Genomic DNA, 288,358 nt, shown 5'->3' on the forward strand with positions numbered 1-288,358 from the left:
TGTTGCTAAGCAGTATTGACTTTTTTGACTGGTTTTTAGGGTGTTGATAAGCACTACTGGCTTTTTCTGACTGTTTACTACCTTGTTGCTAAGCAGTATTGACTTTTTCTGACTGGTTACTACAGTGTTGCTAAGCAGTATTGACTTTTTTTGCTGGGTTTTAGGGTGTTGCTAAGCAGTATTGACTTTTTTGATGGGTTGTTTGGGTGTTGATAAGCAGTATTGACTTTTTTGACTGGTTGTTAGGGTGTTGATAAGCAGTATTGGTTTTTTTGAGTGGTTGTTAGGGTGTTGCTAAGCAATATTGACTTTTTCTGACTGGTTACTACAGTGTTGCTAAGCAGTATTGACTTTTTTGACTGGTTGTTAGGGTGTTGATAAGCAGTATTGGCTTTTTTGACTGGTTGTTAGGGTGTTGATGAGCAGTATTGACTTATTCTGACTGGTTGTTAGGGTGTTGATAAGCAGCATTGACTGTTTTTTGACTGGTTTCTAGGTGGTAGCTCAGTAGGATGGTTGATAATGTATTTCTAGACGAATGTGACTGTTGACAGCAGCTCTTGGAGGAGAAATTTGGTCAAAAAAAAGAAAACCTGCCCTTGAGGCCCTGCTATATTGTGAATGCAGTCGCTGCTGTGTGTAACTTGTGTAATTAGTCTCTCATCACTTGACTAGCAGCATTTGGTGACAGCTGACACAGTCACGGGACTTCATACAGTATGCATCTGCTTTGACAGGGATAGAGCTCATGCTATTGTACTGTAGTAGGTGTATGAGCACAAACCAACACTGAGTTGGTCAGCGTTTCCTAAAAGCATCGTACACCTAAGTTGATCGTAGAGACCATTGGTGGCAATTGTTCTACGATCAAATTGGGCTTACAAACACTTCATGCTTCTTTTGTAATGCACGAGAAACGCTCCAGTAAATGCATCAGACTAGTTCTTGAGTTTTGGTTTGTTCAGCTTCTCTTGGTATCAGTTAGGTTAATGTGTTTATATTTTAAGCGTCTCTGCATAAGAGCATCTGTTAAACACAGGACCGTGAGGAGGACAGACACAAGCTTCAGCGCAGTCACTGTGTGTTTGTTTACACATGCGCAGTGTTTGATAGCGAGAAGCGCCACGCAGGAATGCGATACAATAAAACGCGCGCGCAATGACTTTAATATGACAGAAAGGCGTTTTGTCGCGCATGTCGCTGCGCAGAGCGTCACTCACCGTGGCCGAAGAGCACAGTCCTGAACCGGCTGTTGACAGTCGAGTTTTCCATCGCTCTAAATCCGAAAGCCCCTTCCTAGATACTCCTCAGTGTTTAGAGAAATCCAGCGCGAGCGTTCAGTGCAGTGCGGAGCGACTCACTGCATCAGCGCATCCCTGAGCGCTTTAAATGCGGCTCCACGCCGCCGTGACGTAACGCCCTCCCTACCCCGCTGACGTCACGCGCACCATCAAAACAATCGCACATGGGCGAGCCAAACACATCCCACACTTTCATATCGTCAACATAATCTTGTGATACCAGGTGTTGTTTAGGTTTGTTACAAATATAATAATATAACATGATGTTAGTGTTCAGTGAAACCAAAAAAACATCTATAATTTACTCTTTCACAACCATTTCCCTGATAAACCGTCTGTTTTTGCCAATGGAAATGTCTGTAAATGACCTCTGTTGTCTGTCAGGCTCTTCACACTAATGAATGAATGACATGATGAACGGTCACTGTATTCATATGTGAGTCATTGTGATCACAAAGTCATAAGCTGAATGCATAATTATGAACACAAAAGCATTGAGTGAAAGCGGTTACAGCTGGCATGTCAGGAATGGAGCGTGACACACCTGAACACAGCAGCAAAGATGAGTCGAGAGACAGCGGCGTAACATCAGGAGCGTCAGTTTATTCTGTCCTGAATTACAGTCGCCTCGTTCACGGCCAGTGCGTTTAAAGTGCAGAGTCATTTTCACAGCTTCAGTAAAAACATTAAATTACAGGAAACCATAAAACTAACAGATATCAAACTGGACAAAGGAAACTATAAAGAAAAATATAAATACATCTCAGAACCAAAAGGGAAAACTCATTGAAACAGGTAAGCGATGACATAAACTCATCCGGCTCAAAACACACTAAAAGTCGTTGGCAAGGCTAGCATAAAACAAAGGCACAGCAATGTCGAGAGGTAAAGCCATCGTTTCTGCAGCATTCGCTCACGTCCGCACCAGATCGCTGAACGGTACCTTTGAACACTTTCTCATTGATGCCGTTGAGTCGTTTGACTGATGCCATGCATGTACAGATACACCAGCGGCGGGACCCTGAGCTGGACTTCTAGAAGCATTACAAGCTAGACTACATCATTTAAGTGCTCTTTCTGTCTGAAGATGAAGGTGGTGGTCATGCTACAGGACTCTCAGTAGGCAGCAGTGAGGCCGCCGCGCCGGACGCCTGAGCAGCAGATCGACACCTCGCAAATCACCTGAAGCACTGTCGTTTTTGGCTTAAGTCCATTTCCAATCAATGCAATGGACTCGTAATCAATTGAGTATAATGGCTTACATAGCAATATGGCTTTTTATTAGTATTGATATCAGATCATCAGGGCTTAAAGTCAACATGAAATTAAAATTGACCCCATTTACCATCTTAATAAACCAAGGCAGTCTCGTGCATGATATTTCGAAGAACAGTGTTTGACTTTATCATAATGTAGTAACTCTAAAATGGCTTTTCATCGACTAGGTCGTGCAGGATACCGGTTCATATTAACCAAAAGCCAAATGTCTATTTCAGGGGTGTCCAATCCTGCTCCTTTCCTGAAGAGTTCTTTAAGGCAAGCGTCCACGATTAGCAAAAACATGATGCAGTACAGAGGGAAGGAGACCAGAGGCCGATTTTTTTGATCAATGGAGGAGAGGCGTCAGTACGCTGCTCTTGTGGGAAAACATCATTCAATGAATCGACAGACTTTCGGCTAATCTTTAACACGTTTCCCTGTAAATATTTGTATTGAATAGAGTTTACACCAAAAAAAAAAAAAAAAAATGCTGTTCTATGAGAGAATTCACGATCATAGTTTGGACACTTCTCATTCATATCTACGGTATTCGCAAGAAATTCAATGACGTCAAGGCTGTATGTGATTGGTTATCAAGGCACACGTGATCCAAGTTGGCGTTACGCTTTCTCTAATGTAAGTTTACACGACAACGACGTACTAAAAACGGAAAAGCTTTTCCTTTGCGTTTTTCCACATACAGTCGACAACGATCCCCGTTCACATGGATCCGCGAAAACGAATTAAATCGCTGTATTACTCAAGCCAGGCCAGTAGGTGGCGATGTGACTTTGTAAAGAAAAACTATGTGCCTATAGACATAGAAACACCTATAGAAAAACTTGCACTTTAAAACACGTTTTTAAAAGTTTGCGTTTTCAGGCCCCCAAAACGCCATTGTGGTGTAAACAAATGGCCAAAACACATAAAAACGGTTTTGTGTAAACGGACCCTAATTGTAGAGCCTTGTATCTCTTAATAAGGGTGTGTTTACACTTGTAGTTCGGTTCTCTTGGTTCCTTTGGTTTGGGCCAAAAAAAAAATAAAACATTACATTCAGACCTGGTTCGCTTAGCGTTCACACTCATTTTTAACACCAAACCTAAAGATACAAAACAAAAACAAACGGCTTTTATGACGTATATTTTGCAAACAATGCTGTGTGCTGGGCTAGAAGGAGTCAAAACAGCGGCAGAAATCCCTCCGTCACACACAAACGAAGATCTGTTTGCGAGGAGACGCGTTTCTGCCTGTACTGAACTGTGATGGGCAACATCACGACTATGACGAGAAAAAACAGATAAGCTTGAGCATTCCGTCCTTTTTAGGCATGCATCTTGTGACATCACTTCTTGTTTTTGGTTCGTTTAGATGTCTTTGGTCCATGTTGCGTTCACATTTCATTCGAACCGCACCAGATTTGACCAGACTAGTGTTGTCAAAAGTACTGACTTTGATACCAAGTCGGTACTGAAATTTTAAAAATGTGACGCTTTGAGTGCAGTTGAGATTGGCCACTGAGTTCACACACTCAACAGCTATGTATGTGATTGGCTACAATGATCAACGCTTCAAAAACATGTAAATAGACATCTTTGACGCTCTTCACAGAGCGCTTACTAGGGTTGGGTATCGTTTGAATTTGAACAATTCCGATTCCGATTCCTTGTATGAAGCCACACTTTTGACCGCCGACGCACGCTATCCACGTTACCACGTTAACACCACGTTCCGGTGGACGCTTCTTCGTTGGTGTTCAGCGGTTTCTTCTTCCAGTCGGCAGACTGTGAATCGAAACTAGGAATCGAAATTCAAACTTTTGAACGATTCCGGGAAAATTGCAAAGCTAGTCCCGGTTCCAATCAATACTCGATACTCGATACCCAAGCCTAGCGCTTACACAGATGCTCCCGTGCGTTGATCATTGTAGCCAATCACAGACATATCTGATGAGTGTATGAACTCAATGGCCAATCAGAGGTGTTTACGAATCCACCCAACAGCGCTCATATTTTTAAAATTGCAGTACCGGCTTGATATCAAAGTCTATATGTTGACAACACTAACCCAGATCCATCTTTTCCTGAAATCTTTAGTGCGCACCAGGGTTCGGACACTAATGCTCGCACTAACTGAGCAATCGCACCAGGGTTCGTTTTACCCAACCTGCCAAGTGTGAACACACCCTAATAAGACCATCTCTGATTCTAGTGATCCTGAAGACCTTGATTAGCTGTTCAGGTGTGTTTAATTGGGGTTGGAGCTGAACTCTGCTGGAGCAGGACTGGACACCCTGGATCTATTTGGACAATGTGAAAATCGTAAAGATAGCGAATGGAGCCATTTCATTCTGGTTAATGCCAAGTTTGACAGTGCAGATGCTGCTTCATGTTGACTTCAGCGACAGCCTGTGATTGAGATACTCAATATGTTGATGAATGAACTAAACAGGGGTCACAGGTCACATGTTTTCTGCGTCCGTTACGCACGTGCTGCTCAGGAGACGCGGCATCAGGGGCCAAACGTCACAAAAGGCTCCATCAGTGACGTGCATTCATACAATCACCAACCAAACAAGACAAAGAAACCAAAAGGCTCGAGAGGCAGCCGCTTTCTTCCATAGTGCAAATGAAATCATTTAAACATCTTATAAAAGAGAAAATAGTGGTTCTATTCCAAAAGAGACAAGAAGAGGCTGTGTTTTTACTTTTTTAGTCTTTGTTTTTTTCAGTCTGTACACGTGCTTTCCTGGCGATCCTCCTGTGTGTTTTTATAATATTATTTGTTCACCGTTATGAGAATAGCTGGACTGGTAGCGGAGGACGTCACGCCGAGCCAGAGACGCATGCAGCGTGACGCCAGGAGGAGGAAACATCGAGAGAAGCCTTTCTGGAAGATATTTACACCAGCAGTGTTGTGTAAACACTGTGTTGAAGGACCCTGAGACCCACCGTCCCGCGTGTGGGTCTAAAACCAGGCTCTGCCTTTCCAAATCACAAGCCTGAGAACAAACTGTACCCAGATCAGACGAGCGCTTCGTTTGGCTGAGATTCACCATAAAGCACAGGAAATCTGCAGCGTCTTTCACCCCGAAATCAAAAGAAAGAGATTCAAGGAATTATACAAAAGAAACCTGTGAAGATTTGAGATTTTCTATGTAAATCACCATTAAATTACATTCATTTCAACACATACTAACGTGATATACATTTAATTTACAATTTAAATAAATAATTATTTAAAAAAAGCTTCATTTTCTTTATGTGTGTATATATACAGGGCTTGACATTAACATTTTTGCTCAGTCACTGTGGCTAGTAGTTACAATTTTGACATCGATACCATGGGGAAAAACTGCCGTATAGATACGTTTAATATTATCTCGTAATTTGTCAGCAGGTTTATTAGGCTGCTGTCACTTTAAGACCTGACGCACTGATCCATTATACGGTTACACATGCGTTTTCTTTCTCAACTGTTTACATTCAACTAAAACTGACTGTGTTTACATGCATACTCGCCAAGACCGGCATTTTGACATTATATTATGTGTTTAAGAGCAATAAGCAGTGGAAGAGAACACAATTTAGCACTGAGAGGCGGATTTATGTGCGCACTTTGGATGCGAGAACAAATTCTGCGGGAATGAGAAAAATTATGCGCAATACACGCAATCCCACACCGAAATTCAAACCCTGAAACAACAAAAATATTCATCTGGACCAAATGAAACGAGTGAGTGAGGAGAGGAGAGATGAGAGAGAGCAGCTGGTATTGTGTGTCTATTCTGCGGAAAATTAATATTGGAAGCATTTAAGATATTTCAGTATCGATATTTTTGACAACACTACATTGCCCAACACTAGATGCCTTTTTAAAAGACTACAATTGAAAAATGTATATATTATATATAAAACTCAACCCGCCAAAGTGGCTATAGGAGTGACTGCGATACATACCACAGCTGAAATACTCAAGTATTTGGCGGTGTTAATGTCAAGCCCTGTGTGTATATTATATATATATATTGGATTTTGGGGTAAAAGAGGACAGCAAATGAGTTAATTTGACCCATAGGGCTGAACTGGGACACACAATAGAGGAAGAGAAAGCCCACAGTTCACATGTATCATTTTTACGTGTTCAACACGGACAGGAATCCACTCTAAAGTTGATTCCTGGTGCTCTCGTGAAAAGTACGCCAATGCGGAATCATTATACAAAAAATAATGTCTGCACATATACAATATGTCAAACATTTACAATATGTACTATAACTCTATTTACAGTGCGGGAAATGGCTGACAGGAGGAATATTAGTGACACTTGATGTGTGAAGATGAACACGAGGACAGGACGCGCCGAACACACGTGCGTTCAGGTCTCATTACCAGAAGTACCAAAACACGCCCTTTAACTGAAGCAGGGCGAGTCGGAGCTTCGTACTCATTTGGACGAGACGTGAACGCACCATCAGTACCGTACGAAGAACATCACACGATAAGCCACAACAGACATGCATTATGACTGACGAAACGGTGTTTGTGAGGTGATGTTTTCAAACTGGAATCATCTGTCCTGGCCGAAGCCTTTCGGACAGTGGCGTGACGTTATGTTGCAGGTGTCATTTGATGCTTGGAATTCCAGAAACATGGAGTCTTCAGGCCCGCGGGCCACCGACAGCAGACGTCCAGTGATGGAGCGTATCCGTCATCCTCCAGTAGATCTGCTCAGCGGGAGGAGGTTTGCCCTCCGTCAGCAGTGTCACTCGGGCTGCTCTGGGTGCGTGTGAAGCCCGTTCTTGCTGCTCGAGTGTTTCTGACAGAAGTCTTGATGAATGAGCTCGAGCTCTGAGACCAGATGCAGGCCCATCTCCAGATGCATCTTCAGGTTCTCCAGCCACGACTCCAGCTTCACAAACGCAGGCCTGTGGCAGAAGCACACGCATCTCAGGTCCAGCCAAACATTACATTCAGAGTTTGTCTTGATGAACTTATAGTTCATATCACTCTTATCTATAATATAATTACGGTAATACTGTTCCCCTTTGCTTTAGTATGCCGCAGAATGCAGCTATATATGTGTATCAGGAAATTACTAAGGTGTCCACAGTGAATACTAGGCATAAAATAAATAAATATTATTTGTATTAGTGTAATAATAATAAATATTATTATTACTATTATTATTTTAGATTTGTTAAAACAACAGTTACTGCTTAAAATAAACTATATTGTTTTTATATACTGTTTATATTTATGTTCTGTACAAATGTGTCATAATAAATAAAAAATATTTTATTATTAGTATAATAATAATAATAATAATAATAATAAAAATAATAATTTGTATTATTATTATTATTTTAGATTTGTTAAATCTAAAGGAATAAATATTTTTATTAGTAGTAGATTAAAATAAATAAAATAATAATAATAATAATAATAATTATTATTATTATTATTATTTATTTTAATTTTAGATGTATTAAAACAACAGTAATTGCTTAAAATAAACTATATTGTTTTATATATTGTTATATTTATGTCCGTACAAATGTGACATATAAGATAAATAAATATTGTATTAGTATAAGTTTAAAATATTATTATTATTATTATTATTATTATTATTACTACTTTAGATTGTTAAAAACAACAGTAACTGCTTAAAATAAACTATATTGTTTATTTATGTTCTGTGCGAATGTGACAAATAAATAAATATTACTTTTATTAGTAGTAGTTTAAAATAATACTATTATTATTATTATTATTATAGATTTGTTAAAACAGTATTTGCTTAAAATAAACTATTTTGTTTTTTATATATTTTTTATATTTATGTTCTGTTCAAATGTGACATAAGAAATAAATGTTTTGCATTAGTAGTAGTTTAAATTATTATTAATAATAATTATTATTATTTTAAATTAGCTAAAACAATGGAATAGAACAATAAAAATTAACTATATTATTTTAAAAATATTGTTTATATTTATGTCTGTGCAAAAGTGACATAAGAAATAAATGTTTTTATTAGTAGAAGTTTAAATTATTATTATTAATAATAATAATAATAATAATAATAATAATAATAATAATTATAATTATAATTATTATTATATTATTATTATTTTAAATTTGTTAAGACAAAACAATAAAATTAACTATATTATTTTTAAAATATTGTTTATATTTATGTCTGTGCAAAAGTGACATAAGAAATAAATGTTTTTATTAGTAGTAGTTTAAATTGTTATTAATAATACTAATAATAATAATTATTATTATTATTATTATTATATTATTATTATTTTAAATTTGTTAAAACAAAACAATAAAATTAACTATATTATTTTTAAAATATTGTTTATATTTATGTCTGTGCAAAAGTGACATAAGAAATAAATGTTTTTATTAGTAGTAGTTTAAATTATTATTAATAATAATATTAATAATAATTATTATTATTATATTATTATTATTATTATTTTAAATTTGTTAAAACAATAGAATAGAACAATAAAATTAACTACATTATTTTTTAAATATTGTTTATATTTATGTTCTGTGCAAAAGTGACGCATAAAATAAGCACATCCTGAAATCCTCTCAAAGCATTTGATGTATTTTCTAACCGTTTCTCTGCGTCCAGATCACAGCAGAGCACCGCCATGGGGAAGAAAGAGGGCGGACAGTCCGAGGGGCAGTAATCGTCCAAAAAGCCTTTCACGTTCAGCCCGAAATCCATGGCCCGGGGCAGGTAATCAGGATCAGCGTTGACTCGCCCTATAATCTGAGACAGAGCAGTGAGATTGATTTTAGACAGGAGGAAGTGACATCAGGTTCCCTCTCAGTTCTAATCATTACACGTTAAGCGCCGGGCTTCCCTAAACCCACACCACACACCCAACCAACCAACCAACCACCAACTACTTCCTCTCTAACTGCTTCCTCTGGATGTCATTCAGTAATGAAGGGCTGCTGTCTATTTTGATCTGCTGCTGCTGTGCCACTCAGAGCTGCAGTATGTGGTAACAGTGTTTCCCATTAAAACAGAAATCCCTGGAAGTTCATGTGGAGAAAGCAGTTATTTTGAACTTTTACAGCCTGTGATTATTCCCACAGATCAGTCCAGAAACACTCACCTCGCACAGCATGATGCCGAAGGAGAAGATGTCCACCTTCTCATCATAGCTCTTTCCTGAGGAACAGAAACAGCAAAGCATTAGTCTTCCCACTGCTTCACCCTGTTAACATTTGATCTGACATTTTATTATTGTTTGTGTATATTAACCTGCAAGCTGAGCTTATCAAGTTAATTCATGTTAAATTAATGTTTCTGTGAATATGTTCTACCTTGAAAATAGTTTTTTTTTTTTTTTTGAAAATATTGACTATGTTATGTGCACTCACATGCATTCAAGGTGTAAGGAAAGAATTTAATTACTTTACATTTAAGAGACAAAAAAGAAAAAAAAAAAGTTCAGAATGATCTGAAACAAACATGACAAGGATTACATTTCTAAGAACATTTTGATAAATATCTAGTTCAGTCATGAAACTCTAGAGGGCGCAGGATGACCTGTCCTTTACATGCAATCGGCAAGCAATCACATCATTGCCATTCTGATTGGCCTCTGCTGATCCTGCAGCCAATGAAATTGCTTTCTCAACATTTAAATAGTCTGGTCTGTAAGGTAGTACTGCCTCTGAACCCCTCCACCTCCCCAGCTCCACCTGCCTAGATCTGATATGGGATTCATATGTCTATTCCAAACATGCCAAAACTATTCCGAAAGTTGTCATGATTGAAATCCTCTTTGCTCTAGAACATGATTCCTCCTAAATACCACACAATCTTTTTGTAAGATCATTACTATTACCACAGAATAACACATTAATAAATCAGAGATTCAAAAACTTGGCAAGTCATACAGTCGCGACGGATGAAGAAAGCAGTGGACTCTCACCGTGAATCATCTCGGGAGCCATCCAGTACGGGTTTCCCACCACAGTGTATCTCTTTCTCCTGTCGGGTTTCTTGACGCCTGGGATTGGTCCGGAAGACAGTTTGTCCTGGTTCTTGTCCTCCACCATGAGCCGGGACAGTCCGAAGTCCGCCACAACAACACTGTTATTCTGTCCAGAGCAGGAAGTTACTTACAAATCTGCCATCTGTCATTATTTTGATACGACTCAGCTTTGAGAAAGCTTTAGTTATGGTGTTTTGCCTTTGCACAGTAGTATGAAACACTGACATACTGTCATTCGTCCCAGACCATTTTCTGACATCACTCTTTAAATGGGTATTTACTTAAAATCAGAGCGTATGAACTGTTATGCTCTGTCAAACGCTCTGCTGTCTCCAGTGCAGTGGTTCCCAACCTTTTTTATGCCTTTTTAATTTTTTTAAAGACGAAATTCAAACCTTCAGTGTTCTTTTTTTTGCAAACATACTTTCCAGACATTTTATACCATTTAAAAGTGCTTTGCTCAGTTATACAGTTATAACGTAAATAAGTCAAATAACCAGAGGGAGATGGCAAAGGACTGCATATAGCTACTATTCAGATCCATTCAGAATTATTAAAGTGTTAGTTCACCTAAAAATGAAAATACTGTCATTTATTAATCACCCTCATGTCATTCCACACCCGTAAGACCTTCGTTAATCTTCAGAACACAAATTAAGATATTTTTGATGAAATCCGATGGCTCAGTGAGGCCTCTATTGAGAGCAAAGCCATTCAAACTCTCAAGGTCCATTAATGTACTAAAAACATTGAGTTCAGTGGTTCAACCTTAATATTATAAAGTGACAAGAACACTTTTTGTGTGCCAAAAATACAAAACAATATCTAGTGATGGGCGATTTCAAAACACTGTTTCATGAAGCTTTTGAGCTTTATGAATTTTTTGAGTCGAATCAGTGATTCAGATCTCCTATCAAACAGCTAAACTGCTGAAATCACGTGACTTTGGTGCTCTGATTCACTGATTCGATTCATAGAGCTCTGAAGCAGTGTTTTGAAATCGGCCCATATAAATATTGTTGAAAAGTCATTTTTGGTGCACAAAAAGTATTCCTGTTGATTTATAATATTAAGACAGAACCACTGTACTCACATGAATTGATTTAAATATGTTTTTAGTACCTTTATGGATCTTGAGAGTTTGAATGGCTTTGCTCTCAATAGAGGCCTCACTGAGCCATCGGATTTCATCAACAATATCTTAATTTGTGTTCTGAAGATGAATGAAGGTCTTACGGGTGTGGAACAACATGAAGGTGAATAATTAATGACATTATTTTTGGGTGAACTAACCCTTTAAACACACCAAAATACAAATGAAAAATAAGCACATTCTGAATGCGTGGAAACTGTGATCTGAAAAAGTTTGTGTTTATATAATATATGTGCGGGTACTATGCATATTAATTGTGTATTTATAAACACATACACATGTATATATTTAAGAGATATTTACATGTATATATTTATATATAATTTAAATTATATATAAATATTTTTATATTTTTCTTAAATATATGCATGTATATGTATGTTTTTAGTAATACAAAATAAATACGCTATACACACATATATTATGTAAACACAAACTTTAATTTTGGATGCGAATAATCGTGATTAATCGTTGAACAGCCCTAATGCCTAATGTACGACTCCTGTATGTCACTGTAATCATCTTTACCTTCATTACAATCATCATCAATTACATTTCTTTTAGCGATACCGGTTTTCGTTTATCCAACCGAGAGATGTAGTTTGCTCTAGTTGCTCTAGTTATTTGCTTCTGAACCCCTAAAGCTCTGCATGTGACCCAGCATTACACAATCTATACAGCAATCTAAATCAATGCAATATAGAAGGCTTATTCTCTTCATTCTCAATATGAAAACAAAAACATGTGATGCTGGAAACACAGATGCAGCAGCTGCTAGAGCAGTGGCACAAACAAAACAAAAACAAACAAACAAACAAAAGAACAGAAAGCAAGCAAAAGAAAACAAAAGAATAATAAAGAAAGGAAAAGTCTGGTGATGTCTCTCACCTCTCTGACCAGACAGTTGTGTGAGTTGAGGTCTCGATGGATGATGTTCATGGAGTGCAGGTAGGCCTGGATCAACGAAGGAAACTGCTTTACTATCTATGATGTTAAAATGCTGCCCTCTACAGTCATGCACAGGACTGAACACAGTCAAAGATTTTAAAGAACTAGGCTTCCTACACTTGCCGACTTTGAGAATGGTTACAGATTAAACCTGACCAGCAAACACTAATGAACTGACGATCACACACTAGCGGACTGTCACAACAAACTCACATAGATACACAAAGAAGTTATACTTCAGTTTCTATGACTATTCACCAAAACATTTATTATTATTATTAGACTTTCCAATTGTTCCTATTGATTTTAGTCCATGGCTGTTTTTTTCTGTTCTCTGGATTTTTTTGTAATTATAATAATATACTGTGTATTATAAACTAAAACATGAATATATGATAATTTATAGTTTATTTCCATTTTTATTTCCAAACTTTAGTTTTTTTCTCTGTTTTAATGTAGTTTTCATTAACAAAAATAATACTGTTTTACCATTTCTTTTTAGCTTTTTCACTTTTCTAGCTCATAAAAAATATGAATGTAAAATAATTACTCAAGAATTATAAGATCAATGTTTAAACGAGTTTTGAATGAATTGCAGCATGTGACTCTGCCATGAGCCAGAGGAGGGCAGTAATGAGAGCATCTCACTCACCATCCCAGAGGCAATATCCTTGGCAAAACTCACTCTCTGTTTCCATGGATAATTACTGTCCTGCAGAGATGAAACACATTCACATTAAGATTGAGCTGATATTCATGCAATTTCACTCTCTGGCAGCATATGAAATATAGCGGTTACCCCTGTAACCCCTCTATACAACACAGCCTCACTTTTTAGAAAGGCGACTCGTTTGCAGGTATGATATAAACGCAATAAGTTAAACATTGTCACAATTCATCAGCAGAAGAAGTTGGCATAAATGTGTAGTATTTAAACAGTGAGACACACCATGTTCTTGATGATGTCTCTCAGTGTTCCTCCTTTGATGTACTCAGCGATGAAGTTGAGCCGTTTGTCTTTGTAGAGGACGCCAATAAACTTCAGCACGTTGGGATGGTCCAAACATCTCATCACCTTCACCTGAACAAACACAAAAACATGTTTACAGTCAATAAGAATATACAGTAAACTTAAAGCAACTTAAAGACGTTCCTAATATTTTAGTCTCAGGCTGAACATCCTCACTTGTGCAGCTGGATATGCAGTGTTTCTGTCGGATCTCAGCGTTATTCTTAACAGCACAATACTTCTTAAAATGTTAATGAAGACTTTCTTATTCAAGGCTTTTTATGGTTTTGAAGAGTGTCACCAGGACCCAATGGCTTTGCGTATGCTGGTTTTCTCCTCAGATGAACCATCTGAGACACCAGCTGCACTGAGACCACGAGCGTTTCCTTCCTTTTAAGCACAAGTCTACAGCAAAGTCATTTAAACAACGAATTATGGGAGCTAATCATAAACGAATCTCAGACAAACGAGTGCGAGTTGACGTCAGACTGTTTCCGCAGTGTTTTATGGTGTTGACACTCTTATGAGACTCTAGAAACACCACAGACTCATTCTCCTTGTTTAACCCCTGAGCCTGCTGGGTAAATTATGAGCTGAAGGAAAAACACATGCAGCACAAATGTTCAACACTCCTCCAGATGTGCTTCTAGTACTCACTCGATCTGTCCTATATGCTCATGTAAGGGAGGAGGATGTGCTCACCTCTTTGAGGAAGGTCATCTGTGTTTCCTCATCGAAACGAATGAGCTCCTTCATCACCATCACCTCGCCCGTCTCTCTGTGAGTCACCTGACCGTGATGTGAGAACAGCATATTAAACAACACTGAACTCAAGTGAGCTGAATAATGACACTATCTGCTTGATAAAGGGTTAGTTCACCCAAAAATGAAAATTGTCACTAATTATTCCACCTCATGTCGTTTCACACCTGTAAGACCTTCGTTCATCTTCAGAACACAAATCAAGATATTTTTGATGAAATCTGAGAGGTTCTTTATCCCCAATAGAAAGAAATGACCACATTCTAGGTGGAAAATTTGTTGAATAAAATCATTGTTTTTGTTTTGGGTTGAACCACTGCAGTCACATGACTTTTCTGGGCCTTGAAAGTGGTAATTTCGTTGCTTTCTATGGGGGATAAAAAAACCTCTCAGATTTCATCAAAATATCTTAATTTGTGTTCTGAAGATGAATGAAGGTCTTACGGGTGTGGAACGACATGAGGGTGAGTCATTAATGACTGAATTTTCATTTTTGGGTGAACTAACCCTTTAAGTTATTATTAAGAAATACTGTTTCAAGGTCCAAACCTTCACTCATTTCAAGAGAGAATACTATCAAAACAGCTGTTCATGAGCACTATTTATTCATGGCACACGTTTAAGCTAAGCTTTTATAAATTCTCAATTCACATTTTATAAATATACTACAGTCTCTATGCTCATGGACACATATTTTACAGATTCAGAAAAGATGAATCACTGTCTGGCCAACAGAGATCTCAGTATGGAGATAGGGGTTAGGATCATGATTTTTCAGCAGTATTACAGCACACCGTGAGTGTATATTAATGGCTGTAGCAACTCATAATGTTATAACTGCATATAATGTAAAAAAAAAAAAAAAAAAAAAAAAAAATTACATTAAGAACATTTTATTACAATAATAATGTAATAAGTATTATATTGTTATTGCAATAAAATTGAATTAAATGTAATAATTTTCTCAAAACATAATAAAATCTTGAGCTCATAATTTTTACAATATGAGAAAATACATTATAAGCTCACCAAAAACATATTGTCATAACTGTAACAACATAAAAATATTGGTATTCCCTTACAGTACATTTATAAAACATCTAAATCCAGTCTTAAACTACCTGTGAAATGCAACAGATTTATAAATATTCATGCTCACGATAAATATTATTATATTTTTATTAAAACCTAAAGCTTAAAAAACATTCCAAGGCATTAGATATAGTTATTAAATTATGTCCAGTTTTTACACAATGAGTTGCTACAGCAGCATTTGGTGTTTGCTTTTGGCATCTGATAAAGCGTTGGACCCTGAAACTTGACTTATCAAGCGGATTGTCTTTTTATAGCTGCTTTACGGGGGAATTTCAATTTGTTTCATATTTGATTTGATGTTTGCATTGCTGATTCTGTTATTACACTTTGAAACAGTCTGTGTTGTTTAAAGCGCTACAGAAAAAAGAAACAGATAAAGAAGTGTGTGTGTGTGTGTGTGTGGCCCCCACAAGTGTAGTAATACCAGTAAATTTTGACATTTTTTGATCCCCCAATTAGGAAAACAGCCTATAAATCATACAAAATGATCTTCTTTGAAATTGTAAAAATGCAGAAAGTTTTATGTGATGGGTAGGTTTAGGGCAGGGGTGTCCAAGCTTGGTCCTGGAGGGCCACTGTCCTGCAGAGTTTGTCTCTAATTTGCCTCCACACATCTGCCTGGAAGTTTCTAGTATGCCTAATTAGACCTTGATTGGCTGTTCAGGTGTGTTTAACTGGGGTTGGAGCTAAACTCTGCAGGACAGTGGCCCCCCAGGACCGAGTTTGGACACCCCTGGGGAGTGAATATATCGTTTGTACAGTATAAAATCATTATGTCTATGGAAAGACCCCATAAAACATGGAAACCCAACATGTGTGTGCACGTGTGCTGACCTTTATGGCCTGTCCGAAGCAGCCCTTCCCCAGAACCTCTCCATGGATCAGATCGGAGGCTCTGAATATTCTGTGTGTGCGGTTGGTCACGACGCGCAGCGACTCCGAGCGGCCGATGTCCTTCTTCAGAGACAGTGGAGACGGCGTGTTGCTGGAGCACGGCGATTTATCGATACTGTAGCTGCGCCTGCAGAAAACACACATTAACTATGGCGAAATCACACTGATAAACAGCCACAAACAACTCAAGAGGTCAATATGCATCACAACAGCTGATTAAAGATGGACAGCCTCGGCTGTTACAATGCGGTTGCTAAGGTATGCTGTTAGTTGTTAGCGTGCAGCGCCACAGTGAGTAGAGTACGAGCAGCAGTGCTGTGAATGAGGTTTACTGACGTGATTATGCGTGAGCGCAGGTTGTTGATGTCCTGGCTGGGCGGCCGTGTGATGGGCGTGATGGGACTTGGGCCCTCGGATGGGGGTGTGGGGCCGTCCACCTGATCCTCTGAAGAGCTGTGTTCATGAGGGTCATGTTCAATGGTCAGCTGCAGCAGGCGACTGGTCTCCTGGATCAGCAAATCAATCTGACACACACACACACAGAGCTCATTTATAGAAGACAATATGAAGGCCAGAAACACACACTCTACTGTATGTGAGCATCACCCTCATGGAAATACAACACAAACGGAGCTGATGTTAAACTAGGAATGCAGTGCATGCTGGTGTGACACATATCAGAGAGCAGGAGTACAATATAGGTCATGGTTGACTTCGAGAAAGGTTAATGGCCTTGTGGCTCATCCAATCATTACTTAGAGCCAATGTGTGGGCCAAACTGCATGTGTTAACAGTGAAAGTTTCACCGTTTGCACTCCCACAGGCGTCTGGAGTGAAAACCCCACCAAAATGAACAAAAATGAGAGCAAAATAAGCGGGCAAAAAATGCACCTGCGAAATTAATCTATTAGGACTGTCACGATTAAAGTGAAGTGTGAAAATATATGAAAAAAGTGTCAGCACTACAGCTTTTTACGTGTTGTTTTTCAGCAGCGTTGATTATTACAACCAATCACGCACTTTCTGTTGAGCGTCTGAATGCAATGGCCGATCAGAGATTGGTTTCATTGAATGAATTCTGAATCTGCACTCTTGTGAACTCTATGATCATAAACAATAAAGTGCAGGTATGATGTAAGTGATTAAAGGTGCACTATGTAGTATTTTGCCATTAGAGGTCGCCTATTATAAACAAAAGAGTCTTTGGTGTTTCCACCGTTTCCATCGGAAATCGAGTGTAATCGAGGGTATGATGTCATTGAAAGAAGATGCATGGACACGATCCATGTCCTGGTTAAAATTGCTTATTTCTCTGGATTTACTTATTTGGGATAATGTAAGTACATACGTCAACAAATTATATAACATTGTTCTAGTGTTTTTTGGATATTTTAATAAAAAAATCTGACATATGTTGCTTTCTTCAGTGACTCGATCGATTGTTTTTGTGAGTGAGCAGAACTCGCGCTGAGCTGAAGTCACGGACAGCTTTAGTGATGGGAACGCTCTTTTCTCTCTTTCTGGTTTGCACGAGTTTACATGCTACTAAAACAACCAATGGGAGGCCTTGATTTTCTAATTCATAAAAAGCAATAATCCAATTCATAAACCGATCTTAGCTTGTTTTGTGCATGTTAGATTGTTTCTGTGTAGTCAGAATATGACGTGCCCTTTCCCCTAAACACAAAAACACTGTATTCTATTAAATGACATTGAAACTCATTATTACAGTATAAAGAGCAATAATCAACAATAATGATTTTTTTGTCATCATATTGCAGCCTAATCCTGTAAAATAAGCTCCTGTTTTAATTTGATCATTTACATACTTTATGTAGGCTATATTAACAGTATGCCATTGTGTAAATACACATATGCCACCTTTGAGCCGCATTAGGCAGTCAGTGTAAATAAACACAAATGCCAGCTTTTGCAGTGTGAAGATGGCTTCCGTTGATTATGATACCATTTTATAGGTAAGTCTATAGTACTCTGGTTGAAGCAATTGGTTAAATGTAGGTCATTATGGTCAACACAGATATATTCAATGATGTAAATTATGAAAAATGCCCTTACAAAGGTTAGAAATGCTGCTGAAAATCTATTCTAGGGTGCAAACGAAGACTTCAGATGCAAAAGCCTCTAAGTGCCGTCTGAAATTTTCTTCTAAAATGAGCATTTTTATCAAGCTCGTATGTTTAGGTTCAGTAATTTCACTTTAATGGCAGTTAATAGGTCCTTTTCATTGCCATTAAAGTGAAATAACTGAACATAAACATACAAGCTTGATAAAAATGCTCATTTTATTAGAAAAATTCAAATGCCACTTAGGAGGCTTTTGCATCTGAAGTCTTCAAATATTGGCCCTTAAAGGGAAAGTTAATTTCTGACTGTCGCACCACTGTTCAATAGCATAAAGCGGTCTGGTGTTCAGCTCTGTGAATGTCTGTCATCAGCAGGTTTTATTCACCTCGTCCAGAGGAACGTTCTGAATCGGCGTTCCGTTGATCTCTAGGATCCGATCACCCACATGAATGGAGTTCTTGACATCTGGACTGATGCACTCTGGGTCCACCCTGAACACACGGACAGAAGCCATGACATGAGTCACAGGAGCAGGACGGAGATCAACAATCAGCAAAACATCATGAGAAGATTTCTACTGAACATTATGTGATTTCAGTCTGGATAGCAGATGGTCACAGCGTTATTTGTGTCAAAGATTGTGGCCGATTATACAGAAAGACCGGTGCTTAAAATATTGGCTGACTTTTCCCCTTTCCATTGTAACAACTTTTCCTCTGATGGACAAAACAGCTTTTCTTTTTCAATCATTCACACATTTGCATTTTGTTCTATTTTTGTGATGATGGAGCTACATGGACACAGTGAACACAGTCTTTCATTTTCACCTTGTTCTACACGTTTTACAACTTATTTTGAGGTGTAGATGGGAAGACTGCAGCACGTTTGCCGGACACACTCACTGTGAGACTCTGACGGTGGGCTTGTGCTCGGGGCTGTAGCCGTTGGGACTGGAGCCCTGATCGATAGACACAGAAAGCCCTCGCTTCCCATCGGTGGAGGCGGGAATAGACACTAGCGTGACCGTGTGAGGAATCCTGGAGCACGGGGAGTCGGGCAGGGTGACCGGAGTCACTATAGTCCGGTAATAACAGTGTCCACTAGAGGGAGACAGAGCAGAAGAGTTCATTTCACATCCTCAGGACACTTTCCACTGCAACAACACATGACACAAGATGTCAGAAATCATCTAATGATACAGAAGCTTACAACTCAAGGGTGAATTACAAGAGAACGTGATTTTAGAAGTTTAAAAGGATAAAAAAAACATTCATGTCATTTCAGATTATTTGGTGACATTTTACTTCTGTTAGCAAACATCTTCATGTTTTGCTTAATAACTAGTTAAATAGTTCATACAACCAAACTTTATTCCACACTGTATATTTTTCTTTATATTCACTTCTGAATGTACATGAAACACTTTCATCATAAATTAGAGGTGATGATTATGAAAAAGTTATTATGGGCTCACCAATCATTCTGGGACACAAATGCAAGATTTAAAATACGGCAGGTTATAAACGTTTTGGAAAGTATAGCTGAAATAAAAGCAGATTTCCCCATATGTCATGTTAAATCACACAACAACCATTACAGTGTCTATTATTGATTTATCGATATGTTGTTCTGTCTCATATATACGTGACATAAACATGCCATCAGTCACATATTATATATCAGATTTCATTGTTATAGTAACTGAAATGAAGTAAAAGCAGAATGAAGTAAACATTTACTCAGAGTTCCTGGGCTTTAACTGGTCAAATGAGCCATTTTGTGTCATTTCCCAGTGTTTTTCACATGAATAAAGCACATACTTTTACAGCTAATGTGACGCTTTTCATTTGTGATGTATGATATGAAGATAAAGCACATCTTCTGCACAACTACATCACACCTACACAACAGGACATATTAATAACCCATAATAACAGCTCATGCTAAAGTCCTGCTTTAGAAATAAAGAGCAATATCTTCCAGTGGTCCGTGTCTGTGGGCTCAAACAGGGTTTTTTGTTGTTTGTTTTTAGGTGTCATCAGGGCTTGACATTAACACCGCCAAATGCATGTGCATTACAGCAGTGAGTCGTCACACAAACCCGGTTCCTCACGTTTAATTTGCTCTGGATGAATATTGTTGGTGTTACAGAGCTTGAATTTCGGTGTGGGATTGCGTGTATTGCACATAATTTTATTCCCGCAGATTTTGTTCTCGCATCCAAAGTGCGCACAAAAAGCCACCTCTTAGTGCTAAATTGTGTTCTCTTCTGCTGTTTATTGCTCTTAACCCTCTGGAGTCTGAGGCTGATTTGGGGCCTGGAGAAGTTTTGACATGCTCTGACATTTGTGCTTTTTTCAGTTGTTCATAAACATATTAATGACAAGGCTAACATAATATGTGAGGAACATGTATGTACATGTTTGTGTTTTTGAAGGAATATCGTTTATGCATTGTTATTGAAAAACAAAAAAACTTAAGGCCAAAAAAATTATATTATATATGTGTTCCCAAGACTTCTGGGTATTGGAGTTTGTAGACTAGAATTTTTGCTTCAAAAATTATGCTGCCTACTCCTTCATATAAAACAATAGAGAGATTTACATTTTGTAAGACACTTTTTGTCAAGAAACAGTATGCGTGGAGGCGTGAATCATCATGAATAATGGGTGATTCTCACCTGAGACAAAAGACAAAAGAATTGCATAATGAGTTGTAATGACCTGCATATTAATGAGGCCTTTCAGTCAGGTAGGCTGTGAAAAAACCCTCTGTGATCAAACATACAGAAAAAACAGCAATACTGTGAAATATTACAATTTAAAATAATGGTATTGTATTATATTCTTTAAAATATAATGTATTTCTGTGATGCAAAGTGTCTGAACAATTATGTTACCTCTATGGCATTTCATACAGCCGTTTAGCTTAAAAGCATGCATATTTGGAGAAATATTGATGGATTCTTATATGTTTATGTCAATTTTCTATACAGAGGAGTAATATTTATTCAATATTTATTGCCATCACTATGAGCGCTGGATACTGTGATTTCAATTCATACCTGCAGCCGGAGGGTGCTCTGTATACATTTAGTCCACAAATATCTCCTAAAGAAGAATAGGCCATAGGCCGCTTTAGCGGATAATGAGCTGAATCACGGAGGTCTGACATGGCTCTCTTTTCATAAAAATTACATAAACAGAATTTTTGTTTTTGATTTGACTTACACGATTTGAAACCTGACATTTCAACGTTATTTTAGACATAAGTCTCATTTTTGTGTCATTAGTATTCATAAGTTACAGTTCATTTTCTGAGAACTATCAGATTGGACTTTGTTCAGAGGGAGACGAGAGATCACGCATCATTTTAGTTTTCTTTATTTTGCAAAAAGCACAACATTTTGTTTTTACTCTGAGTGTACACAAATAAAAGAAGATATTCTATAGTTTCAATTGATATATCACTTATGTCTCTATGACAAAAAAACTACGGAGTATTTAAAGTCTGTTTTGATGCAATGTGAAAAAAAAATCCTGCAAAATGCGTTGGCGCGTTACCCGACTCCAGAGAGTTAAACAGTCAAAAACACACAAAATAATAATGTCAAAATGGCAGTCTTGGCGAGTATTCACGTAAACACAATCAGTTATGTTTTTAGTGAATGTAAACAGTTGAGAAAGAAAACGCATGTGTAACAGTATAATGGATCAGTGCGTCAGGTCTTAAAGTGACAGCAGCCTAATAAACCTGCTGACAAATTATAAGATAATATTATAAATATCTAAATGGCAGTTTTTCCCATGGTATCGATGTCAAAATTGTGGCCAGTGAAAATGCTGAGTGGCTAGTAACCACTAGCCACAGTGACTGTGAGCAAAAAAAGTTCATGTCAAGCCCTGGGTGTCACTCACCAGTAAAGTTTGGAGCGCTCCACCAGCGCATACGTGTCTCCATCACCGATGAACGCTCGACAGTTCAGACAGGTGAAGCATTCTGGGTGATACTTCTGCTCTCCGGCCACCTGGAACACAGAAACATTGAGATCAGACACACTTTCTCCACTCTCCATCACCATGGTCTGTCTCTGTGACATACGCAAGCACAATCAGACGTTGAACACTCGCTCTAGAGCAGTCTAGTTTAGTTTACACAAACACTTTAGCGACCATCCGACTAAGAAAGAAGGACAGGAAGTCAGACAGACTACAGCTTATAAGAAACTTGTTTTCATACAATGGCCTCAAGAAGTGACACACTTTAATAAAAGTTATATCAATATCAGATCAAGTGTATGTGGCCAAACACATAATCTGAATGTGTTTGGATCAGCTGGTGTTTTAGTGAATGGATGAATCAGATCTCCTCAAGTCTTATACACTGTCTAGCTAGATCTATTCTTTATACTACTACTACTAATAATAATAATAATACAAGCTCTATGTATTTTGTCGTGGAACGTGTGCTTACGCCATCCTTCAAGCTTTGGTATTTTGCTATGTAATGCAAACTAATGACTGAAGTATGTGACAAAATCATTTTTGAAGTAACATCATTACACAGTCGTATTCGAAGGCCATCTTTTGTTTAGCTTCCTCTACAACAGTTTCTTGGTGTTTTACAAATAGGACTCAAATGTGATGCCACGATCTTAGAATAGTTTGACGAGGTCTTTCCATTTCTTGGAATCATTTGTCTTTGACGAATAAGAGAACTGGAACCTTAATTCTTGTGAACTACACCTTTAGACGGGGGAAAATGCGGCGGCATCACGCAGTGAGGTCACGGATTGCCCACTGCTTCCTCATTTCAGTTGCTTCATTTACAGACGCTCAACCAACACGGAAAACAGAGCTGACAGACCACCAACACGGCTGAAAATACACATCTGCGCCCACAGAAAAAAAAAAAACCCACAAAAACTCTATGCAAATGTCATGTATGTTTTCCTATCTTAAAATGATCTTTTACAAACAGGAGTCTGTAGAGTCCCTCATTAACATGTGTTAATAATGATGTCAACGGTGAACAGCTGCCTGATATTGACTTTCAATATATTTTTTTTCTAAACACATCACCAAATCTCCAGTAGGAAAACACCTCTCCTATGTTATTATTATTGGGAAAGCAGCAAAACCTTCATGTAAAAATGCACCTGTACAGTTTCTACAAGAAACCACAGTTCCTCTGTTGAGTCAGTGATGGGCTGGATGGACGGCTGAGACATACAGTAGTGGCCAAAAGTGACATTGGGCCCTTTATTCAAATATTATTAAAGATTTTTAAGCATATTGCACAGTTGTTCTTGGAGTCAATTGTTCTATTTGTGATAATGCAATGAAACATGCCAAATTGGGCATCAACATTTTTGCCCAGGCTGTCATGCAAGGAAATTATGAACACATAGAAAAAACTGATTATGTTGTAGTCTATTTAAGCTTTTTCCTATGAGCTTTTTGTTTTTCTATGCACTACTGTGGAAGACAGCCTTGTTCTGGGTATAATCTCACTTTGATTATACATATTTGATCAATGACTGAGAATGACACACTATACACATGCTGTCCACACAGAAATTCATCCTCCACTCCAAATATTACAGCTCAAAGAAAATGAAATGAAAAACCACATCTTGACCAATGTTGTCTGTGTTACTATGTGTGTGGCAACAACTGGGCTGACGAGTGATTTCAAAAGTGATATTTAAAAATGGGAAAGACTGGAATTCACCACCTTAAAGTAACACTTACACTTCCTTTTGGCAGCTGTTCATCCATTCATTAATGAAATCTCTTGAGTCTGAAATGCTGTCATTCAAGTCCACAGACACAAACTGAATGCACTGAATGCACCAAACACTCATCATTGAACCTGCTGCTGCTCAGAAACCATTCTGGGGAAATTTTCCACTTTCACAAACCCCCCAACGTTGGACAGGGAAGTTTTTCCTGCCAGATTTCAAAAGTACCAAAAAAAAAAATGTAGATTCACTCGCACAGCAATAGCCATGCATTCTCATGACTACTGATTAAAACCACTTTTACTGGGTCAAAGTCTCCGCTACATGAATAAATGAGAATAACGATCGGTGCAGGCTGACATTTCCATGTCAGTGTGTCCCAGTGCTGTCAGTGCAGCATCAGCAGCTGTACACACAGAGATGCTCAGACATCAGATACTGTGACGTGATGCCAAACATGACCCCGTTAACTAGTCAAGGATGTGATCCAAAGATCATCTATTTCAAGGGGAGAATTAAATGTAAATAAAACAAAAAAAATAATACTGACTATTAAGCATTAGAAAACTTTTACATCATGAATTTCCCATTTCATATGATGCCAGAAGACTCAAACTGAATCAAAAAATGTGAGAATGTCCATTTGGAAATGAGGCCGACTGTACAGTCATTATGTTGTGGAGCAGTTTGATTAGATGAAGAATTATAAATCAGGTCATCGTGTCTGTGAACATCCAGATTCAAGCCTCAGAAAATGATTCTAATGAATTAAGATGAGAACGAACCACAGATAATTGCTGATTTTTAAATGTTTTGTAAATCTATCAGAGTCAAACAGCCTTGTACATTATAATGAATCAAATAAAGCATAAGCTGAAAATGAATGAAACATATTCCATGTGTGAAACACGAAGGCTGCGCTGTCTGAATAAATGAGACCGATGTGTGTGAACTCCCAGCATCTGACTTACCTTCTTGTTTCTCTTCCAGAGTTTCAGACAGCAGAAGCCCCAGTAAAACACATCGCCGAACATGACCGGCAGCTACAGCGTGCAGAACATTCTAGCGACCGCGAAACAAAAACAAAACACAGCCACAACGCTCGGCCCACACACCCAACGCTGAGCTCATCCCAGAAAGCTCTATGTCACTCCCTCTGTCTCTCGCTCTCTCTCAGAGTGGGTGACTTCATCACTTCCTGCTGAGCACATGCATCTCTGTGCAGACACACACACACACACACCTCCCCCACTCAACCCAACCCTCCCATCGACACACACACAACCTCTGCAAGGAAAAAGGGCTCAAATCTTCAGCTACACAGTAAAAGAAAAGCTCAATCTGAAGTGGCTTAATCAAAATCTAAAGAAGTTCTCAAAAGATTTGATGCGACAAACCTTGTAAATGTGTCTAATGGTATCATGTGATAACTCTGCACCCTGAAATCTCCAGACAATCAGATTGAAACTGCCGGTCTCTGTCAGCTCTCAACATTGTGGAATGAGATTAGGCAGGTACAGACAAAAAGAGCAGGAGGAACGGGTCAGAATACAAAGAAAAACGCTAATTTCCCTTAAGCAGACCATTATGGTGTAGAATATTACAATAACTCTAATGTTCCCAGGAATCACAGATCTTCCCCATCAGTGGATCTGTGATAAGACATGAGACATGAGGAAACACAACACTCAAAACAGAACACACACATTCAACACTTGAGTTTACATAAACGACTGAAATTAGTCATGGCAATGAAACTAGTAAGGGGGTTAGTCGACGGGAGTCTGGTGTAAATACATGCAGATCCAGACAGATATGTTTGTGGATATTTTTATCACTGAGCTCACAGAAAGACACAAGTAAACACAAAAGAAACTAATGATATTGAGCAAAGGCTGATGGGATAGTGTCTTCTCATGGCTCTGAATGAGCTAACACACTCAGAAACACACACAGGCCTGTTGTGTGTCAGCAGTGGGAGGATGGTTTTCCACAGAATGACCATCCGCTCATGTGGGATGCGTCTCAGTGTCATGTGTAAGGAGTAAGAATGATTTCATTACAGAATGTAAGTAAATACTGACAGAGGAACAGACTATAACATGGGAGTGAGTCTTGTAAAGCAGGCTAGCTTTTAACCCAAATGGAACCTCATAACTGAATGAATTGAAATGCTCTTCATGGGCAGAAACTCCATTAAGGGTCACTCAGATACACCACACAAACAGCACAGGAGACTTAACTACTGCCTCTTGCCTGAGGAAAATATGTGCTATTTTCTGGCCATCTTCAAATGTAGAGCTATACAGAAGAACCAAGTGACACAGTGTGATGGTTGAGATCAAACGCAGACGGTTGAGATGGCTTGGGCAGGTACTAAGAATGGACCAACACTGCATCCCGAAAGTGGCAATTGGATGGACACCACATGGCAAGAGAAGACAAGGAAGACCAAAGGCAACTAGAGGAGGACAGTGACATCAGAGCTGGCAGAAATGCACCTCACCTGGGGCGAGGCACAACATGTGGCCATAGGTAGAGATAGGTGGAGGCAGGAGACTGTCCTCCTCCAAAAAACGACCCTATAGGTCGTTTTTTCAGGTACCTTATTATGACCTATATTTACGTTTAAAAGGCAGGCGCCCTCTAGCTGGCGTAAAAATAATGACAGTTTCATCTGTCGTCATGAAATGACGTATGACCGTCGTTACCAATCAAAATGCGCGTTCATTTAAATGCAATGTGTGGACTTTTTACATGGTCCCTTTCCAGCCATTTGTCCATTTCCATTTAGCAAAACTATTTTTATTTTTTTAATTAACGAATACACCTACCCCAACCCTAAACCTAAGTGATTTATAGTGCAAACACACTTAATGAGCACATGTGTTCCCTGGGATCAAACCCACGATCGCATGATTGCATATTGTTGTATATAGCAATGTTCTATCAATTGAGCCATGCGAAACCCAAAATATGACGCAACATGAACAATGAACAATGCATTAAAATGAAAGTGTCCCGTTGTCGATAGGAGCGGAACTTTAGTAATGGGTCGTATTTCAGGGAAGTGACAAAAGGCCTATATGGGTGTATTGGTAGGAGGACATGTTGGAAGGCAGGCGATAGCGGCTTTATGTCCCACTGGGGATGAAGAGGATTAAGTAAGTAAAGATATTTGCAGTGCATTCTGGGATTGTCTTCTCTATGAAGGAAACATGCAATTTTGTCTTAGATTCTGACCAAATCTAAGTCTTTTAAATCAGTTTAATGTTGTTGCCTAGTGTTATTAATTTATTGCGGAACAAAAAAATAAATGGTTTACAGGAGCAGGGCTGCCCCTCCTGAGTTTACCTCCTTAACATGATGGAGGGGTTTGAGTGTCTCAGTGACCCTGACAGTTGTGTAGTCTGGAGATTTAGCTCCTGGCAGGGGCCCCATAGGCAAATTGGCCCCAGGTGAAAGGCCAGACAAAGAGTGATCCAACACTTTCCCATATGGAAAGGTCAAGGGAGAGCGAGATTCTGGAAGAAGGATACGGCCTATGTCCTTAAGCCAGGCCTGGGAGAGGAGCTCGTAAACAAGTGCCTGTTGGCCAAGCTCCAGCCCATGGGATCCAGCTGGGCTCAGCACAGAAGAAAACACAGGTCCGTCGCCTTGTATTTCAGACCCTCACCTATGATCATGAACTTTGGATAGTGACCAACAGTACAAGACTACAAGCAGCTAAAATGTGTTTTCTCTGAAGGGTGTCTAACCCTGAGAAATGGGATGTGAAGCTCTGGCATCCGGGAGAGACTCGGAGTAGAGCTGTTGCTCCTTTAAAAGGAGCCAGTTGGGATGGTTTGGGCATCCTGGTGCAGTTGTTCTGGGCATGTCCAACTGGAAAAAGACCAGGCCATGTTTACACCTAGTATTAAGATACATTTTGTTCGACTGGATCACGTGTGGACAACACTACATACAGGTGTAAACAGGGTCTGAAATGATTTGAGCTTGTCCACTTTCGACCACTTCTAGTGGTTGTCGAAAACGCATTAGACCAGATTGCTTTCGTAGTTTAAATGCTCATATGGTCGAATGCATTCGAAAACGTGATCGAAAAGACCGCCTGCTCTCCGGCTACTGACCTAACGCGTAGCCAGACAGGATTTAAACTTTGTCGGCTAAAGACCCACGTTTGGTTTGAAGATGAAAAACATACCAAGCACGAGGTTCTTTCACCATTCCTGATTTCTAACACACACTCACAGAGTGTCGGCTGGTCTTGCTGCTGTCAGAGCAGAAACGAAAGCGGATTATCTCCAAATGTTTTTCCGGTCATGTTCATATGTAATGTAAATTGCGAGAGCTTATTTCTTCCATTAGATCGAAAGATCTGAAAAAACCATACATTTACCCGCCCAGAGAACCTCTCCTTGAAAACAAATCAAGACACAAGCGATTGAAGGTGGACAAAAGAGACAGAACGAAACACCAGGTGTAAACGGGAACGTGTCTCCCTCATCTATTTGCGATCCAATTGACAAAACACATCTTAATACCAGATGTTATCAGGGCCGGAGACACACTGGAGGGATTATATCTCCTAGCTGGCCTGGAAACACCTTTGGATCCTCCAGGAAGAGCTGGAGGATGTTGCGGGAGCAGAATGTTGCTGGAGCTGAACTAAAAAAGTCGCTCCTGCACAGACCTCTACTGCAGGAGATTGCATATTCAGTTTTGATCACTCTGTTAATGGAACATTACATTACAAGAATATGTATCGAAGACGTATTTTAAAGTCTATATTGTTATTGTTCACACATCAGTTCTTAAAAACTAAACTGGTAACATTTCATGTTCATGACTACTGAGAAACAAACATGATTGTCTCTTTCTAGGTCAGTGCAGCAGTTCCTTATAGCAGCTTGTACTGCTGACCAGAATCTTCCTCTTCTTCTTCATAGGAGCTGACGCACAGTCTACAGACCTGACCTCCATCTGCAGATGGATCCTCAGAGTCTGTGGCATTCAATCCCTTAATGAAGACGTGTGTCTGTCAATCAAATGCAGGAAGTGCATGCTGAGTCATCTTTAATTCACTTATCCCGAGCCCGGGGAGTTTAATTATTGGGACAGCACTGCCTGAGGCCGTCTGTGTGTCACTAAATCACACAGCGTGCTCTCTGGAAACCAGAGAGAAAGCGAACAATTCAGATGTAGCCAGCACTGTGGCCAAAGCAGACCAGACGTTTTACATATAAAAGCACAGACCACAGACTCTACCACCTGCTTTATAGTTCCATTAGGAGCACATTCACAGCGAGAAACTATTTGAGCAAAACCAAACTCTGGTTTTGACTAACACTGCAGAACAAGGGTCACCATCCCACCGAGCAACAGAGAAAACATGCTGTGAGAGAAACCAGATGACAGTATGCAGTGTGGGTGAAAGGTTTTATCATCCCCGCAAGCCGCCCTGTTAGCTGCACCTGCGCTTTATAAGCCAAGTGTGTGGCCTGAACAACGGCTATAAATTCAACCGAGCTCAGACAGTGTCAGTGTTGATGAGAGATAGCTGACATACAAGAGAGCGCAGTAACATTTAGTTTTAGGCAGCAGCTATTTACACTAAGTGTAAATAGCAAAAAAAAGTATTTCTGTTGCACTATTTTACTGTAAATAGCATCTATCATTATTTGCACTTAGTATACTATCTTAATATTGTTAGTATTTAAACTAAATGTGTAGTGATAGATGAAAAGAGTAAAATAAGAGTAATAAAAGTCTAAATAGTAGTTAGAGGCTATTTATACTTAGTGCAAATAGTGGCAGATACTTTTTGCACCTCATTGTGTTGTAGTATATTATAAAACAGTGCAATAACAACAACATATTCAGTATATATGATTATATTTATTAAAATCATAAATGTATGCTGCTTTATTCTATCCCTAAAGTACTCCCCTACACCGACTTCTACCCGATAAACACTTTATTCCCACTATTAAATACCAGTTAGGCACTTTATTTCCACTTGAATAATTTATTTTTTATCCCCCATCTTTTTTTTTTTTTTTTTTTAAATACCTGTACAAACTCGGGTCGGTTGCATCAAAAACTAACACCTCCTGCCTTTCTCACCTCACCACTGATTCTGTTATCAGCAGGATTTTTTTGTAATTTTGTCTGGCTCATTCAGACATTGGTGGGCGGAGTTTGTGTAAACAGACGGGCTATTTGCACTTGGTGGAAATAGACTAGCTGCTAATTTTAACAACTTTAACCTTTTAAAAACTCATGCTTAAACTGTGTAAATACTTGCGTTTCAACCCTCCCCATCTTATCAGATATAACAGACATTTTTTTTAAACTTGAGGAAGAAACAACTTAGTGGAGGTGAAATATCAAATTACTCAGACAATGGCCTGGTCTGAAGCACAACACATATTTGTTTTATAGGAAATTCTACTTAGGGCAAGTTTCAATATGTTTGAAAGGTTTCTTGAGAACAAATGATATGAATCTTCGCCATCACCCTCAGGAGGAAATGCTGGTCATGTTATCATTTCATATTGCTGAAAAGACGATAACATTCATTCTCATTTGCAGTTTCTTTTTGAAATCCAAAACAACAGAGAAGGAATTGGATTCATATAAAACTGCATATTAGGAATGCTTGAGAATGTGTAGCCGCCCATTCACACAGAGACACGCAGACTTCATATTTCAATATTAGTTTTTTTATGCTTTAATCTTTAGACACTAGTTCATATTGCCATTTGAATAAGTGTGCAATCCAACTTTTGATTTAACCGTAAATTACATTTTTGTGACTGGATTCCGTGATTCTGTCCATGTTTTCCACATCACAGAAATCACAGCATGTTGCTTTCCCAAATGCATGTTAAATTGACTCAAACTCAGAGCAGATGCAGAGCTGGAGTTCATGTGGAGCATCTTTTACAAACCAGATGATAACCTGTATTAGCCACAGACACGCTATGCCAAGACTGGATGCAAACGAGTTTACATGTGAGAGTTCAAGCACAATGAAGGAATTCAAAAGGTCATAAATTATTCAAATGATTCTTGTCATATAAACAGCTCTTGCTCTTGTAGAAACACTAAATAATACAGCTAGCAGTGAATGCACTAAAACAAGAGGCCACACAAACTTTCCCTTCATTAACACTATCTCTGAATTATAGATAGCAGCTCTTTCATGAAAGCACACAAGAGTGCTGTTGATTTGCTCATGTGTGATCCGGCAGCAGTAACTGTGTGAATGGAGCACTGCAGAAACGTGTAACTGGAGCGGCTGCGGGAAACCGCAGGACACGCAGGATTGTGGGGTGAGGAGAGATGGCAGGGATACAGTTTCGGACGGTTTGGACTCACCATGATGAGTCCGGTGGTGATGGGCTCTGAACAGCCATGACACAACTCCCCGAATTTGGCCCAGTAGTCCTTCTTACAGAAGAGACGCCCGTCCTTCTCATAGTACCAGTGTGAGAGAGACGCCCCGCACTCACAACACCTGCAGATCACACAACACAAACACAAGGTCAAAGGTAATCATTTTAATAGCAAGGCTTTTTGTGTCAGTCCCAAGTTTGACACAATGTCGTATGTCTGCTCTTGTTGATAGTGGCATTGTGATGAGAATGAGTGTTAGTAAACAAGATGTCAGACCGTGCATGCATGAGGTTGACCAACAAAATCCTAATTGAAATGGACCGACAAACACGCAATGCAATCTCTTTATCGTAGCAGAAGCAAAGTAAAATAAAGCTTTGCGAAAAATAAAGTGAAGATGACGAACAATTGACCAGGAAGAACAAAAAATGAAAATATAGCACACAAGAGTGTATACAAACAAGTAGAGGTTGATTCTGTGGATTTTACCGATAACAATAGTTAGGTTGGCCCACGCTGGCCGATAACAGATTAACCAACCGATCATTTTAAAAATGGATACTGAATGAAAACAAACAGCACATAAAATAGTGCTAAAGTACTGTACTTTTTCCATATTAAAAAAATAATATATTAATTATACCTTGATCATTCATGTTAGTTCTTAGTGCATTAACTAATGTTAAGAGATATAACTTTAAAATGTAAAAAGGTATTAATAAATGTTTCAGCTAACAATAAACAATACTTTTATTAACCTTAATTAATGTTACAAATGGACTCTCATTGTTGCGTTTCATATAAATCCAAAAAGTTATGTTTAAAGTTGGCCATCTTTACATATCTACATAAACTCCATAGCATTGAAAATACATACATGTATATTTTATGTAGACTCTCACGCGTTATTTGCCATTATCTATCAAAATAACAAAATATGTATTACAGTGACGATAAAAAAAAAGCTGAAATTGGATGCATTTCTGATTTATGTTTCTGTCAGCTGCATGACTGTACACTTTGCCTTCTCACATAACTAGCTTTAAATATGCAAGTTCATTGCATAACAAATGCATAAAAGCAACCAGCTGTACTGTATGTAAACTAATACAAATTGATGGTATCAATTGTGACATTAAACATTTGGGTCGGATTTGTGTGTATTTTGTCACATTGTTTTAACCGCTTGAGGTACTACTAATGTTAGCGTCCTTTCAGCCTCGACGACAACACTGATGCAACATCTAGTCAACGAATTAATCACTTTATAATATGAAAACATGTATGGTAGTGTACTGTATACATACCGTTTCATTGTCTAAACATTGTTTAAATCTGCATCAATGCGTAGTCTCACGTGTCAAAACAAACTCCACGAGGCATCAGTGATAGTTTTTATTTCGCCTCTAGAGGTCACTTCCGTACTGTATATTGACAGCGGACCCATCTCAGCCACTCCAAGAACAGATGCAACCCGGAAAAAACAATTGGTTTGGATTTTTGCTGATAACTGATTGATCCAGCAATAGGTTATCGGTGCCGATTGATCGGTTTTGGTGATTACCGATTGCAGAATCAATTTAGTCAACAAATTAATGACTATATAATGATATGAAAACATGTACGGTAGTGTACTGTATACATAACATTTCACAGTCTCCATTTTAAATCCGCATCTGACATGTCTGGCTCCATGCAGCGCACAGTCTCATGTCAAAACAAACACCACGAGGCATCAGTGATAGTTTTTATTTCACATCTAGAAGCCACTCTCGTTCTGTATATTGACAGTGAACCCTTCTCAGCCACTCCAGGAATGGATGCGACCAGAAAAAACAATCAGTATGGATTTTTGCTGATAACCGATTGATCCAGCAATCAGTTATCAGTGAAATCGCTTACTGCACCTTTAAGGTCACACATTTTCATGAAAATATGATGCAAATCAAATCGATTAGTGCCGTTCTTTCACAAGATCTGTGGTGTCATGTGAACTAATGTTAATAGTTGGTCTCTTAAGAGTGTTGTACAGTGACATACACTGTTACTGTGTTTGATGATGACTGGAACACTGGATTGACTGGTCAACTTCCACAACCACTGCGGTTTTATAATCTAACAATTGCAATTACATTACTTGCCCACCACGGCACCATGTTGGGCAAGAAAAGCTGTTGTTTTGTTTTTATAAATATAAACCTCAGTAAGAAAATGTTTCAGCAGAGCTGACAGGAGACTGAGCATATGCTAAACACATGAGCTTCAGCATGACGTCAGATGATCCATCATGTGTGTGGTGTCATAATAGTGGCCAGAGGCTGATATCTCACTGTTTGTGGATTGATCTGATCAGAGCCTGAGGGAGTCCAGCTCATTCGTGAACATCTGCCACTCAATGATCCCTGCGAATCCATCATGCCCTCTGAACTGTGACAAGAGCCGAAAAACAGCCACCTCCATGTCAATGTATGTCAAGATAATATATGTCTTTGCCTTATTATGGCAAAAAGGGGTAAGTGAGCTGTTAATCAGTCCAACCATCAGTTCCAGTACAGTCTATTTTGCAAATCATCATCACATGAATGGAAATCAGCTGATCACAGTGAAGTAAAGCAGTGTACTTCAGCATTACCTTCTATCATACACACCACAGGACCTAAATGGAAACACAATGAGTTCAAGGAAGGCAAGAAAGAAACTTTATGCACTGAAGTTGTCACTGAACACAGAAATGTGTTTATACTTACATTAACACACTTGGCAAGTGTTATCCAAATTCACAGTGTCGATTAATTCCTGTATTTTATCTCAAATTTTGCCTTATTTGTATGTGAGCCCCATCATTAAGGAACTGCCGTGAACTGAACTCAAAGCATCACTGTATTCATGTGCAGCAAAGAAATGCATTTGTCCTTATAACAATGGACCATAGACTGGTGAGTAACCATGAAAAGGCTTCATTAAACCAATTCCCGTTCTTTCAATGCTCGGGCACACGCAGAACTGATGTATGTGGCTACAATGAATGCAAATAAAGTGCATTATTTTTAGAAAGAAGGAAGAACTGCACTGTTACTGCACTCATCTGGGAAAGCCAAAGAATGCTGACGTGTCCCGTAATTTACCTGTCTTTAAGGAGAGAAGTATATGTTTCAGCTTGTTTATAATTCTTTATAATAGCATATGCAGTGCTGATAATAACAGCGGTGAGAATCAACACCACAGCCCTGAACACCATTTCCCCTGACAAGATACAGATATAGAATGAGCCACTCCTTATATTCTCATCAAAACAACCAACGTCATCTTCAGAGAGTTCGAGTGCTGTTTGTCCTCAATGATAGGATGTTTCTAAAGTGTTGTGTGGTCAGAGCGTATGCGTGTTGTTCCTATAGGTGCATATTACTAATGCGCTCTTTAAATAACAAAAAAATATTGCACCGTTGATTTTAGAGCAGGTTTCAGTTGGTCAATGGTGCAGTCTATTTCAGTTGCCTCAAAATAGCAACACGCCAACAATGCACCTGAACACACCTCGTTTTCTGACCCATGGGCTATTTAAACAACGTGGCGCTAGACGTGATAACTGCGTCAATCTGAAACTAGCAAAAAACACTTGTTGGGGCTGGCATCGCATTGCGCCGGGTGTATAATAGGGTCACGAGTTGGAATATTTTGTTTTTTTCGTATTCTTCATCCTAAAAATGTCACGTACAGAAACCTTGCACACTGAGTCCAATGAGTTTTAATTAATCCGTTGTGAAAAAATTGCAAAACAATACAAAATGGAGTCTTCAAGCAGTGAGGATGATTTTATTCTCCTTTCTTTTCTTAAAAAGAGAAAAAGAAATAGGAAATATTGGGTCCATCCAATCCCGAGATTGCGTAGAGAGGAAGGAGAGTTCCACATCCTTATCAAGTAGCTGCGGGATTATCCCCAGTGCCTACCATCCCGTTTTCCAAGCTGTTCCGCAATCATTTACCACAATCTGCTTTTATATTCCGTCTCTTTATATTCCACACTTCCGTTTTTCATGCTGTGCTTTGTGCTGCGAGACGAAGTGGATCAACCTCTCAGACACCATTCTGGATTTTGGCGTTCACTTGTACGGTGGCTCTGAATGCTCAAAACACCTCTCAAAATGTTTGCTACGGATGTGAAAAACACATAAAATTGAACCTGATCCAAATTTTTTATGACGGACGAAAGTTACGGAGGCACACCTAAACGTGTCTGACACAACATGAGGTCATATTTATGTTTAACGTGCAAGAATTTCGGAATCACAGAGTTTTGCTAAGGTTTGATCAAATCACTAAGCAATATTAAGAGTGAAGCAGACACAGCTAAAGCATTGGCCTGAGTGAAAGTGAAGTGTTTGTCAATGGAGGACTGGCCATTAGACTGATGAAATCAATCCGGTCCAGCAGACGTGGGGGATGCTGGGTAATCCATGATGTGTGATCCCCAGGGCTCTGTTATCAGCCTCTAATGATGAAAGCAGAGACGGACAGGATGCTGTTAATCATTCCCTCTATCTGTCTGACTTCTCTGCGGTCTCAGATCTCCCCCATCTCCCTCCGAGCATCTCTCATCATCATCTCTATGACTAAAGGGAGGAAACACTTCATTAAAGCAGATGACCACTCTGTTCATTGCCCATCTGCTGATCCCAGCCTCGAGTCAGGAAACCAAAACAAACACCAAACAGTAATGTGGCATCACCGCGCCATTTGGACATGGCACCGTCCCAGAGGATTCCGTTCATATTTCAGGAGAACAGTTATGTTGCAGTTAGGTTTCATTAATCAACAATCAATTTGTTTCAGAGTTTCAGAGTAGGTTTAGAGTTAACAAAACCAAATAAATCTAACCTGGTTTAGATCAGGTTCAGTGGGTTCACATCACTCACTAAACATTCTCAGAGTTTGATCCAGAGTGTATGATTAACTATGGAGCTTGGGCAAAAGAAAGTGTGACGAAACCGTTTGATTCAATCTGCTGAAGACTAAAGCTGGGGACACATTTAACGACTAGAAGAAACCAGACTGAACTCAACACACTGAAAGACTCCACCGACTGGAGCAGATTTGAGTCTTTGACAGTCAGAGAAGAGCACAAGCCTTACGTCTGAGTCAGTCCACTACACAATACGCAACGTTTGGCGAGTCACAATGACGGGACATTCTGCTGAACTCAAATGAGAAACAGATAAAGATGTCAACACAGCTGCCGCTACTTATTTGAAGTTAATCATCTGTTAATCATAATCTGTTGTGTTGAGTATGGCTGATGATTTCCACTGTGTTCTTAACAAATTTATGCTTGAAATTATTTTTTTGTGTGGAGAACTGCTTAAGAAAATATTGAACCCAAATTTCACTGTAAAAAAACCCATGATTTAAACGGTAAAAGACTGTAAAAATGAAAAACAGTTAATTGGTTTAAAGAACGTTTCTGTACTATAAATACGGTGTATAACTATAATAGATCTGACGGTATATTTAATGTAATTTTACAGTAAAATACTGTTACATAACAATTTTACTGTGATAAATCGTAAATTGACATTTCCACAATTCCTCACGTGACACTTCACATTTGATGTATTTTCGTTGAAATAACTGATTAGAAAAAATAAGAAAAAAGAGTTATGTACATTAGGGTTTCATGTTACATCTAATGTTGTTAAATTAATGTTTATTGCATTTTTTAAATTTCATGTGTGTTACCATGATGGTGTTTAGTGTGTGTGTGAATGACACTGTGTGCACCTTCTATATGTTAGTGTTGTCCTTCTCAGCTTGTGGAAAATCTGCTTGTGATGAACTTTTGACTCATCACCACTGTGTTTGGTGACTGGCAGTGTATTATAAAAGGTACAAAACCTATTAGTACTTCATTAGGTTGGTAAATTTACATTATATCAGTTAATTAAATATGCTTTTTTTTACCATAAATTAAACAGATTTCGTATTTTTTATGTTGCTAAATTTTAAGGGAATTTTTTTTTGTTTTTACAGTATAGAAATTATGGAGATTGATTGTAAGAATGATAAATGCATGTTGATGCCACAAGTTCAACAACAAGTATGTTTCTCTTTCACATTTTCTTTTTGCCATTATCTCCTGAATAGACATTTCATTGTGCCTTTCCTGTTTCATTTAGTTAATTACAACATTTCTAGTGAAGTTTTTCAAGCAATACTGTAGACTGTTATTCTCAAATCAGGAATTAAAAACTAATTGGTTTGTTCTGAGCAAAAACATTTTTTTTACTGCATTATTTATTCTGAAACAGAAGTCACTTAAAATGTTATTTGTATATTTTAATTTTCATTTTATCAGTCTACAGTAAATGTACAATGCTCCCAATATGCTATATAAAAGGGCAACAAACTCTGAAAGCATGACTTCATTTGACAGAAGAGCTGCAGAGATATTCAAGGCACTGTATTTCCTCATCATATTTCCTCAAATATTTTAGATATAATTAAAGTGTATATATATAATTATTGTGTGGTGTATCACTTTGAGCAATCAGTTATCTCTCAGCTGATTGGTCCAGTTTTTTTCGCCCACAATAAAACCTTGGTGATAAACACCACTAAAAACAATTCCATCTTGAACCGAAAAGCCACCAGGGTAGCCACTGAAGCCAGCTTCATGAAATTGGTCACCTATTCAACAACATGCTATTCAAAATGGAGTTTTAAATGTTAACAACAGTGACTATAATTGTTCCAGTGAACTAGCTGTCTTTAGCCTAATAAACAAACAACACCTAGAGTTTTAAATGATTACATTTATGCAAAGTTGACTCAATTGTCATTTATTTGCCATGCCATTTGAAAATATTAGACTTTGTCAATTTATTTTGCCTATTAATAATATTGTTGCTGCTGTTGTATTTATTTATAATATTTATAATATACAGTACTGTGCAAAAGTCTTAGGCTCATCAGTATTTTCACTGTATATATATATTATTGATGAAATTTAACAAAAACAGAAGTAAAACATTAAATAAATATTGGTTCTGCATATCAGTTATCAGATATAAAAAATATACAAATTATCCAAATCGGTTATAAAAAATAAATTAAAAATACATAAATATTAGTTGATTTCTACACACAACTCTTTTGTCAGCATTAGGAATATGACCATGGTTAATCTCCTTGACATTTACCTCAGTGAGCAAAATTACATACGAATACCGGATCTAATTCAACCGTACAAGCTTTGAAAATAGTTCTGTCTTTTTAATGTGATGATGACAGAAGTGAAAAATATTCAGTTCCCACAGGTTTATTCTAGTCACAGTAACTGTAGTTACTACAGTGTTGTGGTGGAAACTATGACAACACTGAGAGAGAAATGAAGTAAAGAGGGAAAGGAAAGATAAGGAGAGATAACGTGTCATTTCCTCACTCCTTTACACATACAAACAATGCGTCAGTTTTGTGTCTGCGCTCTTCAGTGGTGGATGTTGCCATCACCTTCAATGGGACGTTACAGTGCTGCTCCAACACATCATTCTGATGATCCCTCAAACTCAGTGTGAGCTCTCGATTTTCAATGAGAGTGTATCAGCATGAAAAAGGCCAACTGTGTCAGAGTATCAGTTTCACTTTGACTCACCATGTAACCACAAATACACATGCCCGTCCCACCGGGGAAAGTTCTCTATTTGTCACAAAAGCTCAAAGGATTTGGAAATAAAATCACCCATTTACAGTAACCACTCCACAAAAGAACCAGATTTTAACATCATCTGAAGACAAAGTGTGTGATGTTTGCCTGTGCAACACATTTACCGGTGATCTCCTGCATTGTCATGTGGTTACCAGTATGAGGCCATTGACGGACCTTCCCAGCTATCCGTGTTTTCACTGCTATACGGTAGGGGGGGGGCTATTACACATCTTCTGAAAGAGTACAGAATCTCTGGATCAAAACACAAGTGAAGCAGCAGCAGAAACAAGCGAAGATTGCTTACGCTCATGTAAAATAATGCGATCATCAACATTCAAAAGCATTTCAATCTAAACTGCCTAACATTACTGAATGAAATGTCGACTCAGGACGGGGTACAGGACTGTGAAGCTTTGTGGGTGTTGATCTAATCCAGCTGTGTTTTGATCATCGTTCTGAATCTCATCTGGCCGAAGCCCTTGACAAAAACTGCTGCGTTCGAGCTTTTGTAACACGAGGAACAGTAATGTGAAGACTACAAGTGACATTTTAAATACATGTCGTTCAATTGTATTATGAAGACTTGCTGTGAACTTCATTAGCATAAAAGAGTACATTACAGGGTACGAGGACACCTTTACAGCATATGAAGCTCACATTTACACATCACAAGTCCTGTAAGAACACTGACTTTCAACAGGAAAAACATGGAACATGTTCATTCTGGGTGGTTCTTACATGTCACTTACAGATTAAAAAAAAAAAAATGTAACAACAAAAGTATAAACTTTACATCACAAATGTTTTTCTATTGAGAAAAATGCTCACACTGAATACAAATAGGGATGCACTATATATCAAGCACCATATCGGTATCGGCCAATATATGTTCATTTTTAATGTTATTGTTATCGGCCAGATAAGAACATTTGCCAATATAATATATAATGGATTATTTCCTTCAGCTGAGACACTTCAGATGCCCTCTGTTCTCCATGATGATTATGAATTGCTTGAAATATGATTGAAAAGGACTTCAAAAAGGAAAATACAGTGCAACGTACAGTGCAAGTCTGTCATATCGGCTACATAACATTAGAATGAGAACATTATAATCATGTGTTTGGGCTTTTAATGGTGAGACTTCTGTTTTTGTAATCAGGCTCTCAAAAATTATACATATATTTCTTTTTATTTAAATTTATCGGCCAATATATCGGTTATCGGCTTTCAAATATAAAGAATTATCAGTTATCGGTATCGGCCAAAACTTTCATATGGGTGCATCCCTAAATGCAATTCAAATCAATTTACTTAATTTGACATTTTTGTGAATTTATTTGATTAAATTGTCCTTGTTTATTTATTGGAATATTATTATTGAAACAAATATTGTGTATTGAATTATTATATTTGTAATTACATTTCCAGGCTTGTCATGTTTCTCGATGTTGGCAATATTAGTTTCATTCATTTAATATTAGTAGTTTAAAAGAGAAGATTTCCTCGTGAAAGAAAGACTGACATGAAAGTGATGCGAGAGACTCACGTCCTTTGTGAAATTGTCTAATTCTGATCCATTGCTGAATAATAATAATGATAATAAAAATAATAAAAGCCAATTATGATGAACCATGGGAAAAGTGACCTCCCTGCAGCAGTCCTTAGGAATCATGAGGCAGTTTTTCCTTTTATCACTTCAGCAGAGAAACATGGAGGAGGGAAACACTGGGTGATGTTATCAGAAGAGAGCAGTGGTGTCATGTTCAGGGCGTTCAAAGCCCCACAGGAAGTGGACCACTTTCACCACAACAACAGGAACCCCGAATATGTGGTTGAGTGACAGTTCGGATCACAATGGATCTTTGTTTGAAATTTAATTTAAAAAAAAAAGAAAAAAAGAAAAAGTGTGCTCAGTATGTTAAATACATATCCATGTAGTAACACAATCTAGTGACAGATAAAAACAAGCTTCATCTCAACTGATTATTTTCTGTCTTTATTTGGAGCTTGACGGCTCTAAAGCAGACGATCAGGTTCTTCATCTTATCAGCTCGAATCACAGCTTCACTATAAGAGCAGAGCATGTTCTGTCATGTTGTGTGCTGCTCTCAGTGTCTCTTTTACTGTATTAGGCGTGTTTAGCATTTTAGGGGTGTCTTGTGGGAATTGCTTTGCATGCCAGCGCTTTCTTTGTGCTTACTAAGCCCTTCCCAGAATGCCGTGCTCCGGTGCTAATTCTGTCAGTCTGCAGAAAGAATGAACTGCCCTCATAGTTGAGCCGAGACGCAAATGATCCCACAGAAGACAAACTTCAGCAGAAAAGAAAAGCATTTGACTGAGGCCAGAGAAAGAGACTGAAACAGAGCAGCCCTTTCCCAACACAGCAGAGAGTGTGAGGAGCAATCATAACAATCATTATAAACTCGAATGCAGCGTTTATCAGCATAAAACAGACGGCAGCGGATAAGACACATCGCATCAGTGACACTCGCAGTGTCTGACACAAGCTTATTATCAGTGTCCGCCTTGTTTTTGGAGAATTCAGTGTCTGTTTCTGCCATAGACCGTAAAAAAAGATGCGCGTCTATGCTTCCTTCCACTGTAGAAAAATGAAGACAAAATATTCCTGAAATGGTCATTGCCGAAGTCCGAGTGATCGTATCGGCAGGATCAAGCAGTATCAGTATATACTCCCGCAGACTCAAACGCAAGCACAGAGGTCGACCACGACGTTGCTTTTATTGCATCAAAACTAATTAAAACCAAACTTACTGGAAAAAAGAACACTTGAACATGCGTCAACATGAAAAGAACTACCTAAAATGACAAAAAATAAATAAATAAATATGGCTCGCGTCCCATTCAATTTCAAGACCTATACTGCAGCCATCCACCAGGAGGTGATCAAAATGTTTTGGATTCTTACAGCACATTTGGTTTCTGCATCTACATACGTAACTACAGTACACTGCAAGTGTTCTGGTGGTATACTACAGGGTTTGGTGAAAAACAAACTGGAATTTGATGTATTTAACAGAAATCCTGACCTTGGCCGTTGGTCTTCTGTGCATTCTTGAGACATTATTATCAGCGCAGTTCACTCCGACTCGCCCACAAAAACACACAAGTTGTGAGAAATCAAAACTAATAAAAACTCTACTTGAAATACAATCCATATACCTTTTTCTCTGAGGTGAATATATCCATTGTGTTCATTGTAACAATAGGGCCCTATGCAGAAAACGCGGACGGAATCGCAGAATCCAGCCATAAAAACGGAATTTACTATATAACGCAGAATGTCGCGGAATTTATCAAATTTTTGATGAATGAATTAAAAGCAGGTCAGTACACTTAAATTCACGATATAGACTAGTGATTGTGAATATTAAACTGCAAAAAGACTATTTAAACATGAATCCTGCATGCCTGTGTGACTCTGAAATGAATGAATGGGAAGTGCAGTTTTTGTGCGGGGGCGAATGTGTGTTTGTTTAATAATAAATTATTAAAATATATTTTTAAACAATAATCTCAGTGTTGCTTCCATGTTTTAATTTTAACAGTAAAGCTCTGTTGTGCAGCACATTGTTTGACAAAAGTTTAATTTCATGATTGAAAGATACATTCAATGGTATGCGTTCATTTAATTGCCAGAAAAAATTAAATACACAACAGAAAGAAAAAAAAAATCATAAATATATATATATTTTTTAATAAATATTGTTGTTTTTAAGAATTCAATTAATTAGACATGCTTTTTGATTATTACAATGGAATTAAGCCATTAAAATGGAATCAAGAAAACAGAATTTAGTAAAAATAACATTTGAGGAGCAAGAATAAAATGTTTATCATAGGGCCCTAAAAAAAAATATTTTTTTGTTTAAACTGTTAAACTTTTATTAAATTGTTGGTAAATTGGACAAGATTCATTATTTCAATTAAGTAGACATGCTTTTTGATTACTAAAATTTAATTTAACCATTAAAATGGAGTCAAAAAATAAATAAAACGGAAAAAAAAAAAACGGAATCCAGAAAAATTAAAACGGAAAAAATGGAATTTGGGAAAAAACAATAACGGATTTCATAGGGCCCTACAAGAAGAAGTTGTTGCGTTCACATCTGTCAGCTGTCATTCTGTCATCAGAAAACAGAGCTCTGGACCGTGATAATTGACTCACACGGACAGTTTGAGGATTTCTAGGCATAGCATTTTATGCTGCATTTTTATTTATCTTGATTTCTCACAACTTGTGTTTTGAACTGCATCCGTGCACAGAAGATCAACGACCAAGCTGAGGATTTCTGTTAATTAATACATACAAATTCAGTTTATCACCAAATCATTTTTCACCAAACCTTATTGTATACCTCCAGCACACGTGGAACATATTCATTTTCATTTTAGGATGAACTAGCCCTTTAAGTCACGTTTCTTTGAAGTGTGAAGCAAAGCATCAAGATATGCAAGATAGTTCTCTAGGACTAGAAATAAGCTGTAGATTATGGCTATAGTAAGTCTACACAATTCTGTTAACATTGCAGCTTTTGAGATTAAAAAATTAAAGAAAATTTACAGTAAAATGAAAATAACACAAAACCTTGTGTGAAGTCACATATTATTATATTGCAAAACTCCACATATTACTAGATATTGCAGTACTCTGGCGGTTTAACAGGACTTTCACACACACAAATGAACTGTGTACTTGTTGCGGGTAACATTTCCTAACCGCTAACACATGCATCTGCTCTCCTACTAGAAGCCAAACACGGTGAGGACAGTTCTTACATTCACACACACACACACACTGCACAGTACAGCAAAACACAACTAAATGCAATCAAACGTAACCATGCTGCTTTGGCTCATTGGTTAAAGAGCTTTTTTATTTTTTTGGCAAGACATAAAAACTTCATTAAGGTGACACACATTGATCAGTATTTTGAATTGTTGTTTATAGTATGAAAATATTTATCAGCTTAACCCTAATAAATAAGCTCATCGGCTTATGTACGAGCGGGGCAAAACTCTCTCGTAAACACTGACTTATTGACCAGTCCTACTATTCTGGATGACTAGTTGACTAGTAAAAATGAGTAGTCATGAAAGAAAAAGCCGCCCACAGGTTGAAAAGGGACACTGCCACTGATGGACTAATCAAACTAGTTATCAAAAACACAATTCAAGGGTTTAGAGACACAGTCATCAGACACAACCGCATCTAACTGAAACACTGGGGGGGGGGGGGGGTGCAGAAGTGAAACTACAGGCAACACATCCTTCCTAACTGATCATCAGATGCACAAAGAAGAAAAATGACTTCAACGAAAAAGATTCAATAAAAATGACGTGTTTTGTTGACATAATCCCACACAATCCGAGTTCACATCAGCACCAAGAATGTGAATGCAAAACAAAGAAAAAGTCACTAAACAAAGAAAGTTTGTGTGAAGGTCACGGTCCAGACTTACTTTCTGCCTTTAACTCGACGGTAGCGCTGGTTTCTGCAGGAGATCATTTGTCTTCGGAGCGCTCGCACCGTCTGATGGGCTTCAGGAGGACCGCTCATGTCTGAACGTCTACACAGAAGTGCGCGGCTCTGCTGCTTAGCTGCATTCTGGGCTGTGGTGTGATCATTTCCTGTGCTATGACACTCACGCTTCCTTGGGAGTCACTGTGACCCTGTGACACCAGCTCTCTATCTGCACCACTTCCTGTCCCTCTACAGCACTCAATACAAGCACCAAATCGGCAATCATGACTGTACTGGACAGTGTACCACTGTGATTAGAGTTGTCAAACATACCGGTAGTACAGGGTGTATTCCAGATGCTGGTTTCAGATGCTCTTGTTCGTGTTTGTGTGAGCGCTGTGAGCGTCAAAGGTTTCTATTTACAATGTGTTTTTACAAGCGTTGAGCACTGTAGCCAATCAGTCATATCTGTTGAGTGCGTGAATGCAATGGCCTATCAGAGGTGCTGGTCAGTAAGTTAGTCAGAATCCTCTTACCACCACTGAAAACGCATGGTGAATCCTTTCGTTATAACCCACAGTGTAAACATGATGTAAATAAGAGATTCATTGTACAAGCTTTATTGTACAACGGGAGTTTTGGCGAGAGTGCAGAATTCAGTGAGCTTGCGCTTCAGAGATTTGACAGCCTCAGTGCTAATAAAAGGAGGCTCTTCTCTTCTTTGTTTATTACCAATTAACAATCTCAAGACTAAATTAGTTTTTCATGCTGCCAAGTACACGGCACAGTTTCTGAATTGATAACCAACGCATGAGACAAAATGGGAAAATTAAAGTCCCACTGTAGTCAATAATTGTATCCCTTAAAACTCACGTTTGACCACCAAAATGACATATTTAGACGTTTCTTCCTGTGAAAAATATTTCTTCATGCTTTAAAATAGCTTGAATATTGAGTATATGTAGATTAATGTAATGAATATGCAAATTAGCCCCACCTCCACTTGCTCAGGCCAGCTCAGAGATCCACTCGGTCAACTTACTGAAGTAAACCCTCACAATGGTATCGCTCTTTACAACATCGGACACATAACGGTAATTAATAAGATTAGTCTTTTGCTTGACTATGTTATCAAACAGCTAAAATTGTATTGCTAATATACACAAACCATTGTTCCTGTTCATCATCTCAGAGTCAGACAGCTGTCTTCTAAAAATCAGTTTTCTTATAAACGCTTTGAACAACTCAGAACATCAGTGGAGAAAGACATATAGTTCATCATAACATTGTAATATACATCATACACCCGCTATATTACTAAATGTACATGATTTTTCATATCAACAGAAAAATATACAGGGAGTAGGGTTGTCACGATACCATAAAAATGTCTTACGATACTATACCAGCTGAAGTATCACGATACCAAGCAGTATACAAAATTAACCAAAAACATGAAAACAGACCAGATTACTTCATTAATGAGAATGAATAACATGCTTTTATTACCAATCAAATGAATCATTGTAAACAAAATTCATCGTAGCACTGCACAGAAGCTGTATGAACTGACATAACGATGTAGCATTTATGCATTTACACTTCAATTACAATTGCATAAATAATGTTATGATATTAATGTTTCAAATATACAAATCTGAATATAGAAATAAAAATGTTGGCGGAAAAAAAAATGATAGAATAGACCTACTTTTAGATGGTAAAAAATGATAGAATAGACCTACTTTTAGATGGAAGACTAAAGTCGCCAGTAGGTGGCAGCAAGTTTTAATGATTAAGTCAATGAATCATTCAACCGATTCATTCAAAACGGCTGATTCATTCAGGAACGAAGCAAATGACTGTCTTAATGAATCGATTAGTGAGTCAGTGACTCGCCCAATTTGTTCAAAAACAGATTCATTAATTTAGAAATGAAACAAAAACAGCGCTCTTGCTTGTGTCACGAACTATCAAGAGCATTTTTGCCAGCCTATCTTAAAATATCTAACCCTGACTGGAGATCAGTATGTATATTAAAACATATAATACATTTATAATTATAAAATCACGATTGATATGATTGATAAGAACCGAGAGCAAACCCGCTATAACTTATTGATGAATGGAATTGCATTTGTCTGAATCGTGTTTGCAAAGATGTTTCTAGAAACAAACTATTTAATCTTTTCCAGAAGTGGCCAACTGAGCAATGGAAAAACTGTGAGAATTCAGTCTTATATAAAGATTTTATGATGTTAATTAAGTGAATTTCAGACCCTTCCTCCAGATAAAATGCACTGCGAACAACAACGTGCAAGCGCAACTTTATCTCATTGCAAAATTAACTGAAGCATCAGGAAACAATAAGGCGCTAATTCTATAGAGCATTTACTGGCACAGCAGACAGTCAACGGCAGTCTCTTGTAATGTTTTTGCAGGCACGCATGTTCAATTGAAGTGTACCTACCGCACATACAACATTCCTTACGGTACTGACGATACTACCGTTTAAAAAATACAATGGCATCGCCAGTATTTTGAAGCTTTAGTATCGCGATACTACCGTAGTACCGGTACACCGTGCAACCCTAACAGGGATAACCTGGTTTCTCTCGTGACTCCTGTTAGCTCGCTGTTAATATGCTAAAACCCGCTGGCATGTTGGTGTGATTGGTTATAAGGTAGTTTGTGAGGTCACAAACACCAGCGATTTCAAACCGCGGGTCTTTTTTTCACTGCAGTTTTGAGGAGAAAATACTCAGCAGTGGTGTTGACTGATGAATGTGCACATGGTTTGTCTTAAAGCATATTAAAAACACACAGACATATAAACAACATTAAAAACTTGATTTTCACCACTTAAAAAAGAAGTACTTGACAGCTTTTACTCTGGTACAGACTAATGAAATTTTGAAGGTCATTCTTTGAAGGTCCTTAGAGTGCCATTTAAAAAATTTAGAGTGTCATTTTTCAGAAAGTTTTGTTCTTAATTTTAATTCCCCATGGTACTTCCACAGAACTGATACATGTTGTTTTGTTTATTCAGTCAAATTCATCTTACCTTCCTCTGCGATGCCGGAAAGCCATCAGATTATTCTGTGAGGATAAATTGAGCAGACGTTGAAATCCTGTCTGACTGTCAAATGAAATGTGTCTGAATGACACTGAAGCAGTAGTTCCTCAGAATGGTTTCAGGTCATCTGACCTGCGCTGAGCTTTAGTGCACAACACACCACTGACAGGAAACTCAAAGCACCTGCCTGTCATTCCCTCCTGTACTTCCCCAGCTACTGTATGACAGCAAGCATTCTAGACCAGGCCAGAGACATCCTCATTTTTTTGGTTAGTGTCTGTTAGGAATGGGAATGAATGTTCAGTTCCATCAATACAGACGGAAGACCGTTCTCACATGCTGTTAGAAGTGTTTCCTGCACCACTACTGTGTATTTGAGAGCTTGCAGTCTAAATCAAAAGACAGAAAGACAGGCATGGACAGACAATATATATATTAGACAACATGCATTTCTTTAATACTGAATACAGAAATATATACAGCTCCTGTTGTGGTCCAACTGACAATAGAATGACCGTCATGAGCAGGTTCTACTTAAAAAGAAAGTAAAAGAAAAACAAGCTCTGAACTTGTGAGTATTCGGTTGAAATCAATCTAAGGAATCATTCACCCAATCTGTCAGTCACTCTTGACTTACTTCCATTAACACCATCATCTAACTACGATGGCTTTAGGTTTTCGATCCTGAGGATTTATTTTCAGCGTTGCGGAGAAACCTCCTGTGATGATGTGGATGAATGGTGCGCAACAGATGTTTGTGTTCTCTAACTCATGCAGAGCTGCTGACTCACTGCACTCATCCAGGAGTCTCATCTCCATAAAACAAGTTCATGATTGATGCTCCAAGATTAACAGGGTCTCTGTGTGCACTGATATTCTCATGCCACTTTCCCAGCAACACGGATGGAAACTCCATTCATTTACATGCTGTTTTTAACTATGGCAATTACCACAGAGCAGCATTACAGGGGTTTGGGCTGAAACCCTTTCGGGAACAAAAACAAGGCAACAGTGGCAGGGAAAAACTCCCTGAAAGTAAGAAAGAAACCTCAGGAGGAACCTCAGGGCTCAGAGGGGAAAGCCACTGTCTTGTGTTCATTATGTCATTGGAAAACACTGGAAGTATTCCAGCTGTGATACGTTTAGCAAGACGTGGAGCTGATTTAAGGTTGAGGAGCACACCATTATTCTTTGATAGTGACAGTGTCCATAGTAGAGACGTTTTAAGATGGCTATAAGATCGTATTGGTGTTGGCCGAGTCTAGCATCACTATTACCAATGCTCATTTTAGGGTTAGTGTTCAAATTTTAGTCTATATTCAGGGTTAGGGTCACAACACTCAAAGTTCAATGCAAAGGGAGATATTTTCTTTTATAGAAATCATTTTTTTAAGGACTACAACAAATGGCTGGTAGGGATTACAATGACCTCCTTCCTGGGTTGGGGACATCACAAACCCTAAAATGTACATAAACCCCGCCCCCGTGAACACAACAAAGGGGGCGGGGTCATGTTGGGCTGCTTTAGAGAAGAGGAAGAGTTGCTGTAGTAGAGTGTTGTTGTCATGCCGTCATTTTACGCCGGACTGCTTCACAAACGAGGGTCAATTCAACACAAAAGATGAACATGACGGCACATGCTAGTGGATGAGTTGAATCAACTCCACAGCAACTACATCAATTTATCCACTAACCATTCAGAAACGTCTAAAAGTTGTAACTTCTTCCCGAGTCTCTCCATCAGTGTCGACTCCGGTTTGAACAATGTAAGGATGAACACGTTCCTCATTTTGGCTGCGTGAGATTCTCCAGCTTTGTTGTTGTTGAGCTGTTAAAGCTCCGCCCTCTTCTGGAAAGTGGGCAGGAGCAGCAGCTCATTTGCATTTAAAGGGACACACACAAAAACAGCGTGTTTTTGCTCACAGCCAAATAGAGGCAAATTTGACAAGCTATAATAAATGATCTGTCGGGTATTTTGAGCTGAAACTTCACAGCCGCATTCTGGAGACACCAGAGACTGATATTACATCTTGTGAAAAGGGCATTATAGGTAACTTTAAGTCTAACTTCAGCGAGTAAGATCAGATTGGTGAACTAGTGAAAAGGCAAAACAAGGAGAAAAACCCCACAGGTAGCAGAGCCTATCTAGAAAGTTTTGGTCAACCACCTAGCAATCACCCTAACCACGCCTAGTGAAGTCACCCTAGTAATACTCAGAACGCTTTTATTATAATGTTCATCTAATGTCATTAGGGCTCAGGAAAGCGGCCTGTTGTTTGGGTGATGACAATCTGCTATTACAGTAAATCCATTGTCTGGCCAATGCAGTGGATGTTGTGTTGTGAATTCCTACTTTCTCTTCACCAGCTCTGACTAGTTTCTCATGTGATTTTGGCCCCTGCTGAGAGTTCGGGAACACAAAACTCTACATCAGAGCTATTTTCCCATGGAATTAAAGCCCCATTTACGTCTTCCAAGAAAAACAGTGTTTTCTCACCCAAGGGACAACTAGCAGCCTTCCAAATAAACCACGTCACAAAGCTGTTTTCTGCAAGTGTTCTTTGCTCACGGTCACTCGAGTCTGTTCGCATGGCAGTGGCCAATGCATTCTTTAACTATTCACACTGCTTTACTCTGCAGGGCTCTTTTAATGACGGCCTTCATCCCTTCCATGACCTAAAACCTCACCAGAACAGTTTTAAAAGAGAACTAGACTGATATTTAAAGTGACAACAGAAAAAAAAAAAAAAGCTAAATGGAAAAAAAAAAAAAATGACTAAGCCCATATTTGCATTTCCTGTCTAGGAGCTTTAATAAACCTAGTCAAGGTTGGCTCAGGTGTAAGCTGCTTGTGTCACAGATGGGAACAAAATGACCTCTTTACTCAGTCTTCACCTCTCCCCACAGCAGATGTTAAAGAGCCATCTCCAAAAATCCAAACCCCTCTCTTTCCCCCTGACCCAGATGTCCTTGCCAAATGTCCTCTGTCTCTGCAGCTCAGCCTTACCACTGAGACGGTTCTCAATCTTGCCAATTTCCAGAGCCAATGGAAATGATTTTGCAGACTTTGCAGAACAAAGGATGTGCCCATGAAAACACTCCAGTAGGTGACTATTATTTTGCCAAGTTGGACAGATGTGTCCCTGGATCAGAATATAAACATTCCTGTCCCCTATACAGTACACCATATTATTTGACCAAGCACTAACCATTACCAACTTCAAAAAAACAAAAAACAAAAAAAAAAAAAAAAAAAAAAAAAAAGAACACTGTTAATTACATCCCTAAAATCGAATGGATAGAAATGTTTTTCCGGGCCCAACAAGGATTGTTCCTGGTACTGCAATTATGTGTGCTGTGAATGCACACTTTAGTTGATGGTCACATGATTTTGCCAAGTAAGTCATCAATAGATCTTTGTTTGCAACATTCATGTCAATGAAAAAAATCCCCAATCCCAACCCTAATAATGAACTATCCTTAAAACCAGAGAGAAAACATTACATGTTTGGAGTGGGCAGGTGTGAACTGGAGGGGCTACATCAGAATAATGGATCCTTGCTTTGGGTCTTAAAGTGACAGCAGCCTAATAAACCTGCTGCCATTTGTGCCATTAATGTGAATCAAACAAAATTCAAAGAAAATAAATCACTCACTGCTCTAGACTGAATAACTTCAGTAGCATCAATGTATATTTAATTCAAACAGTGAAGTCTAATTTGGTTATTCAATTTCTTACATGAATGCTACTCTTAAATATACCTAGCCATCCTATTATTTACTTATTTTTAATATTTGATTTAGATTTGTAGCCAACCCCTTCCTCCACCCCAGCCTTAAATCTCATTAAAACTGTTCACAGGAACAAAGATCAATGACCAACATGAAATAATAATGTTCTTAATTAAAAGTATCCAGAATGAGGCAATTTCCCACATACAGATTCAAAGGATTCAGCATTCAAGGAACTTTCCATGATGCTTTATTCAAACTTTAAATACCATGTTGTTTAATAAATGTATGTTTCAAATATTTGGTATTTGCAATAATGCCTTTAGAAGGAAATCAAAAGAGCAAATGAAAGTGATCAGCCCAAGAAAGTAAATTCCCCTGAAATATTGTTCAATCTAAACTGGAAACTCCGGTTGATTTGTGCTGGTTTTCAGCTGACACCGGCTGCAAGCTGATCACAAGAAAAACTGATTACATAAAACAAAACTCCTGCCCTCATACGAGCTCAGAGCTAATCACACCTCACACTGATGCAATTATTTCCTCATGATTAGAGCTGATGATTAGCCAGCCTAGCGATCACGTCGTGATTCGAGCCCTATTGCACTGCGTCTCTGGCAATCACAAACTCGGCAGCTGGCACAAACAGATCCGGTTGTTCGTTCATTCATGGATACCTAAGCGGATCTGGAATGTCCTGAGGAAAAAAAATAAGAACTGATCCTCCATTGCTGGATTAAAGTGTGTTAGGACAATAACAGACGTGATGGAAAATCACCGGCTCTCAACCTCGCACAGGGAAGAGCAGGGTTGCAGCTCTGTGCGGTTCACTATTAGGGAAGTTCAACTTCTGCATTTGGTCGGAATTTGTGACAGATTACAAAGAGACACCATAAGTCACAAAAAACAACACCCGTGTCCACAGTTGTCAAGGAAGTGATGACAATGTGAGGTGACCTCTGACTGTCTGCATAAGGCCCACTTTATAACTAAGACTACATTCACACTGTCAGTTTTTGGGATTGACACATTTACTTACAGGTGTGAGTCTTGAAATCTCCTGTTCAAACAGCAACTTACAGTAGCGTCTTGAACACTGTCTGTATGAACGTGCAATGCCCATATTATAACCTTATACCAATGACCAAAGAAATAAAGATGACAACATCCATAAAACTGAGAAATCACTTTTGATTCGGCAATAGTCCAATCAACGTATGCATGTTTCATACATAAGAACCCAGAATTCTAGAAATGATCTGTAAATTCCTGCATATTGATTGGGAAAATCTTATTAAAGCCAAAATGATATTTAGTGTCCCATTCACTGACAACCATATAAACATTCGCAACACTATCTTTATAGTCCACTTGCTAGCAATTCTGGAATTTGGGTCAAATACAGGCTACTTTCACTGTGTATAAATTAAATATATAATACACAAATGTTTATTCATATATGTAAATATGCACTACATTAATGATTAGACAACACAATCTAGCTGTTGTGGAAAACAAACAAATCATATCAACAGTTGTTCTCCCCTCTGCCATGTTTAAAGGTTATGGCCCACCCATTTTAGGAATCTCGGTTTCAAAATTATTCCCAAAATTCCCAATGGTAAGCACAACATCAGAGGGCGTTCATGTGCAGATTTTACCAAGGAAACTCCTATTTATCAGGCACGTGCACAGTTAGGGCTCAACCTGTGCAGAGCACATGCCCTTTTTGTCCTTTCACTGCGAAGTGCCCTTTTTTGGAGGTGTTTTATTTTATTTATTTTCTTCAATAAATCAATGCTATTGGTCACCGTTTACATCTGTCTTTCTGATTTACAAATATATATTTAGCCTAATAAAGGTATTAAAAAGAGCTTGTGACAAAATCTTTTTAGATCCGCTCAAACTGTCAGACCTCTTAACTCCGCCCCCTGAGTGCAGCGAACTGAAGTTCAACAGCAGAGCAGCTGAACGTCGGTAAATAAATATCTTGTTGTTTGAACAAGTAGGCTACAATGTTGTCTTTACGAAAGAAACACTAGTATGTCTATAAAGTTTCGTATTTTATGCATTTGAGGCCTGAGACCGGTGGTGGAGAGAGATTTGCCATCTAAGTTAGTCATAGCCAATAGCCTACAAATAGCCTTAAATTGCCTGTGCATAAAGTACAGTAGTATTACATCTTTTATAAATTGAGATTTTGGCCAAACGTATTTTACAACAGGAAAAACTGAGCGCTCATAACTGATGATGATGTAGCCTAATGTGATGCCGTCGTTTTAATGACAAATTGCACATTTGCACATATTCGCTGGTCAAAAACCCGGCATAATTTAATCATATTGGTCACACATATGGTTAATGTTTACAATATGTATTTGCTCTCTAGATAATTTTTTTTTATCTAGTATTGTATACTCCCCGCTCGTCTTCACATGTATAAACATGGTTTTACTACAGTAATGTACAAACTAAAAACATTACAGAATAATCAGGTCACTGTGCCTCTTTATATTTTATCATGCAGAAAATAATGTGTGTGTATTAATGGGTGTTGAGAGGGACATCTCAGTGGATCACAGTGAAGTCATAAACATCTTCAAGCACATGGCTCACAGAAGATTGCTGTATAATTAGTTTTAAAGAAGTCCTGAAACACATTTTTTATATATATATATATATATATATATATATCGAGAGATAGAGAGATAGAGAGATGCTATTTATGATAATTCCAATAGCACGAGAAGGCAGTATAAGTAGTGTGCATGTGATTGAGGAATGTGCAGGGTAGAAATTCAACTGAATCTGCATTAAATCTGCTTGTTTTAGATTATGCTGCAATATTTTTTTTTCAACAACATTTAAGTTATATGCTAACCTGCAATTTTGCAAATTTCCAGTTTATTCCCATTAATTCTAGTTAATGGAAAGTTTCCAACTTTGTAAATCCCTGGAATTTTGCACTAATGATGACAGACTAGCTGTCCAGGTCGGTTTCATTCACACAGCACAGGTTATCGGAGAATGCAGCTGTGAGTCTTGAAAATTTACAGGTGTGTGTTCGGTTATAGAATGTGATGTGATCCGAATGACACTAATATGTAAATAACTGAACTGAATGTGAACATAACTGCATTAACCCTCTGGAGTCTGAGGCTGATTTGGGCCCTGGAGAAGTTTTGACATGCCCTGACATTTGTGCTTTTCTCAGTTGTTTATAAACATGAAGAGTTTATTTGCAAAAACAGATAACTCCATTTTTATGAATTCTGACAAATCATGTTTTTTTTATTGTGCATTCAAAGTAATAACAATCAAACTGCAGTTGGGCTGTTTTTATTAAGTAATGATAACTCTAAAAAATACATGTAAATTAAAAAATTAAAATTCATTGAAAGTATGTTTTATATATATATATATATTAAATGTTTGTTTTTTAGCAAAAGCAGATAACTCCAACATTCGTTTTTTGGCAGAAGCAGATAACTCCACATTTCATGTTTCATAGTTAAACAAAACCCAAGTAATTGCATTTAAAACACTCTCAAACACACATGTGCACACAAACACCCACCCACGCGCACACACACACACACACACACACACACACACAAACAAACAGATCGGCACGCACGGACACACACACACACACACACACACACACACACGCTCTCTCTCGCTCTCTCTCTCTCAAACACACACACACACAGATCGGCACACAAGTACACACACACACACACAAGCAAAAGGACAACCAATTTTTCAGCATGTAAGTCGTGTATGGTGTACAAGGACTTACAGGAGTCAAAATTTAAAAACCTCGATCACTTTTAGTCAGCTTTGATAAAACTTCCCTCAGCTAGCGCGTCTTTTTGAAGTGACTAGAAGCCTTGTCACCTGACCTGAACACTGCGCGCTGATTCGCTAAAACGGACTTATCGGTTTCTGTCTGTACACAAACAAGGGCGCTTGTCGGCTTCTGCTGTAAAACGTGAACTTGCGACGCCTGAAAGTGGGCAAAACCGGCTCTTCTGACAAAATGGATTTAGGGTACAGAACGTGCTATATATGGAGAATAATGCACAGCACTTAGTTCATTTTTTAAAAAAATGGCGTTTATCGGTTTTTGCAAATGAACTTTTCACATATTAATGACAAAAGTGTCTGAAATAAATGACAATGTATTCAGCACAAACTAGGCTACAGTAATATGTGAGCAACATGTATATGTACATGTTTGTGTTTTTGAAAGAAATAAGTATATGCTTGTTTAAAAAAAAAAAAAAAAAAGTCACTGAAATAAACCCACAAAACACATACTAAACGTTTTTTTCAGACTTTTGGGAACTGTATATTTTAGTCTAGAGTTTTTGCTTCAAAGTGATGTTAAAATAACTCTGCCTACTCTGACACATAAAATATTGTATTGATTTTAAATTTCTAAGACACTTTTTGCTTAGGATGGCCGTACGCAAGGAGGCATGAATCTTCATGAATAATACTGTGATTTACACCTGAGGAGACTAAGACCCTGCCTCTAATGAACCGCATAATGAGCCATTAGCCAAGTCTCATGCTCATCAAGCCTGCATTTATTTGATCAAAAATACAGAAGAAAGAAAAAAAAAAAAAAACAGCAATACTGTGAAATATTTTTACAACTTAAAATAATGGTTTTCTATTTGAATATACTTTAAAATATAATTTATTTCTGTGCTGCAAAGCTTTCATCATTCCTTGCGAACGAAAGCTTCATTCATGTGGCACCTTCCTAATCTGTACAAAACAGGCCAAAGAAATATTGTCTAAACGTTCATATTGCTATGACATTTTATGTTTCTTATTTACTATAATATAGAGCTTATAAATGTGTCTTTTTGCGGCTTAATATCGACAGACACAAGTCTATATCGCGATTAGAATAAAGAATTTAGAAATCCTCAAAATGGAATTTAATCCATTCATGCTTTTCAATTTAGGTAAATCCTTTTAGAATTATTCCTCACTGCATCTCAAAAATATGAAAAGTCCATGAAACTGACTAAGCTTGATAAATTTTTACAAGCTGATGCACTCTGTTGAATGAATTGTCTCAGAATTTGCGTCTGAATAGTGTACGCGCCATGTGGCCATATTAGTGGATAATGAGCTGACTCGCAAATGACTGACATCTCTCTCTTTTCAAACAGATTACATAATATTTGTTTTCGATAAAAAAAAAAAAAAAAATGTGTGATAAGTATTCATTAAGTTAGAATTCATTTTCTGAGGGAGTATCAGATTAGACTTCATACAGAGGGAGATGACAGACTGCACATCATGTTAGTTTTCTTTATTTTGCAAAAAGCACAACATTTAGTTTTTACTGTGAGTGTACAAAAATAAAAGAATATATTCTATAGGTTTTAATTGATGTATTATTTTTGTCTCTGTTCATCAGAGGAATCTGGTACCCCACAAACAACTTTCCCAACAAACTTCCGGAAACCTGTGCACACTGACTCCCACATATTACTTAGAGCCAGACTAGTCAGATATTACTCTTCTAAATGATGACCAAGAAAAAAACAACAACTTTTACAACAACTTGATTTCAGCACTTCAGTGAGCAATTCCCAACAAGATCCTTTGAGGTAATGATTGTGTAAGTATGAGTGGATTGTTTTGCAATATGCAGGTTTTGGGTTTCAACAAGCCTTACTACAGTCTGTGATCAACACACAAACACACCAGACATTTGTAAAGAGTCTGCGGTCTATAAAGTATCTCAGCAGTGCAAATACAACAAACAAGTTTGAGAGGTTAATATAAAGCCATTTTGTCTGAAGTGGTGTTGGCTAAGTCAGTTGTCACTGTTACTGTTGCTCATACAACCATAGTTTGGTGTGTAACTCGTCCTGCAATGTTTGTGCTCCAGACCGATTCCTCAGATCATGCGTGTTGTTGAGGATAGTGTGCTGCAACTTTACTAACTGATCACATGCACTTTTTTAGGGCGCTATGAAATTTTATTTATTTTTTATTTATTTTTTAACAATTTAACAACCATTTTTTATAACTTTATCATTTTTAATGTTGTTTATATGTCCATGTGGTGTATTTAATATGCTTTAAGACAAATCATGTGGAAATTCATGTCAACACCATTGCTGAGTATTTTCATCTTAAAACTGCAGTGATCTAAAAACAGTCTCAAATCCTAAATATTAAAAATAAATAAATAAATAAATATTATAATTAAATAAAAAATATTATAAAGCGACGAGAATATTTTTGGTGCGCCATAAAAAAAAAAAAAAAAAAAAAAAAAAAAAAAAAAAGTGTTTTGACTATATAAGTTGTTATTTTGGGTGAGCAATAAATGATATTCTTTTCATTTTTGGGTGAACTAACCCTTTATTAACTGTTATGTGTCCGATGCTGTAAAGAGGGTTACCATTGTGAGTGTTTACCTCAGGAAGTTGACCGAGTGGATCTCTGAGCTGGCGTGAGCGAGTGGAGGCGGGGCTAATTAGCATATTCATGAGTCCGCATATACTAAATGAGGCAAGAGTGTAGTTACATTCACGCTATTTCAAGGCATGAATAATTTTTTCACAGGAAAAAACATTTTCAAAAGTCATTTTGGTGATCAAAGATGATTTTTAAGGAATAAAATTATTAATTACAGGGGGACTATAATAATTGTATTATTATTATTACTTTGAGAGGTACATTCTACTGTACAATCGTCAGCAATTGAAGTTCAAGTGAAGCTGGTGTTTTATTTTGGCGTCTTGCCATGAAGACTCGAGCTGTGGGTTTCTGTGTGTATCTGCCGATAGTTGGTGAAATGCTGCTGAAGTGACTCTCAGAGCACCTCTGGAGATGAAGTTCAAGACATTCCGCATTATACAGTAAATTCCTTTTTTATGACTGGATTCTGTGATTCCACAGAAATCCCTACATTTTCACTTGCTGGACCAGAGAAAAGGTGAAAAAAATCCCACAGACACAATGAATGAGTAGCCCGAGTCACAGAGAATGCAGAAAAGTGAGGAGGAACTCTTTTAATTGGGTCAGTAAGCAACCGCACACAACACCCTTACAGCCACCCCAACCTTCACCACCCAATAAGGCGCCTCAAGTACTTTTGTTCACTTTCACAAACTAACAGCTAGATCGCACACACACATTTATTCAGTTACACAATGAGCCTTTCATGTATTAATGTTTCCCTCCACTGCCTCTGATGATGAAACAGCCTTCTCTGCTGTTGTTCAAAAGAATTGTGCAACGTCAAATCACTTCCATTAACCCCAGCATGTTTTCATCAGACGTTCCTGTGAATTTCACAAGCCTGGGATCAAGTGACACCAAAAGCATCCCAGTTACTGACAGAAGGAAAACCATTTCTATAGCACACTGAAATGTGCCGCATGGCTGGCAGGATTCTTCCCGTCGGCACGGAGGAACGACTGACCAAACAGAGGCCGAATGGATTATTGGGAAAGAAGCAATTTATAAAGAAAACAGCTCAAAACCAGAGGTGAACACCACAAACAAAGACAAAAGCAGCTCTGTTCCAACACTAAGAGCTGCTTATCTGTCCTGTAAGCATCTTATTTGTTTGGCTCTGAGGAAATGTAGATGCAAACATTTCAGGTTCAATGTCCATAACTGAACTACCAAAGGATTTTTAAAAAGGGTTTTAATACAATACATAAGCAGAGCAAAATAACACATTAGTGTGGTTTCAAAATGTTCTGAGCAGCCTTGCTGTCTACAGCCTACAAAGGCAGCTCCCTAACCATCATGGACCCAAATAAGTGATTAAAAAATACAGTAACTCGGCACAGCACACACAGTGCTCCTCGTGTGAAACTCAAATAGAGTTTGCATGTTGCAAAGATAACAATGCCATTCTGTAATAAGCACACAGATATCTGAGTAATTAAAATGAATTCATTTCTATTTATTTTCATTATTTTTATTGATAAAATCGTATCATAGGATATATTGAATAAAACGCATTTATAAATCAACATTTCTCTCAAGCACGATTATCGATAAAAGATGGCGATCTCGATTCAAACACTCGTGATCTCGTTCCTGAATGATTGTGATTCGGCTCTGTCTATTAAACCTTTGACGAGTACATTCACTGCCGCTGATCCAGAGAGAGCCGTTGTCGTGAATTCTTCATTTTCAGCTTCGCAAACTTTTTATCAACCACACAGTATCATTATTTCAACAGTTACACCAGTAGGTGGCGACAAGTGATTGTTCAAAAAAAAATGTATTTGTCACTGAATCATTAATTCAAGAGATTTGTTCAAAAATTTATCCAGTTATGAAACGAAACGTCTTTGTGAGTGAGTCATTCGCTTTTTATCCACCTATTTGTATGTACATTTTGGGATGTCACATAAAAAAAACTCTAACGGCAAAATATACATAAACTATAAAAACTATTAAAAAAAGTGCGTTTAACTCATTCGCTCAACTGAGTGGATACAGTGTTTATGTGATAAGTTTATGCACATACACTACAAAGGAAACACATTTACCGAATAAATTCCTTGATGCGTATTAAAAAAAGTCATGTGACTTTGCGATGGGACACCATAACTGGACCAACCGATCTTATTGCACAGCATCTGAAATGCCATTTTGGTCATTCTGTAATGCCTGAGCAAAGTATGTCATTAAAGGGTTAGTTCACCCAAAAATGAAAATAATCTCATGAACAAACTCACCCTCATGTCGTTCCAAACCCGTAAGACCTTCATTCATCTTCAGAACACAAATTAAGATATTTTTGATGAAATCCGATGACTCACTGAGGCCTATATTGAGATTTCAAAACACTACTTCAGGAAGCTTCTGAGCTTTATGAATCTTTTGTTTCGATTCAGTGATTCGGATCGCCTATCAAACAGCTAAACTGCTGAAATCACGTGACTTTGGCGCTCCGATCCACCAGAGCTGTTAATCGACTGTCTCCGAAAGGCAAGATAACTTTATTGTGTTTTGTCTGTGTGCTCTGAGGTGCAGGTAAATTATTATATACAAAATTATTACACAGTGGCTTCTTCTACTGCAGCAACTTCCATTTTTCTTCGTGATACTTATTGCCAGTTTATCAGGAAGTGACGATTTTCACCAGATGGAAATGGTGCTTCATTCGCAAATGTTTTATGCGATATTCCAATTTTGTTAAATTTGCGACTTTGGATGGAAACATAGCTATTCATTTTTTTTAAATAAAAAATTAAGCAAATTAACATTTTGTCAGAACCTCTAGTGAATTACATGTTATTTTGTTTAATTGTCTGTTCAGATTTGTGGGATATAAAATATAAATCTCAATTTATCCAGAATCGTGCAGCTCTATTGCCCACCATCTTGGTTGTTTTTTTTCTTAGCATGTAAAATGCTTTTCACTCTGATGGAGTTAGTGAGTTTGTTCAGCGAAGGCTTCGTTCATTTGTTTGTGAACCGGTCTACCTGTATCTCAGTTTTCATGCTCTTATTAATCTTACCACCATCAATGTGTACTCCAAATTCACAACCGTGTTACAGAAACTTCCGATCTTAATTCCCGACGTAAGATGGGATGAGAAAGTTCTATTTCTTAAGTGAAATTAGCATGGTTACTAAACAGATTCATTAGTTAGGATGACATGTAGTAAGCATGACGCACAGATGATGTGATGCTCATGTCGATCTCTGATCTGGCATCAAATAAAAGAGCGGTCTTACCTGAAACACAGTGTGTGCCAGTCCGTGTCGAGGGCCTGTAGGTACTGATCATCATAGATGTGCCGTCTGCATCCTGCACACTCCGGCAACCTCCCTCCAGCTGAACAACACAAACACAAAACATCATCCAAGTAATGCCATAATGTACACTGTTTTCAAAAATGGGCTTGTTAACCAATGCTGACGATCTAGAAATGGTCAGATATCGAAGGATTAATTAGCCTGAACAAAACATCAGTCCTTCCCTAATAAAAACATGACATCTTTCTCTTTTCCACTAAGGGAAGTCAATGGACTGTTATACTGTTACCACGCTCTGCTCATTATTATGGCTCATGTGCTTCTGCTACTAACATTCAGAGAACCTACATGCAGAGATTTATTCATAGAAGTCAGAATTTTTCTGCTTTTTAGGGCCGTCAGTTGATTAAAATAAATGGCGTTTCCCGTTAATGTGAAATTAATGCTGGAATATGCCTCTAAATACAGTATATTTTTACAAAATGTAAACCTTGCTCCTGAATAATAAATAAAATATATTTAATCTGCAGAACTCCACCACTGCTGGCTTTATAATGACAATTCATTTATTGATGATATTTTTTATAACTGTTGAGTTGTTAAGAATAATTGCAATTTTGTTAAATATGGATTAAAGGGGTCCCATGATGCTTTTTTTCCATGTTAATTTTTCTTTATTGTGTTGTTGCTGTTTGAGCATGAAAAATCTCTGCAGTTCCAGTTCTCCTCTGTATCAGTGTCAGTGTTTCTGAACTCCCTGAAACGCCTCCACTGTAGTCTTGAGTTTTCTTCACAATATTCTTCATTTAAATAATTCATGCGCAGAATAAAGGGGCGGGGCCTGGTTGAGTTAGTTAGTAGTGTGTTGAAACTGGCGGTTATGGTAAGGGGCGGGACATTTCCCAAACACCAATCACAACACACTGCTCCAGCTGACCAATCAGAGCACACTGTGCTTTTCAGAAGGAGGGGCTTCATAGAGACAAGAACTAAACAGAGCGTTACTGACAGACTGGGAAGAGAGGAGCTGCAACAATGGAGAATATGAGGAAAATAATCAACATTCAAGCAGGAAAACCTGTTCTGGTAGAGCACAACAAATTAAACTTTGTAAAAGGGCATAATAGGTCATCTTTAAATTTATAAAGAACTCAGCCATTATTTTACTAACTGACTTAATCACACAGAACAGAATGAAGCCGTTAAACATGTAATTATTTTCAAATTAATTCATTATCCTCAACAGCTCTACTACTTTTTACTTTTACATGTATTAACTATAGCATGTAGGTTGCTAAATGAGTAAATGAATCCACAGAGATTATCAGATCAAATCAGTAATAAACAACGTTCTGAGAGATGTAATTTCACAAACAGTGTGAGTGATTCAACGGTTTACACTACAAGTGAGCTGCACGCTGGGATACAAGACTTTCGCTGCATCCAAAATCAAATACTTCCCCATGTATGCATTGACCAGCTCTCATAGGTACGACACCTTTAATCTCATAAAACTTTGCGGTTGCAGATTATTATACACATTGTGAATACGGTAAACTACAGAGCCAGAAGAACATCATGCAGCTCAGTGCAAGTAGTCGATTACTGATGATCGGCAGCCAAATGTGTGGCAGAATATTTGAAACACATGACCTTTTTGAATGACCAATCAATAATTCATAAATTATTCATACTAAATACATCAACAAATCCATTTTGTTTCCATTTTTACAAACACAGATCAGCTCAAGGTGTCCAGACCAACCACACTGTAAAAAAAAGAGCGGGAGACTAAACATGTGCAGAACTGATTGAGCCACGCTAATAACAAAACGAAAATTTCATTGGGTATTTTAGAGGAGTGCCAGTCCATTTTTATGCATTTGCGGTTACACTTTATTTCAAGGTGCCCTTGTTACAGCGTAATTATAAAATAAGTAGGCCTTATCACAATACAGTTAGGGTTAGAGTAAGGCGTTGGTAATAATGCACAGTTTATTGTCATTAATATAGTAAGAACATGTAAGATGTGTAACAGACACTGTAAAATAAAGTATTGCCGCTTTTGCTTTATAACTTTGTTAATAGTGAATGATCAAACCAGACCAGTTCCACAGGAACAGGATATGATGTGGTCAATAATGTGTCCCATTCAGTGACTCATTACAGGAACTTGAGTTACGTAATCAGATTACTTTTTCAAGAAACTAATAAAGTAACATTACTTTTTCAATTTACAACAAAATATCCAAGTTACTTTTTCAAATAAGTAACGCAAGTTACTTTCCCTCATGTATTGACTGACAGCTCTCCTGTCCTCATCTTGAGAGAAATAAAGGTCAGAGGTGTTGTGTTGCTGTGTAAATGATCTAATTCAACCAAACTAATTATCAAAATGACTTTAGATTAGATTTAAAAGTAAGAGTGTTGAACTTCCTTCTCCTGTATCTATTCTTCTTCTGTGATCCAGAATCACAGCACAGCTGAAAGGATTGTTTGAGCTGCACCCTCTACTGTACAGGAGTATATATGCATTTCCATCAGCCTGAGGCTGATTCATTTCACTTTTGGTGTGAAAGGACTTTTACATTCACCAAAAATATAACTTTTTTGTTGCCATTATTAGAAAACAAACAAGCAAGCCCAGCCCAGATGAGAAAAAGTAACGCAAAAGTAATGTAATGCATTACTTTTCATAAAAAGTAACACAATTAGTTACTTTTTTTTTTTAGGGAGTAACACTAAATATAAGTAACTAATTGTGTTACTTTTTATGAAAAGTGATTACTTTTAAAAGTCACTTTCCCCAACTCTGGTCCCATTTCACATATGAACCTTCACGGTAGTTCATTCACAATGAACATGATCATGAGAGATGAGTGAGGATTTCCTGAAAACCCCCATCCAGCATCCCTAATATTGAACGGCTTACTGCAGCAGAGTGTCCAAGATCGCAGTCAAATAAACATTCAAGGCTTTGCTAACATAGCTTTCTGCACTACATTTAAATATATGATCATAAAAACAAATGTTCCCCACGCTTTATGTGCCGTATGGTGTGTGCATCTAACACAGGCCCATTTCTGAGCATCCGCCGTCTTTCTGGACAGTTTTCAGCTGAAGGAAGAACTGGCGCTCAGTGAAACTTTTCTCAGTCGAGTTGTGCGTCTCTCAGTAAACTGCTCTGTGTCTCTGCATGAGTGTTTCTCTAAACTAGAGGTGTGTATTGAATGTGACAGCAAAAGAGTCGATGACTCCCTCCATCAGTGACGGACGTGTGGCGTCTGACAGATCAAACCTCATTCACTCCATCATCACATATCAGTGTGTCTGCCACACACACACACACACACACACACACACAGGGGTTTGTTTTTGTGAATTGTTGGGACATTTCATAGGCGTAATAAATTTTATACTGTACAAACCATATTTTCTATCATCCTACATTACCTCTACCCCTAAACCTACCCATCACAGGAAACTGTGCACACTTTTACTTTACCACAAAAACTCATTCTGTATGATTTATAAGCCTTTTGAACAATGGGGACATGGTGTAACGTCCTCACAAATCCCCCTCTCCTTGTAATACCTATATCATACCCATGTCATTATACACATTTGTGTCCTGATACGTCACACACACACACACACACACACACACAGTCAAGGTCTCTGTAATACCACACACACATTCACATAAGTACACACCCTCACATGAGGACCAGATGGGGATGAATCATTTTCCAGAATAACATCACACATAATATGCAAAACATAACTAAAAATACTGTGCTAATGTACTTCCATGACATTTTGAAGATACCATATTGTATAATTATAGTTTTAGATGTCCTTTGGAATCGCATGTAAATGGGTTTTGATTATAAAGTACATTTACCATGGTACACTGGCTGATGAATTTCCATGACTTTTCCATGACCTCTCCAGTCATTTTACAAAATAATAATAATAATAATAATAATAATAATAATAATAATTTTACAGATATTGCCAGGTGGATTGTCACTGAAATCATTTCAGCTACCAACATTTTGCACTAATATATTTAAATAGTTATTAAAGGATTAGTTCACTTTCAAATAAAATGTTCCTGATAATTTACTCACCCCAATGTCATCCAAGATGTTTATGTTCTTCTTTCTTCAGTTGAAAAGAACTTTTTTGATGAAAACATTCCAGGATTATTCTCCTTATAGTGAACTTCAATGGCCTCCAGACGGTTGAAGGTCCAAATGTCAGTTTCAGTGCAGCTTCAAAGGGCTTTAAACAATACCAGACGAGGAATAAGAGTCTTATCTAGAGAAGCGATCTGCCATTTTAAAAAAAAAATACAACTAAATATGCTTTATAAACACAAATGTTCGCCTTGCATGCGTTTCCGCTTTCCGTATTCTTCAAAAAGCTTAGGCTGCATGTCCAACGCCTTCCCTATTCACGGAACGAACGCGGTGCCAGTTTTTCACTGTAAGGAGAACAATCCTGGAATGTTTTCCTCAAAAACCTTCATTTCTTTTTGACTGAATAAAAAAAAAAAAAAAAAAAAATGCACATCTTGGATGCCATGGGGGTGAGTAAATTATCAGGAAATTTTATTTGAAAGTGAACTACTCCTTTAATTAACAACGAACAGACGCACGTTGTTTTTACCTGGAAATCTCAATACTATCTTTACATTTTAAAATCCCCTGACATCCAAGTTTTTGATGACACTGGGAACCCTGAATATATATATGCTAAACCTATGGTACATATCCACAAACATGATATCAATATCAAACATGATAATGGTATGTTTGTGTATCAATATCAACAAACCCTCATCTTGGCGTTTTAAGTTAAACTGCTGTTAGTGAGACAGAAATGAACACAACCGGATTGTTTATAGTTGAAAAGACTCTCAAGCCCTAACTGAGTGAATATTTACCGCACTAGTGTGTGTGTGTGTGTGTGTGTGTGTGTGTGTGTGTAGGTGTGTGTTACTGCAGCAGGATAGTGCAGGAAAACACTCACCAGAACACAAGTGTGCTTTTTTAAAGCTTTTCATGCTATAGCAGCACACCTTAAAGTGGATATTTAGTGTCGTATATAGTGGTGATCAAGAAGCTGGTTGTGGTGCGCAGCAGCATCAGCACCCGCACGAGCTCTGCTGAAGAACAGAAGATGCGCATCTCCTCCAGCCTCTATATTATCATGACAAACTCACCTTCCTCCTCTCCCATGCGTTCGTCCTTCCAGGTGCAACAGAGCAGCATCAACCTCATTCAAGCCTCGGACCGCCACAGAAACTCCCCTCTGCGTTCAGACTCACTGGAGAAATGCGGCCAGCTGCTGCCAGACTGACACTATGGGAAAGGCGCGCGCCTCATGAATATTACAGACGCACACGTTACGCTACTGTCTGATTAGCTGAAGGCTTTAAGCTATGAGTCCGCTGACGCATTGTGGAAGCGCGACGCTCTGCTTACAGTCTGGGCGCTTCCCGAAGAACTTCAGCACGAGCATTTCCTTCGCCGTAGTAGGAAAACGGGCCAACTGAACACTTTCCCTGGAAAATAATGGGAGTTGTCTGCGCATGCGCTTTTACAGTCGCTCTCGCATGAGGTCATGGTGTGTGTCTCAATCAGCCCCCTAGTTCAGTAGTCAGGACACTGATCAGGGAATCAGCCACATTCATTTACATTCACGAGCTGATTGAGACGCAGGGATAGTCAAATTATGTTTTATCTGGATACTTAAAGGTGCAATATGTATTTTATTTTTTTTCAGTAAAATATCCAAAGACCACTAGGCCAGTATATTTTGTTCACTTACAATATCCTAGATGTTTCCAACTATTTGTAAATCGTGAGAAAATAGCAATTTTAACCAAGGCTCCGGGACGTGTGAGGAGTCGCCTGTCAATGGCGTAATACCCGCGTTACCCTCGGTTTCTGGTTTTATAGAAACCATGGAAACACCAAAGACGCTTTAACATGTTTTAATAGAAAAGGGAACAACTGTTTTGATATATTGATAGACAGAAAACTAATTGTTATTATATAGCTCAACACGTTTAGTCTTATTGTTTAAATCTAATTTTCTTGATGTTTTGCGATGCTTTACCATGCCTCAGATAAAAACACTATTTTGTGAAGTAGCTAACATAGCATAATCAGATGCAGCTTTATTTTTACTAACAGTAATACAGCATTTTCTCCATCATACAATACGTTTATAATTAATGGCATGATTTATCAACACAAGCCATCCAGTATTTAATCTGATATTGTAAAATGGATCTATCTTACTGCAGTGTGTAACAGTGTCTCACAGCAGCCGCCGAGTGAACGCACAGAGTAACGTTATAACATCATTTTTTACACGCTCAAATGTCTCTAATATGATAAACAGAGCTGCGTTCCCTCATACTCATTACCGGAAAAGCGGAAGCGGCGCCGGCGACTGTGTCATAATAAAAGTCCCGCTGCTCGTGAGGCGTGTGTTAATCAATCGCTCCATCTCCTCGTTCAGCTCCACAACACTCACTCCTGCTCTGCTTCATACTACAGTAACGCTAATAATCACATCCATGAACATGATTTCTTCCCAACTCCAATCCCTATTCTTTTGCACAGTCCGTTGAGATGGAGACCACATGTCCCAAGATTCCGCTCTCAAACTTGGTGTCAAATAAAGGATTTCAATAACAAAAAAAAAGGTATTCACTTTCTTCCTGTCACATGAGGCTGTCAATTTCCTACCCCTTAAAATCTGGAATCTGAAGGTGCAAAAAAATCAAAATATTGAGAAATTCGCCTTTAAAGTTGTCCAAATTAAGTCCTTAACAATGTATATGCACTCACAAAAATAACTTTTTTTTTATTTATTTAGAGTAGAAAATTTACAAAATATCTTCATGGAACATGATCTTTACTTAATATCCTAATGATTTTTGGCATAAAATAAAAACAAATCAATAATTTTGACCCGTACAGTGTATTGTTGGCTATTGCTACAAATATACCCGTGCGGGAATCTAGCACTCCTATTTGTGGTCCAGGATCACAAATAGGAGTAATTTTTTCTAATGAACAATGTAATTTAACTTTTTGATTCACAATGCTCCGTTGGAGCAACTTAATGGAAGCACTTTGTTCTGCACTATGTTCCACCACTTTAAGACAAACGGATTTGTTGTTTGTTGTGTTTTCATATTCAAGAGATTATTATAAGATAGATGCAGCTTTTTTTGTTTCGCATCGAATGTTCTTTGACTTTGATTGATCTGTTGTAAGCAGTTATTTTGAGTTAGATGACAAATGTTCTCCTCTTATTCAAATTTTACACTGAAGAGGTGCATACAACATTTTTGCCAATTTAAGCATTCAAGTGAAAGAGAACTTGCGCGCTTTGCGAGAAGTTGTGTGTGCGTGCCACATCCGAAGAGCTCAGAGCTGCGCGCCTCAAGACAGCGTGCAAATAAGAAAATTAATTCTCTTGCACCTCGCGCCTAAACGGACAAATTCACACAAATGTATCTCAAAATCCCCGCCTTTGCGAGTATCTAGGTAAACATGGTCGGTTACGGTTATGTAAGCAGTAAAGAAAGAACGCATGTGTGTCATTATTGTATCAGTGCGTTAGTTTTAAAGCCACCTAAAATTCCTGCAGCTGTCTGTGTTTTAATGTTAATCAAACTACAAAAGACATCACTCCATGCTCTTCACTGAATAATGTTTTTGTAACTTTAATAAGGATTAACCTTTATTAATTTTTGTACAGTGAAGATTATATGCAGTATTTTACATTTGATTATTCAATTTCTGCATCTGAAAACTACTTTTAGATCTACCTGAAAAACCTTAAATGCACTGATTATTTTTATTTTTTTTATTTTTTTTTTTTTGTCCTATTGTGTTCATTTATTTGTGCTTTTGCTTGTAGTTTAATTATTTGTCCTTTTTTATTAATAACTGTTTACTTGTCTTTAATAATCTTTGAAATTTAGTAGTTTTAGCTGTGGTCTCAAATGGAATCAAGAATTGTTAAATTTCATTCTGATATGTTGTATCTTTTTTTTAAATAATTATTCAATAAAAAACAATTGTTCACAAAAAAAAAAAAATGTAAAATTTCACTGGTATCTAAAATATTGGGTGTCATAACCTTATTTATTACAATAAAAGTATACATGGGTCAAAAACAATAACTATTTTATTAATTTATTATTTTTTTGTGGTGGGGCCAGTGAAAATTTACTTACTTATCATTGAATCAAAAATCGAGAATCTGAAAATCGAATCGAAATCGAATCGAATTGGGCCATCTGAATCAATACCCATGCAGCCCTAAAAGAGAGATGAGACACAATACAAAAGAGCTCAAAAGATATCACTGGAATGAAGGTTTATGACTGGGCAAGCGCTTTAGGACCCGGTTTATTTTAGAAAACCTTTCCAGTGCTGGAGAGAGCTAAGAGGGAAGGCCTGAAAACAGACGTGGAGGCTGCTTTGGCTCGCAACGGTTGCCCCGCCTCCAAGTTCTTCTGATTGGTCCACTGTTTTGGAACTGACATTGATGAGCGGCGCTGCATGTAAAAGTTGAAATTCTTATTATAATTCCCTTAGGGACCGTTCACACAGAACGCGTCTTTGGGTCTAAAAACGCGTGACACAGCGCTCAGGAGTGGTTTTAAAAAAAGCGCAGCATAGAACGCGAGAGTCTCGAGACGCGCCTTTGAGACGCGATGCAATAACGACAATAAAGGAAATAATAGAAATAGGCAAACGGTAGAATTTACAGATACGTTTTGACATGGAAAAAAAGAAAATAAGATAATGAGCGCCTCCTCCGCCATGTTGCCATTATATAAAACAGTTGTCATGCCAACTCGCAACGCTTGCCCCGCCTCCGAGTTCTTCTGATTGGTCCACTGTTTTGGAACTGACATTGATGAGCAGCGCTGCATGTAAAAGTTGAAATTCTTTTAACTTGACACGGCGTCTTAAAAACGCGGCGCTCATGTGCAAGGCGCTGAGACGCCAGATGCGAGCGTAACGGTCATGCACGTCCGTCAAGCGCGTGTTCACATAGAAAAACAATGGGAAAGTAGCGCATTGGAATAGAAAAACGCGTTCTGTGTGAACGGCCCCTTACTGTACTTAAGTTGATTTTTCTGGTAGCCTATACTTCGCTATTTATTTTTCTGACAATTTTACTTTCACTTCTTAATTTTTTACACAAATATCTGTACTATCTATACTTCTTACATTTTCAAACTATGCTCGTTACTTTCGTTTTAATCTGTTTTTGCTGGCGTCTCTAATAAATGATGAATTGATTAGTCTTGACTGGCAAACTCTACGATTCGGTTCGCGCGCGCTCGATCCGCGCCTCCGCCAAAGGTTTCGTTCAGAGTAATCAATGCGAGAGACTCGGGAATGGAGTCGCCTGGATGGAGCAGAGAGTCAAAACTACTGACCTCTTCAGAACTTAAAGTGCAGGTCAGTTTTATCTGTAAATATGCTATTGTAGTTTTGTTTCTGATTACTTAGTTAAGCATTAAACTGCCAGCAACTGTTAGCAGTAGCAAGTAGCAACCCATATCATCACTCACAATACTGTATGCTAAAGGACATTGATTTATTGTAAAGGTATAGTAATTTAGCAGACAATTATTCACGTGGTTTTATAATAGGTTTAGATGAAGCTAGAGCAGACAACAACACAACCCTTACGAAAATTAACGATGGTTTTATAAAAGCAAAAACCTTAGGTCTACTATTGTTAATCCATGGTAACCACAAATGAGCCATGGTTTTACATTACCAGTTTATCCGTGTAATTTGTAGTAAGTTACAACTGTGGTTATACAAATAGTAATCAATCCGCCAAAAACATGGTATACTTTTACTATAATAAAACCATGGTTAATATTCTTAAGGGAAAAATATGACTCATGATAATGCTAAATGTTCTCTATTAGGATTTTTCTATAAAGATATTGTCATGATGTAGTTATTATTGTACTAATTTTGACATTTAGGCAATTTAGAAAATATAGTTTTGTTAAATCTACCCCCGGTTTCAGAGACAAGGCTTAAGCTAATCCTAAATGCATGTTTGAGCTGTTTTAACTGAAAGAAACTTGCACTTATTTAGGGTTAGTTAGTTCACCCAAAAATGAAAATAATGTCATTAATTACTCACCCTCATGTCGTTCCACACATGTAAGACCTTCATTCATCTTCGGAACACAAATTAAGATATTTTTGATGAAATCCGATGGCTCAGTGAGGCCTGCATAGCCAGCAATGACATTTCCTCTCTCAAGATCCATTAATGTACTAAAAACATATTTAAATCAGTTCATGTGAGTACAGTGGTTCAATATTAATATTATAAAGCAATGAGAATATTTTTGGTGCACCAAAAAAAACGAAATAACAACTTATATAGTGATGGCCGATTTCAAAACACTGCTTCAGGAAGCTTCGGAGCGTTATGAATCTTTTGTGTTGAATCATGATTCGGATTTCTGTTTCTGCATTCAGCTTATGTGGCTGTGATGGGATGAACGAACGATTCGAACCCGAAGACACGAGAGGTATCTAATCTTTTTGGGGAACAGACGTGATAAACGTTAGGTGACAAAAGAAAGAACGACTCTGATCGAGAAGTGAGGTGAACTAACAGACTGTATAGCCTTAAGACCCTGCTAAGCAATTAATTAATCATTTTTCACTCATGGTCTTCATGGCTGCATTAGCCTATAGTTTATTTTTTATTCAAAATGTGATAAACGTTTGCATAAGTAGTATGAGTTGGGGAATTTAACATTTTAATTATATTCTGCTGAAATTAATGAAATGTCTTGAAAAAAGATTAGTTCATTTTGCTGAATGTGATTCAAAGATCAGAGTCAGTAAAATGATCCGAACTTCCCGCTACCAGTGGTTAGGATTGGAGGGTGAGTTTTGGAGGCGGAGTTGATTTCAAATATCAACAATGTCCAACAGCGTTTTTGAAATATGGCTTACCCCACCTTTAAAATAAAGCATAACCAATTTTTATTTTGTAAAATGTAATTTCATGTTTTTGTCTGGATTTTAGATGTATAAGTTTGTAGGCTATATTGTTTTAAAAAATGGATAGTTCCATCCCTTTATTATGATTGGCTGGGTTGCATTTGTCATGGTTGTAAAATACTATATAAACACACACCTGTGACCTCATTAGATTGCTATTACTGTTAGTTAATTTTATGGAGGTACATGTTGGAACTGTTTATTATAAAAGTAATAATCCCATGAAGCCATGGTTTGAGAACAGCTGAGGTGGTTTTAGGCATGACGCAACATCCTTTAGTTGTCCTAAAATCACTGTAAGCCACGGCTTCTTGGGGCTCATTGTTTTAGTATACTTTGACAACAACAACAACAAAAACATGTATTTATTAGGGGTGTAAAGGTACATGTATTTGTTCCCAAACCTTCACAGTACAGATGTCACGGATCGGTGCATACAGTCAGACGACGAATACAGTCGGTCACAGGTGTTTCAGCCGCAGAAAGACATCAATAAAACAGCTTGAGAATAATATCTCACATAACATTACATTTACCTCAGGCAAGTCATTCAGTGTCCACAGCATGTTAGTTCACTAGAGAAATGAACTCTAGAGGGACTGTTTCACTAAATATATGACCTATATTAGCTTAAATGTTCATTATATTTACTTTACCTGTTAGCAACGTCTTAATTATTTAATATATGTTTAAATAAAATTTACGACAGCAAATGTGTAAATGATTACATTTCAAAACTGAGGCACATCATGTTTGTGTACCATTAGACCCCTAGTATTTATCATTTGACACAATCATGCATACCAAGAGACGCTTGTTTTTTATTTAAAATATTTTATTTCATTTTTCACTAGAGCAGGTAAAATGCCGGGATTTCCGGGAACTAGTCAGAATATAGGTTGTGGAAAAAGTGCAATAGCCCCGCCCCTTTATTTAAATAAGATGGAAATCCTACGGCACAAATAGAGAAGACCTGGTGGGGCTCACAGGCAGGTCAAATACAGCACCAGGTATATTAATACATGATAAAGTGTCTCTCCAGATGGATTGAAAAACAGTATCAACCAAATATAGCAAAAAATGACACATTATATGTTTGATAATAAATTGGCTAGTGAGGCTTTTGGGACGGACACACACACACACACTCTGGGGGGATTTACATACATAACCTACACACACACACACAGACACTCACATCTTAAAATATCACACACAGTTTTGCAAGTTCCACAGTGACTACAATGCATAAGCTATTTAAAGCAAAAAAAAAAAAGAAAAAAAAAAGTTATTGTCATATGATGTGTACAAACTTGATAATTGGTCAACATGTCAAGTTCAACTGGTGCAAAACAAACAACATAAGACAAAGTAACCTGTTGATAATGATCCAACCTACTGTAAGCATATGATTTATATGTATATTTTATATGTATATAAACTAATTCTATGTGAATACACAATGATTAAAGAAACACATTCTTGGTCAAATGATGGAAGCACCTGTAGTCCCCGGGTCCAGGGAAAAACATAAGCACATCTGTTAATCTTCCAGGTTTAAACATACATAATGTACAAGTCAGAATTATGATTACTATTTTACATGTTTACTTTCAGTTTGTTCCCTTCGCCGGACAGATACCAAAATAGATTTCCACAAGGTGACTGATATTAGACACAAGCCGCCGTTCACTTCTGCTTGTTCTTAGCATAATCAGAGCAAAGCTCTTCATACTTCACACAGTGTGCAGGAATGAATGTTGCAATCGAGCCGCACGCTCTTATTTGAGGTTCGTTCAGCCATCCACAAAGCTCTCTTAGCATAATATGTATTTAAAGCCTGTAATATGCATTTGCGTGCACATTAAGGCCTACTTATAAAAACACATGGTGTCTCAAATCAAAAGACACTCACTAATGCTTCCTGAAAGCCTAAATCATCCAGAGGGGGAGAATCTCACAAAACATGTCAAGAACATGTCGCATTAAATAAAAATGTTTGTATTACAGTAATGAGAATATAATATTACCATTGAGCATAATTAATGATTACAAATAATTACAAAGCAACCCCTCAAAAGTAAAAGCTCTGAACGCATTACTGTAATAAGAATCTTGTTGGAAAATGTGCTTAATTGTCATATGCTCCTAAAATTTATGCAAAGCATCATTTTTTTTTTGGAAGGGATTCACCCATAAAGGACTGTAGTTGTTAGGCTCATCTGCACAGAAAGCTGGTGAAGGGTCAAAAATAACAAGCAAACCGCTAAGCTGAAGCACAGCCAGATGTGAAGTATTTCAACCCAGAGTTTAATCAGCAGTATGACAGGACTCCTGGAGCTCAATGCTTTCACTTGCTCCAAATGGCAGGCGAGATACTAAGTACTGTACGTTGGCAAGAAATGCCATTATTTTAAGAGTCTAGAGAGCTAGATCATGACTGCAACTGAACGAAAGAGCTTCGGGTGGTCTCAGAACTCCAAAACTAAGAGGTCGGTGCTTAAAATGTTTACAGCTACACAACAGCATTGGCAGCATTGGCATGAACCCGGTTATATATGCAACCCTACAACAGGAAACAGTAACATGATGGAATGTGCCATAAACAATCAGGATTGAATTAATGCCACAAAACACTAAATGTTTCATGGATCTGGATTTGGATTTGTTACAAATATTTACTATCAGTACAAAACATAACACTTGTGCATGATGGGATTGTTTGTTTGAGTATCAAAAGTACATTCTAGAGCATGCAGTAGCACCATGTTTCTTGAGGTCACTTCACATCTCAAGAGATCGTTTACTTTCTTCTCCTCCCGCAGTATTTTCCTTGGCAGCCCGCTCCACCTGCAGAACGACACAATACGTGAGACGAAACCTCAGCGTACATGAAATACCACAAATTATTACTTTGTTTGGGTTCCAAAGATGGACAAAGGTTGGAAGGGTTTGGAACTACATGAGGGGGATGACAGAATTTTCATTTTTGGGTGAACTAAAGCCGTGGTCACACACGTGCAAAATTTCATCGGATGCTGCTTGTGTTCTTATAAACATGAATTCAACATATAACATATTCAAAAGGTAAAAATATACAACCTACTAGAGTTTACTGCAAAAATATAATTCTTTTAATTCTACCGGTCGCACGTCTACACGTGATGCGAATTCGCAGGTCAGAGTTCACCAAACTTGAACTTTGGAACGCAGTTAAATGCAAAACTTTTTGCAACAAGCTTGTGTTTCCGGTCTGACGTATTCATATGCGTTTGAATGGAAGTCAATGGAAGGAAAATTGCTGTTTGACCGCCCCTTAAAGGACTTCCTTTCTTCAGTCGAAAAGAAATGAAAGTTTTTGAGGAAATCATTCCAGGATTTTTCTCCATATAGTGGACTTCACTGGGGTTCAACGGGTTGAAGGTCCAAATGTCAGTTTCAGTGCAGCTTCAAAGAGCTCTACATGATCCCAGACGAGGAATAAGAGTCTTAATGCTCATCTTGCACTTCTCTGCGATGTGCCACACATTTCGTTATTGCATTGGAAAGATCACGCATGATGTAGGCGGAAGTACCAATCCAGTGTCTACAAAGCGAATGGGCAAAGACAAAGTCAAACGGTCTTTACAAAAAAAGGTAAAACAATGATGTTGGATGATTTTGAAGTTGGAGGAGAAAATGAGAGAGAGTTTTTCACCTACCGCAGTACTTCTGACTACGTCACACGTGACCTTTCCATCGTGATTACATAATGCTTGGCGCATCACAGAGCAGTGCAAGATGAGCATTTGTGGTTAAAAAGTATATAATGTTATTTTATTTTTTTAGAAAATGACCAATCGTTTCTCTAGATAAGATTCTTATTCATCGTCTGGGATCATGTAGAGCTCTTTGGAGCTGCACTGAAACAGACATTTGGACCTTCAACCCGTTGAACCCCAGTGAAGTCCACTATATGGAGAAAAATCCTGGAATGTTTTCCTTAAGTTATATTAAATATAACTTTTCGACTGAAGGAAGAAAGACATGAACATTTTGAATGACATGGGGGTGAGTAAATTATTAGGAAATTTTAATTCTTAAGTGAACTACTTTAACCCTTGAAATGTGAAACGACAAGATGCTTTGTGGCTGAAACAAGATTTGGTAACTCTTTACAATGAGGTTCCATAAGCTAACATGAACTAACTATTAACAGATGTATTTGTATAAACTAACATGAACAAAGATTAATAAATAGAGTAACAAATGTACTGCTCATTGTTAGTTAATGTTAGTCTGTCACAATTTCCTCTGTGTTTTGCGTTTAATGACTTTTATTTTGGAGTATATTTTCTGTTCCTTTTGTCCTGGTTAAGTCCAAGTGTACTTTTTAATTATTTTTTTATTTTTTTCCAAAAACCTCTAAAGTCCACCTCTTTGGACAAGAAGACATATTAAAATGTCCGTTTCTGTCAGTTTTACAGCAGCAAAAGGAACACTGTTGTGTTTACTTGCTACTCACCAAATCCTGTCATTGCTACTGTAATGATGGACAAAACATGATAATAACTTGCAGCTCGGCTGTTGAAAGCAGCTCATACACACACCGTCATTCATCTTGAAATCATGCGATTCAATTTGCGTCTTCCAATTGGTTCTTCTTTGGACTTAGAGGCTGACACAGGGAAGTGGCGTTTAGCGGTTTCTGCCAATGAACTGGCTCTGGGATTTAGAAGATTTGAGGTATTTGATGAACGTATACTATGTGCGGAGAGCATTATCATTATCATTATCTTATTTTTGATGGAGGTGGTGTTTAACGGCTTTTGCATCTGAACTCTTCATACTGTATATACCCCTCTGTTTCAGTTTTCCTTTGTCAGTCATTGTTTTTGCACACCTGTTGTTCCTCTGAAGAGGTTGCGTTTATGCTCTTATGAATGGATTGCCATCTTCCTTACCTGTTTGGATTATCTTCATTTGAACTGCTGTAATTAGATCCTGGCCTCTCTTCCTCCCTGCCTAACCGTAACAACCTTTTTGTAATGTGTCACCATCATTTTGAATGGACTTGATTTTATCCATCAGAAATCTAGCTGTTTCACATCTGAATGTGTCAAAAGTGAATCTGAGTTTGGAATGATCCTCTAAAGCATCTTGACTTCTTTATGACCAATGTGGTTCTCGCATATGTTCACTGAATCGTGCAAGTCCAAACTTGAGAATAAGTAGGCCAGTGTTTGGTGTGATTTAGGATCAGAACGTTTAGTTGAGGACATCAGAAATGAGAGCAGTGATTATGAGAAATAAGTGATTATGTGGCGGCAGGGATTAATTCTGTCTAATCAGTTCACTGCAGACTCGGATCATCCTCACGTACCTCGATAACCTCCTCCCAGGAATCCCGTCAGCCCACCTCCGTATTTGGCTGCTTTGGCTGTGGAAAAAGTACAAAATGAAATACAGGTCATTTTATGCTGTCCCCACATAGCATCAAGACGATAATTTAGCAGCAGCATTAAAATTTATCAAAAGCTCCTTTGTGTACATGAACTCCAATTTAATTGTAATAACAAAAGTCCATATTTTCATGATCGTGTGAGATACACTGCCTTCAAAGCTAGTGTGATGATGAGTTTTTGAACTAAATGTACAAAATAGTTGTATGAGTTCAGAAGGCTTGGAATATAGTACATGAGTTGTATGGGCCACTTTAATGATAGGCCTACTTTGTTTTACTTTCAATGCATGGAAATTAACAGTTTGAAGATTCTTTTTTCTTTTTTTTATAGTTTAGATCAGGGGTGTCCAATCCTACTCCTAGATCCACTGTCCTGCAGAGTTTAGCTCCAACCCCAATGAAACAAGTTCCAAGGTCTGACTATGAATAGCAGACAATGCAGGCAGGTGTTTTGAGGCAAGTTGGTGCTAAACTCTGCAGGACAGTGGCCCTCCGGGAGCAGAATTTGGAAGGTACGGACACCACATCAGTCCAGCAACTACAGCTCATTCTCATACAACTGCAACCTCCAGTGATGTGTTTAGGGTTTTTAAGAGCTTGTACCTTGTTGTGGTGAAAGTCCTGCTCCATATCCTCCTAAAACACAAGAAATCATTACATTATTATGAGCTCTTCAAACCACATGAGTAACTGCGTGTCATTGTCTCTAATTTTGTAAGTAAAATGAAGAATAACAGTGTGAAATAGATGCATACAGGAACGGTGAGTCAGCCAAATGAGAGTGTCAGGATTACTGTTTGTTCCAGCTGGAGATTTATGACCAGCTGTGACCAACAGCATCTGGATAGAAATAATAATAAACCCACCGAGCATCTCTACGTTGTGATTATATAATGACTAACACGTAATAGCGTGTCGTAGGCTATATGACATAAGCTTGAGCGTGAGAGTTAGCTAGCACTGAGACTGACATTATGGTCAGAATGCAAATACACTTTGCATGATATTTGCACTTCAACCCACACTTTTCATAGCGAGTGTATTTCAGTGGGTTAATGTCTACATGATCTTCTGTAATGAACAATGGATCTTTTACCTTATTATCTGTCAGGATATTGTTTCAGGTTCCACTTTATTTTTCAGTACTTGCACTTGCATGTACTTACAGTGTACTTACCAAAGATAGTACATAATATAAGGTAACTACATGGGTTAAGGTTAGGTTTAGGGGTAGGTTCAGGGTTAGTACCAAGTTATTACCCAGTTATTGTACAAATATGGGGAACAGGACTGTAAAATGAAGTGCTACTTTGTTTAAGTTATGGTCTGGTATCAGGTACTGAGAGTGACAAGCATACTTATAAGTACTGGAACTTAAAGTCATACTTAAAAATGTCTAAATGTCAAAATATCACAACAAGTGTCTGTTTCTGTGCTCAAATGGCGCAGGTTCTTATCTCAGAACAAGCTTCTCTTTTCTTCAGTTTTTGTTCAGTGTGTTTGAATCAGCTGTGTTATGGTGATGTATGAAGTCAGTTGTTCTCAAGTTCACTAAGAAGTCCTAGAACACTTTTACTACTAACGTTTGTCTACAAAAAAAATTTTCTATCACATGTTTTCTTTGCTTGAAACAAGGTTAAATTATACATACTGCTCAATAATAATTTTTTTTCTTTTCTTATTGTCTTTTTAGTAAGTCTACAATAACCTTGCAATTAGTAGACACTAATTCTAAATGTGTGGCATTTTTCTAGACTCCCGAAGTGAAGGATCATAGAATACCTTCTATTTATCTCTAGAGAAACTAGAGTAAATGTAAGTTATTTCTTTCTGTGTTACCTCTCTGCCTGTAATGTAGTCCCATTCCTGTTTCAGAAGTGAACGTGCTCTGTTATTGCCAAAATAATATAGTGCTAAAACAATCAAAGTGATATCACACCAGCCTTACGAACACAGCTGTGATTGTACAGTATATAATAAAGTCCATTCAAGCACCAAACCCCTGTAAGTTCTGCTCCTGTCCTGCCTGTCTGGGATCTATGACACAGGTGCTGATCCTCTGTCTGTTACAGATCCCTTGTTCTCCTAGACTCCATTTCCCAAGATCCTCCTGTTCTCCACACCTGCACTCACTTCCCTCGTCATCTCCCCATCATCACGGATCACCTGCACCTGGACTCTATTGTTAGCACTCCCTTTATATGACACTCACTCCCTTCACTCCTTGTCCGTTCTGAATGTTGTTAAACGTGATGTTTGGTGTTTCCTTGCCACTGTTTGATTAAAGCTCTATGTTATTGTGGAAATCCGCATCTGCCTCATCTCTGCACCAGCATATCATAACAGAAGAACGGACCAAAAACGACCGGATTTTCCACAGGAAAAAAAAAAATAAAAAAAAATAATGGAGACTTTCACCGGCTCCCTGGATCCAGCTCCTCCAACGCCTCTCACCCTGACAGCCAGCGATCGCCTTATCGGGCTCCTGCAGGTTGGTCGTTCGCTGGAGAGGTATGTGGAGGAGTTCGTTGAGCTCGCTTATTTGTCTGACTGGCCTGAAGCAGTTTTGATCTCCCTGTTTCTGGATGGACTAGATGATGACACCATCCGTTTTAGTGAACCCGATTATCGTTTCTCCTTAAGCGAAACCATAAATTCCATTTTATGGCTAAATGATTCCAAATTTATCGTGGATTGGGTTCAGGATGGGTGTCTGTCTCTAGTCCATCCAGAGACACGGTTGGCCGGGCCAGTCAGTCAACCTCCGTCTTCCTCCGCATACCCCTCCAACGAACTCCCTGCCTGCCCCAGGCTGGACCCATATTCCGCTACTGGGCCCAGTAAGCGGAGGAGGAGGAAGAAAGCGGCCCCAGTGTCTCCAGAGCCCGCTCCAGTATCTCCAGAGCCCGCTCCAGTATCTCCAGAGCCCGCTCCAGCCCTTTCCGAGCCTGCAGCTCCAACCCTGTGCGAGCCACCAAGTGAGGTGGCCTGGCTTATAGACTTTTGGACAGAGCCAAGTTCTCCAGTCTCCGCCGAGCCAAGTTCTCCAGTCTCCGCCGCCGAGCCAAGTTCTCCAGTCTCCGCCGCCGAGCCAAGTTCTCCAGTCTCCGCCGCCGAGCCAAGTTCTCCAGTCTCCGCCGCCGAGCCAAGTTCTCCAGTCTCCGCCGCCGAGCCAAGTTCTCCAGTCTCCGCCGCCGAGCCAAGTTCTCCAGTCTCCGCCGCCGAGCCAAGTTCTCCAGTCTCCGCCGCCGAGCCAAGTTCTCCAGTCTCCGCCGCCGAGCCAAGTTCTCCAGTCTCCGCCGCCGAGCCAAGTTCTCCAGTCTCCGCCGCCGAGCCAAGTTCTCCAGTCTCCGCCGCCGAGCAAAGTTCTCCAGTCTCCGCCGCCGAGCAAAGTTCTCCAGTCTCCGCCGCCGAGCAAAGTTCTCCAGTCTCCGCCGCCGAGCAAAGTTCTCCAGTCTCCGCCGCCGAGCAAAGTTCTCCAGTCTCCGCCGCCGAGCAAAGTTCTCCAGTCTCCGCCGCCGAGCAAAGTTCTCCAGTCTCCGCCGCCGAGCAAAGTTCTCCAGTCTCCGCCGCCGAGCAAAGTTCTCCAGTCTCCGCCGCCGAGCAAAGTTCTCCAGTCTCCGCCGCCGAGCAAAGTTCTCCAGTCTCCGCCGCCGAGCCCTCAGCTCCAGCCGCCGCCGCCGAGCCCTCAGCTCCAGCCGCCGCCGCCGAGCCCTCAGCTCCAGCCGCCGCCGCCGAGCCCTCAGCTCCAGCCGCCGCCGCCGAGCCCTCAGCTCCAGCCGCCGCCGCCGAGCCCTCAGCTCCAGCCGCCGCCGCCGAGCCCTCAGCTCCAGCCGCCGCCGCCGAGCCCTCAGCTCCAGCCGCCGCCGCCGAGCCCTCAGCTCCTGCCGCCGCCGCCGAGCCAGCCGCTCCTGCCGCCGCCGCCGCCGAGCCAGCCGCTCCAGCCGCCGCCGCCGAGCCAGCCGCTCCAGCCGCCGCCGCCGAGCCAGCCGCTCCAGCCGCCGCCGCCGAGCCAGCCGCTCCAGCCGCCGCCGAACCAACTGCTCCTATGAACTGTGTTTTTGAACCCTCCAGCCCAAAGACTGTTTCCCCTCCCTGCCTCCCTCTCCCACCTCCATCCAGTTATGTTTGCACTGAACCTTCACCTCTAGCCCCCTCGCCCAGATCTCCACCTCGGACCTCTGGGCGATTACCTTCACCCCGGCTCCAACCTCCCTCGTCTCCACCATGGCCCATCAGTCCACTAGTCTCACCAGTCTCCATCCTGCCCCCGTTCACACCTTGTTCCTTCGTCGGCCTGCCCTCACTTCTGGACTGCACTCCTCCGTCTCTGCTCCGTCCCTCCGTCCCTCAGTTCCAGTTGGCCTCCTCACTCTCCCCGGTGTTCACTTTGTTGTATGTCGTCTGCCTTCTACTGCGGCTTTCTGGAGCCCCGGCTGCGCTTCGGTCGGCGGAGCCGTGGATTCCGCCATCTCCCGCCGGTCCTTCAGCGCCGCCTGGGCTCGACGGCTTCAAGGTTTCGGCTCCTGACCCTCCATGGCTGCCTTCGGCCCCTGACCCTCCATGGCTGCCTTCGGCCCCTGACCCTCCATGGCTGCCTTCGGCCCCTGACCCTCCATGGCTGCCTTCGGCCCCTGACCCGCCATGGCGTTTGAGCCCGCCCTGGAGACCTCCACTCCAGTCTGCTCTTCCCCCTGCTCCGGCTTGAGGTCTCCAGGGCGCCCACCCCCCTCCCGGTTGTTACATCTACGGCGCGAGGACGCGCCTACCGGGAGGGGGAGGTACTGTTACAGATCCCTTGTTCTCCTAGACTCCATTTCCCAAGATCCTCCTGTTCTCCACACCTGCACTCACTTCCCTCGTCATCTCCCCATCATCACGGATCACCTGCACCTGGACTCTATTGTTAGCACTCCCTTTATATGACACTCACTCCCTTCACTCCTTGTCCGTTCTGAATGTTGTTAAACGTGATGTTTGGTGTTTCCTTGCCACTGTTTGATTAAAGCTCTATGTTATTGTGGAAATCCGCATCTGCCTCATCTCTGCACCAGCATATCATAACACTGTCAAATACAGCTCACTATTTTGTCGAATGGAGCTAACAACAGTTGAGACCTTTATTAAATGTGCAATGTTCTATTGAGATGGCTCCCTAAGAGAGAGATGTACCAGTCTACAACAGACTGGTTGAATTCCATATGGAAATTATTTCTATAGAACGGTACCTGGATATGCTTGTGGATATCCTCCATATCCTCCTGGAACTGCACCACCTGTAGGAAGGAAAGATTCAAAGATTTAGTTCTGCAACTCAGTTGATCTAAAACAGTTTTTATCAAAATAAATTTAGATTAAGATTATAACTTGTAATCTTAAAGACTTTAGAATCTTGGAAAATGTAAGCAACGTTTTACTGAGATCCCTTCTGAAGCTCTAAGTTACACACATGTGAGAGTATTTTGGTCTTTTTCTCAGGAGAAACATCTGAGAAGTTTTGCTGTGACTCTTCTCTACAGCAAGTAATCTGACAGATGGACTTTGCCGGGTTTGCTCACTGCTGTATATTTGCATAAGCAGAGAAGCAAATTTGGGAAGACATTTTGAAAGGATTGTGCTAGAAGGAACACACTGACACTAAATCACACAAGGGCTCACAGGATTAATGCAGACAAATCTGCGATCCCAGCCTCACTACAAAAGTGTGTTACTGATATGAGTGTATATGTATATGTGTAATGGGGATGATGGGGGATTCTGGTGTCAAGAGAGCACCGACATGCCATAAGACCTGCTGGTACAGGAAAATCATTCCTGGTACTGTTAATGGAATAGCAAATAATAGGCAGTATGTTGCTACAGGCTCACTTCAAGCACTGGTACTCGTTGGTTGAAAATATAACTATTCTCCTCAATCATTCTTTGTACCATTGATGCTGGGACTCACCTGGCTGTGCATATCCTGTACCCAAAGAGCCGTAGCCTATTAGAATAAGATGGGAAACATACTCAGCACAATCATAGGTCATACAATTTAGTGAACTGAACTGAACATTCTGTACTTGTCATATGCATTTCCTTATATCCGTAAAAATGCAATTAAGTGTAGAACATGGATATATTTGAGTATGATTTATTTTGCTACCTGGTTTAGGTGGTTTAGCACCAGTTCCCAATCCAACACCTGCTGGAAACCCTCCACCTGCAACAAGATGATCTCAATGTCTTTAACAACAGTCCAATAACACAAGGAAAGCTATTTCAAGTGTATGTTTACTATTTTTGAGAGAAAATGGCATTGTCACAGTGTTTGTCATATTACAGAATCAAGGCTTTCCATGTGGACGACATCACAACTGATGTCATTTCCTACATTATCATCACTTGCTGTCTGGTGTTCAGATTACTAGGAAACAAATATACCATTAGTTTGCTACCAAAGCAGTCACTGCTATGTTGTAAGAGATATTTTGGTACTGTGTAGTTTGGTGATTTTTTTTTAATAAAATGTCACATTTGCAATACAAATGAACTTTGGAGAAAACATTTAAATGATAAAGAGATTAGATCTTAGATTAAAATCTTGAAAACAGGACAATCCGTTCTATGTTCGTGATACTCTGCCTCACAGGAGCTGCACTCCTCTGCTTTGAGTCCTGCCTCACAAGTAGGTCCTTTGTGAGATGTTGAAAAAAAATTGTACATTATATTGACTATCCATTGGGACTGGGGTGCTTCAGGGTTCAGTGCTATTCCTGATATACACAACATCCCAAAGACATACACTATATTGCCAAAAGTATTGGGACACCCCTCCAAATCATTGAATTCAGGTGTTCCAATCACTTCCATGGCCACAGGTGTATAAAATCAAGCACCTAGGCATACAGACTGCTTCTACAAACATTTGTGAAATAGTAGGTCGCTCTCAGGAGCTCAGTGAATTCAAGTGTGGTACCGTGATAGGTTGCCACCTGTGCAATAAGTCCATTCGTGAAATTACTACTAAATATTCCATGGTCAACTGTATGTGGTATCATAACAAAGTGGAAGCATTTGGGAACAACAGCAAATCAGCCACAAAGTGGTAGGCCACGTAAAATCATAGAGCGAGATCAGCGCATGCTGAGGCACACAGTGCGCAGAAGTCTCCAACTTTCTGCAGAGTCAATAGCTACAGACCTCCAAAGTTCGTGTGGCCTTCAGATTAAGAACAGTACGTAGAGAGCTTCATGGAATGGGTTTCCATGGCCGAGCAGCTGCATCCAAGACTTACATCACCAAGTGCAATGCAAAGCATCAGATGCAGTGGTGTAAAGCACGCCGCCACTGGACTCTAGAGCAGTGGAGATGTGTTCTCTGGAGTGACCAATCACACTTCTCTGCTGGCAATCCGCTGGACGAGTCTAGGTTTGGCGGTTGCCAGGAGAACGGTACTTGCCTGACTGCATTGTGCCAAGTGTAAAGTTTGGTGGAGGGGGATTATGGTGTGAGGTTGTTTTTCAGGGGTTGGGCTTGAACCCTTAGTTCCAGTGAAAGGAGCATTTAATGCTTCAGCATACCAAGACATTTTGGACAATTTCATGCTCCCAACTTTGTGGGAACAGTTTGGGGATGGACCCTTCCTGTTCCAACATGACTGCACACCAGTGCAGAAAGCAACTTGATCCATAAAGACATGGATGAGCGAGTTTGGTGTAGAAGAACTTGACTGGCCTGCACAGAGTCCTGACCTCAACCCGATAGAACACCTTTGGGATGAATTAGAGCGGAGACTGCGAGCCAGGCCTTCTCGCCAACATCAGTGCCTGACTTCACAAACGCACTCCTAAACCTTGTGGAAAGCCTTCCCAGAAGAATTGAGGCTGTTAATACTCCATATTAAACCCTACGGATTAGGAATGGGAGGTCATTAAAGTTCATGTGCACGTAAATCAGGCATCCCAAAATTTTTGGCAATATAGTGTATTATCCCCATGGAAGGATTTGTACTACCACTGCTACGGCGATGACATGCAGCTCATCTTTTTGTCCCAGTCTGACAATCCTAGTGTGGCTGCACAGACCTCAGCTTACCTAGTAGACATTTCAGCCTGGATGAAACAACACCATCTAGCAAAGACAGAGCTCCTCGTCTTCCAGGCCAGTCCATCAATTTAACACAACATCAATGAACATGCCATGCAGGCCAGCCAGGAAGTTGGGGATAGTGCTTGATGACAGACCACATCTCAATAACTGCTCAGTCATAGACATCTGTGCACTACGACAACGAAAAATCACAACCTTCCTATCTACTGTGCACATCGTCCAGGCTCTTGTCGTCTCTAGACTGGATTACTCTAATTGATCCAGGATGTGGTGACATGTTTGCTATACAATCGGACACCTCTACGTAAGACATCTGGTCCAAGGCATTGATGTTTAGATCAGTTTCTGGAACACCCTCCTACCTTCACTAACTAACTGCATATCTCCAGTACAGAAGTGTACAGATGGACAAACATAAAAAAAAGTGTAAAAACCTCAGACCCTTCCAAAAGCATATGACTCACAGCTGTTAATGTGCATAGCATACAAACATGCATTTTATGATTTAACCCATGACTTTAGTATTGTTAGCACCACGCACTATGTTTTAAGCTACAGGAAGACTGCTAAATGATCAAGTATCAAGTAATGTGGATTTGCACAACATCTCACCTGCTCCAGGTATGAGTGCAGGAACACCTCCTGCCCCTCCAACACCACCTACACCAGCAGCAGTGCCTGCTCCGCCAACACCTGGACCAAGCACACACACATCGTGTCAAGTAGGGCATACAGTGCGATCCAGATTGGAGAACTCTTATATCATGCACATAATTTTCAAAAAAAGTTGAGGCCAAGACATTATTCCAAAATATAATATATTTACATGTGCAGCAGATATTCCTCTATATGTGTTGATTAGCATTTCCTGATTAAATTAATACATGCACACGTTTACATGCACATTCCATTACAATGAATCTTATGAATTCTGAAGGTGTTTACATTAACATAGAATTTGAATTAACACAGTCATATGCTGCTTATGGCAGTCAGGTAAACATGTTGACCAATTAACTCCAATAGCTGAATATCTTTGCGCATGTAAACTTCTGAGTAATCTGCAGCAAAGGTAGTTGGATACTTCAATCTTACCAGGGGCTTTCAGAGGCTTGGCTCCAGGTAACACACCAGTTCCGATTCCAGATGGTCCAGTGCCTCCATAATATGGGCCTAAAAAAACAGGGGGAAGAAACATTCAGCATGACTTTGACTTTCGTTAGCCTCATAGCATAATTGCCCAGATCATATTTCAAAGGCAGATATCACAATTTGGCCAAAAAATGACTTAGGCAATTATGCTATGAGGCTAACGCTTTGATAAGTCTTTAATTTGTTTTTGTCTTGAATGATGGACTAATAATATTTACCATAGCCATAGGGGTAAACCCCACCAGGACCTGGAAACACAAACGTGTACTTTACACTGATTTCAAATATAGTTGCCTATGACATAGCTATCAATAGTAATGGTAATTTTGCTGATTTCCTTGAAATCACACCGATATTATGAGAACAGTGACATTTGAGGTTCACAAGTGATTTTACACTGCCACCTAGTGGTACATCTAAGTACTGCACACATGTTTAAAAAAATATACATATATTTGTTAGGACTCTCCTTCCATTCTGTCTCTTCTTTGTTTTTGTTTTTATCCTCTCCAGGGTGGCAGCCACTCGATAGCACCCTGCACCCTGCTCTGACTTGTCTCTTGATTTTTCCACTTTATATTCTCCTCCGTTTGCTCTGTTTCTTTGCCAGTGCGTTTTGCACTTTTCACACATGCCTTTCTTCCTTCTAGAAAACCTGACATCATTGTCCCGTGGATTATATTTTCTGAACAACGTGTTTTCCCTGACTGTAGAAACTGTTCACAACTATACAACTTTAGGCTGTGAATTTTGTCTTCAACTCCTGAATATTTTCTGTAGGGTGATTCCAAGCAAGCTGGGCAACTCTCAAGTTAAATTGGGAGTCGTTGGGTTTTGATAATAAATGATACATTCTTTTAAAGAAAGCCATCCCAACTGCTGTCATGGCTCAGGGTGACTGATGTATCTGAACCCCAGGACATATAATTCCAAAGGACTTACCAGCTCCAGGTTTAGCAAGACCTGCAGTTGAAACACAGAGAAAAAAGATGTGTCAGCTGTTGGACATATATTTACTGACGCTGGTAAACTACATGCATACTACCCATTTATACTCACCAGCACTAGGCACTCTTTGCCCACCACCTGAGTAATAGAACATACCATGAATGTAAGCTTGCATGTACAGTCACATGAGTCCAGACAGAAACACAAGCTACATTATAACAATGAATATAAGCCCTAGTGTGACCAGCAGTGGGTCATGCCCAGGAAACAGTGCCTTTTGAGTTCCCATGACTGACTGATATCATTAACAGGACAAATAACATTGCAGATGCTAAAGTTTTGATAGTTGTACTCCATTCATGACCACTGAATTTCATTGGGTTTTAAATTTAAGCAAAACAAATTAGAAAATGTATTTTCTGAGAAAATAAAGAATTTGTCTTTGTCCCTGCACTTTTTGTTCAACACTGTTATGCTGCAATATTTTAAATGACGATTTATTGTAGGTCTAATGCTCTTTACGTCAGTTGGTCAGAACAAAAGTGGCAGACATGTTACTTGTTCAGATTATATTTTCCAGTGAAAATTCTTATATTGGTCATACTTTCAAGACGTAGAATCTGTGATTCTGAAGTACAGTATTACCCCCACAATTACCCCATGCTTTACTCATCCTCAAGCCATCCTAGGTGTATATGACTTTCTTCTTTCTGATGAACACAATTAGAGGTATATTAATAAATATCCTGACACATTCAAGGTTTATAATGAGAGTGAACGAGTATGAGCTGAGGAAAGTGCATCCATCCGCATTCATCCATCCATCCATCCATCCATCCATCCATCCATCATAATCATGTATTCCACACAGCTCCGGGGGGTTAATAAAGGCCTTCTGAAGTGAAGCAATGTGTTTGTGTAAAAAACACAAACATATTTAAACAAGTTATGAAGTAAAATATCTAGCTTCCGCCAGACCACCATCCGTATTCTACTTACAAAGAAAGTGTAAAACTCTCGCAGTTCGAAAAGCTTATGCTACGTCCTACACCTTCTCTATTCAACTTACAGAAAAACCTCAACTGACGTGACGCCAGTTCCATTTGTTTTTTTTTTTCATAAGATGAATACAGAAGGCGGTCTGGCGGAAGCTAGATATTTTACTTCATAACTTATTTACATATGGATATATTTATTTTTATTTTTTTACAATTAAAAAAAAAAACAAAAACTTACCTTTATTAACCCCCGGAGCCATGTGGAATATGTTTATGATGGATGGATGTGGATTGAAGCACTTTCTTCAGCTTCACGCTTGATTCCGCTCACTGCCATTATAAAGCTGGGATGTGTCAGGATATTTATTAATATATCTCCGTTTGTGTTCATCAGAAAGAAGAAAGTCATATACATCTAGGATGGCTTGAGGGTGAGTAAAGCATTTTAAAGTGAACTAATCCTTTAAATTTCTTTTAGGTCCTTTTAGGTCCTCAGACCTTTTTGGAAGTAACAGGGTTGGCACAAAAAAAGAGTGTTTTAAAAGAGAAATTTATTTTCTATTATAATATGTGATTAAAAACCACATTGTCAAATGGCACAGCATCCTGAGAATGACCCATCAAGAGTTGATGAACAACACATCCCAACATCCAAAAAGTTTCTGAAGTCTAATTTAGTGCACAGGACACTTAGAACCAGGGTCCAAAATTAACATTTGCCTCACCTGCCAATGGAGGGTGAATGACTGCATTTTTCATTCAGTTTGTCCGAATGACAATGGGATCATTGATTTCCGTGTATATTTATGTAACTTAAAGTGTCATATTCAAGATGTTGCAGTCTCTATCTCAGATATGATTTTGTGTCACTCAAGTGTCAGCACATGGAGTTCAGGAGAAAAAGAAAACTAATCCCAGAAAAATGTTACAATGTTTTTTTTCCCACTGGGGTCGCTCATGACAGCTATTTTTGTCTTCAAATTGAATTAGATTTAAACCATTTATTAATGTTGCAGTTCCTAATAAAGTCAACTGCAGAAGCCAATTTTTGCTCACATTTGCTGCTTGGTGAGAGTTAATTTTGGTCCCTGCTTGGAACTGACCATTTTCTTTCTTAATACTTAGTGTGCATGTTGTGTTTTCGAAGACATAAAACATCACTGGCCAGAGGACCATATCCTGCTACAGGGACAGATTGTGAGTAACACATCTGAGAAAATGCAGATCTGCAAACTGAAGTGCAGATAGCAGCAAGGTTAGATGGAAAACGAAAGAGGATTAAAGCTAGAGCTAAACTGTAATGGAGTTCCGCTACATTTAGACAAGACATTTGCACATGCAACACAGTAGATCTTACTGGGCTCAGGGGCCTTGCCAGTTGCTACAATAGCCGTCGGTCCTGCCAAGAAACAACATGTTCCACCTTCAACCCTTGCAGTTCAAAGACAGGCAGCACAGAGGTGACTAGCTTAGAGGCCATAACAGTGCAATTGTGGAGGAGATGAAAGAAACGAGCTATCAATCATTATGGTTATCGTTATTTATAGGGCGCAATTTGATAGATAGTGGGAAAAGGAAAATACCAGCAAGCTGACAGGGGGTCAATGATCAGTTATAGGGGGAAGAGATGCTTACATCAGCAAACAATTACAGTAATAGTCACCATTGTTTTGTCAGAACCTCAAAATCCATGTGGATATACTGTATTGTGTTTTGTAACAGAAGTAACAAAATCTAGACAAGCTAGACATCATGTTAGGTGTCATATCTAGTCGACAATAATATTATATTGTTTTATAATGTTTTATACTAGTAGTGCGAGTACTCTGTAATAGTGATATATTTCTGTCTTAAATTCTTCCATTTCATGTGTCATTTTATTGTGGCCCGGTTAAAGATAATTAAAGTACAGTACAGTCCAAAAGTTTGGAACCACTAAGATGTTTTTAAAAGAAGTTTCGTTTGCTCACCAAGGCTACATTTATTTAATTAAAAATACAGTAAAAAACAGTAATATTGTGAAATATTATTACAATTTAAAATAACTGTGTACTATTTAAATATATTTGACAAAGTAATTTATTCCTGTGATCAAAGCTGAATTTTCAGCATCATTACTCCAGTCTTCAGTGTCACATGATCCTTCAGAAATCATTCTAATATGCTGATTTGATGCTCAATAAACATTATGATTATTTTCAGTGTTGAAAACAGTTGTGTACTTTTTTTTTTCAGGATTCCTTGATGAATAGAAAGTTCAAAAGAACAGCATTTATCTGAAATACAAAGCTTCTGTAGCATTATACACTACCGTTCAAAAGTTTGGGGTCAGTAAGAATTTTTGTTTTTATTTTTTTGAAAAGAAATTAAAGAAATGAATACTTTTATTCAGCAAGGATGCATTAAATCAATCAAAAGTGGCAGTAAAGACATTTATAATGTTACAAAAGATTAGATTTCAGATAAACACTGTTCTTTTGAACTTTCTATTCATCAAATAATCCTGAAAAAATATTGTACACAAATATTTTGTACAATTGTACACATTACATGTTTCTTGAGCAGCAGATCAGCATATTAGAATGATTTCTGAAGGATCATGTGACACTGAAGACTGGAGTAATGATGCTGAAAATTCAGCTTTGATCACAGGAATAAATTACTTTGTCAAATATATTCAAATAGAAAACAGTTATTTTAAATTGTAATAATATTTCACAATATTACTGTTTTTACTGTATCTTTAATTAAATAAATGCAGCCTTGGTGAGCAGACAAAACTTCTTTTAAAACATTAAAAATCTTAGTGGTTCCAAACTTTTGGACTGTACTGTATATTGGCACATTTTTATTTAGAGCAGTTTAGTTTAGCTCCAGTTTAGCTTTTGCCTCAAAACACCTGATTGGAAGTTTCTAGACCTTGATTAGCTGGTTCAGGTGTGTTTAATTGGAGTTGGAGCTGAACTTTGCAGGACAGTGGCCCTCCAGGAGCAGGACACAGCTGATTTAAAGGCACATATGATCATATTATCAAGTAAAGGAGATGTTATTGAGACATTCTTTATTTAATTTAAGGTTATGTCCATGAAATTATAGATAAATATTTTTAAAAGACTAAAATTCTGACCCCAAAATCAATTATTATTATGTGTCTGTACAACTGTTTGCATAAAACTGCTGGACCATTATTTGAATGAGACACTACTTCCTCCTTGATTTTCTGTCCCATTACTGTGGCATATTCAGAGCTAGCCGTGTCAGCACTTGGTTCTGTTGTGTTGCTTTTTCAGCCACTAGAGGTCGTCATTGAACCCTCATGTCTTGTGCTGCATTCACGCCATGTTGTAATTACTGTAGTATCGAGATGTCAACATGTGACATTCTTTTCAGAGCTGTTCACGTCCTCAGACTGGGAATTATTCGTGTCGATGGCAACACTATAATTGCCCAAATGAATCTGCAGCGGTCAGGTGGTACAGCAGTCATGTGGTACAAGTAGGAGCTCTCAGAAAATCCCCATCTTACAAGCTGTAATTATGAGCTCTATGAGGACATGAACGCTTTTTATAAGTTGAAATCTCGCAGTTATAGTAATTATTGCCTTCACCTGTGTCTCAATCACCTGTGTGCATGTTAGTGGCTCTTGCTGAATTTGATGATAGAAAGATATGGTAAGAGTGTATGAGCACTATAGTAGAATGTGGTTCCAAATTCAGCATCTGTCTCCTACCCTCTGCCTCAATATGCCTCCTTCAGATATAATGCGAAAAACAGTACATGAGCTAAGTAGTATGTCTGAATTCATAGTATTTATAAAAAAGCAGGCAAAAAGAAAAAGATTCTGAAGTATGCATCCACTGGACACTTCACTATCCCACGAGGTCACAGGAGAGAATTTGTGAATGGCAGTGAAGTGACACAGCTATAGGTCACATGACAACATGGCAGATATAGTACATACAAATTTAGTTCATACTACACATACTATATAGAACATACTTTTTTTTAATGGTTGTGAAGTTTGATTCAAACCAAATGAAGTACCAGCTCTAGTTTCTTTGTTTGGTGTTTAGTTGTTCTGAAGCTAGCTGCCAGTGTAAGTCTTCTCTAGTGCTACAAATTTCACCATCTTCCCAGTAACTGACCTGAGTTCAAGCCTCGGCTCTGACAAGCTGCCTGTCAAATCTCTCTCTCTCTCTCTCTCTCTCTCGCACACAGTGCCTGTAAACCTTACTCCCCTGATCTCAAGAGGCGCTCTATCGACTGATGTTAGAGGCCGCGGTCTTTAGCCATCTTGTTAGAGATTAGACGGGCCCAGGTTTGCATCACACTAATGCCTCATTTCTACCGAGCGGTATGGTACAGTTCAGTATGGTATGCAATTTTTGTTTCCATTGTCAGAAGTTGTGAATGGTAGCGTAATTCCGAACCGTACTGTACTACTTTTTAGGACCCTTCCGTTGGGGTACCTAGCACAGTAGTCCAGCACTAAAGGGTGGAGCTAGACTTACTGCAGAATGTTGATTGGTTTACAGAGAACTGTCACTTGCATGTGCTACAAGGGGAATTACAACACAAGAGGTGCCATTTTTTTTAATAATGTTGAAACAATACCATTTCTTGTTGTGACAAACAGCCACATGCTGAGAAGCAAGAACAAGATCTGCTGTATGTCCTCCATTGCTGTTTATCGTGTCGCTTTTTTGTTCGTGTGAGAATGACATTGATCGCTACTTTCCTGTTGGTGGTGGAAATGCGAGCTGGATTAGAGTTTACTGTCCCAAATTGAACTGAACTCTACTGAACCGTAAAAGTTGAAAAGTTTTAGGGGGGTGAGTGTAACAGACGTAGGCTAGTAAGAGCTGTGTGTGTAAACCTTACACCCCTGAACTCAAGAGGCACTCTAGTGACTGACGCTAGAAACTGTCTTTAGCCTCCTTGTTAGAGTGCCTGACTTCCATGCAGATAGGCCCAGGTTCATGTCCTGCTTAGAGCGGGCAGTTTGAACCGGAAGGGCTACACAAGCACACACACAATTGGTCAAATGTAAGTCTAACTGTCTCTTCCTTTCCTGGTCAGCAGTTCTTGGCCACAATAAAATACAAAGAAGGGCAGACGTTTATGCTTTTGTCTTTGAAATTAGTGCACTTCAATTTGCACTGGCTGATTAATGGCAACAAACTAAAACTGAGAGTACAGAGAGGTCATCCATTTTCAGAAAGAATCAGTTTTGTACTTACCTGGTACAGCAGTCCCTCCAGGAGTCAGGATTGGAAGCTTTGCTGTGGAATGAATACATTTTTACTGCAACTCAAGCATAATATACTGTGCTTCATGGCATTTGGTGGAGTAAGGCTATTTTTCGTACCTGGTTTTCCACTTGGAGCAACGGGCACCCCAGTACCACCTGGTACGACCACCACATCACCACCAGGTGTAGCACCAGGACCTGCTATATCAGTTCCAGTGATCCCTGCGCCTAGCAGAAATTGGGAAGAAGTACGTCAGGTGCTATTTATGTTCCATTACCTTATTAAAGGGCATGACAAAAGGCAAGTAAACACAGGTTTAAGCCTTGTTTCCACCGAAATTACCAAAAACAATTTGTCCCAGGAACTTTTTTCCCCCCAGACCTGTTTCTGTCTGCGTTTCCATCATGGTCTAAAGTACCGTGAAGAAGAGTCCGGTGACGTAGGACTGCGAACCACTTTCCAGTTACCGCTGGATTTCGTCATCGGCATATAAGCATAATAAAGCCTGAACCTTGTTGTCGGTCCATCTGTTGTATTTTTAAACTCCATTGTTGATTTGAATAGCAAACAACTCTTACTGTGTACACCGCAACAGACTTTTAAAAATGGTGGTTGAAATGAATTGCTGTGTGGAGTCAACCAATCAAAATGCTGCGTGAACTCAACCAATCAGCAAGATCAGCGCACAAGTCCCACCCTCTAAAGTTCCTGAATTTTAAAAAAGTACTACCTCGCGAGCAGGGACTTTCTGAGGGGGTATTTTTATCCCTGTGGTCGAAACACACAGAGTACCACCCCAAAGTCCCTAGTTCCTGGGGAAAGTTCCTGGAGTGGAAACGGGGCTTTAGATGGAACAGCTTGGTAAGCAACATGTAAAGTTATAATGTATATGAACTACCGTACCAGTTTTAGGAGGTTTGACTCCACTAGGATATCCTGCAAAGATTGAAATAAGTCTCATTGATTGCTGCTGATAACCTGCTGATTATTATCTCACATTGATAGTGACCTGTTTGTGGGTTAGTTGAATCATTTACCTCCAACCCCGGCTCCTGGTGTCAATCCTGTCCCAGTCAGTGGTGTTCCTGCACCTCCCACAACTCCTGCAGGCAAACGGTGTCACCATTCAAATCAGTGCCAACCAGTTTGTACTAACATCTCTTTTACTCTGTAGCAAATGTATACTTTTAGTTAAATATCATCGTGATTCTTATTTAAAATTAAGAGTTAGTTTCTCCATATAATCTTTACACTATTATGGTTAAACTGATTTGGCTTGATGTCTGTAGGGAGGGGCTAGAGGAAACAGCTTTATCTCGAGCTTAGATCCGATTTAAAACATTTTTGTTTTTGTGTAGACATTTAATAAGCAAAAAAATCACTAAGCATACCTTAAAAATACAGAATGTACAGAATGTTAACGTCTCTCACCATATTTTGGAGGTTTAACTCCTGCTGGGTAGCCTGTAATGGCATAAATTCAATAAAAAGAATTAATCCTTTACATCACAATTCATGATATATAATGCATGCTTAATTATTCTGTGAATTCAGTTCAATTTAAATCTTTAAACACTTTTCAGGGTTTAAACAAAAGTCAGCAGTAATCTTTAAGCAACAAATGTTTTGTAGTGCAGTTGTCTGTATTAAAAAAATGAATAGAGGTTGGTGCCAATGGCTTCATGGGCAGCACGTCGACATGTAGCGCCAATTCGCTTCGGGCGACCCGAGTTTGAGTCCCGGCTCGTGGTCCTTTCCCGGTCCCGTCCCCCTCTCTCTCCCACTTCGCTTCCTGTCTAATCACTGTCCTATCATAATAAAGGCAAAAATGCCAAAAAAAAAAAAAAAAAAAAAAAATCTAAAAAAAAGAATAGAGACCTCCAGGTACTCCGCCAGGTACTCCGCCAGGTACACCGCCAGGTACACCGCCAGGTACTCCGCCAGGTACACCACCAGGTACACCACCAGGTACACCACCAGGTACTCCACCTGGAACACCTACACATTAAATTTGTCATTTAAATTGTTATGAAATGGAAGTAGCGTCAGATCTTTTCCTCTATATTATGATTATAGCTCTCACCCAATGAGCTGATTATCTGAATCAAGTGTGTTAAATAATGAAGGCACAAAATATGCAGAGTAGTGGGTCATCAGCACTGAGTTTGAGCTATGGTCTCCAAACTCGGTCCTGGAGGGCCCCTCCTACAGAGTTTAGCTCCTATTTGCCTCAACACACCTGCCTGGAGGTTTCTAGTATGCCTAATTAGACCTTGATTTGCTGGTTCAGGTGTGATTAATTGGGGTTGGAGCTAAACTCTGCCGGACAGTGGCCCTCCAGCCAACCAATGAAGCATTCACAACAAGATCTATAGCATGCATTTAAAAAACATAGGGATAATTTTCAGTTCATGCTGACTTTCATAAACATTGATTTCAGTTTAGGAGGGATAATCCCACTGAAGGGATAACATACTGCAGAGTTTAGCTCCAACCCAATCAAACACACCTGAACCAGCTAATTAAGGTGTTCAGGATTACTAGAAACAACCGGCAGGTGAGATGGAGCAGGGTTGGAACCAAATTCTGAAGGAAGGTAGCCGTTCAGGAACAGGATTGGGCACCCCTAGTCTAGAGAGTATCTAATGTGTTTACACTCCTGTTTGTTATAAAAAACTTAAAGCCATTTACCGTATTTAGGTGGTTTTGCCCCGGTTCCATACCCTGAGAAAATATTAAATCTACTTTTACATGATGATGCACAACTGAAAAACATATTTCATTATTTTTTCACATAATGGGCAGTGACTTGCCACTTACAGTATTTCTCAGATAAGGTTATAGTCATTAGCAATCAATTCTCAGCATAACAAATTTATAACCACCTACTGCAACTGTGATCTCCCCTTTTCTCTCCTGTCACAGAGGCTTCTAAATATCTCTCCTAATACTAGCCCCTTGATCGTATTCCTCCCCATCTTCAACAATCATTTCTCCTTTTCCTCTCATACTAAACAGCCTGCTAGACAACAGTTCTTCAGGCAGACATTCAAGGGAGTCTGTATTGCTGACATCATCCAGCAATACAGAAATCATCCACCTCACTCCGCTGAACTTGTCTAAGGGTGCGTTCACACTTGTCATGTTTGGTTCGATTAAAACGAATTTAACATAATTTTAACATAATTTTAACATATATGAACGCTGCCATCCGAACCCTGGTGCGCACCAAACAAGCGGGCCGAGACTGCTGAAAAGATGGGTCTCGACATAGGGATTCCCGCCGTTGTTTTGACTACTTTACACATTTTATAAGCTCTTCACAAGTTCCCAGCTGGCCAAAATACCATCACATGCAGGCTACGCACCGCTACGCACACACAACGAACGCATTTACCTCAGCAAACAGCATTGTTTTGAATGTTTTGTAAATTCCGTCTCAAAATAGGCAATACGTCAAAAAATCCGACCAATCACATTGTGAATGCATCCCTATGCCTTAAGGTTCGGTATCTTTTGGTTTGGTGATAAAATTGCCAATCTGAACGCTAATCGGACCAGGACTAAATGTTTTTTTTTCTTCTTTGGTCCGGACCAAATGAACCAAACAAACCTTTGTGAACGCACCCTAAGTCACATCACTTAACTACTGGGTACCTCAGGGTTCTGTTCTTGGCCCCCTTCACTTCTTCATATACACAACAGCAATGGCACATATCATCCAGGCAGATGGATTTTCCTTCCACTGTTATGCTAATGACATGCAGCTCTGCTTCTCGTCCTAGTATGATAATCACACAGTGGGTGCATCTTAACTTGCCTCAACCTGGATGCAACAAAACCTCCATCTCAGCCTAGTTATGACTGAGCTCCTTGTCTTGCCTGTCTAATTCAACACAGCATCATCATTGATATACAATATATGAAAGCTCTACAACATAAGATCAGACCCTGTTCACCTCCTTGTTCAAAGACTTGTCATCTCTAGACTAGACTACTTCAATGCTCTTTTAAATGGCCTTGCTGCTTGCTCAATAAAACCACTGTAAATAACACAGATTGCAGTGTCAAATTTGGTTTTCAATGAACCCAAGAGTCAGACTGCATGTTATACCTTGTCATTCTCTGCTTACATCAAGTTCAAGGCTATGATGCTAAGCTATTAATTTAGAACCCAACATGTATTGTGGCACATCATGTTATTGTCTCATTGGGATGAATGTAGTGTACTTTATTGGCTGAATATTTGAAAATGTAATAATTTCACCTCCAATGGGATATCCAGTTCCTGTTCCAACTCCACCTAGGACTCCACCAGCTCCACCCAAACCTAATGACAACACAAATGCCATTAGATATCATCCCTTGTGTGTTTTGGAGAAAAGGGATGTATTAAAAAGTTGCAAATTGCATGATTGCAAAAAAGTTTAGTAAACCATAATAAATGATAAAACATTCACAAACTTCAAGGCTCTACACATTTTTACTTGTAACTTGTTGTTCAGAAAAATAGTCATCAGTCAGCAGACAAAAATAGTGAAAAGACCATCTTAGACATCTACAGCGGAACCGCCGTTTGCCTATACTATACTATTTAATTAATATTTTATTTGGCCATTACACATCACAAATGTGCCACAGAACTAAAAAAGAGTCCTGTATTATTTGGAAGCACAGTATGAGCTTTTAACAGTAGCTGCCTTTACATGGAAACAAATAATCTGGTTGTATTTGGACTAGTAGCACAGTCGAAATCAAGAAGTCACATGTAACCACATTAATCAGAATGAATTAGCCAAATCCAATTAAAATTTTATTCGGATTGAAAGGGGTGGTTTAAACCTTTTCTAATCCGATTGAAAGGACATGTAATCACTTGATCCGATTGAGAACTGAAACTGGAAAGTACTATGCATGTAAAATGATGTAGAAGTGGTGTAATGACGTATGACGCATGGAACGAGCTGTTGTTGTTTAATGAAGGGTCATAAATGAATGTCGTATCATTCTAAAATTCTCCTTCCATTCATCGACAGTGAAGTGGATCAGGACAACGTCCCAACAGTCCTTGTTTCAGACTCTTATCCACAGACACCTTGTTTTGGGCACGGGAAGGGGCATTTTTACTGCTTGATAAATATAAGCAGAATGGCACAATGGTTCATGTGCTCGTCGTCTCCCAATCAGGACCCAAAAATAGTTAAATATTAAGTCTGCTCTTTAAAACAATGAAAATGAGCAATATAGGAGAATGTTTAGTATGCACAACAGTGGGAAACTTTATTTGTGCATTGTGTTCATGTCAAAAAATCAATTTGACTTTAAGCTTGTGACATATTAACGAGCACATCAACTCGATCACTTTATTTAGCATTCATGTAAACACTATGTTCAGATTCATCAATCAGAATTAATTAATTCTGATTGGAACAAAAAGTTTCCATGCAAACGCAGCTAGTTTGGCGAAAAGGGCAGGGCCGAGAGCCATGGGAATGGAGCAAGGCCAGTGGTGCAAGTGTTAATGTGAGTCACCTGTTCATCACAAAAATCTTGAGTCCCATGGAGGTGCTCCGGAAGTATAAAAGAAGTGAGGACAGGGGAAGACGAGAGACGACCAAGCCTGGAATTTATGTTGTTGTTTTGTTTTAGTTTCTGAGACAGTCGTCCATGAGGGGCTCTCGTTTCCCTTTTGTTTTGTTGTTTATATTTATTTGTGATTAAAGCAGTGGTGAACATTCGCCGGTTCCCACTTCCTTCTTCCCTAAACTTGAACATTGTTACATTGGTGGTGGAACCCAGGATGAAGGAGGAACACACTGTTAAAGAGTCCTCACCTCTGTGGAAAATCCACAGTGCCATTGAGAATGGGCTGAGCAGAGTCTGCCGCCATGGACATTTGAGGAGGTGGGATGGAGTGACTTGCCAGGCGAACGGCAGTGAGTTTGTCCATCCCCGCCACAAGTCACTCCAGCCCACCGCCTCTAGAGTCCATGACAGGAGACTCTGCCACAGACAGGTTCACAATTTGCTACACCTCTGCATAATATCCTGGGGCTGTTCTGGCCACAGTTCCAGCCCCATAGCCCACAAAACAATAAGTGGTGCCAATACTTTCAAAGCAGTGAGCTTAATTTGAGGGAAGCCATTAATGAGACAAACATGCTCAGTCATGTTTCCAATTAATTGAGCATGAGCTATATTTTCAAACATCAATCTTCAATCTGTTTGAAGGAACATGCTTACAGTACCAAAAAAAAAAAAAAAAAAAAAAATGTGTGCTTTCAAAGCCTAAAGTAATTTAATAGGCTCTTGAAATTTGGGGTTGCAACTCTTCAGATGTTAAATAAAAGAAAATGTTTGTATATAACTTGAATCTAGTGTAAACCATTACAAGTAAAATTACTGGAGAAAAAAGGAAATCCAAGCAGTCTCTTTAAATGAAAACTTTGTTGTTCACCTCAATTCAAAGTCAGTGTTTTTTTTTTTTTTTAAACATCCTTATTTACTCACAATGTAAGCTGTTCATTATTATATTAATATCCCCTAATATTACCTGGTCTCTGTCCAGGCACAACTCCAGTCCCTCCTGGTAAACCACCACCACCACCCAAACCTAGATGAAGAGTTTTTATTTAGAGCAGGAAATTCAATGTTTCTAAGCTCTCGTTTATATATAAATAATCAGCTAATATAAATACCATATTTAAGAGCCTTGGCACCAGCAGGGTATCCTTAAACACACAAATATAAACAGAAGAGCATAAAATACAATGCTGAAGTCCATACACTTTCATCCGAGAGAAAAAAAAAAAAAGCTTATGTCTGTTTTTTTCTTTTTTTCCCATCATGCTTTCCAGAATAAACCAGTGATACCTCCAGCTCCAGTTATTGGTACTCCTCCTGGTACTCCTCCTGGTACTCCTCCTGGGACTCCTCCGGGGACTCCAAAACCTGTTCCTCCAGGTACTCCTAAGGGCACAATAGCATAATCTTTGACCAGACAATACTCTACTGACAGTCCTGTGTGTATGTACAGGATAATAATTCAAATAGGCAATATTATAATACCAACACAATAATTTTCAATTACAAACAACATTTCAGCACAAATATATGATACAATAAAAAAGTGCAAACAATTTATCTTACAGAGCATTGCCAATGCAAGTCAATGTCTTAGAAAAGAGTCAAATCCATTCCATACCATATTTAGGAGGTTTGGCACCAGCACCTAGCCCTGAAAACATTTATCACTGTTACTAAATATTAAACAGACATAAACTACTGCAAGAAACAAAAACGGAAAAACAACAGTTGTGAGCCAATTGAACATATTCTTCACCTCCAGCCCCAGGCACAGATCCAGGAAGTCCTCCGATCCCAGCAACAGAACCGTAGCCTGGGACGACACCAGCCCCTCCTGCTCCTCCTACAGACAAGTCATGAGCAACCAAACAGTGTCAATTTATTTTGACAGTATTTATTATAACACACTTACCCCCTGATAAGGCTTAAGACAAGGCTTAAGCTAGTCCTAGACTAAAATGTCTGTTTGAGCTGTTTTAACTGAAAGCAACTTGCACTGACAAATCTTAAAATATGTCAGTGCAATTTTTTTTTCTCAAGATGCACACCAGTTATTAGCTTGCATATTGTCTGTTTACTAGTACTTATAAAGAAAATATCAATGCCTTTTTCTGCTTGACCTTATTCTACATCCCTAAATCCTACACCATACCTAAACTTAAATGCTACAACAACTACCTTACTAACTATCATTAAGCAGTCAATTAAGAGTTTGACGTAATTAATAGTGAATATGTGTTCCCTGTACCAAAGTGTTACCTTATACTTTGTTTATCTTACTCACTCTTTCAAAAATACCATGGCAAACCATGATACTCTGGTGTATAATATACCATGGTACTTAATGATTAACATATTCATGTACTTTGAAGTATCGTATAAATACAATATTTATACAATACTTCAAAGTTCTTCAAAGAACACTGCATGGTATTAGCAAGATCAAAGATTATTAGCAGCCCACAGCACAAGTTCTTGCTATTATCCTTATTCCCCAGTCAACTTAAGTCTGTACTGTACATACAGTCTCTAAATCAGTTAATGCACCTATAAACTGTAACTGGAAGAGAATTGTAAAGAAGCAAAGGTGTTGAAATGTTAAAAAAAATCGTCCTCTCTACATTACGAAATCCCATACACCTCACTACACCTTGCAAGTCAATTGTAAAATATGTAAATTTGCAAGAATTGTAGTTGTTTGTAATACTGCTCTTACCATATTTAGGAGGCTTCACTCCACCTGGATACACTAAAATAAAAGGAATTGTTAAAGTAATTTCTAGAATTATTAATATAGAATACCTTCATTTTTATATTAAAGGGGTGGTTCATTGTGATTTCATTTTTTTAACTTTAGTTAGTGTGTAATGTTGCTGCTTGAGCATAATTTGTTCAATGCAAACTGAGTTCAATGCAAACTGAGATATTGACTTTTAAAGTTATGGCAGTTTAAAGCCTACAATTTTGACTGGTTTGGACTACAACGAGCTTCTTCACGGGTTGGTGACATCATAAACCCTGCAATTAGCATAAACACTGCTCACGGGAACACGCAACAAAGTGGGCGAGGCCATGTCACGTGGCATTATGGAAGCAGAAGAATTGTTTACACTGGATGCACGCGACGCGTCAATAGATAAGAACCCATTATAATCAGTGATATTGTCTACACTGGATGTGGCACGGAAAACAGCTTCCAGAATCTACACGAGTTCAATGCTGGATTTGCACAAAGGCTATTACTGAAAGATAAAGCAGTTCCCACTTTAAAAGCAGAAGTTGCTGTTTATGGGCCCCAAACTGTAAGTACATTTTATTGTTTGCACATGTCTTTTAGATGTATTATGTTGCTATTTTTTTGATGCATCAAGGACGTAAACAAAGACCAACGCGGTTTGGCTTCACTAGCCAGTTAGCTAAATTCTGTTACTTCTCCAACAAATGCCAACAAACTTCTATGTTCATAGACAAACAGTTGTTCATGCTATAAATTAATCAATACCTTTACAAAAATGCTACTACTCAGTCATGTATTCAGCTACAGTAAAGCTTTAATCAGGATAAAAACGTATATTAAAAGCTAACAAACAGCAGTAACATTTATAAGCATATCTAAACACTTTGACATAAATACAATCGGAAATGCTTGCCATTCAGAAACATCCTTTAAAAACTGTGCTTGCAGAGGTTCTGCTTGACCCTCTTCATCATTACTGCTATCTGGGACTGATTCGGGCTCAATTTGATTCGGCAATATAGACACCATTATTTACATTTCCACTGACGCATATGTAACAACTACAATACAGTGGGAAGGCTAAGCAATCTGAGCACATTGCGTATTTCGGAGGGAGTGGTATGATAGAACCAGGAAGCCAAACAGGCCGTTCAAATGACAATGGAAACAGCGGTGTAGAGTAAAGGTAAAATATAAGAAAAAAACAGTTTTTTTAAAAAAAACGAAGCATTAAGACATGTTAAACTGCGCCCCATAAACACAATCAAACCTAGAAAAAAAAAAAAAAAAAAACAGTGACCACCCCTTTAACACTTTATTATTAGCAACTTTTTAACCTCACAACATGAATTTTAGGTTTCATCAGATGCAATATTAGCATGATGTAAAACTCACCTCCAGCCCCTGGTACTGCTCCAGGAATTCCTCCAGCTCCCCCCACTACTCCACCAACTGGTAGTTTCCAACAAGTAGTTTAAGATAATCTTTTTTTAAAATGTCTTAATGTTTTTAAAAATATTTTAAATAAAATAAGCAGTGAACCATTTGAAAAAAAAAAAAAAAAAAAACTTTTGTCTACCACTTTAAAAATGCCCCAGAGACTCTAAAATCCATGTACATTTGAAATCAGATACATCTGATATTTGACAGCAAAGCAGAATATACAATTCTACTCATGGATATTTTGTTTACTTGCTTCTAAGTGCCTCAAAAAGCTAGTTAGTTTTGATTGTTTGTTCCACTCACCTCCTACTCCAGGGTACAGTCCTCCAAAACCAGCACCAGCTCCACCTGCCCCACCCAAACCTATAGGAGATCAGAGAAGAATACATTATAAGATGCTTTGGATTTTTGGTCTTAGACTGAACCATTCAAATCTCTTCATGTTACCGTATTTAGCTGCTTTGGCTTGAGCGGGTGTCAGACCTTGGAAAGAAAGCAGAAATAAAAGTATTGAGACTCTATGATCATATATGAAAAATGTTATAGACGCATTAAAGAGCCACAAAACATTTTTTATTGTTTGAATTTCTTAAAAAAACTACACAGTTTGAAAGCTGGGACTTTGTTAAATATCATAAGTAACCTGCTCTGTCTTGTCTGTCGACATGTTGTCAGTGTCCTCTTTGCTCCGTGATGTATTTTTCACTGTGTATGGCGTGACAGCGCCATGGCTTGTCGGACAAAGCAACAGTAACTAAGGGGGGCGGTTCTTTGTGAAGGGTCAATTGGCCATGTCCCAAATTAAATGCAGTAGTATGGTCAGTAGAGTGTCCCATTTGTCGTTTTTCATTCAAAGGTGTGCCTAACAGTTCCCTGCCTTGCAGCTTTTAGCTGAACCCACACAGGTGAGGGATTTACAGCACACTACTACCCATTAGACTATGAGGCATTATATCACTGCAAGGGATTTTTCCAAGTAGGACATCTTGTTTCTGGTACATTTCTAACAAACAGTTAATGGTGAGGTTAGGATTGAGGTTAAGGATAGGATTAGGGCAACGTTTATTTGACAATAAAGTTGTTCCAGAACTTATAAAAATGTGGACTCTGAGGCAGACTGCAAAGACTGAGAATGTTATTTGGGAAAGGGCTGTTATTGAGGGCAGCAACATCCACAAGGCCTTGATCTTCTGGATATTTTGTACAGACAGATTTTTACCTCCTGTTCCAGGGTAGACCCCTCCGGCTCCTGGCACAATCCCAGCACCACCAGGAACCGCTCCTGCACCTGAAGAAAGGCAGGACCATGGTCACTCAGTTTGATATTGCCAATGCTATATTTCAGTCCTGGTCCTGGAGGACCACTGTCCTGCAGAGTTTAGTTCTAACCCTGAACTTTTGCTTTTACTTTCCTAGTAACCTTAAAGACATTGATTGGCTTGTTTGATTTGAGTTAGGATTGTAATACCCATGACTTGGTTTCGATCTTTCTTTACAGGTCATACTCAATTTGTACAGCTGAAGGAGTTTAGATCAAAGCCTTCGTGTGTCAATAATGGTGCTCCACAGGGCTCAGTTTTGAGTCCTCTTATATCTATTATTTATCTTTTACCCCTTGGTAATACTTTTAGGAAATTTGGTATTTAATTCCATTACTATGCCAATACCCCAACACCCAATCCTCCAAATCCACATCTACACTTCCTCCACCTGTCCTCTCAGATTGTTTGTCAGAGATTAGTGGTTTACATCTTCTTAAACTTAAAATAAAACTTCTTCTTGTCAATCTGTTCTTCTGTGAATACTCAAGAAGCCCAATGCTGCACTTGTACTGTGCATTGTTCCATGATCGTGTCCTTTATGTTTATGATTTATGTCATTCACACAAAATACAGCTACCCGGTTAGCCTGCTTTCTTATACACCAAAGTTGCACATAGCCTATCACAGGATTCACAGCCTATTCATATTAATCTGTAATGTTATTAAATAAGTGTTAAATGTCCAGATAATGTCCAATGTTTTCTGTTGTTGTTAGTAGTAGTAGTAGTAGTAGTATCAGTTCACAGTAACTTTTGATCAGGCATTAAAACAGCTATACCACCACCTAAGGGAGATTTCAGCATGGAGGATGAAAACCAGACTCAACGAGTAAGTACATTTGTTTTTTATCTGATGGCATTTTCTTATGATTAAAGGATGTTTTAGTTAATGAAGTGTGTAGTTTGCAGTGTTATAAAGTTGCTAGTCCACACCAGCTTTCTTATATTATGTTTGTAGGAACACTTAAGTTATCACAGGATGAATGGGTGATAATCAGTCATTAAAACAACAATTTCGAAGATAAACTATTGAGTATTTTAAATACAGTTTGTAGTCAGTGGGTTCTAAAGTTATCACATGTTTTAACGGTGCACCAGTCATTTCATTAAAAATGCAATCTCTACATCCTTTTTCAAATGTACGTTATGATGGTAACTTTAGAACCCACTGACTTCAAACCATATTTTAAATTACTCAATAGTTTATCATCGAAATTGTTGTTTTATTTATTGTTTATAGCCCATTCATAATGTGAATACTAAAGTGTTCCTACAAACACCAGTTATAATATAAGAAAGCTGGCATGGACTAACAACTTTGTAACACTGCAAACTGCACACTTCATTAACTAAAACATCCTTTAATCATAATGCCATCAGATAAAAAACAGCAACTTTATTTACTCGTTGAGTGTGGTTTTCATCCTCCATGTTGAAATCTCTCCACTGTTTATTCAGAATGATCTGAATAAACAGGGTATGTGCAACTTTGGTGTATAAGACAGCAGGCTAACCGGTGTGATGTTTCAATAAAGCGGCTTGGTTTCATTAAGGCGTGTGCTTTATTAACATCAATGCTTTTGACTAAACACACGAGCAAAATGTGACTACTCATCAGACACCGGCAGACTGTCTTGCTTTAATTCCTTTAACTCTGTAACTCAACTCTTTTCAAGCACTTGGGTAACACATATAAACTATTAACTATGACTTTTCCCTCAATAAACTCCTAATTTACTGCTTATTAATAGTTAGTTAGGTAGTTGTTAAGTTTAGGTATTGGGTAGGATTAAGAATGTATGATCATGCATTTATATAAGGCATTTATATGTGCTTTATAAGTACAAATAAATAGCCAATATTCTATTAATATGCATATTGATTTTAAAATTCTTCTTCTTACTTACAAGGCACTGAATAATCTTGCCCCTTCATACTTATCTGACCTTCAGATTTACATTCCTACTCGTGCTTTAAGATCATCTTCTGCACTCACTCTTGTTCTCCCTCAAACTCGCACTACTATGGGGTCCCGAGCCTTTAGTCATGCAGCTCCTTATTTATGGAACTTGCTGCCACAGGATGAGTGTTTTTAAATGTTGCCTTAAGACGCATCTTTTAGGTGATTATTTTCATGTTTGTATCCAGTCTGTCCAGGCTGTAATGATTAGCCTATTTGTTTAATGTCAATTGTCCTGTTGTGTTTGTAAGGTGCCTATAAAGTGTATAATAATAACCCTACTATATCTGTATAACAAGGAGCTTAAATATTGATACTTGCTTACCATATTTAGCAGCTTTTGCCTGAGCAGGGGAGAGTGCACCAGTACCTTGACACATGGGGGGGGGGGGGGGGGGAGATTTATCAATATTGTATGATTTTATTAAAGCGACCGTCATTTAACGCTATGACACACATTTGTATCTCACCTCCTACCCCAGGAAAGAGTCTACCTGGTACACCACCAATACCAGTAACACCAGGACCAGCACCTAGCCAAACCGAAAAAAAACACATCTTCAAGCCAAAAACCATGTGCCGTCAGATTTGTTTTCTCTGAGATTATCGGTGGACTGTGCAATGCGGTATGGAAGCCTGACTTGCCAAAGAACCACTCATGGCTCCCATAATATAGCAGAATAATTAATCAGTGTACTCACCATATTTAGCTGCTTTAGCTTGAGCTGGTGTAAGAACACCCGTACCTGCTAAGAGGGAACAGTTTAATTGGTGATGCTTCATTTCCCTGGTCCACTTTACACATTATATTAATTGTAAGTAACTTTGCAACTACTTGTCAATTAGAAGCCATTGTTAGTAGACTGCCTGCTTAATATCTACTAATACTTTATTTTGATGCTCCCCAACAGACATTCTACTGACTATAAGTTACTTTGCAACTATATGTCAACTTATTCTACTAACCTGAACCCTAATACCTAACTCTAACCTAACAGTCTACAAAAAGTCTACTATAGTCTACTAATACTCTAATGAGAGTTAGTTGACATGTACTGTAGTTGCATAATTACTTATAGTTAGTAGAATGTCTAAAGTGGACCCTTGAAATAAAGTTGTTTATTATAAAGTTGTTCTACTGTTTATTTAGATATAAGTGTCCACTTGTTACAAACTAATACATGTAAAGTGGGATTTATAATGTGAAACTACAGCAGATGGTCTGTCCTTTTTCATGCACACCAACAACATTGATTTTTGTTTTATGAAAAAAGCTGCTTGTACATTCTATTCTCAGGCTTCTTTTTTTCTGTTCCACAAATTTGGAACTACAAACGATTTCCATTTTGGGGGTGTACTATTTCATTACATTGACAATGGCTACTTGCAGCTCTTAAATCATTCTTTAGCAAAATTATCTCTCACCTCCTGCCCCTGGCGAAAGTCCACCAGCACCACCTGGCAAAGCTCCAACCCCACCTAAACCAGCTCCAATACCTGAGGAAATATGTAAACACTGAACTAGCTGCTTGAGTAAATGACTTCCATTTCTGAATGGACTAATCCTTTAATATGAAAATGTTGATTGCAGTTTTGGGGGATTACAAAGGAAAATGCATCTTCACCTCCTGCCCCAGGGTAAAGTCCACCTGCACCACCTGGATAAGCTCCAGCCCCACCTAAACCAGCTCCAGTACCTTAAAAAATGTACAAAGAGTGAACTTTATTTGTTCTGTACAAAGAGTATCTTTGTTCTGTGGAGAGAGCCGAGGGCATGTGAATTGTAAAATCATTTAATAAATGATTATTACCATATTTAGCAGCTTTGGCCTGTGCAGCGGAGACCCCTAAAGACCCCACACCTACATACAGAGACAGCAGATCAGTTATTGATCATGCATTTGCAGTGCATGTGTGTGTGCTGTTTGCAGCCATGTAAAGTAAGAGTATCTTGGCCAGTCTTCTAGGGTGAATATAATGAAGTCAGTAGCATGTGTATGTGTGTGTGTGTATGTGTGTGTGTTATATTTCACCACACAATCTGAATAAATAAGGAATTATATTTTGCATTAAGATAATGAAGCCATTTTTTAGGCTATTAAGATGTTTTGCATTGGGACATTATTTTGCCCCCATTACATTAATAGTTTTAGGTTGAAATATGATGTGTTTTATTTTTTTACAGGCTGTTAGATTCACCCTGTACTGTTTTACAATGATTCAAATATGATAGCTCTGACATAACGCACCAGTCCCTGTTGGATAACCCGGCTTGGAGCCAGCTACTTTCCCACCGGGGAGTCCAGCACCTCCGCCAAAGCCTCCATAACCTTTGGTATACCAGGTGAGAATCAGCACACACGCTAAAACACATTATATGCCGGGTATTTTGCTCATGCATGTTCTCAAGTTTGCTACTGTAGCCTACCGTATGGAAGTTTACCACCAGTGTAGGGCAACCCAGCGCCTGTTGAGATAGGTAATGTAAGACTGATGTCCTTTCATATGTATCAAAACATACTAAAGATATACTAAAAATGCCAAAATTTGTGTTATCAAATATACATATCTAAGTTATCCACAACAATAAAGCTTGGTATGAACTAACACATTGCCAGTGTTTGAACAAAAAGTGCATACAGATTAAATATTACATATAAAACTGCAAAAATTAAGAAGATAAACAAGCATCCAAATGATTTCTGTTTATGTATGAGCTCACTTTCATACAACATATGAAGCGTTAAACCGTTCAAGTTGACCACACATTTAATCAACACTGTATCCTGTTTTAATCAGAACAAATATGCAAGTTTGGAAAAAGCTGTGTTCCACTAGAGGCTCACATATTAATACCGCAATCAATTTCTCCTAATTTTACTGGATGTATTCCTAATCCATGATTAAGGCTGATAACACACTGATAAGAGAGATGTGAAAATATGTATTTCATTTCAAACTTCAAATGGAAACATTTCCAAAAATATATTCCAGATATGACTATGAAAAGCATGCCTATGAACTTTGTCAAGGCTTTTTCCCAAGTGAGGAGTCACTTCCCAGAGAGCACATCGTCAATCTGAGGTTAGTGCTTGAAACAAATTAATTGAGCTCTTCAACTGTTGAACCTTCATGTAGGAGAAATCACTCAACTTTTCTGTGCACCGGAGAGCAATCTACTACATAAATTTATGACTATCAATGCAAGTCTGAGCAGTGATCCAATATAGCTGGGTTTCATCTGGAGCGTTTGATGAAAGACATTCTTACTTGCTTATTTCTAGCCACCTCATATTGTATTGCTTAATAGCTGTAAAACCACAAACACAATCAGTCAGCAAGTGCTTCTTTTTGAGGGGTGGTAAAGCTGGGCTGAGCTGATTTGTGCAGTCTGATTAAAAGAATCAGATATTTCACCTGGGGCTTTGGGAGATTTCAGGGGGTATCCATGAAAAACTCCTTGTTGCAATGGCCCACCATATCCACGGCCACCTACGACAGACAACATAAACTTCTTAAAAAATCCATCTTCCACACTTTCCAGATATCATTATTCTGTTTAAAGTGGTTGGTGTTTGCTCATGTACTAACCAGCACCTGGTACCAGACCCTGTCCAGCTCCACCAGCAGCTATGGGAAACATTCATTCAGTCATATATTGTATAGTTTACTTTCAGAAGTATCGCACTGCAATGACATGTCATTTTCATTGAGGGTTTACCTGATTTAGGCTTGAGTCCATTTCCTGTGGCTACACCAGGAAGAACACCCCGTCCATTGAAGCCTGTAGTCATGTAAATCCAAGTGATCAAGAATAAATTAATTCCATGTGTGCAATTTTAATTTGGTGTTTTATCCAAATAACTGATTAGGTTGCCTGCACGAAATCAGCAACCACAGAAAGCTCTACAGATGTTTGCAGAAATCATTCAAATTCAACACATTTGTTTATGAGATGTCTTGGCTAATTTGATAATGGACCAAATATACTTACAATAAAAAATATATATATATGTGTGTGAATGCAATGCTTGTAAACGCACAATATGCATATCATGCACCATTTTATGTGGTCTGTTTTCTTCTTTAGGTCAACTGCTGTCATGGAAGAGCAACTGAGGTCTGAGGTCAATCTTGCTGAGCAAGTCCAATTAAATGGAATTGTTTTTTCAGCTACCTGAAAAATCCATTACACACTTTGAAGGTAACTCTATCAGCCTCTTGAGTGTGCCAAGAATTTGTAGGTTTGCATGCTTGCATATAATATGTTTCTGGCCTAGGAGTGGAGTATCTTCAGCTCTGTTGAACATATTTTGCCATGTGTAGATCCATTTCACAGAATTCGGCATATGTTCCCCACAATCAGCATCGACAATGTGAAAAACGTTTGCAGATTCCTTGTGGGCCTGGTGGTCAGAATATAGTACATAAACAGAGGAAAGAACAAACCTTGTCCAGGAACAAGTCCTCCTTGATACGGACCAGGCACTCCCACTCCTGCAAAAATCAAGATTGAAAAGTTGATCTATAATCATGCATATTTCCATTCGTATATGCAACTTCACCCTCCCATGCTTACCCGGTACTGGAGCTTTCCCAGGTTTTGCTGCTTTCCCTCCAGGTCCAACCCCACCAGGGCCAAGTCCTTGTACACCGGTCTGAGGAATGCCAAGGCCTAACAAGCAATACAAAGACTAGACTGTCATAGACTGGATCAGCATTCAAATGCACTCATGCAAAGGACAATGTCTGTAATTGCTAAATATACATTCACTGCACCTGGGAGACCAGTACCAGTTCCTCCTACACCTGGCCCTGAACAAACACAAACACACATTCAGTCGCATCGCTAAACACATTGGGTGCAAAGCTAGACTGCAGATATTCCATGTGATTCCTCATTGATTTAATTTGCCTCACTTGTTCCTTCCCTCTGACATTAAACAAGTCATCTTATCTGATTTCATTGCCTGGAAGCTGATGTTTCAGGCTGTTCATTTATTTGTTTAACCCTTTTCCAACCGATATCAAACACAGAGGAACAGACATTGCATGCTGCTTTCAGACTGTGCCAAGGACAAGCTGAAGTAATGTGCTGGCCTGTGTTACTTGAACACCACCAGCGGGGTCCCAGAGAGGACACATTTGTTGATTTGGCTCATGATCTAAGGCTCCTTCATTCAAGTTCAAGCCAACTGGAGTACCATGAAAAGAGTCTTAGCCATGTTATATGTAGTTATATGTAAAATGTGTTAAAAAGGGACATGTATGTTTTTACGGTATGAATAGTTGAGAATGAAGAATGAAGTCAGTTCTCTGCCTACTTTTTCCATTTCAGTTCTTCTCTAAAGATGCTTGCCTAAAAGATGTTTAATTTACTATGTGTTTGTACAATGAAAACAATGGACTCTCAAAGACATATATTACCACCTTTAGGGGGCTTTACACCAGCACCTGAAACAATAGAATCAGACTTAGAAGAGAGTCATGCAGTTTGTGTTGCTTAGCCACTACGAAAATTAAATTCATCAATGGAATTGTTGAATGAATGGCACCTCCAGGTAGACCTCCTCCAGGAAGACCTCCACCAGGTAGACCTCCTCCTGGTAGCCCAGTGCCTAAAAAGAAAATCTAATGGTTATATGTAATTATTTGACTGCACTTTAACCTTTGCTGATTATTCACTGGATGTGTACCTGATTTAGCCGGTTTCAGACCTCCAGCCACTGGGTAGAATCTTCCAGCACCACCATATGCGCCATAACCCCCATAACCACCTACAGTAGGAGGGACATATATCAACAAATTCAGAAAACCTGTATGCATGGCATGGACATTTATTGGCAATTATTTTAGTGTAAGTAAAAAAAAAAAATGTAATCAAGCGTAATGTTAGTTCTGGTAGGTCACGTCAGTTAAGTTCGCATCAGCTGACTCTCAGCTGATCCATGTCTATATAGAAATATGACGTCTATCACCACATCCCTGTATAAGGTCCATTCAGTATTATCAGCAGCTTTATCGCGTTGCTCGGGAGCAAATTAACCTCCTCTACCTTTGCAACATGTCAACTAACTCTCACTAGAGTATTAGTAGACTGTTATGTTATGGTTAGTAGAAAAAGTTGACATGAACTTGCAAAGATACTTATAATTCATTTTGATGCCTCCCAACAGGCATTCTATTAAGAGTTAGAAGATATTAAAAAAAAACAGTCTACTAATACTCTAATGATGGCTAGTTGACATGCAGTTACTTATAGTTAGTACTTTGTCACAGTGGACTATCAGAATAAAGTGTTGCCAAAGTGATTTCTAATTGGAAGAGTATCACATATGAATGATTATGAATTATGATGATCTGCCACAATCCACAAATAGCTTGGACTGTATACGCTATGGGGTGATTTAGTAAATGGGAGGGGCTGGATGGGAAAGAATGAAGAGAGAAACAGAGAAAATTTTGAAAAGAAAGTTGAGATTTAGAGTGAGGTCTCAGAGGCTACGGTGGAGTAAATGAGGAGTTAGGCTTCATTGAAAAATATTGCTATATTGTGTCCTCCTTCAACACGGAAACCCTAAACAAATGAGGTCACAAAGTTTGCATTCTTATTTTATGGTAGAGGGAGGAATACAGGAATGGAAAGGATGTGCAGCAAAATGCTGCGCTTGTCAGTCTTTCTTTTGCCTTGTTGCCATTATAAATCTGAGAGAAGCTTTAAAAGGCTCCTAAATCCTTGTATTCCAACTTCTGACACAAGAGAAAAAAGATTAAATTTCTCACAGTGGCTGATGGAAAATGGAGGTCATATACTCTTGCTCTCCTAGCACAGTTAATTGGTTTGCTGAGGGTCATGGAAAACATCGCTCTGCAGAACATTGCCACAGTTGTAGAGAGCTGGAGATGTAACCATATTTTGGCTTGTTATATACTTTTAAATTGCTTGTCTGCATTTGGCTCCAACCTTTTGCAATTCTTTTGGATCAGTTAAAATGTCTAGCATAGGCTAAAGAAAGGTCCCTGCTAAAGCACGCCCACAATCTGTTCACAGATGGTAACAAAAATGTCAAGAAGTTACTGAATCCACTGTGTCCGATGTGATTTACTGTAGTGATTTACATGTGACCCCCTTGATCATCAATACTAGCAGCCCTACCGTTCCAATAGCTGCAGCTCGGTCCATCACATCGTCTTAAGAGACTTTGACTTGGCCATTCTGAAACATTACATTTCTTTTACTTTAACCTTTCGGTAGTAGACAAGCTTGAGTATTAAGGGTCTTTATCTTGTTGCAGGACTGGCTTTTTGTTTATGTGCAGTTTTTTTATCATTGGTCCACAAAACATTCTTGCTCATCCACATGGTTTTTGCCAAATTTGAGGTTGTTAGAAATGTTCTTCTTGGAGAGCTGTGGCTTTCTCTGTGCTGTCCTGCCAGATGGTGGACTAATGAACACTAACTTTTGCCGATGCAAGAGAGGCCTTTAAATCCTTAGATGCTATACTCTAGGGTTTTGTGACCTCCTAAAATGTCATATGTTTTGCTCTTGGAATGATTCTTTTTTGGACAACCACTCCTAGGCAGAGAAACAGAGGTGTTGAAGTTTCTTCAGTTTGAACAGTATCTGATTGTTAGCCCTTAAAATCTTTTTTTCACTCTGAAAAGTATCAAAAACATTTGTTTTTCCTGGAAATCGATAGAGTGATGACTATTTTCTGTGATTACATCAACTCTACCATGCTGTTAGGCTTGAATAACATTCTCCCAAGAAATAGGCAAGAATTAAATATCCTCAAGAATAAAATAATTCTTAACTGCTATTTTCTTATTATTTTCTAACTCAAGAAAAAAAAGATAAGAATATGTTGTATTCCCAAAAACTTTTCTTAAGAATGTTCTTATTTCTTCAGATTTTTTTTTAAGACAAAGTTTAAGAAGTATTAATGGTAACATTTTACAAAAAGGTTCATTAGTTAAACATTAATGTATTAACTAACATGAACTAACCATGAGCAATATTTATTACTGTATTTACTAATCTTCATTAACGTTAGTTGATGAAAATGCAGTTGTTCATTGTTTGTTCATGTTAGTTCACAGTGCATTAACTAATGTTAACAAAATTTTAATAATGTATTAGTAAATGTTGAAATTAACATTAACAGAGATTAATAAATGGTGTATAAGTGCAGTTCATTATTAGTACATGCTAACTAATGTAGTTAACTAATATTAACTAATGAACCTTATTGTAAAGTGTTACCATATTAATAGTTCTGAAAAGAATGTTCTTAAAAATCATCTTAAATATCTTATTAAAGTTAAGATAACCTCCAACCTGTTTTAAAACCCCAAAGGTAAGATGTTTAATGAATATATTGGGTTGTTTGAAATATTAAGCATTTAAAACTAGATACACATAATACATATTACTAGTACCAGGAATGTCAGAGAGTACTCTGAAGTGACACCGATCGCTCAGGAAAACATCACTAGAATGATTGTGTATACATAATACTTTATTCATTTGTCTTCATCTGTATTCCTGCAAACACCCGTGACAGAAGACCAGACCCAGAAAGTAAAGGGTTATGCAGCAGCTGTGGCTCAGAAGAGCCATGAGAGCACCTGCCCTTATGACGATGAAACCCTGAAGTCACTTTTCTGGATCAGGGCTAATTATCACCACCCTGTTGACCTCCCAGACACCACAGGACTTGACTGGAGGGAGGCCGTCATTAGTGGTCTGGAGAGCATCCTGCTTTGTTCTAGAGAACAGCCAGACCAAGAGCCTGTTTCTGTACCATTAACCGAGGAGAAATCGGATGAGCCCCCCGCAGACCTTGAGGGACAATCCGCCAAAATGAGTGAGCCAGAGCCCATGGAAGAGAGGACAGAGCATCAGACTCACTCTCGGAAGAGCAGCCCCAGAGTGAGTCTGACCAGGGGGGTGAGCCTACAACACTAGTGGCAGAGGGAACAATGACAGAGAACTGGCTGATGGACTTCAATGCAGAGGTATTAACTCCCACCCTATCACACCCAGTGAGTCATCATCGCTGTTTCCAGATAAAGAACCATTTGGATTGTGATTTATCAGTTTGTTCTGAATCACCACTGCTGCCAAATGTCTACAGCCCAGTCTCCAAGGATTCCCTGCTGTGACATTGAGCAGCAGGCTCCACCTCCGGCCTCTGATCCCTTCACTCCATCGACCTGTCGGCTCCGCCTTGGCTCCTACCACCTTCGGCTCCACTGGAGACCCTCGGCCTAGTGGCTCCACCAGCTTCCATCGTCCCACCGGCTCCCCTTGGCCAGTTGTCATTCTACTTCCATCACAGACATACGGGCCATCCGCTGTGCTCCGTCCCTCCACCCCTTAGACCGCAGTGGGTTCCTCCTTCCCTTCAGCTTCGCTTCTGTCCTCGGTCACAGCGGCATCACCCCAGTCCTCAGATACTCTGGCTCCGCTTCTGACGCTTGTTGCCGCGGCTGTGTCAAGGTCTCCTGAACCTGCAACGTCACTCAGCTCCACTGACCCCCATCTGTGCCTTTGGATTCTATGGTTTAGTCTGGTTTGGATTCTAGATGCCGTCAGTCACCAAAACACCATCTTGGCTCCTCCCTACCTCGACACTGCCATGGGCTGTCAGCACTGGAGAGCTCTGGGTCTGTGCAAAAGGGCTCTTTCAATTTTCGCTGCCGCCATCGTTTGGAAGTTGCAAATCCTCCGTCACCGCCAACCCTCACCATCCCTTCGCCACCTCCTGTTTTCATCCCTTCACCACCTCTTCGTCCTCCTCCAAAATCGCCTCACTAGTCATCATCATCACCACAGCACGAGCTCACGCCTTACCGAAAGGGGGGCATTTTGTCACCATTATGTTCAGTTTAGTTCAGTTCATGGACTTTTAGTTTGTATTTGCTCAGTTTCTGTTTTTGTTTGTTTGTATTTCTGCACTTCCTGGTTGCTATGTTCACTGTCATTATGAGTTTGTTCTGTTCAGCTGTGTTTGATTAATAATCACGTTTGTGTTTGCTATATTAGTTGAACCCTTCTCTTCACTCTTTGTCCAGTCTCAAATCTATTAAGATTACGTAAAATGTGTGTTGCTATTGCCTGTTCGCCTGCCTTGTGGGATTATTTAACTTTGAGTTTTGGAACTTTATTCTTTTGTCTTCATCTGTATTCCTGCAAACACCCATGACAGCGCATTTATTATGATAACTATGGTGAGCTGCCAGCAGAAATGACCGGCTTTGAGGTGTTTTTGATTTAGTGAGTCTTCAGCACCCGCCTTTCAATCAAATAACACCAAAGCCTGTCATTTTCTTCTTAAGAAAATATTTGAGAATTTTTCAAGAATTGCACTTAGGACATTCTTACGAACTTTTTAGTATATCTTTTCTTAACTTTTTTCATAAGGTTTTTGTGAGTGTCCAACTTTTATTCCTTTTCAAACAGGGTTTTATTAGAGTGGTAGATTATCCTTTAATAAAAACTGATATTTAGAAAGTTCCTAACACAATACTATGTTATGACCTCAAAATACTTAGTGCATGATTTGTAAACAAATCCATGTTCATGTTTGCATCACATAACCAACTCCATATGTATGTCTTTTCCAATGTAGTAAACTGCTTGGCAGCTCACCTGGTACAGAAGTGCACTTGCACCTGTAGAAGTGAGCTAAAAGGACATGGGTGCTTTAGCAAATGCTCTTTTATCTAACACTTAGGTTTAGGGTAGGTGTGAACATGATACCTAAAAAAACAATGTCATAAAATGTTGGCACATTCATGTTCATCTGTTTTGGAGAAAACTAAACTTTTAGTGCGGTTACTGAACATTTCATTTTGAAAGTGATGTAAAACATGCAAGAAGCAACGTAATATCATTTTGAAGAACCAATTTTCCAGTTAGCCTGGCCTAATTATTTCCGATAAATTTGCTGCTAACCAGCATGCAAAAACAAACAAACAAAAAATATGACTGGATGCTTTACCTGTCAGTCAGCCAGACATGTTTAGTTCTCGGTGAGAATAAGCTGTAAAATTGGCCAGATTTTATGCCTATTACTAGAGCTGAACCCACAGATGTTTATAGGATATTGACAGAATATCTTAAATACTTTGATAAGATTTCCCCAAGGAAAAGGCAAAAATGGTATCCTACATGATTCTTATTCTTTTCAACAACAAAGCATTTGAATGTGACAATTTTGTAATTACTTTTAATTATTAATACGTAAATAATAAGTAAAACACCCAATAGCACTGTGATTTTATTTTTCAGAGATGTCATCACGTGCATGAAAAAATATGACTGGTCACTGGTCAGTCAGCCAGACATGTCTAAGTGGACTGTTCCAGGCCAGAATAAGTTGTAAAATAGGCCAGACTTTATGTCAAAAGTTAGGCTATGTGATACTAAGTCCTGCTAGCAAATCTGAACTCACAGAGCCTCAAAAATGTGGAATGCTCTTGGATTAACTGTTGCTAATGTCCTTTTGTTAATTAATTATTATCTCAAATTTAGCTTAACCTGTTGATTCATTAGTTTCTTAGTGCATATAATCTTCACTATTATATTAGTCAGAGCAACTCTCAGACGTGTGGATCAGACGCCCAGACAGGTGCGTCTGCCATTAGTTAATGATGCACTCCCCTGGTTTCCCGGTGTCAGACAGCAAACCTCCCTCAAGCACTATGAGGACTGTTTAGGCAAGACATCTATTCCTGATGAATGTGAAGACCTTCCAAGTACAGCTGGAATATATAACTGTCTGCTTACTTTCCATCTTCCCAACAAGCCCAGAGTGCATGGAGGTTATCGAAACATATCTCTGCCCACTCACAAAAACTTAAAGAGGAGGACAGGAAGCAGCATATACTTTTTAATGGATGGTATAGAAAACCAGAATGTTTAAGCTGGGTGCCATTTGTCAAAGACAATAACCTGCATAGGTTAAAATGTTAGATGGGAGAGACTTAATTTTCAGTTATTTTGGAATATTGTCCAGGGCTCTTGAGTGACCCTACCCATAAAATGGTATTGCCATGGTACCATGTCTGAAAACAGCAAACAAACAATCAAACAAACAAACAAAAAACACAGTTTTGGTACTTTTTTTGTTAGTGACAACTCATTAGTAATGTCAGAAACATATAAACTCAATATAAATGTGTTCATTTTTCATCTGCACCAACCCTGAACCTATCTAATTCACTAATTAATCATGTGCCTCACTGATTTATGCTTGTTTGCCAAATGACCATTAATTATGCACACACACAAAACTCTGCACAAATGTTCACATGCTACAGAAATATCTATTATGCTAATTTAAAACAGGATCTGGATACATTACAGCTAGCCTGCAACAATACTAGGCAAAATGAAAGGGACTGCAGAGCATAGAATAGACATACTTTATGTGGATAATGAATGTGAATATATTTCCATTGGTTTTTGAGAATAGACTACCCTGTTGAAAATAACAGCATATGCTGGTTAGGTATGTTAGGTATGCTTCCGGAAAAATCGGATGAAAAAAATACAAAAAAACGTCCGATTTATGGCCGGTCAACCGGTGCATCCCTAGTCCAAAGCTGGTCCTAAGCAATTAGCTTCTGCTCAGGACCAGCTTATAACCAGCTCAGGTCCAGCGCCTGCAAAAAAGCCGGAGAATTTGCTCATTGGCAAAACGTTGGCCCCTTAGTGCTGGCCCTGCAGGGGCAGCCCTCACTTAGCCCCCATGAATCCCACACAGGGCCCTCACTATTAATCTACAACAATCTGGCAGCACAGGGTGCCAAACGTTTACCATTAATGAAAATAATGGTTAATGATCGTTAAAAAAGAAATGGTCAGTGACTGGCAGTGGCGTCTACCACTCAAATATTTCCTAAATCATACTCTGCAATGCAAATCTCTTTGATTCTGACCACTGCATGATGATTGAATCATCAATAATTAATCAACTTCAGCTAATCAGAATTTCTCTTGCGATTTTTGTTTAAACAAAAGTGCATCAGAAACTTGCAGGGGCAAGTTTGCAGGGGCTTAAACCAGCTCATGCAGAATGCCTTCAGTTTTCAAAGCATGTGGCCATCCAACCTGTCTAGGGCTCAGGCATGAGGTTGTGGTGCTGGGTGCCAGTTATATGCATGACTGGTGTATACATTCCATAAGAATAATTTGAATACAAAACACCATTTAGGTAGAGTCGAAATTAAAGAAGGAATGTTAAAAGCACCAGATAGAGGGAGTCAGGAGTAAAGAGCAGTAGCAAAAGTTTATCTACACACACAAACCCCCTCCAACCCTCTACCCGTCCTCGCCTGGAGCAGTTGGACAAGCCCTACAATTTAATTTAAGAGAGCAGAGAATTCATTGGCCCTCATCCATGCAACTGACGGCAACTGCAATGAACCGACTACAGCATCCTGGAATTCAAATGGCACGGAATTCCTGTGAGATTATTGGAAGGATCTCAGGCGCAGTCATTTCCACTGACCTGTGAGCTTGGGATACCTCGTGAACCCTACAGCAAGTAAATGGCCAGTTACTAAATTGAAGAAAGAAAAAAATAAAGACATGCATAGTCCTTTTTTCTTTTCACATGACAAAAAGAGGGTCCATGGATGACATCAACAACTGCATTCTGGCTCATTCACATGCATTGCTGGTTGTCTTTAGACCTGCTTGTCCAGAACCATGAAGGCATTCCTATACTGCTAAAATGAGGCAAAATATTGCTACCTCCCTTCAACATGGAGCTGTTTCAATTTCTATACAGATTCTTTAACTCCACTTCATGTTCTGTTGATTTAAAATGCTTTGAGGAATCTGTGATTAGATTTGGTTCATAGGCCATTCGAGGTGAATCCCTAGATCACCTAAAGAGAGCTATTCTCAACCAGTGTTTTTTAATAGCAGTTGTGTTGACATTACAATCACTCATTTAGTATGAAAAGTATGCGTTACATAACTTTTGCGTTACCTGTTACCTAGGCAACGCAAAAGTTATGTAACGCATACTTTTCATACTTTTCAACTAAGTAACACAATTAGTTCGTATTTTTAGAAGGTAACTCAATATTGTAATGCTTTACTTTTAAAAGTAACTTTCCCAACACTGTTGATTTCAAAGAGTGCCTGCATGTCTCATAAACTTTGAGTATGTGGGTTTATGATAGCTGTACCCTACTTAGGTGTTCGGTGGTCGTATATGACTTCATCTTTAACATTACTCGCTCACAAGCTGTATGATTTAAATCACTGGTGACAACCAAACGCTGACATCGTGGCTTCATTGTAAGACATCATTTGTCACAAACCGAAAGAGATGCTTATGAAATGTTTATGTAGGTTTTATGAAAGAGTGCACTGGGGTGAAACGCCATCTGCTTCTGTCATCCTTACTCATGCAATTCCAGAAATATGCCACAAAAACACTCAATCCATATCATCTCACTAGGCAGAACACAAACATATCACCCCCGGATGGGTTCCCAGTGCAGTCTGAACTGGCACAGACCACCTGATCATTTATTTCCATTATTTATCACATCTCAAAGAATGAAATCAAAGTCGAAAATGTCAATGCGTGAAACATGTCCCAGATGGTTCGCATATGCATGAGGTTTGTGCATGCTGAATACTTTTCTGACAAGTCAGGGCTGAGATATGATATGACCAATAAACAGAGCTCACATGACCTCTTCAGTCTTGCTCAGGAATCAGGGTTGTCAGAGTACTTTCATGTAACCAGAAAGTTAGTTATGTGGTTAATTATTTTCTTTTTATTGTGTTACTAAATTTAATGCAATTAACTTCAATAAGCTCCACGAAGCAGAGCATTCAAATGCTTTTAAACCATTCCAGTGTGATAAAATGCAAAAGAGAACTCAATTCATACTTGTGCAGTGTCTGTGAAGTATCTGTGAACAATCCACTCTGCAGACAGCACACTAGTACAGATTTGAGTTCTGGTTTTACATCTTATCAAGTCTGAATGGACAAAAACACACAACATTGTCAAAATGACAATTTTTGGCGAGCATCCACGTAGGCACAGTCTTACATGGGTTTAAAAGTCATAAATGAATGTAAAGAGTTGGGAGAAAATCAGATGTGTATCAGGTCTTAAAGTGACAGCAGCCTACTATACCTGCTGTCAGCAGAAAGTCAGCATAAAACAAAAGTTGCAATACTATTTTCTTTCCTTATTCTGATGTTTGTACTTGTCTTTAATAATGTTTGAACTTTATATCAGTTAGGCTAATAGTTTTGTTGTGGTATAAAACCTGTATTCGAGAACTGTGAATTTTCACTGGTATGTAAAATGTTGGTGTCATAACCTTAAGGCCCCGATATACTTCAAACGAAATCGAAGAATGAATTGATGTGACATCATTTCGAACAAAATCAGGCCTAAACGAAGTTCATTTTGTGTTCGTTTTGGGAGTTCGAAATGGCTTGCCAAAGCAAACTCTCAGGAAAATTTCGCTAGAGGTAAGATCTCCGTGGGTGAAAACATGAACATACTGGATAGCCGCTTTATAGTACGAAATTAAGTTGTGCTTCTGATGAAATGAAGCACTGACACTGTTTTCCATGTTTGATACTGTAAAGCTGCTTGCTTTTAAGAAATCTATTGAATGAAATACCACATAAATAAACATGACGTGACTTTACCGGAGTGCTCATTTGCAGAGCTCATGCTAACATACCCATGTTGTTATGATCAGATGCTCTTCTTATGTTTTTTATTTAAAAAATTGCTTGCTGTTTTCTCATGTTGTTTATTTTGTTACTGAGAGGAAAGCGCGCAGCACATACTGTATTTACATATTCATCTAAATGCCACTCTCCACAATGTGGGCGGCAACAGATGTTCGAAAATAATATTTCGCTGCTCGCGTATTTCAAACTTCGTTTTACCCCTAAATGAAGAATGAAAAAGAACTTCGCCGTCACTCTTTCCCCGACAGCGATTTTTTTTTTTTTTTTCATGGTTGGGTCTTGAGTGGGTCTGTTTAACGTTCATGGCCCCCAGAATATTACGTTTTATGAACAGCAACAACAAAAAAACTGTTTTATTCAAGCCTCATGCATTCTTTCTTTTTTTTAGCAACATTTGAATGTGGGTAATAAAATGTTTAATAAAAAAGCAATATTTTGTGCAAAAAGCAGAGAAAATCTCATTTTTGTCAAAGACTACGTCTGTATTGGATTTACAACGATGATCAGATGGGGTAGATCGAGTCCATAAACACCCTTGAAGCTGGGTTGACATAAATACCCTGCTGGGTTGACATTTCATTCAGTAACGTTAGGCTTTTTTTATTCATATGCTGTTTAATTTTGATGATCATATTATTTTACATATGCTTCTTTTTCGCCTGTGTTTTGATCAGGAGATTCAGTGCTCTTTCAGAAGATGCATAATAGCGTTCTCTAGAGTATAACAGTGAAAACATGGAAAGCTGGAATATGACGTCAATTTGCGGCGAAGAGTTGTCTCATAAATTATGGAAGTTTCCATCAGTGGCGGGAAGGAGTTAAAAAAAAAGGGCCAGTAAAAAAAAAATCCTTTGTTGAGATCTATTATATTAAAGGCTCAGCTAATAAATATGATGTTTAGTATGTGAATGTAAATATTTGTTTTTTGTTATTATTATTATTAAATGGGTTTATGTGTAGATTGTTTTAAGATTATTAAATGTTCAAAATTATTCATTTAAATTGTATTGTAATGTTGAATTGTTATCATATATATATATATACATATTAGTACCATAGGTATATGCTCAAAACAGTGGAATTACCATGGTACATGTCAAAAAAACAAGGTAGTGTTGCAGTAAGTATGTTCTCATGTGTTCTGTAGTACTTATGCTTGAACAGTTCATGTTTTAAGAAATGGGGAAAGCATTGTCAACACATCTTTGAAACTGTATTTGGGGAATAACCTTGTCTCATGATGACATTATTATTTCTGTTTCCCCCACCTAATTTATTGCATCCACATTGCATTGAGAAATGTCCAAAGCTGACATTAAGATCTGCTGCTTTCTTCCCTCCTTTTACTTATTTATTTGCATCCTCGTTTCCTCTGTTATTTATTTCCAGCGTCACACTTTACACACACCTCTTGTTGGGTTAATGCTGCATGCATGTGGTACAGCTGTGAGTGTCACTATTCAAGAAGGGAACTAAGAAGAAAGGACTTCTTGTTTTATGCTAAATCATACTCTAATAGTAGAACACTATTATGATGATGATCACATTGTGGTGAGAAGCCTTTGGTTTTTTGGACCCGTGCTCCTCCAAAGTGGTTGCGCAAGACTGGTTAAATGAAAAGCGATCTTGAAAACGTTCGACTGAAACATGGCTCAGTGTAAACGTACAAGCATATCATCAGGAGTGAGAATGATCTCTAAGGCCTTGTTTGCGATTTTTGCCTTGGGAGCATATTGTCTGCACCTGGGGACGAGCACAGGAAGTGATGCGTAGCTCCTGCGGGAGTTGGAGGATGTCAGCGTGGACTCTGCGACATGAGGATCAGCCATTATTCACAATCGGAGGCCAGAAGCTTGCAGTTTGAGGACAGGTCTGAGCCAGCTAATGAAAAGCACATGTGCTTCACAAGACTCGCTGGCTCTTCCCAGCTCATCTGCCTGGCCCACACCCTTCGTTCTCTCTGCATTTACCCCTCGCTCCCTTTCAAGTCTGAAACAAACTGGCTTCTCTCACTGAGACAATAGAAAAGCATGTGGAAAGTAAAAACCTGACATACTTTCTTAGGGTTGTGCTGCTCTGGTTTCTGTACAGATCAAAACAATATCTGGTTTTGAGATCAGGTGACTAAATAAAATGCAGCTGCCTGTTTAGCCATTGCAGAATTAATCCAATAAATTCAATTTGAAAAGTCTTGTGAGCCAAATCTTTCCTCGTCACCTCCAATCTAAGCATGATGTTTATAGGATCAAACACACGTGCAACGGAGAAAATCATCCACAGTTTCACATCATGTAAGCGAACTGTTTGCAACAAGAAGAAGCTATTCACCCAAATTGAGCCATTTTTTACAGCGTTGGCAGCGAGAAGCAATGCAGAATCCTCCTTTGCTTCAGGCACTGCAGCTGATGGTTTCCAAAAATTCAACAGTTTATCACAACAATGATGACAGGCTTCACAATTAGCTCTATTTTACAAGGCTTCACACGAGATAGTACATGATGTTGTACTATCAAGCACTTGAATCATACACATACTTTGCTGATGACCTTTTGATTGTAATTGCTACACCATTATAAAATGGTTATGCCTTCTTATGGTAGAGCAGATGGCTAGGGGAAGCAAACGATCTTATACTGTATAATCTATGCTGTGACATGAATACGCACAGTATAGTTTCTATCAACTGAAATAAATCGCTCGTTACAGAAGAACTATAAGTCAAAGAGCAAATATACCATAAAGAGCCCATTTACAGCTGTTTAGTTGCCAGATGCTTTAGCCAAAGTGGCTCAAGGTAAACATTTTAGTGGGTCTAAAATTAAAAAAACTGAGTAAGCCGTACTATGCAGGGCCATACCTGCCAGTGGCCAAGTACTTAAGAAAAGTTACTGGCCATAAATATTTTTTTACTGGCCATGAATGGCAGTAATGACAACAAAAATGTAGATGCCAGTGAAAATTCACAATTCTCTATTCCAATTTTGATACCACAGCTAAAACTACTAACTTGACTATAAAAATTCAAAACATGATTAAAGACAAGTAGGCCTGGTTTCACAGACAGGGCTTAACCTAAGCTAGGATTAGGCCTTAGTTCAATTAGGATATTTAAGTAGCTTTTATAAACATGCCCTAGAGAAGAAAAAAAATACATTACTGGTGTACACCTTGAGCGAAAACAATGGCTCTGACATATTTTAGGATATGTCACTACAAGTTTCTTTTAGTTAAAACAGCTCAAACATGCAATTTAGTCTAGGACTAGCAGACAAGAGCAGTGAATTATTTTCTCTTAGTTCTTTGTTGCTTGATTGACAGACAGGAGGTTTATTAGTCTGCTGTCACTTTAAGACCTGCATGGATACTGTATACAACTCTTTATGTTCACTTAAAGGTGCCATCGAACTTTTTTTTTTTTTACAAGATGTAATATAAGTCTAAGGTGTCCGCTGAATGTGTCTGCGAAGTTTCAGCTCAAAATACTCTATAGTTTTTTTTAAATAATTTTTTTAACTGCCTATTTTGGGGCATAATTAGAAATGTGCCGATTTCAGGGCTGCTGCCCCAGTAATTGCTCGCGCTCTCTAAAACAGATTTGTGACTGATTTTGAATTTGGTCAACTGCTGAACAGCTGGCCTTAGCTCATTCAGATACTTCCTTACATCCAATCTAATCTTAAATGCAGCGTTTTCTGAGCCTTCTGTTCATGCTAGGTCTTGTGTTGCACATCGGCTAAATGTGAGGCCTGGTTTCTGAATGCCGTCTGCTTCCCTTCAGATCTGTTAAGTATTTTTACCTCAAAGATGAAAAGCGAAAGATTAGACAATTATCTCCTACTTCACTCCAACAATCACAGCCAAAGACAACTTCCACTGCAAAATCTGATATCTGGGAGTTTATAAGCTCTTTCAGAGTGAAAAGGTCTTTCTCAGAGGAGCCAGTGAGCTGCTCCAAAGTTATCGAGCCTGGTTACATTTGTTTAATTCCTTATCTCTCCAAACATGTCGCTGGAATGGGCGCTGCTTTAGGAAATTCAATTATGCCCGAATAGTGCTAATGCACCAATAGTGCTTGGTTTGACAGAGAAAGCAACAATATTTACATTACAGTATCAGAATGGGTCCAGTTGCACTTGGTAGGCGCCAAGATTTCCACTTATTGTATTGCCTGTGTTCCAATAACACAATCAGCGCTGATGCCCCATTGTTTGAGTAGCACTGATGTAAGTTTACAATAATTAAGTCAGCTCATGGACAAAGGTGCTGGGCTGAAAACGATCAGGTCGCCCACTCATTTCACCTAAAAAGGATATTCTGACCATAGGTAAAAAGCCAGTGGACATAAAAGTCTACTGAAGAAACATGGCAATATTCCTACTTAACATAGAATCAAGTATACTCAGATTTATCAACTTTCAAATAATATTGAGATATATTATTTGAATTATTGCCAAAATTCTCAGTGGACTTACCTGGTTTAGGAGGTTTTCCACCAACTACTAATATAATAATAAAATGCTTGGAGAGATGATTTTCCAGTCCACTAAGAAGCTTGAATTTTGGTAATACTAATAGCAGCGGTTTTATTGTGACTTCCAAGTATAAATGCCAAAATGTAATAAGTACCACCATTTATTTTACAATCAAAGTACACTCAAAGTACATTCAACGTTCAAACGTTTGAGGTTAGTCATTTCTAAATTTGTTTTAAGAATTGTTGCAAAAAGATTTCTATTTCAAATAAATGCTGTTCTTTTGAAATTTATATTCATCAAAGAATCTTGAAAAATAAGATGTATCACTGTTTCCACAAATAATATGAAGCCGTTTTAACTGTTTTTCAACATTGATTGTTTTACATTTTAAACATTCTAAACCTTCTAGACTTCTATAAAACAATACCAACCCCAAACTTGTGAATGGTAGTGTATATCATGGTTTATGTGCATGTTAAACTTTACTATAGTGCATTTTATAGTGCCATGATTTTGTACCATCATTACATCACTTGGTACCACTACAGTACTTTGGTAGTGATACAAATTTCATTACTCTGGTGTGCAACATTTTACAATTGTTATTGCTGTAAAAACGCACAGAAAATCTTTGTATTGCTTTGCTAATTAAGTGCATAGACTGCCATACTTGTAAGCATGCAAATAAGTATACTTGTATGAAGAACTCTTACCAGCTCCGTAACCTCCAGCCCCTAAAGCTCCTGTTTGAGCACCAGTGCCAGCAGCTCCTCCATATCCTCCTGCTGAACAAGAGCGTGGTTCATTAGCATCCCTCTCGCATTTATGAAATGCTTTATCTGTGTCTGCTCGAGTAGCATACATTACACGCAAGGCAAGATGTGACTTCACTGACTGGCACACAGGTGGACTTTAACTTTTATAGGTGTTATTGGAGTATGACAGCTCAGTTTTTCTGATATGGTCTGGCAGTAAACACACTTAACAATAGCGGCTGAGTTTGAGAACTGATCATAAGACAGTGGTGTTATCAACCTCAATGGACATCAGGTTCATAATGTGTAAGCTAGATTGGACTAGCTACAGAACATTGCCACCGTTATTGCAAATACAAAAGATAAGGTTGTGTGGTTTTATAGAGTTTACCTGATATCCAACAGATATTACAAAGAATTAATATTGGAATTTTAATTTAGAGGACAGAATTCTCAAAAAATATTGTGGTTGAAGAGGGTTTGGAACAAGGTTCTTATACTGCAGCCAAACACATTCCTGAATCTGGTTCAGTTTGCTGATCCTGCTGCTGTTGTCATGACTGAAGCCTTCATACTCAAGGTTATCAATTGTTGGTTTCACGTTATTTCTACACCACTGATCAGTTGGACAAAGAATGCAAATGTTTCAGTTAATATTAAGTTTGGAGGTACAACAAATTGATTCATTGTTTGGTTGGTCAGTTGGTTGGTTGAGTGAATAAAGTCTGAATGATGTTAAACAATACAGGATACTGAAATCACCCTACAGTGTTCATAGTCAAAGTAAAATGATCTTACCTGCTGCTTTTGCTGCTTTGTATGGGGACGTCCCAGCACCTGTTAAAACCAGTAAGAGTTAAAGGACTATCAGTGCAGATGAGTACACATCTCGTGTGTAACCATTCAACCTTACTCACTGTAAAACCTAACAGTTGATCTAACTAACTAACTAACTAACCCTTTTTAGTAAACTTTATTTAATGTCCAAGAATTTGTTGAACTTACTTAAAACAATTTAGTAATCTTTACTGTTTGCATGCTATGCTATGTTACTCAGAAAACCCAAGTAAAAATTATTTGACTGGTTTGAGTACCATTTCATAAAGCAAAAAAAAAAAAAAGGGGGAAAAAGGGCGGGGCAAACGTTTTTAAGGCGGGGCAATTCTTAATAGACTTCTCGCTCATTTTCTCCACTTCTGCAGTTATCTTTCTTTAGTTGAATTCACTCATTTTCTTAAAGTGATCTTGAATGTTAAATTATCAATACAACTAAAACGTTTGGGATAACGTCACGTAAGTTGACCATAAATTGATTTCCTAAAATTTATTCTCTCCATTTTAGTGATTAGCGTTTCCTTTGGTTGTGCACTTGGAACTTCACTTATATTATTAGAACTCTCTTCCAGTTGATTCCAATTGATTTCCAAATGGGAAATTACAGTTATTTATGTTTTCAAAGGAAAAGACATATTAAATAGATCGCTTTTAAAAAGTTACATAATTTGGCACTAAATCAATAACTAATTTAATCTTTGTGTAGAATTTTGGTTTATAGATTATATTATATATCATAAACACCATACTATTGTGAAATATCAAACTTTTAAGGGGGTTGATTCCTCTCTAGTTGAGCCGGTGCCTTGCAATCAACCTTGCTCGAGTCACACACAGATGGTGCTCTCAACCTCAGACAGCACCAAGTGTGAAACTCTACTTTGGAAGACATTCAAGAGTTTGGTTTTAGATTCCTAGCAGCTAGTAAATTAAATCTTTCAGCATGAAAAATGTGTTAGTAGTGTGAGTAGTAGGGTACAAAGGGGCTAAAGGTGCACCGGGGTAAAAGGCAGCAGAGCACTTTTCTTAACAACCGTTTTTGATGATGCACTTGGAAATTTGGCTGATCCTTGACGTGATCGCGGCCAACAACGCAAAGCTGATTCTGTGCTAATTTGATCTACCATTTAATGTTTTTTAAAAATGCCATAGATTTATGTAGTAAATGAGAATCAGTAAAATTACACACATCATATTTTGAGACAAAGGTCTTGTTACTGTTCTTTTCAGTTTTGCTCAAGGTAATTAAAGCAACAGTTTTTCAATAATGGAAGAATATATAAAAGTAAGGTATTTGGAGTAAAAGCTGCTGGCACAGTAATTAACATGATGATAAAGAGCTGGCTAAATTTTCAATTTGTTGACATGACATGCTTAGATTCAGATGGTAAATATCATATATCAATTTGGGTGTCCACCTTAGAGATAATCACCATATTTTTAATAAAACCATGGTATTGTCACACTTGCTGTGTATATAATCCAAAATGTGAGAGAAAATGGAAGCATAAGGAGTTTTAATTAACATTGGAAAAGAGTAACACACTAGCATAACAATATCAACACAAAACTAAGGACTGAATAAACTGAGGGCTTAAAGGTGCAATGTGTAAAATGTTCTGTCCACTAGAGGTCGCTAGAGGTCTATTCAAAACAAAGGCGTAGCTTGATGATGCCAAGTCTGAGCGCGGAATCTTGGGACATGTGGTCTCCATCTCAACAGACTGTGCAAAAGAATAGGGATAGGACTCGGGCAGAAATCATGTTCATGGATGAGATTAATAACGTTACTGTAGTATGAAGCAGAGCAGGAGCGAGTGTTGTGGAGCTGAACGAGGAGCTGGAGCGATTGATCAACACACGCCTCACGAGCAGCGGGACTTTTATTATGACACAGTCGCCGGCGCCGCTTTTCCGGTCATGAGTATGAGGTAACGCAGCTCTGTTTATCATATTAGATACATTTGAGAGTGTTGAAAATGATGTTATAACGTTACTCTGTGCGTTCACTGCTGTGAGACACTGTTACACACTGCAGTAAGATAGATCCATTTTACAATATCATATTAAATACTGGATGGCTTGTGTTGATAAATGGCATTCAATTCATTTTAAAACGTATTGTATGATGGAGAAAATGCTGTATTACTGTTACTAAAAATAAAACTGCATCTGATTATGCTATGTTAGCTACTTCACAAAACAGTGTTTTTCTATGAGGCATGGTAAAGCATCGCAAAACATCAAGAAAATTAGATTTAAACAATAAATGTGTTGAGCTATATAACAAACAATTAGTATCATTTTTTTTATAAATTTATCAAAACAGCTGTTTCCTTGTCTATTAAAACATGTAAATATTAAAGCGTCTTTGTTGTTTCCATGGTTTCTAAAAAATAAAATGGGAAACCGAGGGTAACTCGGGTATGACTCGATTGACAGGCGACTCCTCACACGTCCCGGAGCCTTGGTTAAAATTGGAATATTCTCACGATTTACAAATAGTTAGAAACATTTGGGATATTGTAAGGTGATGTCTAATCAGGAACCATAGTAACAAACGTGGTGGGAAAACCGATGACAAAGAAAAGTAGGTCAAACCAAAACACAGGGACAAGAACTCAAGCAAAATAGAACATACATGTGACAAACATTTAAAAGTATAATAAAATGTCATATTTATTGTGACTAAAATTAAACATTTCACAATATTTGTATGGGATCTCCTTCAATGCTTTCATTTTCTGTATTTTTAAAATGAATATATTTTAATTACAGTATATTTATTGAACAAAAATGAATTTATCAAAATAAACAGAAAATATTGTTGTTTTGAACAAGTATTAACTCAGATATTGTTTAAAACATATTACTTCAGCTACTTAATAAAGTATTTGTATGAATATTGTATGCCTTTTCCCTCGTGCTGTTTTTACCCTGTGCGTCTGTGGGCACACCTTGCCACCTCTTACCTTTATAAGATTTTTAAACAAGCAAACAAACCACTTTTAAGATTTATTTTCACACAAAATCTGTTGCTCCATCAATGTTTAATAAAACATGTATTTTTTTTTCTGCAGTTATACACTATGGTTGTAGTGGAAAGCACATTTTTTGTGTGATTTTAGCCCCGTTTTACCCCATTGCATGTTGCATTTGAAATCCATTCTGTGAGCTCTGATTGAAATCATAATCATCATGTCTTCATTTGGTATAAATGTCTCTATGATGAGCAAATTGGTGAGCAGATCATAGCTGTTATCGGTTATACCTGGGTAAAGTCCAGCACCTGGTAGCAATCCAGCACCTCCTGGTCCTCCTCCAGCTGAACCCTGTGGCACATAAACCCCTGAAACAGAAAAACACCAGTTGTCAGGGTCTGTCTTGTATGTTTTTCCTAGACCTAGATGACATCCAAGAAGAAGAATTCACTCTGAGGAAACAAATTCTGAAAAATGCTGAAGGCCTTGAAAAGCATTTCTCTGGACATTTTGCTGATGTCAATTACTCACGGGAGTTCAGAAATCATACGGCCTTCAAGTGAAGTCAAAAATGTGTTTGCAGTCAGATTCATATGAACTCATGCTCATTTTATGTCTTTCTCTTTTTCTTTTCCTGACAAAACAGGACTAAGCACTAATACAACAGAAGAAAGAGGAAAGGATGGACATTATGAGTGAAATAATGCTTGTGCTGCTACAGAGAAATCTAGTCATTGCACAAAAAGCCTCATAAACCGGCTAAATGAATGGCATTTTCTCGCAAACTCTATCATTATTGATCATCAGCAGTAAACAAAATGTGCACAAACTGCTATGCATAGTCAGCTTAATGACAAACTCATTATGATCGCAATACAAATTTGTTAGTGCCACCACTTAACCCTCTATGGGACTAATTGTGAAATCACAGCTAGAAAAAATAAATGAGTAAAAACATTTTTCAAAATTAGTTTTCTACATCTGACCCATGACTTTTTTTAGGGTGCCGTCATTTATAACTTTGTCCTATTAGGTTCTATTATTTTTGGCAAACTGTCTGAAACTTCACACACATTCAAATGCATTTTCACTCTCTGAAGAGGAGTGAAAAGGTCTTGGTGTTTCAAAATAAACATTAAAAAGCTTTATTAACATTCCATTTCATCTTGTGCTACTATATTTCATTTGGAACTCACATGTGAAAATGACAAAAACTTGACACAAATTCAAATGCAATTTCACTGACTGGAAAGTAGTGAAACCATGTCTTCGTGTTTCAAAGTGCATTTAAAGATCATTGTTTCTTTCTTGGAATTCCAAATCAATGATTGTAGCACAAGTGAAAATCTTTTTCAGTGTAGCCCACACTTTCCACAAGCAACTCAATCTTCTTGACCTGTTTAGTCATCACTTTTGGTGTTTGTCAGTGTAGTGAGGCCAATAGGCAGTGGCATCTTTCCTGACCTCTGGTTGTCATGTGGCTCACATTTTCCAAACTGGCATAGGATAATGTATTCAAATGCATGACTTCCACAAAAATCTATGACTTATATTCTTCATCTCTGTCAGCACCCTGACTGCTTCTATCCTCCTTGATCCTCAACTTCTTCCTTTCTTTCTATGACCTTATTTTCTGATGCATTGCCATCATCAGTACTTTCTGGAAGAAAAAAGCAAAGGCAAAAATACTATTTTACTGCCAGCCAGTACAGAACAATAGTGCAGCTACACTGAAAATCTATCCCCTAAAAGGACCATATAATGTATGCATGAAGCACAGATTTTTTGTTTTTTACAAAATGTGCATTAAAAATGACCAAAAAGTTTAGAAAGCACATCTGAATATATAATGATAATTTAAAAAATTTAATTTATATATATATTTTCTAGTCTAAAATGAACTTGCTATGGAGCCTTGAGAGCATTTTACCTAATATGTGCTAAAGTCTCCTTCACTTCCTTGTTGCCAAAAATGTCAAGCACATGGCACATCGATTGGCTGAAGGGGATGCCATATGATATTACTAGGGCTGTCAAAATAAGGCGTTAATTTCAATTAATTCATCTGAGAAAAAATAACGCGTTAAAAATAACGCAGATTAATCCATTCCGTATTGACCTTTGCGCCTGGAGCCGTTCTAGCCACCATTTGACTGTAAAATGAAGTAGGGAGACGACTGCTGCGCTGACGGACAGAACGAGCAGAGCTCCTCCCTCGTGCGCGTGAGCTCGCTCTGTCTTCAAAGTAAGCACCGTCTTTGCACTCTCTCTACCTCACACATAATAATCTAAATCAACTGACACAATGCTAAAAGTTCGTAAGACCGAATCCATGTTTCACGAGGCGCATTCGGAGAATGTTTTTCCTGAATAACCGTTGGGTGTGAATAGAGCTCAAAAGAACGTCACCTCATCTTCTCTGACAGGCGCCCTGCACGTGCAGCTGACATAAACCACACTTTCAGTAAACAAAAAGAAAATCCTATCCAGTGGTGAAGTGTTTTCTGTGTTGACAAATCTTATGCGATGTCCTAATAACAGTCTCGATTCGCACGCGACGCGTCAACTTCCGCTAATGTCCAATTCACGACTTAATGACTCATTTGAACAGATTCATTTTAATGAATCATGACAACAACTGATCTGTCCACACGGTCTATAATGAATCATTTCAACAACTCTGAAATGAGAACATAAGTGTGCTTACCCCATTTAGCAAGAGTGGTGGGTAAAATTAGCCTTAATGATCCATAATATTTTCAGGTTATTTACATGACAATGTGTAGTAAATTAAGCCTACCTAAAAAATTAATTAGTTTAGACTGGAGTGAGGTGAAACCAGAACAAAGCAAGTTGTTGTTAGCTAGGTGCATTCAATTGTATATGGTAGAAAATTATATTATTAGTTAATATAACTTTTAAATGCTACTTTTTAATACTTTTCAGGTTTAGCAAAAAAAGCATCCACCAAAAACCATTTTTGACCCAGGAAAAACCCTGCATTGAATCATTTGAATTGAAATATTTAATACTTTCACAGCAAAAATTATGTATGTGATTCATTTAGATTAATTAATCTAAGTGTATGTAATAATTAGATTAAAATTTTTAATCGATTGACAGCCCGAGATATTACTGTTTTGGTTGAACATTTTTATTGTATTTTAAATGCAATTTTCTTAGAGTCATTTATGAATGACAATGTCCCATATAGGGATAAAGTCTGAACTAATTCATTGCTTCGTAATGAGGGATCATAAACCCCTAGAGGATCATGATGGAACTGCACCCCGTCACAATATCTTAACAGTTTGTAACAAAACACACCTGATCTGTAAGTACACATCTGTCATGACAACTCTTGGAGTGTTTGGTATGGTAATGGATATGACAATGTTGATATGTTTGGTCTTGGTGGAACAGATCTGCTAGCTGCTGCTGCTGTAGAGTTTCATGACAGAACTTTGTAGAATTGAGTTATACTTTGCTCATTACATTTATTGAAACATTAACAACAAAAGAAACCAAAAAGCTTTGTAATGTCATGTTTTATTTGTTTTTCAAACACTATAGTATTGCCATGTATTCTTTGACATAATATGTAAATATCTTGTTACATCAATATGGTAATCGTTCAGTATCATGGTATAATGTATAAAAGTACTATAATAGTACCAGTACTGTAAAGAAAGGTGAGAAGATTACTTTTAGTGGTAGCACTTTATTTTACAGTCCTGTTCCCCATGTACATACTATGTACTTATTTTAGTTATTACAATAACTGGGTAATAACTAGGTACTAACCTGAACCTATCCCTAAACCTAACCTTTACCCATGTAGTTCCCTTATATTACCAGTACTTTCTTAGCTAAGTACACTGTTAGTACATGTAAGTGCACATACTATAAAATAAAGTGCAACCCTTGTAGTCTCAGGGTGTGAGCTACTTCAAGTACTGTACATAAATCCCTGGGCTTGGGAAAAGGCAATTTTGGGTGGGCACAATGCTATACGACTACTAACAGCATCCCAGGAGGTCTTGTTAGCTCAGGCATCAATTATGAAGTTACATTTCGATGCCAGACCCGGTTTGCATCACAGAATCATAATGGAGAATATGAACAGACCCTCCAATGACAGAGATTTTTAATAGGTTTTGTATGTTTCTCGAAGGCCATTTAATCAAATCCATACGTCCCAACTTCTTTTGTGTTTATTAGCAGCAATGCAGTAAGCATGGCATTTTATTATTGAGTTGCAGGAAGTGCCTGTCATTATTCAGTAAAGGATTATACAAGCTTTATTTTAATTATTATAATTTAAAAAAAAAACACTCAAGGCCACAGTTGTCATGTGAAAGAAAAAGCCACACATGGGAAGAATCATTCACAGTTGGCAGATCAGGTGTGGAGATTAAAACTACAAAAGCAAGCTGTGAATTGCCCTGGCATTGACTTGCAGATGAGGCAGTGAAGAAATGGAACAAAGATCTTTATTAAGCCAGTGGAAAGTTTACATATACTGTCATCATGCCATCTGAACAAGAGGAAACCTTCACATGCTTTGCAAGGACAGAGCATTATCTCATAGCTTCAAAACATGATTAGGGGTGACAAAATGTTTAGTCTGAAGCAGGCTACATTTTTGCTTTTGGAAATAAAGCATCAGCTTACACAATAATACCAGCAGGGTTTTCTTTTACTTTCACAGCAGTGCAAGTTTACTTGACTTGTTTGAAAAAAAAAAAAAAAAAATACATAGGACATTCTCAGGAAATGGTGAATTTTTTGTGCTGTATGTGCTCTCATGACTTACTGCTGATACAGTTAACAGTTAACTGAACTTTAACACAAAAAAAAGAAAGACTTTAAGGTGTCATGACATGAGAAATCAAATTTATCTTGATCTTTTGACATAAGAGGTCTTTCTTTGTACCATTAAAACATCTTGCAAGTTTCATAGTTTAAAATATCTTCCTCATTATAAACAAAGCATTTGTTTAATCAAGCTCCAAAAATGGCTCGTTTGGATATTGTGGGATCTGTGACGTCCTACGGGCAAAAACATTTGCATATTACTGCCTCAGGAGCAAGACAGCAACCAATAGTTGTATGATTGTCGATTGATGCCGTGGGAAAGCTTTGAATGATTGCGTCGTGAAGCACACGTCATGACCTAATAAAGCATGCCCAAACAGTGCAACGCTAACTTCTGTGTCTTCAGTAAGCACTATATGTGAAATTGTGTCTTATTTGGTTTTGTCTGTCTCAGTACAAGCATTATTATGGCGAATAAGCAACATTTCAGATTGTGTGTTCCTCCCGTTACATCATGGGTGTGGATACACATGATTTGTGTGTTTTATGTTTGGGAGCGGCGCATACTCCTCATGGTTCAGGTCCCACTGCTGCCGAGACACAGCAGTGATTTAGGTAAGTGGGATCGCAGATGGATCTAACAGAGGGGTTTGAGATGGGCCCAGCCATATCTTTGCCCTTACCTGCTAGATCCAGTGCCTTTTCTCAGGGTTCGGAAACACACAATGCAGTTTCTTCCACCCCGAGTGAGGCACCGGTGCTACAATTATCTAGCTCTGAGGAGGTGGATATTGTAAGCATTGATGCTGGAGATGTGGAGGATTCGCCACCTCACTCTCCAGCATACAATGAGCTGGTGGACTCGCGCTGTTGCCAGATTGAACATGAGTGGCCAGCTAAGAAGCAGAATGTTCATCCTAAAAGCAATTTAGACGAACACTGCCTGACCTTGTGCTCACAACCTTCTCATCATGGCTTGCTGTGTCCAGATCGTGGAGAAAACCAATCTCTTATCGAGAGTATAGTGTACAAACATCACACTTTTCACTGGTATTAGGTTACAAAGAGCACGGTTATGGGACAATGCCTAAGGTGGAAGAGACGCTAGCTCGCTATCTCTCCCCTCAGTCTACATTGTCCCTAAGAGCCCCAACATTACCCATCAAACCGGTCAGAACAACTTTGGCTTTGTTGGGTAAAGCTTATTCAGCAGCTGGTCAGGTGGTGTCAGACCTCTGAGGGTAGTCCCCTCTGGGGGGAAGTGGCCAACACCCTATTATACGGTGTCCATTTCCCCTCGGTGCCCTGAGGGGGGCATTCTGCCAACCCTGCAACTTTGTGTGCTTCAGGGCGCAGAAGTCTCCGGCAAGTTCTTATCTCAGCATCTGCCTGGGAACTCGCCCCCTCTGAGGAATGAACTTCCAGAATGAACCCTGCCGGTTCGCCACTTCAGAGCACTGGAGTGGTTGTTCGAAAAACATCAGAAGCCATTGCTTCCCTTAGTAGATTATCTGACAGTGTGGAAGCTACTCCCAAGTATATCTCGTTGGATCCTGCACATAGTCAAAAAGGGTTACACTATTCAGTTCGGGTCTGACACACCCAGATTTATGGGAGTCCTGCCCACAGTTGTAGGCCCCGAGCAGGCTTTGGAACAAGAGGTAAAACTGTTTTTGGAGAAGGGACCCATAAAGCATATACTTCCCGACAGAGAAACCGGTTTCTACAGCCGATATTTTATCGTTCCAAAGAAGCATGGGGGGTTGCCATCCATTTTGGATCTGCTTTATCTGAACCAGTCAGTCATGCAGCTCAAATTCAAAATGTTAACCCTAAGACAAATTGTGTCACAGATCAGGTCAGAGGACTGATTTGTCATGATAGATCTCTAGGACTCATACTTCCGTGTTTCCATCCTTCCACAACACAGGAAGTTCCTGAGGTTCGCTTTCGGCGGTGAGGCATACCAATATTGTGTTCACTTACTGTGAAGCCTTTTCAGAGAATGTTGGGTTTAATTGCAGCAGCATCCAATGTGATACATTTTGGCTTGTTGTCCATGAGACCAGGAGGGTTTCCCCGAGAGGGAAATCCTTTTCACATGATTAAGGTCACACAGTGATGCTTACGTGTTTTTGTTATGTGGAAGAAACCCAGGTTCCTATCCCAAGGTCCTGTGTTGGGAGCTCCTTGTCATCGCAAGATGCTACGCTTCCCTCACTGGTTGGGGAGCGATTCTAGAAGGTCACTTAACCCAAGGCCTGTGGAGGGGCCACCATCTCTCCTGGCATATCAATCGCATGGAAATGTTGGCTGTCTTTCTTGCTCTCAAGAATTTCCTCCCAGACCTAAGGGGCCACCATGTGCTCTATGTGTGTCTAATTGTGTTACGCACTTTAGAGGAGATAGTGCAGCATAGAATGATTGGGAAATTGTCTTTTATGACGAATCATGATTGTCATCCCCTTCCTGAAACAGTGCAAGCTCTTTTGAGTACTAATAGTTCAAGATAAATTCATCCCAGCTGTTATAAGGAGCATTTTAGGAAGTCTTTTTTTTTACCAACCGCTATTAGATTGTGCAACCAGCATTATACAAGATGATTGAGTATATATTTTAGGACTACTTGGTTGTGTATATAATCATAATGCTTTGCTGTTGTTGTGAATGTTGTTTATGTTTTTCTATCTTATTTATTTATTGTTAAGCTGCTGTGACATGTAAATTTCCCCCAGGGGATTAATAAAGTTTATCATCATCATCATCATCATCATCATCATCCGCTCAGACAACACATCAGTGGTCTACTACATACATCACCAGGGGGTTACTCTCACATCCACTCTGCAAACTGGCACACCAACCCTCCGGTGGTCTCAGGGAAAACTGCTTTCACTCAGGGCAGCATACATCCCTGGGTGCCAAAATCAAGGAGCAGACATCCTGTCGAGGCAGGAGCTGAGGCCCAGGGAATGGAAGCTCCACCCTGAGGTGGTGGAGCAGATATGGAGGGGTGACAAGCCTTAAAGGAGCCGCACCTTAATAACGGATAATTTCAGAGGGTGAGAATGAAGGTCGAAAATAATCATTTTTCTACATACATGTTTTCCATGTCATGTTTCCAAAAATACATGTCATGATCCCTTTATGTTTAGTGTTTAACACAGTAGAAAATGAACCCTTAAATGCATACCTCGGGTCTTTATCGACCTGGGATGTCATTCACTACCCTTCTCCTCATTCATTTTTTTTTTTTAAGTTATACATCAACCTTCAAGTATTCCTCAACCAATTCATTATAACAAGAAAAAAATCATAAAATTATAAAATTTCCCATTTATTTTTTGAAAAATTCTATAAGGTCGCTAACGACGTGAGGTGTGTATAAGTGTATGTATATTTTTTTCTGCACAACAATAATTTAATCTTTGATGACTGAATAAGTACATTTCACCTTTATTCCACAAGGTGGCAATGTCTGATACACAATGATGAAGTGACGTTTCATTCAGACAGAAAACGAAGGAATAGGAATATATTGGCAAAACGTAAAAGGCTCATTTCCTGTCAGCAAAACTTGATCGGTCACTTCCTGTCCTGCTAAAGGGTGTGTTCAGAGGGCGGAGCTTCTCTCTGCGCTCACCAACCAGCCGAGTGGCAATTACTGCAGAGCAAGTACTGAATGCAATCAAATATGAGTGTCACTGTCACTTGATGATGGATCTGGTGAAGCGATCAAAATATTGATTTTGAAGATTAGATAGATATAGATGTTTTGTTAGATATATATCTGGGTCGCTAAAGACCCGAATATGTAAGAACGATTGGCGAAACATTCATGCATTTAAGGGTTACTATAAATATATATATGGAGTTAGGGTTTATATATATTTATAGTAACCCTTAAATGCATGAATGTTTCGCCAATTATTCTTACATATTCGGGTCCTTAGTTATATATATATATATATATATATATATATATATATATATATATATATATATATATATATATATATATATATATATGATTATGAATTATTCTTTATTATATTTTTTTTGTAAAAATTTACAAACAATGTAAACAGTGTGAGACCTTACTGAACTCATAGTGGTGGAACAATGCTTTATTTATACATGGTTTTGGGGTAGCCAATGATAATGTAAAGGGTAATTCAACCCAAATAGTTTCTGTTATGAATACTCATATCTAATTCATTTTACATTGGAAATGGTGCTGTTTTCACATAAAATGCACACTCAGTTAAATATTCAAGAAAGAAAGAGCTGATACTTTTCACACAACAGGCAATGTTTGAGTTCAGTGGAACATTTGATGGAATGGACAATATGATTCTGATCTCCAGTGAAAACATAATTACCTTTCGGCTGGTTGGTGAGCGCAGAGAGAAGCTCTACCCTCTGAACACATCCGGCAGGACAGGAAGTGACCGATCACCATGGCAATCCTGTCACAGCCTTGTATCAGCATCAAACAGAGGATTTCCTGTCTCCGTTTGAGTGGTGAGAGCCGAGTTTGTTCTTAGATACCTGACTGCAACATGCACGGACTTGGCCGTCCTCGATGACCTTTAGAGCCAGTCGTACAATGAGCAACACTGCAACAGCCTAACCTAAAAATCTGAACTTGAAGACCAGAATTACGTTATGATGAAATGCAAATATGCTTCAGTTCTGTTTAAATGTACATTTTGCTGATAAAGTACTTGATGTGTTACAAACAGCTCATATATTGCACCCACCCCTCATTATATGTTAAATGCTTATTGTAAATAAATGCTTATTTTAGTCAGTCATGCTGAACCTCATTTGTTTTCCTTTTCCATTAGTTAATGAATTTAGCCCTACTTATTGGATTGGGTGTTGTACATGTAAGTACAAGAAGCCAGGATATCTAGAAGTTGGCACCAGGACCGTTTTGTGTTTAAAGCAGACATTTATAATTGCAGTCATAGTCCAGTGCAACTGGTGTTTGGCTTTTCATTACGGCCCTTCATAAAGACACAGATTTATTAAGGAATCACTGATGAAACACTGTGATTTTGAGAAATCTAAATTATATCAGTAACGTAATTCACAAAGTCATAAATGTTATAAAGCTTTAAAAGGTCATTTAATTGACGCACAGGGAATCATTAGGGCTGTTTTGGTGACTTGTTTGGCAAATAAATGACTGGTATTAAGTTTACACATTCTCTATGTGGGACGACTTGATTCGTATCCAGGTCACGGCTAATTAACACATCAATGAATGCATGACTCAGAGCACCTCGCTCCATTGCAAATGACTGACAGGTTCAACTACAGCGCTATTTGGAACATATTAGTTTGTTTTCTGGTTTAATACTTTCTTTCTTAACTATTAAAATACAGTATGTCTTAAAACAAGGCCAATTAAAAGAGTAGTTACGTTTCCTAAAGGAATTTGGCAACAACACTGCAGTTGTGCATGTGATAAATCATGCGACATATGAAATAATATACCATTATTAATTTCCTAATTAACAAATGCATTTATTTAAACATGATACAGCATCGTGTGGAATGTGAATGCAAATTTTAAATGAATATAAATCTATACTACCAGTCAAAAATTTGGATACAGCTACTCATTATTACTCTTTTCCACATTTTAGAATAACAGTAAAGTTATCAAAACTATGAAGCATGGAAATCACACAAGTAACTCCTCTTATTTTTGACCTTTTTCTTTGTCTAGATTGCAGCAGTCACTCTGAACAATCACCAACCCATTTCATGAGGTGCATCTTGGGATGCTTTTTAAACAAAATTGAATGATGTTTGCTGGGTATTGGCTGGTGTTGGCTGCTTTTCCTTCACCATCCATTACAACTTATCAATTCATCAAACAAAATTCATCTGTATCCAAACTTTTTACTGTTAATGTACATGCATATGGTATAAACTGCAACCCAGTAAATCAACACAAGTGGGCCTGACTTCCTGAAAGAATTCCGTTCGTGAGGATTCATTTATAATGATTTTGTAGCTTTGTTTTCATGTACGTCCATGCTTTTGAACTTGAGGACTGCAGGCTTAGCTGAGCATGTGGTAGGTAAGTCTACATTTTGTCACATCTTGACACTAGATTCCTATCTTGAAGAAAATAAAAAGGAGGATGACGAACGGCTGAAGGATGTGAGCCTGAGAATTAGAAGAGTAAATCTCTGTGATGGGAAACACCCTTCCCTGCTTTCCTTCTCCTGGACACGAGCCGAGCTACGGCGTCTCACAACTGCGGTGCAGAGAGAGCGTTAACTTTGAGGAATGCAAAGGCAAATAAACATATGATACACAGTCTGTCCTACATTTTTCAAGTGGTTTGAAAGGTGAGATGGAAGGCTGATTTTCCTCTATTCTCCCATTGGCTGAGAAGGTCTCACCTAACCTGACAAACGATACAGACAGAGATAAGCGCTCACTTTTTCCCCCCATATATCAGTGCAAGCCTCCACCAGAAAGATCACATCCAGCAAGATTAGAAAGGCTTGAATTCTGTAAAAAGCATGAGCTATGGGCTATGAAATAGCCCAGTGTTTCTCAACCCTGCTCCTGAAGGACCCCCAACACTTTTTCTTTGTCTCCTAAATCAAACACATCTGATTCAGTTCATCAGCTCATTAGAAGAAACTCCAGGACCTGAAGTGGGTGTGTCAGAAAGAGGAGACTTTCAAAATGTGGAGTGTTGGGGGACCTCCAGGACCAGGGTTGAGAAAACATTGCGCGCTACAACGATCTCCATGAACCGACAGAAGCACACATCTGTAGGTTTTCTGTAATAGGAATGGATTTGCCATTAGACATGCCTTACAGATTTTATATGGAAGGGAAACACCACAGGTTCCACATAGCTTAAGCAAATGTTGAGCTGATTGTTCCAAAGTTCCCAATCTATCGAAAAAAATAAAATAATAATAATGAACAACACTGAAATGAGGATGCTGTTTATACCAAAACTTGTAAATGTGTCATAAAAATGTAATTTAATGAACAGTTTGTGGACACTTTGCATCAAATCTTTAGAAATATGCCATACTGTACCCTAAAACCCAAACTATACAGTTAATCAAATTTCTGATTCAACATTTTTTTCCATAATTATAGCATATGATGTCAACGAAAACACACAAGTGGACTCATATGACATCAAATGATAAGAAACTTTGAAAATCTCAAAAATAGAGACTGGATTTCCAGGCTCACTCTGTGGCGTTCTGCCTCATGACTTAAAGAAGACCAGGGAGGAGGAAGATCATATCAGATCAAGGGCTAACCTCATGACCAAGCACATTCCAATCAGGAACCATGCCCATGTGCTGTCCTGAACAGAGTCCGTCTCAGACATTGGATGGTATGACAGCTATTCGGGCTGGTTTCGGAACAAATAATTTGGTTTAAGTGCAGGTCTTTGTTCAAATCTTGGCTCCGTCTCCTCTTGGTGGAAGTAGACGGGACACTCACTTTGACATTTACCCTCACTGGAATTCCAGTGTGCTATTCGGGAGGTACAGCTGCGTATTGGTTTCACAATTTTAGCAAATATAAAGAAGTGAACAGCTTTATCAGACAAAATTCCATTTATTGTAAATAAGACCATTGAAGCTGTCATTAACCCGCTTGAATTGCTGTTAACACCACTGTGAACAAAGATAAACATGCTGTCTACCCTAAGCACTTTCCTTTAGATGTGTATACAAAACCTAAGTAAGACTGGTCCACATTCAAGAGCACTCCTAAGAGCTAGACACATGTCTATTTTAAATTCTCACCACCTTACATTAAGCAGAATGGCCTTGATATCTGAGGATTTCCCAGCAATGCCATCCTTTGATGGACCGGTGACCGTTGGGTAAATGAGAGTGTGGCAAGTGAGCTGTGTTTCAAAATGCCAAAGATATGGTAGATAAACTGTCAGATCTGTTAACAGCCTCAGACTGTGAATGAGGGGGAGGTATAAATTAATGTAGCTAAATGAAGTCGCTTATCTTTGCAGCATTCCTACAGAGCTGCTGCCAACACTGCAGGAGCCCGAAAGAGTGTGGCGTTGAGAGCTGAGGTCATGATATAACACTCTACAGAGGCCTTCTCTTTGCAGGCCTACGCTATTCTGTCTATACAAGGCCACTTAGAGCATATCACATCAGTCAACAAGTACATATGCTGGATTGCTAACTGAAGAGCAGGAAACATGGGAGGTATTTCAGGCTACCCGAACCAGAGCAAGAGTTCAAATGGGATGGGTATGATTCGTATCCCTGCTGAAAAATGCAGCATTGCTGGTTATAAGGTATGTTTTGCATGCTGGTCCCCAGCATGGGATGCTGGATGCTGGTCCCCAAAATGAGAAGTGGGTGTGCTGGTGGACCAGTATGAGGTATGTTTGGCATGCTGGGAACAGCTTGGGACCAGCTTGGACCAGCCTGGGAAAACTTGTGTATGTGTTAAAAGTTGCTGAAGTCTGTTTGAAGTCACCATTATGGTGATTAGTATTTCATTATGTGTATTTTAGTTGGGCACTTGGCCCTTGTCTTGGTTGAATTAATTCTCTTTCAGCAACATTTCATGCTCCTGACTGCAATGACATACATTCTACTATTATGGGATCAGTGACCAACAGCTGGATTTTGACATTTACCAAATGACCATTAAAGTCTTTAAAAACAGCAACTTTCAATATTGAGCTTTCATTATCAATAGCTTTTTCTTACAAGAGCTCTTCTCATAACCCCTTTATTGAACAAACTGCTCATGATTATGCATTTTTCTTTGTTTTCATATCCATAAATATTTTTTGTTTCAGTTAAATTCTTTTTAACTGATTAGAATTTTTGCTTTGTTTAAAACTTCAGATGACATTGATTAATAATGTAATCATTACTAAAACAATACAATTTTCAGTTCTACTGTGAACAGAGGGAACATAATGAATTACAAAGTTATAATTATATATTTATTGCACACAGACAGCTGGCCTACTCACATTCAACCCCGCGAGGCCGGCTTCACCAGCTCCGTTTCACTTGAGAACAGCATGACTATGCCGGACCACCAGTATTTTACCAGCATAAACCAGCACTAACAGGGATGTTCGCTAAACTATGCTTTTGCTCATCTCTACTTCAGCAGACTTGCTCTGTTACCATTTGTAGTGTGCTTAATCTGTTATGCTTCAAAAACCTCACTATATAGCCAGTTTCCAGCATATGATGTGCTTTAGATGCTGGCTTCCTCAGAACTACCTTGACAAGCATAGTTTTGCTGGTTAAAATCATGGCTGTACTGCCACCAGCGAGACCAGCACCAAACATAAACTGGCTTTAGTGCATGAAAAGCATTGTATGCATTGTCTGTCACAGCCATTACAGTGTTAACAGCGGCTCCAGTCAGCAGACAGCATGGCAAACGCGCCGTTCAAATCCATCAACACGCCACTAGACATACCACGAGACATTAATTCCTTTCAGGCGAGTACAGCCAGCACTGGAAAACAAGATCTCCAGGATGGAGTCCAGAAAGGCGCTCCCAGCACACATTTGCCATAAAGCACCTCTGGAGGAGTCGCTAATCAGATTGGGAATTCATGGAGGGGGAGGGGAGCAATTCATCACGATCCCGTCTGACAGCAGAGGTGTGCCATCTGATCTGGCGGTGATTTCATACACCTTCAAGCGAAGCCAGCTGAGTGTCAATGAGGAGGAGACCTAATAGATTGAACTCCTCTGATGTTCTGAGCCAGAGACTTACGCCAAGTGGTGCCTTTTAAAATGCGCTCCCCTTATTTCAGGCTTTTCTGTGCGAAAGGAGGGCTTCTTAATTCTTACAAGACTAGAAGGAAGCAAGACCTTTGCTTTACTTTCCTTTCATCTGCCCCTGGCCCTCCTCTCATAGTCTGTGTGTCATTTATAGCAGTTGACATAAAATAGCCTAATTATTTTGGCTGTGGCAGAGAGACCTGGTGCCCGTCTGAGGCGCCGTACTATACTGGAAGCATCTGCACTAATAGCCGACCAGTAATGGTGTTTGAAGTAATGGCCGTTACCCGATACAGAGCATAAAATGATTGCTTGTCATACGGTTACATGTATGACAGACTTCTGAGTGATAAATTACCACAGGAGAGTATAAGGGAGTGAGGGGGAAAACTCGGCACATTATAATTGGTACTTCCACCAATGGCTCTCTGTTTTGTATGATGTGGCTGCCAACTGCTTAGGTGTGCTTACACAATCAATCAAAAGTTTAGATACACTAGACGTAATGCCAGCTCCAATAAAGCAAACAGACTCTGTGATCCCACAAGATCATTATTTAACGACAACAGTTATTGCATACTTTGTAACACTATATGTTTTAACATGAAGTCTCATGGTGGGTGCTCTTGTGCCCTTGAATAAAACCTTCATAGGGTCAAAGTAGTGAGTGATGTGTGCCTTTTGGCTCCAAAATGACATTCCTTCAGCTCTGACATAGGCTGTTCCATGTGTCAAGACAATCACCATTTAGCAAGAAAGGAAGAAGAGAGACATTTAGGTTTTGCTTAACCCATTGCAGGAATAGCAACGTGTCTGGTGACATAGTAACTTCTCAAGGCCCTGATATTCCCACCTGCCCCATAACTCACTCACACCAGTAAAGAAAACATTCCACCTGCGCGAGCCGGCCAAACAGACTCGCAGACTCTGAACTTTGAAATTCAGATGAATTTTTTGGGAACTGTCCAGTACAGAGGTCATTTGATAATAATGCACCTAGAAGCAATTTATGCATTACAGACAGCACTGAACAAACCCCCTATGGGGTCATGGGGGTCGATATAAGGCTCTTTTGTCTCATACACCTTGTCCTACAAACAGCATTGCCTTTTGCTTTGAGTTGGTATTCTAGAATCAGTTTGGCTCATTTCTAAATAATTTCCCCATTCACGGCTGTGACAGTTTTCACTCTCTGCACGCAAATATCACAGGTGCCATACAGATAGGCAGACCATTGATTTGGGTTACACTTTATTTCAGTGGTTCACTTTTGACATTCTACTAATTATAAGTAACTATGCAATTTATAAGAGTATAAGTTAGTTAGTTGATATATAGTTGACTAACTATAAGTTACTAATGGTTAAAATATCCAAAGTGGACCGTCGAAATGAAGTTTTACTGTGATTTCTTATGGAGCTTGAAACGTATGGAGGAAATAGCTGACTTCAGATTCATTCATTAAAATGAACATAGCAGACTGCTGAAATTAAGATGCGGACCTGGTGGCTTTTATGGAAAACATATCACAATTGCAAATCCTCACAGGCAACACGAGCAGTATTTCTCCGTAATAAATTCATTCAGCATCAGTGAGACTGTGCCGAGAGAGGTCTCTTTTAGGAGGCAGCCTGGAAACGCATACATCAGCTAGTGCCGAAGAAAGTATTTTTGTGAAAATAAATAAATCATTGTGAAATACTCTGGCTTTGTTTGGAAACTGGGAACAGACCCCCACATCCTTTCCAATCACGACTAAACATTGCACAGACGCACATCCAAGAACATCAAAACAACTGCAATTTAATGAAGGGGCCAAAACGGAGTTGGAAATTTTTTAATTTCCCCCTCTTATATTGCTTCGCTCTATACCACAGTTTGCCTTCATACTTGCAAAGTCAGGCTCTGAGTAAACTGCAACAGCACACAGCATACGCTGTTACTAACTGGAGCCAAAGACACTGACCTAATAGGCACTTGCGCGGCTCACTGGACATCGATGTCCACCGGGAAGGTTTTTTATTTGTCAAGTCTACACAAGCTGACAGAAAGAGTGCAGCTGGAGTCTTCAGAAATGCAGTACACATGAGCTGTGTTTTCGATTAACAAACTCATCACAACCCTCCCCATCAGCTAAGCAAAGCGCTCTACGATTGAGGCAATGGCCTTCAAGAGAAACAACACTCATCACATTCATATTCCCAGTCGAGCATTCTGGCACTTGACGCATGAGAACGTATGCTAACATCTGTGGCTGAGAAAATGTTTATCATTTTGTTGTAAAATCTCTGCAGCCTGCATTTGGTGGTTTGTAATGCAGAATTGCAGTTCAGCTTAATGATGTAAACCATTTAAGATCACATCTATGCCTCTGTGATGTGAATATGTATTTACCACTAAAGTTGAATATCAGTTGGAATCATGTGACTGACCAAAGCACTGCTTATACTTTACATGTACTGTCCCTGTATCATATCTCACTTTGCTCACAGAAATTGTTTTCTCAGAAATGAATCATCCATCTTTTGGTTTGAAACTGACCTGGATCTTATTAGGCAAAAGCAAAACTTTTTTAAATATGGATCATGTGAATGTCACCACTCCAATTGTTTCCCATTAATGTGGACCAGATTCTTCTGTAAACAGGCATAGTGGTAATGCTCAAGATCTGAGGGATGCCTCTGAATTGTAATTGATTTTTTTTTTTTTTTGATTTTTTTATTTGTGAGGTATGTATTATAGATTCTGGAAGATGTCATCGCTTTGTAATATTGTCACCATGCTGCTTAAATGTAATAACACTGCATGCATGACTGCTTGCATGTTACTAGTATGCTATCACCTCAAGTGAAAAGGCATGACTAAAATCATGAGTAAACATGACCACCTGCAGTGCACGTCGTAACTTCACTTTCTGCACAATGCACACTTCTGTTTATACAAAACGTGCAGGTAAAATCACTTGGGAAGCCCACAGGGTCCCTTCAATGCCGGTAAAGTTTCTCAGGATCTCCTATATGAGCCATCAAAGTGCACACCACCTACCTCCTTGTAGCGAAGGACTCAGCTGTATGGTGAGGAAGAATCCGAGAAGGAGCAACGCAGCCCTCCTGTTAGCCATCTCGCTCCAAAATGCACTGGCCCTCCCCGAATCAGCTGGTTTTATTCTCCAAGAGCTAATTACCACTTCAAAAATGTCTGAAAAAAAATGAAGAGGGGAGGAAAAAAGAAAATGATACTGGACACGACGTAATTAAGAAAGGGCAAAGCCTTTGGTTCGATGGATCATTGCACTTTTTTTCTCTTCTGTGTCTGGTGTTGCTGTTTTTATTCTGGTCACTCCTGCCAAAAAAGCTGAGTGCTGCCAGAGAAAGAGCGAGAGAGAGAGAGAAATAGAAAGAGACATGCAGGGAGGAAAGACAGGAGAGAGGGGAGGGAAGGACGAGAGAGAACAGGAGAGACAGGGAGAGCGAGAGACCCTGCTTTCCCACTCTCTCGTCCAAGAGGAATTTCACTGTCTTGCCAGACATTTGCATGGACTTTAAGAGGACTACACTTTTTTTTTTTTTTTATGTGAGCAGAGGAATAAAACAAAATCAGTACTTGGATAACGATGTTCACCCCATCTCTGGGTTTCTTCCTTACAACCACTCACACACATCGATCCTCAACTAGTTACAACGGCTCTCATTCCTGTAAAATGATGAGTCTTTTTTTCCGACGGCCGCTCAGTAAAGGGAAACTCGCCCGATGTTTGTCTATGAGACTTGGGGGAAATTAAATCCATTGTTCTGTGAAGGGCATGTCGAACACTTTGTAATGCATCGGTTACACCTGCCAGGAATAACTGTAATGATACTCATTACATATAAAAGTGTGACTGCTTGCATGAAGCATTTCAAGAATCCACATAAACGTGTTGCAAGCTGAAAACAAAATTAATAGAAATGATGGTCAGGTAAAAAAGAAAAAATAAAGAAAAAGAAAAAGAAGAACAACTCTTGCTCAAAAGAGAAACAATCTGAAAAGTTATACAAGAAAGCATGCATGCTCATAAACATGAGTATCATGTGCTTGTGATGAGTGGATGAGAGTCAATAGAAAGAAAGACAATTTGATGGGACAGAGAAATGCTCTGGAATTATTGCACTCATCCCGACTCTATTCTCAGTGAGAATTCAGCCATGGCCAGAGGCCTGTGTATGTGCACTGTACTTATTAACTAGAGTATAAAGACACTTGACTAGCAGAGACATACAACCAGGACTCCAACCCGATCGCGAAAATTAAAACCTCTCGAAGAAAGCTGTATTAAAGGAACATATCTTGCTCCAGGTCGCACACGTTTGCGTTTAGCGTTCATTCTTTTGACTAAGATCATTTGACTGAAACAATCAAGGCTGTTGGTCACATGCAAAGAGAGGAGTTCAAAACACGAAATTTCCATGGAATAGATGTAAAAAAACAAAAAAACAAATCCATCATGGCCTAGAGTCCAAGTTGTGTTTGTTTTTTTTAATCTTTTTCAGTTGCCCTTTGAGGCATGGTGAAGATGTTTTCCTCAAGGAAGCTTTGTCTCCACAGATGTGAATGTCTCCAGTATAATTTTTCCCAGGAATGATGTAAGAGGGAAAGAAAGGGGTCACTTTCAAATCCTCACAGCTAATGAAACAGATAGATAAAGACAGATGGATAGACAGAGAAAAAGCAGTTCTTTTTAATCAACAAGCCCAATTAACTGAAAGATCATTATTTTTTCCAATAGAGCTTTAAAGGTTTAGTTCACTTTAAATGTAAATTACCCTCAAGCCATCCTAAAGCGACAAACCTTTAAAAGCCTTTTCAACAATCCCTTTCACCCAAAATTCTCTGTCCACTTTATGTCTTTGATTTAAAGTAATGCCCCAAGTACCTCTTGATTATTTAGTAATAGTCCCCTAAAATAAGAATAAGATATTTATATATTTTCTAAATAATATTATATATAAGACATATATCAATGACCTATCATCGCAGATACGTCACATTTGATGAGCTAGTCCTTTTTGAATAAGGAATATGTCTGTAAAATGTATACAGTATACCATTCTCACATCCAAAACATTATAAACCCTTTTTATGAACCGTTTTCCGCATCCCGCACAACCACATTAGTCCTGTGTTTAGCTTAAAGATAATAACTTTTGCCTAATGTGCCAGTGTTTAGACACTGAGTGCATTTTTTGGAAGTCAAATGCCTTTTCCTCCTTTTTTGTCGGCTTTTCTATTTTAGCTCACGTCTGGTGCGTGTCCTTTCAGCATCTTGAAGATGCCAAAAGACTTTGCTTGTTTATGAATCCGAGGAGTATGCGAATATTATCCAGACCTGCATTTGTCATATAGTTAAGTTGTTAAAATATTCAGCACTTCATTCTAAAAGTCTGGACATATCTTGGAATTTTTGTGGTTAAATTATAAGGCAAGTTTAATTCACTCTTTGTATTATACACAATGGTTATATTTTTAGCAGAAAATGAATTCATTGTACATATAATGTCTTACATTTGCTAAAGAAGAGGATAGTAGTAAGTACATAATTGCTAAATTGCCTGTAATCACAGTCAATTTATTGCTGTGTAGATTGGCTGTACATTGCATTTGGAAATACAATGTTGTGATCTTCGCTTACTGCAATTTACATCAGACTGTGAAGATAGATACAGTAGTTCACATAGATGCTATGGGTTCTAACAAGCTGTCAGTAAGCCTACAGTGATAGACCGGTGCCTTCAGAAACAAACTAGTCTCACAGTGCCCTGCTCAAAGAATAATACTTTGCTTGGGCTTTAGGCTTCATTTTCTTTGGCTTATTCTTGCTGCTGTATTTTTAAACATGATTTAGTAATTCCTTTCTATGAAAATGACAGTTTATTTTTCTCCAAATCTAGAGTGAGCACTTCACCCAACATAACATTGTATGGAAATTGATAAATAACTAATTAGCATACGTCAAATTTCACCCCCTGAAAACATGAATCCAGGATCCACTGACACAGGATATATGCTTTTCATAATGTGGCCTGCTGTCACATGTCCTTAGCAGTCCATGAAGTCTAAAAACATGAAGAACTCTGGCAGATGGTAACTTAGCTAGAGACAAAGTGTGAAGCTTTGGAAACCTGTCTATAAGAGTAAGAATAGTGGTGTTACCCTCACTGAGCCCAAATGCACTGCAAGTCCACTAGAGTCCTTTTTTATCTGGGACATATCTATCCATGTACACTCTGTTTCCTTATATATAATGTTTATGTTGTATAAAATAAATATATCTCGGAGGCCTGGCCACACACCTACTGCATCTGTCTTCGCTCATCCCACCACAATTACCAAACTGATTCTCTCATATCTCAAACATGCCCACACTTCAAGATTTGAAAATCGTGGCGCATCACACACTACAAGATAATATGATTATCATGGCAGAGGGAGCACCTCACATGATCTCATGCAAAAGCGGATATAAAAAAACCCAATGGAGCTACGATCAACTTAGGCTTACGATGCTTTTGGGAAACGCTACCCTGCTTGTGTCACTGTTTCGAAAGTTCCCTCATTCACCTCTATCTTCTAGTAGACTTATCTCTCATTGGCTATCGTGATAGTACTGACGTAATTATAGTCATAATCATTCCAGTTTAAAATCATAAATATCAAACATGTTTGATATTATCGAACCAAGGTCCTGGACACATTTTTTTCTCAGATTGTTGGGAGGGGTAAATTGGGGAAAAATGGACCTAAAACTCCTGTCGTCTGAGCCCAACTTAAGGTGAATCAAATACAGAGATCATGTATAGGCCAATAATCAGTATCGGCTGATAAGAGCAATTATTTTTACTATCGGCCATTGGCGATCGGTTGATTGTTTAAAAACAGCCAATGATCAGGTCTGATTATAGGCCTATCCTGTCAATCAAAAGAGGGCAGAAAACATGTCAGACTGTAATTCATACTTGTGATGAATTTAGGGCTGTCGAAATTAATGCTGCAATTTACCCATTCCTGGCGAACATTCTAGAAGCATATTAACATAGCTTCAGCTATGTCTACGCTATCTCCTCCAGACTTGTTATGCTGGTGGGGGTGACAATAAAAAGGTCACAAAACCTAAGAATGTTCTCACAGCTTTGAGTCCTAAATATATCTAAATTACGACATATGCTCTCAATGAAGAATGCAGAACAGTTAGTTCATGCGTTCATGACCTCAAGGCTAGATTACTGTAACGCTCTACTGGGTGGTTGTTCCTCCCGCTTGATAAATAAACTACAGCTCGTACAAAATGCAGCAGCTAGAGTTCTTACTAGAACTAGGAAGTATGACCATATTAGCCCAGTTCTGTCATCACTGCATTGGCTTCCTGTTAAACATTGTATATTTAAAATCTTGTTAATTACTTACAAAGCACTAAATGGTTTAGCCCCCCAGTACCTAAGTGAGCTCTTAACGCATTATAGTCCTTCACGTCTATTGCGCTCTCAGAATTCAGGCCAGCTGATAATACCTAGAATATCAAAATCAACTGCAGGCGGAAGATCCTTCTCCTATTTGGCACCTAAACTCTGGAACAACCTTCCTAGCATTGTTCGGGATGCAAACTTCTCTTTAACCTGATTTACCGTAATCAGGTTTACCGTAGTCAACCGTATTCGGGGCCGTTTCCAGATGAGACCGAGGACCGATGCCTTGACACGACCAAAACGCAGCCCTGTATCAGCAGAGATCGAGTCGACTAGATCATCCATTGTGAAGACATCATCGACACGACAGCCAGTGCCACAGTTTCCTCAAAATTATAATCACGATTATTAATCATGTTTATTCTATCAAAAGAGTAATGTAACTATGGCTATTTTGCAAATTCTTTATCAACCTACACTTCACCCAAAAGGCCTGTAGGTGGCACAAAGACTTAAATTTAACCAACTATGATAACTTCGTTAGATGGTAAATCAATACAAAACATGGTTTTGGTGAGCGCTTTGTAATATGTATTCACATTAGATTTTAAAGCAACACAATTCGTTTGCAATAAGACAAACCAGATTCAAATTCGTAAAGCAAAGAACAATCATTTCTAGCTGATCAACATTATGAAAACTGGTAAAACCTTTAGGGACTTAAAAAGATAAAACAGCGAAATTCCTAATATTACTTCCAATATTTCCAAATTATGTTCATTTTCATAGAGCGGGCCAATATCTTGACGATTATTTAAAATCAATCGAGAGAAGCAGATATCGTTATCGTGATAAAATACGATTAATCGTGCAGCCATAATTTAATTTAATTTGACAGTGCTTTTGATCTGCCTGCACTGACACTATTCTTTAAAAGGAAAAATTATATACCAATTATCAATGTAAAGCTGCTTTGACACAATCTGCATTGTAAAAAGCGCTATATAAATAAGGGTTTCTTAGACATGTGAGCCAAAATTACCTCCGTAAGATCCTTCTTAGGCTTTCTACAGGCGTCAGAAGGTGTTGGGGGGCCAAAGGACCCGGGAGACGGAACCCCCTCGCCTCTCTGAACCTCTTGACTACCATATGGCCACACCAAATAGGCCAGAGGGTTAGATTGGGGAAAAAAGATTATTTTCTATGACTGAGAAGTTCAACCACAGATGACTTTCCGTGGCAACCATCACAGCCATAGAACAGTTGATGTCTGCTTGGTGGCATAGAGGGCAAGATCTTTGGATATTCAGAAGTCCAGGACTGCCTCTGAAGACAGTCCCTCCCCTTGGTCCAGGTCATTCAGAAGGTTGGCCTGCAACACCGCCATAGTGTGCAGGGCTCCACTGGCCTGACCTACCAGCCAAGATGCCACACCAGGGTAGCTCACAAGCACCTCTTCACATGGTCTCTCCACATTTGAATAATTTGACACAGAGGAGGTTACTATGTGAGTACTATTTGTGTACACTCACAGCAAAAACAAAATGTTGTGCTTTTTGCAAAATAAAGAAAACTAACATGCAAGATCTGCAGTCTCTTTCTCAATGACGTCAATTCTGACACTCTTAAGAAAATGAACTGTAACTTAGTAAATACTTATCACACAAACATGAGATATATGCCTAAAGAAAAGTTGAAATGTCAGGTCTTAAATAATGTAAGTCAAATCGAAAACAAATATTCTCAAATACTGCAACAGAGTCAACGGCAAAAGAAAAGAAAAGAAAAAAACGCATCAAGCTTAGTCAGAATCATGTACATCCTTTTGAGACGCAGTGAGGAATAATTCTCGATGAAGTTACCCTTACAGGAAGAGCACGACTTTCAATTTTATTTTGAGGATCAACTTGATCAACCAGATGATTGTGAATGGTAAGTTCTTTATTCTAATCATGATATATTGTCTGTGAATATTAAACCACAGAAAGACTGTTTAAATTTGAATCCTGCATGTTCTGTGTGTCTCTGTGTGTATGAATGCATGGCGAAAATGTGCGGTTTCATTTCCTACACATAACTTACAATAGTAAACATGCCATATTGGCTTTTCCCAAACTATACTGAGATTAGTGAAATTGATTAAATAAGTAATAAATACTGAAATAAATGTGTTAGCAACGTATTAAACTGCACATTAACATTTATAGGCTCTATAATATAACAAATATGATACATAAAATGTCATTGAGTTAATATGGTCATTTAGACAAGATTTCTTTGCCTGTTTTGGACATATTATGAAGTGTTTAATGTAAAATAGCCTAGTGCCAAATCAATTAAGCTTTTGTTCGCAATGAATTATGAAAATTCAGCTTAGCATCACACAAAAAAAAAAAAAAAAAAAAAAGGATATTAAAAAAGAAAACAATTATTAGGGGCCAAGCACCGAAGGTGCGGAGGCACCTATTGTTATTGTTGGCGTTCTTTTTTTTTTTTTTTTTTCTTCTTCTTCTTCTTCTTCTTCTTCTTCCGCTCTTGAAGTCTATGGCAACCCATAGAACCGCTTGCGGGAAAGTTGTGAAATTTGGCACACAGTTAGAGGACAGTCTGACCTTTGTCCACAGCAAATTTGGAGTCTCTATCTCAATCCCTCTAGCGCCACCAGCTGTCCAAAGTTGCACTTATGTTTATGTTAATAACTTGAACCATAAGGGCTAGAAACAAAATTCTTTTTTCCTCTGATTCCTTGGGTCAAGACGAATCGATCGCACCCTATGACGTCATTTTCCGTCATGAAAATTTTTCCGCCATTTTGAATTTTCTGAAAAACTTACTTTTTCGAACTCCTCCTAGGCCGTTACTCCGATTTTCATGAAAATTGAATCAGATCATCTTCAGACCATGCTGACAAAAAGTTATGGAATTCAAGTTGATTCCTCAAACCGTTTTCGAAAAACTCACGAATGAATTGTACGTAGTGCTTGCGAAAACAGAAGTAAGGCTGTATCTCCGCAACGCTTTATCGTATTCAGACCAAACTTGGTACATGTCATCACAAGCATGACCTGAGGTACCATGCAGTGTTTCGGCGCAGCGCCACCTACTGGTGCGGAGATATGAAAAATGGGTATTTTTGCTTATAACTTCTGATGGGTTTGTCCAAAAATCATACATTTGGTCTCGTTGGATTCGGGGAATCATGCCGAGTCGAATGATATCCAATTTTCCCATATCGGCCATTTTGGCCGTCGGCCATTTTGAATTTTGTGCTAAAATGCTGTATTTTACGAACGCATTAACGTATCTTTACAAAACTTGGTATGGGTCATCAGCACAATGCCCTGAAGGAGCCTGAGAAGTTTCGGCACAGCGCCACCTTGTGGTCAAAAGTTATAACAAAATTTACAAAAATGCTAATAACTTTTGACTGTATTCACCAATTGTAATGAAACTGGTCTCAGTAGATTCCTTGGGTCATGCTGAGAACAAAGATATCATATTTGCTATAGTCAGCTAAACTTCCTGTCCGCCATATTGTTTTTCTTCAAAAACCTACTTTTTTGAACTCCTCCTAGACCGTTGCTCCAATTTTCACCAAAATTGAACCGTGTCATCATAAGACCATGCCGACAAAAAGTTATGGATTTCAAGTCGATAAGTCAAACCGTTTTCGTATACCAGAGCAAAGAATTTGAGATGTGATGCAAAAATTACCCTTGAAGCTGTATCTCTACAATGCTTTGACATATTTAGACCAAACTTGGTACATGTCATCACAAGCATGACCTGAGGCATTATACAGTGTTTCGGTGCAGCGCCACCTACTGGAGTGGAGATATGAAAAATTGTTATTTTGCTCATAACTTCTGATGAGTTTGACCAAAATTCATAAATTTGGTATGGGTCATCAGGACAATGCCCTGAAGGAGCCTGAGAAGTTTCGGACCAGCGCCACCTCGTGGTCAAAAGTTATAACAAAATTTACAAAAATGCTAATAACTTTTGTCTATATTAACCAATTGTAATGAAACTGGTCTCTGTAGATTCCTTGGGTTATGCTGAGAACATAGATATCAAATTTGCCATAGTCAGCTAAACGTCCTGTCCGCCATATTGTTTTTCTTTAAAAACCTACTTTTTCGAACTCCTCCTAGACCGTTGCTCAGATTTTCACCAAAATTGAACCGTGTCATCTTCAGACCATGCCGACAAAAAGTTATGGATTTCAAGTCCATATGTCAAACCGTTTTTGTATACCAGAGCAAAGACATATTGACACCAAACTTTGGAAGTGTCATTGTCACCTCACTCTGACCATACCACAACAATTTGGACACAGCGCCACCTATTGGTCGAAAGTTATGAACCAGTAAATCCTCATTTTTGATAATTTTTCAGCTCTTATGCCTAAAATGATCTTAATACGTCTTTAATTGTTCACTGTTGCAGTTGGTCTGATGCTCCCAGCCGTGTTGGCTGGCTTCTTGTGCCGTTTTTGTGCTTGGCCCCATAATTGCTGCTTGCAGCTATATTTTTAAATTGTAATTATATTTCATAATATTGCTTTTTTTTTGGCAGGCTTGATGAGCATGAAACTTCTTTCACAAACGTTAAAAATAGTGTAATGTGTCCAATCTTTTGACTGGTACTGTATATAATTTAAAATAACAGGCCTATACAAAATTTTCTTCACATGATGTGTATACGTGCCTGCATGAGATCACAAAAATCATGTTTTCTGTTAAGAGTGGACATTATGTTAATGTTAATAAATTAGTTGATATGATCCTGTTATCAGCATGCTCATAGTGGGTTTTTTCTCTTTTATCTCAGATTTGAGAATCAAAGTGACCAGGTATTGGCCCACATTGGACATTCTGCATGAAAATGATACTGAGATCACTGACTGTAAGCAGGAAAGGTTTTTTTTGTTTGTTTGTTTTTTTTTTTTTTTTTGTCTCTTCAGTGCATAGAAACACCAAAAACCTTTTGAAATGCCAGGTATGTGATGTTCATCTTTGAACAGGATTTACAGTACTGTGCAAAAGTCTTAAGCGCGTCTGTCACGGAAATCACAAAGTCCAGGAAACAAGATCCAAAAAAAACAAACAAAAAGTGTCTTACAAAATGTAAATCAATATATTGTTTATGTGAATGAGTAGGCAGGATGATTTTCACATCACTTTGAAGCAAAAATCTAGGCTTCACCATTCAGTACACAGATGTTGCGTGGACACATATTCAGTATGTGTTTTGTGGCCTTATTTCAGTTACTTTTTTTTTTTTTTTTTTTTCAAAAACCATGTATAAACATTATTATATTTTGGTGTTACTGCAGAAAGATCTAGAAACTCTTTATGAATGCCATTTCAGATAAGGATGAGGTTGGGACAAACTATAGACAGTAGAAATGATAGTAAGGCCTCCAGCAGTTCATGTTGTTGTGGGCTCAGTCCACATGAGAATTCTGTTAAACTATACAAGGGTGAGCCAGCACAACAGGTATCTGGGGGATTCTTCATGATGTCCTTTTACTGAGTATGAGGCAACATATTGCCTGGGTTGGGCACAGTACAGGGAAGGGCTGTGGGGATTCTTATCTGAAACTCTGCTTGTGACTGACAACCCAGATCAACTTGCATGGTTTCAGTATCGACACCATATGAATATAACATTACAACCAGTAATATGTTGGAGCTGTGGTGAAAAAAAAAAAAATAAAACTCTTTACTGAAAAAGCTATTTTGACAGATGTCGTCAATAGTGTCATAGTATCTTAGCCAAACCTTTGACTATCAACATAAAGTCTGATCTATATTTCAGGGGGTTTTATTTGTGCCAAAATGGCCCACTCAGACAGGAAGGGGCCATATAACTGACATGCTAACCGCAGGTGGATACATCTGAAATCGGATACCACACTACAATATAATTCAAAGCAAATATAAGAGCAAAGCAGAATCTATGTGCTCAAAAACATCAAGTTTACAAATTTAACTAAAATATATTTCAAAGATTTTTGCCATGAACTTCACAAGCTGACAAATTCAAAGTCTGGTTCTTCCCAGAGCAGTGTTTTTATGCTGCTTTCATATGCTCTCGGAATTATTGTAAATACGAATTTCCTTGGTAAAAATTGCACATGAACGGCCACTCATTTCGAAAACTTGAATTCGATGACCACGTAATCATGACTTCAGAAGTGGGAAATATTCAAATTTCCAATAGTAAGTGAAGGCAGCATTAATCCTGGACCTGAGGACCCACCACTCTGCACATTTAGTATATTTCCCTTATTTAACACATTAACACATTAACTGATTCACACCTGGCTTCTTAGGAGGGAGCTCCATGAACTGAACTAAGTGTATCAGATAGTGGTGAACCAGAATTGGAAAAAAAAACCCACTGTCCTAGAGTAGTCAACTCTAAAGGACATTGTTGGGATCAGATGGGTGCCTTGAAATATACAAAGATTTTTACTCATTGTTTTTCTGCTTTGTCCATTGTACAGGAAGGAAATGTGTCTCCAGTCTAAATGCAGATTTGCAGAACTAGATGACTAAGACATGTTTGTTTTCCAGTTCCTTTAGCTGAAATGTTACCCCAGAGCAGGACTGCCATCACCATGCTTGAATGAAGAGATGGTGTTACACCATGCATGTGCCATGCATTGGTTTGTGCCAAACATAATGCTTTGCATTCAGGCCAGCTCATCAGACCATATTTTTCTGTTGCCAAAAGGTTTCAGGTTTTGGGTTCAGGGTTCAAAGTAAACTACCAGCATGACTTAATGTTGGCCTTTCTCAGAAGTGGCTTCCGTCTAGCAACTTTCCCAAAGAGGCCAACTCCATTAAGTGCTGAAGAGTTTGTTGATGTCTGGACAACTTCTGCCATTTTAGCCAAATAGCTCTGCAACTCTGTCAGTGTTCTAGACAGTGAGCCATCTTGTATGGTTGCTCAATTCAGATGGCCTGATCTTGGTATTGGTCTATTTATGCCACATTTCTTTTCCAGTTTAGAACAATAGATGTTTTTATACCATTATAACGTTCTCTATCAATTTCTGAATGCATTTATTAAGATCTGTAGACAACTTAATTATGTTAAATATACTTAAATTTGTAAAATGTAAGTTAACATAATCCTTTTATGTTGGGACTATGTGAATCATTTTTGTTGACAACTAACTGGGCAATGGATCTTTAGTTCCCAGTAGAGGCATTGTGTAGTATTTATTTATTTATTGATCAGATTTATTTGATGATCATCCAGATTGTGTTACATCTTGTCAGCTTGACTTGTCTTCTTAAAGCGAATAGGCACCTTTTCAGTTAGTAAACATTAGCTATGTTTCCATCCAAAGTTGCATATTTAACTTGTGCGCATATTTTCAATATCGCATAAAACATTTGCGAATAAAGCACTGTTTCCATCCAGTGAGTCAAAGAGAACAAAAACGTCACTTCCTGATATACTGCCGCTAAATATCACTAAGCAAAATGGAAGTTTCTTCAAAAGAAGGCATTGTATATAATAATTTTCATATATAATAAATTATTTGTGTGCAGATGAAACACAATAAACGCTGTCATGTTATCTTGCATTCAGATGCCTAGTATTTGTGAACGCAATCGTGTGAGATGCTTCTGGAAGGGAATTAAAACGAACCACTTTAACAACAGACTTTGCTCAGGCATTGCAGAATGACCAAAAACAGCATTTCAGATGCTGTGCAATGAGATCAATCCGCTAGTTGGTCCAGTTATGCTGTTACATTGCAAAGTCACATGTCTTTTTTGAAGCGCTTCGAATTTAAAGTAAAAGTGATTCCATTGTAGTTTATACGCATGTGTTTGTTTCACATAAAAAAATTGACCCTACTCATTTGAGCGCATACGTTTTTTATGCGCATTTTTTAAATTTATGCGCATCTTTGTGTTTTTTTTTATGCGATATCCCAAAATGTGCATAAAAATAGGTGGATGGAAACATAGCTACTGTGACGTTTTTGTGGGCGGAGCTTAGGTGGAAGTAGAACAGTTCCCCTGACCACTTCACTAACACAAACTAGCATGTTTTGTTAGCTTTTTTTTTTTTTTAAATCGGATTTTCTCCAGTCATTGTTTAATCTGATTTTGTAAGATCACTCACTGTCTGGGACTTGCGAAGTTGCTTATAGTTAGTAGAATGTTAAAAGTGGACCTTCGAAATAAAGTGTACCCAATACATTTACTCAAGTACAAATTGAAGATACTTTCCATTTTATGCTACTTTCTACTTTTACTCCACTACATGTCAGAGGCAAATATTGTACTCTTTACTCCACTACATTTAAAAAGCTTTAGTTATTTTACATACAAAAATGTGTCAAACCCTTCCTGTACATATGATATGATAAACAGAAGAATGAAGTGTTCCTTTTCTGACTTTGAAGAGAAACGTGGTACTCACCGGACAGCCATACTACAAACATCATGATCTCATTGAATATTGAATAATGCATTGCTGTAGATGCTGCTGTAGCCGTAAAGTAGTTCAACCTGAAACCTCTAAAAAAGCAACACACACATTAATGCAGCAGTTATATTAATCCAGCACACCAAATATATTAGTATATAAACACTGGCAGAGACCATTTCACTTTACTTGCAGTGGAGTATTTTCAGTGTGTTATTATTACTTTTACTCAAGTAAATGATCTGAACACTTCTTCCACCACTGCTAAGTACTACTATAAACCGAATACTCTACACCCAATTAAAACACATTGCATGTTCATTTTGCTGTATATTCATAGAATGATCTAAGAGAATGTGTTAAATATTGTTGTCTTATGTTATCCTCTAGAATTCACAGATGGAGACATCCAAGAACTGTATTTGATTTTTACCAGCATAGAAAACAGTGACACAGGGCAGGCATGATTACCAGCACAACATTTTATAGTGTGTGTAAAGGTTAGTCTCTGTGGTTTTGTGATATGACCTAATGAACCACACCTTGGCACATCTCCAGATGGGAAAGTTGTGTGTTCCTGCTGTGGGGAATAAGTCCTGGAAATCAAATGCCCATATAAATAAAGTGAGGGCCTACAGGGTGTCACAGTCACTGAGGATTTCTGCCTTGACCATGAAGATTCCAACTAAAGAAGACACACTAGTTCTACCACCAGGTTCAACTCCACATGTTTGTCTGCAATCTCCAGTACTGTGATTTTGTAGTGTGGACAACTCAGGAGCTGGTTGTAAATCACATCCAAAGAGACAAAGAGCTCTTACATAAGGATTTACCTAAAAAAGCAATGTATTGTATCTTTTATTCTACCAGAACATCTAACCCACAGCCAAGATCCTACACTTCAACCACCAGTAGTTTGCAACACATGTTAAAATCCAGAGTTTGGAAAAACGATTGAGTGTATGAGCAAACATTTCTTTCATTATAGTTGTGCACAAGTGGAGGCTAAAGAATTGGCAGTCGCTGCAGTCACTGTAGGTGAATACACCTGACTCACCTCATCTTAACAGTTAGCCATGAAGATGTATATACTGTATTTTTCTATTTCGGCAGGCAATAAGAACTATTTGTACAGCTACATGAGAGTGAGCTGGGCCAAAATATAACAAAGCTAAATATTCAATGTGATTGCTAAGGTATTGTTTGAAGATGTATGTCCAGTATGTAATGGCCAAAGAGTTACTTTAAAGTGTATACCTGCTGTAAATGATGCAAATTTAGAGTGACATAACAGTACAATTTTAAAGTAAGATGTAAATATTTTCTAGAAATAAAAATTCCAGACACTGCAAATTAATTTTGAACTTTCTGTATTTGATTATTGTTTCTTATCAGGTGCCCTAGAACACTATTTCACAATATGTAATATAAGTCTAAGGCTTCCCCAGAATGTGTCTCTGAAGTTTCCGCTCAAAATACCCCCCTTTTTTTTTCTTTTTTTTTTTTTTTTCTATACCATGTTTTAACTGCCTATTTTGGGGTGTAATTAAAAATGATCCGATTCAGTGTGTGTACACCTTTAAATGCTTGTGCTCCCCACAATCCTAGCTCGTGAATCCCATTAAACATTGTGAATAAGTTCAGACAGTTAATATAACTCTTAAAATGGATCTTTACAAAGTGTTCGTGATGCAGCATATCAGAGCACGTTGTTACGTGTACTGGTGTAGAGAGACGAGGCAGATACGGATTTCCACAATACATATACTTCTTTACTTAAACAAGGCAGGAGGCACCAAACATACACTTAACATAAACAGAGAACGGACAAGGATTGCAGGGAGTGAGTGCATTATAAAGGGAGTGCAGATAATAGAGTCCAGGTGCAGGTGATCCGTGATGATGGGGAGATGACGAGGGAAGTGAGTGCAGGTGTGGAGAACAGGAGGATCTTGGGAAATGGAGTCCAGGGGAACAAGGGATCTGTAACACACGTAAGTATGGCATGTATTTTGTGGATGCTTCTTTCATATTCTGAATGAGTTTGATAGTAGCCTATGCTGCGTGGTTAACTGGGCTAATGTTAACGTTACACTGTTGGAGAGATTTGTAAAGAATGAAGATGCGTTTATGAATTATACAGACTGCAAGTGTTTAATAATGAAAATAAGGACATGGCTCTTGTCTCCGTGAATACAGTAAGAAACGATGGTAACTTTAACCACATTTAACAGTACATTAGCAACATGCTAACAAAACATTTTGAAAGACAATTTACAAATATCACTAAATCATGATATCATGGATCATGAACTGCTATTATCGAACCATCTGCCATTTTCGCTATTGTCCTTGTTTGTTTCTTCACAATACCTGCATAACTTATGATGATTTGGCTGTGCAACTCCAAATGTTACTGGCTTGTCTAATGCCTTGAACTTGGGCTGGCATATGAAAAAGTTGGGGGCGTACATATTAATGATCCCGACTGTTGCATCACAGTCGGTGTTATGTTGAGATTTCACTCACGAGATTTACATAAGAAGGAGGAAACAATGGTGTTTGAGACTCAATGTATGTCATTTCCATGTACTGAACTCTTGTTATTCAACTATGCCAAGATAAATTCAATTTTCTATTCCAGGGCACCTTTAAAAATTCTAGTCACAATCAATTACAACAATGTATATCACAGATGATTCACAATTAATCACAATAGTTTAGGGGAAAAAAAAATCTCAAAGTGAAAAAATTAAATTCTCAAAGTGAGCAGAGTGAAAAGTATATAAATTGTCAGTTAATTGTTTTACACACAGACACACATAATTCTGTTTGACAAAAACATTGTAGGCTACAATGCATAAAACATTCTTACAAAGAGCCTTTTGCTCCACTGGCAGACTTTCCCTTCTCCTTTTGCAGGACAAAAGAGATACAAAAAGAAGTTAGTGAAGAAGACTGCACTACAGTCTAAGGTAGCCACATTTATAAAACTCAATTTCATCTACCTCTTCAGTTTTCCACAGGTCTGTCACTTTGCCATTTACAAGAAAACACAGAGGGGATGAAGTCTGGACTGTCTTCACCCATAGAAGCCTCTCCTACAAAATAATATGTATTAAAGCTAATGTCAGCCTATCCTACTACCTAGCTAGCCAGCCTTTTGGTTGGCTACTAACAGTGGCAAACATTAGCAAAGGCAACTACACACCTGACACACAACATGGGCCTTCTCACTGTTCCCTCTCCCTTTCAACAATTGGACTTATGGCAACTAGAAAGGGAGATGACACAAACAGTTTATTTTATGTTTAGTCTCTGGTCGTTAGCTAGCAGTTAGCTAACTGATATTTGTACGACTAATAAAAAAGATAGCTAATTTATGTGCTAAAAAATTTTGCGTTACATGAGAATTCACTTAAATTGTTGCCCAATTTCTGATTAGATGGGCATGCATGAGAAATATTTAGTCACATAACCAAACTATAATCCACACCAACAAAAGACAATAGTTTATTTAACCTCACTTGATATGAAGTGTGCGCTGCAAACGCAAGTATTTGTAATGATTATTTTCTTCTTCTTTCTTTTTTTTTTTTGTCTGGCAGCGGCAGCAGGTATGCAATAAAATTTAAAATGAGCCTGTACTTGTTGATTCTGGCACCTAACAACAAGACAAGATGACATTTTAAGGTCCTTATGTAGTCGATTCTGTGCTGGTTTGTATTGGCCGCCTCCAGTTTTCCCTTTGTTTTGCCTTCAGCTAACGCTGTGACATAATTGTGACATTGGCACTAAAAGTGTCTATTCGCCTCTCTTACTGTGGCCTTCTGAGGCCTGTCTAGCCTGTTCCGCCACTCATTGCATCTCAGACAAATCTGGCTGTGGACAAAACCCTGTGGCTGCGGTTGAGCCTTGTATGCCCAATAAAGCAGTTTAAAATTGTCCTATTCAAAAAAAGGGTTTTGCAGCCACTCAGGTGTTACGGGACCCTAGTTGGAAGAGCCAGTTCTTTCCAGGCCTGCGAAACATCTTCAGGTCGGTGAGCCTTAGCATCTGTGCCGCCGAGCGAGGGAGATCTTGCTGGCCAGTCTCTGGCAACCCGCCTCGGTCTGAGGATAGGCCTCCAGAAAAGTGTGCTGTCGTCGAGGAAGCAGACATCTTTTCTGGGTGTGGACCTGGTTTCTTGCATGATGCGGGCACATTTGTCTCCCATGTGTATTCAGTCACTTCAGCCTTGTCAGAGTCAGTTCAGGCCAGTTCATGGTGGTAGCATCCCCAGGGTCTGTTAATATGAGACAGTTTTAGTGGTGGATCGGCAAGATCAAGGTTACTCACAGAGGCTTTTGTACCTTGCTTCCCTGGACAAGGCCCCAATTACAGGTTTTATCTTCTTGAGCAGGAGGTTTTTCCCTGGTTTGCAGTCTGTGTGATTTTGTGGATGATAAACCTGCAGATATAGTTGTATGGTGTTGTGATATATTGTTCCCATAGTGTTAGCTACTGACACAGTGTCTAGTGAACCTATGAAAGGGGAAAATCACATTTATTTTCTTATCAAGGTGATAAAATGTTGTGTAGCAAAAAATGAGTACACCCTCCTAAAAGTTGCTAAATAAAACAAAATAAAAATTTTCTGGTTTAAGGCAACATTTGATCAATGGCTAAGTATGTTGAACCAAATCATTTAAAGAGAAGTAATTTCTTGATAATTAAAAGTGTTATATAGCCCACTGAATCATTCTCAAACTTAATGCTGACAACAGTGAAACCACTTGGGAGAGAACTGTCAGGAGACTTATTTCTTAGCACAAAAGAGGACAGTGGAACAAGAGGATTACCAAATCATTGTTTTAAGTGTGAAAATATAGCAAAAGTAACAGAAATTCAAGATAGATCCAATTTGGATCTAACAGCCTCCAAAATGCTCTGGTGTTGCTAGAGGAGGAGTACAGTGAGAAATGCCTGGTCCCCACAGTAAAGTTCAGTGATAGTAAAGCTCTTATGTAGGAATGTATGAGTGCTTAAGGTTTGAGGGAGTCGTGCTTTATGAATGCTGTCATGAATTCACACACCACTGTGTAATTTTATACATAAATATGAAACAGAAGATGTTACCCTTTCCTCATTCCCTGCATTGTTGGGCATTTTTTCAACATGACAATGAGGATATGCATTCTCCCAAGCTGAAAAACCTTCTTTGGACATGTATTGCACTCAATCTTAACACTCTCGAGCGCCTGTGGGGAATTCTGTAGAGACGAGTTGAGCAACATTAAAGATCAGGACATTAAAGGAGCTCATCATCCAGGAGTTAAACAGGACAGATGTGACAATTTGTCATGAACTTGTACACTCCGTGCCAAGAAGGGTCAGAGCATTATATTCAAAATTATGGATTGCATACTAAGTACTAGAATATTATACATTTGTTGAATTAAATCGAGGGTGTACTCATTTCTGCAATCCTTAATTTAAACAAAATTGGCTAATTTACTTATTTTATGGCTATTAATGACATATTTCTCAGTTTTTATTATGTATATGTTTAATACATTTTAGTTTTGCCATCTTTCCATGAATTGTATTAGTGATCATAAAGAAAATACATCTTTTGTATATGTTCAGAGGGGGTGCACTCATTTATGCTGTGCACTGTATCTAACTGAGACGTTTTCTATCTCATCCAGCTGTTTGAGTCACTGATCAGTTTGTTGTTCCTCCCAACAATGTTTTGTGTTCTTGTTTTAACTGAAGTCTCCAGAACTTGTTCCCATCACTCAAAATTTTTGTGTTAGACACTGATTTCAACAGAAAGCCAAAGGGACTCGTAATGAAGGCTTACTGTGATCTTTACAGTATGTAGGAGGATGGTTGCCCGAATGTGCTGTCAGTTATATACGTAGACACCTCTTATGAAACAAAAATATATGGGAATATACTAGAAAATATAATGATATATTACATATTACAATGATATATTACATACATTAGTGATATATTAAATAATACATTTACATATATGGGAAACTGGTGCTTATACCGGACCATGTATGGATATATATTGATGAATATATATTAAAAAAAAAAAAGCAATTGAAGACAAAAACTGTACAACATTTTACATGTAATAGCTTTACAAAAACACTCAATTAATTAATTTTACATAAAGCTGAAGACTATTTCATAAACTTTTATTTCACTCCACTGCAATTATTTTCGAAAAGTTGACGGCTGTAAGCCATGTTTGACTAATCAGAATCCAGTATTCCAGAGAGCCTTGCATTAAAATGAAAACCAGTAGGCTAAGAATACTTTATGAAGACCTCTACAAATGCAGACTAAGTGGTGTCACATGAATAAATGATATGTGGAGCAGTTTTAAACTATGCTTCTATGATCTAACATTTAGTATGGTATTCCCTGCTGGATTCCATGCTGGTCCAGGCTGGTTTATTCTGGTATAGTGCTCGTCCAGGCTTGTTTATTCTGGATATCATGAATATGCTGGTCCACCAGTTAGAGCAGCACTATAGCTCTAACTGGTGGACCAGCATATTCATGATGTTTTCAAGCAAAACGGAGCTGGTGAAGCTGGCCTTGTGGGATTGAGTGTGAGTAGGCCGGCTGTCTGTGTGTCAGCAGTGTTTTGGGGACAAGCATTGTTTTTGATTGCATATTTCTATATTTAACACATTAATGATGTAAAGACAAAACAATATAAGGTTAAAACATATGATTTATTAGTAACACTTTACACTAAGGTCTCATTTGGTAACATTAGTTGATATATTAATGGGCTAGTTCACCCCAAAATGAAAATTATGTCAGTAATTACTCACCCTCATGTCATTCCAAACTCGTAAGATTTTCATTCATCGTCATTATTTATGATGAAATTTGAGAGACGTCTGTCTCTCCATTGACTGCCTTTGCAACGAACACTCTTAAAAAACATCATCAAGAGATCCAAAAACTAATCCATATGAATCGAGCGGATTAGTCCAAATTTTATGAAGAGAATTGATCACTTGTTATGATGAAAAGATAAAATTTAGGCTCTTGCTCACATGTAAACATTGATCAGCGAACATAAGCAGAAGCTCAACCAGGCACGTGCACAGTTAGGGCTCAACCTGTGCCAATCACATGCCCTTTTTGTCCTTACACTGCGAAGTGCCCTTTTTTGTTTGGAGGTGTTTTATTTTATTTATTTTATTCAATAAATCACTGCTATTGGTCATCTTTTTATGTCTGTCTTTCTGATTTACAAATAGATTTAGCCAATTAAAGGTTTTAAAAAGAGCTTGTGACAAAATCTTTTTGGATCCACTCAAACTGTCAGTCAAACCTCTTAACTCTGTCCCCTGAGTTCAGCAAACTGTAGTTTCACAGCAGAGCAGCTGAACATCTTGCAACAGTAAATAAATGTCTTGTTGTTTGAATAAGTACAACGTTGTCTTTTCGAAAGAAACACGAGTATGTCTATAAACTTTCATATTTTATGCATTTTCGACCTGAGACTGGACCGGCTATTTGCTGATACACTTAATTCATTAACATTTAATCATATTATATATGGTCACACAGTATGGTTAATGTTTACTATGTTAATATGTATTTGCTCGCTAGATATTTTTTTTTTTAATCTAGTTGTCACAGACACGCCAGGCTCCAGCACCCTCCAATCACAGCGCACACCATCCCCTGAATACTAATCACCGTCACCTGCACCTCATCAACACGCTCATCACCAGCACTACTTAAGACACTCACACACACAGTCACATTGTCTGGTCTCGTTTGCATCTAAGGGCTTACCTGAATGCTTACCTCAAGGACTCCTCTTGCTACTCCGTGTACCCAAGCTCTACTCCTCGTCTTCGATCTGGTGTGAAGTGTTGTTTGAAGTCATCTACTCCATTCAGTATCATTCTCCATTGTCACTCTGCAACCACAAAAAGACTGTGTCATTCTCCATATCATTCATCAGTCACGAACTTGCATCTGTTACTCACCTGTTGTCATCCATATATTCTGCCTGTGTTCAATAAACAACCTGTTAACCTATCTTCTTCCGACTGGTCCTATTGTAACAGAAGACCGGACCCAAAACAGCGGAACATAAGCATGAGTCAACCGGGTCACTTCCAGGAATTGGTGGATGCGTTTCGTCGCACTTTCAATGTGCAACCACCATCACAAGCACCGCCGCCAGCTCCAGCTCCCGCCATCACTTCCGCATCCACCGTCACCTCTCCCTCACTGCCAGCGTACACCAGTCCCATGGCCAAACCGGCGCCCTACTCTGGCTTGGCGGAGGACTGCAATGGTTTCCTCCTGCAAGTCTCTCTGACCCTGGAGATGCAACCGCACCTGTTCCCCACTGACTACTCCAAGGTAGCGTTCATCATTTCACAACTTTCCGGCAGAGCTCTACAGTGGGCCGATTCCATCTGGTCGCAAAACAATCCAGTAACGCAGACATATTCTGACTTCGTTGAACACTTCCGGGAAGTGTTTGGAAAACCATCCTGGGATTCATCTATCGGTGAGAAACTGTATAATTTGAAACAAGGAAAGTTGTCTGTTAACGAATATGCTCTGCAGTTCAGAACGCTCGCTGCCCGTAGCGGATGGAACGAACAAGCACTGCTGACGTCATACCGCCAAGGACTGGATCCTCGAGTGTGGTTGCATCTCGCTGCATACCAGGATACCATCAGGCTTGAACGCTTCATCCAGCTATCAATACGCTTCGCCACTCGTATGCAGTCGTGTCTCGAAGAGCACCAAGGTCAGAGCCTTCACAACACCTTCCTTTGCTGGCCAGAATCCGTCAGCACTCCAGAACCAGCCCACGAACCCATGCAAGTGGAATCATCACAGCTGACTCCAACGGAAAGACAAAGAAAGCTGACCCAGAATCTTTTTTTATATTGCGGATTACCGGGGCATGTACTCTCCTCATGCCCTACACGGCCTCCACGTCCCATGGTGAGTGCTATTATCTCTACTCTCCAGACACAAAAGCCACTCACCACGACTATAACTCTTACTGCTGCCGATGTTTCTCTTCCAGTTTCCGCCCTCCTCGATTCTGGGTCAGCTGGAAATTTCATCTCTGGCGCCCTCTGTCATCAGCTCAACATCAAGACCAAGAATACGAGTCAGAATAATTGACGAGTCAGCCGCATCACGACACCAGTACAACTACAAGTCGGAGTGCTGCATATCGAAAACATCCAGCTGCTGGTTCTGGAGGGTTCCACTGCTGACGTGATCCTAGGGCGCCCGTGGTTGCAGCAGCATAATCCCATCCTCTCTTGGAAGACGGGAGAAGTCCTGAAGTCCCAAGTCTCCTTGCTCCAACGTTCTCCCAGTTTGCGCCACATCCGTTGAGAGTCCCCTCGAGAAACGATCTGTGGACATTCCGTCCTGCTACGCCCCCTTCAGCGATATATTCAGCAGTATTCTGCCCCAAGAGAGCCTCCAAGCTGCCTCCACACCGGCCATGGGACTGTGCCATCGACCTGCTTCTGGGTGAGTCAGTGCCAAGGGTAAAATTTACCCCTTATCCATCCTGGAGGAGAAGGCCATGGTGGATTACATCTAGGAGGCATTGGCTCAGGGCTATATCTGACCATCCACTTCCCCTGCTGCATCCAGCTTCTTCTTTGTGGCGAAAAAGGACGGAGGCTTGTGGCCATGCATCGATTATCGAGCTCTCAACGCCATCACAGTTAAATTCCGGTACCCCCTTCCTCTCGTCCCAGCTGCACTGGAACACCTCCGCAGAGCCACTGTGTTCACCAAGTTGGACCTCCGCAGTGCCTACAACTTGATCCGGATACGAGAGGGGAACAAGTGGAAGAACGCCTTCGTCATGCCCACCGGCCATTGCGAATATTTGGTCATGCCATATGGCCTGGTCAACGTCCCCTCCGTCTTCTAAGACTTTATCCATGAGGTGCTCCGGGAGTTCCTCCACAAGTTTGTACTAGTGTACATTGACGATATTCTCATATACTCCCGGAGTATGGCCGACCACCAACGCCACGTTGCGGAGGTCCTGCAACGCCTGAGAGACTTCCAGCTCTTCCTCAAGGCTGAAAAATGCTCATTCCACCAGTCCTCAGTGCAGTTCCTTGGGTATAACATCGACCACAGTGGCATCCGGATGGACGAGGGGAAGGTGGCAGCAATCAAGAACTGGCCAACACCCACAACCGTCAAAGAGCTCCAGCGTTTCCTTGGCTTTGCCAACTTTTACAGAAGATTCATCCAGAATTACAGTTTCATTACCAGCCCACTTACAAGCCTCCTCCGCTATAAGCCCAAGTCTCTGTCCTGGACTCCATCTGCCACAGAAGCATTTAACACCTTGAAACATGCCTTCACGACCGCTCCACTCCTGGTGTATCCCGACCCTGACAAGGCCTTCGTCGTTGAAGTCGACGCCTCGACCACCGGAGTTGGAGCGGTATTGTCGCAGCAGCAGGGGAACCCGAGCCGACTCCATCCATGTCCCTTCTTCTCCCGCAAGCTCAACCCGGCGGAGGTGAACTACGACAACGGCAACAGAGAACTGCTTGCAGTCAAGCTCGCCCTCGAGGATTAGAGGCATTGGTTAGAAGGAGCCCGACACCCATTCCTAGTCGTAACAGATCACAAGAACCTGGAGTACCTCTGAGCCGTCAAGAGGCTCAATCCCAGACAAGCCCGGTGGGCTCTCTTCTACACATGTTTTAACTTCACCATTTCCTACCGTCCTGGCTCCCGAAATATCAAAGCTGATGCCCTGTCATGTATCCATGGTCCAGATGAAACCACTGAAGAACCCAAGTCTATCCTACCTGAGCAAATGTTCATCAGCCCTATCACCTGGTCTCAAGAAACTCTCCCTCCTTCCAATGTCAATCAACCGAGCATGGCGCACTCCACTGATCCACTCTGCACACTCTTCACTAGGCACTGGCCACCCGGGGGTCAATGAAACCCTCTCGCTGCTGAAAGAGCGCTTCTGGTGGCCCAACGTGGCCAATGACGTCAGGAGGTACGTGCAAGGATGCAAGGAATGCGCCATGTCCAAGAGCCCAAGCCATTTACCATCCGGCAAACTTCTTCCTCTGCCCGTTCCCAGCCGACCCTGGTCACACCTAGGAGTAGACTTTGTGACAGATCTCCCAGCCTCCAACGGATTTACCTGCATCTTCGTCATTGTGGACAGGTTTTCTAAATCCTGCCAACAGCCATGGAAACGGCTGAAATTATGTTCAACACCATCTTCAGATACTACGGAATCCCTGAAGACATCGTATCCGATAGAGGACCTCAATTCATCTCACGGGTCTGGAAAGCCTTCTTCTCACTCCTAGGTGTGACCGTGAGCCTCTCCTCGGGATACCATCCGCAGTCGAATGGGCAGACGGAACGCAAGATCCAAGAAGTTGGGCGATTCCACCGTACCTTCGGACATGGCCACCAGGACTCTTGGAACCAGTATCTGGGTTGGGCTGAGTATGCACAAAACTCCCTCCGGCCTGACACCCTTCCAGTGCGTGCTCGGCTACCAACCTCCACTGTTCCCCTGGTCTGGGGAACCATCCAACGTACCATCAGTTGACTACTGGTTCAGAGAGAGCGAGAGGGTCTGGGACTCGGCCCACCACCAGCTACAACGAGCCCTTCATAGACGCAGGATAGTCGTGGATCTATGACGCTCTGAAGCCCCTGCTTACCAACCCGGACAGAAGGTATGGTTATCTACTTTACAGGTATTTTGGAACTGATGTGTGAATAGCATCTTACCAGTAAAAATATGGAATGCCATTGCTTGTGTGAACAGCACATTTGTGTATTTACCTGTAAAGTAGTTCTGGTAATTTTACAGCAATTTATCGGGATCATGTGTGAAATGTCAGATTAAATTTTTCTAGTTCAGCAAAACAGGAACATTTCAGGGAATGCAATTTTTAAAGTTATGCAATTCAGATGGCAATTGATCTGATAACAAAGATATAACTAGCTATACATTAAGTACTGTCAAATTTGCACTTTTATTCCATATATTCAAACATTCATTCCATATATTCAAGTTTTATCCATATATTCAGACTTGTATTCCATTATATATATTCCGATTTCCATTCCATATACTCAAACTTCAAAATCTAAATACAATAATTTCCTGAACGGCATGCCTATATATGTGTTTATATATATATATATATATATATATATATATATATATATATATATATATATATATATATATATATAAACGCTGGCAGGGAAAGAGTTATAGGGGTCATATAATGCCATTTTTAATATGATTAATATGTTTCTTTAGGGTCTAAATGAAAAGTCTGTAATATACTTTAATTAAAAATTCTCATTTTACCTGGTCAAAAACAGCTCTGTTTTCAGCAAGCCATTTCAATGCATGTGTCTTTAAATGATAATGAGCTTTGCTCACCCCGCCCCTCTGTTCTGTGGGACGTTTTGACAACACACATGGAATGTTGCCTTGACAACAGCTGAGGGTATATTTTGGAGAAAGAATGGCAGCAGGAGTCTCTGAGGACACATCTGTGCAACCGCATCAATTTGAACCGGAGTCGCGGACCCGGAACAAGAAGATGGCCCCGACGAAGTTCGACAATTAAGACTCGAACAGGACATTTCTGAATGGTTGTTTGACGGTTTTAGGATTAAACCGCGCTGTTTTTTTTTTAAATGAATTGACGTCAGAACCAATCGGGAGAAAGGCGTGGATGATTGAACGGAAATTCCTGAATAAAAGAGGAAGTGGAAGGAGCAACGACAGGTAGTGAGTGACGTATTGCGTTCGCAGTGAGAGGGCGACCAACAATAGAGGCTGAGTCGCGGGCTGTTCAAATTATGTGCACGCCAGTTTGCTGTGTTTAATTATGCACATTCTGCTGTGATGGATCTTCCTGGCACGGATGACCACAAGTGCTGGATCCTATCACTTCAGTGTTCGTCTGCTGAGCTCGCTTGATCCTTCGTCTCTGGCGCTGTTTGCCTGATATGGATATATAAAGCTGCCGGTTTCTGTCGTTTCCGTGAGTGTTCGTCCGCTGAGTTCACTTGATCCTTTGTCGCTGATGCTGGCGAGGAACGTTGCCTGAACTACGTGCTGGCCTTTTACCTCAGGTCTTCAGTTCACCGAATACAGAGGACTTAATTGCTGCACTGTCATATCGTCCCACCGATGTCGACTGCCGAACTGTTGGGTCTTAAAACGACCGAGTCCCGCCTCAACTCAACTCAACTCAGATATTCCCTACCGATAACGCACTTCAAAAACGTCCAAAAGCTTTCCCGACATTATTTGCCTCAGTACGAGACACGCACACACACATACAGACACATTCATTTTCTTTGTCTTTAAAAGCTTTACTTGTTTTTGTTTTCTTTTTGGGGTAAACATTTGATTTTTTGAATTGTTGTTTTTCTGAATATTTTGATTATTGAAACTTTGCTGGTTGGTTGTTTTATTGAATTTATTGAAGTGTTTTGCCAACCTTTTTGTTTTGTTTTGTTTTGTTTTGTTATTTTTTTCTCTTTAGATTGAGACACGAACTCTTGACACCATGGACTAATAATTATGTAACCAACCACGTCAAATGACTCTTTTGTATTCGTGTATTTGCCGTGATCCTCCCCGGGTGTGTTTTCCAATTCTGAAATTGCACATTACAATTTGATAAGATCTAAATTTTTGTGTGGGATGTTTTTTGTGAATTCCAATATATTGATTTGACATTTCATTGTGTAACTGGTGGTTTGAGTTTATCCTGGGGTAAACAGTTAATTAATTTAATGTGGTAGATTTGAGTCTGCCTGGCACCCGAATTAGCAAAGATTTTGAATTAATTTTTATTTAATTAAATTCCAATAGTTTAGGGTACCAAATTTACAGTTGGTTAACGTAATGTCACTTTGATCTATCTTTGCAAGTACTGGCAGGGTAGCGTAGTGAGATACGAATCTTATGTGTTTACTGATGTATACATTTGTTCATTGACAGATTAATGTTACAGCTAATGGTCATGAAAAACTTTTTTTTTCAGTAAATGTAGGCTTGTCAGTGATGTGTCATTCATGCAGTAATAACTGTTACAACATGATTTTTTTTTTTTTGACATTTACTTCTTAATCAGTAACCGACACTGTTATAAACCATCTACAAAAGTAAGCTAGGTGTAGTGTTACCATGTTAACTTTACCACCTGCGTACACAGTTTGTAATAACACAATAACCATAACGCGTTGTTCATTATAAACATGGGATTATGAATTATATTGAGAATGTCATATATAGAAAGCATACCGTAATGTACCCTGAGTGTAAACTTTAGCCGCATTCATCGTGAAGTGTGCAAGCGATTTGCAAAGATTAATATAAAGGTTAATAAAACGTTACACTCACTTCTGGAGGTGCAGCAGGAACACGTTGATCGGGGGGAATATTCCCTTCGAAAACAAAACTCAGCCACTGCGTCTTCAGCTGTTCAGATTTAGAAACATCAAAATTACTGCTGTGTTCATTATTACACCCAAGAACAGTACACCACAATCGCTTAGACGCCATTCTGCTCCAGCGTATCAACAATGGCGGACTATAATGACAGCTCGCTCAGGGCAGGTCTGTGTTGAAACACTGCTGTCAATTAACAATCGTGGGAGGGGCGTCCGACCATGTGACATCACACGGTCAGATGGCTCAATTTGAGACAGGGGAAAGCATATAAGGAGAATTAAAAAACAAAAACAAAAAAACACTGGATAGATTTTTATCATTGTACGATGGTTGTGTACAGGCACTACCAACACACATTTCAGTACAATCAACTTGTAAAAGTGCATGTGCCATTATATGACCCCTTTAAGGAACATGCCGAAGAATTCAAGAATAGATCAACATTCCCCAGATTTCAAACCAACTGAGGACCTGAGGAATGTTCTGGACTCTTGTAGAGTCCACGTCTTGATGGGTCAGCTTTTGCTTTGTTGGTATGCGGGGGACCAACAGCTTATTAGGCAGGTGGCTATAATGTTTTGGCCCATCTGTGAATATGTTATGTAACCAAAGCAAAGCCAAAAAAAAAAGTTATCTTATTAAGAAGCCTAGTCGGAATGCCATCAAACATCCCATACTGAGAGCCAGCACCCAAATGACAACATATGCTGATCTGGACAAAGTCAGTCAATGACTTCACATTTCCTCCTAACGCATATATTTCTATTGTAAAGCTTCACTGCTATTGTGTTCTTGACGAGACTACCAAGTGGACACTTCTTGAGCAAAACAACTCCTAATAGTTTAATATGTTACGTTCCATGACTGTGTCGTTGGTGTATATATATATATTGTCCTGTGTGCTGGGTTTTTTCCCTTTTCTCTGTGTGTCTCTCTCTGCTGCTCTACTAGGTGCTGGGGAGAGAGAGAGAGAGAGATCTAGTTGATTGATCACACCTGGGGCTCGTTGTGGCTGCATGCTGAAAAGAAGCTCCCAGAGTTACGCAAACTGAAGCCTGCCTTCCAGAGTGTTGTGTTCCTCTCCTGCTCTGCTTGTTGCTCTGTGTTGTGCGATTAATTGTGTGAGACGGTGAAGCTTTTCCACAAAGCTAATAGGCTTATTGTAGCCTGAGTTTTGGTCATCTAGTCATTGTTGTTGTCATCTACATGCTCAAATGTGTTGGAAGCTGTAGGGAGGTGGGTGCCTATTTGATTTTTGTAATAAATTTTCTCCTGTTTTTGGCTAGTTAGGGAGTTAGTGTACTTTCCTGTTGTTTATTTGTTTCCTTTTGGTAGTCTAAGTAGTTTTACTCCTTAACTAGTCAGAGGGTACTTTTGTTTGTTTGGCAATACCCCCTCCTGAAGTCTCTTTTGCTTCCTTTTTGAAAAATATCTTTTGTTAATAAACCCTTTTGTTGAGCTTCAACTTGTGTCTGTCGTGCAGGGCAGGGGATGGGCACACTCACTCACCCCAACATTCCATGTTGTTTTTTTTTTTTTTTTTTCACTGTTACTCCCCTTTTCCCTAGACAAACTTTATGCCTGGGACGTAACAAATATGTGGGTGGATCAAAATGTGTTTATACAAATGACCTGAAGCTTGGAGAAAAAAAATGATCCACTAGGCTAGGCCATCACGGATAAGATGAAGACTGGTAATAAGAAAGAGAGTGTTGAGTTCTGTCCACTAGGGGTGTGCAGCGGAGCCACTATCTGTATATGTATTTGTAACAATACAGCCTATATATCTGTTTTCTTCATAGATATCGCTAAAATATGCCTTGTATAACTGGAAAAAAAAATTATTATAACATTTAAATATCTTCTAACTGTCTGAGCCGATAGTCTTGATTGAAATGCTTCTAGATGTACATGCAGTTGTACTTCGGATGACACGAGTTTGAATCCCAGCTCAAGCACCTTTCGTGATCCGATAAATAAAGAGGTTATTTAAATATACTCTAAATAAAACAGTAAGGGTTCCTACGCAGAAAATATGAAAAGTGATTTAAGTAATTTTCAGGTCTGGATAAGTATTGAAAAGACAACAGGAACGGCTAACATTAATTGATTTGCGTTCAGTTCATTCATAGAATTTACACTCATTCACACACTCATTGCATAGTGATTTTAGAGGTTTTTGTATAATATTGTGCATTCCCTGCATGCTCACCAGTTCCTATGCAGCTTAGGAATTTATGGAATTTGATTTAAGTAATTTCGAGGTCTGGAAAAGTATGGAAAAAAGAAAACAGCAAAAAATAGGCAAAATGCAATTTTGCCTATTCAGTTTTCTAAAATATAAAATTAGCTAATACTTTATAAAAACCATAATAATAATAATTATAGCTGCAAGCAGCATTTACCGGGGTTCAAGCATTTAAGGTCTTTAACTCTCTGGAGTCTGAGGCTGATTTGGGGCCTGGAGAAGTTTCGACATGCTCTGACATTTGTGCTTTTTTCAGTTGTTCATAAACATATTAATGGAAAAAGTGCCATTACACTGTATTCAGCACAAACTAGGCTACCATAATATGTGAGAAACATGTATGTACATGTTTGTATTTTTGAAGGAATAATGTTTATGCGATGATTCAGATCGCGTGTCAAACTACCAACGGCTGAAATCACGTGACTTTGCCGCTCTGAACAGAAGATTCGATACACTGATTAATTTATGATCCGATGCTTCCTGAAGCAGTGTTTTGAAATCGGCCATCGCTAAAGTCGTTATTTTGTTTTTTTGGCGCACCAAAAATATTCTTGTCGCTTTATAATATTAATATTGAACCACTGTACTCACATGAACCGATTTAAATATGTTTTTAGTACCTTTATGGATCTTGAGAGAGGAAGTGTCATTGCCCCTTATGGAGGCCTCACGGAGTCATCGGATTTCAACTAAAATACCTTAATTTGTGTTCCGAAGATTAACTGAGGTCTTACGGGTGTGGAACGGCATGAGGGAAAGTAATAAATGACAGAATTTTCATTTTTGGGTGAACTAACCCTTTATGTCACTGAAATAAGGCCAAAAAAATAATATTATATATGTGTTCACAAGACTTCTGGGTATTGGAGGTTGTAGACTAGAGTTTTTGCTTCAAAATTATGTAAAAATTATCCTGCCTACTCGTTCATATAAAACAATAGAGAGATTTAAATTTTGTAAGACACTTTTTTTCAAGAAACACAGTATGCGTGGAGGCGTGAATCATCATGAATAATCCTGTAATTCACACCTGAGAAGACAAAAGAATAGCATAATGAGTTGTAATGACCTGCATATCAATGAGGCCTTTCAGTCAGGTAGGCTGTGAAAAAACCCTCTGTGATCATGTCTCAAGCTCATCATGGTGTATATCAAACATACAGAAAAAAACAGCAATACTGTGAAATATTATTACAATTTAAAATAATGGTATTCTATTATATACTTTAAAATATAATGTATTTCTGTGATGCAAAGTGTCTGAACAATTATGTTACTCTGGCATTTCATATAGGATTTTAGCTTAAAAGTATGCACATTTGGAGAAATATTGATGGATTCTGTGTATACCATTTTTTCTATACAGAAGAGTAATATTTATTAAATATTTATTGTCATTACTATGAGTGCTGGATACTGTGTTTTCAATTCATACTTGCAGCTGGAGGGCGCTCTGTGCACATTTAGTCCACAAATGCCTCCTAAAGAAGAATAGGCCATGTGACAATCCAGGAACTAACCGAACTAACAGAAGCTTCCAGAGATCACTAACTATGGCTATGCAAAACCCCTTTGAAGACAATAAATACACGATTGCGATGATGTATACATGTATTGCCTCAGAATTTGCGTCTGAATAGTGCTCACTCCGTGGACATGGCTGCATTAGCGAATCACAGACTTCTGACATGCCTCTTTTTTCATACAGATTACATAAACACAGAATTTTTGTTTTCAATTTGACTTAAATGATTTAAAACCTGACATTTCAACATTTCTTTATACATAAAGACACTGACAGAGTATTTTGAGTCTCTTTCACACTGGTAAGAAAAAAAACCGAGGTGGTATCGCTGGCGATACCTCAAACAAAGGGATTTTAAATGACAAAACCTTGAAGCCTTGAAACCTTGAAATATATTAGTGGCCTTCTGCTGCCATCTGGTGGCACAAAATGACAGTTTCAGGCAATTTACTAAGGAAAAATATGGTTTTTAAAGTTTTTTTTTTTCTTTTTTTTTTTTTTTTTTACAGTTATAGCACCAACTATTGCTCGATCTGCACCATTTTTTGTGGGTGTCCTCAGAGTGTGCTCATACATATGTGTGTTAATTTTGGTGAAAATATCTCATTTCCTTTTGAAGTTATAGATACTTATATATATATATGAGAGCATAAAAAATGACCCAAGAACATCTTTGATTAGATTTTTTTTTCCACTTCCTATCAGAATTTTGACATTTAGGCTTTCAAATCTAGTTAATCAACTTAGGTTTCGTGTTTCCTACACTGGCATTGTCTCGACTGGACTAATGGTTTCGAAGATATTCACAAAAGTTTTTTAAGTGCTAAATCACAACGTTGTAAAAACCATAAGCCGAAACCTGGCAAATCTGATATTGTTGGACTCGCTAAGGTTTCAGGAGTCTTAGCACATGACTCTCATGAAAATAAGTCGACCACACCCAAAGTTATACACATTTTCATCCGAAACCATTAAAAACATGTCTTTTTAAGGTTTTTAACAGTTATAGCGCCACCTATGGTCTGATATCCATAAAAATTGGCATGCTTGTTTAAAGCCATATGCTGCATGTGTTCACCTATTTTTGTGAAGTTCTGCATTTTCGTTTAGGCTTCATAGGCTTTTGGGTATATTTAGCCATGCCCACTTTCTAAATGACCCTGTTATAGCGACCCAAAGGGTAAAGTTAAACACTTTTTTTTTTATAATTATTGATCTACAGAGTCCAGAGAATTGTCCTGCACAGGTTTCATTCTGATTGGGCGAAAACCCAAGGACTAGTTCACAAAAGTAGGTTTTTCACATATTCACAAATAATTAATGAACAATTTGATTGACAGCATTGGTTCCTGAGGAACAGTTGTTCAGAATGTGGAGATCTATCCAATGATATGCATATTGTGTGTATCTGTTAAACACCACATGATTACTGAGGTGTAAAATCTTGTTAGCGCCAACTAGTGGCCAATTTCTTTCAAAATTCTTGCAGACCTCTAGGCCCATGAGTCAAACATGCCTACTGAGTTTCATTCCAATCGGCCTCCATTAACCTTGTCTAATAGGTGCTCAAAATTCATTGGCCAATGTCCTCATAGACTGTCATGCCCCCTTGGACCAAGACACTGCATGCCAAATTTCAAGTCGATCGGAATAACAGTTGCATAGTTACAGATGTTTTCATGTTTTTTTCAAGTTATAACGCCACTTAGTGTCCAATCAATGCAATTTTTTTTAATCATGATCAAAGATTGAGCCCCTACACATGTGTACCAAGTTTGGTGCAAATTTCTTATTTCTTTCTTGAGTTATAGACATATTAGTAAAAGTAGCTCTGCCCATTTCAAATGTTTTGGCGCCCCTTAGCGACCATGAATCGAAATTTCAACTTTTTTTTGATAACATTTGATATTCAAACTCCAGAGAACATTTCGGTACTGGTTTGGTTCTGATTGGGTGAAAAACCTAGGATTAGTTTGCAAAAGTAGTTTTTAAACAAAATTCAAAATGGCTGAAATGTTTTCCTGATGGAAATGAAATCGAAGATAAACGTTTTGTCCGTCTTGAGCCAATGATTCCAATGATATAAGACACTTGACTCTAGGACAAACGTCTAGGAGTTATTAGCAATATTGAGTTTTTGATCACCTATTGGCCGATTTGGACGAGTCCGGGTATCTGATTAGCGAGCAAGACTACTACCATCTGACAAAGTTTCAAGTCTCCCGGCCTTACGGTTTGGGCTGCTCGATCATTTTTAAGACATAAGAAAAATAAGAAAAATCCTTCCAATTACAATAGGGTTTCAGCACTACGTGCTTGAACCCCTAATAAAATTATCGTACAAGCAGAGTGGCAAACATTTAGTGATTCAGTGATTGTCGTTCATGACTGAGTGAATTCAAAACTTTTCTCTTTACCATAAGAGAGTCTCTTTTGAACTTTACTAAACAAATGTGCATGTTCCTCTCAAACCAGCAACAGATAAAGGAGCAAGCGTACTGTAGACCTAGAAGAAAATGTATATGTATCTTAGTTGATTATCTTGACAGAAAGCTGGTTCGTTTTTCAATGACGCGCAGAGACAGAGCACAGCTATATGATTTGCGATCATGCCGTGCTAATTCCATTCATTCGTGTAAGGTTTACATCAATTAAATATACATACTGAACAGAAGAACATGTGTATGATGTAGTATTTTAGTCTATATTACTTCTGTCAAGCTCTGATTTCGGAGAGAAGCAACAGCAACGCGGTTATTTGATTTGCGGTCATTTCATTCAGTTCACACGCATTCACTTCACACACATATTGCGTAGTGATTTTAGAAGTTTATGTATCGTGCTATGTTCCCTTAGCTCACTAGTTATCCAGAAAACTCAAGGAGTGACTGTTTCAATTATTCGTTATCTGTTTCGAAGCCATTATCCGTGCCTTTCCGAATAAGGTATTCGGGCACACCCCTACTGTCCACCCTACCATTCTCCTTGAGCATTTGTCTAAACTTTTAAACCATGTCTGCGTATGAACCCCATGTCTTTCTTCACCAGCTTTCACCCACCCTTGATTCATTTACCCCACCCAAATTCTTACAGAACTCTCACACTTGCATAAGAAATACACGCACAAATGCTTGTCATGTGCAAAGATGACCTTACGACTACAACACTTGGCAAAGCTAAGCCATGACATCAGAGTCATAATAATAACAATAATATCAGAATGTTATTGGAATGCACAGAGACTCGGCAGCCACTTTTCTCAGAGTTCTTCAAATGCACAAGGCATGTCAGACCATAGAAACTGAGAACAGGATCTTGGCAACCTTCGTTTTGTTTAAAAGCAGTGAAGAAAAGGTCTTTGCTTATCTTTGCATGTCTGCAGCTGATTAGGTGAACTATATCAGAGTAGTATGCTAGTGGAAGGGGTGTTCCTTGAGTGTGTTAATGAAGAGGTCATTCTCTTAAACTCTACAAAATGATATTGATGTTTTTATATGAGAGGGATAGTTCACCCAAAAATGAAAATTCAGTCATTTACTCACTCTGGTGTCATTCCAGACATGTATTCTGTTATTACATTCGCAGAACATGAGGAGAGAATTTTTGAATAAACTTTACTCCTTACATTAGTTAATAGTCACTAAAACTATACTGTACCTTTGTGTGATAAACAAGCTGATTTTTTTGAAGTCATATCCTCACCTCTAGTGATCAGTGAGTCATTCTGATAAGATTTCTGATAAGATCTCTTTTCAATTAACTTTTGAATGATTTCTTTTGGCTTGCAAGTTGAAGATGTCAAATTATGTCTCACACAAAAGTCATTTGTGTTTGGAAAAACACGAGTGTGAGAAATGAAAATTGTTTTCAGACATCTCATAGTGAAAAACATCCCCGGCTTCACTATTGAGCACTCAAGTCCTTAACCTACTTCTCAGGCATCTATATGAACTCTCATTTCTGATACTGTCCACACACTTGCTGGCCAATGGCCAGAACAACCCTCCACTCTCCCCCTGAATCATTCTCACATTACCCACGCCAAGTCAGGGTGGGTCCCCCTTCTCAGTGCACGACTGCCAGCAAGCTGCCTCCTAGAACAATTGAATGGGATTGGCCATGTTCACCTTGGGAACCAATTAAGTGTCAAATCAATCACCATGAAATGCAGCACTTGGCTAGAATTTGCAGAATTCAGCCATCGTCTCAGCTTGATCCGCAGGGGCTGGCACTGCACTGGGATAATGGAGGAAATGTACAGTACAATGCCCACTTAATGGAAACTTAAGGATTATTTAGAAAGGAACGGCGCTTCCTTTCTGTGTGCCTACTCTCGGCAGAGGAAAAAGCATGCAAAGCATCCAAATTTGATCAAAGGTGGAACATGTTGTGTCACCATTGGGTGAAAATTAGTATGAAGGTCTGGGGTGAGAGGTCAATGAAAGTACATTTGGATAAACATCAATGACTAGAATAACAAAACAAATAACACTATCCTGAAAATGAATGCTTTTAAATTGCACAATTATCATTACATAGGGTAGGATTGGTTCTGACACATAATGATACTTTCCCATGTGAATTCATAATAACATCATGGGGAAACGGGGAATGAGACATATGTTCCATGTTGTAAAAAAGACATTGTCACAAATTTTATAGCCATTTTTCTCTCTACTGACTCAAACTGGAAAACGGTCAACAGCTTTACGAGGCATTTTAGACAAATGCCAAGACAATAGGTTTAGTCAAGCTATACAAGCTGATACCATAGCTATGGAAATCCAGCATATTTATGGCTGTCAGAAATGACATGGTAGTGATGTACAGTACTAACATACAGGCCTTAATCAAGACAAGGTTGTTCTTGGCACGTGCACAGGTATGCAGTGTTGGACATGTTAAGTATAAAGCATGAAATTATTTAAAGTTGTAGATAAGTTGCAGAGGTCAGTGATGAAGTAAATTCCCAAACAGGCTGCAGTTAATTCCCCAGAGACTGTCATTACACAAAAGACATGTAAGTGGCCAATTTAGTGGCACTGTAAAAAGATTACTCGAATAATGTTGTCCTTGGAGCTGGGGCCCATGTTTTACAACTAAAAACATGATGGTGTAATGTTAGGAGGGAGTCGTGTTCTGTGATATCTGCTAACTGAGCCTTCAGAAGGCCTATTCATACAAAAACACATACTCGCAACAAACACATTGAATTTATACATTAATTATATATGGAAACAGGGCTGAAATAAGAAAGGATTGACAAATATATATAAAAAAAATAAAAATAATAATGTTTCAAAAGATGAACCATAAGAAATGTATGCAGGAATTTCTGAGTACACACCTTTGCTTGCACTGGCCCACACAAGCCATAACTCTGCCTCAATGATGAGCCAAGTGGGAGTTAAAATGTGTGATGTGAGCAATACTGTAAGGCATTTGTTGTTTATGAGCATATACAGTATCAGCAGTTGTTTTCAAAGGAAGTAGATTTGTCTGAACAACCAATTTTTGATCTGTAACTATCTAGGACATATGTTACTATCATGTAAATGATGCTCTGTCCTTGAGTTCTCCACCTTTTCAAAACCATTCATTTTATGCAATTTCCTTTAGTCACTGACGTATTGTGAGATAAGGTTTGCTGACAAACTTGCACTGGCTCTATTTAGTCTAAGAAAGTTTAACACCTGGAGAAATCTATCCATTGGCATTTTCATCTGTCTCGGTGGTAGTTACCAGCTGGTGCAGGCCTCCTTGGAAGTACACAATTTATGTGCCCTCCTGGAGTTCGCACAGCAACTTTTGAATGACTGACAGTTAAATAGAATGATTTTTGAATCCAGAAAGTGTAGTTATGGCATGTACAAGGAGGGGCTAACTGAAAAATACAGCATTACTGCTCACCAGCATTTGTTTGTTTTGCACACTGTAACAAGCTTGGGATGCTGGTTATTGGTTAGCTGATGTAACTAAACTGCTCCATTTATTAGAAGGGTAACCCACAATCGTAATCCAAAAAGCCAGGCAAAAGTCAAAACACAGGTAGACAGTCCTGACAAAGATAAATAGTGATGGCCGATTTCGAAACACAGCTTCATGAAGCTCCGAAGCTTTACAAATCTTTTGTTTCGAATCAGTGATTCAGAGCATGTATCAAACTGCCAGAGGCACATGATTTTAGTAAACGAAGCTTCATTACGTCATCACTGTTTCGAAACGTTTCAATACAGTTTGAAATTTCAATGGTTCATCGATAGAGGGCGATGATAAAGTGAACCCATGAATCATGCAGATTCTCTGAGAACTATTGAACAAGTGTCTATTGGCTTTACCCCATGGTTTTATCTGATCTCTGATCAGTTTTATACATTTGTAGATGTTTTAATTAGACATTAGAATAATTATAGATGTAGAATAATTGTAGTTATTAATCTCTTATTGATCTGTTTAGCTTGAGCTGTTGAACAGAGAAACAAGCCTTGAAAATTGATAAAAGAACACATATTATACAGACACTATATATATATATATAATCTTATTAGATGATTAGTTAATTGCATTTGATTGATTTCAGTAAAACATTTGCAATACATTTGTTTTTATGCATGTTTGGCTTGAGTTTTGTTGCATTTTGTTGCACTGTTCTGACCACTAGGGGTCACCGTGGAGACAAGTGTCAGATTCGAAGCCTCGACACATTACGGCACATTTGCTTCAACTCCTTCAATGTTTCACGAAGCCTCGATCTGCCCATCACTAAAGATAAAGTCCAGGGCACAGGTGAAAACAGGGAAATCCAGAGATAATGCAAACAATCCAAGACATGGGAGAAAAAAGATACTAAGGCTCAGAAATTCAGTAACAAACAGACATGCAAGACCCAGAGAAGAGTGACTGCGTGAACTAGGTTTATATAAGGTGGGCTAATGAGGCTAATGAGATTCAGGTGAAAACAATGGGTGCTGATGAGTCCGGGCAATGGATTATGGGGGATGTAGTCTTTGATAAAAATGGCAATAAAAAGGGAAGTGCCCTCTGGTGGCTCTCAAGGACACTCCAGCACAGGACAATAACTGCTGACCCACAGCATGGGATACGGGTGTGATGGTGGACATGGCATTCTGACTGCAATGACATTATTTTTGCTATATTATTTTTAACATGTATTCCTTTTACTAAGTTTACAACATTCTTTAGGTCATTTTTGTTCCCAAATAAAACATCTTTTAAAAACAGCAACTCAATTTTGCAGAATACACTATACATGTAAGTACAAAATTGTAGTTACATACTAGTGATGCTTATTATTTTGTCTCTTGAAAAATCTGTGATTCGAGTTTGACCAGTTTTTTACTTTATTCAAAATTTCAGATGACTACACTGGTCCACCAGCTAGCAGTCTATTAGCTCTAAACAGCATAAACCAGCCTGAACCAACAAGGAATTAATGCTGGGCTTTTTAGCAGGGTGGGCCATGTTATCCGGACAAACTTTGACCCTTTGGTTTAGACTGAGTTGTAATTTTATACAGTTGACTTTTCAGTGCAACCAACTGTGACAAGATTTTGACTTCACTTGTAATTTTTCCTGCTCCCCACTGCCAGATGTGTTCTCTGTAAGCCAGAGACCCCATGAAATCGAACCATGGCTACATTCACAACAGCTAAGCATGCAAACTCATGAGAGACTAAACAATATGCAATCAACACTTCAGTCTTTCTTGTCACACAAAAAATAATCCATTCGGTGTAGCCAAAAATGTGTCTGAAGTTATGTTATGGTGTCATGACTTTACATTTTGTGACCATCTGATGAATATTCTATCTCTGCTTTTTTTCCCTCTTTCTTCTCGTTTTCTGTATGCTCAGTCAGTGAGATCACCACTACTTTTAGGAGAGAAAACACGTAGTCTTCGGCACGGAGAACTGTTCCCAGAAATCTGCAGGGGCTAATATGTTTCTGATTCTGCAGCCAAATAAATGTCACACCACTCTATTGATTAGCCTGAGAGAGAGGCCACAGCTGATGCTTGGCACATTTCATTTTGTCTTTACCTTTTGCTCTATTCAATCTATATGTTTGTGTTTGATGATGTTTGGTTTTTTGGCCCAAATATTGAAGTCTACCATCATTTTTACAAAGTCACCATATGACTTTCCCCAGTGACCCGGAAGGAACATGTTCGGTTCACTCAGTGTTGTTGTTTTCATGACATATTACCTTGTGGAAATATGACATGGCCACAATATCATTTTGTTGAGGTAACCGTGTGAAGTTATGTGTGATGCGAAGTTGTGGCCTCAAGATCCTATTGTAAGGCATCCTTTTCTCATGGCCAGGAATTTAATGCACTATTATATTATATTATATTATATTATATTATATTATATTATATTATATTATATTATATTATATTATATTATATTATATTATATTAATTATATTATATTATATTATATTATATTATATTATATTATATTATATTATATAGGCCTAAAAGAAAACAGTTTTATTCATATTCATCCCATCCCAAAATCTTTAAAATCCGTTCAATGACACAATACCAGATACAAGAACAATACCAGACACAAAACTTAATATATAAAAAAAAAGGAGAAACTACACATACCATTTTTTTTTTATAACTATGCTGAAATGTACTTCTTTTTCCCAAGGGACCACACTACTTCCACAATACTCAGAACTGAGTTCACTCACAGTCTGAAATTCATAATTTAAAGATATAAGGCATTGCCATGTAGGGTGCATGTTTGAAGGTATAATGTTTCGTTGCAGTGTTAAAAGTGGTCAAAACATAATATTAAACAGGACACAACAAAAAGGACAAATATCTAATTTTATAAATGGTCCATGACATTAAGATTTTTCGAGGAATGGCCTATAGCCACAATCGTGTCTCAACAAACCATTGAAGAGCTTCTGAAAGAGATGGTGAATGTCAGGCGAGTCTTGGACTTGGATGAATGAAAAGCATTGCATTGAGGAGATGAAAGCATCTGTGATCCACATAAGCTGACCACAAAAAAAAGCACAACGCCCAGTCACATTTATCATGTACATCCTGTTAGTACGCAAACTGAGCCAAACATGTTTTGCGAGAGGAAACTGTTCACAGAACAATGCAATACATCACAACAAAAAGCCATGAATGTCAATGAGCTAGCGTCTGAGGAAACAATCCTTTAACCTGTCAAGTGCACTAATTCTAATCACTTTTTGTAAAAAATGTTGCAGCTCCACCTCATTGTATTTTTTATTACCAAATTAATGTGGTTTGTTAACAAAATGGCCAAAAAACACACTCTGCAAAGACCATTGTTTTTCTACAATCCAGAGTTCAAAGGAAGTGAATAGGAATGGACGTTTTCCCTGCGTAATATGGACCAGAGATCATCAAAAACCAGAGATGACAGATAAAAGGCCTGAGACAGAAAACACTGAGAGGAAGTACATTGGCGTCAAGTGTGAAAAAAAAGAAGAAAAAAAAACCCTGCAATGATTCAGTTCTGCATCTCCTCGACCAGGGCCTATTTACCAAGCCTGGCTCACATCCCATTGTTTGTCCCCTCTGTGTTTTGTCCTCAGAACGGCACTTTAGTTTGTGTACCGCTGCCCGCCTCCCAGCCAGAGCCTCTTCTACACCTTCACATTCTAGGAGGGGAGAAAATTCCCTCGGCACTTGCGAAAAGTCGCACGCCAGGTCGGATGTTTGCTTAAACCAAGATCACATTGGATAAAAGGCTGGCCGCACCGGTGCTGCTTTCTCAGATATCGCTCTCACATCCCTTCTTCCCTTTGAGCAGGAGAGAGTTGTTTTTTCCAAACCAAGACTCTCCAAGGAGCCTATTAACATGAGGGAGCGACTTCAATCAAAAATTCCAAAGGTGCAGTCAGTGACCCCTGGCTCTCTTGACCCTAACCTGCCCCATGACAGCTCAGAGTTCCCATATAGTTGTCTTTTGGCTTTGTAATACACGGCGTGGTGTGAATAATTAATTTGACCCGAATTTCCACATTTTTCGGGGTGACATTCTTCTCGCTGACCTTAAAGCGGAGGGTTACTCAAAGACATTTTGGGAAACATATGACAGATCTGTTGGAATACCGCTGTTTGTTTCCCTGTAGAGTTTCTCTCATACTGATTTAGTTTCCAGACACAAGTGTTCAGAGTAACCTACCTCTGAGCAATGTTCCACAAACCAGCCAACACAAACCAAACCTCAACATCTCAGAATACAGGCCACAGAGCTTGGAGCAAAAGGTATTGAATTTGACTAATGCAACACAGGAACAATCCTCAGGACCGCTGCGTCATATTACATTTAGAGCCAACTATAACGAGACCGAGGTTTGTTGTCTTAACAAGTGTTTGGCTTTAAAAAAACTGCACAATTTTTTTTTTTTTTTTTTTTTTGTGCGACTGGCTTTAAAAAAAAAGGGTTTGCAACATTTTTGTGTACCCACGTTGTAAATTCCAGGCACATTTAAATTCAGGTGGACATAGAAGTGCTGCATAATGACAGAAGACTGTCATTAAAGAAAGAAATAATCTATCCATCTTCCAAAACGCTTGTCCTATGTAGGGTCGCAGGGATGCTGGAGCCTTTTCTAGCATTTCGGGAAACATCCTGGATGGAAGGTCCAGTTCAATAAGAAATCATATTTTACATAAAAAAAACTAGCCTATTTTACAGCAATTAAAGGGATAGTTCACACAACAAATTCAGACATCAGTTACTTACCTTCATGTCATTTCAAACCCATATGTCTTCTATTTGATAAACAAGAACGATCTTAGACAGAATGTCCTTAGGCAGCTTTTAGATACAATAAAAGTGTATGGTGATTGAGAAAAAAAAAAAAAAAAAAAGGTATAATAAAAGTTTTTCATTGGAAAAAAAAAGTTATTCAGTCTTCCATAACAACATTTGAGAGCAACAGCAGAGAGAAAAATCACTGGTTTGTTCCTCACACAAAGCTATTGTGTCACTTGCAAACAGTATTAAACTTAATATTGTTGACCAGTCATACGGAACAACTTTTAAGATAAATATGATGCTTTCAGTATGATTATTATTATTACTGAAGGTTTGCATTTGAAATCACCATCCAAAGCTATGAAAATCTGTCAAAGGATATTCCTCCCAAGACCCTCTTTTGCATTTATCCTCTTTAGAATGTATGCTTTGCAAGTAGTACAGATCTCAATTATTTCTTTCACAAGCTTTTGTTTTATGCTGCATCTTGGCAAAATCAAAACAGTTAAAAACGCACATCTCATCTCCACTGCTATGTCAAAACTTACATTATTAGACAAGAGCGCACAATAAGCGAAAGGTCAGAGCAGTCAGTGACACATAATTGAAAGCAAGTTTCATTTTGATTCAATGGGTGTGTTCTTTTTTGTGGGGGAATCTATCTAAAACAGGACACGTTTCACACCAGAACTTTTGCCTAAAGCATGTAGGGTAACACTTTATAATAACTGCATGCTATTAATCATTAATTATGCATTAGTAAGTAGTCAATTCATCATTTATAAAGCATTAATAGACATTAGTAATCAGTTTATAAATACTGCTATGAATGCTTTGTTCTTGATTTATAAGCATTTGTATTTTCACACTTTATTAATGATCAATGTATCATTTCTAAATTAATTATTACATAGTAATAAAGCTATTTAAATGTATATTTATGCATCTTATTATTTAGAGACATATAGTAATAGTTACTCAGTGTGTTAATAAATGCTTTTTAACACATATTATTATTAACACATGTAATTCATGATTAATTCAGGTAGTTATAAAACATTTAGTAGTTGTCAGTTGACTGTTTTTGTGAGCTCATCTAAAGTGAGCACTATTTATGGCTCATAAAGTTTTTTATTAAAGGAGATTTAAAGGATCAGTTATTTTCCAATCAGAAATAGGAAACAAACACAACACAGAGTGATACAGAACATAGAAATATTTATTTCAAGATGCAAAAAATGAAACTGAAACTTGGAATTTCTTCCAAACATTGCAACAATAAAGTGAAATTGAAATATAATTCATGATTACAGGGGTTTATTTTTCATGTTATATCAAGTGAACAGTTATACAGTTTCATTTTTTGCATTTTGAAATAAATATTTCTATGTTCTGTATCACTCTGTGTTGTGTTTATTTCCTATTTCTTTTTATTCCTATTCCTATTTTAGGAATACATGTTAATAAAGCATTTATTAACACACTGAGAAACTATTAGTATATATCTCAATAAGAAGATGATATGAAGATTTAAATGTACATTTAAATAGCTTATTAATCATTTACACTTCCTAAATGATCTTATGAACCACTGACAACTCTTAAATAACTGGTTTGTAAATAATTTAATACTTACTTTATTAATGATCAGTTTATAATTTCTAAATTATGAAAATACAGTTATTAACACATTGCAGATATGCTTATAAATCAAGAGCAAAGCATTTATAGCTGTATTTATAAACTGTTTACTAATGTCTATTAATGCTTTATAAATGATTAATTGACTATTTACTAATGCTTAATTAATTATTCATAGCGTGCCGTTATTGTAAAGTTTTATTTTTCATTTTTAAGAATTGTTTAATTATACATTGTATGACAATGAACACATTTTTGAACATTATTTTTATGACAGGCTACACATGCTGCACCATATTATATGAAAGGTACACTACAACATGACCAGATGCAAAACTTAAAGTATCAAGCCATCTCACAAGATGCCTTAGGCTGTAACAATTCCAACATCCTTTTCTCTCCCAGGAATTCTCACAGGTTTTACGTATAATGGTTTCAATCCCACATTTACATGCCTTCTAGCTTCAGGGCATTGCAGTGGAAATGCAAGCAGGTTTGTCCTGCACCTGGGAGCTCTCAGAGACCATTTTGCAGGATGATGTCATATTGTGTTGCTTGAGGGAGTCAGTCCTTCAGCAGGTAATGAGTGAGAACAATGACTACTGTGCTTATGCATGCCAACCTCCAAAACTCCTGAGAGCAGCATGCCAACCCCTCCTAGAGTGCAGGCCTCTTTCTGTGAGTCTCCTCTGTGTGACAGCCAAACACCTGCATGAGAAATTTCAAGGACTTAAATGACATTGCTGGGAAGAGAAATGAGTTGAGTGGTTGCCCCGTTTTTTAATTTGCTGAAACAGGAAACATACGACATCCTTCAAAAGAGTTTGTTTAATCTCTTGTTTTCATTCTGCAAAAACAAGCCTGTTCAACATTAAGGCAAAGTTACGATGTTGCCTCAAACGTGGCAGGAAAGTACAGCGGTGCACAGGCAATAGGGAGTAGCAGCCATTAGACCTCTATGTGCATTGTGCCACACACACTGTGGCAGTCTAATCACACAGGCTGACTGCTCATCCTCCCAAATGATCCGGGACAGCATTTCTTGGGTCCACCAGTTAGGCATCCTTTTCAGCCAGTCAGGAAAATGTAAGAAAATGTTTGAAAACATTGTTATCTATGAAAATGTACCCATCACCACACTGAAACCCCTATGTTAAACCTGGTGCACTGTGCGCAGTTCTGCTACAACAGCTGTGCAAGAGCAGTATGAGTGGATACTTGGCAGCCAAGAGGAGATGGCAAAAAGTAGGCTAGGACAGCTTCAACTGCCAGTGGTTTACTCGAGCACTTCAGCAAAGTTAAGACTGTGTTGGGCCTCACACTTGCTTCTGCTTTTGATGGAAAGCTTGAGTGCCTAAACTCTGCAGAAGAAGACCAAGAATGTCTCTGGTATACAGGCTGCAGTAGATTGTGTCTGATCCTCTCTTCACTGAAAGAGAAATAACAAGAGCTATCTTGAACTATATGAGAAAGCTACAGTGCTGGTCAACTCCATTGAATCAGCTGACTCTATTGAAACAGAAAATTCAACCAAGACAGTCTAAAGACTCTGCAAAACTTATAGAGTGTCCCTCTGACAGGGGTTTTAAGTGATTCATTAGATTTCTACCCTGAATTGCATAGAGGTTCTCTCAGCACAGTTGCCCCTCTTTCATGAGAAATACCCCTGTAGCAGCAGTGAAGAGGCAGCAGAGGTCCTAAGGGGAATATCCAGTGAAGGCCGGGGGTAGTTTGACCAAGTCCTTGTTAGAATTTTGTTTGTGGTGCTAGTGTCCTCATGTAAAGCTAAGAGGAGCGTCAGTGCATTGCGGAGACTGAAGACATGGCTAAGGGCTTCTATGGGCCAAGACAGACTTGACAGTCTGTTAGTCTGCAATGTGCACAAAGACAGACTGGACAGTCTTAACCTAAACAACATATGCCAAGAGTTTGTGTGGCCTAGTGATACCAGAAAGAAAGAAAAAAAAATACATTTGATGCTTTTGTTTAGTGCCTATTCCATCATGTAAGTGCTTTAAGTTACAGCTGTTTTTTTTTTTTTTTTTTTGTTTTTTTAATTACTACACAGAACAGTGACTATAACCTAATAATTTTATTTGTTACAAAATCATTTTATTTCTTTTATATAGGGACACTTTTTCACAATAATAGTTATGTTTAAAGTTAAGTTCAAATTTCATTGTATGGTGAAATTGTATGGAGGCTTTCAAAAACAACCTCAAAATATTGCAATGAATGAATGGTTTTAAAGAAGAATATTTTGGTCAATTTAAGAGAAACTTTAAGAAGATGGATAATGACACAGTTTCCATACTACACTAATAATAGTAGTAATGCTGGATTCAGACTACACAATATTGTTGTCTGTCACGATAGTCACTGTGTCAAATTATATGATTTTGACTCCTAAAATCTTGTCATGTCATGGACAAGAATCATGACAGACTACACGTTGCTATCCGACCATTCATCTCGTGCCGTCTTTAACCATGTCCATGCTGTCATCGAGAAGGCAGGGCTATTGATTGACAGAGGGTGCCATGATCATAAACAAACATTGGCTATCAATGTGTTTTGCTCTGACTTGTAGTCAGAAAAGCCTAAAAGTGGACACATATCTGATTTGTATAGATATTAGAATTTCCTCCAAAGAGAACAGAGGTAAAATATGTTTTTTTAAACCTTTTTTTTTTTTTTCTGTCGCCGTAAATTAGTCCCTCGAGGAAACATAAAAAAATGCAGGAGTATTATTACTCCATAAACATTTCCTTCATTGTAAAATTCCACTTAGCAGGAACTATACCATTGTCTCTCTTTCATTTAGGCATGTTTGAAAGCATGTAGGAAGGCGCTTCTGTGGTTCTATTGGCCAGTGTCACACATGACGTGTCGTGGACGAATGAGAAAAAAAATAAACATGCCAGTCTTTCTGTCGTGAAGCATCACAGAAGCGACATGGTTTGTCGCCCACTATGAAACACTACACGAGCTTAAACAATCAAATCCTGCTTCCCAACAGCCATTGTCATTTACGAATACCAACGACACCCTACGTCAAGCAGATTGTGGCAAAATCAAGCTTGTACTCTTACAAGTACAATTTTGCCTGTATTATTTGTGTCCCCTTCAAAAATTGCTCTTGAGAAATTTCATGTTTATTGTCTCTGTCAGGGAACACAGACTAGAGAGATGGGTAAGCATAAATCAAAACAGAGCTTTATTGAACACAGTGGTAAGGTAATGACGTTGGATGAAATATATGGCAGTTGAGTCAGAAGCAGATAACCACAGAAGGGTTACCACACACACACTTATTCAGTCATTGATGATAATAATAATATGTAAATCATTTTCCTTTCTTTTCTTTGTAGGATGAACTCACTGAGCTTGTAGGGAGACACGGAGCTGGAGACTGGAGAAAAGGAACTGGAGACTGGGGATTGGAGGCTGGAGATAGGAGACTCCGGTGAGGAGACGAACAGCAGGTAGGTAGACTTCAGGTGAGTAACAATCCATGAGAACATCAGGTGGGTCTTAGATGAGACTAAACATACTGCGTGTGTGGTGAGTCCTTTTAACTGGTGAAGATGGTGATGGGTGACAGCTGGTGGTGATCAGTAATTAGATGGTAATTGTTACTGAGTAATTGCTGACAGTGAGCATGTGAGCATAACGAGGGATGATGGGAAATGTAATTTGGAGGAGGTGACAGAGCTGGTGACCGTGACAGCCCTCCCCCCTCCAGTATGCGCATCCTCGCGCCGTAGATAGTACAACTGGGGAGGGAGGTAGGCATCCTGGAGTCTTCACAGGGAGGTGAGCAGTGAAAGCCAGTTATGAAGCCTCCAGGGCAGATCTGACAGCTCAGGGGCCCAGGGTGGCACCGGCAACTCAGGGGACCATAGAGGCGCAGGCAGCTCATGGGGACATCAGGCTGAGTTCTGGGACTGGAATGAGTTCTGGGTGGAGTTCTGGAGCTGAAGCAGGCTCATGGGCTGAAGAGGACTCAGCAGTGGGCTCATGGGCTGGAGCCGATACTGGAGCAGACTCAGGGGCTGGAGCCAACCCTGGAGCGGACTCTGGGGAGCATACTGGAGTGGACTCAGGACCGCGCTCAGGGGCTGGAGCCTTCAGTGGACTCTGGTCAGGGTCTGGAGCCTTCACTGGAATGTATTAAGGGGATGGAGTCAACTCTGGACTGAGCCCAGGGCAGGAGCCATATCTGGGCTGAACTCAGTGACTGGAGTATTTTCAGGGTTGAACTCAGGGACTAAAGCCTTCTCTGTACTCGGGGGTTGGAGTCATCTCAGGGCTGAACTCGGGGACTGGAGCCATTTCTGGGCTGTCCTCAGGGACTGGAGCCATCAATAGGCTGTGTTTGGAGACTGCAGCCACTGGCTCAACGCTGCTGCCTGCCAGCTGTCTGATCTACGCTCGGAGCTTCGTGGAGATTATCCTAAATCCTTCTCTTTATTCCTATTCGCATAATATAACTTTCTTATTTTTCACCAGATTACTTAACCTATTGCATAGTATTACTAAACGGAACGATTTATTACTAGCAATCCACCAGCGTAATCACCTAGTGTTAGCCATAGCCTGCTAGCTACCGTCTACTTTCTTTTTTTCCTCTAAACCAACCTTCCTTGTCGATTGAATGGCGGATTTATCCGATGTATGTTATTCTGATCTGTCCTCGCCAGATCGGGAAGCTGTGGAGACGTTGCTGCCCGGCATTCATCGATCCACCGCGAGGTACAGCGTCCCGCACATCACCCTCGCCCCAGGCACCGGCAAGCGACCGAGACATCCAGCCAGCGATTCCCGTGTGCGTTGCAGTTTTTCGGACAGCGCTCATCAAACACACGGTCAGTCATGTCCGACGATTATCATGTGTAGTAAATGCAACATGTACAGCTTAGCTCTTTCTGTCAGCAGTGAGACTTACACATGTGATAAATGCAGGGATATTGTCAGGCTGACAGAGAGAATCTCAGAATTAGAGACACGCATCCAAACTTTAATTGAGGATAGTGAGAATGAAAGGGCCTTAGATACTGCTTTGGATGCGACTAGCCTAGTAAACACTACACATTCGGTTCCGGTTGTAGAAGCCACGCAGCAGGCTAACTGGGTGACTGTGAGGCGGCATAATGGCAAGAACAAACACCACTCTTCCGTTCCGATTAGAACATCAAACAGGTTCTCCCCACTCAGTGACGCACCCACTGAGAATCCTGTTGAAAGTGCCCTAGTAATTGGCGATTCTATTACACGGAACGTGAAAATAGAGACACCAGCCACCATAGTCACATGTTTGCCGGGGGCCAGAGCACCTGACATCAAAGCAAATTTAAAAGTGCTGGCTAATGCTAAACGTAAATATTCTAAAATCATTATCCACGTCGGCACAAATGATGTTCGACTTCGCCAGTCGGAGATCACTAAAATTAACATTAAAGAGGTGTGTGAACTCGCAAATTCAATGTCAGCAAAAGTAATTTGTTCTGGCCCTCTTCCTGTTCGTCGGAGTGATGAGATAGTTTGCAGGTTATCATCACTCAATGGCTGGCTGTCTAAGTGGTGTGCGCAGAATAATATAGGTTTCATAGACAATTGGAAAAGCTTTTGGGGCAGACCTGATCTGTTGAAAAGAGATGGTATTCATCCCTCCCGGGATGGTGCTGCTCTTCTCTCTAGAAATTTGGCAAATAGTCTTAGAGCTGAAACATGACAAACCAGGGCCCAGATCAGGACGCAGACAAACTGGCTAAACCGACCGTCTGCTAGCCGCCTCACGTCACAGAACTCAGATAATTCACAGCACATAGAAACACTTTCACCTAGATATTATCACATAGAGACTGTGTCTGTACCTCGAACTAGTAAATACAAAAAACTTCCAAAACCTTTTAAGGGTAAAAATTTAATTGATGTTCAAAAAATGAAAATCACAGATAAATCAGATAAACAAATGATAAAGCTTGGGTTACTGAATATTAGATCTATTTCTTCAAAAGCACTTATTGTAAATGAAATGATCACAGACAATAAACTAGACTTGCTGTGTTTGACAGAAACCTGGCTAAAACCAGACGATTACATTACTTTAAATGAATCTAGTCCTCAAGGTTATGATTATCGACACAATCCTCAACAGAAAGGCAAAGGGGGAGGTGTTGCTGTAATTTATAGTAATATATTCAGTGTCATTCAAAAGAATTTCAAATATAATTCCTTTGAAGTGATGGTGCTTTATGTAACATTATGTAAGTTGACATTTGTGCTGGCTACTGTATACAGGCCACCAGGGCACCATACTGACTTTATCAAAGAATTTGCTGAGTTTCTATCAGAGTTAGTACTGGCTGCGGATAAAGTCCTTGTTGTTGGTGATTTTAATATCCATGTAGATAATAATAAAGACGCATTTGGATTGGCATTTGCAGATATTTTAAACTCTATTGGAGTTAAACAACACGTGTCAGGACCCACTCATTGTCGTAATCATACCCTAGATCTAATACTGTCGCATGGAATAGATATTGATGCTGTTGAAATTCTACAGCAGAGCGATGATATATCAGATCATTATTTAGTCTCGTGTATAATACAATTAGCCAAGGCTACAAAACCACCACCCAGCCATAAATATTGTAGAAAAATCACGTCTGCCACTAAAGATTGCTTTATAAATAATCTCCCCGAGCAGTTTCATCGCCTTGGTATACCTGACAACATAGAAGAACTCGATGCTGCAACAGAAACTATTGGCTCTCTCTTTTCCAGCACATTAGATGCGGTCGCTCCTTTACGTCTAAAGAAGATTAAGGAAACTAATCCAACGCCGTGGTATGATGAGCACACTCGGGCTCTAGAACGCAGCTGTTAGAAAAGCTGAACGTAGTTGGAAGAAAACAAAACTAGAAGTTTTTCGCCTTTCGTGGAAAGAAAAAATGATTGAGTACAGAACGGCTATAAGAAATGCTAGATCTACTTATTTTTCAAATCTCTTAATAGAAAACAAACATAATCCTAGGTATTTATTTGACACAGTGGCTAAATTAACTAGAAACAGAGATTCAACTGCTGACGTTTCCATAGAGCACAGCAGTAATGACTTTATGAACTTCTTTACTTGCAAGATTGATAATATTAGAGAGAAAATTATAAACATGCAACCATCTACAGTTTCTCTACAGACAGTGCACTGTAGTGTCCCTGAGGTAAAACTAGAATCATTCGCCGCTATAGGAGAGGAAGAATTATCTAAACTTATCAAATCATCAAAATCAACGACATGTATGTTAGACCCAATGCCGACTAAACTACTGAAAGAAATGCTTCCAGAGGTCGTAGGTCCACTTCTTGATATAATTAATTCATCTTTAACACTAGGACACGTGCCAAAAACCTTTAAGCAGGCTATTATCAAACCTCTTATTAAAAAACCTCAACTAGATCCGAGAGATTTAGTAAATTACAGGCCAATCTCGAATCTACCTTTTCTGTCAAAGATACTAGAAAAGGCAGTTTCAACACAACTGTGTTCCTTTTTAGAAAGAAATGGAATCTGTGAGGATTTCCAGTCAGGATTTAGACCATACCATAGTACTGAGACTGCTCTCGTTAGAGTTACAAACGATCTACTCCTATCATCCGATCGTGGCTGTATTTCTCTATTAGTGTTATTAGATCTCAGTGCTGCTTTTGACACTATCGATCATAACATTCTTTTAAAAAGACTTGAAAACTATATTGGCATTAGTGGAATTGCTTTGGCATGGTTCAAATCATACTTATCTGACCGTTATCAGTCTGTGGTAGTTAATGAAGAGATGTCGTATCGATCACAGGTTAAATATGGGGTACCACAAGGCTCAGTATTAGGATCGTTGCTTTTCACTCTGTACATGCTGCCCTTAGGAGAGATAATTAGGAAGCATGGTGTTAGTTTTCACTGCTACGCTGACGATACTCAGCTCTATATTTCCTCGCGCCCTGACGAAACCTACAAATTCACAAAACTAACAGAATGCATAGCTGACATTAAAAACTGGATGACAAGAAATTTCTTATTATTAAATTCAGAAAAAAATGATTTCCTAATCTTTGGACCAAAAACTTCCTCACGAAAAAACCTTGAATACTCTCTAACACTTGACGGGTGCTCCATTAAACCTTCGTCCTCAGTTAGGAACCTGGGTGTGCTCTTTGATACCAATCTTTCATTTGAAAGTCATGTTTCTAGTATCTGTAAAACCGCCTTCTTCCATCTAAAAAATATATCTAAATTACGACATATGCTCTCAATGACAAATGCGGAACAGTTGGTTCATGCATTCATGACCTCAAGACTAGATTATTGTAATGCTCTACTGGGTGGTTGTTCTGCTCGGCTTTTAAACAAACTACAGTTGGTTCAAAATGCGGCAGCTAGAGTTCTTACTAGAACCAGAAAGTATGACCATATTAGCCCAGTTCTGTCAACATTACATTGGCTCCCTATTAAACATCGTATAGATTTTAAAATCTTGCTACTTACTTATAAAGCTCTAAATGGTTTAGCTCCCCAGTACCTAAGTGAGCTCTTAATGCATTATAGTCCTTCACGTTTATTGCGATCTCAGAATTTAGGCCAGTTGATAATACCCAGAATATCAAAATCAACTGAAGGCGGCAGATCATTTTCCTATTTAGCACCTAAACTCTGGAACAATCTTCCTAGCATTGTTCGGGAAGCAGACACACTCTGTCAGTTTAAATCTAGACTAAAAACACATCTCTTTGCTCTTGCATACACATAACACATTATCAATACATTAACATTTTTCAAATCCGTTAAAGGATTGTTACGCTGCAATAATTAGGTCGGCCGGAACCGAGAACATTTCCTATAACACTAGATATACCTGTACATCAGAACAAGAATGGCATCTACGCTAATATCTGTCTCTCTGCTTATCCTGAGGTTTGCCGGGTGCTGGATCCAGGCCGTATCCAGGTCAGATGGAGAACCTGCGTCTGGACCTGACTACAACGTAGCCCAGGATCCCCGTATCCGCTTACATATATTTATATATAATCGATTTTTAATCTCTATAATAAAAATGTACAATTCAGATTTTGATCTCCATATACATTTACATATATATATCTTCCAAGGGGTTTTTTCCCTCCTAGGACTTTTTTCCCAGTGCTAGCACGCTGGGTTTTTCTCCTAGGGGGTTTTTTCCACCCCTGGAAGTCAGCCGACATTGGCTTAATGTAGCACCATCTTGTATATGTTACATATTACCACGCTTGTTTGTAGTTTTAACCACTTCCCTTTTTTTCTGTGCTTCTAATATGTAAAGCTGCTTTGAAACAATTACCAATTGTAAAAGCGCTATATAAATAAATTTGACTTGACTTGACTTAACTCAGGGAAAATAGCTCCAAGACATCCCCTCATACTCCACCAGTACTCCCAGGGGCAATTTTGGCTGAGGACTCAAGCAGGGCGGCCATGACAGGACAAGATGGGACTCTGGAATGGCAGCCATGACGGGACGAGACTCTGGAATGGCGGCCTTGACGAGACGAGATTCTGGAATGGCGGCCATGATGGGACGAGACTCTGAGACTCGAATTGTTTGTGTTTGTTTTTAGTCTCCAGTTCGTGTTTTGTTTAATTTTTTTCATTTACCATAGACGTCCAACCTCAGCTCCTCCTCGACCTGTCGTCCTGACTCTCCTGCCAACACATCTTCCTCCCACGATTCAAGCGTGAACCATCGGCCATTCGGCCTCGTCGAGCTCCCTTGGTCCCTTTGGCTTCTACCTGACAACAGTGAGAAATAAATGCTAGTAAATGCTACCTTGTCTTCTTCATTCACAAATTCTTGTAACTGTTGAGCGATGCAAATGGAGCATTGTAGCAGAAATCCTCAGCAGCAACCCGGAGAGCCATCGTATATCTCCAGGGCAACACATCAGGTATTCAAAACAAGGGGAGCGAGCAAGGGAGTGCCAGTAATGCTGGCATTGCTAGGCTTTGTCTTGGTGGCTGGTGAGGCAAGCTGGATGATGGAGGATTGCTGGTGGAGGTGACAGAGGACCTCATCAATGGCAGCAGAGAAGTGGTTAAGCTGATGGTGCTCAATCAACATGGCTGTTTGAGAAAAAAAAAACATAGATTTGGGCCGCAAATTCTTCTGTAACTCTGAAGATTTGAGAGACTCAGTGTTGAGAGACTCATGGCAAACAATTTCAAAACAGAAAGCAGAGGCAAATACAGGTACACAGCAAAGGTCAAATGCACAGAGGGTAATATCCAGATAAAGAACACTCAGAATTGCCATCATGAGAGATGAACAAGACTTTACAATATATACACAATATATACTTAAGCAATATCTACACACTGACTAATGCTGAACAGATGTTGAGGGAACTGGATGTTGGAATTCTGGTTAGAGCTCTCTGATGTGGTTGGAGGAAGGAATGGCAGGAAGGCAGGAAGGAATTTTACATGATTGAATTATGTATATTGGTTCCACATGAATCAATTAAAGGTGCCATCGAACATTTTTTACAAGATGTAATATAAGTCTAAGGTGTCCCCTGAATGTGTCTGTGAAGTTGCAGCTCAAAATACCCCATAGATTTTTTTTAATTATTTTTTTTTTAACTGCCTATTTTTAGGCATAATTAGAAATGCGCCGATTCAGGCTGCAGCCCCTTTAATTGCTCGCCCTCTCCCTCTTGAGGCTGTGCTCCGTGGCTAACGGCTAATGCTACACTGTTGGAGAGATTTCTAAAGAATGAAGTTGTGTTTATGAATTATACAGACTGCAAGTGTTTAATAATGAAAATAACGACAGTCTTGTCTCCGTGAATACAGTAAGAAACGATGCTAACTTTAACCACATTTAACAGTACATTAGCAACATGTTAACAAAACATTTAGAAAGACAATTTACAAATATCACTAAAAATATCATGTTATCATGGATCATGTCAGTTATTATCGCTCCATCTGCCATTTTTCGCTGTTGTTCTTGCTTGCTTACCTAGTCTGATGATTCAGCTGTGCACTGAAGTCAGTGTTATATTGAGATTCGCCTGTTCTTCGAGGGCTTTTAAACAAATGAGATTTATATAAGAAGGAGGAAACAATGGAATCACTGTATGTCATTTTCATGCACTGAACTCTTGTTCAGAGGTAAATTCAATTTTAAATTCAATGGCACCTTTAAACAAAAACAATTTGTTCACGTAACTTTAAAACTTTAAAAGTGACCCTATAGTGATTTTATGTGGTTCTCTGACAGGATTAATTTACTAATAGCAATAACAATAGCAATAACAGAAAAATGTCATCTTCCAGAACACAAATGTGGTTATCATGAACCACTTTATCCCTTTTAACTGTAATGCAAGTTAATTCAAGCACATAAAATAACCTTGTAAGATGCCTGCAAAATTACATTCATTTTACTGTTACAGTTCTTTAATAGTTCGTACATCAGTATTATTAAATACACCACACTGTATGTTCAATGTCATTTATCATTTTACTACAATAATAGAAAAAAAGAAATCCTGGCCTTATACAGTTTCACAGATAGTGCCAAAATGTCGGCTGCCATAACACAGCATGTGTACTGTTGTGAATCACATTTACTCAGAACATGGGATTTATATTAGCTGTAAGGATTAATACAGTAAAGAAAGATCATTAGCCTCTCATTTCACTCATCGGCTGCATACGAAATCGCATACTTCCTTACTATATAGTATGTGGAAAACAATATGTGACATAAGAAGTATGTCTGAATTCACGCTAATCAATTAGGCAAAAAGTACCCAGATGATCTGCTACTTCTGGTGAGATTCTGAAGTGTGCATACGATGGACAATTTACTATCCTATGAGGCCATTGTAAATGATAGTGACGTGACACAACTGACACTGACAGGTCATATGATAACTACATTTATACTTAGTGATGGGACGGTTGATACTGGGGCTCCGATGCTCTGACGCGGTTTTCAAAGCACTATTGTATCACACACTGACTGTACAGATGCTTGTATCGAAATGACAATACCACATGATTGATGACATTTGAAGTTTCGAACATCATGCATTATCGGAAAGTCGGGACAGCTGGTTTGAAAAAATTAGCGCTTCACCTGATGCATAAAAGGAAAATGCATTTAATCATGTTTTATTGCCGGGGGCCCAGCGACCCCAAACAGAACATAAGGGTTAAACAGTTCATCCAAAATATTTTTTCAACTACTCACGTCAATTATGATCACATCATTGTATATTTTGAATTATTGATCAATATGTGAATCCGTTGATCAGGCTACACGTGACACGAGTTGTGGTCTCATTGTCACAAATTAATTTAGATGAGATCAGGATCAGATTAGTGTCACAGACTACCTGTTAACCTATCTTCTGTCTCCCGGCTGGTCCTATGGTAACAATTAGATAGAACTGTATTGATCCAAGACAAGAGTGTTTCCGTATATCACGGACTTCTGAAGCTTTGTTTGGCCACATGCTTTTTTTTCAAACCATAGATCTGCTCCGCAATGATTTAGATATGGTGCAGAAAAAAAGTCTGACCACTAGATGTCGCTGATACGCACTGTGTTAAAAGCTTTGAGTAATGTTCCATTTTTCGCTACAATTTGATGAAAGCTGTCTTTGCATTTTCGTGTGGACGGGGCAATCCGTATATTTTCTGAAACGATGATGTCATCACCCCACGTGTCGATCCTAGTCAGACGCCGCTAATGGCACAAAACAGCAACAACAACAGCAATAGCAGACTCTAGATGCTTGTGTTCGTGCTGCAGACAATACTGAGCCAAAATAAAGCGTTATTTCTAAGCTTTACTATAGTTTGTATTCAGTGCGCAAGGTTTATGCGCATGCTCCCAGTCTTCTTCACTGCTTTAAGTGCATTTCTGTGACAGAATTACAGCGCCACATAATGGTCTGGCATGTATACTATATCATTTTGTGTCGTTTCAGTGGTTTCGTTTGCACGCAGATATTTTTTAAGACGAGGAAAAAAAAAGATCGGTTTAGGGTAAGCTCCAGCTTCTTGTGGACATAGCCTTAGTCTCTTTTTAGTAATGCAATTCTATTTAACCCAGTCAATATAGTATAAGTACCTAGTAGTATAGACAAACCAAAATTTTCTTTTAGCCAAACCCATTTCAAACAAGGTTATCTTATTATATTGTTATCTTATAGATAATACCTTATAATGCCTTGAGATGTCTCTTAACCCATTAAGACCTGAGGCCCTTTTTTTTTTTTCCTGATGGTGATGCTCTCCTACATGTGAGCTGCATCTGGTTCAAATTCCGTGGTGATAGCATAAAGTATAGTTTAATAAATTGTTATTAATTTTTTTCGCAGCTATAGATGGCGACCACGGGCGGTAAACTCTGGTTTAGAGATACTTCTCAGCACTCGGGTTTTTCGAAATGGTTGCATTAAAAAGATGAGATTCTAAGCTTTAAAATGATATCTATCTTGTGTTATTCCACGTCGGAAAACGAACATGGATGGTTCAGGGAACATTGGATACACACTGCATCCCGGAGAGTTGAGAGACAATTTTTCCATGAATAGATCAACGCAATATATTATGTTGATTTTGGATTCATTTTAATAGTAATAATCTGTTTTAAATAATGATGTGCATTTTTTTATGATCTGTGCATTTTTCATTAAGTTATGAGCACGTGAAATCTACATATTTACCTACATATCGGTCCCTTTCTCTATGTCAGAGGAAGTGAAGTCGCCAGCGTCTGCGAAGTGCGCCCTGATGCAGCCCCTGAAGTGAGACACAGGAAACAGAAATGCTGCAAAATAATAATAATAACGTGACTAAACAAGACGAAATAATGTTAGCCTCTCATTTTGGTTAATGAAAATGAAGAGACATTTTAGCATAGTTTTTATTTTGTTAACCACACTTAGTCTCGTTTTTATTCGTCAACAATATTGCATTATACATTTAATTATCATCATCGTCACATGACCAGCATTTACATTACATCTCTTCTCGTTTTCGTCACGTGATAAAGGTTCGTTTCGTTGACGACAATATTTAGTCATAATTTTCTTTGACGAAAGCAACACTAGTCGTGAAGTAATTATTCAAAATAAGCACCTACTCGAGAGTATGCGATTGCAGTCGTTCCCTCCACACCATCGTCCCTACTTGCTACCAAAGAACACTAACAAGGAGCGAAACTCAATTAAAGGTTCCATTGCAACACCGGCGCCCAGCAGCAGCCCTGCGTTTCTGCCATTTTGTGGTGAAAGCGACTCGGCAGTCCACTAGTTTCTACGGCAATATCAGCTGCTTCATTAAAAAAAAAAAAAAAAAAAAAAAACATTAAAGCTGAAATACAAATTGAATGATGACAACACAGAATAAAATACTATCACCAGTGATCATCAAATCCTTTTAACAGTTTATTTTACACACTTTGTATTTAAATCTTCCACTTTTTTCACAAAACCTTTGCTCTCTAGAAACCCAGTCAGTTTGGGTTAAAATTCTTTGAAGTTCAAGTATTTGCATTATAAAAACTTAAATTAATACGAACATATGAAATTAAATTAAGGACATGCATCAGAAAAATTGGGAATGTTGGACAATAAATACATGAATATAACAGCTTGATTTTGCAGTGTTGTCTAATGCCCATTGAAGCAAAAGTGTCCAAAAGTGTGGATTATGGGATAACGGACACAGCAATGCATCATGTGTTATAAGATCATTATGTTTGTAGCATGATCCAATAAAATGTACAATATAGCCTATTTCAATTCAGGCATAGTGGAGTGATACAATTATTACTATTACTCTAGATCTAAAATATATTGTTTGCTGCAAACATGATGATCTTAAATTTATTAATTATTAATTTACTATTAATAAATGTGCATAAAGTTGCATAAAATGGAAATACTCAATAAAGTAGGCTAACTACATTACCTCAGATGGATGAATGGTTTGATTCCACAACTGATAAAATAAAACGTATATTAGGCAATACAACATTTACTGGTGACTTAATTTAAAAAAAAAAAAAACGTTTCTATTGCGCTTCTGATTTGGCAGTGAAATTCACTGATTTTGGGTGCTTAAGATGTGAAGGATTCAATGGTCCAGTTAGTATTTTCACCCCATAATTGCGACCGTGCTACCGGAGCGCCATCTAATGGCTGTTACCTAAAAAGTATCAGAGTGTCACCTCTTGGGTTCTATACTCTTTGGCCCTGTCCCAAATGGCACACTCCGGACTTGTGGACTTCCTCAGAGTCCACACTTTGGTGACGTCATGTAGTGCAGACCTATAGGGCCCTTGGCGCCAGTCCACAAGGGCGCATTGAGAGGCATTTTTGGGACAGACTCGATCGTCACGCCAGAAATAGCGGTCTGGTTGTTTTTTGACAGGAGCTGCAGGTTTGGGGATAATATTTAGCATCAAGAACAGGTTTCTTTTCTTTTGCAAAATATTATCTCCATGTCAGCTACACAGCCTGCTTTTGCTTATGTTACCTGGGCATTAGACAATATATACAGGGGTGCACATTAGAGGTACGCAGGTACGCATGCGCGGTAAAAATAAACTATGCGTACCAGAAAACATGGAGGGAAGCGCTTTTGAGTACCGGTTCACAGGGATACGTTTACTTACTGGATTAGGATTTTTCTCCATCTCTGATAAGATAGCAATCATGATAATATAGCAATCATGATAATATGTGTGTTCTTTAATTATTAGGTGTGCAACGGATCGCAGTTAATCCGTGATCCATACGGATAAGGTCCAACGGTTCGGCACGCATGTGATTCGCGGATTAACTGCTATATTTAACCATCATAGAGTGAAAGTTTGTAATTTGGACGTGTTTTGTCTCGCCAATTAACACATTCAAACGACTTTAAAAGTGGAAGAAGAGGCGAAAATCAGGACTCGTGAACTGTAATCTGTGCGCACAGCCCCCCGAAACGCGTGCATGATGAGAGTCAGACAGCGCACGAACACCGAATTAATTCCGCTTTCGCGTTTACTTGCGCTTGAAAGGAAACATACACACAAAATTATGTCAAAATACCTGTCTCGGCAAGTATTCTCTCGGTTATGTCACAAGTGAAGTGTTGAGAGAGAAACCGGATGTGTGTCAGTTATTCGGTCCGTGCTTTCCTTCTTAAAGTGACAGCAGCCTTTTCTGTCATTAATGTTAGTAAAAAAAAATAATAATAATAATTATCATTATCTACCATGTTCGAGAGAAAAGAAGATAGTGAGGAGAGCGGTCAGGAGGAAAGTGATTAGGACAGCTTTTAGGATGTGTCGTGTAAAGTGTGAGTACCAAGCAAAATCTCCAGGTACTCCCTTGAGAACCAGACGAAAAAAGTTATGTGCACCTCTGAATATATACATGCTTATTTAAATAATGTATACAGTTGTAATAATACATAATGTTTCATTTGAACTAAGATTACAATTTTAACACATAATAAACATGTGAGTGAGTTTCAGATGAATTTACAGATTTAAATATAAATATTAGGTTTACATATGACTCAGTAAAGCCCTGACATTCGGTTCTATTTAATGAATCATAATGCGATCGTATTATTCAACGCGCTATTATTGTGTTTGAGATATCTACACTGACTATTCAGTATGAGCACCACACATGCAGCAGTGCTATCCATCAAGCCACTGTGCCACCAGGGGCAGTAATTTGAGCTGTAAAAATGATGTTTGAGCGCATGATTGATTCTCACTCAAAATCTAGTAGATTGCACATTTTAGAGAATACTATGGGCCCTATTTTAACGATCTAAGCTCATGGTCTGAGGTGCATGGCGCAGGTGCACATAGAATCCACTTTTGCTAGTTTAATGATGGAAAAAACAGTCTGTGCCCCAGGCACAATATACAAAAGGGTTGTACCTAGTCTCTTAATAAGCCAGGTGCGCTTGCACCATGATGGATTCACTATTTACATGGTGGAATTTGCAAGCGGAAAGACTGAACGCTTCTCCAGAGAGGAATCCTTTTATTTTTAATATTTAAAAATGTTTGTGTGCTGCTGCGCATCTGTGTGTGTGTAACAAGGAGAGTGTACCCGCCTATAGGTGCATATTACTAACGTGCCCTTAATATAACAAAAAAAAAACCCCAAAAAAACTGCAGTCATTTTCAGTTGCCTCAAAATAGCAACACACCAACAATGCGCCTGAACACACCTCGTTTTCAGACCAGTACGTCGATGGGCGAACAGATAGGTGCGAGTGCATTTGCTATTTAAACAACATGTCGTTGGATGTGAAAATGATAATTACGTCGGGCTGAAACAAGCAAAAACACTTGCGTCACGCCTGGCGTCGCATGGGTGTATGATAGGGCCCAATGAGCTGGTTTGTGTCTTGATAAGTTGCTTCCATCTTTGTTCTGTGAATCAGATCTTGCACTAAAAAGCAGAGAGTGACTATATATAATAGACAGAGTCTCTGTCTTGTTCTTTTCATTCTAAAGGCTCATTACACACAGATGTCTTCACGGTGGAGGCTGCATGCATCCAGATATAAGAGTGCCTTGTTCAGGATCAAAAGATTTCTAATTGCTGGCCCTTGTTCCTGGCTCAGGGTGGGTTAAATGATGCGGATCTACTACGTAATGTCTGTAATATCCTCAGTGAACCCGATCTTTTGGCCATCATTTTTTTAAGTTGAGAACCAAATGAAGTTTGGAGATGCCCGCTTGGACACTTTCAAGGCAGGTCCCACATGCAGGAAAACACTGAACATTTCTTTTCAATCTAGTCATCCTCCAGAACACCCCATCACAGCTGTACAAGGTTTGGGGAGGTGTCAAATGGGAAACGTGACCTACTTCAACTGTGCATAAAGCCAGCCTATAATGGTTTTACTTTGTAAACATTTGAAACTATTTACCACCCCATATGCCTTCCCACACATTCATTTTTCCTCGTTTAGTGGATAGGTGTTGGAGAAAACATAATACCATGGCTTCAGGGCACCATATGTTTTCATTTCACTTCTTATTTCATCCTATTTATTTCTGATCAGTGTCAGTATCCGTGGTGTGCGGTGGTTTTAAAATGAGGAGGCAAAATCCTCAATTTGATGTCCCTATCACACTTAATTTTCCTAGTTAAATAAACATTACATAAAAATAGAGACCAAATACAATACACTATTTTTTATTTTTACACTATGCAATATTCTATTCATTAAAATCAAGTATAATTTTCATCAAGTTAGTGTTTTTACACATATTTTTACATTTATTCCAAAATAATATCTAACGGTAGTAGCAATTTAAACAATATATATTATTTGTGAACTAATGTCCCAGCTTTTCTTTTTTAAAATGTCAACTTATTTTAGCAGTCATCAAGCTTGTACGTGCTTGTCACAGACACGAAGATGCCTTCATATACCTTTAATTTCATCAAGCTGCTCACGAAAAATTCCCACAGTCATCATGTTTTCAGGCCATTTCATGTTTGATTTTGACGTGGTATATTTGTTTACTTACTTTTTAAATTAGTCTTCCCATTAACGGCATCATTAACTTCATTCAGGCCGATTCAAGAATGCGCACGAAAACAACAGGCGGGATTTATCGCACAAACCAAGCATATCCGCTCATAACTGATCATATCTAATCATAGCATGATGAAGTCACTGCCTCCACTCATGTGATTTTTCCCCCATTCATTCTCAATTACCCCCCACTAAATCCACCACACTTTTTAGGGGGTCTGTTATAAGTCAATGGGTTCAGGGTAGGCAAGTCTTCGCTGTAACTTTACCTGCGGGTGTCGTTGTTGGGCACTGTTACTTTACAAAAACGAGTGACTTTTACACTTTTTAATGTCAAATTTTGAAATATATTTGTAGTTTTAGTTACATTTTTGTAATATTGGTTATTTTCTCATCCAGTTTTTTTTGAGCAGACACTGCCTCCCTTTCCTGCTTGGAGGAAACGCCCCAGTAGATGTATGCATTATTATTTCAATCTTATGGGAGATCAAATATGTGGTAAAGCATTTTAAATGCTTTATCCTGTTATTTTAAATGTTTATAATGAGCCCAGCTGTGGTCATACATAATTTCTTTAGTTAACCAGCATTATGTTTCCCCAGGTCCAAGCATGGCATGCTCAAGAATGTATTTGCTCTAAATCAGTTTTCTAAATTTGCTGTTTTAAAGTTCATTTCTTTGACATTTTTGTTGGATTAGCCAGTAAGTACTCAATTAATAGAGTCTTTCCTTGTTGTGGCTCTCTCTTGCATTGTAAATATTTTGTTGAATGAAATAATTCAGATGAAGGAAAAATGTCCTAATGGTTTTAATCACATTTTAACACCCTGTTTGATTAGCCGTGTGCACAAAACCACCTGTGACCCTTAAAGGCTATTTAAATGAGAGATACAAATTAGTAACACACGAACAGCCTCATAAAAATGATTTTACAAGGCTGCAAAGATATGGGCATGTAGATGGATTATTCAGACAGCAAATGTTCAGCTGCTGAGAAGGGAGGGGGAACAGTCCGGAAGAGAGACAGACAGAGAGAGATGGGTTGGGTTGGGTACAAGTGTTTATAGTAGAATTAATACATACTCATAGAATTATAGACCTCTGGGGAAAATCTGAAAGCATTTCATTTTGCTTGTGGAACATAAGGATACATTTCACAACCTACATGCAAAGTTCACTAGTTAATTTAATACTAATATATAGGGGAGAACAGGACTAGTTGTCACAAACTCAGTAACAATACTATAAGGGTTTGAGTGTTAAAATACACAAATGTGTAATTTGTTTGCTTTATCAGTTTTGTCTGTTGGTTTCAAACACCTAGTTCAAAACTCTGAAATTAAAACAATTTTAGTAAATTTGTACCTTCACTTTAGTAAACAATTGAACACAATCCACATACAGTACATTCAATCCACATACAATCAGAGTCAACTATATAATGAAAATATATATTTGAACTGAGATGTCACATGAATTTTTACATCAATATTCAATTAATAACAGTAATAACAGAAATGTTCAATAGCTTTTTAGAAATCAAGACTTTAAAAAATAAAATGGGTCCTACTTTATATTTGGTACATAATAGTCTTTAACATTTACCAGCATGTAATTACAGCTGAAATTAGGGGCCAAGCCCCGAAGGGGCTGTAGCCTCTATTGTAATTGTACGTTTTCTCTTTTATTATTATTCTTCCTCCCGAATGGGAGTCTATGGCAGCCCTATCAAGGGAACATGAGAAAATGATGAAATTTGGCACAGTTGTAGAGATGCTCATGAATAGTTATTGGACCAAATTTGGAGTCTCTAGAACCAACTCTATAGCGCCACCACCAGTTCAAAAATTCAACATTCTAAAGGTTATAACATTTGAACCATTTGCTCTAGAAAAATGTACATCAGATTTGTCTCTTCATGCTGATGCTATTCAACATCGTACATTAAGTCTCTGCCCATTACAGTAGCAGCCATTTTGAAAAGTACAGTATTCCGTTTTTTCACTACTCCTCCTTCAAATTGTGTCCAATTTTGTCCAAACTTTGATCAGATGATCTTTGGACTGAGCCGCACAGAAATGACTGAACAATTTTTTTTTAATTCACCTTTGTTCAAAAGTTATGATGTCATGAAGTTAACGAGGTTGACCCGAAATTAGTATAGAGGCTGTATCTCGGCCAAACTTTGAGCAATAGAAACAAAAATTGGTACGCTTCCTCAGGACCATGGTCTGAGGGTCTATGCCAAACCAGCGCAACCTACAGGTCATGAGATATGAAAAATGGCTATTTTGGCCAATAACTTTTGAACAGTTTGCCAGAAAATCATCATCAAGATTCCTTGGATCATGCCGAATACGTCCATACCGAATATGTCAATATTGGATGAATCACGTGTCCGCCATTTTGAATTTTGTCATAAACTGCAATATCTTTTAAACAATTTGACATATCTTCACAAAAATTGGTACATATGACCTTTATAAGGTCCTGAAGGTACCTGAGAAGTTCCACAGATGTAAGGATTATTGCAAAAACGCTTATAACTTTTGAAAACACTTTCCAAAATGTATATGCTTTATGTCATTTTATTCCCTGGCTTATGTCGATTCCGACAATGTATCATTTGCCATTTTCCTTAAATGTACCTGTCTGCCATATTGAAGTAAATGAAAAACAGTTTTTTCGCTACTCCTCCTACAAATTTTGGTAAATTTTGTCCAAAATCAGCTCAGATGATCTTTGGACCGAGCCGCACAGAAATGACTGAACGGATTTTTGATATTCACTACCATTCCCGAGATATTCGTCTCTGAATGTGACCTTGCTTGTGTTTGTTTTCTTATGTTAGTTAGCTTAGCATGCTAATTGCTTAGCATGCTAACCAGTTGTCATTCTCTTTAATGTGGCTCTTCAGTTATCAAGTTAACCATGAGCTTCATTAGCATGAAGTTAGCTTAGCATGCTAATATGGTTAGCATTCTAAGAAATGCTTTTTTTTGTGAATTGTTTGTTACACTAAAACTTCTCTTCTACAGCCTGTTGAATGTGCATCCTCAAGTAGCTCAATGTGTAAAGCCAGTTACCTGAAGAGCTGTGTACCCAAAGATAGTGGGTTCGAATCTCAGGTGGAGCGATTTTATGAAATAGTGTGTTTTGATTCCTTTACTGCCTCTTGGATTAGAAATAAATGCTTTTTGTTTCATGCTGTGTTCATTTTCATCTAAGCTTATGTACATTCTGAGTTCATTCTCGCCGTAATTCTGAACCAGCTGTTTCATGTTTGTTCATTTTCTGCTGTTTTTCCTCTTCCTGCTCTGTATTGCGTTTTTATATTGCAGTTTTATAAAAAATTCTTTATTTTGAGTTCATTTTCACATGAACTAATGAACTTTGGCAGTTGTGCAGCATTCACCTGCACAGTGGTGCAATGAGATGAGAAGTGAACATTGGACCCGGAGGTCATGGGTTCGAATCCCGTGTGGGGTGCCTTTATACAATTGTGTGTAATGAGTAATTTTGATTCCTTTTTAATCCAAATAAGCATTGTACTAATCTTTATTCCTCTTGAATGAGATACAAGTGCTTTTAGTTCATTCCGTGTTCATTCTCATCTGAACTTCTATTGATATTCATTTCATTTCCACCTGTCCTTCTGAACCAGCTGTTTTGCATGTACATTAAATTTCTGCTGATTTTGCTCTTCCTGCTCCGTATTGCGCTACTGCCCCTTTTGGGCTTGGCACCGAATTGCTGCTTGCAGCTATATTTAATTTTTGTAATTACATATAATTGCACTGCCTTACACCTTAACCCACCCTTAAACCTACCCATACTAGTAAACCTGTCTCTAACCTTACCCATATCTCAGCTTAACAGCAGCAAAAGTGTTTTGTAATACAATAATACCACAATAAATACATTGTACTTATTTTTTGATGTAAGTGCATAGAAGTTAAGGTCACATAATATAAAATGTGACAAAAAAGTGTGACAAACTCTGTGTGGGTTACAGGGGCTGGTGGCTTTTTAACAGACCTGAGGGAGCCGTACCTTCTCATTTACTTTGTTAAAACATTCTTTCCACCTGTGCTAATACATTCCCCTTTACTACAGCCAGAGCAAACCACCATTTGTTCACTTTATTTGTTTATAGAATTGTTTAATATTGGCCAATTGACTGGAGAGAGTTTAACATGCCTCTGTGGCTGATAAAGCCTGTTTTTGGACCATATAGCTATCTACTCAGTGACTTGTAAATAGAAAACAACTGTTCTGTCCATTGGCTGCTCCTAGAGGTCACATCTCTGTGCCAGCTCCATCTGCCGAAAGTGCTTAAAGACTTCAATGTTCAATCCCTGGAACAGATCTCTGTGGATTTCATTATCTGGGCAAGAAACTGTTGAAAGTTTCCAGTCTTGCTCAGAACTTGAGGACTACAACGAATCAAGATTGCATGATGATAAAGTATCCCATTTGGCTGTACATTTGAATAGCATATTTGTTTGACTGTGTGAAACCTTCTTCGGGACAGGAATAAACCAGGAGAGAAAGAAGTAGGGATTAGAAACCAGATTATGTGCATATGTTCCAGAACATAATTGTACAAATATTGAATTAGCATAGAGACCTTAAATGAACGTTCCACTTTTTCTTTTTCTTTTTTTTAATTATTTTTTTTTAAACAGATTATGTCCCTAACCCTAAGTTTTGAGAATATACATACACATACACTATATGGACAAAAGAATTGGGACACCCCTCTTAATTCTTAAATTGAAGTTTCTATCAGACATGTTTAAAATCAAGCGTCAAGCCATGCAGTCTGCATTTACAAACATTTGTGGGGAAAAAAATGGGTCCTTCTGAAGATCTCAGTGAAGCGTGCCACTGTAATAGGATGCCACCTCTGCAATAAGCCAGTTCTTAAAATTTCATCCCTGCTAGTTTCAGGAAATAAACACTGTGCAAGATAGTAAGTTAAATCTAAACAAGTGCTCTACTGGACGATTGGGCAAAAAATCCCAAGGAAACCCTCCAAAATCTTGTGGAAATCAATTCTTGCTGGCATTTTTTTCTAGTGAGACTAGGAGAAATCTGTATCCACTTCTTCATGCTTGACTTTTTTTTGTTTGTTTTGTTTTTCCATTGCTGACCACCAGGCTTCACCATCACACCCACACACCGCTCATTCTCCCCAGAGTTCTAATCACCGGCACCTGTTCCACATCACCGCAGCACCAGTACAAAAGCAAACACCACTCAGTCACTCATTGTTTGGCCTTCAATGTGGAAACAGACTCCTTACCTGCTCTACTTACATTGGTGGTGAATCTCGTAATATCTCCTTCGATGATCCCCTGTGTCTCCTTCATCTTCATGCCTGTATTACTGTGGAAAAGTGTTACCTTGTAAACTCACCGTTCTCAACAGGTGTGTGTGCTTCATTCACATTCTTCACCCATCATTACCGCTGACCACCAGCCTGTCAAGAAAGAGAACCGCAAGTTATCCACCAGCTATCACTCTTGTCACTTTACATCTTTACCCAAACTACTGTTTGGGTTTGCTAATCTGTCTGAGAGTCTGGTTTATCCTGACACCCATGTTTGCGCAGTCCCTTTTTGAATAGTTGACTGGTGCACATTAACTTTGACTTTTGCCAAAGCTGCCTGTAGAGTGTCTATTGCTCTTGGGATGAATTTGGTGGGACAGCCTGGCCTGTACAGACAGATGGTCTGAAACCTTTTACACTTTTGAATACAGAAATACAGATTTTGAATAGCTCAGAAATGGGGTTTAAATCCATGTGTACTAACTTATTCCATACACACTCAAAAAACTTTGTTAAATTATGTATTGCCTTATATCTATAAGCAATATTGAAATGTCAATCCAAAGGGGGTGGGGGGGGGGGGTTGTCTTTGAGTGTCTTTGCACAGCACTGTAGAAACTCATAGATAAAGCTAACCCATGAGTGGAGCCATTATGGTTAAAAAGCTGTCACTGTAAATCTGAGAGATTCTAATGTGCCACCAGTTCTTGAGAATACCATTTATTCCAATATAACTTCAGCATAAAAAATAGACAATTCATCTATCATTAAATAAACAGTTAACTGTTTGAGTTAGAGCTCTGTTGAGTTGATTCCTAATTGCTTGTTTTTTCTCTTAAAATCAAATTTATAACCTATCATTTTCTCCTTTTACAGCGGGTGAACACATCCCCGACATTATTTTATATTAAAAAAAAAACACTTGGATTGCCTTGATATCGCTAGTTTTATCCGACTTCCCAAACATCCGCTACTAGCTTTGGCCCGTTAGCAATAGTGGCGTGGTCACACTAGCGTTTGTTCTCTTATCACTCACAATATTACTGTTCATCTATTCTAAGGGCGAGTGCATCGGATGTGTCTCTACCTTTGAGTGCAGGTGAGGACACGTTCGAGCTGCATGTGGTGCAGTTGGAGCTGGAGGCCGTGGAGCGACAGATTCGGACCCTTCTTGAGAAGCAGGCCGAGCTACAGGAGTGGCAAACAATGCTGGAAACATCCCAGGCTGATGCTCATCAATGAGCGGTAAGTTTCTCGTTCACTCCAGCGCCGTCACACCAGGTACCTTGGATTCTTTAGCAGCGGAAGGCGCGAGCCAGGCCTCGGACCAGGACCTCTCCTCCTAGATAGACTAGATAGAACAATTCTCCCACATCTATAGATAAATTCACAAATAACCTGCCTGATCTGTCTCAGCTGCTCATTGTACCTAAACACACAAATGATCTCGAGGAAATTACTAGCAGTATGTGCACCATTTTCACTAGTACACTAGATACTGTTGCACCAATGAGATTCAAAAAGGTTAAAGAGAAAAATACTGTACCATGGTCCAACAGTATTACTCACGCTATCAAGACAGAAACTCAAAGAAACGCAAATGGAGACAAACTCGTTTAGAGGTCTTCAGAATCGCATGGAAAGACAGTTCGTCCCGCTATAGAAAGACTCTAAAAGCAGCCAGGGCCGAGCATCTCCACAAACTCATAGAAAATAACCAAAACAATCCACGGTTCTTGTTTAGTACAGTGGCCAGATTAACAAATAAACAGACATCACCAGAACAAAACATTTCATTACAGTTTAGTAGTGATGACTTTATGAATTTCTTCACTGAGAAAATCGAAAGCATCAGAAATACAATTGTAAATGTAAAACCTTTAACAGAGTTTTATGATTCAACCTCAACTATCGCCCCTCAAGAACAGTTGCAGTGCTTTACAACTATAGGACAGGAAGAGCTAAATAAACTTATCACTGCGTCTAAACCAACAACATGTTTGTTAGATCCAATACCCACTAAACTACTGAAAGAACTGTTACCTGTAGCAGAAGAACCTCTTCTCAATATTATCAACTCGTCTTTATCTCTAGGTCACGTCCCACGACCGTTCAAGCTAGCAGTTATTAAGCCTCTCATTAAGAAACCACAATTAGATCCAAATGTATTAGCAAATTACAGACCCATCTCAAATCTACCATTTATGTCTAAAATACTAGAAAAAGTTGTGTTGGCCCAATTGTGCTCCTTTTTGCAAAAAACTCTATCTATGAAAAATTTCAGTCAGGATTCAGATCTCATCATAGCACAGAAACTGCACTCGTTAAAATTACAAACGACTTGCTTCTAGCTTCTGACCAAGGCTGTGTCTCAATACTAGTGTTACTTGATCTCAGTGCTGCATTCGACACTATAGATCATAAAATACTCCTAGACCGACTACAAAATTACACTGGTATTCAGGGCCAGGCATTGCGGTGGTTTAGGTCGTACCTATCAGACCGTCACAATTTTGTCTATTTAAACATAGAAAAATCTAAGATAATGATAGTAAATTACGGAGTGCCGGAAGGATCTGCGTTAGGCCCTCTGCTATTTTCAATATACATGATGCCACTTGGTTATATAAGAAAACATGGATTTAGTTTCCATTGCTATGCTGATGATACTCAGTTATATATTTCATCACAACCAGATGAAATCTCCAAACCTGACAGAGTGCGTTAAAGAAGTAAAACATTGGCTGACTAGTAGTTTCCTTAAATTATATTCAGATAAGACTTAAGTATTACTTATTGGACCAAAACCTGTAAACAGAATCTTTCAGACTACAATCTGCATTTAGAAGGATGTACTGTTACTCCATCCTCGACAGTTAAAGACCTGGGTGTTATATTAGACAGCAACTTGTCCTTTGGAAATCATATTTCATATGTTACAAAAACAGCCTTCTTCCACCTCAGAAACATTGCTAAGATACGGAATATGTTATCTGTTTCTGATGCAGAAAAGTTAGTTCATGCTTTCATGATGTCTCGACTAGATTACTGTAATGCATTATTAGCTGGTTGTCCTGCTTCCTCAATAAACAAGCTACAATTAGTACAAAATGCAGCTGCTAGAGTTCTTACCAGGTCAATAAAACATGATCATATAACACCAATCTTATCATCTCTACACTGGTTACCCATTAAGTTCCGTATCGATTATAAAGTATTGCTAATGACCTATAAGGCTCTAAATGGTTTAGCTCCTGTGTACTTAACCGATCTTCTATCGCCCTACAATCCTTCACGCTCTTTAAGATCACAAAACTCTGGACTTCTGGTTGTACCTAGGATATCTAAGTCAACTAATGGAGGGAGAGCATTTTCACATTTGGCTCCGAAACTCTGGAATAGCCTTCCTGATAATGTTCGGGGCTCAGACTCGCTCACCCAGTTTAAATCTAGATTAAAGACACATCTCTTTAGCCAAGCATTCACATAACGCATCTCATACCAGATCAACTGCACATGACTATCTTTGCTTAATGTTATTAACAGCAGCTACACTAATTATTCTCCATTTGCTTTTCTTTTTATCTCGGGACGCCCGTATATCATAGAGTATATCAGCTTCAGTTTAAACCCAGCCTCTTAAGAAGACCTCAGATGACCAACACCTTTGAAGAGATGCTGCCAACTCCTGCGAGGACTTCAGATGACGCAACATCTGGATCAACATGAACATTCCCAGATTTCTATATATTCTAATTATTGTTAATATGAAATTCATTATTTCCAGGAGCTCATTGCTTCTACCTTCAATTAAACTGCTAACAGTGATTGTAAATTAAATTGCCTAAATTATTACATTGTTAGCTAACTGCATGATTATATGTACATTTCTGAAACTACATACAATGGACAGTCACCTCCGATACCAGATTCTCTAAATTGTAATTTTGACATGGATTCTCCGTAAAGCTGCCTTGAAGCGATATGTATCGTGAAAAGCACTATACAGATAAATGTGAATTGAATTTAATTGAATTAACGAAGGACTGTATTGTTGCTAACAATCAAAACTATTTGATACTGGCCCATAACAACATGAATATGAGCTTTTGCTTGTAGAAGCCAAGTGAAGCAAGTTCATGTTTTTCAAGTTTCTGTTTGACCATCCCTGTGGGACACTGACCGAGTGCTCATACACTATGTCATCAATATTTGTACCTTAACTCAAAGACTTCAGTTTTCTTAGATTTGCAATCCTCTTAGACCAAATTGCGTAATTGTCTAATTGCCTTAAATCACAGACATAATATGAAACAACAGTTTGTGAGAGAATGAGAGTTTGTAACAGACTGTAATGTTTTGTAAAATGTTGGCTGTTAAAGTCATTCTTTCTGCAGCAAGATGATGTGGTAACAATAGTTGGTTTTCATCCAACTATTTTATTGCACATTTTGAAAGTGTGTATAAGACATCCTGAATGGAAACAGAAATGGAAATGCGAATAAACTGTCAAATGCAATTCACATTAGTTTAAAAGCACATTAAAGAGATGTAAACAGTTTATTCACATAAACAAAAGGCTTGATGTGATGAAAAGACCCAGCCATTACACATGATTATACAAATGTAGCCCTAGTTAGATGAAAGTCCCTTCCCCACCTTGCTGTTAAAACTGTTTTTTGAAGTGTAAAAAGTAGGCTATGATATGTGTTTCTCTCCTCATTTTTATGTTAGCTTGGCCAGTTAGCTTATGCAATACAATATGAGGCATATGGGAAAGAATTTGTTTATCTCAGAGGGCCAAAAACCAATTCAGAGGAGTCAAAGTTTATTGTACCTAACATCTCATTTTCAAATCTACTGTTTCCGACAGAATGACAAATTTATCCAGCAATGGTATTTACATTTTATATTATCATTGTAATTACATTCTGCAAGGTTATAAAAATAAATGTGAATTGACTCAGAATAATAATATTTTCAATACTGAGTTTGGAATAGGGAGTACAGATGAATATAGCCCTTTCCTGAATTTTTGGAGAATTTAATAAAGACTTCAGTTCAATTCAAATGTATTTGTATAGCACTTTTCACAATACATATTGTTTTAATGCCACTTTACAGAAAATGCATGTTACAATTTAGTGATCTGTTCATGGAGATGACTGTGTCAAAGTAATGTCCATATGACAGAAATGTACAATTCTAATATCATACAAATCATTTAAATGAAGACACAAAGTAGCTTCTGGTAAACAACATAGTAAGAAAAGTGACACAAGTCATGAGATAATGAGATAATGAGATAATAACGAGAAAACCACAAATACAACACCCTTCAGTCTCACTATAATAGACCATTTTTGATGTATCATGAAATAAATCAGGAATCTGGTTTTGAGTGAATAAATATGAATAAATATAGGTATTAAGCATTTATAATTTGTCAAAATGATGCACTATTTGGATTTTTTTATTCATGCAGTTATAACTGATTATCAATGATTTATATGTATATTTACAATTGTAAATTAGTTATGTCATCATTGAACACCTTTATAAACACTTTACAAAGGGAACCTTAATGTACAGGGTTATCAAAATAAGCATCTCAAATAAAAGAGCATAGGACAATGCCCAAACTTGCCCAAATTTGTTAGCTCTCCTCTCCTACACCCTCTCATTTCCCCCTGGCTCAAAGTTCAGTAAGAATTTCTACGTATCATATATAATTTTTATATGTAATATTCCGGCAATCCATTTTTTTTTTTTTCACTGTTATAATGTAGGGGAACTATTACACATTTTCTGAAAGAGCGCAATGTTACTGAATGAAATGTTGACCCAGAAAGACGTATAGGGATGTGAAGCTTTGGGGAGTGTTGATGGATGTGAACTACTCCATCTGTGTTTTGATTATCGTTCTGAATCTGATCCAGACATAGTCTTTGACAAAAACACAATTTTCCTAGCCTCTTGTTTCTAAATGTTCCAATTTTTTTTTTTTTTTTTTAACTTACCCACATTCAAGTATTGGTATAAAAAGAATGCATGGAGCTAGAATAAAATGTTGTAGATTGTTGTAAATGTTTAGTCTGTAAAAGCGTTTATTGTCTTGTATTCAACATGTTCCCTTTCAGGTGGTCACGTTCGAAGTACGTCAGTAGTGACCGACAAATTGGGATATCACTAGAGATCCCTATCAGCTTAGAGAGAACTAAAACAAGCCAATGGAGATTGGTGTGCGATATTTGCATAATGCGCACTGCCCCCAACAGGTGGGTATAAATAGGAAGCAGATGCAATCGCCCTCTGTCTTTCCCTTCAGAGCCAACACTTTGGTGTCCTGCAGCTTCTAAAGAAAACTATTCAAGCCTCTTCATCAGCCTTTGGTGTTGGAGTGATGGCACAGCAGTGAGTGGAGCCTGAGTCTGGAGAACTACATCTGTTTCCGCTGTAAATCCACGCTGTTTGGTTTGCAATTTGGGCCGGTTCCTCCCGTGTTTGTTTGAAAACGCTGGTCACGCTTCCTGCGTGCCTCAGCACTAAAAGAGCTGAAATTTCCCCTCTAAAAGAGACTTCCAGACAAACACTGCGTCTTTTTAAAGATATCATTTCGTCTGTGCGCTACTGGGTGTGGTCGTTCCCTGGTCCCTGCTGATGGGCACAATTGCTGCATCACGTGTTTGGGCGTTTAGCACGCTGGAGCAGCTTTTGTAGATAGTTCGTGTTCTCATTGTGGGAACATGACTATCGCGGTGCTGAGATCAAGACTCTCGTTCCTTGGTTCTCAGGGAGCAGGGGTCCCCTCCCCTATGCCCCGTGCGGCCATTTTTTCCGGCGCTGGTCGAAATGACGTTGCGTCGGCGTGTAGGCAGAGTGATCTGAGGATCACGGTAAGGGCTTTCCTGCCGAGTTCTACTCCGCCTCTACAGCCTCGCAGCCAGTGGTGTTACCAATTGATCGCGCTGGTCCCTCTACGGAGCGTCCGGTGCTGTCTTTTGGTGCACCTGCAGAGGATCAGATGTCGGTCACTGCACCGGAAGGTGAGCAAGAGTCTTCAGGAGATGAAGGCTTGACTGCGTTGCCACCCTCCGGGGCTCCAGCGTATGCCGAGCCTGATCCTGAATTGACTGCTGTGCTTTCCCGGGCAGCCGAGAAGGTCGGGCTCGCGTGGAATCCTCCACCCTGTCCCGGTCCTTCTCGGCTGGATGATTGGTACCTCGGAGCCGGCCGCACTGGTCCTCAGCGCCCCGCTCCGATGCCATTCTTCCCGGAAGTGCACGATGAGGTGACCAAGTCCTGGCGGACACCGTATAGTGTTCGCTCGAGACCTGGCCCCTCGTCCGCCTTCACCACCCTGGATGGCGGGGAAGCTAGGGGTTACACGGGGATCCCGCCTGTCGAGCGGTCTGTTGCGATGCGGCCCGCCGCCGGTGTGGTGATCCGCGTCTCCCATCCCGGGCCTGTAAATTCTCCTCAATCTGACGGAGAAAGCTTACAGAGCCTGTGGACAAGCTGCCTCCGCTCTGCATGCCATGGCCCTTTTGCAAGTATATCAGGCAAAAGCGTTAATGGAAATGCCCCAGGGTGGCCTTGATCAACAGTTGCTGGGGGAGCTGCGTGCTGCCACCGACCTCGCTCTCCGAGCGACTAAGGTGACAGCGCGTTCTGTTGGTCAAGCGATGGCTACGCTTGTAGTCCAGCAGCGCCACTTGTGGCTGAACCTGGCTGACATGAGGGAGACCAATAAATATCGGTTCCTGGAGAGCTTCGCCCAACAGTTCTCCACCGTCCAAAAGCAGGCTGGCCCCATCTCCTATTATGGAGTCAGAAGCATCTGAGGTCGCTTCGTGCCATTCATGTCCCAGGTGTGCTCAACCGTGCAGCCGGCGAGCTCTCACAGCAGCCTCCACTTTTGGGCGAATGGAGACTCCATTCTCCATTCAGGCACACTCTGCACGGATGCCCTGGCACACAGCTGGCCCCGGGGCCTTCTCAAGTACGCATTTCCCCCAGTGAGCCTTCTTGTGCAGCTACTGTGCAAAGTCAGGGAGGACAAGGAGCAGGTCTTGTTAGTGGCCTTGTATTGAAGGATCTTCTGACTCAGAAATGGGGCACTCTATGGCACCCGCGTCCCGACCTGTGGAACCTCCATTTATGGTCCCTGGATGGGACGCGGAGGTTCTAAGTGATCGCCTGTAAGCGGTTGCAGACACTATCACCTCCGCTAGAGCTCCTTCTACTAGGAACCTCTATGCGTTGAAGTGGAACCTATTCGTTGAATGGTGTTCCTCTCACCGAGAGGACCCCCGATCATGCTTGGTCAGATCTGTGCTTTCCTTCTTGCAAGAGGGGTTCTAGCGTAGGCTGTCTCCCTCCACCCTCAAAGTGTATGCTGCCGCTATTGCCACACATCACAATGCAGTTGATGGAAAATCCTTGGGGAAGCACGATCTGATCGTCATGTACCTGAGGGGGGCAAGAAGATTAAATCCACCTCGCCCTTCCTCTATATCCTCTTGGGATCTCACCTTAGTTCTTACATCTCTTGGGCATCATCCCTTCGAGCCCTTGCAATCAGTTGAGTTAAAAGAACTGTCCCTTAAGACCGTCCTCCTGGTTGCATTGGCCTCGCTCAAGAGGGTAGGGGACTTGCACGCATTTTCGGTTGACGAATCGTGCCTAGAGTTCGGGCCCGGCGACTCTCACATTATCCTGAGACCCCGGCCCGGATATGTGCCCAAGGTTCCTACCACTCCCTTCAGAGATCAGGTAGTGAATCTGCAAGCGCTGCCTTCGGAGGAAGCAGACCCAGCCCTAGCTTGCTCTGTCCCGTCCATGCTCTGCGTGTGTATGTAGACAGAACGCAAAGCTTCAGGATCTCAGATCAGCTCTTTGTCTGTTACGGAGGCCAGCAGAAGGGAAAGGCTGTCTCCAAGCAGAGGATGGCCCACTGGATAGTGGATGCCATCGCCCTGGCGTATGAATCCCAGGGCGTGCCTTGTCCGCCTGGGTTGAGAGCCCACTCCACCAGAGGAGTGGCCTCTTCCTGGGTGCTGGCTCATAGCGCTTCGCTGACAGATATCTGTAGAGCTGCAGGCTGGGCGACACCTAACATGTTCGCTAGATTCTATAGCCTACTCGTAGAGCCGGTATCTTCCCGTGTACTCGCTTCCACTAGCCGGTAGACGCGTTGAACCCGCTCTAAGTGTTGGCTTGCAATGCCATTCCCGCCCCCTGGGCCGGATACGTGCATCTTTGACTCCAGTCGCGTTCCCCACTTGGCAAACCCTGTCGAGTTCCTCCGCCTCTCCCTTTCTGTTCGGACATTGCGGAGTGTCTGATGCCAGGCCAACATCCGTCACTGACGCTGTCTGTTGGCTGGGTTCCATATGTTGTGATCCCTCTACGTGAGCGGTCCCATATGTGTATTGTCCACGGTCAAACTCCCTATGGTGATCCCGTGTCTTTCCCTTAGCAGAGCCAGCTCTGCTGTTACCTGTCAGATGTGTCTCCCCCTTCTCAGGTGGAGCCATCCCAGGGACTTCATATGCGTACTGGCCAGTCCATATGTTATCCCCACGTAATTCCTCCCAACGGGCAGGTAGTGGTCTCCACAGCATCCCCTTGGGTTTGCTTCCCCAGTGTAGTCTAGTTTACTTAGTGGGTATTTCGGAACAGCAGTAAACTGTCTCGCGTAGGCTCGCCCCCTTCACCGTCCCTTTGGTGCGACGGTAATATCCTATTGTAAGTCTTTGTAACTCTGAGATGACCAGCAAGCCGATGATCATAAGTCATGCTGATGATACAGGGAAGGAACAACAACTTCATATACAACATCCCAATTTGAATCTTTGGTAACACTTTATAATAACGTTCAATTCTAAGAAATTTATGAATTATTAGTTAATGATTAACGAATCATTTACAAACATGAATATACATTCATAAATGATTGATAAGTGGCATGTTAACATTTTATGAATGTTTTATTAATTCAGTTCTGAGACACTTATTAGTTAATAGTTAATGATGAACAAATCATTTAAAAAACATGACAATATACATTCATAAATGATTAATAAGTGTTATGCTTACAATTTACAAATGTGTTGTAATTTATCTTAAAAAATGTTAAAATCATGAAATAAATCAAACAGATCATTAGTATATGGTTTATAAGTTATTAGATACATTATCACTTATAATTGAAGTATTTATGACAAAATTGATCAGTATATGATTAATTGATGAAGTTGTAAGCTGGTCAGTGTTCAAAAGCACAAACATGCAGGTATGCTAAAGCAATATTTTTAAGAAGAGTAATTTATTTGTTTTGAAGTGGATAAACATTTTTTAAATGCCTTAAAGTCAGGTGATTCCAGTGGATTATATTAAATCCTTTCACTCATCAGCACAGACTTGTGTTCTGTGTGGAGTGTGTGGGATCTAGTGATAAAGTGAACCTCTGAACCGGTTTTACCTTCCACTGAAGCTCACATCAGGTGCACAGAGTTAAACACTCCATGTGTGTCAGAGAAGACAGCTGTCTATACCCTCACCAGTCAGCACTCACAGTGCAGTACACACTACAAAGTGTTCAACACCTGTTATAGAAGATGTGTAAAAGCATGAATAAATCATTTACAAAGCTTTCTGCATCCCCTATTCTAAAATGTAAACTATTCATCACTTATAAATGTGTTACATATCATTTGTGGACATTTCTTACCTGTTACAAATTATTTGTATATGTATACAAGTAATTTTTAACACTTTTTGCATCCCCTATTCTAAAATGTAAACTATTCATCACTTGTAAATGTGTTGCATATCATTTGCAGATCTTCATTATAAATGATGTACAAACTGCAATTTTGTACATTTACCATTTATTTGCCATATGCAAAGGTTCCGGTATACCTTTCAGTTAAAGGATATAAAAATGTATATGAATCCCATATATAATATTTAAATTATATATATTTATTTTAAATTTATAATATTTTTATGTAAATATATTTTACTATTATATGGATATATTTGAGCCCCCAACTCACCCCTTATACATAAACATGACCACTTTTTAGCCACTTCACAAAAATAAAAACGCAATATAGATATATTTAAAGTGACTGTTATCTTAGTTGATATACTATTGTATAAAAAGAATAATTTTAAGCTCCCTACTCCACTATAACCCTATAACCTTAAGCATAACCATGCTGACCAAACACTCAGAAAAATGATTTTTTTTTTAAGCTGTTCAGTTTATTTAATCAATTTATTTTGATTCAACACCATTGTATCAGTTTTCTGGTTTAAATGTGATTGATTCATGTTAAATTGACTTGAAACGATTACTCTTTGACTTAACTTGATGTTTTCATATTGGAATAACATGTTTCAATCAAGTAAACCCAACCAGGACTCAATCAAACAGGATTTTCACTTCCCATCATGCTTTGCATAGGGGCTGAACTAGGAGTGTAAATGTTGAAATAAAGTGTTATTTTAAGCAGTTTTTAAGAAGATGAGAAAATGGAAAGACTCTTTAATGTTTACGGTTCTTTTATGTTGATATTTAAAAGTTTCTGTTAATTAATAGTTTTAGGGTTACCATTGTGGTGAATTGTTATAATAAAAAAAAATAATCAGTGTGGTAGTGCTCTGGGTTGCATTTCCCAAAAGCATTGTAAGCCTATGTTGATTGTAAAACCATTGCCACCAATGGACTTGTGATCAATTTAGGCTTTACAATGTTTTTGGTTAAGTATCACATCTAGATTTCTAACACAGAACATCACAAAAGTTATATAAATCACAAAATTAAACAAGAAGAATTAATTGTAAAAATCAATGTATATGAAAATGTCTCGGTTACGTATGTAACCCTCGTTCCCTGAAGGAGGGAACGGAGACGTACGTCAGTAGTGACCGACGAATTGGGATATCGCTAGAGAGCCCCTATCAGCTTCGAGAGAACTAAAACAAGCCAATGGAATTGGCGTGCGATATTTGCATAATTCGCACCTCCCCTAACAGGTGGATATAAAAAGGGGGGCAGATGCAATCGCACTCTGTTTTTCGCTGAGGAGACAACCGGTGTCCGCACTGCAGCGAGGGTACAGAAACTGTGGCGACGGGACGTACGTCTCCGTTCCCTCCTTCAGGGAACGAGGGTTACATACGTAACCGAGACGTTCCCTTTCAGTCGGTCACGTTCGACGTACGTCAGTAGTGACCGACGAATTGGGATCCCAACTAAAACGCCACAGTTACGAAACCCCTTCCAGTGCCCAGCGCAGGCTCTAGCCGCCCGTCGCACCATTCGTCGATTCGTCGACCGAAAATGCGTGCAGGTCCCCTACCCTCTTAACATGAGGCCAATGCAACCAGGAGGACGGTCTAAGAGACAGTACTTTTAACTCGACTAATTGCAAAGGCTCAAGGGATGACGCCGAAGTTAGCTAAGAACTAAGGTGAGATCCCTAGAGGGTAAGGAGGGTGGGCGAGGAGGATTCAGTCCCCTCTCCCCCCTCAGGAACCTGATGATCAGACCGTGTTTCCCCAGGGCTTGCCATCAACTGCATGGAGATGTGCAGCGAAGCGGCAACATACACCTTGAGGGTGGAGGGAGACAGCCTTCGCTCCAAGCCCTCTTGCAGGAAGGAAAGCACAGATCTGACCGAGCATGATCGGGGGTCCTCTCGTCTTGCGAGAGGAGCACCATTCAACGAATAGGTTCCACTTCAACGCATAGAGGCTCCTCGTGAAGGAGCTCTAGCGGAAGTGATGGTGTCTACGACCGCCTGCGGGAGATCACCCAGAACCTCCGCATCCCGTCCAGGGACCACACGTGGAGGTTCCACAGGTCGGGACGTGGGTGCCATAGGAAGCCCCATCTCTGAGTCAGGAGGTCCTTCCTCAGAGGAATCGGCCAAGGAGGGGCTGTCGTGAGGAGCATTAGGTCCGAAACCAGGGTCCGAGTGACTAATATGGAGCCACTAACAAGACCTGCTCCTCATCCTCCCTGACCTAGCACAGGAGCTGTGCGAGAAGGCTCACTGGGGGAAAACGCATATTTCGTAGGCCCCGGGGCCAGCTGAGTGCCAGGGCATCCGTGCCGAGTGACTCGCCGGTCAGGAAAAACCACTGGCCGAGGGCAGTTCCTGGGGAGGCAACAGGACTACCTGGGCCTCGCCGAAGTAGTGCCAGATCAGCTGGACCGCCTGGGGATGGAGCCGCCACTTGCCCGCAAGTGGAGGCTGCCGTAAGAGCTCGTAGGCTGCACGGTTAAGCACACCTGGGACATGAGTGGCCTGAAGCGACCTCAGATGCTTCTGACTCCAAGCAAGAGATGGCAGGCGAGTTGCGATATGGACGGGAGCGTAAACCATCCAGTGGTAGAGGCATCTGTGTGGACCACAGCGTCCAAGGGGCACTCCCGCCCGCAGGAACAAAGGGTCCGACCACCGGATGAGGGTAGGGCGGCAGCTCCGTGTCACGAGGACACTGAGCGTGCTGCGCTGCCACGGCCATCTCGGGACCCAGTCGCGGAGCCGGAGTTGAAGCGGCCTCATATGGAGCAACCTGAGCGGCGTGAACGCGGCTGCAGATGCCACATGCCCCAGGAGCCTCTGAAGTCTTTCAGTGGGGCCGCCGTCCTGCGCTTGAGCGAACTCAGGCAGATCAACACCGACTGGACGCGCTCCTCAGAGAGGCGCACAATCCGGGCGACCGAGTCTAGCTCGAGACTGAGAAAAGAGATCCTCTGCCCGGGGGCGAGTTTGCTCTTGTCCCAGCTGACCCAAAGACCCAACAGGCTGAGGTGAGCTAAACCATCTCCCTGTGTACGCACAACTGCTTTGCAAGCTGGCCAGGAACAACCAGTCATCGAGGCAGTCGAGAATGCGAACGCCCTGTTCCTTGAGGGGAACAATGGCCACCTCCGCAACCATGTAAGGCGTGGAGTGACAGGGCCAGCCCGAAGGGTAGGAGTTTGTACTGACATGCTCGACCCGAGCGCAGAATCGAGACATGAAAGTATGCATCCTTCAGGTCGAATGCTGCAAACCAAACCCCGGGATGGACGCACTCGAAAATGCGCTTCTGCATGAGCACCTTAAACGGCAGCCTGAAGGTACCGGTTCAAGACGCGCAGATCCAGGATTGGCCATAGCCCACCGCCCTTTAGGGTACAATGAAGTAGGGCTGAACCTGACTTCAAATCGGCTGGAGGGACCGGCTCGATTGTATCCCTCGCCAGGAGGACAGCAATCTCCACTCGGAGAACAGGTGCAATGTCCAACGACACCCAAGTGAAGTGGACACCCCTGGACGCCGGAGGACACCGGGCGAACTGAATCGCATAGCCGAGTCTGATAGTACGAATGAGCCAGCGGAACGGGCTGGGGGCACTAACCAGGCCTCCAGGCACCGAGCCAGCTGAACCAAACGCACCACAGACGTACCGGAGGTGGGGCAGCGAACCAGAGTACGGGGACCCGACTCGGGCGGCATGGTAGCGGCCCAGAGTGTGATCAGACTCTGCGAGGTAGCAGTGTGTATGGGAGACGGCACACGGGGCGCGGCCTGCACCAACACACTGACACCTGCTGGCGAGGTGAGAGGGGGCTGGGAGTAGCAACGCGGGGCGCTGCACACCGCCAGCCACACTCTTGGGACGTAGAGGATCGGAAAACAGTTCTTAGTGGGTACCGCTGGACTCCGGAGAGCCAGCGGCGGAACAGACCAATTCTCCACCCGGCCCTCCTCCGGGGGAGGGAGCGATGCGTGCATCGTCCCCCGAAAGAACCGTTTACGTCAGCTCCAGGTCGCCATATTTCCAGGACCGTCTCCCGCTAGTCAGGTGACTGCGGGTTGAGCGGGCTGGGTTCAAGGCCAGTTTGTGAGATGAGCACATCGAGAAAGCACACTTTGACGACGGCACATCCCAGCAAGACTCGCCAGGGGTGTTTCTGGACCACCATGGTGGACATTGTCTGGCCAGGGTCCTGCGCTATGATTTGCATCCTGCGTAGCTCAACCCCGACTCAGAACTACCCACATGCAATGAGTGCTTTGACCTACCGCAGACTTGCCAGGGGCCAAGACTCATGCAGGGCAGAGGTGGTGTGCCCGTAGCACTGCCACCCCACCCTAGGGGGTAGTGAGAGAGAAAAAACTTGTAGTGCAGATTATGACCCTCTTGGCGTTCCATATTAACGCCAAAAAAGGCCACAAACTGCCAAGTTTTTTCATGCACATCCGGGCTAAGCCAGGGGGCGGGGCAAGGGGAGGTCGCGTCGCACGACACCCCCAGGGGCCCGGGAAAGCATGGTTGCAAAGTCTGAATCCGATTCGGCATGAGCACACCACAACCGTGGGACGCTCAGCCTCATCTTCATGTTCAGAGTCCAACAATACTCTCTCCAATGTAGCAGTCGACATCTGATCCTCTGCTGGAGCCCTGACTAAGATGTTTGGTCCTCCATATTTATTTTAAGGAGGACCAGCAACACATGCAGAAGCTACCAGCCATGTTGGACAGTGAACGTGGCCGCCCAACTGGACGACACACGGTACCCTGGGCACTGACGTGGCCATGTTGTTTCTAAACATGATCCACCCACGAACATAGTCACAACATGTTTGCGAACATAGTCACAACATGTTGGGGCCCACGGAGAATGACTCGGCGGGTATTGCCCCACTGTGATCCTCTGGTCACCCAGGCTTATTAACCAAAGTAGCACTTTTCTGATTCAGAAAAATAACTAGATCGGGGAATAAGTGAGGGGACTCCACCTCATTAAAGGCAGCCGAGTCTCGACCGTGCATCTAGAGCGCCAGCCGGCAATTCGACGGCACACGGCGCGCTGAACGCTCAAGCCCTTACGAGAAAGGCGAGCAAACAACGCGCCGACGTGGACATATTTCCATAAGAAAATATGACCACCCACAAACACAGTCTCAGCACGCTAAGCAGACATGAGAGAAAATGATCGTGGCCGTCAGAGAGGATAGGAAACGACCGCCTCCAGAAACGCACAGACAGAATGACATCTTGAAAAAGACGCAGTGTCTGTCTGTGAAGCTCTTTTAGAAGGGGAAACTTCAGCTCTTTTGTGTCGAGACACACAGGGAGCGTCACGACGTGTTTAGAAAAACACAGGAGGAACCAGACCAAATCGCAAACCAACCAGTGGAATTACAGCGGAACGCTGGGAAAACAGTAGATGTTTCCACCCGGCTCACTCCAACTCGCGACCTCACTGCAGGCGTCGTCACACCAACACAAGCGCCGAAACTTCTTCAGAGGCTTGAAGTTCTAACAGCCGCAGGACACCAGGTAGGCTCCGAAGCGAAAGACAGAGTGCGATTGCATCTGCCCCCCTTTTTATATCCACCTGTTAGGGGAGGTGCGTATTATGCAAATATCGCAAGCCAATTCCATTGGCTTGTTTTAGTTCTCTCGAAGCTGATAGGGGCTCTCTAGCGATATCCCAATTTGTCGGTCACTACTGACGTACGTCGAACGTGACCGACTGAAAGGGAACTCTTTATTTTTCATTTATTTATGTATTGCTTTTTATTTATTTTCCAAAACATTGCAAATTAGTTGGGCTGACACTATTAAATTAAGCTGTGCCCAACCATAGTAAATAAATTGAATCAACCTTAATAAATTAAGTTGACCCAACATAACTACATTAAATTGGAATAACAGAATTGCATAATGCTGAAATAAAGCAACTTAATCATGTGGAAATCCTTTCCATGATTTTTTTATGTTCATTCAAAGGGTGAAGATTTTTTTGAGTGAAGACTACAGAATAACACAAGATGTGTCACTCATAACGATTTGAATGGGAGAAAGTGCAACGCGCAATATGGCAGAATAAGTCCCACCTTCTAAATAAGAGCCAACCGCCGACTGGTAAAGTCATCGTGTCACTGCAGCGGTCATTAGAAGCACCGGTTTCTATAAAGTGCCTCAGGGATGACGCATTTTTTTAATCTGAAATAAGGTCTGTGGTTAACAAAGCCTCTAAATATTTTCACGTTTTGATCTATGACATAAAACACACCAGTTATAACCTGCTTGTGATTTTTTAAATCTTTACTGTGTCTTAAAAACGGCGTGGACAGCATTTCTCATGAAAAAGTTGATAACGATTCATAAACAGCGCAGATCATAATCAGTGAGCATGTTTTTAAATAACGTTTTTTTTAAATACAGTTTGAGGAAGCTTGGTGGTAAAGACGTTGATCCTTGACCATGGTGTGCTGTAGTCCGTTTAAAGCCTACTGTTAGCTTTTTATATCTGACCACTTTATTTAGGCTTTAAAATGTATAAATGTTGTTTTAACTTGTAAAGATTATCTTGATAAACAAAACATGTAAGTGTCATAACCATTTGTTAAACACAGAGCTTATTTTCTGCGATTTTCAAAAAGTCAATGGGAAAAATGCATAGGCTTTCAACCGAGGGAACCTGTGCGCTGCTAACTTCCAGGTTGGCCTACAAAAAACACATCATTCCTGAGGTACTCAATAGAGGCTATGCACATGATGTCACCGTCGACTATTATAACTGCGGTCACGCCCGCTAAGTGGCAAAAGACTGAGTGGCAGCAATTGGTTTTCAGCGTGAATGCCTTGAAAAACACATCCAAAACGGGAAAGAGCTTTGTGATTGACTGTACAAATAGCTTTGGCACAAAACCTGAGGTATATATTTAAAAACTGCAGAAAGCAACAGAAAAAAAGCAAATGGATCACTGAAATTCACAGAAACAGCTGGACTCCAGCAGAGAAACAAGGATTTGCAGTTATCATTTTGTGTCAAATTGTTGGATTTTGAGGTAAAATCATATTGTATATATTGTATTGTTATATATTATGTTGACAACTCATCAATTAAATATTTTCCATCTTATATTTTGCATAATTGGGTGTTTTTAAATAAATAACACTGACAAAAACTATACTATAAACTATATGTTTTAGGGCTGGACAATATGACAATATAACATTGATATAAGTGATTATGTGGATTTAAACCTAGCGATATTGTAGTTATATAAAATATTCACAGGCAGATTTGCTTTATGTATTTCCCTGCTGTCAAAATCAGGCACATATAAATGTCAGGAAACACGACTCCTGGCTGCTTGTCAATATCCATGGATTTATTTGATAAGTTGTAACACATTCAATTCCAACCTTTAGTGTAATTCGTTAGTTTTACTCACATTTTCGCAGTTTCCCCTATTAAATCCAGTCATGCAGCAGGTTCTTTTGCCACTCAGTCCAGCTGAGGGAGCGCGCTTTTGGCGGGAAAGTGATGTCGATGCATACCCTCTATAGAAACAGTCAGACGCACGCCTCCGAAATGAGAAACAAGAGACGTGCATTTCGGTCTGCGCTTGCGCATTAGCTTGATCCAGCCTGAAAAATATTTTTTTTTGTCATGATTCGAGCATTTGGAAAAAACATTTATGAGACAGTTGTTGTCAGATTTCATTGGTGATTACATGTATGAAATTTAATCGAAAGCTTGGCAAACAGCTTTGGAGAATTTGATGTTTCCCCATTCAGAGATAGGAGCTGCACTTGAATGCCCGAGAGGCGTTTCAAAGATGGCCGCTGTGTGAAATGACTTGTCTTAAGGGACTTTGATCTAACTCAACACAGCAACTGAAATTCGCCATGTCACAAACACTCTATGGTAGTCGCAAATCACAAGTTACAGCCAATGTGATTTGCGCGAGGTTTGACGTCACTGCCGCAAACCTGTGTCGTATTGTTAGAAGCGCTAATTTTGAAAGTTATGAAACGGCTGATAGGTACAATTATTAATGTATAATGGTTATTTTATGGAATAGGAATCTTTTCCTCACACGGTGGTATTGTACGACTTCTGAAGACTTGAAATAAAATGCATGAAATAATGGACTGGCGTTTATGAATAATGGCGTTTATGATCAGTTTATGGTGCGTTTCAAGTTATGGTGAGTAGCTGTTCCATGAAAAACAAATGATTAAGTGCTGGTTAAACAGTGGCAGAATGTTAATTAACTTTTTTTAAAAATAATATAAAGTTTAGGCTTGGGAAAAGTGATGGAATGAGATGGATCATGTAACAGGAAGATCTGCAAATGATATGTAACACATTTATAAGTGATGAATAGTTTACACTTTAGAATAGAGGATGCAGAAAGTGTTATAAATGACTTGTATTGACCTATAACTGAATTAATAAAACATTCATAAAATGTTAACATATCACTTATGATATAGTCATGTTTTATAAATGATTAGTTCATCATTAACTATTAATTTATAAGTGACTTATAACTAAACGTTATTATAAAGTGTTTGTATAGAGTGTGCAATAGTATTTTTTTAATAGTATTTGCAATAGTGTGTGCAAGCAGCAGTATGCAGTGATTCAGGACCAGCAAGGAGAGGAAGAACGAACAAGTCAGACAAATCAACCATATTACCCACTTTATGTGACTGAGCGCGAGTAACAGCGCATGCGGGAAAAAAATCAGGGTAAGTGTTAGACAAATCTTCTGACCGTCAAAACACTAGTTTATCAACAATCTCTAAAACAGGCATTTATTTTCCCTCCTGCCAAATCATTGCCAAGAATAAAATCAACGCCTTGCACAGGGAGTGAAGAACGTACAGCCACTCTCATGAATCCCGTACATAACTCATTCTGCAAATGTACATGATGCAATAGAACCTTTACGCAGCTCATTTCAATGCCTTACAACCTATCAGCCACAATACATGAATGAATTGCACCTGTGTCTCTGAGCATCCTTATTTCTTTCTGATCCTCATGATTACCTGTTAAAGAAATTAAACCTTTTAAAATAAAAGGTAGGTATTCCTCATTAGGTGAGGCAACAGTCGGCTTAACGGTTTTAACAAACGCTACACTTTTACTTTGTGGTTGTTGTTTACATTTTAAAACCAAACAGTTCCCTGTCACATGTCCTCATTTGTAACAATAAAAACATTTGCGATCCTCTTTAGGACGAGATGGGCTGGATTTAGAACTTAAAGCTTGGTTTTGAAGAGGAACAGACTGTGACGTCTCTGGACATGCAGATGCAAAGACATTTTTGTGTGTTAAAACAAACTCATCAGCTAAGACAGCTGCATGTGACAATGAAGTTACTTTTTGTTCATTAGTATGAGCTCTCGTAACTCACTCAAATCTATCAACTTGCACTGCAATAATAATAGTAATAATAATAAAGACCTGGGGCCGTATTCACAAAACATCTTAAGGCTAAAAGTAGCTTCTAAATTGCCAATTTAGGAGAAACTCTTAAAAATAATGGGCGTGTCAGTCCTAATTTTAGGAGTCCTACATAAGAGTATTTCACAAAGCATTTTAGCACTAAAACTAGCTCCTAAATCTGTGAAACGATAGGGGTAGTCAAGAGGACTCCTAAGTCACTAACTGTGACAAAATCACAAACAGTCCTAATCCACCCAAAGACACTGTAGCCTACACCATTGAGGCAATAGCGATAAAGCCTTAGGTGCTGAACTTTTTCTTCATAAATGTAATACATTGATATATAGATATGAATCTATGATGAGATGCCAAAAAATAGGCCTAAATCTTTAACAAATAAATAAAAATTGTCAGATTACTTTTGGCAGTGGTTTTCATGACCTCACATTTACAAATGATTGAATAAAGTAAAACAAAAAAATAATAATAATATGCTAAGTGTATTAAGGGGATCAAGGGCTCCGAGCTTAGAATTTTGGCAAAACCCACAGTTATCCCCATATCCCCAGCCGAGAGTCGGAGGGATACAGAAAACTGTTGAAGTAACTATAGGCAAGTCGGCTCTCGTCTATATATATATATATTTCTCCTCTCGAGCTGATTAGAAAGACTGTTTGAATGTGCTTCTTCCAAAATTTGTTTATAAAACATATTTTTTTTGCTTGAATTCTGCATTCTCTTGAAATGCAGACATCCAAGAGGACAATTGCTAGTTTAATTAGTGACACTTAGCCTACATTTAAAACTTTTATTTCAATATGGTAAAATTTTATTAAAAAAAAAAAACTTTATTTGAATAAGGCAATATTTGTGTTTTAAAATCTTTATTTTAATGTGGAAACATGACACCTCATTCTACAATATTTCTATGATTAAATCGCTGACTCCTCCCCCATCAGCCAATCACTGTGTGTATACTCCATAGCAACGAGGTCAACCCTGCCCTTACTTTTAGCTTAAGACTTCAGTCTGTTCCTTAGTAAAAGTTTGTCTCAGCAGTTTAGTGAATATGTTTTAAGAGAAAACTCTTAGCTGAGAACTTTTACTGCTATTTAGGAGAAAATTAAAATGTTTTGTGAATACGGCCCCAGACCTCTTTAGGCCAACGAAGAGAATTAGCGATGCACACAAATACACTAAAATAAGAATCTTCTGATTCTCGAAATTGAGGTACTAATGCAACGTGCTTACATATGTCAAATGTAACCTGTGATGGATCAGTCTGCGGAGAAAAATCAGAGAACTGACCTGGGTTCGACTGCGCAGACGAACCGGCAGCAACCCTGATTGCCTCCAGATCAAGCTGTCTCATCTTCACCTGCTTGTCAGCCTTAATCTTGAGCCTGTGTACCTCCAAACCCAGATTTAGCTTAGCCTGGCGTGCTTCGGCTTTCTCTTGTGCCTCATATTGCAAATGGACCAAGCGGACTTTCAGTCATGCCCCGTCCCTTGAATCAACAGAACTTGGAGAGAACAGATCAAATGGTAGCAAGCTGGCCTTTGCATCAACTGTCACCTCCGCCTCAGCATCAGCTCTACTGCTCCGCTTATCCTCATCATCCACGAGACTGAGATTTGCCACAGCAATGTCACAAGCACCTACACTCCCACTAGACTCACCATCCACAGTATTTGACATAGGAAGAGCATTTAGCTCACAAAGACGCTGTAATAATTTACTCTTTATGTCTCTCTTAAGACCCTGTTTGGTAAAAGCAATCATATAGTGGTCAGTTATCAGCAATAAATCTTGCTTCCTGCACAAATTATTCTGCTCTAATGACAGATTAGGAACAGAATTATGCAAACTAAACATTTCCATAATGCATAATAAGCAAATGAACATTACAATACCTCTCCGCATGAGTACACCGCCGGAAATCACGCGTCAAACGCAACCAGCACACACACATACACACAAACACACAAATTATCACAATTATAAAGTTATCCAGGATTGAACAATCCCGGTCAAGCCCCCATTAAATGTTACAACATCCTAATTTTGGTCTAGGGTTAGAAGAGGCAACATTGAGATTGTGATCATTATATGTGCTGGTGATGGTGACAAGAGACAAAACTCTACACAAAACTGCCAATATACATAGTTTATTTTACACTTAAAAAAAAGTGAGATAACAATAAAAATAGTAGAAATAACGAAAAAGTATCACAATAGCAAAAATGAAGAATATATACAATTATATATTTATATATTATATATAAGAATATATACAATACAAAAAATAATAAACCAGGAAAAAAAGGATACATGTGGCACAAAAGAAAAGAAAAGAACACAACAAAACCACTCAAGTTCAATGTCTTACATGTTCTATCTTACAAAAACAAAACATACAAAAGTGCCGCTCACTTTTAAACTGGTGTGTATACATTTATGCCACGTGACATACTACCTGTCCAGTTTTCCCCTGGGGTGAAGAGAAGATCGTCAACACAGTATCAAAGATAACAAATAATGGCAAAAAGTAAAAGAGATGACAACTCAAAACTGCACAAAGAATGTCACTAAACATAACAAAACTAACAAAAGGGCAGATTAAACAATCACAATGGAACAAGAAAGCAAAGCTGTCTTCGGGTTTGTCCTGTGGCGCTGACACCAGACAGGATTGGCAACGAAAACCATGACATCATGCAAGTTAATAAAGATGAACAGCTTCCCGAACCAATAGCCGTCCCGTGTAGGCGTGCCTAAGAAATTGACAGAAGGAGGGAGGGAGCAGAGGTACACACAACTACCGGGACGTAACAACATTAAAACATGTAAGTGGGAATAAATGACTTACCTACACTGGATATCATTGTATGTGTTTTATTTCTTCTGAGGTAAATTCAAGGTAAACTCACAGCAAGTCTTCCAAACTCGGTGAAAAGCAAAAGAATGATGAAGCTGATACTTTGTTTTGATGGGGGCCTTTACAGGTTAGCCTGCCTCGCACGTGGACGATTTGCATGTCAAAGGCTACACTGGGCATGTGGTCACATTACAGATAATGAGGCAGGGAACTATATTACATTTGAATTTTAATAATACTGCATTTGAATTTTAATATTAGAGATTTCAAGCTTTCTAAAGACATATCTCTCATGTAATGTCATAAGTATTGGCTGAGTTTCAGTTCATTATTCAGACATGTCAGTGTTTCAGAAAGTTTCTTGTGGAGACAGAGACAGCTAAAAACGCACCCTGTTTATTTTCTTTATTTTACAAAAACACAAGGTTTTGTTGTTATTGTGAGTGTACACAAATAAAAGTAGACCCTTTATATTTTATAATGATGTCTTACACTAATCTGTAGGGCCACAAATGAAGGAGTATTTTAAGTTGTTTTTGCTGTCATGAGGAAAAAATCCAGCAGAATGCACCGGCGCATTTACCAGACTCTGAGGGTTAATATGCCTGTGGTTTCAAATGTCGCTGCTTTCCTTTGAATATTGTTGACTTCTCATTCTCATCTTTCTGTTCATATTGTTTTAAGAAACTTTGATACGGAATTACACAAAATATTGTCACACATTAAAGTTTATTGAGTGGAGTTATGTTTTGTAATGAAGGGGAGTCCACTGGAGGCAAGCATAGTGAGAACCCAAGTGCAGTTTCAATGATAATCCAAAATCCGAACATGAACATGAACAAAAACAAAGACGTGACTTGACCTGAGCAGACTTGAACTTGAACAGACTTGACTTGAACAGACTTGACTTAAACAGACTTGACTTAAAGGGGTGGTTACATGCTTTTTTTCTAGGCTTGATTGTGTTTTGGGGGCACAGTTTAACATGTCTTAATGCTTCGTTTTTTTTAAATGCTGTACTTTTCATATATTTTATCTTAATTCTACACCTCTGTTTCCACTGTCATATGAACGGCTCGTTTGACTTCCTGCTTCTATGAAGCCACTCCCTCCGACATACGCAATGTGCTCAGATTGGTCAGCAGGTTGGTTACTGGCCCAGTCTGTCGTGATTCGCTGAAGCGTCCGGAAACGCCACGCCCCTTACCATTCGTAGTTACGCGCTTTGGTGGAAAGTACATAATAGCGCCTACATTGCTGTATCAAATTGAGCCAAATCAGACCCAGATGAAGAGGAAAAAGTAGAACCTCTGCAATCGCGGCTTTTGAAGGATGTTTATGAATGGTATTTCATTTAGTATTTGTGTCAAAGTGTTTAGATGCTGTCACTGCTGTTTGTTAGCTTTCAATATACAGTTTTATCCTGATTAAAGCTTTACTGTAGTAAATACATGCCTGAGTAGTCGCATTTTTGTAAAGGTAGCGTTTAATTTATAGCATGAACAACTGTTTGTCTATGAACATAGAAGTTTGTTAGTGTTTGTTGCACTAGAATTTAGCTAACTGGCTAGCAAAAACGAGTTGCTCTTTGTATACGTCCTAGATGCATTAAAAATAGCAACAGAACTATAACATTACGTTTAAAAGACAAACAATAAAACGTACTTACAATTTGGGGCTGATAAACAGCAGCTTCTGCTTTTAAAGTAGGAACTGCTTCATCTTTCAGTAGAAGTCTTTGTGTAAATCCAGCATTGAACTTGTGTAGATTCAGGAAGCTGTCTTCAGCACCGCATCCAGTGTAGAAAATATCACAGATAATAATGGGTTCTATATCTTTTGATGCGTCGCGTCGCACAGCTCGCGTTCGGTGTAAACAACTCTTCCGCTTTCATTATGCTGTGCCACATGGCCTCGCCCACTTTGTTGCGTGATCCCGGGGGCAGTGTTTATGTTAATAGCAAGGGTTTATGATGTCACCAACCCGGGAAGAAGCTCGTTGTAGTCCAAACCACCCGTTTTTGTAGGCAATAAACTGCCATAAATTTAAAAGACGATATCTCTGTGTGCATTGAACTTTCAGCGTTGTAACTTTGCAGATACTATTTATGCTCAAGCAGCAACATTACACACTAACTAAAGTTAAAGTGAAATCGCATGCAACCACCCCTTTAAACAGACTTGACAAAAAACACAAGGAACAAGAGAACCAATGACAGAACATGACTGAAAACCACATGACCTTAAACACCCAATGATAACATGACACATGGACTAAGGGAGAACATGAGGATAAAGGGAAGCATGAAACAAACAAGCAAAATAAATCAATTACAAAATAAAAGACATGAAATCAAAAACATGAACAAAACCAAAACACCCGTGATAGATCCCCCCCCTCTAAGGGCAGCTCCTGACGCCCAACATAAACAAAACACTCCAGTCAAACAAAACAGTCCAGGAGGGTGGTCTTGGGGGAGAGATGGCGTGGCAGCCGTGGCATGGCGAGGCTCTTGCACGGCAGCCGTGGCGAGACGAGGCTCTGGCGTGGCAGGCGTGGCGAGACGAGGCTCTGGTGTGGCAGGCGTGGCAGCCGTGGTGAGACGAGGCTCTGGCGTGGCATGATGAGGCTCTGGCGTGGCATGACTCGGGGCGAGACACTGGCGTGGCGGCCATCTCGGGGCGAGGCACTGGAGTGGCGGCCATCTTGGGGTGAGACTCTGGAGTGGTGGCCATCATGTAAACGGGTCCTGTTGTGGCAGGCATGGAGGGAGCAGGTCTTGGCGTGGCAGGCATGGAGGGAGCAGGCCCTGGCGTGGCAGGCATGGCGGGAACAAGCCCTGGAGTGGCAGGCATGGCGGGAGCAGGCCCTTGCGTGGCAGGCATGGCGGGAACAAGCCCTGGCATGGCAGGCATGATGGGACCAGATCCTGGGGTGGCAGGCATGGCGTGAGCAGGCCCTGACTTGGCAGGCATGGCGGGAGCAGGCACTGGCATGGCGGGCATGACATGAACAGAAACTGACCTGGCTGGCATGGAGTGAACTGGACTTGGTGTGGTGACGTGAATAAGATGACATGATGGACGGGATGTGGAGACTCTCTGGTGTGGTGGATGCTGTAGGGTTGTGAGGCTCCTCATCCACAACTCCTACAGTAAATGAGGATCCACTCAACAGAAGGGCATGGTCTATGTATTGTTCTAACGAGAAATGCATTTTTCCCCCAGGCAAATGAGAATGCAAAGGTTCATTAAGTCTGTGACGAAAAATATCTTTATGCGGCACGTCATTAAAATCCACTCGATGGCACACTTCACAAAAGTCCCGGACATGACGAAGGCTTAATAGATGAGAAACTGCTGGGTTCATGGTGGTCATGTATTCTGTAACGAAGGAGAGTCCACTGGAGGCAAATCCAAACATGAACAAAAACAAAGACGTGACTTGACCTGGCTTGACTTGACCTGAGCAGACTTGAACATGAACAGATTTGACTTGAACAGACTTGACAAAAAACACTCACCAACAGCAGGTAACATTTACAATACATGACAAAGGAACATGGTGAAGACAATGGCTATAAAAACAAGACCTGATAGAACACATGACTGGGACAACCAATGGGGAAGTGACACAAGGAACAAGAGAACCAATGACAGAACATGACTGAAAACCACAAGGCCTTTAAACACCCAATGATCACATGACACATGGACTAAGGGAGAACATGAGGATAAAGGGAAGCATGACACAAACCAGCAAAATAAAGCAACTACAAGATAAAAGTATGAAATCAAAAACATGAACAAATCCAAAACACCCGTGACATGTTTTCATCAGAGATGCATGTTTTCTTGTTCACATTACCGATTTGTGATGTAGACATTTGATTTGCATTTGATTTTAATGGTCTATTTTTATATTAAAGTGAGCCCCATGTCTCAGAAATGAGAAGCCAATAGCTTGCACTGTTCACTCTAAGACAAGTGAGTGTAAAAAGTATATTTCTTAAATTTATTTAGCATTTAATATATGGGTAAAATAAATCTGTTACAAACTGCTCCAAGACTTGGGTTGAAGATCCAAACACAGCTTTATTATGGGTAATCCAAAATTGTAACAACAAGCTGTTACGGACAGATACTCAGAGAACATACAGGTTGACGTCGAATGACGTTTATTAGACAAACAGCAGGTGTAGACAGTAAAGCAGGTAAGTGAACATGATATGTAGACTCTGTTGAATGATAACTTGATACTGAAACAGTCTTTATCTTACAGGTGATGATCTCGTGGATGGATTGATGAAGGGTTGACAGACACTCAATGGAGGTAAGTAATCACATACAGACGCTGGAGCACAAAGACGAAGAGCACACGCTGGAGTATGACAGGTAAGTAGCAGGAAACGCTGGAGACAATCGTGGGAGAAGTCCATTATGTGTAAATGAGACAGGACAACTGAGTGAGGTGAGCAGTGTGCTAACATAGTCTGGTGATGAGTGTGCTGATTGGATTCAGGTGCGCGTGATCAGTACTTTGGTGAGGGAGTGCGATGTGATTGGTTGGTGGAGCTTGGCGACCATGGTTGGGAACGGGCAGATGATGCAGCTTGCCAGATGGAAGATGGCGAGGGCTTTTAGAAATGGCGCATTTGGCGCATCCCTGCAAGTACCTTCTCACATTCCTGGCCATATTGGCCCAGCAGAGGCACTCTTTAAGCAGCGAGAGGGTTTCAATGGCCCCTGGGTGACCAGTGCCCATGTGAGATGAGTGTGAGGAGTGGATGAGTGGAGTGTGTTGAGTCTGGGTGACATACTTCAAACCAGGTGGACAGATCAGCGGAGTGTTGGCGGAGGCATTTGAGGAGGGAACAGAATTAACGGACCATTGAATGGGACTTACAACAATGTCCTTTGGGAGTATAGGTTCAGGATCTTCACTGGCTTCTTCAGGAGTGTACAGATGAGTTAAGGTGTCTGCCTTAGCATTCTTTGGACCAGGACAATGGGAAATAGTGAAGTGGACAATTGCCGTGGATTGAGTCTTTTGGCATCTCATAGGTACTCAGGATTCTTATGGCCAGTGAGTACTGTAAACGGATGTTTGGCACCCTCCAGCCAATGTCTCCACTCCTCGAGGGCTAGCTTAATAGCCAGGAGTTCTCCATTACCAATGTCATAGTTCCTCTCTGCCAGGCTGAGTTTGCAAGAGAAGAAGGCACATGGATGGAGTTTGGCTGGATTCCTTTGCTGCTGAGATGGCTCCGTGCCTACTCCGGTGGTGGAGGCGTCAACTTCAGCGATGAAGGGTGTATCTGGGTCTGGATGAACAAGGAGCGGTGTGCTGGTAAATGCTTCCCTTAACATGTTGAAGGCTTCAGTGGCAGATGGTGACCAGGACAGAGACTTGGGCTTTCAGGAGGTTGGTGAGAGGATAGGTGATGGAGCTGTAGTTCTGGATAAATCTTCTGTAGAAGTTTGCAAACCGAGGAAGCATTGAAGTTTTTTGATGGTAAATTGAATGGACCAGTTCTTAATGGCCTCTACCTTCCCCTCGTCCATCTGGATGCCACTGCTACTGATGTTGTATCCAAGGAACTGCACAGAGGGTTGGTGGAAGGAGCATTTCTCGGCCTTGAGGAACAGCTGGAACTCTCTCAAGCATTTCAGGACCTCAGCACCATGGTGGCGGTGTTCAGCAATGCTCAGAGAGTAAATGAGAATATCGTAGACCAAGATGAACTTGTGAAGAAACTCCCAGAGCACCTCATGTATGAAGTCCTGGAATATGGAGGGGGCGTTGACCAGGCCAAACGGCATAACGCAGTACTTGTAGTGTCAAGGCCGCAATCCTCCATCCTTATTGGCCACGGGGAATAAGCTCAAAGCAGCAGGGGGAAGTCATAGGACGGATGTAGCCTTGTTGTAGTGCCTCTTCGATGTACTCCCCCATGTCCTTCTGCTCTGGGATGGAAAGTGGGTAGATCTTTCCACAGGGCACTGGTTCACCCGGAAGCAGATCAATGGCGCAGTCCCATGGCTGATGTTCAGGCAGCTTAGACACTTTCTTTGAGCAGAAGACATCACTGAAGGAGGCGAAACACGGAGGAACATCAACTGACTGTTTCCCAACAGGACTCTCGATGGAGGTGGAGCAATCAGGAAGTACCTTGGAATGAGGAAGTGGAGGTTGAGGAATGAGAGGGAAACAGTCAGGAAAACAGGTGTCGCCCCACTTCAGGATTTCGCCAGAGGTCCAGGAGATGATGGGATTGCGCTGCTCTAATCATGGGCAACCTAAAATCACATCAGAGGTGGAATCCTCCAGAACCAGGAGATGTAGGTGTTCAACATGTAGTCAACATCTGTTGAGAGGGCTGATGGACTAATGGAATGATGGAGAGAATAGTGACTGACCCTGGTGTTCATCCAGACACAACTGCGAATCTGATGGATAATTGGATGAAACGTTCAAGCCCGATGGTCAGGCCCGGATTAAGAACACGTTGGGCCCTGGGGCTATAGCAACACCAAGGGCCCCCTTTCATATGATTGCCATGCCACAGTGTCTTGTACCACAAGAATTTGTTTTTTTTTTAATTGTTATTATTTTTATATTTTTACAAATTTCATTTTATCAAATCATTTTATATAAGCACACTAAATATTCCATGCTATTTAACATATTTTAAAATATATTTAACATATAAAATATTTAACATATTTTAAAATTGTATTGCATATATTGCTGACACAATAATTCTTTCCTCTGATTAACACAAAATAAACTATTTTGAAGAATGTGGGTAACCAAACAGTTAATGGTTCCCAGTGAATTCCACATTATATATATTTTTTTTCCTACTATGGAAATGAATGGGGACCAGTAACTGTTTGGTTACCCACATTCTTCAAAATATTTTCTTTTGTGTTCAACAGAAGAAAGAAACTCATTCAGGTTTAAAACAACTTGAAAGTGAGTATGTGATGACAGGATTTTAATTAATAGTTAAATAGTTAAATAAATTAAATAGTTAATTTAACTATCCCTTTATGGACAAGGGTCCGCATGCTAACTATTAGGATGCTGTCACTTTAAGACCTGCACGCGTCCAATTTTCTCACCTCACTTCAGACATAACCAACTGTGTTTATGTAAACCTTTTGTGTAATTGACAGTATTATAGCGCAATCAGACGCGAAAGATGAAGTCCAGTAGTCAGGTGCTGTTTGACAGGCTTGTGTGCACGCTTTGGGTGTATGGGGTCAGAAAAAGCGCATCTCAGAACAGCACACGAATGACATGTTTAACTGGCAGGGCTTTAAAGTACATGCAAATAAAGAATTGATTGCGAATAAGTGCAGTGTCCAGTGAGTAACTCTCTCGCTGTGTTAACGTGTGATGTAAATGTGTCGAGGTCGAGTTGTACGGATGGAGGCACCAGAACTGCAACTGACAGAATGTGCTTCAAAGGCAGACATTGGTGTTCGTCAAAAAAAAACAGTAGGAAAGTTAATTCGGGATTTTTACACGGGTGATGATGATGGGAGAAAACCACTGACATTCTGAATCAACGGCAACAAAATCAATCGACTCGTCCCTGTAAATGTTGAAAACACCTTACGTTTTCATGAGAAACAACTACCATCCGAATAGGGCTTAACTTGTAATAAAAATAATAACTTGATGCAGCTGCTATCTCATCTTTTTCAAGGTCTAAAGCACGCAGATCGGCGACGGTGTCGGTGGGTGAATATAATTGTGAGCTGCCGCTGCGCGCGGGGTCTTCCACTGGCTCGGATGTTTTATGTGAACCGAAGTAGTTACTTAGTTTTATAATTTTTGCTGTAAGAGTAGCATCCCTTTTCTCCCTTTCAAGCTTATTTTTCCTTTTTTGCGCACCACTATCACTTTTTTTTTTAATCATTTTGAACACCAGCGAGGCTGAACAAGCAATAAAGGCCAATTTTCTAGTCTACATGCGATAGCATAACGCAAAGAGGCGTTTCCCGATGTCATGGCACGAATTGTAAAGTGATTTTGATTGGACGGTGATTTATCAGTCAGGCACATTTTCCAATAATTTTTTCTTGTTATTTCATTAGACACAAATCAACCACCTTTGACTTGTCAATCTCATTTCCTCCAGCCAATCACGGGCCCCCTCTACCCGCGGGCCCTGGGGCTTCAGCCCCACCTAGCCCTTATGTTAATCCGGCCCTGCCGATGGTATCCTCGTATGCAACGAGATGCAGACGCACTTTGGGATCCAATCCCTGCCAATAGGTGGTGATAAGCGAGTGCTCATTCCATCCACTTGCAGCCGTGAGGGTTCTAAATTTAAAAGCATAATCATTAACAGACATTGAACCGTGACAGAGATGATAAGTTGCTCACCTGTAGATGAATCCCCAGCTGGTCTGCCGAAAACCTCCTTGAAATGGGCGATGAAGTTATCCAAAGACTGGGTTACAGGTCCTGCTTGTGACCAAATGGTTTCAGACCGTTGGCGTGCTCGTCTGTTCAGCAGGGATATAATAAACGCTATTTTGGCGCGATTGTTGGTGTAGAGATGCAGCTGCATCTCCAGGGCCAGCAAACACTGCAGGAGGAATCCGTTGCAATCCTCCACTGAGCCAGAGAAGGGCGCTGGTTTGGCCATGGGACTGGCAATCACTGGTGGCGAAGGTGTGGCGGTTGTTGTGGCAGAAGTGAGAGCGGGTGCTGGTGTAGTGGGGGTGAGGACTCGATGAAGACCATCCACAAGATCTTGAAATGGGTCTGGTGAACTCATGCTGTAGTCTCACTGTGTTGGTCCGGTCCTCTGTTATGGACAGATACTCAGAGAACACACAGGTTGGCGTTGAATAACGTTAATTAGACAATGCAGGTAATGCAGTAATGCAGGTAAGTGAGCATGATATGTAGACTTTTTTATGATAACTTGATACTGAAACAGTCTTTATCTTACAGGTGATGATCTCATGGATGGATTGATGACGGATGACAGTAGACACTCAACGGAGGTAAGTAATCACACACAGATGCTGGAGCACAAAGACAAAGAACACACGCCGGAGTATGACAGTTAAGTAGCAGGAAATGCTGGAGTCAATCATGGGAGAAGTCCATTACATGTAAACGAGACCGGACAACTGAGTGAGGTGAGCAGTGTGCTAACATAGTCTGGTGATGAGTGTGCTGATTGGATGCAGGTGTGCATGATCAGTACTCTGGTGAGGGAGCGCGTTGTGATGGGTTGATGGTGGTGCCTGGCGGGTCTGTGACACAGGCATAGGGTCAAAAACACAGGGCAAACAATCCACATAATAAGAGAGGCTAAGACACAGGCAAACACAGAAATCCAGGGAGACAAGTAGAATATTAAAACCATTACACAGAAAAACAGAAATAGTGCTCAGAAACACATAAATGCACAGAGAACACAGAGCTTATAAAAGTCAAACAAGTTAATCACACACAGGTGGAATTAATCAGACCATAATGAGTCTATGCAATGGGTTGTGGGAAATGTAGTTCCTGATGGGAAAGCAAAGGAAATGAGAGAACTGACCTCAGGTGGATATTACAAAATTTGTATGTGAAGAGGCATGGTCAATAACAGTCTTAAACAGAATATATATATTTTTTTTTAAATAATCCTATCTATCATCTATCTTCACTAGGTTGCCCTTGAGTCCAATAGGCTTGGTTCTGTTGATTTAAAGAGGGCATTCTTTGCAGGACCTGATCAGCACCTGCCAAGGCTCCTGCAGTAATACAAAACCAAGAGAGGCAGTGAAATTACAGAACTCCTAAATGTTATGAAGTGTCTTGATGAAGAGGCAAGTCAAATGTCATTTATGCAGCAGCACTCATTTGTTATTGGCCTGCAGTGGAATCTGCATCAAGATTATTCTATTATATACATGGTACTTCTCACCCACCTGCTCCTTGCTTGTTTACTACCTTTTGTTAATTTGATTAATGTTTGCAACTATCAGTAGTGTGTAAACTCTCAGCACCATTTAACTCACTTTTATCATTCTTTAAGGGTTAGTTCACCCAAAAATGTAAAATTCTAAGTGCTTGCTGTTTTACTGCCTCTAGTGTTCGTTTCACATTGAAACTGCAGTGATATGTACGTATTGGTACGTATTTTTGTGGCTTGTGAAAACATTCCCACAGGTACGTCTTTCCATGAGACCAGGTTGGGCAATAAATATCGTATTGTGGACTTTATACCGAGGTATTATCATACCGTGAAATTTTGATATAGTTACATCCCTATTTATTAACCACATAGAGTTACAGTTAGGGTTTGGTTTAGGGTTTCTTGTAATTATGCATAATTTACTGATATTACTATAGTAAGTACATGTAGTAACATGTAACTACGGCACTAAAATAAAGTGTTACCTAATATTTTGTTAATAAAGTGGTAAAAAAAAATGTTGGCGCAAAAAAGCACTCATGCCGCTTCATAAAATTAACATTAAACCAACCTATATATGCATATAAACACGAGAGAAGAAAAAAAAAAGTTTTTGCTTTGTCTTTTCAGCCCTCAATACAAAGACTTTGTTTACTGCTTTTATTTGGCTTTCAAGTCATAGTGACTTGGAGACCTATCTTCCATGTTCATGTTCTACTTCTCAGCAGAAAAAAAACAACTCAAACACAAGATGAATCATCTCATGGGGGAAGTATGTTCTTTTTCCTGTTTCTCATAAACCAGTGAAAGTGCTCATCTGTTTTGTTTGCTTTATTTAGATTTTCATTATGCTTTGCATTGTTAGAGGAATTGGCCTGTTATTAAAACAGTACCACACTGAACATTGTGCTGCTTCTGATGAGATGAGATTTGGATATTGAACACCATCCACAAGTGTTCATTTATCAGCTTAAGGTGCTGTTCTGCTGGAAAAGGGCTTGGTTGAGTGTTTAGTTCTCCAAGACAAAGAACAGTTCTCTGACATGACAAATGAAGCATGAATTGTTGCACTCTGACACTGCACTGTGAGTGATGTGGACGTTTGTTCCATTCTAACAGTTCACAAAACACTCGGTTTTTTGTTTTTTTCCTCACTAAGCTACCCTTTATTGCATCCCTACACCATGCCAGGAATAACAGAATTGAACCATTTATCTATCAGATAATGTGGATTAGCTCATAAATACATGGTAAAAAATTGGCTGCAAACGGTTGATGGAGTGCCATTGTGGAGACTGAGGCAGATAGGCTTTATTTTGTTTAACACTTTTTCTATGTGTTATCATGTTTTCTTTCGATTGGGCCAGCATATGCAATCCATTCGGTGTGGATGGGGCCATCATCCTCCCACATCACTCCATCAGCGTTTCCTTCATCTCCCTTCACTCAAAACCAGTTTTATCCAGACAGGACAAATGGCTGGCAGAGAGTTTTGTGCTATTTGAACATTTATTAGCCACTGCTTTATAATAGAGCACTGCTTAAGCGATAGGTTGGAAAAACACAAACTCAAACCTGTCCAATAGTCTTACTTCGTGGATCCAAACAAACATTACTGGTCTTGATTCAATTAATGCATTACCAGAACAATTGGATTACAGCAAACTTGGTGAGGCTCTCCATGTCTGAGAAAGAAATCTCATGTATTTATGGAAAATTGTGTCACTGATAATAGCTTTTTGACCAATGTTTATGCTAAATAGATATAATTTGTAACATTATGATATAATCTGACCAACTTGATTGCCTTGAGCATGGAGGATGAAGATGAAATCAACAGTAATTATTTGCAGGTAGTATGATGCTTGATGAAAAAAAAAAAAAAAAAAAAAGAAAAATGCAAAATACACAAGATCAGCTACACATGAATCAATGCAACATTTCTCAAGTAGATTAACTGTGTTTGATGGAGCCAGGAGCTTCATGATAAAACAGGATTTCAGGTGTTTTATGTCAGGGTCTTATTACAAAACTATTACTGAATATCAAAAGCCTCTGAGCTCATCAAACATCTCTGAGTCACTGGGCAGGTGTTATGACTTTCATTTTCTGTAATATACCACAACAGGTAGAACACAACAAACTTTATTGAATCTGTCTTTAGTTTCAAACCATCTATGACAGGTCATAATTCAACTGATGTTCAAAAAGGGCTGCTTAGACATGGAAGCCAAAGAATTAATATCTGCCCTAACCCCCCTTCCACCCATTTCATGTAATCACTAACATGAATCAGTAGAGTTATAGATTTCATAGAGATCTCGTGTGACAGGTACAGCCAGCATTAGCTTCTTATCAGTATGCAGGTTTTGTCCATTGACAGCTTGTGTTGGCCCAGTAACTCTCACCACATTCCCATGACATAAACATAGCACTCTCAGCGTTGCTCTGTAAAACACAATTGAACTGGAGAGAAGGAAAGAATGCATGCTGACATCTTGACCTCAGCTTTGATGTGAAGCGTGCGTTCTGTACCTGGGCTCAAGGTCCAGACGCTTGAACCGGCCACGTGGCCAGACTTCTGCTGCTGATAAGCCTGGCTTTAGTGTAGTTGACATAATTCTCTTGGCTGGACACAACGCAGTCAATGCCTTCTCTCTTACTCACGCTGTTATCATGCAAGAGCAGCGGCTGTTTTCTGTCTGGCCAAATCAGACTTTTGTCTATTCCTGTTTTGCCAAAAGACCTGGGGTGGGAGCATCAGTCTGAAGCACTAGGAACGAAAGAAAAAAGGGCAGGTGAAAGAAAGGCAGTAAATTTTGGCCAAAAAAAAATCCAATTTTAAAAAGATCTGACCACTAAGACACTATAATCTCACCAGGATTATTCATAAATATATACAGTACAGTCCAAAAGTTTGGAACCACTAAGATTTTTAATGTTTTTAAAAGAAGTTTTGTCTGCTCACCAAGGCTACATTTATTTAATTAAAAATACAGTAAAAACAGTAATATTGTGAAATATTATTACAATTTAAAATAACTGTGTACTATTTAAATATATTTGACAAAGTAATTTATTCCTGTGATCAAAGCTGAATTTTCAGCATCATTACTCCAGTCTTCAGTGTCACATGATCCTTCAGAAATCATCCTAATATGCTGATTTGATGCTCAATAAACATTTATGATTATTATCAATGTTGAAAACAGTTGTGTGCTTTTTTTTTTCAGGATTCCTTGATGAATAGAAAGTTCAAAAGAACAGCATTTATCTGAAATACAAAGCTTCTGTAGCATTATACACTACCGTTCAAAAGATTGGGGTCAGTAAGAATTTTTATTTTTATTTTTTTTTTAAGAAATTAAAGAAATAAATACTTTTATTCAGCAAGGATGCATTAAATCAATCAAAAGTAAAGCAAAGACATTTATAATGTTACAAAAGATTAGATTTCAGATAAACACTGTTCCCATTCAGTCGGTCACGTTCGACGTACGTCGGACAGACCGACGAATAGGAATCTCGCTAGAGAGGCCAATCTACTTTGAGTGTAACTAAACGAGCCAATGCACATTGGCATGCAATCATATGCATCAGCTGCTTACCTCGCAGCGCGGGTATATAATGAGCAGCAGGTGCGTTGCATCTTCAGCTTTTCGCCAAACCTTCCATGAAGACAGTTACTGAAAGCGAGTGTGGTGAACGAGTCTCTCTTCAAGACGTCTCTTTGTTGCGAGGTGCAGGCGGACAGCGCAGCAGCGGGGCCGATTCTCCTTTTGTTTTTGTTTTTGCCTTTTGTTTGATTGAGCAAGCTGTAATCAGCGTGAAGGCCGTTCTCACGGCTGGTGAAACGGTGCGCCTAGAGCGCTAAAAAGCTGTTGTTACAGCTGGTAAGAGGAGCGCCTTCAAGGAGAGTGCACACGACAGGCTGCACATTCCCTGTCTGTGCTGCAGCGGCTATTCCCCTGCGTGCTTCAGCACCTAAAAGAGTCAGTCCTTGAAAGAGCTAACACGAGTAGTTCGCGTCTTTTTAAAGATGTCATTCTACTTGTGTGTTTCTGGATGCGGTCGTTACCTGGCGCCTCGGGATGGTCACCAGCGCTGTATCGCGTGCTTGGGCTTAAGGCACGCTGAGGCAGCGTTTGTGGATGAGTCATGTACCCATTGTGGGATGATGACCATCGCGGAGTTGCGGTCGAGACTCCACTTTCTGCAAAGGGGTGGAGTCCCGGTCCCGACGCCACGCTCCAATCCTCCTCAGAGGGTTGCTGCGAGCGGCGGGGCTGGTGACTTGAGGATAACGGTGAGTGCGCTTCCTTCGGGGAACCAACCCCCTAGGAACCCTCCCCCCTCGTGCGCTCCGCAGCCAGTAGAGCTGCCCGCGGAACGTGGTGGACCACCCCAGAGGTGTGTACCATCCGTTTCCTTCGGAGCTCCCCCAGACGACCGGATGTCGATCGCTGCATCGGAGGGTGAGCCTGATACTTCTGGGGAGGATGAGTCGGCGCAGTTGCCTCCTTCGGGGGTGACAACTGTGCCCGACACGGACCCGGAAATGATGGCTATGCTTTCCCGGGCCGCCAACAGGGTCGGGCTCGTGTGGAATCCTCCACCGTGTCCCGAACCCTCGAAGTTGGATGACTGGTATCTCGGGGTGGCCAGGGCTGGTTCTCAGCCCCCCACCCCAGTGCCCTTCTTCCCGGAGGTGCATGAGGAGCTCACAGGCACGTGGACGGCACCTTTTACTGCCCGAAACCGTGTCGGTGGGTCCTCCTCCCTCACCACCCTTGATGGCGGGGCAGCGAAGGGTTACACGCGCATACCCCCTGTGGAACGGGCCGTTGCTATGCAACTGTGCCCTAACTCCACCTGGCGGGGGGAGCCGTCTCTCCCTTCCCGGGCCTGTAAGTACTCGTCGGATCTTACCGGCAAGGCTTATCAGGCCTGTGGGGAAGCTGCCTCTGCCTTACACGCTATGGCGTTGTTGCAGGTCCATCAGGCCAAGGCACTGAGGGACCTGCACGAGGGTGGTCATGATCCACAAGTTCTCCAGGAACTTCGTGCCGCGACGGACCTCGCGCTTCGAGCGACGAAGGTTACGGCGCGGTCAGTGGGTCGTGCGATGTCCACTATGGTGGTCCAGGAACGCCATCTCTGGCTGTGTCTTGCGGACATGAGGGATACCGACAAGGTCAGGTTTCTTAATTCCCCCGTGTCCCAGACCGGCCTTTTCGGCGACGCGGTCGAGAACTTTGCCCAACAGTTCTCGGCTGTACAAAGGCAGTCTGAGGCCATCAGTCACATCCTGCCAAGGCGGTCAGCTGCTGCACCTCCACCGCCGGCGGCACCTCAGACTACCCGTCGCCGAGGGCGCCCCCCTGCAGCCGCCCCCGCTCCCGCGCCCCAGCAGCAGCAGCCTCCATCCAAGCGGCGCCGTGGAGCCGGTCGCGGGCGGGGTGCCCAGCCCGTCCAGCCACCCCCCAAGAAGAAGGGTGGCAAGGCCAAGTCCAAGCGGCCCTAGGACGGGCGACCCGGAGATGGAGGGGACTGCTCTTCAGGAGGTGGTGACTGCACCGCTCCTTCCCCCGGAGGAGGGCCGGGTGGAGAATCTTTTGTTGTTTCCTTTTGTTCCGCCGCTGGCTCAACAACCAGCGGTACCCAAATTTTCAATAAAAGAGCAGTTTCCTTTATCTCCGGGTCCGAAGAGGGCTCGGAGAGCAGTGGGAGGGCTAGAACCTCACCACTCTCATCCACCTCTTCTGTCGCCAGCGGACAGCAGCGAGCAGCAGGTAAGCAAATCCTCGACTGCTCCCTCTGTCCACCCGTGGAAGCAGGTAAGTGTTGCACAGCACACTGTGACCCCGCTTCGGGCCGCCTCACACAGAGAGCCTCCCGGGCCACGTCCCTGCGTTCCACCTCGCTGCCCCGCGGCGGGTACGCCGGTGGTCCGCTTGGTGCCGCTGGTGCGGTCTCTGGGATCCTGGCTAGCGCTCCCCAGTCCGTCTCGCTGGCTCCTCCGGACCATCAGGCTCGGCTATGCGATTCAGTTCGCCCGGCGTCCACCCAAGTTCAGGGGCGTCCTCTTCACTTCAGTGAAAGATGTCGATGCCCCTGTTCTGCATGCGGAGATCGCAGTCCTACTGGCGAAGGACGCGATAGAGCCGGTCCCTCCAGCCGATTTGAGGTCAGGGTTCTACAGCCCCTACTTCATTGTACCCAAGAAAAGCAGCGGGTTACGACCGATCTTGGACCTGCGAGTTTTGAATCGGAGCCTTCACAAGCTACCGTTCAAAATGCTTACGCAGAAACGCATTTTCGAGTGCATCCCTCCCCAAGATTGGTTTGCAGCGATCGACCTGAAGGACGCGTACTTTCATGTTTCGATTCTTCCGCGACACAGGCCATTCCTGAGATTCGCGTTCGAAGGTCGAGCATATCAGTACAGAGTCTTACCCTTCGGGCTGGCCCTGTCTCCCCGCGTCTTCACGAAAGTCGCGGAGGGAGCCCTTGTTCCCATGAGAGAACAGGGTGTTCGCATTCTCAACTACCTGGACGACTGGCTCATTCTAGCACAGTCTCGGGATCAGTTGTGCGAACACAGGGACTTAGTGCTCAGGCACCTCAGCCAGTTGGGGCTTCAGGTCAACTGGGAGAAGAGCAAACTCGCCCCAGTGCAGAGGATCTCTTTTCTCGGTATGGAGTTGGATTCGGTCGAACGGGTAGCACGCCTCACAGAGGAACGTGCTCGGTCGGTGTTGAACTGCCTGAATACGTTCAATGGCAGGACAGCGGTCCCACTGAAGTTTTTTCAGAGGCTCCTGGGGCATATGGCGGCTGCAGCGGCTGTAACACCACTCGGTCTGCTTCATATGAGACCGCTTCAGCACTGGCTTCACGGCCGAGTCCCGAGATGAGCGTGGCAACGCGGCACGTTCCGGGTGCCAATCACTCAGGAGTGCCGCCGTACCTTCAGCCCGTGGTCGGACCCCTTGTTTCTTCGGGCAGGAGTGCCCCTAGAACAGGTGTCCCGGCATGCTGTGGTGTTCACAGATGCTTCTGCCACCGGCTGGGGTGCCACGTACAACGGGCATGCAGTGTCAGGGGTTTGGACGGGACCCCATCTGCATTGGCACATCAATTGCCTCGAGTTGCTGGCAGTACGCTTTGCGCTGAGCCGCCTCAAAGGCCTGCTTCGCGACAAGCATGTACTGGTCCGTACGGACAACACTGCGACCGTTGCGTACATCAACCGCCAAGGTGGTCTACGCTCCCGTCGCATGTCGCAACTCGCCCGCCATCTCCTCCTGTGAAGTCGGAAGCATCTGAGGTCGCTTCGCGCCATTCATGTGCCCGGTGTGCTCAACCGTGTGGCCGACGAGCTATCACGAGCTGCGCTGCCCGGAGAGTGGCGACTCCACCCCCAGGTGGTTCAGCTGATCTGGAGAGAGTTCGGAGAGGCTCAGGTAGACCTGTTTGCCTCACCAGAAACCTCCCACTGCCAGTTGTTTTACTCTCTGACCGAGGGAACACTCGGGACAGATGCACTGGCTCACAGCTGGCCCCGGGGCCTGCGCAAATATGCGTTTCCCCCAGTGAGCCTACTTGCACAGACCCTGTGCAAAGTCAGGAAGGACGAGGAGCAGGTCTTGTTAGTTGCGCCTTACTGGCCCAACCGGACCTGGTTCCCAGAACTCTCACTCCTCGCGACAGCCCCTCCCTGGCCCATCCCTCTGAGGAAGGACCTCCTCTCTCAGAGACGGGGCACTCTTTGGCACCCGCGTCCAGACCTCTGGAAACTCCATGTCTGGTCCCTGGACGGGACGCGGAGGTTCTAGGTGACTTTCCCCCTGAGGTACTTAACACCATCACTTCGGCACGTGCACTGTCTACGAGACGTGCTTACGCCTCGAAGTGGAACCTGTTCGTCGAGTGGTGTTCTTCTCGCCGAGAAGACCCCCGAAGATGCTCGATCGGAGTCGTGCTTTCCTTCTTGCAGCAAGGGTTGGAGCGTAGGCTGTCCCCCTCCACCCTCAAAGTCCATACTGCTGCCATATCCGCTTACCACGACCACATAGATGGCAAATCTGTTGGTCAGCACGACCTGGTCATCAGGTTCCTTAGGGGGCGAGACGGTTAAATCCTCCTCGTCCCCCCTCCATACCCTCTTGGGACCTTACTCTGGTGCTCAGAGCACTCCAGATTGCTCCCTTTGAGCCTTTGCTGTCAGCAGACTTAAAGATTCTCTCTATGAAGACTTTGCTGCTGGTGGCATTGGCCTCCATCAAGAGGGTAGGGGACCTGCAGTCATTTTCGGTCGACGAATCGTGCCTAGAGTTCGGGCCGGGTGACAGCCACGTGGTACTGAGACCCCGGCCTGGCTACGTGCCCAAGGTTCCTACCACTCCCTTCAGGGACCAGGTAGTGAGCCTGCAAGCGCTGCCCTCGGGGGAGGCAGACCCAGCCCTGGCTTTGCTCTGTCCAGTTCGCGCCTTGCGACTGTACTTAGACAGAACTCGAAGCTTCAGGACCTCAGACCAGCTCTTTGTCTGTTACGGAGGCCAGCAGAAGGGAAAGGCTGTCTCCAAGCAGAGGATGGCCCACTGGATAGTGGATGCCATCGCCCTGGCTTACCAAGCTCAGGGCGTGCCCTGCCCGCTCAGGTTGCATGCCCACTCCACGAGAGGTGTGGCATCCTCCTGGGCGCTGGCTCGTGGCACCTCGCTAACAGACATTTGTAGAGCTGCGGGCTGGGCGACACCTAACACGTTCGCTAGATACTATAGCCTTCGTGTCGAGCCGGTCTCCTCCCGTGTTCTCGCCTCAGGTCAGAGGCACGGAGAGGCCCCGGCTTAGTGTCGGCTTGCTGCGCTACATGCGCATTCTATTCTCCAGAGAGTCCCTACGGGCAGACCCTGTTGAGTCCTCCGGTTACCCTTCGGCAGCCGACGTGGCGGAGCATCTGGCGCCAGGCCTATACTCCGTTGTATCCTTGAGAACCGGATTTAGGCTGGGTTCCATATGTGTGACCCTACGGGGATCCCATATGGCTTTTTCCACGGCTGCTCCTAAACAAAGCCTGTGTCTTTCCCTCTGGGAGAACCCATCTCTCATCGAGTTGAGTCACCCCAGTTCTTCCATATGTTGTACAACCTACAAGGTTAGTCCATATGTACTTATCCATATAACTCCTTCGGGGAAGGATATGGCTTCCGCAGCGTTCCTTATCGCATGTAAGGCTACGCTTTCCCAGCGTTATCCAATTGTCGCACTGAGTGGGTTTTGGGAACAACAGTGATCGACCCTCTCTGCGTGAGCCTGGTCCCACCGTCCTTAGGCAAGGGGGTTCAGGTGGCTCACGACAGAGCGCTGGAAGAGGGCAGCTCCTGTGGCGCTTTGGTAGGGATTCCTATTCGTCGGTCTGTCCGACGTACGTCGAACGTGACCGACTGAATGGGAACGTCTCGGTTACATAGGTAACCCTCGTTCCCTGAAGGAGGGAACGGAGACGTACGTCCCGTCGCCACAGGCGTTGTCCTGCTGATGCTGCCGCCTGCTTGGTTCGGCTCCTCAGCGAAAACCTGAAGATGCAACGCACCTGCTGCTCATTATATACCCGCGCTGCGAGGTAAGCAGCTGATGCATATGATTGCATGCCAATGTGCATTGGCTCATTTAGTTACACTCGAAGTAGATTGGCCTCTCTAGCGAGATTCCTATTCGTCGGTCTGTCCGACGTACGTCTCCGTTCCCTCCTTCAGGGAACGAGGGTTACCTATGTAACCGAGACGTTCTTTTGAACTTTCTATTCATCAAATAATCCTGAAAAAATAATATTGTACACAAATATTTTGTACAATTGTACACATTAAATGTTTCTTGAGCATCAAATCAGCATATTAGAATGATTTCTGAAGGATCATGTGACACTGAAGACTGGAGTAACGATGCTGAAAATTCAGCTTTGCATCACAGGAATAAATTACTTTGTCAAATATATTTAAATAGTACACAGTTATTTTAAATTGTAATAATATTTCACAATATTATTGTTTTTACTGTATTTTTAATTAAATAAATGTAGCCTTGGTGAGCAGACAAAACTTCTTTTAAAAACATTAAAAATCTTAGTGGCTTATTGGACTGTATTGTGTATATACAGTGTATATATATATATATATATATATATATATATATATATATATATATATATATATATATATATATATATATATAAATATATATAGATCACCCCGGTGTAAGCAGAGTAGGGTTGGGAATCGAAAATTCATTCCAGTTCTGAAATCGGATACTTAAAGTGTTAGTTCACCCAAAAATGAAAATGAGATTTTACTGTATGGGAGTAATTAATTATTCCATAAATTTATTCTTTATTCTAAATGAGTGCTGCTGCATAAATGACATTTGACTTGCCTCTTCTTCAAGACACTTCATAACATTTAGGAGTTCTGTAATTTCACTGCCTCTCTTGGTTTTGTATTACTGCAGGAGCCTTGGCAGATGCTGATCAGGTCCTGCAAAGAATGCCCTCTTTAAATCAACAGAACCAAGCCTACTGGACTCAAGGGCAACCTAGTGAAGATAGACGATAGATAGGATTATTTAAAAAAAAAATATATATTCTGTTTAAGACTGTTATTGACCATGCCTCTTCACATACAAATTTTGTTATATCCGCCAGCTCGAGTTTTTAAAAAAAAAATTTTATTAATTGTTTTTTTATTAAAACACATTGCTTCGCTTCAAAAGGCTTTTATTAACCCCTTGGAGTTGTATGGATTATTTTTATGATGGATGGATGCACTTTAATGGGGCTTCAAAATATCACTTACTATTCACTCCCATTACAAAGCTTGGAAGAGCCAGAATATTTAGGGCCCGAGCACTGATGGTGTGAGGACCCTATTGTAATTGCTTTTTTGTAATTTAGTTCTGTCGTGACAACTCTTTGAGTGTTTGGCATGGTAATGTGTATGACAATGTAGATGTGTTTGGTCTTGGCTCTTTCATCTTTAATTTTTTTAAGATATCTCTGATTGTGTTTAACTGAAAGAAGAAAGTCATATACACCTAGGATGGCTTGAGGGTGAATGCATTATGGGATACTTTTTTGGGGGGGTGAACTATCCTCATCAGGAATCGTATACTTGTAATAATATTACATTTTCAATTTTGCTTATCAATTCTTGTTTGCACAAGTACAAGAAGATGCAAAAGAGAATTCAGCACTCTGTTTTCTTTGTGCACACATTAAGAGCTGCCTTTCAAATTAGTGTGCGATACTGAATTGAATTCTCATTTGCAACTTTTTGCGCTTGAACGCACAAATACGCCAAATGTTATGTCAAAATATCCTCGTAAACACAGTTTTTTCTTAAGTGAACGTAAACAGTTGAGAAAGAAAATGCATATTAGATCATGCATGAGGTCTTAAAGTGACAGCAGACTAATACACCTGCTGCAGTCTGTGTCATCAACGATAATCAAAGAACAAAAGAAAAAGAAAATCACTCACTGATCTTGACTGAATAACTTTTGTAACTTTAATATGGATTAATCTATATATTATTTATAAAAAGAAAATACAATTTCTGTACCTGAATTTTCTTCAGTTGAATTTTTTCGTGCTATTGGTAATTTTATTACAGTTTACTTGCATGTAAAAATGATTGAAATTTATTTTAGTTAGTCTAGTTGTTTTTGCTGTGGTATTTTTGACACAGACACAGAATAAATATGTTAGATATAAATGTTTGACTAAATGTTTTTACCTTACTTGTAGCGAAACTGGGAATTGGAATCGCTAAAATTCACCTAATGCAGAGTTTGCATTTCCCTTGATCAGAAAAACAATTGGGGCTCTAAAATAATATAAAAAGGTTTTGAAGGCTAAACTGAACAAAAGCTCTGGTGATATACATGCTTAAATTATTTGAAGAATTTGCTCTTGCAAAACCCATCAGTGCTATTGAGTTACGGGTGGTTAGCCGGGGCAGGTGTGTTTAGCATGTTGCTGTTGTGACGTGCCACTTTAGCTGGCTGCAGTGCAGGACTTGGTGGTACTCTAACATAAAACACCTGCAGAGAATTATAGAAAAGTCTACATCAGCTTTCCACAATGCCTTCTTTGCTGTGTTGTGTTGATTTGTGTTTTAAATCATTTATTTGGAGCATAGTTTTTTTTTTTTTTTTTTCTATTGGCTGGCCTGTCATTTATTATATTCTGGTCTCTCTTACAGAATGCTTGCTAAGTAAAATAATAGCACACCTTTCCTTAACAAGAAGCTTGATTTGAGGAATCATTCATATCCGTAGCAATAAAGTATCATGCTGAAGTTTAATACTTAGGGTTTGCTTAGCAATATCACACTGAAGGGAATAAATTGCTTTTCTGAATTATTATAGCTGTGTCTGTGATAAAGTTCCAGTTTGTGAAAAGATATAACCCAAAAAAGCTGCACCAGCCAATAAGGACCACAGGAGGGCTCTACTTTACATTGTCTTCCTTTTACTGAGGTCACACATGGATCTCCCATGAGAGAGATCTGCCCCATAGTTCCTCACTTCACACTGACCTTCACAGATCCTGAAATTTTTTGACAAATACATCTAATCATGGTCTAATCCTGACAAATTGATATTGTCATATGTGGTTTTAACATCGCAGATCATCTCTATGTGGACTAGCACTCTAGGCTTTTCTCCTGAAAATGCATGTTTTTCAAGGAAACAGACACAGAACCTTGTTGGATCGCTTATTCCACAGGCTGAGCCAGGAAAACAACATAAAGCCCATTCTGTGAAACAATCACATGGCACATGTAATCTTGAAGCTCAGACAGTAGAGATCAAACTGCTGGCACCGAGATGCAAGGCTGCTCTAAATATGCAGGGTTTAGGAGTGCTCTCCCTCGTGTGGGATGGAGACTTGTGTTCAATTTCATGTTCAGCATTCTTAGGTTATATTAGAAGTGCTTTAAAATGACCACAGTCTGAATGTATTACATGCGGGATGCATTTAAAGACACTTTTAAAATGTGTAGGCCTCTTCTGGGCTTGTACAGATGTTTATTTTTAAACGTCTTTCAAGGTACACAGATGACCACATTTAAATTCATTTTCCAGCTTTCTGAGCATTATGACGACAATAATCCTTTGCATGTATATGTGACACTGCATGGACTGCTGTGAGGAACAGACCCAAATTTTATTGTTTTTCCCAACCAAAGAATGGGACACTCAAATCCTGCACTCATCTACAGCTTTAAAGGATTAGTTCACTTTAAAATGAAAATTTCCCCATGATTTACTCATCCTCAAGCCATCGTAGGTGTATATGACTTTCTTCTTTCAGATGAATACAATCAGAGTTATATTAAAGGTGCCCTCGAATTAAAAATTGAATTTATCTTGGCATAGTTGAATAACAAGAGTTCAGTACATGGAAATGACATACAGTGAGTCTCAAACTCCATTGTTTCCTCCTTCTTATATAAATCTCATTTGTTTAAAAGACCTCCGAAGAACAGGTGAATCTCAACATAACACCGACTGTTACGTAACAGTCGGGATCATTAATATGTATGACCCCAATATTTGCATATGCCAGCCCATGTTCCCAACATTATGAAAGGCATTACACAAGGGCAGAACGTCTGGATCTGTGCACAGCTGAATCATCAGACTAGGTAAGCAAGCAAGAACAACAGCGAAAAATGGCAGATGGAGCAATAATAACTGACATGATCCATGATATCATGATATTTTTAGTGATATTTGTAAATTGTCTTTTTAAATGTTTCGTTAGCATGTTGCTAATGTACTGTTAAATGTGGTTAAAGTTACCATCGTTTCTTACTGAGACAAGAGCCGTCACTATTTTCATTTTTAAACACTTGCAGTCTGTATAATTCATAAACAAATTCAAATTCACTCAGAATCAAATGTAAACAATATAACAGTATACAATACTCACATAATCCGACACATGCATGACGAACACTTTGTAAAGATCCATTTGAGGGTTATATTAGCTGTGTGAACTTTGTTTATGCACTGTTTAAGGCAAGCGCGAGCTCCGTGGGCGGAGAGCATGAGAATTAAAGGGGCAGCAGCCTGAATCGGCTCATATTTAATGATGCCCCAAAATTGGCAGTTAAAAAAATTAATTTAAAAAATCTATGGGGTATTTTGAGCTGAAACTTCACAGACACATTCAGGGGACAACTTAGACTTATATTACATCTTGTGAAAAAACGTTCAAGGGCAACTTTAATAATCACCCTGATGCTTCTAAGCGTTATAATGGCAGTGAATGGGAAACAACGAGTATGAAGCTGAAGAAATAAATCATAAACATACTCCACAAGGCTCTGTGGGGGGTAATAAATGCCTTCTGAAGCTAAGCGATGCATTTGTGTAAGAAAAAATATCCATATTTAACAAGTTATAAAGTAAAATTACTAGCTTCTGCCAGACTGGCTTCCATATTCAACTTACGAAGAAAGTGTAATCCCTCTCGCAGTTCAAAATGAAAAATGAAATGAAAAATTTTTCATAAGCTGAATATGCAAGGCGGTCTGGCGAAAGCAAAATATTTTACTTTACAAAGTTTAATATGGATAATTTTCTGACACAAACACACTGCTTTTCTTCAGAAGGCCTTTACTAACCACCCCTATTTACACCACCTGGTGTAAATAGCATCTATCGCTACTAGCAGTTAGTGTAAATAGCCGCTGCCTTTTCATTTTAAAGTGAACTAATCCTTTAATGTCAAATGGCATTGACAGCAATCTGCTTACCAGCAGTACCAGTAAACCAATGTGAAAGGGCGCTTTTAGTATCATCATTCAGTCTCTTTCAATTTCTCGCCTGAAAGAGATTTCTGTGCTGTCAAGTGAAGATTAATGCTGGAATACATGACTTTTGCTCTGATTTTTTGCCTCCAATTTGCTGTCTGGACAAGTCGACAAATGTTGCGGAAAGTCTGTGCTAGTCTGCAGATTTTGGGTAGTTAAGTTGACAAAAATAATAGAAAAATTGCAAAATGTAAGATGGGCACAGAGTCTGATTTTTAGTTTCAGACGAATCCACTAGTGTTTAAGTACCGCCTCTGGCTGTCATCCGGAATTCAGAGATCCACGGTCACCTATGTAAATAGCAATACAAGCAAAGTCAAATAATGTAGTACCTGCAGAAAATAAATTAGAACCCACAACTCTTAATCATGAGTGTTTGCTTTATATTAATTAGATTCCAGTGATGAATACTGCATTATTTCAAACCAGCTTGATATTAAATAAAATATTTATTTCTCAGATCAATATTCTGTTCTGCAGTTGAGCAGCTAATTAAGCTACCAAATGAAACTCAAGCATGAGAGTTCAAGCATGGGAGAACAACTTCTCAACCCCTCAAAAGGATTTAACAAAAAGAACTTGTTTTCAGCTTGTTTATATTTAAAAACAAGTGAAAAGATCTGCAGTAAAACGAAACACACTTGTATTAACTTAAAAAACATGACGAAAATATTCTTTGAGAATGTGATATTTTCTTTTGCAGTTGTGATTTTTTTTTTCCCGATTTTTCTATGCACACATGCTGAAGGATGTCTTTGAATTTCTCAGTATTTCCAAGAATGTGCCATGAGTGCCACATATTTAAGATGTCATGTCAAGTTTAAAGTTGGTCAACTTAGAATGGTTTCAAGATGCAGTTTTGAGTTTCCTTCTGTTCCTGGTTTTGAACACATGAACACCGTGTGAACGACTCTTCACTCATTCTGTGCAATTTGGAGAGGTATGTTGCTCGCAGTCCATTGACTACAAACTTTCAAACCTGAATGTGTTACTTGAGGCTTGAATTTTCTTAGATCATAACTATATCCTGGATTCTGTAATAAGGATTTCAACTTTGATCTTAATATGTCCAATTAGACAAAGTAATGCTTTCCTTTGTTTTTACACGCTTACTTTTTTTGCTCTAACGAGTGATTCTTATTAGAGGAAACTTTTGATTCATCCAACCTAGAGCTGCTATGCTGAATTGTGATGTAATGGGACACATTAAAATGAACTCCAGATGGTCACGTTTCTACCCAGATATTAAGTACTGCATGATACATGCATTCACACACTTAAGAGTGAAATATAACTTATATAGCATCATTAACTGCGCTGCTCAACAGTGCCTCGTAATGTACTAAAATTTCATTCAGGGGAATCAGAACATTTCAGAGCAAACTAGAAACAGTGGAGTGAAAGTAAAAAGCTGTAAAAGAGCAGACATAAAAATGAAAGAAAAAAAAAAAAACATTTCCCAAGAGTTGAACAGGCTGCCTCTGGCAATCAAATACAAAGCTCTTGTTGGAGAACAGTTCTTGTGGTAACTGGTAATTGTCAGTGTTGCTCTGGTGTGTCTGCTTAATGTTGTGTGTGCTGGCACAGAGACTGTTCATAATGGGAACGGAGGGCATTTGGGATCGACCCAGGAAAACGGCATCAACCCCCAATGTTCAGACTAAACTCATTACTTTAAATCAAACAATCAGTGGTGATTTTAGCTTAATATTTGTACCAACAAGGTGATTCTGTTGCAGAGGATCTAAATAATAGTCAAGAAATGGTGCATATTGTGTCTAAATGGTAAACAATAAGCAATGTTGAAAGAAACTGTAATTTGTAGTAAGCTAGCAGTGATGTGTTTGTTGAATATCTGCATTTTTGTTTGACGCAGTCTGAAATTTTTGCAGACCCATCCAGGCACCACACAGGAAGGATGACGTGAAGTTTTACAATAACAAAAATCAGATTCTTTGTTCACAAGCCACGGTCATGGCTGGTGAGATTCCTTCTTGGCGGTCTTTGTTAAACTGTCATGAGCTGAAGGGTTCACCCTTTCTGAATCACCAAAGACAAACATGCGTCATAGCATCTTGACGGATATAAGAGGCCGTGGTACAGATTCCAACCACAGCAAGAGTATGTGGCATAAGCATGGTCAACGAGTGCACTAAATCCATTGTTGCTTCTGTAATGTTCTAATAACTTTAGAGCAAAAAATGCAGTGCAAAATAAAATAATCAAACAAAAATAATCTGACATTAATGGTGCATTCCTATCATGTCGGAATTACTGTAATACGACATGACGAGTCAGAGATTTTGTCTCTGTAGAATTATAAATTCTGCAAGAAATTATGGTAATTCCGGTATGCTGTGAATGTTACACAGCTATGGGGACCGATGAGATTTCATAGTGGGCGTAGCTAACCAAAATGAAACCAAGCGTGTGACAAAATATCACCCCTCTTTTGTTGTGGCTGATTCAACATAAACCCAGATTAACACAAAAGCGATTATCACTGTGTGTTGACAAAGTCAAACTAACGTATTTAATGATTAATCTACCATACTGTGTGATGAAATAATTTATGTGAGTAATCCCCGAGTCAATATTCGGAAATATTTTCTAGTGTTTTCTGGAACTGTTTTAACAACCATATGGACATGGAATCCATAAAGCCCATCTCTATATGCCCAGACATGTAAATTCGTCCGACATAGAGTTATGTATTTGAGGAGCAAAAAAGCAAACAAGAAACTAAGCAAAAAGACAGAAATCATGAATTCACAGTCCATAGGGCTCTGAAAAGAACCAACAGGAAACCATAAATCACATGTTTGAGAGCTGCTGCATGCAATGTCATGCACTGTCCCATAAGCCATTCATAATGTGTAAGGATTAAAAAATACATTTTCTGGACAAGCTGGCCAAAGTGTGTGTAATAAATCATAATTAATAATAAACAGACAAGACTGCTGATGTTTATTAGAACTGAAAAATAAAAGGTAACACAGGTGCAGTTTCACCCTCAACTATGTGACTGTTCCAGGACCACAGCAACTTAGCAGACATGTATAAATAAATGTGAAGGAGATGTCTGTACAGTTGGTACTCATAAAAGTGAGTCAAAGCAAAAAGGTTCATATTTACAGCAACAAATGAAATCTATGACTCATTCTTGAATAACTCATTGCTGTTATTTGTGGTGTAAATGGCCAAAGAGAGAAAGCTAATGCACTGCCCTGTCCTGTTTGTTATCGACATGCTCAGATGGAAATGTCTGGAGTTAAATATGGTCTTTAAAAGAGTGTAAACATTACTGCCTTTGCTTGATTATTCTAGCTAAATTAGCTATTGAGAATCCTTGGGAACTATTTATTTAAAAAAGGTAGCTCTAAGGGCAGAAACATAATCATTCAAATTATACTGTCCTGTTGCATGCCTCTTGTTTTACTGTGATTGTAACAAACCTCAGTACTCAAGAGGCGATAGAGCTACCCTTCACATATCTATCTATAAACCTGATAATAAACTTGCTCTGCAAAAATTTCTTCAAACTAAAGTTGGCATTTAAAGAGTAAAAACCCCATTCACACTAGTGATGTGTCGTTCTTGAACAATTCATTCATTTTGAAGTAGTTCACCTGTTTCAGTCAATGCAGTCTGAGCCGGAAAGAGAATTGATTAGTTCATTTCATGAGTCTTTCGGGGTTTTGAGTCATTCCTTAATCATTTGTCATTTAATTTATGTCATTATGTCCTTTTTGAGCAATCTTCTTATACATATATTAGACCAATATGTCAAGTCTGACTAGGAAAAGCAATTATTATAACAGCAAACTCAAAATTGGAGTAAAAATGAAAAAAACTAGGTTATAAATACTTTGTATTGTAGACTTGGATTATTATATTATTATATAGCCTAGTGTTTATGTACAGATAGACAGTCAAAAAGATAAATTAATCAATATTTTATTTATAACAGGGTTTTATTTATTTATAAAATAATAACACACCACAGATCCTCAAGAAACAGTAACACAAACATTACAGAAATGTCAGAAATAGCGTATTAAGGAACGACTCAAAACCTGAAAGACTCATGAAAAGAACTAATCAATTCTCTTTCTGGCTCAGATTGCATTGGTTTAGCATATGTGGCTGCCTATCACGTGATTAAGGAACGACTTAAACCCGAAGACTTGGCAGACAAGAGGTGAGGTGAGCTTGTCATAAACTGAAGACCCAGGTAAAGAATGAATTAATCATTTCTGAATCTTATAGCGTTGTAGTTTTGCATTGTTTGTAGTGTGATCAACGTTTGCGCAAGTAGTAGATGTGTTGGGGAAGTAACACGTAACATTTTAATTACATTTTGCTAAAATGTACGAAATGACTCGAAAAAAGATTCGTTCATTTTGCTGAACGAGACTCAAAAGTCAGAGTCAGTAAAATGATCCGAACTTCCCATTACTACTTCACACCATGAATGGTAACTATATTAGCGTCCACACCAGCAGACGATATTGTTCTCTTTAAGTGTGTGCTGCAGTTCTGTCATCTGCCGCTTTAAATGATCAAGCTCTTTAGAATTTGGTGGATTCTGATTTGTTGTCATGGTTCTTAAAGGTGCTATAGAGGATGTTTTCGATGACTGAGAAACCAAAGACTGTTAGTGAGTTTTTGATTTCGAGGGAACGCCTCCCAAAACTCGTGCACAAGTATTGGAACACGAGTGTTTACCACCGGCATTCGCTGTGTCGTGTTAGTGGATTCATTATGTCGGACTCACCGCAGGTAACTCATAATCTGCAGATGTTACTCCTGACAAAAACATTGCATGCGGTGCCTGTGGAGTGTGGAAAGTTACTGGAGCGCGCACGTCTCTCACAAGGAACGTCACGGCAGTGATTGACAAGCCAGAGGGCCAATCGTTTACGCGATGATCACACAAACTATTGGCTGATGTTTTTAAGGCCCTACCTCGTGCACGGATGATGTATATTGATATTATTCCTTTCAGTGCACCTAATAAATAGTCTTTTATCAGTTAGTAAAGACAGTAAATAGTAATATTGCAAAAATGTATAAAACATCCTCTATAGCACCTTTAAGCCCAGGGGATACTTCAACAGTCCGCGTTCGTGCACCATCAGCATGACGTAATTTTTGTACACCCTGTCCGCTTGCAGCCCAAATTTCGAGACAGCGCAGATGGTGCGCGTGCAACAGCGCATGCGCAAGCAGGAAAGAAGAGTCCACTAGGTGGCAATACGCACAGTACTGAGCACAATGTGCAGTCGTCGAAGAAGAGTGTGTAAAGAACGATCCAAAATAAGACGAGTAAACTCAAAAGCATGCCTTCTCCGTTTTTAATTCCTGTTCTCTTAGTGTATCTTCTGAACTTTGCTGCAATGGTGGATGCACTATTTTTCTTCTCCGATCCTGCCCAGCGAATGTCCGGTTGATGACACAATGTCTGGTAATAGTATAGAAAAAAATGCACTGCGCATGTGTCGAACTCTGTCATCCGCGCACATCCTTGGTTTAGTATACTTTGAAAGACGCACGTGACGCGTCCGGGCCATAGACTGTAAAAAAATATGGACGTAGTGTCCATGACGTCACCCATAGAGTTCTGAACAGCATTTTTGACGCGTAAATTAGCTGCACGTGACCGCACGTCACTAACGGATAACTGAAAATGGGCAAAGAGGCGGGACGAAGTTGGAGCCCATGCGACTTGTTGCTGAAACCACGCCCGCCTAGCTATCTATCTTAGATATTATATAAAATATTAATAAAGATAGCAATATCATTAGAAAGTACTAAAGGATTATTGTCAATCTACGGTGATTTTTTATGATAACGTTATAGATGCTCCAACACCAGTAGGCTAATTAATTTTTGTGGGATGTGCAAATAACACAAACCATAAGGGATTTCATACCTTTATAATGAAATAGAGATCGCGAGATGAATCTAATCCGTGGCACTTGGATAATATATATATATATATATGTACCAGATGTATATCTCTCAAATGTTCTCTCAAACTAATGAGCACCTATCCAAAGTTTTTCAAAATAGTGCAGCAGTTTTAGTTATATCCAAGCAGTGCTGTCGGAGTTGTATATCCTCCTGGTATTGTCATTGTAGTAAATCTCAGGAACAAAACATTTAGCCAATGCCACAACGATCCAACAACGTGTGTTCCACATGCGAGCACATGTACACAGCCTGACATCTGTCTCGAGTATGCAGCAAGCCATATATTGTATAAAATAATACAGAAAAAAGGCACAAATACGGCTGAGATGCCAAATTCAGTGGCTGAAATTAGCTGCTGAGGTAACATGACGGCTCACGGTCATACCTGTCACTCAAGTGACCACGCCCTTAATTATGCAGAACTTTAAGGCTTAATATAATTTAAACAGATGAGCTATAAAAAAATCACCCCTCTCAGAGTTGTCATGAAGGGCAAAATTTGCAGTATAGACCAAAACCACAATATGAACCAGACTGTAAACATGTTTTTTTCTGCTGTAAACTTGGCTAATTTAACATGATGGTCAATGAGATTCTGCTCTCTTCTGCAGCCTGTCCCTAGCGGCCAGTCGATGAATTGCAGTTTAAGTTACTTCCGTATTGGCTTCACGAGAAACAGGGGGAGGTTGCCGCTTGGTCCGGGCGCAGAAAGTAAAGTATACCCGGGGCTTTAGAGCAAGGCTGAAATTGTGATGCCTAATATAAACTGCGTTCTGAGAAATGTCAGAACCATAGCATCTGCATTCACATACATGCATAGCCTCCTGAGAACCACAAAAAGAAAAGTTTTGTGAATTTAGCATTTTTCCATGTTATTGCATTGTTTAGAGCAAATGGGGGAAAACATTTTTTCAAAAAAGATATTTTATACATATATTATGCTATGTCCTCTGTAGTGGACACCAGGACTTAGTTGTTTATATAAATAAAAAAGACATTAAATGACATGCATAGGCAGAGACAATGGTGTTTCCCTTTCGAAAGGGAACTTCAACTCTGTGCTGATTGCGCTTTGGGGAACGTCATGTGACCCAGGTGTCTGAAAGCAACTATCCAACAACTCCAATCCCTATTGGCCGGCGACAGCCTATGACGTCATACGGCGCGACCCGGAAGTATAAAGGGAGTGCCTGGAGAGACAGAAGACATCTTTTCGTCATTCGGTCCTGTTCTGTCTGATTACGACTATTTCAACTCCGGTAGGGTTTTTTATATGCCTCACTAACGTTCAAGGGGATGTGTTTATTCGTGTCCCCGGGTTTGACACTTATATTCACATTTTCTGGGCGTTTTTCTGTCTGGAGAGGAGCGAGCATACACAGTGCTTGAGGGCGCTGTCTGTGTTTGTCTGTTGTTTACTGTGAGCGTCTCCCTTTTCGGGACGCTCCGTTCTCGTTTGACACTGTTCCCGAGGGAAGAAGTGTCTGCATCTGTGCTTATGGTACTGGCCCCGTTTGCTGAGGCAATACGGTGGCTGCGAACATAGGGCTCGCAGATGAGTTTGTTTCTGTTTGATGTCATCGTGTCCGGCGCGAGCGCTCCTCTGGCTGTTGTGTGTGTGCGGAGCTGCTGTGTGTTTGGGACGCGCTTTTCGGCGGGCTGCAGCTGCCGTGAGAGCGCGTTAGGAAAGGGGCCGCGCACGGATGGCTCGACGAGCGGTTCCTTTCTGTCCATTAATGCAGCGACTTCCATGACTTTCCATTCCCTTCTGATCTCCTCGTTTGAGATCGGGAGGGCATGGAAAAACCCCTAGCCGTCCAGATTTGTATCTGAACCCAGACAGACGGGAGGAGGAAGAAGCAAGAGCGAGGTGAATGATCGATTGTAAACACTGTTGCGTTTGTATCGATTCCCCAGCTACATAGGGCGATTTATATCTACCCTCTCCTCTTCTTCTTCCGCCTCCTGTATGTATATATATATGTGTGTATGTATATATATGTATGTTTATTGCATATGCATATGTATATAAACATATTCATGCTCAGATGCTTCTTATGGTCAGACTGATGGCTGGGCCCATAGTGATTATTCATGACAGCCCGCTGTTTCTGTTTGATAGTAAGTGGAACTTTTAGGCTTAAAAGAGCCTTGGATTCCATCCTTTTTATGTAAAAAAAAGGAGCATTAGGAGTCTTTGGTCTTTGAGCTGCAGGGGGTCTATATTTTATGTGTTTAAAATAAGACCTTATTTTCTTGTATAGTTTTCTGGGCATGCAGTCAGGAGAAGGTAGGGGTTTTTTGGGCAAACTGAAGTTGATAGGCTAGCTAGTGTGCAGGCTACAAAATGGCTGCCTCTTAGCTGCCTGTTGTTTAGAAGTAGCTTCTCATCTGCTGTGTTCTAGGGTAGTTATTATGCATGTTTAGGTCGGCTTTAATTGGCTGCCTGACATTGTTTGCTTGTGAGCTTCGCTTTCTTTCTCTTTCCATGAGATTTGAAGGTGAAGCCCAGGCTTCACTAGGCTTGTGGCCCTGTAAAAAGGCCTGTAGTTTAGCGGCCAGGCTAGAGCTAGGTTAGGTGTTATTTGCATATAACCCTATGTATAATATCCCTTGTCAGGTTGTATAGTTCCTAGTTCTGTTCTCCTCCCGAGGGAGTTGTCAGGCCGTATGCCCATTATCCTCTAACTATGTAGGTGCAATTGTTGAGTTTAAACAGCTAGGTTGTAGACTGTTTTTTAGACTTCCTGATGCTGTTATCTCAGGTGGTAGGCCCTTATCTTTGCGTAGATAAGTCATGCTGTGTGTGCTAGGCCCCACTTTCTAGAAATTTTATGCTAGGGAAAATGGGTTTTTTCCTCTGAGCCACTTGTTTCTCTAATCAAGTTTGAGTTGACGTTGCTAGGGTTTAGCATTCGTCCTCTATGGCTCAGTACAGATTTGAGAATCTGTATGGAGAGAATTATTTTCCTCTTTGAAAACAGCATATACATCAAAGCGCTGCATTTGCTTTGAAGTTCTAGACTTTTGCCCTACATTGTGTGTGAGCTTACTTATGCTGCCACAGGTTAGCACCTGTTACCATAATAGCAGGCTTTTTTATGTAGCCGCTATGGGAGACGCTGGTGACCTATATTCCCCATTAGTAGGTTTACTGGTGTTAGTGAGTGCATCACCTGTTGGATTGCATACTCAGGGTAGTATAGAACCACTTTTTGAGAAAAGCTGGTTTGTATTAGCTCCCTTTTTGTGATCTTGTTAACAGCTATATTGCATATAACTTTGATCGTAGGCTCTTATGGTTAATTAGCCTCCTTCTAGTTAGCAATTGTTTTTATAACAAGTGCTGTTAGCTGATCATAGTTTGCTCACATAGTGTACAGCATTTCACGGGCTGAAGCCACGTGTCATTAGAATGGTAGGCCCCAACAGGCCTCTTTTCTAGTTCACATGCTGGCACAGTCTGTGTTTCATTTCAACAGTTGCTGAACGCCACTTGTCGCTGAGATCGTAGGCCCTATTAGGCCACCTTTTTAGTTGATTTGTTGGCAGGATGCTTTGAAAAAACCTGACCACCTTAAAAGGCCGCGCCCCACCTCGATGGACAGGCCTGTTCACGTTGGGTGGCAGCGTTCTATGTATTTCTTCTGAGGAAGTTTGGTGGACTGGTTATGGCAGCTGCTTGCTGATGCCATATGTTTACTAAGGTAGGACTCTTCTCAGCCTCTGGTGTAGCATTTGGAGATCAGCTGCGTACTCTTCTCGCTGTGAGAATTTATGGTGCTTTTCCGAGTACTCGAGTGGCTAGCCCCTCAGGATGTATGCTGTGGTTAAACCTTACTGAGGTTTGGTTTGAACTGCATCCGTCTCCCTGAGCCTGATCTTACGCTAGTTGAGCTAATAGCCACCTAGAGGTCTAAGGTGGATCTATTCATGCTCCTAGAGATGGCCACTGGACTTATGCCATATGTCTAAAGGTTGCTAGGCCCTATGGGCCGCCCTTTTTCAACATAGTGGTATATGTTGATGTGTACTTCTCTCTGAGAACCTTTATATACACTTCTGGTTGGCCAGGTGCCCAGATGATATTTAACCTCCTTGGTGTCGGTTATTTATCATTCTTCAGTGCCTAAGAACACTGCCACGAGCCGATGCCCACGTGTCTGTTGAGGTGATAGGCCCGCACGGGCCTTCCTCGACTATGTGTCGGCGTATGTTGTACTCCTCTTGCTTGAAAGAGTAAAAAGGTGCTTTTACTGAGTACACTGCTCGTTGGATTGTGTTGGGAAGATTATCATGCGGGCGCTTTGCAGTCTCCCATGCTGCCGTTGAAGTTGCCTGTCTGCTGCAGCCAGACAGGTGTTCAGGGTGGCCCCTTCAGGCCACTTTTTGAATATACTTCTGTTTCACATATAGTTACTATCGTGCTGTAGGCTCCTCTTTGGCCTCCATGAGTACGTGCCCATTGCATGGTCTACCTGTTAGGTGAGCTTTGTACTTCCCCTTTTGGGGTTATGTTGTAATGGTGCTTAGCTCCCTAAGCTGATCATGGTGGTAGGCCTTATCAGGCCTCCTCCTAAGATTCAGCCCCAGGCTGGTTTGTGCTCCCCTGTATCAGGGTTCTCTAGCGCACAGCCTCCTCAGTGCGTTAATTAAGCACTGAGTAGATCCAAGGATGAGTGGATTATCTCCCCTCATTAAGAGGGTTCATAGCACTCAGCTGAGTTCTGCTCTCCAGGATGCCCATCTCTACGCGTGGGTCTGAGTTGCTTCTGCTTTTCTGCAGTCACTCTTACCTACTCTCTTCTATGAAGAATGCGTTATGGAGATTCTGTACTCAGACAGGGTTGGCCAAGACTAAGTTTGTCCTATGACAGACCAGGTCGGCCTCCCTGGTGGCATTAGGGGTAACTTCTTTCCCCTCAAGTGACTGGACGGGGTTCCCTTCGGTTCCCTGGCCTCATTCCCTTAAAGAAACCACTTTGTCTGTAGAAAAGTTGGTTTCAGATGCCTCTAGCGGCCTTAGTAGGACTTCTATCTCTGGAAGGCCTCTGTTGGCTCAGCTTGGGCTGTTGGCCATAGGGAATGCTGTCACTGACAGCCTGGTGTGACCCGAGGGTGAGTTGCTAAGCATTTCCTTTGAAACTGCTTGACGTTTGTCAGCCATATTTTTTGGCATGCACTCTCCTCAAGCATGGCGGCGTGGCTGTATCGTTCCCCAAAGCGCAATCAGCGCAGAGTTGAAGTTCCCTTTCGAAAGGGAACGTCTCAGGTTACGTATGTAACCATGGTTCCCTGAGAACAGGGAACGAGACTCTGCGCTTTCCAGCCATGCTTTGGGCTGCCTGCCTGCAGAACAGTCCCTCAAGACGATAGATGTCTTCTGTCTCTCCAGGCGCTCCCTTTATACTTCCGGGTCGCGCCGTATGACGTCATAGGCTGTCGCCGGCCAATAGGGATTGGAGTTGTTGGATAGTTGCTTTCAGACACCTAGGTCACGTGACGTTCCCCAAAGCGCAATCAGCGCAGAGTCTCGTTCCCTGTTCTCAGGGAACCATGGTTACATACGTAACCTGAGACGTTTTTTTTTTCATTCACCAATCAATTTTTAGGTTTCTTTTTTTTAAGCAAACTTTGTATAAATTTGATTCTCAACTATGTTATGAAAGCTATAATGGAATTAACTTATATAACATTTTACTTTATGCAATGTTGGTAAAATTGCCATAAATGGGTAATCCCATTCAATACAATGTATCTAATTTGCATATTAACATGTTCTTAGGACAACATCTAATGAAAAAAAGAAGTGTAATGGGAATGGGAGTAATAATTGACAATATTTTCATGATAATATCTAATATTTCATAGGAATATTGGTATATAGTTTATTTCCCTATTCACTTGGTATCTCTGGATGTGCTCTTTACAGGACATCCAGACTTAAAAGTGTGTCATGTATGGTGTCAGACATATCCTCTAAAATATAATGTCCATTACAGTGGACAAAAATCTAGAGGTCACAGGGGGATAGGGTATTTTTCAAGCCTAAGAGATGGTTAAATTTGTGTGCAATGTGGTAGAGTTTTATAGAATAGCTGCAAACAAAATCCAGTCATCCCATGACCGCTAAATAATAACCTGAAAGTATGTGGACCTCTGTGTGAGAACGCTATTAAAGTGTTTACTGAGGACCTTGTGAGTTTATAAATTGATTGTAGGAAAATAATGATCAAAACTTGAAAAAATAAACCAAATACCAATGGAGAACAAATACTTAAATGGAGACTCACACACTGCTGCTGCTTACACTTTGTTTTTAGTGTCATGCTTTTTTTGCTCTGCCAAGACTGCTGACATTAGCTGGAATCTAATCTTGGCATAAATATTCAGATCACTGGACAATGAGAGTTAACTGGTTCTTGTATCCAATATGTACATGCATATATATTACTGACACAATGACACTGAGTGAATGAAAAACAGTGCTTTTTTGCTAGATCAAATTTCAGTATTTCCAGTCAAATGGACTGTCAACCGCAAGTATTGTAATAAATGAACACCACATCCAAACTTGGGATTTATTTGTTTTACCACAGCAAGAAAAGCCCTGTAGGAAAATCCATCTTAAGCTGGTAGCTGCGTTTTGGAACATAGTAGCTGGTTTCTAGCTACTAGACTTTATTGGACCAGATTAAGATGGTCAAGCTGATTCTTGGAACAAGGTAACTGATCAATTAGCTAATAACACGGGGTGCATTTTCCAAAAGCATTATTAGCCAACTATGACCACAAATTCCGTTCAGTTGTTTTGGTAATGACGGAACTTGGGGCCATAGTTGGCTTTGGAACACGCACCTCAGTTTGGTCCAGCCAGGGTTTTTAGTTGAACCAAGCTGGTAATTGGCTAGTTGACCAGATACCATGTTCCTAAACACAGCTAGTACATTCACAGTTTTATCCAACAAAAGTGTTGTCTTTGAGGCTGTGACAAGTAAAATCCTAAAAGTATGGGGAGCTGGCGGTGCTGTGCTCAATGCGGTGAGGCATTACAAAGCATTGTGGTAGTGGATACAATGACCACCAGAGTGGAGGATTTCTGAGGAAAGTGACAAAAAAAAACCTCATTCATGGTGGCAAGAGAATTGAGCTGATGGTGGCTTTTAAGTAAAATGCCTGTGAAGCAAACATGACTTGCAAAATCTTCTGTACAACATTTGATGGCAGGCACAGGTCAAACCCATATTTCTGTATTGTTTTACTTATGATAACACTATTAATTAATTTCATCTGAAGTTTTAAATAACTGGTGAAACATTTTGAAGGATTAAAGGATCTATACACAAATCAGTTAAGAAGAGCTTGTGTACATTGCAAAACAAAAACATTTAGACATGAAAACCAAGAAAAATGCCTAATAAAAGCATAATAATATGAGGAGAGCTCTTTCAATTGGACAGTTAATAGCAACCAGCTGTAAAAATATGTCACTGCAGTCAGGGGCATGAAATATTCAGACTGTCCTCCAAAAAAAACGACCCTATAGGTCGTTTTTTAAGCACCATATTACGACCTATATTTACATTACGAAGTCATGCGCCCTCTAGTGGCTGTAAAAATAATGACAGTTTCGTGTTACGTCTGTCGTCATGAAATGACGTATGACTGTCATTACCAATCGAAATGCGTGTTCATTTAAATGCAATGTGTGGACTTTTTACACTACTTCTCCTATTTCCATTTACAAAAATTAATCTCTATTAATGACTACACCTACCCCATCCCTAAACCTAACCTTAGTGATTTATAGTGCATTTACAGTTTATGAGCACATGTGTTCCCTGGGATCGAACCCACGATCGCATGATCACATGATTGCATATTGTTATTGCAATGCTCTACCAGCTGAGCTACGCGAAACGCGAAACCCGAAACCTGATGCAGATAAAAGGGAACAATGCATTAATATGAAAGCAAATGCTCCTATGGGTCATATTTCATGAATTAAAATGAAAGTGTCCTGTTGTCGATAGGGGCGCCACTTTAGTAAACGCTCCTAGGAGTCGTATTTCAGGGAAGTGACAAACGACCTATATGGTCGTATTGGTTGGAGAACATGTTGGAAATATTGTAGACAAAAGTGATACCATGTACTTACACCAGTTGCTGAAAAAAATTAAATTGGATCAAAGTCACTGGCCACTCATTTTGCTTGTTAACTGCAGGTTTCATCACTAATGGTCAATTATCACTTGTAGAGTGAATCTATTTTATTTCACTAACTGCTTCAGTGTTACTTTTACTTTAGATTGAGACCATATAAAAACTGATGTATTATATCAAATCAGATAATCATATAACCTGCATCATATGTTTTCTTAAATAACGTATTACTCTTAATTTAGTAAAATTAATTGCATAATTATCTTTGTCTTTATTTAACTATGAACTCACTCTAAGAAATGTGATATGCAACACATACATTGTGTTGTGGTCTTGCTGGGATCATACCAGCACCTGGTCCACCTGCACACCAGCATCTGAAGCTGGTCCTAGCATGCAAAACATACGTAATGCTGGTCCACCAGCACACCAGTTTCCTGTGCTGAAGACCAGCAAACCAGCAACCAGCATCCCATGTTGTAGATCAGCAAACACCAGCAACCGGCATCCCTTGATGGGAACCAGCGTGCAAAACCCCTTATGCTGGTGACAAGCAATGCTGGATTTTTCAACAGGGATACAGGGATAGTTTTTTTTTTTTTTTTTTGCCTGTGTTCATAGTTAGTTTCCATAGTTGTTAATTAAACTACACACCTGTTCCCTGTTTTGTTGATTAGATTCACTTGTGTATTTAAACCTTCAGTTCACCCAGTTCTTTGTTCAGTGTTGTATACAACTTTGTTTTACGTTATTGTTTCTGACTCCTCCTGTTATCTCATGTGTGTTCCTGTTGGATTTTTAAAAGACTGTTTTGCTTGTTATTTACTTGCACCGTGCGATCATTGCAACCGCCCAACCGTGACACACAGTCTTTTTTGGTTTGGTTTGTTTGTTTGTTTTTAACCTTGGCTCAGTGCCTGAGAATTCTACAAGAGACATGGTGTCTCTTTCATCTCCTTTTCTGCAATCATCTACATCTATTTCTTGGCCTAGAACAAGAACAGTCTGCTCAACAGTCTCAATGTTATGGACTACCATGGGAGAATTCTGGCTGCTTCAGCTCAAATCCTATCCTTCCATTTTCTTTTATGGATGTCAACAATTAGTTTTTCAGGGTTTGCGTTTCCCTTAGGTCGTAATACCTTATGGAGAGTGGCCAATGGGTTCCTCAAACTACAGTATCTATGGTTTCTGGGCAAACTAGGACAAAAAATATCTTTGGTACTTTATCCAAAAAATGTAATATAATAATGTATTTCATTGAATGATGACTTTATGAGGATATACTGTATGTATTGTTTTAGGTATTGTTTTTCTCTTAACTGGAGCATATCGGCTAGCCATAGTTTAATACATGTCAAAATCATCTTTGCAATCATCAAACTTGGCTGTACCAACAAAACTATTTCCTTTTTTTTTAGCTTTGAATTTACAACTTTAGGGACTGTGCTACTTTAGTGCTTTTGCCATGCAATATTCCCACCACACTACTTGAGGTCAGAGTATAAGGAACTCCCCTCCCCAAATGCTGACATTCAGTACAACATGTATTGTTCTTATACTGCATCTGTCAGACACAGACGAGGACACAGATGAAGTAAGTGCAACAGTGTTTATTAACAGAGGTTTCAGACACAGGTGAAGACACAGGTAAAGAATCTTGACACGTAGAATTGGTGAATGGTATAACAATGTAAACTTTCCTTGGCAGATGATGATGGTGACACCGATGATGACGGAGGACTCAGGACTGGAGATGAAGACGATGAAGACAACAGTAGGTACAATGTTCAGGTAAGACGAGGTCGAGAGACGTGTAGGGATCGGTGCAAGACCAGACAATGAGTGAATGGGACTGGTGTGCTTATATGTGGCTCTGGTGATGATGCACAGGTGTTCAGTATTCCGGTGATTGTGAACGAGTGGGCGTGGCGTAAGTGTCCGTGTCTGAAGGTGCAGGTTGTGTAGCCGTGACAGTACCCCCTCCTCCACGGGCGGCTCCTGACGGCTGGGAACGACGGCGGCGACGGGGTCTACCACGGCTTCGAGGAGCGGGACGGTCGGGATGTTCCTGGTGGAACTCGGTAAGTAGACTGGGGTCAAGGATATCCTGGCGGTTGACCCAGCATCGCTCCTCTGGGCCATAGTTCTCCCAGTCCACTAGGTATTCCAGTTGGGACCCACGTCGCCGCGAGTCAAGGATAGCTCTCACCCGGTAGATGTTGGTGTCTTCATCGATGGCAGGAGGAGGAGGTGCGGCATCATCACCAGGCTCTGTGGAAGGAGGAGACAAAGGGTCAGTGAAGGGTTTGAGAAGAGAAACATGGAAGGATGGTGAGATGCGGTACTGTGCTGGGAGTTGGAGACGGTAGGTCACTTCATTCAGCTGCCTCTCGATGGTGAATGGTCCGATGTACCGGGGACTCAGCTTACGGCAAGGCAGCCGGAGGCGGATGTCCCGAGTGGAGAGCCAAACTTGTTGTCCTGGTTGATATTGAGGAGTGGGTCGTCGGCGGGCGTCAGCTTGCTCCTTGTGCCTCCGGACTGCCTGCTGGAGGTGCACGTGAGCTGAGTCCCAGACCCTCTCGCTCTGTCGGAACCAGTGATCTACCGCTGGGATCTCCGAGGGCTCACCCGACCATGGAAACAAGGGAGGTTGGTATCCTAACACACACTGGAACGGGGTGAGCCCTGTGGTGGACTGCTGGAGGGAATTCTGGGCATATTCGGCCCAGGGCAGATACTGGCTCCAACAGTCCTGGTTACGGTGACAGTAGACCCTCAGGAACCTCCCGATTTCCTGGATTTTCCGCTCAGTCTGGCCGTTGGTCTGAGGGTGGTATCCTGACGAGAGGCTGACGGATACCCCTAGGAGGCGGAAGAATGCGGTCCAGACCCGGGAGATGAACTGTGGTCCGCGGTCAGAAACGATGTCTTCAGGTAAACCGAAGTGGCGGAAGACGTCGTGAAAGAGTGCCTCTGCCGTTTCGAAGGCCGTTGGTAGTCCCTTGAGAGGAATGAGCTTACAGGATTTCGAGAATCTATCCACCACAACGAGTATACAGGTGAGTCCTTGAGAGGAAGGCAGATCTGTCATAAAGTCTTTTCCAATGTGGGTCCAGGGTCGTTCTGGGATGGGCAGAGGCACAAGCTTTCCCTCAGGCAATCTCCTAGGGGTATCCGCGATGGCACAGACTGAGCAGCCCCTGATGTACCTGGAGATGTCCTGAGGCATGGATGGCCACCAATAACGTTGTTGAAGGAGCGAGAGGGTCCTTCTCCTGCCTGGGTGTCCAGAGCCCGGAGATGAGTGAGCTAAGTCCATGAGGGTGATACGGTGCTGAGGTGGTACGTATATCCTACCCTCTGGACCTCCCGGCGGAGCTGGTTGGAGGAGGTTCTCTTGTTGGATCTGTTGGTTGATGGTCCACTGGATTGGGCTTACGATCATGGCTGGAGGGAGGATAGGCTCTGGAGGTTCAGGATCGGGATCTGCTTGATGAAGACGAGATAGAGCATCGGCACGGTTGTTCTGATCTCCTGGACGGTAGGTGACTTTGAAGTTGAATCTGGTGAAGAATAAGGCCCATCGCGCTTGGCGATGGTTGAGTCTTTTTGCGTCTCGTAAATATTCAAGGTTGCGGTGGTCAGTGATAACTTACGACCCCGGTGGAAGAGGCATCTACCTCGACGATGAACTGACGGTTTGGATCGGGATGGACCAGGATCGGAGCGGACTTGAAGGCGAGTTTCAACTGATGGAAGGCGTTCGTGGCCGTGGGGTTCCAGGACAGAGACTTGGGCCGGTTACGGAGAAGAGAGGTGAGTGGTGAACTGAGAATGCTGTAGTTGTTGATGAAACGGCGGTAGAAGTTAGCAAAGCCCAGGAATCTCTGAAGCTCCTTAATGGTGTTGGGTTGTTTCCAGTGAGTGATGGCTTCCACCTTCCCCTGGTCCATCTTCACACCATTGGAATCGATGACATAACCTAGGAACTGGACTGAGGAGGTGTGGAATTCGCATTTTTCCAGTTTAAGGTAGAGTTTGTGTTCACGGAGCTTCTGGAGGACGAGTTTGACATGGTTCACATGGTCTTCATTACGATGAGAGTAGATGAGGATGTCGTCGATGTATACAATGACGAACTTGTTCAGGTAATCTCGGAAAACTTCATTCATATAATTCTGGAACACAGACGGACTATTGGACAACCCATACGGCATCACCTGATATTCGTAATGCCCGGACGGGATGATGAACGCTGTCTTCCACTCATCCCCCTTCCGTATGCGAATCAGGTTGTATGCACTCCTCAAGTCCAGTTTTGAGAAAATGGTGGCTCCACGTAATTGTTCCAGGGCAGCTGGGACCAGAGGAAGGGGATAGCTGAACTTAACTGTCTGTGAATTGAGATGGCGATAGTCAATACACGGCCGCAAGCCTCCGTCCTTCTTGGCCACGAAGAAGAAACTCGACGCGGCAGGGGAAGTCGATGGTCGTATGAATTCCTGCTGAAGAGCCTCTTGGACGTACTCCTCCATGGCCTTCTGCTCCGGGATGGACAAGGGGTATACTCTTCCCTTTGGTAACGTGGCCCCAGGCAGGAGGTCGATGGCGCAGTCCCATGGCCGATGAGGTGGAAGTTGAGTTGCCAACCGCTTACTGAAGACATCCTGGAACGCCCGATAAGCTGAGGGAATGGTTACTTGGACTTGGGTTTCTGGACTTTCAACTGAGGTAGATTGGATAAGTAGTGGTGGTTCTCTGGATGAAGATGATGATTGAAGAACTTTTACAGGTAAGGTGATGCAGTGTTCATGGCAGTTCTTACCCCACTTGAGGATTTCACCAGTTGGCCAATGGATGTGAGGTTGGTGTTGGTTTAACCATGGGCGTCCCAGGATAATGTCAGCGGTTGACTCCTCCAGCACCATAAATGTGATGTCCTCCACATGCAAGTGACCGACGCGAAGGATGAGTGTGGGGGAGAAGTAACGGACATGACCTCGGCCCAGCGGCTTTCCCTGTATGGTCGTTATTTCCAGGTCGACGGGGCTGCGTTGACGTTTGGCATTCAGGAGATTGAGAGTTTGTTGGCTGATGAAGTTCCCCGCCGACCCGGAGTCGAGGAGGGCTTGTACTGAAACAGAAGATTGACCATGTCTTAGGTTCACCCAGGTTTTAGTTAAGCGTGCTGTTTGAGGAGGTAATTGAATGGTACTCACCGCTGGACGAGGAGGTCGAACTGGACAGGTGGGTAGTTGATGTCCATCTCCCCCACAATACAAACACAACCTTAAGTTGATGCGGCGTTGTCGTTCTGAGGTGGTGAGATGGTATGTATCAACTTGCATGGGTTCAGGTGCTGGAGGCGCGACAGATGGTGAGACGGGCGGAGGATTTACAGCGGGAGCGGTGTGACTGCAAGCAACGAGTCGTTGGGAAACCCGGATGGATTTTTGGATAAGATTCTCTAACCCCAGGGAATCTTCATATACCACGATCCATTGTTTAACTTCTTCACGTAATCCATGACGAAAAGCGGTGATGAGAGCGGTTTCATTCCAGCCGCTTATATAAGCGAGGGTGCGGAAGCGCACAGCATATGAACTTACAGTTTCATTCCTTTCTTGGCGAATGTTGAATAGCTGATCGTGAATGGATAAATCCGCTGTCTGCTGGCCGAAGACTTCCTTTAACTGGGAACAGAATGAGGATACAGAACCAAGGATCGCAGAATTTGCTTCCCATAATGATTGGGCCCATTGCAGGGCTTTACCTGATAATAGGTTAATGATGAACGCCACCCGGCTTCTTTCGGTGGTGAACAGATGAGCATTGGCTTCCAGGAAAAGAGAGCATTGTAGAAGGAACCCGCTGCAATCCTCCGCCGCGCCGCTGTATGTCGCTGGTTTGGCCATGGGACTCGCAGGGGCAGCTGAAGAAGTGAGCGGTGGAGAAGGTGTTGATGATGACGGTGTGGTGGTTGTGGTATTTTGAAGGAGTGAGGACCGTACAGCGTTGACCAGTTCCAGGAAGGGATCCGTGGTGCGGTCCCCGCCTGTGCCTGAAGAGCTCTGCATCTGGTCTGGTCTTCTGTCAGACACAGACGAGGACACAGATGAAGTAAGTGCAATAGTGTTTATTAACAGAGGTTTCAGACACAGGTGAAGACACAGGTAAAGAATCTTGACACGTAGAATTGGTGAATGGTATAACAATGTAAACTTTCCTTGGCAGATGACGATGGTGACACAGATGATGACGGAGGACTCAGGACTGGAGATGAAGACGATGAAGACAACAGTAGGTACAATGTTCAGGTAAGACAAGGTCGAGAGACGTGTAGGGATCGGTGGAAGACCAGACAATGAGTGAATGGGACTGGTGTGCTTATATGTGGCTCTGGTGATGATGCACAGGTGTTCAGTATTCCGGTGATTGTGAACGAGTGGGCGTGGCGTAAGTGTCCGTGTCTGAAGGTGCAGGTTGTGTAGCCGTGACAGCATCTAAGTAAATGCTAGATTTAAATGCATAAGTTACCCACATTTTTTCTGTAATATTTGTGCAAGCTTGGGTCGAGACTGAACTCAGAAGTCGTGGTGGGAATTTTATACTTATTGCTCTAGTCAGTTTTTCAGACATCACTCTCGCTGTCAGTAATTCTCTAAATAAACGAAAGAGAGTGTTTGGTGTTCATGGCAAAACTGTGTTTGCAGTCCTTCAAATTTTTATTTCCAGATCTATTTTTGTGACTTAATGCAAGTTTGACAGCTCTTTGTTCTCCTGCTATAAAGCAGCCTCTTTTCGTTACATACAGTTATTATTATTATTAATATTATTATTTTGCTGTTTCACAGTATTTTTAAGGCAGATGTTGAATAGCTCCCCCCAAAATAAAAACAGTCATTATTTTGTCACCTTCATGTCACTCCAAACCAGGGCCATGTACAGCCCCTCCTTGTATTCAAACTGACAAGATAAGAATCAATAACAGAAAGAGGGTGTCATACTCATTTCAATTTGAGGGTTAAAGTCTGGTTGATTTACTTCTACCTTTAGAAGTATATTGGGCCTACATAAGTTGATAAAAAAGGAATATGGTCCCACTTTACATTAAGTGACCTTAACTACTATATACTTACATTTGAATTAATCATTTGATACAATGCACTTATGGTGTACATACATGTTTCTACATTGTACTTATATTTTAAAAACACCTGCATGTAATTCGATCTGTAATTAATTTCTGTAATTACATTTATAATTACACTGTTGACCCATCCCTTACACCTTACCCATACCACCAGAGCTTTCCCTAACCTTACCCGTATCCCACCTCAATAGCAGTAAAAAGTAATAAAAGTGTTTTGCAATTCAATATGAACCCAATAAGTACACTGTACTTATTTTTTTATGTAAGTACATAGTAGTTAAGGCCACTTAATAAAAAGTGGGACCAGGAATATTAATCTGACTACAATTATGACATATTGTTGACATCACTGTCTGGGAAAAGTTAGAGCCATTATAGAAATAACAGAGAGCCAATGCATCCAACATTTTTTCATTTTGTGTTTCACAAAAGAAAGAAATAATGCTGATTTGAGATGACAAAAGACTGAGTAAATAATGGCAATCTTATTTTTTGAATAAACTATTTCTTTAAAACAAGGACAGCAAATGTTTCAACTAACTGATGACATTTTTGATCATGTGGTTTCTTACAATACATGACAGTCAACTGAAATGTTTTAAATGTTAAAATGGTCAGTTATTTTGTGGCTCACACTGTAATTACACTTTAATGAAAGACACTACAAATCTTGACAGCATGGAATTTTCACATGACCCTGGTTATGTTACAAACTAGGTGTGTAGAAACATGCACAACGAGAAATATAATATCAAGAGTCAAACTTTTCTAGAGAATCCAATGGAACACACAGGAACACAGGAGATACACACACTAACATCAAAAGATAACCGACAATACAAGTGAGTAAGGTGACTGTTTATATAGTGAGTCCCAATGAGTGCTAATGATGATGATTGTCTTCAGGTGCGGGTGATGGTGATGACGTGCAGGTGCAGGGCAGAGGGAATGCTGGGAAGTGTAGTGCAGGAACCGGTGACTGTAACAGTACTTCCCCCCTCTGGCAAGGCACGTCCTCGCGCCATAGAGGAATATCCAAAGGGGAAGGCCGGAGGGGGTTCAGGAAGTGGACGGTGAAGCTGGAGGATGAGTTGGATGGAGGCCCAGTCTCCAACCAGGATGATGGACATCGGCGGAGATGCTGAAGGGAGGAGCCATGGTGGAGAAGGCATCAGCACCACCTTGGGGACGAGCGATGGTGGCCGCGTCGATGGAAGAAGAACCCACGGCACAGATGGAAGGCAGATGGAGCGGTTCGATGCCGATGACCCAGGGGACCGCGACGGAGCCACAGTGACGACCATTCAAGGAGGATGCAGGGATCCTGAGGGCTGAGGTGTAGCTGGAGCAATGATGGAGCCTGAGGGAGGTCGGAGCTAGCTGGAGCAGTAGGGGTGGAGGGCCGGAGAGCAACGGACGGCCCGCAGGTTCATTGCGTAGGTGATGTGACATCCGACCCAGGTGAAGTCGACGGTCTGAGGCAGCTCCGCAAAGCTGATGGCTAGAAGGTCCCAGCAGATGACGAGGGAGGGAGGAGTGTAGGTACTCAGGTGTAGAGTCAGGGCGGGAACTGGGTTCGGAGGGGTTCTGAATCAGGACCGCTTGAACTCCATGCATTTCAGCATGGCCTCCCTCCAGTTCAAA

At 39.9% G+C, this 288,358-nt stretch overlaps 2 protein-coding genes across 9 annotated transcripts; both read right to left on the reverse strand.

Annotated features, from left to right (window-relative positions):
- Positions 1-1,884: 1,884 nt before the first annotated feature.
- On the reverse strand, positions 1,885-66,994 carry limk1a (LIM domain kinase 1a). 4 transcript variants are annotated; one of them, XM_067366393.1, is made up of 16 exons: positions 66,680-66,994; positions 61,429-61,528; positions 31,672-31,810; positions 22,463-22,572; positions 19,448-19,645; positions 18,931-19,036; positions 16,797-16,984; positions 16,401-16,587; positions 14,412-14,498; positions 13,650-13,781; positions 13,353-13,412; positions 12,641-12,706; positions 10,537-10,705; positions 9,712-9,767; positions 9,202-9,359; positions 1,885-7,488 (listed from the first exon to the last, which is right to left on the reverse strand). In XM_067366393.1, exons 1-16 carry the CDS (start codon positions 66,735-66,737, stop codon positions 7,326-7,328), a joined length of 1,977 nt encoding a protein of 658 aa, XP_067222494.1. In that variant the 5' UTR covers positions 66,738-66,994; the 3' UTR covers positions 1,885-7,325. The 4 variants fall into 4 exon arrangements, with proteins under 4 accessions (XP_067222494.1, XP_067222496.1, XP_067222495.1 ...); XM_067366395.1 differs by lacking the exons at positions 61,429-61,528; positions 66,680-66,994 and adding an exon at positions 47,938-48,054; XM_067366394.1 differs by lacking the exons at positions 61,429-61,528; positions 66,680-66,994 and adding an exon at positions 44,872-45,149.
- A 6,405-nt stretch (positions 66,995-73,399) lies between these two features.
- On the reverse strand, positions 73,400-150,197 carry elna (elastin a). 5 transcript variants are annotated; one of them, XM_067366385.1, is made up of 51 exons: positions 149,927-150,197; positions 132,560-132,637; positions 129,253-129,291; positions 128,413-128,484; positions 113,170-113,250; positions 113,029-113,091; positions 112,904-112,927; positions 112,253-112,288; positions 112,053-112,148; positions 111,923-111,970; positions 111,195-111,257; positions 111,065-111,103; positions 110,891-110,965; positions 109,902-109,940; positions 109,723-109,803; positions 109,285-109,335; positions 109,099-109,170; positions 108,899-108,970; positions 108,175-108,219; positions 107,944-108,006; positions 107,799-107,843; positions 105,412-105,480; positions 104,640-104,675; positions 104,496-104,555; positions 104,145-104,201; positions 102,729-102,761; positions 101,769-101,855; positions 101,631-101,663; positions 101,300-101,395; positions 101,125-101,157; positions 100,980-101,039; positions 98,694-98,756; positions 97,118-97,150; positions 96,305-96,424; positions 95,858-95,890; positions 95,464-95,529; positions 95,330-95,362; positions 94,543-94,653; positions 94,415-94,456; positions 90,532-90,573; positions 88,288-88,314; positions 88,171-88,191; positions 87,447-87,476; positions 87,172-87,249; positions 86,689-86,769; positions 84,131-84,187; positions 83,933-83,968; positions 83,214-83,261; positions 78,589-78,621; positions 77,905-77,961; positions 73,400-75,392 (listed from the first exon to the last, which is right to left on the reverse strand). In XM_067366385.1, exons 1-51 carry the CDS (start codon positions 150,000-150,002, stop codon positions 75,346-75,348), a joined length of 2,880 nt encoding a protein of 959 aa, XP_067222486.1. In that variant the 5' UTR covers positions 150,003-150,197; the 3' UTR covers positions 73,400-75,345. The 5 variants fall into 5 exon arrangements, with proteins under 5 accessions (XP_067222486.1, XP_067222485.1, XP_067222487.1 ...); XM_067366384.1 differs by having other exon boundaries at positions 108,175-108,222; XM_067366386.1 differs by lacking the exon at positions 112,904-112,927 and having other exon boundaries at positions 108,175-108,222.
- Between the last annotated feature and the right edge of the window lie 138,161 nt (positions 150,198-288,358).

This window comes from Chanodichthys erythropterus, chromosome 17 (assembly GCF_024489055.1).
Source record: "Chanodichthys erythropterus isolate Z2021 chromosome 17, ASM2448905v1, whole genome shotgun sequence".
Taxonomy (NCBI): domain Eukaryota; kingdom Metazoa; phylum Chordata; class Actinopteri; order Cypriniformes; family Xenocyprididae; genus Chanodichthys; species Chanodichthys erythropterus.

Coding starts and splice junctions, on each gene's coding strand:
- limk1a (XM_067366393.1), bottom strand. CDS start 66,737: ATGAGGTTGATGCTGCTCTGTTGCACCTGGAAGGACGAACGCATGGGA. Junction 19,037..19,447: donor CCCACCGTCAGAGTCTCACA/GTGAGTGTGTCC, acceptor CCGTGTGTTCAG/GGTGGACCCAGAGTGCATCA. Junction 9,768..10,536: donor GGCTCCCGAGATGATTCACG/GTGAGAGTCCAC, acceptor TCTGTTCCTCAG/GAAAGAGCTATGATGAGAAG.
- elna (XM_067366384.1), bottom strand. CDS start 150,002: ATGGCTAACAGGAGGGCTGCGTTGCTCCTTCTCGGATTCTTCCTCACC. Junction 104,676..105,411: donor GGTCTACCCTGGAACAGGAG/GTAAAAATCTGT, acceptor TTTCTTTCCAAG/GTCTGACACCCGCTCAAGCC. Junction 77,962..78,588: donor AGGACTTTCACCACAACAAG/GTACAAGCTCTT, acceptor CTTTTTCCACAG/CCAAAGCAGCCAAATACGGA.